This window comes from Myotis daubentonii, chromosome 2 (assembly GCF_963259705.1).
Source record: "Myotis daubentonii chromosome 2, mMyoDau2.1, whole genome shotgun sequence".
Taxonomy (NCBI): Eukaryota; Metazoa; Chordata; class Mammalia; order Chiroptera; family Vespertilionidae; genus Myotis; species Myotis daubentonii.
This window is the reverse complement of record NC_081841.1, coordinates 126,576,184-126,857,231: the sequence shown is the minus strand read 5'-3', so window position 1 is coordinate 126,857,231 and position 281,048 is coordinate 126,576,184. Positions and strand designations below refer to the sequence as shown.

Below are 281,048 nucleotides of genomic sequence, written 5' to 3'. Positions count from 1 at the left end.
GCCTTCGAGTTCCGACCGAAGCCAGACAGTCCCGCTTCTCCCATTTGAGTCTGGGTCCCTAAAGACTCGATGGCTCTACATTTTTAACATTACAAATAACAGAGGTTAATGCCTTGGTGCATATGTTTAGCATGTGGCTAATTTCTCCTTTAACAAAATGCCTGTGACGTGCAATAGCTGTCTAAAAGTATAACTATACTTAACACTTTCATGGTGATTGCTGAACTGCTTTGCAGAAAGTCTTTACTAGTTACTCTCCCATTCACAATGCATAACAGTTTTTCCATACTTTTGGCAATAGTTAATTGCTAATTCCAGTGGGGGGAAAACAACAACATGTCCTTCCTATTTAAGTTGATTAGGTTTTCATTTCTCTACATCCAGTGGAAGTCATACACATGGTGCTCCGCGACAGTGAACTGAATGAATGGAGAAATGTGATTTCCATTGGATGATCTTTGACTATTTTTGTATTGGCTGTTTATTTTTATTGGTAATTAAGAACTTTTTATATATTTGAGATTAACCACAAGAAGAGAAACCCAATTATATTGTCCAGAGAAGAGGACTAATTTAGTTAATCTGCAGCCTTATCTGTTTGAAGATGGAAGTGTAGAGCAGTAAAATGTTTCCCTCAAAAAACTTGAAGCTAAGGCTTTGCTGGGCCCTCATTAACACTTCCAAACATCAGTTTAGAAGAAATATCCTTGACGTTATTGTTGCATCTACTGTTACTTTATATAGATTAAATTGCTTAAATTGTTCAATCTAAATGTGTCTACCTGATAATAAGTAACTAAAGGATTGCTAAGGTCTCTTCTAGGTGAAAGATTCTATGATTCTAGAATTCTTTCATGTACACATGTACACAAATACTTCATGGATCTACTTCCAGTATTTGCTCAATTCATTCAACAGATATTAATTGAGCATCTCTTATGGGCCACACAATGTACCAGGGGTATCTTGGAATATAGTGATAAAGAAAGACATGATCCATCATGGTGTTTATAATGTGGATGGTGAGATAGACATTAAGCAATTAAATTAAAATAAACATACAAATAAAGAACTGAATTGTAAACCTAAGGAGAAAAGAGATGACAAACAGTTCAATGACTGTCATATATAAATTTCAGTTTAATTGAATTCAGCAAATGGTTTTTGAGCACCTACTTTGTACCAGCCACTGTGCTAAGTATTAAAGATACAGAAATGAGTAGAACATCCCTGTCAGATCCATGCCTCTGTCTTCAATTCCCATTTGATTTTGTTGGTTGATTTGTGTAGGCTTGGCTGTTTTATCTGCTGTTCATCCACACTCCTACTGTAACAGTGAGTAGGGCTTTGTGGTAGCTTTTTGTCTAAGGATATAGAATTGCCCTTGTGTGTTTGTGAATTTGACCTGAAGAACATTTTTGAAAGATTACGGACTCTGAAGCTCCCAACTAAACAGCTGAACTGACACACTCAGAACTGAGAGGTATTGTTAAACACCTCATAAAAGTGTGGCCTTAGAGTCAAAGTGATCACAGGATGTGCTTATTCCTTTTTCCAACATATCTGGGTGCCATCACTCTCATCAAATATTTTGCAATGCTTTTAGTTTTCTCATCTACAAAAGTGAGTCCATTCAAATGGAAACTCTCTAATGTCTCTTCTAGTTGTCTCTTCTAGTTACTGTAATGTAAAGCCATTTCTTCTCCCTGCCTCTGTCCTAATAGCCCTGGACTGTAAGCTAGAGGAGTCAGGGCATTGTCTCTTTCTGTTCACCAGTGTCTCATGTTAACTCCTACTGGGGGTAGGGAGAGTTACTCCTGTCTCTTTTACCCACCTAACCTCATGGGGAGTAAACAATTCAGCTGAACATTCATTACCAAAAACAAACAACAACAAAAAAACCACATTCTTCTTGTTTTCTTTTCTTTTATTATTATTATTATTATTATTATTATTATTACTATTTATTTATTTTTTATTTATTATTTTTTTATTGCTTAAAGTATTACAAAGGGTATTACATATGTGTCCATTCCCCCCCCCCACCCTAGACAGTCCCCTAGCCTCCCCTATCCCCCAGTGTCCTATGTCCATTGGTTATGCTTATATGCATGCATACAAGTCCTTTGGTTGATCTCTTACCCCCTACCTCCTGCCCCCCAACCCTCCCCGGCCTTCCAGCTGCAGTTTGACAATCTGTTTGAGGCAGCTCTGCCTCTGTATCTATTATTGTTCAAAAGTTTATAATGGTCTCTATTATCCACGAATGAGTGAGATCATGTGGTATTTTTCCTTCATTGACTGGCTTATTTCACTTAGCATAATGCTTTCCAGTTCCATCCATGCTGTTGCAAATGGTAAGAGTTCCTTCCTTTTTAGAGCAGCATAGTATTCCATCGTGTAGATGTACCACAGTTTTCTAATCCATTCATCTACTGATGGGCACTTAGGCTGTTTCCAGATCTTAGCTATGGTGAATTGTGCTGCTATGAACATAGGGGTGCATATATCCTTTCTGATTGGTGTTTCTGGTTTCTTGGGATATATTCCCAGAAGTGGGATCACAGGGTCAAATGGGAGTTGCATTTTCAGTTTTTTGAGGAAACTCCATACTGACTTCCATAGTGGCTGCACCAGTCTGCATTCCCACCAGCAGTGCACAAGTGTTCCTTTTTCTCCACATCCTCTCCAGCACTTGTCATTTGTTGATTTGTTGATGATAGCCACTCTGACAGGTGTAAGATGGTACCTCATTGTTGTTTTGATTTGCATCTCTCGGATGATTAGTGACTTTGAGCATGTTTTCATATGTCTCTTGGCTTTCTGAATGTCCTCTTTTGAAAGGTGTCTATTTAGGTCCTTTGCCCATTTTTTGATTGGATTGTTTATCTTCCTTTTGTTAAGTTGTATGAGTTCCCTATAAATTTTGGAGATTAGGCCCTTATCAGATATGACATTGGCGAATATGTTTTCACACACAGTGGGTTTTCTCGTTGTTTTGTTGATGGTTTCTTTTGCTGTGCAGAAGCTTTTTATTTTGATGTAGTCCCATTTGTTCATTTTCTCTTTAGTTTCAAGTGCCCTAGGAGCTGTATCAGTGAAGAAATTGCTTCGGCATATGTCTGAGATTTTGTGGCCTTTGGATTCTTCTAGAATTTTTATGGTTTCCTGTCGTACATTTAAGTCCTTTATCCATTTTGAGTTTATTTTTGTGTATGGTTTAAGTTGGTGGTCTAGTTTCATTTTCTTGCATATATCCGTCCAATTTTCCCAACACCATTTATTGAAGAGATTATCTTGGCTCCATTGTATACTCTTGCCTCCTTTGTCAAATATTAATTGAGCATATTGGTTCCGGCCGATTTCTGGGCTCTCTATTCTATTCCATTGATCTATATGCCTATTCTTGTGCCAGTACCAGGCAGTTTTGAGAACAGTGGCTTTGTAATACAACTTGATATCTGGTATTGAGATCCCACCTACTTTGTTCTTTTTCAGGATTGCTGTAGCTATCCCAGGTCTTTTTTTATTCCAGATGAATTTTTGGAGAGTTCGTTCTAGATCTATGAAGTATGCCGTTGGTATTTTATTTTATTTTTTAAAAAAATATATTTTATTGATTTTTTTTTTTTACAGAGAGGAAGGGAGAGAGCTAGAGATTTAGAAACATCGATGAGAGAGAAACATCGATCAGCTGCCTCCTGCACATCTCCCACTGGGGATATGCCTGCAACCCAGGTACATGCCCTTGACCGGAATCGAACCTGGGACCTTTCAGTCCGCAGGCCAACGCTCTATCCACTGAGCAAACCGGTTTCGGCTCGTTGGTATTTTAATGGGAAGTGCGTTGAATTTATAGATTGCTTTGGGTAGTATGGACATTTTGATGATGTTGATTCTACCAATCCATGAACACGGTATGTTCTTCCATCTGTTTATGTCTTCCTCTATATCTTTTTTCAATGTCCTGTAGTTTTCTGAGTAGAGGTCTTTTACCTCTTTAGTTAAGTTTATTCCTAGGTAGCTTAACTTTTTTGGCGCGATGGTAAACGGGGTTGTTTTTATAATCTCTCTTTCTGAAAGTTCACTATTGGTGTATAGAAATGCCTCAGATTTCTTGGGGTTAATTTTGTATCCTGCTACATTGCCAAATTCATGTATTAAGTCTAGTAGCTTTTTGATGGAGTCTCTAGGGTTTTGTATGTATAATATCATGTCGTCTGCAAATAAGGACAGTTTTACTTCCTCTTTTCCAATTTGGATGCCTTTTATTTCTTCTTCTTGCCTAATTGCAATGGCTAACACTTGCAGTACTATGTTGAACAGGAGTGGTGAGAGGGGGCATCCCTGTCTTGTTCCTGTTCTTAGGGGAAATGGTGTTAGTTTTTGTCCATTGAGTATGATGTTGGCTGTGGGCCTGTCATATATGGCTTTTATTATGTTGAGGTATGATCCTTCTACTCCCACCTTACTGAGAGTTTTTATCAAAAATGGGTGTTGAATTTGGTCAAATGCTTTTTCTGCATCAATTGATATGACCATGTGGTTTTTTTTTCTTTCAATTTGTTTATGTGATGTATCACGTTTATTGATTTGCGGATATTGTACCATCCTTGCATTCCTGGGATAAATCCTACTTGGTCATGGTGTATGATCTTTCTGATGTACTGCTGGATCTGATTTGCTAAGATTTTGTTGAGGATTTTGGCATCTATGTTCATGAGGGATATTGGCCTGTAATTCTCTTTCATTGTGTTGTCTTTACCTGGTTTTGGTATTATGGTGATGCTGGCTTCATAGAATGATCTTGGAAGTGTTCCTTCCTCTTGAATTTTTTGTAGTAGTCTGAGGAGGATAGGTTTTAGTTCTTCCTTGAATGTTTGGTAAAACTCCCCTGTGAAGCCTTCTGGTCCTGGGCTTTTGTTTGATGGAAGCTTTTTGATGACTGCTTCAATTTCTTCCATAGTTATTGGCCTGTTGAGATTTTTGGATTCTTCCTGATTGAGTTTTGGAATGTTGTATTTTTCTAGGAATTTGTCCATTTCCTCCAGGTTGTCTAGTTTGTTGGAGTAGAGCTCTCCATAGTATTTTTTAACAATCATTTTTATTTCTGTGGGGTCTGTTGTTATTTCGCCTCTATCGTTTCTGATTTTGTTTATTTGGGCCCTCTCTCTTTGCTTCTTGGTGAGTCTGGCTAGAGGTTTGTCAATCTTGTTTATCCTTTCAAAGAACCAGCTCTTTGTTTCATTGATTTTCTGTATTGTTTTTTTGGTCTCTATGTCATTTATTTCTGCTCTAATCTTTATTATCTCCTTCATTCTGCTCACTCTGGGGTTTTCTTGTTGCTCTCTTTCTAATTCTTTGAGTTGTAGAGTTAGATGATTTACTACCATTTTTTCTTGTTTGTTGAGATAGGCCTGTAGAGCTATAAACTTCCCTCTCAGGACTGCTTTCATTGTGTCCCATAGGTTTTGGATTGTTGTGTTTTCGTTGTCATTAGTTTCCAGGATGTTTTTAATTTCTTCTTTGATCTCATTGGTAACCCAATCAATGTTTAATAGCATGCTATTCAGCTTCCAGGTGTTTGAGTATTTTGGGTTGTTTTTATTGTAGTTTATTTCTAATATTATGCCATCGTGGTCTGCGAAGATGCTTTTTATGATTTCAATCTCTTGAATTTGGGGATACTTTGCTTGTGTCCCAGTATATGGTCTATTTTTAAATATGTCTTATGAGCATTTGAGTAGAATGTATATTCCCTGGCTTTGGGGTGAAGTGTTCTGAAGATGTCTATTAAGTCCATCTGATCTAGTGAGTCATTTAGGATTGCTGTATCTTTGCTGATTGTTTGTCTATCGGACTTATCCAGTGATGTCAGTGGTGTATTTAAGTCCCCTACTATGATTGTATTGTTGTCGATCTCTCCTTTGATATCTTCCAGGAGTTTTTTTATGAATTTGGGTGCTCCTGCATTGGGTGCATATATGTTTACCAGGGTTATATCTTCTTGTTGTATTGATCCCTTTAGTATTATGAAGTGGCCTTCCTTATCTCTTGTTATGGCCTTCACTTTGAGGTCTATTTTGTCCGATATAAGTATTGCTACCCCAGCTTTCTTTTCCTTTCCATTTGCCTGAAAGATATTTTTCCATCCCTTCACTTTCAGTCTGTGTGAGTCCCTTGTAATGAGGTGGGTCTCTTATAGACAGCAGATGTATGGGTCATGTTTTTTTATCCATTCAGCCACTCGATGTCTTTTGTTTGGAGCATTTAGTCCATTTACGTTTAAAGTTATTATTGAAAGGTACTTGTTTGTAGCCATTTCTTTTTTGTGTGTGGCTGTTTTCTTTCTGGGCTTTTTATTTCTTCTTTTTACACCAGTCCCTTTAGCATTTCTTGCATTGCTGGCTTGGTGGTGATAAACTCCCTTAGTTTTTTTTTGTCTGTGAAGCTTCTTATTTCCCCTTCAATTTTGAATGATAGCCTTGCTGGATAGAGTATTCTTGGATTCAGTCCTTTGCTTTGCATCACTTTGTAAATTTCCGTCCATTCTTTTCTGGCCTGATGTGTTTCTGTTGAGAATTCATTTGATAATATAATGGGAGATCCCTTGTATGTAACTTTCCGTCTCTCTCTTGCAGCTTGTAAGATTCTCTCGTTGTCCTGAACATTTGCCATGGTAATTATGATGTGTCTTGGTGTGGGTCTTTTCGGGTTCACCTTGTTTGGGACTCTCTGAACTTGTGTGACTTTTTTCTTCCCCACCTCAGGGAAGTTTTCTGATATTATTTCTTCGAGTAGGTTTTCTAATCCTTGTTCCTCTTTCTGTTGTTCTGGCACCCCTATTATTCGTATGTGGTTTCGTTTCATGTTGTCCCAAAGCTCCCTTAGGCTCTCCTCCTGTCTTTTAATTTTTTTCTCCAATTGCAGTACATTTTGGGTGTGTTTTGCTTCCTTGTCTTCTAATTCACTAATTCGGTCCCCCGCTTCTCCTAGTCTACTGTTGATACTTTCCATGGTGTTTTTTATTGCAGCTATATCACTCTTCATTTCTCCTTGGGTCTTACTTAAGTTGTTGATTTTTTCATCTGTTTCTTCTAGCTTCTTGCATATGTTATTGATTTTTTCCTCCGTCCAGTTTATGAACTCTAGGACCCTTATTCTGAATTCTTTTTCGGTCATGTTGCATGCCTCTGTATCACTTAGCTGCTTTTCTGGCGAGTCCTCTTTTTCTTTCCTTTGGGGGTTTCTTTGTCTACCCATGTTTGATCTCACTGACATATCTAGACGCTGAGTCGTTCAGTGGCTGCTCCCTTGGTGGCAGTGACTCCTTGGGCTGTGGTTGCTCTTCGGGCGGTTGCGGTAGCAGCTGCTTCTCAGTTGGCAGCAGCTCCTCTGGTGGGTGCTGTTCACAGCTGTGTTAGCTCTTCTGGCTGGTAGGGGGAGGTTTCACGTACAGCTGCTGTTCCTCAGACAGAGGGTGTGGTGCTCAGGAGGCTGCTCTTATTTTCTTTTCTGATATTAAATTGGAGAATCTTTTCTGTGGGCTATTCCAACCTCCAGTCACTTGAATATATTTCTATCTGCATTCATTTATGGCAGTAAACTCATTTCAGATTCAAGAGAGCAAAAGCCAAGCCTATATTATTCTATCTCTTTTAAAAATCAGAACTAGATCCAATTGAACTCTTCTGAGGTCCTTCTCAAGATATCCCCTGTGGAAAGCATCTCGAGATCAAGTCAAAACAACGTAGGGTGATAATAAAGACATTCAGGTGCTGAACCCCCTTCATGGAACAAACCACAAAACTACCAAAAAGAACCAAAAAATCTGCCCCAAATCACAACCAGCCAACCAACAGCACTGTCTCCCTCACCCCACATGCCACACTTTCCGTGTGAGGCTTTCTTTTGCTCACCCAAACCTCTGTTCTGCTATCAGTGACTTCCGAGGGCTTCCTAGTGGTGAACATAATAGTAAGCAACGTAGATGCTTTTGTTGGCCCCCTTCAATCCTTTACATCTCATCTCTTGCCATTATTGGCTCTGAGATCACCACAACCATTGCCTTTGTGACATGAATGTCTCCTATAATAAAAGAGAAACATGCCCATCGGAAAATGGGCAAAGGCTATGAACTGATTGTTAGGTAAAAGAAATGGTAATGACTCAAACATAAATAAATGCCTAACCTTACTCTTAATAAGAGAATACAAAGTGAAACAACAGCAGGACATCATTTTTTATACTATATTGAGTTGGAAACTAAAGAACTGGAAACTTTCTATTAGAGAGTACATCGGATATAGATATTTACAGATTGATGGTGGGAGAAAAAATTCCATGGAGACCAATTTACTAACATAGATATATATTACTTCCCATGAAAGAAATCCCAAACCTAAAGAAAGAGTTGAATGGTTTATTTGAGCCAAGCAAGGATTGAGAGCCAGGTTCAGAAGCAAAAGCTCAACCATCAGGAGAACCAAGATGGCGGCATAAGGTATAAACCTGTATGTGCTGCCCCCCACAACCACATTAAAACTACAACTAAAAGACAAAACAGCTATCATCCAGAACCACGGGAAAGCTGGCCGAGTGAAAGTTCTACAACTAGAAGGAAAGAAAAAAGTGCATTGAGACTGGGTAGGAGGTGCAGAGGCACCAAGAGCAGAGGTATTGAGACAGATGCGAGGCGGGCTGCAACTGGGTGCACAGTTTTTTTCAATCGGAAGGGGATACAAGCTCCCGAAAGCACTGAACTCATTTACAGCGAGACTCTGGGGACCCAGACTCCTATGCAGAGAAACTGGACTGTCTTGCAGCAGGTTGGAAAGCGAGGGTGGCTTTTTCTCAGAGCTGCTTGCAGGGATCATTGTTACTGTGGGGGCTTGGGACTCGGGGACACGGAGAACTGAGACGTGGAGATGCGTGGAGTCGCAGAGAGGCTGACGACAGCCCTGGTAATTCTCTGAGACCCCGCCCCACTCAAGTTACATCCCCACCCAAGCTGTTCGCAGCAGGACAAAGGAACCGCCTGCCCTTTTGCAGCCTACCCTAACAAACTGCAGCTGGATCAGAGAGCTCTAAAACTTCCAAACCCCAAACAAAGCGGAGAAATCTACTGATATCGCTGTAGCTCCTCCTGGGTGGACTCACACAGTGGTTGACTTGGAGATCCAGGAGCCAGGGTACCCCTGGTCAGATACCAGATTTCAACTCCTCACATCCATAAGGGCCACACTCAAGAGGCAGACTCAGTGAGCACCAAAGCCCCACTGAAGCAAGTCCTACCCCATAAGGCTGTCTCCAGCACAGCAGTTCTTCCACTATAGACACAGCAGGCCCTCACAGTAAGCCAAAATGCAGAGACAAACATGTCATAAATGAAAGATATGGAGGAAAGCCAACTACTGGACATAGAGTTCAAAACCACAGTTATAAGGTTACTCAAGAATCTTCTACAAACCTCCGAGGAACTTAGTGAGACCTTCAAAGATCTTAATGAGAATGCCAAAAAAAAAAAATGGAAAAGGACCAGTCAGAAATTAAGCATACACTGACTGAAATAAAGAATAATATACAGAGATCCAATAGCAGACTAGAGCATCCCAAGAATCAAGTCAAAGATTTGAAATATGAGAAAGCAAAAAACACCCATCCTGAAAAGCAAAAAGAAAAAAGAATCCAAAAATATGAAGTTAGTGTAAGGAGCCTCTGGGACAATTTCAAATGTACCAACATCCGAATTATGGGGGTGCCAGAAGAAGAGAGAGAGCAAGATACTGAAAGCCTTTTAGAAGAAATCATGACAAAAAACTTCCCCTACGATGAAAGAAATAGACTTATAAGTCCAGGAAGTGAAGAGAACCCCAAATAGAGGAATCCAAAGAGGACCACACCAAGACACATCATAATTAAAATGCCAAGGGCTAAAGACAAAGAGAGAATCTTAAAAGCAGCAAGAGAAAAACAGTTAGTTACCAACAAGGGAGTACCCATACGACTGTCAGCTGATTTCTCAATAGAAACCATGCAAGCCAGAAGGGAGTGGCAAGAAATATTCAAAGTGATGAATAGCAAGAACCTATAACCAAGATTACTCTACCCAGCAAAACTATCATTCAGAATTGAAGGTCGGATAAAGAGCTTCACAGACAAGAAAAAGCTAAAGGAGTTCATCACCACCAAACCAGGATTATATGAAATGCTGAAGGATATTCTTTAAGAAGAGGGAGAAGAAGAAAAAGGTAAAGGTAAAAATTATGAACAACAAAGTGATAACAAATAAATATCTATCAACAAGTGAATCTAAAAATTAAGTCAGAATAAACTGGTGAATATAATAGAAGCAGGGGTATAGAAAAGGAGTGGACTGACAATTCTTGGGGGGAAGAGAGTGTGAGGGGTGCAGGAAGAGATTGGACAAAAATCTTACATCTATGGATGAGGACAGTGGCGGGCGGTAAGGGCATGGGATGGGGTGGGAACCAGGTGGAGGGGAGCTATGGGGGGGAAAAGAGGAACATCTGTAATAATCTGAACAATAAAAATTTATTTTAAAAAATATGAACATTAAAAAAAGAAGTAATCACCATCAATCCCCCAGAACAAACAAATAAATAATTTTTATCTTAAAAAAAGAAAAAGAAAAAAAACCTCAAAGGATTGAGAAAATGCTCCAGGGAATAGCAGTTTTGCAGTTTATTTTATACATTGGAATCAAAGGAGAAGGCGTAAGGAGAGTTACATAAAATTCATTGTGGTAGATTAAGGAGGTGGGAGAAAACAAAGAGGGGAAATCTATAGGATTGTATAAAAAAAATAAAGTGAAGAGATGCATATTCCTTTTATATTTGTGGGTGCAGGATAGTTAACTTTTAACATACCTCATTTACAGAGCTATGCAGGTAAAAAATAACAAGGAGCAATGATGGGGCCATCTCATCCCAGTACTGGGGTGTATATTTCAGAAGGTCTAGAGATGAGACCATTCTGACATTTTAAGTATTTTCTTTAATCTAGATGCACAAAAGCAATGGCTAGAACTTGCTCAAGGTAATGATTAATCTATCATATAGGCCTAGGATGTGACTTCCCATTATAACCTGCTCAGTTAGGAGTTTTTATCATCAGAATATCCTTTATAGTTACTTTCATTTATTAAGCTTGTCAGGCATGCCCTGAGCTCAAGTCTATCAGGTAGGCCTGCTTTCATTTACATTACAAATGTATGTGCATATACCGCTTCTAGAACTTCATCTTATAGTTATACTAGAGGCCAGGTGCACAAAAATTTGTACACTGGGGGGGGGGTACCCCAGCCCGGCTTGTGCCCTCTCGCAGTCTGGGACCCCTCAGGAGATAACGACCTGCTGGCTTAGGCCTGCTCCCGGGTAGCAGAGGGCAGGCCCAATCCCTAGGTGCAGTGCCTGGTCGGGCTCAGAGCAGGGCTGACTGGGGAGTTGGGGTGCCACCCCCTGTCATGCACAGAGCAGGGCGGGCGGATTGGGAGGTTGCGATGCCACCCTCAGTCATGCTTAGGGTAGGGACAATTGGGGGGTTGGGGCACGGCCCCCTGTCACACTCAAGGCAGGATCGATGGGCAGGTTGCGGCGCCACCCCCTGTCATGCACAGAGCAGGGCCAATAAGGGGGTTGGGGAGCTCCCCCCTGTCACGCACAGAGTAGGGCTGATAGGGGAGTTGGGGCACCGCCCCCTGTCACACACAGAGCAAGGCGGATCAGGAGATTGGGGCGCCGCCCTCTATCACCCACAGAGCAGGGCCGATCAGGGGGTTGGGGCCCCGCCACTGTCACACTCAGTGCAGGGCCGATGGGGAGGTTATGGCTCTACCCCATCACACACAGAGCAGGGCCCATGGGGGGGGGGGGTGGCGGGGTTGGGGTGCCACCCTCTCTCACCCACAGAGCAGGGCCTGTGGGGGGGGAGGGGGGTTGGGGCACCTCAACCTGCCACACACCGAGCAGGGCCAATCAGGGGGTTGGGGCGCCGCACCCTGTCACACAGAGCCGCAGGGTGATCAGGGGGTTGGGGAGCTCCCCCCTATCAGGCACAGAGCAGGGCTGATCAGGGGGTTGGGGCGCCTTCCCCTGTCACAAACAGAGCAGGGTGGATAGGGAGGTTGTGGCCCCGCCCCCTGTCAAACATAGAGCCGCAGGGCGATCAGGGGGTTTGGGCGCTGCCCCTGTCATGCTGATCCCGGTGCTGGGAGGCATATTACCCTTTTACTGTATAGGATAGAGGCCTGGTGCATGGGTGGGGGCCGGCTGGTTTGCCCTGAAGGGTGTCCTGGATCTGGGTGGGGGTCCCCACTGGGGTGCCTGGCCAGCCTGGGTGAGGGGATGATGGCTGTTTGCAGCTGGTCACACACCCTTCAGGGGGTGGGGTCCCCACTGGGGTGCCTGGCCAGTCTGGGTGAGGGGCTGAGGGCTGTTTTCAGGCTGGGGGTGACTGAAGCTCCCAACTGCTCCTTTTTTTCTTTTTCTTTTTCTTTCTTTTTTTTTTTAATTAAATCTTTATTGTTCAGATTATTACATTTGTTCCTCTTCCCCCCCCCCATAACTCCCCTCCTCCCAGCTCCCACCCCACCCTCCGCCCTCACTCCCCACCCACTGTCCTCATCCATAGGTGCACGATTTTTGTCCAGTCTCTTTCCACATCTCCCACACCCCTTTCCCCCCCAAGAATAGTCAGTCCATTCCCTTTCTATGTCCCTGATTCTATTGTGATCACCAGATTATTTATTCACTTGATTCTTAGATTCACTTGTTGATAGATGCATATTTGTTGTTCATAATTTGTATCTTTACCTTTTTTTTCTTCTTCCTCTTCTTAAAGGATACCTTTCAGCATTTCATATAATACTGGTTTGGTGGTGATGAATTCCTTTAGCTTTTCCTTATCTGTGAAGCTCTTTATCTGACCTTCCGTTCTGAATGATAGCTTTGCTGGATAAAGTAATCTTGGTTGTAGGTTCTTCGTATTCATCACTTTGAATATTTTTTTGCCATTCCCTTCTGGCCTGCAAAGTTTCTGTTGAGAAATCAGCTGACAGTCGTATGGGTATTCCCTTGTAGGTAACTCGGTTTCTTTCTCTTGCTGCTTTTAAGATTCTCTCTTTGTCTTTTGCTCTTGGCATTTTAATTATGATGTGTCTTGGTGTGGTCCTCTTTGGATTCCTTTTGTTTGGGGTTCTCTGCGCTTCCTGGACCTGTAGGTCTATTTCTTTCACCAGGTGGGGGAAGTTTTCTGTCATTATTTCTTTAAATAGGTTTTCAATATCTTGCTCTCTCTCATCTTCTGGCACCCCTATAATTCTGATGTTGGTGCGCTTGAAGCTGTCCCAGAGGCTCCTTACAGTACCTTCGTATTTTCGGATTCTTTTTTCATTTTGCTTTTCCAGTTGGGTGTTTTTTGCTTCTTTGCATTTGGAATCTTTGACTTGATTCTTGCACTCCTCTGGTCTGCTGTTGGGTGTCTGTATAATATTCTTTATTTCAGTCAGTGTATGTTTAATTTCTAGTTGGTTCTTTATCACAACATCGAGGGTCTCATTAGATTTCTTGAGGATCTCACTACATTTATCAGCGGTCTCACCAGTCTTTTCGAGGGCCTTACTAAGTTTATCGGCAGCTTCTAGACAGTTCTTAAGAGACCTTAAAAGTGTGGTTCTGAACTCAATATCCTCCATTGACAGTTTTGTCCTGTTTCTTTGTCTCCACATTTTTAAAGCTTTCTTGGTGCACCCCCTAGTGGTCTTTGTGCGCAGTCTTGTTGCCTTTAAGCCTTGATTGATGTGGGCAATACCGGGGGTGATTTGACCTCCAGGCTAACTGGCTATGAGATTCCGCTGTGTCTTCAGTGTGCTGGATCTCTAGGGCGGTGCTAATCTAGCGTTTGCCTGAGGCTATCCGGCAAATGGTTCTGTGCAGGGCTTGGGCGGGGCCGGTCCCCAGGGATCTACAGGGCGGGCAGGAGCGAGCAGTTATGGCTGCTCTCAGTTCCTTCCCCAGGGGCTCTGCCTCTCAGAGTCCCAGCAATGGCTGCAAACCTCGGAGAGAAAGCTGCCTTCGAGTTCCGACCGAAGCCAGACAGTCCCGCGTCTCCCGTTTGAGTCTTGGTCCCCAGAGACTCGCCGGGATCTGGAGCTCAGAGTCTGAAACTCCCTCCCGATTGAGAACAACAACCGCGCCCTCCGCCGCCAGCCCGCTCCGCGGCGCATACTCCGCACCTGAGTATTTCACTTCAGCACTGCGCCTCCTCTGAGTCTGGGTATGATATTCTCTTTCCTTCTAGTTGTAGAATTTCCACTCAGCCAGCCTTCCTGTGGTTCTGGATGATGTCAGTTCTGTCCTTTAGTTATATCTCTGAAGTGGTTGTTCGAGGGCAGCAATCTCCAGCATTAACCTATGCCGCCATCTTGGTTTCTGTCTTTTTCTTTTTTATTCTGGGCCAGCTTTAGCTCTGGCTCAAGCTCTGAGTCCTCTGCTGCTGAAAGCAGGTATCTGGTTTGTTTGGGTTCTATAATCGAAACACTGTTTCAACTCCAGCTCTGAGATCCCTGCTGGCTAAAAGCAGGTTTCTGGGGTTTTGTTTAGCTTCTATATTTGTAACAATGTTTCAAACTGCAAGCTCAGAGGCCAGCAAGGCAGGCGGGGAGCGTTGGTTTCCTCCGTCACTGAAGCAAGCAAGCCTCATGTTAGCTTCAAGCTGCCTGGCTGCCGGCTGCCATCTTGGCTGGCAGTTAATTTGCATATCGCCCTGATTAGCCAATGGGAATAGTAGCGGATGTACAGCTAATTACCATGTTTCTCTTTCATTAGATAGGATGTATAAAGCAATAGTTATTTGGGATCTTCATTAGCATAGTATAGAATATTGAAACCATTTATAGATACCTTTCAAAAGAGGACATTCAGAAAGCCAAGAGACATATGAAAACATGCTCAAAGTCACTAATCACCCAAGAGATGCAAATCAAAACAACAATGAGGTACCATCTCACACCTGTCAGAGTGGCTATCATCAACATATCAACAATTGACAAATGCTGGAGAGGATGTGGAGAAAAAGGAACACTTGTGCACTGCTGGTGGGAATGCAGACTGGTGCAGCCACTATGGAAGTCAGTATGGAGTTTCCTCAAAAAACTGAAAATGGAACTCCCATTTGACCCTGTGATCCCACTTCTAGGAATATATCCCAAGAAACCAGAAACACCAATCAGAAAGGATATATGCACCCCTATGTTCATAGCAGCACAATTCACCATAGCTAAGATCTGGAAACAGCCTAAGTGCCCATCAGTAGATGAATGGATTAGAAAACTGTGGTAACATCTACACGATGGAATACTATGCTGCTCTAAAAAGGAAGGAACTCTTACCATTTGCAACGGCATGGATGGAACTGGAGAGCATTATGCTAAGTGAAATAAGCCAGTCAATGAAGGAAAAATACCACATGATCTCACTCATTCATGGATAATAGAGACCATTACAAACTTTTGAACAATAATAGATACAGAGGCAGAGCTGCCTCAAACAGATTGTCAAACTGCAGCAGAAAGGCCGGGGAGGGTTGGGCGGCAGGAGGGAGGGGGGTAAAAGATCAACCGAAGGACTTGTATGCATGCATGTAAGCATAACCAATGGACATAAGACACTGGGGGGTAGGGGAGGCTAGGGGACTGTCAAGGGCGGGGGGGCGGGGGGTAAGGACACATATGTAATACCCTTTGTAATACTTTAAGCAATAAAAAAAAGAATATTGAAACCATTTATATGTCTACTAAGAGGATACAGGTTAAGTAGTATGAATTCATACAATGGAACATTATATAGCCATTAAAAATGAAGCAGATATTTAAATACTGATATGGAATAAGCTACAAAATAAATTGTTAAGGAAAATGAAAGTAACAAACAACATGTAGAACAATTTGTATAGTGTGTTTACACTTTAAGAATATATATTACACATATAATACACACACATATGCACAGATTTGCTTACAGATGTATAGGATATCCCTGAAGTTTACAAACAGAAACTCCTGAAAAGTAATAGGAGAAGATCTATTATTAACTCTGTTGCATTTGAACTTTCTAAATTTTTGTATCATGAGCAGGAATTATGAAAGGAAAGAAAGAAAGAAAAGAAAAAAAAGAAAAGAAAGGAAGAAAGAAAGAAAGAAAGAAACTAAGAAGAAAGAAAGAAAGAAAGAAAGAAAGAAAGAAAGAAAGAAAGAAAGAAAGAAAGAGAAAGAAAGAAGAAAGGTTTGCACTCCCAATAGTATGGTTCTGTAATAAAACACAAGCTTAGACTTTTTAAATTGACCTCCTCTTTCCATATTGCTAGGCCCTCTGACAGGTCCCTGGAAGTTTTCATAGCCCTTTCCCCTTAATTTGCTGCTGTCTCATGGGTGATATGACAAGGTCACTTTATAATTAGACTACATGGTACCTTTACATTTAATAGCGTCCAGAGTCAGAAGATGCTGCCATTCTGACAGAGAGATACCAGGACCCAGTGGAAGCTTTTCTTTTCTTTTTTGTTTTTAAATAGATTTTATTGATTTTTTACAGAGAGGGAGGGAGAGGGCTAGAGAGTCAGAAACATCGATGAGAGAGAAACATTGATCAGCTGCCTTCTGTACACCCCCTACTGGGGATGTGCCGCAACCAAGGTACATGCCCTTGACCGGAATCGAACCTGGGACCCTTGAGTCTGCAGGCCGACGCTCTATCCACTGAGCCAAACCGGTTAGGGCGAAAGCTTTTCTGACTTGGAACTTTTTTCCTCTGAACAACCTCTTTGTACAGGTAGATGCAATTGTTTTAGTAGTGATCGGAATTGAACCTCATGATTCTTTCTTTCTGATATATTTTTTTAATCAATGCAGGTGTTATTCATGTATTATAAATGATGTTTTTGGTTTTAACCTTTTCTCCTTTAAGCCCTCCCTCCTTTTCTTACTCCAGAAATTTGCATGTAATACTCTTGTATCTTTACTAAATACTAAGATGTACATATCCTAATATATAAAAACCCAGGGTCTGTATCGACTGACCAAACACTGCAAGTCAGTCCTGCAGTCAGTGCTGGGTTGCCGGGGCGACCTAGCACTGACTGCTCCTGGTTCAGGCACAGTGACCCAGAACTGACTACCGAGGGGGCTGAGGATCAGGTCCAGAGAAAGGCCCAGAGAGAGAGGCAGGGTCTGATCTGCAGCCTCCGTGGCAGCTGTTGGTTAGCCGTTGCCTCTCTCTTTCTCTCCAGGCTTTTCCAGCAGCCACACCTCTGTTTCTCTCCGGGCCTCCAAGTGGGCTGCTGATCAGCCCCACTTCTCTGATCAGGCCAGAAGATAGGCCCGGAGATGCTGACTGGCATAGAAACCAACCAATCAGAATCAAATCTGGGTGAACTGTAAGGAGCCAATGGCTGCCTAAGAGGCAGAGCTTTTGACGCTGACTGGCATAGAAACCAACCAATTAGAACCAAATTGGCTGGCAGGGGCGGGCAGTTGGGGACGAGATTAGGCTGGCAGGGGAGGGTAGTTGGGGGTGAGATCAGGCTGGCAGGGGAGGGTAGTTGGGGGTGAGATCAGGCCTGCAGGGGAGGGCCGTTGGGGGTGAGATCAGGCCTGCAGGGGAGGGCAGTTGGGGGTGAGATCAGGCTGGCAGAGGAGGGCAGTTAGGGGCAAGATCAGGCAGGCAGGCAGAAGGGTTAGGGGCAATCAGGTAGGCAGGCAGAGAGGTTAGGGGTGATCAGACAGGCAGGCAGGTGAGCGGTTAGGAGCCAGTGGTCCCAGATTGCGAGAGGGTGGTCGGACATCTCCCAAGGGGTCGCTGATTGGAGAGAGTGCAGGCTGGGCTGAGGGAACTCCCCCCCTCCTCTATGCACAATTTTTTCTTCAATTTTGTGCTTCATTTTGGGTATTTTTCTGAATTTCCAGACGTCTCTCCCTGACAGACAGCTACCCCGCTGCTTTTCACAGCCAGATATTATGTGGGTACCCTTCTCAGTTCTGGTGCTCTGCTGGGAGACCAAGCTTGGGGATTAGACCCCAGAGTTCTCAGTGGCAACCCCCACAGCTGGGATATCGCTCTAGAACTTCAGCTGCTGTCTGTGGGTGCCTGGCCAGCCCTTTCACACCTCCTACCAGTCTCTATGTGGTCTCCACTTTCGGTCCTCAGTTAGGGTTCTCTCCTGCAAGTTTTCCATTGATTATTCAGTAAGTTTTTCTGTATTTTTTCTATTTTGGGTATTTTCAATTGCTATGAATTTGAATTTACTGATATTGTCCTACATAGTGTCTAATCTGTTAATTACAATCAGCGAATTTTTAGTCTTAGATACTATATCTTTTATCTCTCAAAGTTCTTCTTTATTATCTTTCATTTCTCTTTCTGTGATTTTCATGTTAATCATTTTTTAAATTGATCACAGTATTGTAATAGTTTCACTCTTTTTCTCTGCTAATTCTACCACCTCTGTACCTTTTCATTCCATTTCTACTAATGGATTTTCCTTTCAGTTTTGAATTGCATTTTCCCACTTTTTGGTATATCTAGTAATTTTTTATGGGCTCCTAGACATTATGAATTTTACAATGTTGAGATTCCGTGCTTTGTTTTCTTCTTTTAGAGAGTTTTGGTCTTTGTTCTGGCAGTCAGTTAATTTAGGGTTTGAGGCTTTTATCCTAAGCTTTCTTAGGGCCTGTCCAAATGGAACCTTACTCTACAGATAGTTTATCACACTATTAAAGCATAGCCTTTCTGAAATCTGTATTGAATAACCCAAGAGATTACGAAGGATTTTCTAGACTAGCTAGTCACAACTCAAAGGCCTCCCAGCCTTTTGTGAAGTCTAGCAATTGTTTAGCTCACAGCTCCCCTACTTTATGGAATTTCACCCTATACTAGTAGATCAGTATCAAGTTGTCTCACATGCATGAAATTGGAATCATAATAAGAGGGTTGGAAAAAAGATTAGAAAAAAAGTTAGAAAATGTAATGAATAAAAAATAGAAAATGTAATGAATAAAAAATTTTCATATTTGATGGCACTATAAACCTACAGATGCAAGAAAATTATTTATTTATTTTACAGACAAGATTAAAACACTATTTGACAAAACTTTTGATTTTAATAAAGAAATGGCAATCAAAATATTTTCCCTAAGCACCAAGTAAATAATTCCTAAACTTTTCACCAAGAATATCTTTATTATTGAAATACTGCATAAAAGTTATTAAGTTTATTTTGGTTTGTAATCAAGAAATCTAAAGCTGTCAAGCAGAGCTTCTAATTAGCATGAGATGACCAGGTTAACAGTCTTAAAGACATATGATGTGAGATAAAAACAATTTTTAAACTTTGTTTAACCTAAACATTCTTATTGAGGGGATTTGTTAGCCTCAACCTTTATGCCATACATGGACAAACATGAGTAATAAGTATTATGTATAAAAGATAAATAATACATGGTCTCTGTATATTCAGATGAAAATAATGCCTAATTCTCATGAGAGACACAGAGACAGATACAAATTACTAATCCTCAAGGCCGACCAAATAAGGTTCGTAGGAGACATGAAGCCCTCAGTCCTGGGGATGCAGCAGAGAGAGCATTTGGGGAGTTCAGAGACCAGGTAGCATCTGCACAAGATGGTTCTGTGAGTGGATGTCAATGCTTGTGGAGAGGAGTGGTGAAAAGAAAGTGAGCCTTAAGAGTGGAGAAAACAAAGTGAGCTACTGTTCAGAAAACAGTGGAACATTTGCTTTAGGTAAAAGGATCTAATCTAATAAGACAATGTAAACAACTGAGGAAAGAAATCCTCAAGAGCCAGACACAATGTCTATTTTCAGCAGCAGATCAACAGTCTGTGTCACCAATAAGAGACTAAAACGTCTTCCCAAATGCTAAAGCTCTACATGCTCTTTGTGGAGGATGGATCTCCAAGGGTGACCCTGCAGCCCATTCCCACCATCTCTCAGCAAGAACCTTCCTTAATAAAAAATTTCTGCTCCAAAACAGCAAAACAAAAACAACACAGCAAACAAAACTCAAAATAAAAAGAGCTACAATAATAATAATAATAGAGACAAAAAAGGAATCCTAAAAAGCAAAACAAGTATCCTATATAATAAAAGCCTAATATGCTAAGTGTCTGGTCATCCAGTCGGCTGTTCAACCAATTAAAGTGTAATATGCTAATGATATGCTAAGGCCTCTCAACCGCTTGCTTTGACATGCACTGACCACCAGGGGGCATACAGTCAACCGGTCGACCAGTCTCTATGATGTGCACTGACCACCAAGGGGTGGATGCTCCGACTGGTAGGTTAGCTTGCTGCTGGGGTCTGACCTATCCGGACTGAGCGAGATGAGCTGGACACGCCTTGGAGCCCTACAGTGGTCCCTCCCCAGCTGGCCACCTCCCTCATCCCTCCCTGGCCCTGATCATGCACTGGTGGGATCCCTCGGCCTGGCCTGCACCCTCTCGCAATCAGGGGATGTCAGAGAGCCAGTTTTGTCCCGATGGCGGAATGACGGGTCGGGTCGTTATGATGCGCACTGACCACCAGGGAGCAGACACTCAATGCAGGAACTGCCCCCTGGTGGTCAGTGCGCTCCCATAGAGGGAGCACCGCTCAGCCAGAAACCCTGAGCTGGGCTCATGGCTGGTGAGCGTCGCTCAGCCAGAAGCTGGCTCATGGCTGGCCAGCACAGTGGCGGTGGTGGGAGCCTCTCCTGCCTCAGTGGCAGTGCTAAGGGTGTCTGACTAATGGTTTAGGCTTGAGAGGAGCAGGCCTAAGCCATCAGTTGGACATCCCCTGAGGGGTCCTGGGCTGCAAGGGGGCACAGGCTGGGCTGAGGGACACCCCTCCCCCTGAATGCATGAATTTTCATGTACCAGGCCTCTAGTAACCAATAAAATCCTCAATTAAGCCAAAGGGAAGGAAAGAAAAATTGAACAAAGAAGAGTTGACATAAAGAGAAAATAGCAAGATAGTTTATTTAAAAATCAACCATGTTGATAATTACAATAAATGTAAATGATCTAAATTCCCAATAAACAGTAGAGATGGTCAGACTGGATGAAAGAAAGCAAGACTCAAATATATACTGTCTACCAGAAACCCACTTTAAATATGAAGACAGATAGATTAAAAGTTTAAGGATAGGAAAAGGCATATAATGCAAATACTAACCATAAGAAAGCTGGAGTGGTTATATTAATATCAGAGTAGATTTCATACAAAAATATGACTAGTAACAAAGAGGAATATTTTATAATGATTAAGGGTTTACATGGTAAGTATATATTTAATTTTTTAAGAAATCTACCAGACTAATTTTCAGAGTGGCTGTACCAGTTTACATACCTACCAGCAATAAATGAGAGTTTCAGTTTCTCTACATCCTTGCCAAGACTTGGTATTTTCAATATTTTTTATTTTGGTTATTCTACTCTATGTAGAGGTATATCATCATGATTTAATTTGCATTTCCTTGATGACATTTTCATCTTCAGTTGGACTACTGCTGGGTTTGCCTGATCTTATGACTGACTGGGCCTGACATGATTTATATTATAAGGGGCTCTTCAGGCCACATAGTCATTTAGTGTCTCATGACCAGGTGCTCCATTTCTTCTAGAGCCCAGCAGCATGCCAGGAATTGTTATTTATTTATTTATTTATTTATTTATTTATTTATTTATTTATTTAATCCTCACCCAAGGATATCTCACCTAAGGATATTTTTTCCATTGATTTTTTTTCTTTAGAGAGAGGGGAGGAGAGGGCAGAGATGGGGGGCGAGGAGAGAGAGAAACATCAATATGAGAGAGACACATTGTTTCGTTGCCTCCCATTCACACCACAACTGGGATTGGAGATAGAGCCTGCAACAGAGGTACGTGCTCTTGATGGGGAATCAAACCTGGGACCCTTCAGTCCAAGAGCTGACGCTCTAACTACTAAGCCAAACCAGCTAGGGCCAGGAATTGTTTTTTTAAAATAATATGGTTCTCCACTGCAGATGACATGAACTTGCTTTAGAACCCCAGTTGTGATTTTTTTCACCAAAGCTTTCTATAAATTCCATAAGGCACCTTTTCTGACCATTGAAGTATCTGTCACCATAACTCTGCCAGATCATATGGTTCAAGTGGTAGGACTGCTTATATCACCTGATGCCATACTCAAAGCTTTATTGTAAGTTACTTAAATAGGTCAGAGCAATATGTCTGGATGTAGAATATGCTGTCTCCAAAACCTGAAAATGCCTATGAGGCATTATGCTTCTTTCTTCATGGAGGATGGAGTGAAATGCAATACTTTGACTCTTACTTTGAGGGGATGACTCAGTACATTCCTGACCATCAACCATCTAAATATTTTATGTAATTGGCTTGCCCCTGAATCTTCATAGGGTTTATCTCTCATGCCCAGGAATGCAATAGTTTTCCTAGACCTCTAGTATTAGTCCTTTTTTACTTATCTAGATTAGCCAACATAATATCATTGATGTTATGGATTAATGTGAAGTTTGGCAACATGTTCAGATCTCTTTGGCTTGTATTAGAACAAAGGGCAGGAAACTTAATTGTCCCAGAGCAAAATTGTAAACGTATCCTCTTGTCCATTCCAAACGAATGTAATCTGTTTCTGGCCATCTTTTCTGAATCAGATGAAAAGAATGCATTTGCCAAATAATTGATACATAATCTAATATAGGGTTTGGCAAACTTTTTCTGTATAGGGTAAGATAGTAATTAGATTAGGCTTCGTGGCCACAACCAGTCTGTTTCAGCAAGATAGTTAGGGCAGGATTCAGGTAAGATTTCCTGACCTTTCAGTCCCCAGTTTAATCCTCTGGGCTGCATCAAGCAGTATACTCCATTTTGATTTTTTAATTGATAGTCCTGTTTCTTGTGTTCTCGACTCTCCTAGGGTGGAAGTTCTGTCTCAAAATTAAAATCCTTCTGTACTCAACATACCCAGTTCTTATAAAGTGATGAACAAGAGTATACAAGAATATACAAGAACAAATTCAAAATGAATTAAAGACTTAAATGTAAGATTGAACTCAATAAAACTTCTAGGAGAAACATAGGTAGTATTACCTCTGACATTTCTCTTAGTAATATTTTTTTCTGATATATCTCCTCGGGTAAGGGAAACAAAAGAAAAAATAAACAAATCGGACTACATCAAACTAAAAATTTTTTCACGGCAAAGGAAACCATCAACAAAATGAAAAAGCCTGAATGGTAGAAAATATTTGCCAATGATACATCAAATAAGGGGTAATATCTAAAATTTATTAAGAACTCAGATAACATGACACCAAAAAACAACCAATCCAATAAAAAAAATGGGCAGAGAACCTGAATATATGCTTCTCCAAAGAGGACATACAGATATATGAAAAGATGCTTGACATCACTAATCATCAGAGAAATGCAAATTAAAATCACAATGAACTATCACCTCACATCTGTTAGAATGGCTACCATCAATAAATCCACAAATGACAAGTGTTGGTGAAGATGTAAAGAAAAGAGTTCCCTTGAGTACTGTTGGTGAGAATGCAGATTGGTCCATCCACTATGGAAAACAGTATGAAGTTTCCTCAAAAAATTAAAAATGGAACTGCCTATGACCTAGCAATTTCACTTCTGGGGATTTATCCGAAGAAACCCAAAACACTAATTCAAAAGAATATATATACCCTTATGTTTACTGCAGCATTATTTACAATAGCCAAGCTTTGGAAACAACCCAAGTACCCATCAACCGATGAGTGGATAAAAAAGTTGTGATATAGCCCTGGCCAGTGTTTCTCAGTGGTTTGAGCACCAGCCCACACACCAAAGGGTCTCAGTTTGATTCTCCGTCAAGGGCTGTGCATAAGTTGTAGATTTGCTCGGTCCCCAGCCCTGATTAGGGCATGTGCAGAGGGCAGCCAATTGATGTTTCTCTCACATCGATGCTTGTCTCCTTCTCTCCCCGCCTCCATTTCTTCCTTCCATTCTCTTTAAAATTCTATAAAAAAATATCCTTGGGTAGCCCTAGCTGGGTTTGCTCAGTGGATAAAGCGTCAGCCTGCGGACTGAAGGGTCCGGGTTCGATTCCAGTCAAGGGCATATGCCTAGTTGTGGCCTTGATCCCCAGTAGGGGGCATGCAGGAGGCAGCCAATCAATGATTCTCTCTCATTATTGATGTTTCTATCTCTCTCTCCCTCCCTCTCTGAATCAATAAAAAAATATATATATATTTTTTTTAATTTTTTAAATACATTTTATTGATTTTTTACAGAGAGGAAGGTAGAGGGATAGAGAGTTAGAAACATCGATGAGAGAGAAGCATCGATCAGCTGCCTCCTGCACACCCCCTACTGGGGATGTGCCCACAACCAAGGTACATGCCCTTGACCGGAATCGAACCTGGGACCCTTCAGTCCGCAGGCTGACGCTCTATCCACTGAGCCAAACCGGTCAGGGCGAAAAAATATATTTTTAAAAGTATCCTTGGGTGATGATAAATAACAAAAAAAGTGGTGGTACATATACACAATGGAATATTATTCGGTCATAAAAAATAATGAACTCTTACTATTTGTGACAGCAGAGATTAACCTAGAGGGTATTAGGCTAAGTAAAAGACAAGTGACTTCACTTATATGTGGAATCTAAAGAGCAAAATAAACAACAAAATATAAACAGTCACGAATACAGAGATCATACTGATGATTACCAGAGAGGAGGGTCTTGGGGTTGGGTTAAAAAGGTGAATGGATTAAGAAGTACAAATTTGCCCTAACCGGTTTGGTTCAGTGGATAGAGCATCGGCCTGTGGACTGAAGGGTCCCAGGTTCAATTCTGGTCAAGGGCATGTACCTTGGTTGTGGGCACATCCCCAGTAGGGAGTGTGCAGGAGGCAGATGATTGATGTTTCTCTCTCATCGATGTTTCTAACTCTCTATCCCTCTCCCTTCCTCTCTGTAAAAAATCAATAAAATATATTTTAAAAAAAAAGAAGTACAAATTTGTAGTTACAAAATAGTCATGGGTATATAATACAGCATAAAGCATCCTATCTAATAAAAGAGAAACATGGTAATTAGCCATACCTCCGCTACCCTTCCCATTGGCTAATCAGGGTGATATGCAAATTAACTGCCAGCCAAGATGGCACCAGCAGCCAGGCAACTAACGCCAACAGGAGGCTTGCTTGCTCCAGTGACGAAGGAAGCCAGGTTCCCCACCTGCCGCTGATGGCCTCTGAGCTCCTGAAGCAACAGCTCCAAAAGATACAATGTTTCAATTATAGAAGCTAAAAGATGGAGGTTAATTTGCATATACCAGCTGCGAGCGACTGACGACAACATGGAGGCCAAGCGGCTGCGAGGACAGAAACGGAGCCGCAGACACTGTGAGCGGGAGGGGCAGCGACCTGGAGAGGAAGGAGCAGCGGCTGGGAGTGGGAGGGCAAGCCCAACCACTGTGGCTGGGAGCATAACGGGCAGCGGCTGGGGGGGTGGGGAGGGGCAGCAGCTGGGAGCGGGAGGGCAAGCCCAACCACTGTGGCTGGGAGTATAAGGGGCAGTGGCTGGGGGGAGGGGGAGCGGCTGGGAGCGGGAGGGCAAGCCCAACCACTGTGGCTGGGAGCATAAGGGGCAGTGGCTTGGAGCGGGAGGGCAAGACCAGCTGCAGGGGTTTGAAGCGGGAGCGAAGCCCGCCTCAGAGAGTTTCGCTTCCTTCTCTGCTTTGCTCCAGGCACAGGAAGCCCTATTCTTGCAGGAATATTCCTGCAACGGGCCTCTAGTATAGTCAATAATCCTATATAATAAAAGGGTAATATGCAAATCGACCAAATGACGGAATGACCGGTTGCTATGACGCACACTGACCACCAGGAGGCAGATGCTAAACGTAGGAGCTGCCCCCTAGTGGTCATTGTGCTCCAACAGGGGGAGCGCCGCTCAGCCAGAAGCTGGGCTCACAGCTGGCGAGCGCAGTAGCGGTCCATGGCAGCACTAAGGATGTCCAACTGCAGCTTAGGCCCACTCCCCATGGTGAGCAGGCCTAAGCTGTCAGTCAGACATCCCCCGAGGGCTCCTAGACTGTGAATGGGCACAGGCTGGGCTGAGGCACTCCACCCTACCCCCCGAGTGCATGAATGTCGTGCATTGGGCCTCTAGTATTGCAATAACTATGTATGGCGCCAGAAATATCGGGAGGAGGTAACCACTTTGTAAAGTATATGATTGTCTCACTACTATGCTGTAGACCTGAAACTAATGCTATATAATAAAAGCCAAGGTGGCATCACGCATGGCGTCATCACAAGATGGCTGCCACAAGATGGCAGCCCTCACGTCATCACAAGATGGCCACCACAAGCTGGCTGTTAGGGTAGGGCAGTTGTGGATGATCAGGCCAGCAGGGGAGGGCAGTTGGGGGAAACCAGGCCAGCAGGGGAGGGCAGCTGGGGGCGACCAGGCCTGCAGGGGAGGGCAGTTGGGGGCAACCAGGCTGGCAGGGAGGGCAGCTGGGGGCGACCAGGCCTGCAGGGGAGGGCAGTTGGGGGCAATTGGGCCAGCAGGGGAGCAGTTAGGCATCAATCAGACTGGCAGGGGAGCAGTTAGGGGGTGATCAGCCTGGCAGGCAGAAGCAGTTAGGGGCAATCAGGCAGGCAGGTGAGTAGTTAGGAGTAGTCTCAGATTGTGAGAGTGATGTCCATCTGCCTGTGGGATCAGGCCTAAACCAGCAGTCAGACATCCCCCGAGGTGTCCCAGATTGGAGAGGTGCAGGCTGGGCTGAGGGACACGCCCCCCCCCCATACCCTGTGCATGAATTTCATGCACCGGGAGTCTAGTATAAAATAATATTGAATGTAAAATGTAATTGAAAAATAAAACTAAAAAAGAAGAAAAAATTACCTAAATGTTACTGGAAAGGGGACCTGGTCCTTAGTGGATCTGCCTAGGCCAGCTGGTAGTATGTGGATTCTTGGCTTCATGCAGGAAAAATTTTACAACAAAGCTAGGGACAACAAAATAAGAATGGGCTTAGCATAGAAGAAGCAACAGGAAAGCCTGGGCTGAGCTGCACTAGCTCTATGGGAAGTCAGACAAAAGGGGGCCTTGGGGACAGATTCAGGGGATTAGCCTGGGATGAGTGCTGATGCCCATTGCTCCCCTGGTTGCAAGCCTCATGGAGTCCTTTAGAGCAGCAGTTGCCAACCAGTTGTTGGGGTCGGTTGTCATTGCAACTGGACCTGGTGTCACCAACCTGGTTTTGCTGCTTTTCTGGGTCTGGAGCTGAAACAACTGAGGACTAGATGTTATCCCTGGGGAGGTGACCTTCTGTATCTGCTGTAAATTGCTCTGTCAGTTTGTTCAGCTCTCTCTCATTTTCCCTATTCCACTTGTCCTGGCTTACTGGCCTGTCTCATAAATATTTTTCCCTACTATTTTCTCAGCAAACAGAGATACACTGGTCATAACCATCTGACCCTAGGTCCATACAAATTTTTATGACACCCTTTGTCTCCCAGTATAAAATAATTAAAAAATTAAAAATTTGTAATTACAAATGTCTCCTCGCTTTTAATATAATTAAGATTTCAATGTTGACATTGAAAAGGCAGGTACATAAAAATATGTATCCAAACAAAAGAAACATTGATAGTGTTTGTGTTTTTAAGTTAAAGTTGAAAAGAATGGATACATTTTCAATATCTATCACAGGAAGCTGTATAGTCTAGTGCTCATAAGATTCTGAAACCAGATTGTTTATGCTTGATTCCACCCTCACCACTATTAGAGTTATAAACTTGGGCAAGTTCTTTAGCCTCTCAATGTTCTTACAGTAGGTCCTCCAGTGACATCGGAGACCCGTTCCTACGGCGCGACATAATGCGATTTTCGCGGTTAAGTCGGAACCCACCTACGTAAGCACCTACGTCACTCACATGGAGCACATACACAGCAATAGTAAAGTGAAACAGTAAAAAAAATGAAAAGAAAGATAACAATTCCTGACCTTTACTTGTGGTAAATAAATAATAAAGAACATAAAGCACATATGTACATATGTCGAAATGATGGAACTTTTTTTTTATAAATAAATGGGAGATGGCGACATAACCACGAAACGATGTACGTCGAGTCCAACATAACCCAAGGACTGTCTGTATTTATAAAATATGCATAATAAAAGCACCTTAGTAAAAAAAAAAAGAAACCCTGGAAATAATTGACAAGTAATATATATCAGCCTTACAAGTAACAAGGAAATCTCTATGCTAACTGATAACCTAATAAAGGTAATTAATTGACTCATTCACAATAAATTGATCAAGACTCCAGCTTCATTCTTTGAGACTGTCTGGCCTCTACTCCGTCCCCCACCAACTGTGGACATTTTCTTGGGGGCCAGTTAGGGGGTGGAGCTGGCACCCAGCAGGGCTGGGCCCTCTGGAACTGCCTGCTGTTTTAGGAGTGAAACCAGAAGCATGGGCTGTACCCTTGAAGGTTCTGGGGTGGGGCCACCAGGAGTAGCCGACCTTTGACCTGCAATGGAGACTACATCAGAGGTGATTGCAGTTGCTGCAGTAGAGGTTACAGCAGCCCCTGGTTGCTATGGCTACTGTGCTCCCCAACATGAACCTTGGACTGTGAGGCTGAGTTGGGCAAGTGGCCATGGAGGTAACTCTGCTGGGACAATGAACCGGACCGGGGCTGGGCCACCACCTCCCTGCAGAGCCTTCCCATATCTTTGCCTGTGGGTTAGACCAAAGATTGCCCTCAGATGAAGGCTCAGCAACCTCTCCTCAGCACCCCACAGCCCTGCACTACCCAGTTACTCCCACCTTCACCAATCTTGGTCCCTTTCAATCCTTTGAGCCACTTATATATGACTAGAGGCCCGGTGCACAAAATTTGTGCACAGAGGGGGGGGTGTCCCCTCAGCCCAGCCTGTACGCTCTCCAATCCTGGACCCCTCGGGGGATGTCCGACTGCCGGTTTAGGCCCTGTGGGATCGGGCCTAAACTGGAAGTCAGACACCCCTCTCACAATCCTGGACCACTGGTTCCTAATTGCTCACCTGCCTGCTTGCCTGGTTGCCCCTAACTGACCCCCCTGCTAGCCTGATTGCACCTCACTGCTCTGCGTGCCAGCCTGATTGCCCCTAACCTCCCCCACTGCCGGCCAGGTCACCCCTAACTTCTACCTGCTGCCAGCCTGATCACCCCTTACTGACTCCCTGCCAGCCTGCTTGCCCCCAACTCGCCCCCTCGCCAGCTTAGTTGCCCCTCACTGCCCCCCCGCCAGCCTAATTTCCCCCAACTTCCCCCCTGCCAACCTGGTCACCCCTAGCTGTCCCCCCAGACGGCCTGGTTGCCTCTTACTGCCTCCCCTGCCAGCCTGGTCGCTCCTCACGGCCCTCCTGCTGGCCTGGTTGTGCCACGCAGCCTGCTGTTCAGTTGTTTGGTCATCCCTCACCAACCCCCCTGATGACCTGGTTGTAGGCAGCCATCTTGTGAGGGCATGAGGGTTAATTTGCATATTACCTCTTTATTATATAGGACCAGTAGCCCCGTGCATGCATTTCATGCACGGGGGAGGGGGGTCCCCTCAGCCCAGCCTTCATCCTCTCCAATCAGAGACCCCTTGGGGGATGTCTGACTGCCGGTTTTGGCCTCCCCTGCAGGACTGATCTCGCCCCAACTGCCCTCCCCTGATGGCCTGACCTCACCCCCAATTGCCCTCTCTTGCCAGCCTGATTGCCCCTAACTGCCTCTGCCTTGGCCCCCAACACCATGGCTTTGTCCAGAAGGAAGTCAGACAGCCAGAAGATGGCCCGTTGACCTGGTCTAATTAGCATATTACCCATTTATTAGTATAGATAGATTATATAGGATAGGATTGCTTAAATGGGGTGGGGAGCCTTTTTCAGCAGGAGGAGATGCTCTTGGCAGACAAAAACATATATACCCTATATCTGGACTGATAGCCAGCCATATGCACTGTACTGCCAAACCGTTCATTAAAAAATTGAACTGCTTTCTTACACCTTACACTGAATAGCTGTTGCTCTTAAAACCCCTCCTCAGCCCCTACCTTAGGTTCTGCCTTCACAGTTCACCCAGATTAGGCTCTGATTGATCTGTTTCTATGCCTATCAGTGTCAAAAGCTCCTCCTCCTAGGCAGCCATTGGCTCCTTGCAGTTCACCCAGATTTGGTTCTGATTGGTCAGTTTCTATGCCAGTCGACATCAAAAGCTCTGCCTCCTAGGTAGCCATTGGCTCCTGGAACTTCACCCAGATTTGGTTCTGATTGGTCAGTTTCTATGCCAGTCAGCGTCTTTGGCCCTATCTCTGGGCCTGATCAGAGAGATGGGGCTAATCCAGGGGTGGGCAAACTTTTTGACTCGAGGGCCACAATGGGTTCTTAAACTGGACCGGAGGGCTGGAACAAAAGCATGGATGGAGTGTTTGTGTGAACTAATATAAATTCAAATAAACATCATTACATAAAATGGTACGGTCTTTTTTTTTTTTAGTTTTATTCATTTCAAACGGGCCGGATCCAGCCCGCGAGCTGTAGTTTGCCCACGGCTGGCGCTAATCAGTAGCCACCCCAGGCTGCTGGTGAGCAGGCTTAACTGCTGACCTCTCAGGGAGAGAGGCTCAGCTGCTGGTGAGGCCAGGAGAGAGAAGCAGGGTCCGATCTGCAGGCTCTGCAGCTGCGGCACCTGCTGATCAGCCCCGCCTCTCTCTCTCTCTCTCTCTCTCTCTCTCTCTCTCTCTCTCTCTCTCTCTCCCCCCCCCCGAGAGGTGAGCAGTTCAGCCTGCTTGCCAGTCCACGCCCACCCAAGCCTGCTGTGCGTGCAGCCTGGCGTTCAGTCGAGCCTTTGGTCATTTTGGACATTACGGACCCTGGCTCTTTATATATATAGATTTGTTACAGCCACAGATCCCTCTTTCCCCAGTTCTCTTTTTTATGTTAAATCCACTTGATTTCATGAAAGGATTTTTACTTCTCAAGGTGCACCTTCTGTCTGTCTGGCATTAGGACAAAAGTTCTTCTGACCACCTGGGTGTGATTTTGTTTTGCAGGATCCTGTTCAAGATGGGGTGGCTTCTCCAGCCACCACTGGAACCAGGAAATCTAGGGCAGAAAGAATACTTGACTAGTAGGCTCCCTGAAGAGTGGAAAGGTAATGAATTAAAAAAACTTTGGCACGGTGAGAAGAGTAGCATATTCAAAACAAATACCCTTTCTCCAAGGAAATCTCAATTTTAATTTATATTCACCATTTATTTCCTTTTTAAGTTTCCTGGTATGAAAGTTGACATTTTGTGTACCTCCTACCCCTAGTTAGTACTGTTGAGAGATTCTGTAATTTTTTGAACATGAAACAAAGCTGTCTAGTTTATGAGGATTTATCCAGTGTAGTGGAAAGAGCAGACACAGGTAGGAGTCAAGGGACTGTGATCCTGTAGCCTTCTCTCCTAGGATGATAGAGAGAGTAGAATTTTTATGGCCCTATACAGCAGTTTAGCATTTGATTCCCAAATAGAGTGGTTTGTTTCCTGCATCCTAGGTTTCAGGCACTTGCCTAAACACTCAGTTACTTCATTTCAGTTTCATGGTAACCATGAGATAACTGCCTTTGTAATTCTCTGATTTTTTACTTAAAGCAGAAACACAGCCTGATTCATCTTATTGCTGTGAGACTTATGCTTACATGTTGTTATGCAAAGACTTCTTTCAGCCTTAGATAGAATGAAGTAATTTTACAGCTCTAAGGAGCCTATTTATTTATTTATATTGAATTTATTGGAGTGACACTGGTGAACACGTTAAGCTCCATGTCACTCACTGGTGACTGACACTATACTTTCTGTTTGGACCTCGTCAGTCTCTGGCCGCCAGCATATTGGTGAAATCGGATATCACGGACTAAACGAAAAGGAAGACAAAATAGGCTTGGTGCTTAACGTGTTAACAAAATTATGCAAGTTTCAGGTGCACAGTTCAACAGCACATCATCTATGCATTGTATTGTATGCTCACCACCGTAAGGCAAGTGTCCTTCCATCACCATTTATCCTCCATATACCCTCTTCCACCTCTCCCTACCCCCCAATAAACAAATGGGACTACATAAAAAAAAAAAGTTTAACACAGCAAAAGAAACCATTCACAGATGAAAAGACAACCCCTGAAAGTGAGAACATATTGCTGATACATCTGATAAGGGGTTAATACCCCAAATTTGTAAAGAACTTATAAAACTCAAAACCAAAAGATACCAAACAATCCAATTAAAAAATGGGCAAGGGACTGGAACAGACACTTCTCCAAAGAGGACATACAGATGGCCAACAGACATATGAAAAGATGCTTGATGACACTAATCATAGAGATGCAAATTAAAATCACAATGAGCTATCACCTCACACCTGTCAGGATGGCTACCATCAAAAAATCAATTAAAAAGTGTTGGTGAGCCCTAACCGTTTTGGCTCAGTGGATAGAGCGTCAGCCTATGGACTCAAGGGTCCCAGGTTCGATTCTGGTCAAGGGCATGTGCCTTGGTTGCGGGCACATCCCCAGTAGGGAGTGTGCAGGAGGCAGCTGATCGATGTTTCTCTCTCAACGATGTTTCTAACTCTATCCTTCTCCCTTCCTCTCTGTAAAAAATCAATAAAATATATTTTTTTTAAAAAAAGTGTTGGTGAGGATGTGGAGAAGGGAACCCTCATGCATTGCTGGTGGGAATTCAAACTGGTGCAACTACTGTGGACAACAGTATGGAGTTTCCTCAAAAAATTAAAAATCAAACTGCCTTATGACCCATCAATTCCACTTCTGGGAATATATCCAAAGAAACCTAAGGCACTAATTTGAAAGGATATATGTATCTTTATGCTCATTGCAGTGTTATTACAATAGCCAAGATTTGGAAGAAACCGAAGTGTCCATCAGAAGATGAGTGTATAAAAAAGCTGTGGTACATTTACACAATGGAATAGTACTTGACTATTAAAAAAAAAAAAAAAAGAGGAAATTTTACCCTTTGTGACAGCATGGATTGACCTGGAGAGCATTATGCTAAGTGAAATAAGCCAGTCAGAGAAAGACAAGTACCATATGATTTCATTCATATGTGGAATCTAATGAACAAAATGAACTAACAAGCAAAATTGAGACAAACTCATAGAAAGCAGGGTGACAGCTGTCAGTGCGGAGGGCAGCTGGGAGGAGGGATAGAGGCATAGAGCAAAAAAGAAAAAAATAAAGGAGAAGAAACTCATGGACACAGACAACAGTGAGGTGATTACTATACTAAAAGGCCATAGTAGTCAAAACAGCATGGTACTGGCATAAAAACAGACCTATAAATCAATGGAACAGCCCAAACCGGTTTCGCTCAGTGGATAGAGCATCAGCTTGCGGACTCAAGGGTCCCAGGTTCAGTTCTGGCTAAGGGCATGTACCTTGGTTGCAGGCATATCCCCAGTAGGGAGTGTGCAGGAGGCAGCTGATTGATGTTTCTAACTCTCTATCCCTCTCCCTTCCTCTCTGTAAAAAAAATCAATAAAATATATTTTAAAAAATCAATGGAACAGAATAGAGAGCCCAGAAATAAACCCACACCTTTATAGTCAATTAATATTTGATAAAGGAGGCAAAAACATACAGTGGGGTAAAGGTAGTCTATTCAATAAACGGTGTTGGGAATATTATACAGATATGTGCAAAAAAAATGAAACTAGATCACTTTCTTATACTATACACAAGAATAAACTCAAAATGGATTAAAGACAAAAGTCAGACTAGAAATCATAAGAATCCTAGAAGAAAACACAGGCAGTAAAAAAGTCTCAGACATTTCTTGTAGCAATGTTTTGTCTGACATATATCCTCAGTTAGGAACTTTAAGTTGAATTAGTCTCAGTACCCTAATTTTACAATTAAAGAACTAAAAGTCTAGACAACCTCTGACAACAATATCTGTATGTAAGAGGATGTGTGTTATTTTTTTGCATTTCCTAGTAGTAGCTTAGCTAAAAAGTGAAGTTACATTTGCTCATTTTAAAAATGTGATATTTTGGTTGACATAAAGATTTATTCAGTGGGATTTTTATTTTTTGGCAGACATAACAATTTCTTTTCTGTGGTGTAGTAGAATTGTCAGTTATAACAAATTGGTAATGTCATGATTTCTTTCAGTTGGAACATTGTTCCAGGAAGATAGTTTGCCGAGAAGGAGATGAGGTTAATACAGAAAGTAAATCAAGATGTATTGGGTTGAAAATATTAATCTTGACTACAATATAATTTAATCATGTTTAACTGTTAGTTTTTTAATACATTGGCTTGTTTTATTTACCAGTGAATTCAGTAAAATCTTAAACAGTGCAGTGAAATCTGTTATTTTTTTAACATTTTAACCATTTGCGTCTGATTTTTTAAAAATTATCTCACATCTCTACACTGCATTTACCTTTGGATGATTAAAATCAGAATTATTAAAAACAGATTGTTAAAGTTAAGCACTTTTTTTTTTTTTACTGCATTTAGATTGTATATTCTTCTGAGTCAAGCATTTTTTCTAGAGCAGTCAGTTGATTGTTAGAGACACAAGGTTGTGAGGCCAAAGAAGGAAAAAGAGGCCTAAATAAAATAATAAAACATTTCTATGTACAGATTATGTTTCATAGAAATGTACACTTGAAAGCTATATAATCTTATTAACCAATATCACTCCAATAAATTTATTTTATTTTATTTTATTTTTTTAAATATATTTTATTGATTTTTCACAGAGAGGAAGGGAGAGGGACAGAGAGCCATAAATTTCAATGAGAAAGAAACATTGATCAGCTGCCTCCTGCACACCTCCCACTGGGGATGTGCCTGCAACCAAGGTACATGCCCCCGACCGGAATCGAACCTGGGACCCCAGGCCGCAGGCCGATGCTCTATCCACCGAGCCAAACCAGTTAGGGCTCACTCCAATAAATTTAATAAAAATAAATTTATATTTTTGGAAGTTTGAATTATATTTATTTGCTGAAGTGATTTGACTACCTATTTAGTTTTCCTTCTTTTAATATTCCAAAAAAATGAAGATATTACAATCCTTTTTAGTATGTGTGGGTTAGTGCTTAAATTTCCATTTTTTAAATTCCCAGCCTAAAGGCCAAGATTTTTTTTTTTCTTTATCATTTTAAATCCTTATTGTTGAAGATGTATTACAGATGTTGCCCTATTTTTCCCCCATTGCTCCCCTCCACCCTGTTCCGGCCCCGCCCTAGGCCCTCACCACCCTATTATCTGTGTTCACAGGTAATGCATATATGCATATAAGATCTTTGGTGATAGCCTTAACCGGTTTGGCTCAGTGGATAGAGCATCAGCCTGCAGACTCAAGATCTTTGGTGAATCTTTTCCCATCCCCACTCCCACCTTCGCTCTGAGATTCGTCAGTCTGTTCCATATTTCTGTGCCTCTGATTTTGTTTTATTCATCAGTTTATTTTCTTTTATTAGAGTTCTTGTTAGTTTATATTGATTTTTAAATTCAATTATTGATAGATATATATTTATTGCTATTTTATTCATATTTTCCCTTCTCCTTCTTCTCCCTCTCCCTCTCCCTTCCCCTCCTCCTACTCCTCCTCCTCTCCCTCCTCCTCCACTTTCCTCTTCTTAAAGAATACCTTTCAGCCCTGACTGGTTTGGCTCAGTGGATAGAGGGTTGGCCTGCGGACTGAGGGGTCCCAGGTTCAATTCCGGTCAAGGGCATGTGCCTTGGTTGTGGGAACATCCCCAGTAGGGGCTGTGCAGGAGGCAGCTGATCGATGTTTCTCTCTCATCAATGTTTCTAGCTCTCTATCCCTCTCCCTTCGTCTCTGTAAAAAATCAATAATATATATATATATTTTTTTAAATTATTTTTTCTACTTTGTTTATTTATTTATTTATTTATTTATTTATTTATTTATTTTAATTAAATCTCTATTGTTCAGATTATTACAGTTGTTCCTCTTCCCCCCGCCCCCATAGCTCCCCTCCACCCAGTTCCCCTCCCACCCTCCGCCCTCACCCCCGCACCACTGTCCTCATTCATAGGTGCACGATTTTTGTCCAGTCTCTTCCCGCATCCCCCACACCCCTTTTCCCCCTAAGAATAGTCAGTCCACTCCCTTTCAATGCCCCTGATTCTATTATAATCACCAGTTTATTCTGATCATCAGATTATTTATTCACTTGATTTTTAGATTCACTTGTTGATGGATGTGTATTTGTTGTTCATAATTTGTATCTTTACCTTCTTCTTCCTCTTATTAAAAGATACCTTTCAGCATTTCATATAATACTGGTTTGGTGGTGATGAACCCCTTTAGCTTTTCCTTATCTGTGAAGCTCTTTATCTGACCTTAAATTCTGAATGATAGCTTTGCTGGATAAAGTAATCTTGGTTGTAGGTTCTTGGCATTCATCACTTTGAATATTTCTTGCCACACCCTTTCTGGCCTGTAAAGTTTCTGTTGAGAAATCAGCTGATAGTCCTATGCGTACTCCTTTCTAGGTAACTGACTTTCTTTCTCTTGCTGCTTTTAAGATTCTCTCTTTGTCTTTTGCTCTTGGCATTTTAATTATGATGTGTCTTGGTGTGGTCCTCTTTGGATTCCTTTTGTTTGGGGTTCTCTGCACTTCCTGGACTTGTAAGTCTATTTCTTTCACCAGGTGGGGGAAGTTTTCTGTCATTATTTCTTCAAATAGGTTTTCAATATCTTGCTCTCTCTCATCTTCTGGCACCCCTATAATTCTGATGTTGGTACGCTTGAAGCTGTCCCAGAGGCTCCTTACACTATCTTCATATTTTTGGATTCTTTTTTCATTTTGCTTTTCCGGTTGGGTGTTTTTTGCTTCTTCGCATTTCAAATCTTTGACTTGATTCTTGCGCTCCTCTGGTCTGCTGTTGGGAGTCTGTATAATATTCTTTATTTCAGTCAGTGTATGCTTAATTTCTAGTTGGTCCTTTATAACAACCTCGAGGGTCTCACTAGATTTCTTGAGGGTCTCATTAAGTTTATCAGCGGTTTCTAGAAAATTCTTGAAAAACCTTAAAAGTGTGGTTTTGAACTCTATATCCAGTAGTTTGCTTTCCTCCATTTCTGTCATTTGTGTCCTGTTTCTTTGTCTTGCCTTTTTTTATGCTTTGCTGTGTTGATAGAGTGGTTTTCTGTGCTAGGTCTCCTATAGGGCCCAGTGGCTCAGCCTCCCCAATTACCTGAGGAGGACACTCTTGGTGCACCCCTTTGTGGGCTTTGTGCACAGTCTTGTTGTAGTTAAGCCTTGATTGTTGTAGATAACACTGGGAGGATTTGACCTCCAGGCCAATTGGCTGTGAGAATCAGCTGTGTCTGCAGTGGGAAAACTTCTGTGCTGGAGACACCCTTCTAGGGCAAGACTTGCTTCAGTGGGGCTTTGGTGCTCACTGAGTCTGCCCCTGAGTGTGTCCCTTATGGATCTGAGGAGTTGTAATTGGATGGTCCCACTCTGACCACTGGGTACACTGGCTCTTGGATCTAAGGAGGTGCTAATCTAGCCTCTGCCTGAGGCTACCCAGCAGAAGCCAGTTGTAAAGCAATGCAAGTTGCCCTGGGGCCTTGGGGCAGCTGCAGTTTGTTAAGTAATTTTCAGATTACAAAGGGCCAGGCCTTGGGCGGGGCGGGGTCCCAGGGGATCACCAGGGCGGGTGGAGCGAGCAGTATGGCTGCTCTCAGTCCTGCCTTCAGAGGCCCTGGTAATTGTCAATCACTGCTAGCGCCTCCGAGAGAAAGCTGCCCTCGAGTTCCGACCAATGCCAGACAGTCCAGTTTCTCCTGTATGAGTCTGGGTCCCCAGAGACTCACCTGGAATTGGAGCTCAGAGCTTGAGACTCTCTCCCGATTGAAAAAGACAACCGTGTCCTCAGCCGCCAGCCCTCTCTGCATGCACCTCCGCACCATTGTATTTTACTTCCGCACCACACTTCCTCTGAGTCTCAGTATGCTTTTATCTTTCCTTCTAGTTGTAGAATTTCCACTCAGCCAGCCTTCCTGTGGTTCTGGATGATGTCCGTTCCGTCTTTTAGTTGTATTTTTGAAGTGGTTGTGCGAGGCAGCAATCTCTGGTGTTTACCTATGCCGCCATCTTGGTTTCTCTATATATTTTTTTTTAAAAAGAATACCCTTCAATATTTCATATAATGCTGGTTGGGTGGTGATGAACTCCTTTAGCTTTTACGTATCTGTGAAGCTCTTTATTTGACCTTCAAAAATTGCTGGGTAGAGTAATCTTTGTTGTAGGTCCTTGCTATTCATCACTTTGAATATTTCTTGCCACTCCCTTCTGGCTTTCAAAGTTTCTGGTGAGAAATCTATTGACAGTATTATGGGTGCTCCCTTGTAGGTAACTAACTGCTTTCCTCTCGCAGCTTTTAAGATTCTTTCTTTGTCTTTAGCCCTTGGCATTTTGTTTGTTTGTTAATCCTCACCCAAGGATATATTTCCATTGATCTTTTTAGAGAGAGCAGAAGAAAGAGGGACAGAGAGAAACATCAATGTAAGGTAAACACATCAATTGGTTGCCCCTGCATGTGTGCCGATCAGGGCCTGGGCCAGGGAACAGCCTGAAACCAAGGTACGTGCCCTTGACAGGAATCAAACCTGGGACTGTTTGGTCTGCAGGCTGATGCCCTATCCACTGAGCCAAAACAGCTAGGGATAGCTCTTGGCATTTTAATTATGATGTGTCTTGATGAGGACTTCTTTGGGTTCCTCTTGAGCTTCTTGGACTTGTAAGTCTATTTCTTTCACAATGTAGGGGAAATTTTCTGTCATTATCTCTTTAAAAGGTTTTCAATATTTTGCTCTCTCTCTTCTCCATCTGGCACCCCCATAATGTGAATGTTGGTATGACTGAAGTTGTCCCAGAGGCTCCTTACACTATCTTTATGTTTTTGGATTCAGTTTTCTTTTTGCTCTTCTGATTGGATGTTTTCTTGATTCCTCATATTCCAAATTGTTGATTAGATTCTTGGAACCCTTTACTCTACTGTTGAATCCCTGTAAATTATTCTTTATTTCAGTGAATGTATAATTTCTGACTGGTCCTTTTTCATGTCCTTGAAATTCTCACTAAGATTCTTATAAGTCTCACTAAGTTCCTTGAAGCTCTCATTCAGTCCCTTGAAGCTCACATTAAGATCCTTGAGCAGCCTTATAACCATTGTTTTAAACTCTGTATCCAGTAGTTTGCTTGCTTCCATTTCTTTCATTTGTGATATATTTCTTTGTCTTCACATTTTGGCTGTTTCCCTGTGTTTGTTTCTATGTGTTGGGTAGAGCTGCTGTATCTCCCGGAATTAGTAGAGTGGCTTGTGTTGTAGGTGTCCTGTAGGGCCCAGTGGCTCAGCCTCCCCAGTCACCTGAGTTGGGCACTCTAGGTGCATCCCTGTGTGGGATGTGTGAACAGTCTTGTTATAGATGTGCCTTGATTGCTGTTGGTGTACTGGGAGGAGTTGACCTCCAGGCCAACTGGATGTGAGGACCAGCTGTGACTACAGCAGAAGAGCTGCTGTGCCACCCAAAGTCCCATTCTGGATTGCAACATGGGGACCCCCTTGTATTTCCGATTTACAATTACAGAGGAATTTCCCCTTGCTGAAATGGAGATCCTTCCCCTAAAGGCTTGTTCCATACTCCATGGGTTAGTAGTTACCAAGTGCAGGTAGCCAGGTTGTTTTGAATAATGCATACTCAACCTTACATTGTCATTTGTGTGAAAAGAGATGAGAATAATACCTCATTTACAATATTTCTTTCTGGAAAAATGGGTCCCTCAGTTGGCAACCAGAGGAGCATTTGGCTGCCCTTGCCATAAAATAAGGAAGAAAAATATTTTCCAATAACATATGGCCCTTGGTTACTGAAAACTGCTATGGCTATAAGCACTAACAAGTTATACAATGTGCCCCAGAAGGTTATATGTGCATATATGGTTCATGCGGCCTACTCTGGGCCTATAATTGCTCATTAAACAAGACCAATGCAGGGAAATGTTTTATTTTATTATTATTACTAGAGGCCTGTTGCAATAGGCCTTTCCTTCTCCTGGCTGCCAGCATCGGTTTTCCTCCAGCACCGGTTTTCCTCTGGCACCCGGGACCCAGGCCTTTGCTCCGACCAGAGCTGCCTTCCGTCCTCTGTCTTCGCGGCCCCGGCTGGAGCCGCCTTCCATCCTCCGTCTTCGCAGCCCTGGTTGGAGCCACCTTCTGTCCTCCATCTTCGCGGCCCCGGCCGGAGCTGCCTTCTGTCTTCTGTCTTCGCGGCTCCAGCTCGCCTTTAGTCTTCGCTCCGCTGCTTGGAGCCTGTGTATGCAAATGAACCGCCATCTTTGTTGGCAGTTAATTTGCATATCGCGATGATTAGCCAATGGGAAGCGTAGTGAAGGTATGGTCAATTACCCTGTTTGTCTATTATTAGATAGGATTATTATTTTTTTTATCATTAATTACCTGCTTGTCAATCCACCCTGTCAATGAGACTCAACATGAGCTAGATCACACATGTTATTTACCTGAGTGGCTTGGGATCTTCTAGGATACATCCTTGATGGAGACAGATATTTAGTTGTTTACACCCTTTGCTGTGGTGGGGAATAGAATCTCACTAGCATTTCTTGTGAAACTTATCCAAAACATTAATGACCATAGCCAATAAAACTTTTACTTCTCTCATAAAGTAGTATCTATAATAATAAAGGAGTAATATGCTAATTAGACCAGACAGCCAAACCACCTTCCACATGTCATTCTGGACGACTTTCCAGATGAAGCCACAGCAGCAGGAGCTGAGGCAGAGGTGGTTAGGGGTGATCAGGCAGGCAGATGAGTCATTAGGGGTGATGAGGCAGGCATGCATAGTGGTTAGGGGCGATCAGGCAAGCAAGCAGGCGAATGATTAGGAGCCAGCAGTCCCGGATTGCGAGAGGGATGTCTGACTGCCAGTTTATCGAGCCTAAACCAGCAGCTGGACATCCCCTGAGGGGTCCTGGATTGTGAGAGGGTGCAGGCCAGGCTGAGGGACCCTCCCCCCATGAACGAATCTTATGCACTGGGCCTCTAGTTAGATAATAAGATGGTGTTAGATTATATTATAGCAGAACAGGGTTGGGGTATGTATGACTATCAGCTCACCTTGCTGTTTTTACATTAACACTTTATCACAAGTTGAAAACATTGATAAAATCAGGTGGCAAGTTACTGGGCTCCAACAAACTTCAGATCACCAATACTCCTTATTCCAAGATATGAGAGCTTGATTCCCTGATTTATTTTCCTGGATGCCATCTACTTTGAAGTCTTTCCTGAGAAAATTGATGAAGTTAGGCTTAAGCATCTTTCTTTCAATTATTGGCTTTCAAGTTGTGGGCAGCTGAACTTGGGTTCAATATCAACAATAGAAGGAGTCTGCTAAAATTTCTAAACTAAGGATGTTAGAAAGATCCCAAAAGTTTCCATGGGGCAACCTATCAAAAATGAAGTATGAATCATGCCTGGTTGGCACGGCTCAGTGGTTGAGTGTTGACCTATGAACCAGGAGGTCGCAGTTGGATTCCAGTTGGGGCACATGCCTGGTTGCTGGTTCAATACACAGTGTGGAGTGTGCAGGAAGCAGCTGATCAATAGTTATCTCTCATCATTGATGTTTCTCTCTCCCTCCTTCTTCCTCTCTGAAATCAATAAAAATAAATTTTAAAAAAGTATGAATCAGATTTACTTTAAATTTTTCAGCTACAGCAGTAAATTTTTTAAAAAATGTAAATTTTCTGCAGCTAAAGACTTGAAACATCAAAATCTAGTATTCAAGAGTGAGGGGAAAAATATTTTCAGAAATATAAAAAATCGGAGAAACCAAGATGGCGGCATAGGTTAATGCCGGAGATTGCTGCCTCGAACAACCACTTCAAAAAACAACTAAAAGACGGAACGGACATCATCCAGAACCACAGGAAGGCTGGCTGAGTGGAAATTCTACAACTAGGAGGAAAGAGAATATCATACCCAGACTCAGAGGAGGTGTAGTGCTGAAGTGAAATACTAAGGTGCGGAGTGCGCCCGGAGCGGGCTGGCGGTGGAGGGTGTGGTTGTTGTTTTCAATCGGGAGGGAGTTTCAGACTCTGAGCTCCAGATCCGGGCGAGTCTCTAGGGACCCAGACTCAAACGGGAGAAGCGGGAGTGTCTGGCTTCGGTCGGAACTTGAAGGCAGCTTTCTCTCCGAGGTTTGCAGCGGTTGCTGGGACTCTGTGAGGCAGAGCCCCTAGGGACGGAACTGAGAGCAGCCATAACTGCTCGCTCCGCCCGCCCTGTAGATCCCCGGGGACCTGCCCCGCCCAAGCCCTGCACAGAGCCATTTGCCGGATAGCCTCACGCAAAAGCTAGATTAGCACCGCCCTAGAGATCCAGCACAGAAGCTCTCCCACTGCAGACACAGCAGACTCTCATAGCCAGTTAGCCTGGAGGTCAAATCACCCTGGGTATTGCCGACAACAATCAAGGCTTAACTACAACAAGACTGCGCAAAAAGACCACTAAGGGGTGCACCAAGAAAAGATAAAAAAAATGCGGAGACAAAGAAACAGGATGCAAATGTCAGAAATGGGAGATATAGAGCTCAAAACCACACTTTTAGGTCTCTCAAGAACTGTCTAGAAGCCACCGATAAATGTAGTGAGATCCTCAAGAAATCTAATGGGTCCCTCGATGTTGTGATAAAGGACCAACTAGAAATTAAGCATACACTGACTGAAATAAAGAATATTATACAGACACCCAACAGCAGACCAGAGGAGCGCAAGAATCAAGTCAAAGATTTGAAATACGAAGAAGCAAAAAACACCCAACTGGAAAAGCAAAATGAAAAAAGAATCCAAAAATATGAAGATAGTGTAAGGAGCCTCTGGGACAGCTTCAAGCGTACCAACATCAGAATTATAGGGGTGCCAGAAGATGAGAGAGAGCAAGATATTGAAAACCTATTTGAAGAAATAATGACAGAAAACTTCCCCCACCTGGTGAAAGAAATAGACTTACAGGTCCAGGAAGCACAGAGAACCCCAAACAAAAGTAATCCAAAGAGGACCACACCAAGACACATCATAATTAAAATGCCAAGAGCAAAAGACAAAGAGAGAATCTTAAAAGCATCAAGAGAAAGAAACTCAGTTACCTACAAGGGAATACCCATACGACTGTCAGCTGATTTCTCAACAGAAACTTTGCAGGCCAGAACGGAATGGCAAGAAATATTCAAAGTGATGAATACCAAGAACCTACAACCAAGATTACTTTATCCAGCAAAGCTATCATTCTGAACTGAAGGTCAGATAAAGAGCTTCACAGATAAGGAAAAGCTAAAGGAGTTCATCACCACCAAACCAGTATTATATGAAATGCTTGAAGGTATCCTTTAAGACGAGGAAGAAGAAGAAAAAGGTAAAGATACAAATTATGAACAACAAACATGCATCTATCAACAAGTGAATCTAAGAATCAAGTGAATAAATAATCTGGTGATCATAATAGAATCAGGGACATAGATAGGGAATGGACTGACTATTCTTGAGGGGGAAAGGAGTGTGGGAGATGCGGGAAGAGACTGGACAAAAATCGTGCACCTATGGATGAGGACAGTGGGTGGGGAGTGAGGGCGGAGGGTGGGGCGGGAACTGGGAGGAGGGGAGTTATGGGGGGGGGAAAAAGAGGAACAAATGTAATAATCTGAACAATAAAGATTTAATTAAAAAAAAGAAATATAAAAAATCTTTCCAAATTATAAAAGTTTGAAAAAATTATTCAAAGATATGCTCCACTAAAATATTAAATTCACAAAAAATTTAACCTGCATAAATTATTACAAATATTAAAAAATGTATTCTAAATAAGACCAACAGACTGTCAGTTGAGTTAAAAATGCTATATAATAAAAGCCTGATATGCAAATTGTCCCATCAATCATGAGTTCAACCTCTCGCTATGACATGCTTGACCTCCAGGGGGCAGCACGGAACATGGAGGGCATTGGCCATGCAGTGCTGGCAGCGGGTGGCAGTGGAGGTGCTGCCGGCCCCAGTGGGCCCTGATGAGAGTGAGACTGCGGCAGGATGGTGGAGCAAGTGAGTGGGCAGTACCAGGCCAAGGTGGGTGTGAGCGGGGGCTTGATTGCCCTGCCAATATCCCTGCAGATGGTGACCAGTGGCAGTGGTGGGGGACAGGGCCGCTGCCTGGCTCCCAGGCATCGAGGGAGCTGGGTGGGGGGCCCGGCCCCGATCGATCGCCCCATATACGGTGACCAGTGGCCGGCAGACCCTGATAACCTGATCAGGGCCGGGCCCCGGGGCTGGGATGGGGAACTGGGGGTGGGTGGTGGCGACCAACCTCCTGCAGTGCCTGGTCAGGGGGCTACGACCTCTCGCCGGTTACCTGGGGGTTGGGGTGACAAGGATGGAAATGCGGTGAGAATGTGGGGTTTCTGCTGAGCTCGCTCTCACTCCCCCGCTACCCTCCCCTGGAACGCCAGGGCTTGTGTGCCGGGAAAGCCCCCGCACTCAGGTGCTGGGCACCTGTGTGGAGCCTGCCCCACACCCACGCAGCCTCTTCTGGGTGAGCTGGCTGCAGCTGCCTGGACCACAGGGGCCGGTTGGGCTCCCTGTGGGTTCACGCAGGAGCCAGTCTGCGAGGCCGGCCCTTAGAGAGGGCACTGCCCGCCTGGCTTCCGTGCAGGGCCACTGAGCAGCCAGAGGCCCACACTGCACCCTGGCCTGTGGTGTCCAGCCGCGCTCACCACATCTCCGTGTGGGGACTCAGGCGCTGTGACTCAGGTGGAGGAGGGCATGCGGGGATCCAGGGGCCTAGATGCTGCCCAGGGCACAGTGGTCATTTGGGACCTGCCCTTCCACGCCAGATGCTCGCGATTCAATTACTGGCCAGGCCTAGGGATGGCACCTGTGCACGAATTTCATGCACCAGGCCTCTAGTAATACAATAAAACCCAACACATGCCACAAAACCAATGACAAACAAAATCTAAAAATAATGGGAGGAAAAAAATATATCAGTCAAGCCCAGCTGGTGTGGCTCAGTGGTTGAGCATTGACCTATGAACCAGGAGGTCACTGTTCGATTCCCAGTTAGGTTACATGCCAGAGTTTCAGGCTTGATCCCAAGTAGGGGGCGTGCAGGAGGTAGCCAATCAATGATTCTCTCTCATCATTGATTTATCTATTTCTCTCTCCCTCTCCCTTCCTCTCTGAAATTAATAAAAATATATCAGTCAAGATGAAAAGCATTAAATTGGATATGGATTTAAATAAAATACTGAAGTAAATAGAATATTTATGCTCTGTTGAAAAAAATCTTATACCAGAATAAGATTAAAATTCATGAACATTTATACAACTAGCAGAATAATATCAAAATAAAGCCAAACAAAAATAATTTTGAAAAAAACTACAAAATGTATATCATCACAGCAGAAAAACTGAACATAAATTTTCAAAAACTAATAAAGTTGAAATAAAAGAAGTATAGAAAATACATGTAGAAATATAAGGAATATCTATATATATAAAAGCCAAGCGACTGGAACAACTGAAATGACCCATGGCCCCACCCCCGGCCGGCCCGGCCCCTAATCAATCCTCCCACCCTGATTGGGTGCGGGGCTGGTGGCCAACCTCCCGCGGAACCTCCCCACAGCTGGCCGGCCCAGATGGCCCCAATTGGGGCGAGCCAGCTGGACCCCACCCATGCACAAATTGATGCACCAGGCCTCTAGTATAAAGATAAAGTATTATAAAACTACAAATGACTAGAAGGAGGAAAGTGCATTCAATAAATTGTGCTATTCTAATGGGAAGAAAATAGAAATGCAATCCTTAAGTTACAGCATGAAACAAAAAACCCACAATGCAGCATCAACAAAGAATAAATTCCATGTGGATTAAAATCTCTGGATCATCCAGAGAAAATCCACAAGAAACAGTGGCCTTAAATAGCACACAGACCAGATAGATTTGATATTTTCCGAGCATTTCATAACAAATCAGAAGAATATACATTCTTCCCAAGCACACAGTGAATATTTTTTAGGTGAACCAAATGTTGGGCTATAAAACAAGTCTTGCCAAACTGGTTTGGCTCAGTGGATAGAGCGTCGGCCTGTGGACTGGAGGGCTCCAGGTTCGATTCCGGTCGGGGGCATGTGCCTTGGTTGCGGGCACATCCCCAGTGGGAGGTGTGCAGGAGGCAGCTGGTCGATGTTTCTCTCTCATTGATGTTTCTAACTCTCTATCCCTCTCCCTTCCTCTCTGTAAAAAATCAATAAAATATGAGCCGTCAAGAAAGGGCAAAGGAAAAACACTGCTTTTGGGTGAAGTGGCAGTGTGTTGTGTTGCTTTGCTTCAATTGGTGGTGTGACAAGGTGTAAAAAAAAAAAAAAAAAGTAAAAAAAAAATCAATAAAATATATTTTAAAAAAAACACAAAAAAAGCCAAGTCTCCATAAGTTTAAGATGACTGAAATCACATCAAGTATCTTCTCTGACCACAAAAGTATAAGACTAGAAATTAATTACAGAGAAAAAAACCCCCTGAATAACACACAAACATGTGGAGGCTAAATGACATGTTAGTAAACAATGAATGGGTTAATAGTGAGATCAAGAGATAAATAAAAATATACCTTGAGCAAATGAAAATGAAAACATCACAATCCAAAAATCTATTGGACACAGCAAAAGCTATACTAAGGGAAATTTATAACAATACAGGCCTACCACAAGAAACAAGAAATATCTCAAGTAAAAAATCTAACCTTAGCCCTAGCTGGTTTGGCTCAGTAGATAGAGCAGTGATGGCGAACCTATGACACGTGTGTCAGAGGTGACACACGAACTCATTTTTTTGGTTGATTTTTCTTTGTTAAATAGCATTTAAATATCCTATCTAATAAAAGAGAAACATGGTAATTAGCTTTATCTCCGCAACCCTCCCATTGGCTAATCAGGGCGATATGCAAATTAACTGCCAGCCAAGATGGCGGCCGGCAGCCAGGCAGCTTGAAGTGAACATGAGGCTTGCTTGCTTCAGTGACGAAGGACTCCAACGTTCCCCGCCTGCCGCTGCTGGCCTCTGAGCTTGCAGTTTGAAACATTGTTACAAATATAGAAGCTAAACCAGCCGTGGGTAAACTAAGGCCCGCGGGCCGGATCCGGCCCATTTGAAATGAATAAAACTAAAAAAAAAAAAGACCGTACCATTTTATGTAATAATGTTTACTTTGAATTTATATTAGTTCACACAAACACTACATCCATGCTTTTGTTCCGGCCCTCCGGTCCAGTTTAAGAACCCATTGTGGCCCTCGAGTCAAAAAGTCTGCGCACCCCTGAGCTAAACAAAACCCCAGAAACCTGCTTTCAGCCAGCTGGGATCTCAGAGCTGGAGTTGAAACAGTGTTTCGATTATAGAACCCAAACAAACTAGATACCTGCTTTCAGCACCCGAGGCCTAAGAGCTGGAGCCAAGCCTCAGAGCTAAAGCTGGCCCAGAATTAAAAAAAAGAAAAAAAGGAGCAGTTGGGAGCTTCAATCACCTGGCAGCCTGAAAAGAGCCCTCAGCCCCTCACCCAGACTGGCCAGGCACCCCAGTGGGGACCCCCACCCTGATCCAGGACACCCCTCGGAACAAACCAGCTGGCCCCCACCCGTGCACCAGGCCTCTATCCTATATAGTAAAAGGGTAATATGCCTCCCAGCACCGGGATCAGCGGAGCCGCGAGGCCTCCTGGCACCGGGATCAGAGTGACAGGGGGCAGCGCCAAAACCCCCTGATTGCCCTGTGGCTCTGTGTGTGACAAGGGCGGGGCCACAACCTCCCTATCCGCCCTGCTCTGTTTGTGACAGGGGAAGGTGCCCCAACCCCCTGATCAGCCCTGCTCTGTGACTGATAGGGAGGAGCTCCCCAACCCCCTGATCACCCTGAAGCTCTGTGTGTGACAGGCTGCGGTGCACCAACCCCCTGATTGGCCCTGCCCTGAGTGTGACAGGGTGCCGCACCCCAACCCCCTGATCCGTCCTGCTCTGTGTGTGACAGGGGGGAGCTCCTCAACCCCCTGATCGGCCCTGCTCTGTGTGTGACAGGGTACGGAGCCCCAACCCCCTGATGGGCCCTGCTCTGTGCATGACGGGGTGGTGTCACAACCTCCCCACTGACCCTGCCTTGAGTGTGACAGGGGGCGGTGCCCCAACCCCCCAATCGGCCCTACCCTGAGTGTGACTGAGGTTGGCATCGCAACCTCCCAATCCGCCCTGCTCTGTGCATGACAGGGGGCGGCGCCCCAACTCCCCAATCAGCCCTGCTCTGAGCCCGACCAGGCGCTGCACCTAGGGATTGGGCCTGCCCTCTGCCACCCGGGAGCAGGCCTAAGCCAGCAGGTCGTTATCTCCTGAGGGGTCCCAGACTGTGAGAGGGCACAGGCCGGGCTGAGGGACCACCCCTCCCCCCCCGAGTGCACAAATTTTTGTGCACCAGGCCTCTAGTATAAAATAAATATCAAATATATAAGTCTTTGTTTTACTATGGTTGCAAATATCAAAAAATTTCTATATGTGACACGGCACCAGAGTTAAGTTAGGGTTTTTCAAAATGCTGACATGCTGAGCTCAAAGGTTCACCATCACTGGGATAGAGCATCGGCCTGCAGACTGAAGGGTCCCAGGTTAGATTCCAGTCAAGGGAACATGCCTAGGTTTCAGGCCCGATGCCCAGTAGGGGGTGTGTGGGAGGCAGCCAATCAATATTCTCTCTCATCATTGATGTTTCTATATCTCCCTTCCAATCTAAAAATCAATAAAAAAATTTAAAAAAATTTAATCTGAAACCTAAAGGAACTAGGAAAACAACAACAAAACCAACAAAGCCCAAAGCGAGTAGAATCTACACTAATAAAAGACAAAGATGCTAATTGACCATACCTTCGCTACACCCACCGGCCAATCAGAGCAACTATATGCAAATTAACCCATCCAAGATGGCAGTTAATTTGCATATACCGGCTGGGAGCGAAGACCAAAAACAACATAGAAGAAGCCAAGCACTGCAGAAGGGAGCAAAGTAGAGGCGGCAGAGACAGGAACGGAGCCAATGCGGCAGAGGCAGGAGGTGGAAGGGGAGCCAGGGTGTGGTGGGTGGCGGGGTGCGGGGCGCTTCGGCGGGTGGTGGTGGGCAGTGGGAGTCGGGAGGCGGCGGGAGGAGGCGGCAGGCAGCAGTGGGAGGATACGGGAGGCGGTAGGAGGCGGGAGGGAGCCGAGGCAGCAGAGGCGGAATGAAGCCCTATTCTTGCAGGAATCTTCCTGCAACGGACCTCTAGTTAAGGAAATAATAGGGATCAGACATGAAATAAGTAAGGTTATAAAACTAGAATGATATTGAAAAGATTAACATAGACCCTGCACAAGGATGACATGAAAATTTTTGAAATGTTCTATATATTCTGTTTTTTCTGGAAACAGTCCAAGTGCCTATCAGTAGATTAGTGGATAAAAAAGCTGTGGTAAATTTACACTATGGAATACTATGCAGCAGTAAAAAAGAATATCTTACCCTTTGAGACAGTATTGAGGGACCTGGAGAGTATTATGCTAAGTGAAATAAGCCAGACAGCGAAAGACAAGTATTACATGATCTCACTCATATGTGGAATCTAAATAACAAAATAAACTAATGAACCAAATAGATCCAGAGACAAAGAAACATGGAACAGACTAATGAATCTCAGAGGGAAGGTAGGGGTCAGTGGATAGGTTGGAAGAGATTAACCAAAGAACTTGTATGCATATATATATAAAACACATGGACAGAGACAATAGGGTGGTTAAGGCCTGTGGGGAGGGGGAGGAGGAAGAAGATGGGTTAGAAAGGGTCAATGGGAGAAAAAAGGGTACATCTGTACTACTTTCAACAATAAAGATAAAAATATAAATTTAAAAAATGAGTAAAAAAATACAAAAAGTCAATGAAATCAAGAGCTTCTTCTTTGAAAATATAAGCAAAATTGATAAACCTTTAACCAGACTCATCAGAAAAAAGAGAGGAACCAAATAAATAAAATCAGCTATGAAAGAAGAGATGTGACAATTGATATAACAGAAATTTAAAAAAATATAATACTACAAAGAATTACATGTCAACAAATTGGATAATTTGGAAGAAATAAATTACTAGAAACATACAATCTTCCAATACTGAGTCAAGAAGAAACGGAAAATCTCAATGGACTAATTACTACTAACGACATTGAATCAATAATAAAAAATCCCTGAACAAACAAAAGTCCTGAACCTAAAGGCTTTAAGGGTGAGTTTTATCAAACATTCAAAGAAGTATTAACACCTAGGTTTCTCAAACTACTCCAAAAAATGTAAGAGAAAAGGCTCTATGAGGCCAACATTACCCTGATAGCAAAACAAGACAAATTACAAAAAACAGCCCAGCCAGTGTGGTTCAGTGCTTGAGCATCGACCCATGAACCAGGAGGTCACAGTTCACTTCCTGGTCAGGTCACATGCCCGGGTTGCGGGCTTGATCCTGAGAATGGGGTGTTCAGGGTGTGTGTAGGGGGCAGCTGATCAATGATTGTCTCTCATCATTGATATTTTTCTCTCTATCTCCCTCTCCCTTCTTCTCTGAAATCAATAAGAATATATTAAAAAAACAAAACACCTTAACATTCTCAACAGTATATTATCAAACCAAATTCAGCAATATATTAGAAAAGGTTATACACCATGATCAAGTGGGATTTATTCCTGGGACACAAGGTTAGCTCAATATCTGCAAATCAATTAATGTGATACACCACATAAACATAATGAAAGATAAAAATCACATGATCACATCAATAGATGCAGTAAAAGCATTTGTCAAAATCTAACATCCATTTATAATAAATACTCTCAACCAATTGGGAATAGAGAAGACATACCTTGACAAAATAAAGGCCTTATATGACAAAACCACAGCTAACATCATACTCCGTGAGGAAAAGCTAAAATGGTTTTCCTTAAAACCAGGAACAATACAAGAATGTTCACTTCTACCACTTTCATTAAACATAATGTTGAAAGTCCTAACCACAGCAAGCTGAGAAGAGAAACACACACATTCAGATTGGAAAGAAAGAAGGAAAACAGTCATTATTTGCAGATGACATAATACTATATAGAGAAAACCCTAAAAATTCCAATAACAAAAATACTATTGGCCCTAGCCAGTTTGGCTCAGTGGATAGAGCATCAGCCCATGGACTGGGTCTTGGGTTCAATTCTGGTCAAGGGCATGTACCTCAGTTGTAGCCTCAATCACGGTCAGGGCATGAGTGGGAGGCAAGCAATCGATTTGTCTCTCTCTCATGCCAATGTTTCTCTCTCCCTCCCTCCCTCCCTTGGGAAAATATCCTCAGGTGAGGATTAACAAACAAACAAAAAGAAGCTAAAAAAAATACTATTAGAACTAATAAATGAATTCAGTAAGGAGCAGGATACAAAACTAATATTCCAAAATGAATTGCATGTTTATACACCAAAAACAAATTATCAGAAAAAAAATTAAGAATCCCATTTTACATTGCATAAAAAATTAAATAACTAGAAATAAATTTAACTAAAGGATACAAGACTTGTACTCAAAAAAATGTAAGACCCTGAAGAATATACAAATAAGTGGAAGCATACACCATGCTCATAACTAGAATTAACATTGTTAAAAAGTTCATACTATCAAAAGCAATCTATAGATTCAGTGTAATCCCTATCAAAGTAGCAATGGTATTTTTACAGAACTAGAATAATCCTAAATTTATATGAAACTACAATAGAATAACCTCAGCAATCTTAAAAACAAAGTTGAAGGTATCACACTACCTAATACTATAAAGCTATATTAACCAAATCGGCATGGTACTGGCATAAAAACAAATACATATATCATTGGAACAGAATAGAGAGCCCAGAGATAAACCCACACCTATATAGTCAAATCTATGACAAAGAAGACAAAAACAGACAATGAGCTAAAGACTGTGTATTCAATAAATGGTGCTGGGAAAACTAGACAGATACATGTAAAAATATTAAACTAGAACACCTTTTTACACTGTATACAGTAATAAGTTCAAAATGGATTAAAGACTTAAATGTAATACTCAAAGCATAAACCTCATTAAAGAAAATATAGGCATTTAACTCTGTTTCTCTTATGTATATATATTTGATATATCTCCTCAGGCAAGAAAAACAAAAGAAAAAATAAACAAATGGGACCACACCAAACTAAAAAGTTTTTGTACAGGAAACCATCAACAACATGAAGACAACCTACAGAGTGAAAGATATTATATATATACACTAGAGGCCTAGTGCACAAAATTCGTGCGCGGGGGGGGGGGGGGGAGGGGGGTTCTCTCAGCCCGGCCTGTGCCCTCTCACAATCCGGGACCACTGGCTCCTAACCGTTCACCTGCCTGATCGCCCCTAACCACTCTGAGTGCCTGATCGCCCCTAACCACTCTCCTGACTGCCTGATTGCCACTAACCGCCTCTGCCTGCCTGCCTGATCACCCGAGACTGCTCTCCTGCCTGCCTGATTGCCCCTAACCCCTTTGCCTGACTGCCTGATCACCCCTAACTTCTCGCCTGACTGCCTGATTGCCCCTAACTGCCTCTGCCTTGGCCCCCACTGCCATGGCTTCGTCAGGAAGGATGTCAGGAAGCTCATTCAGCTGTCTGATCTAATTAGCATATTATGCTTTTATTATTATAGACTAGAGGCCCGGTGCACAAAAATTTGTGCACTCCGGGGAGAGGGGTGGTCCCTCAGCCCAGCCTGTGCCCTATCACAGTCTGGGACCCCTCGGGAGATAACGACCTGCTGGCTTAGGCCTGCTCCCGGGTGGCAGAGGGCAGGCCCAATCCCTAGGTGCAGCGCCTGGTCGGGCTCAGAGCAGGGCTGATTGGGGAGTTGGGGCGCCGCCCCCTGTCATGCACAGAGCAGGGCGGATTGGGAGGTTGCGATGCCACCCCTTCACGCACAGAGCAGGGCCCATCAGGGGGGTTGGGGCTCCGTACCCTGTCACGCACAGAGCAGGGTGGATCAGGAGGTTGGGGAGCTGCCCCCTGTCACACACAGAGCAGCGCGGATCAGGGGGTTGGGGTGCCGCACCCTGTCACAATCAGGGCAGGGCAGATGGGGAGGTTATGGCTCTACCCTGTCACACACAGAGCAGGGCCCGTGGGGGGCGGTTGGGACACCGCCCTCTATCACCCACAGAGCAGGGCCGATCAGGGCGTTGGGGAGCCACCACTGTCACACTCAAGGCAGGGCCAATGGGGAGGTTATGGCTCTACCCTGTCACACACAGAGCAGGGCCCGTGGGGGGCGGTTGAGGCACCGCCCTCTATCACCCACAGAGCAGGGCCGATCAGGGCGTTGGGGAGCCACCACTGTCACACTCAGGGCAGGGCCGATGGGGAGGTTATGGCTCTACCCTGTCACACACAGAGCAGGGCGCTTGGGGGATGGGGGTATTGGGGCGCCTCACTCTGTCACACACAGAGCAGGGCCGATCAGGGGGTTGGGGCACTGCACCCTGTCACACACAGAGCAGGGCCGATCAGGGGTTTGGGGCGCCACACCCTTTCACACACAGAGCCCCAGGGTGATCAGGGGGTTGGGGAGCTCCCACCTATCAGGCACAGAGCAGGGCGGATAAGGGGGTTGGGGTGCCTTCCCCTGTCACGAACAGAGCAGGGCGGATAGGGAGGTTGTGGCCCCGCCCCTGTCACACACAGAGCCGCAGGGTGATCAGGGGGTTTTGGCGCTGCCCCCTGTCATGCTGATCCCAGTGCTGGGAGGCCTCATGGCTCCGCTGATCCCAGTGCTGGGAGGCATATTACACTTTTACTATATAGGATAGAGGCCTGGTGCATGGGTGGGGGCCGGCTGGTTTGCCCTGAAGGGTGTCCTGGATCAGGGTGGGGGTCCCCACTGGGGTGCCTGGCCAGCCTGGATGAGGGGATGATGGGTGTTTGCAGCTGGTCACACACCCTTCAGGGTGGGGATCCCCACTGGGGTGCCTGGCCAGTCTGGGTGAGGGGCTGAGGGCTCTTTTCAGGCTTGCAGGTGACTGAAGCTCCCAACCGCTCCTTTTTTTCTTTTTATTTTATTTTATTCTGGGCCAGCTTTAGCTCTGAGGCTTGGCTCCACCTCTTAGGCCTCGGGTGCTGAAAGCAGGTATCTGGTTTGTTTGGGTTCTATAATCAAAACACTGTTTCACCTCCAGCTCTGAGATCCTGGCTGGCTGAAAGCAGGTTTCTGGGGTTTTATTTAGCTTCTATATTTGTAACAACATTTCAAACTGCAAGCTCAGAGGCCAGCAGCGGCAGGAGGGGAACGTTTGAGTCCTCCGTCACTGAAGCAAGCAAGCCTCATGTTCGCTTCAAGCTGCCTGGCTGCCGGCCGCCATCTTGGCTGGCAGTTAATTTGCATATCGCCCTGATTAGCCAATGGGAAGGGTAGCGGATGTACACTAATTACCATGTTTCTCTTTTATTAGATAGGATACGCTGTTAAAGGATGAATATCCAAAATTTATAAAGAACCAAGACAACTCAATACCTAAAAAGCAAACAATCCAATTAAAAAATGGCTGAAGAGCTAAACAGATATTTCTCTGAAGAGGACATAGATATCCAATAGACATATGAAAAGATACCCAACATCACTAATCATCAGAAAAATGCAAATTAAAAGCACAATGAGACCACCTCACACCTATCAGAATGGCTACCCTGCCTAGGTAGCTCAGTTGGTTAGAGTATTGTCCCTATATACCAATGTTTCAGGTCAGAGTACAACCAATGAATGCATAAATAAATGGAACAAATCTACTGTATTTTCCCATGTATAAGACACTTTTTTTTTCTAAAATCCTTAGACTGAAAATTGAGGGGCATCTTATACATGGAAGTCAGCCACAGAGGGAACCGTGCGGTGCATAGCTTCCCATACCTTGTCAAACAGGTTTCCTGCAATCATGAGTCTGATTGTTACTGACATTAGCTGCTGCTTTAATTGGAGGTGGAGAATGCACAGATGCAATAGGGACTGGAGTGTTCTGAGCCCATAAAGATGTCAAAAAATAAAAAGATAAATACCAGTAAGCAATTGTTTTACTCTGCAAAATTTAAACTGAATGTAATCAGCTATGCAAAAGAGCATGGAAATAGAGCTGCAGAGAGACAATCTGAACCTCTTCCCACTGAGTGTATGATCAGACAGTGGAGAAAACAGGAAGAACTCCTTAAGATGCCAAAAAAGAAGGCCTTAAGAGAAAAACCAGCAACATGTTTAAAATGTTAATTTCTTAATTTTGGGTTAGAAAAGTGGGGGCATCTTATACATGGAAAAATATGGTATGTTTCTCTCTCTCTTCCTCTCTAAAGTCAATCAATCAATTTTTAAAGAATGAAATCTTACCATTTGTGACAACTTGGATAGACCTAGAGAGAATTATACCAAGTAAAATAAATCAGATAAAGTCAAAAGCCACAGGATTTCACTTAACAAAATAAATGAACAAACAAAACAGAAACTGGCTCAAATACAGAGGATAGTTGCCACACAGGGAGGCGGGGATGGTTCAGGGGATAGGTAAAAAAGGTGAAGAAATTAAGAAGTACAAATTGGCAGTTACAAAATAATCATGAAAAGTGAAGTATATCATAGTAAATGTAGCCAATAATGTTGTTATTAACTATGTGTGATACCAGGTGGGTACTAGCCTTATCAGGGGAAATCACTTTGTAAATTATATAAATGTCAAACCACTAGGCTGCACACCTGAAACTAATATAAAATAATATTATCAACTGTAATTGAAAAATAAAAATAAATTTAAAAAATAATTTAGGTACAATATGCCTTAATATTTACCTGACTGAACAATAAGAAATAATGTGGGATAGTCTGCCAATTCCACAAACTTTCAAGTTAATAAAAATTAAGCCATAAAATCTCAATATAGTCATGGGGTATGATTGGGAAGATAATCTGCAGTTACTGATCAAAATAGAGAAGTGACAGGTCAGATTTTTCAGCATATTATACTTTTATTTATCGACACAAATTTTTGTGAAATAAGCTACCAGCTACATAGTCAGTATAACCTTTTACTAAATGGTGAGGACAGCTGTCCATGAAAATCAAACTGACTCAGTGATGTAAGTACTGACTCATTTTATTTTGTATTTCAGACATATTCTTGCCCTTTCTCTATTTAGATAACTCTTTATTACCAGCAGCTGGAGTACAGTTGTAAAATTATGGAAAATGGAGAAACTTGATCCATCAATTATGACAGACTTTTAACTTTACTAGTAAATAATCTATGGACTATAAGATGTTTTCAGAAATACTGATTTTATTGAGACTTTAAATTATGGCCCAAGAGTTTTATGGGAAATTCAATAAAAGATCTGCTTCAGAACTTTCTATGATTAATAATACAGAGAATATATGAATTCTTTTAAAAATTATAAGGTAACTTAACAGTACATTCCCACTGGGAACAAAATGCTCTCAATACTATGACTGGGGAAACAAAGGAATGGTTCTAAAATATTCTTCACAACATAAAAAGATATTCAAACTGAAAAGGCAACAGATTTGAGTATAAGGAAACTTAACTACAGATGCTTATGAGAGGGCTACGTCCTGATAAATCCATAGTAACTTGAAAATATCATTAAGTTGAAAATGGATTTAGGCTCCCAAACATCATAGCCTAACTTAGCCACTTCTACTGAATGTATATTGCTTTGGCACCATTGTACGGTCGAAAAATTGTAAATTGAACTATTGTAAGTCAGAGACCACATGTACAATTTTCATTCTATAAATAACTTGCGAAGTAAAGTCAGTGGACAAAAGAGGAAAATCATTTTTGTTGTATTTCACAATTCTGAGAACTAGAAGTTCTAGGATTTTTAAATCTTTATACTACAGAGCACAATATTGCCAACTATAATAGGGAAGTTCCATTCTCTAGGTAGGGTCATTAAAATTTTTTTTACCTTTTTTCTTTACTCAAAACATTTACTAAATGGAAAAGGAAACTAGATCAAGAAAATAAATTATTTTGTTTGAAATTTTTCTTACATATGCATTCAGTCATTTAAAAATAAGACCATTTCCTTTGCACAAATTAAGTGTAATTAATTGTTTCTTGAAATGAACAGAAACTTTGTTACCTTTGGAGAAGAGGATGCAAAACTACTGAGACAGGTATTATAGGCTTACAGTTTTAACAAAAAACTGTGAGAGGCAATGACCAAATTAAAATTTTGATTGGTTTGCTTTGTTATTATTTCTATCTCCCCCAAAACTCTGCAGCGTAGAGCCTATTTCAAATTCTTCTAATAGTCTACTTCATGAGTTAAATATGTACATACTGAATAAAGCAGCAGATATACTGTAATTTTTTAAGAAGTAAATAATTTTACATATTATAGGCTGGAGGCAGTTTAACGTAATGAGGTTCTTGTTTTGAAAAATCTGATGGCAGTATTTTAAAGCTCAGATTACACAGGTTTGTTAGCTCTTGGCTTGTTTCAAGTATTACTGAGCTATACTTGAAAAACATCTTCAACTTCACATTATTTATAGCTGTCCAATTATAAGGACTTCAGCAGTAAAATATGTGAAGTATAAAGAAGCATGTAATGTTGGTGACAAATGCTTCAGAACACCAGGAATAAGGTTACCAAAAAGCAAAGTAAATCTAGAACAAGGAAAGGGAAGAAGGTACATTTATTTAAAATAAAAATAGCAGACAGTCTCTGATAATAAACAAAACCATTTAGATTCCAAGAACATTCAATATACATTGTAACAATGCATATATATTTAGAAAAGCCAAAGACCCATTAAGTAACTTTATTAGAACTTTAGAAAGGAAAAAAAAAGTATTTTGGCTCCCTCCTGCTAGAGGTCTGCCTACAAACACGACATGCTGGATCTGCGTCCTCTTTCAAGTGTTCTGTACAGCACAGTATTGCACAATGTGTGCATTCATTCTGTAAATACAGTTTCTGAATAAAGTTGCAGTTTCCTTAGGGATAATCCAGAACATGTGAGTGGCTCCATTTAATAAAAATCTTCGTAGGCTGGAAGAGCAGTGACAACTGTTTTCCAAAACTTTGCTTTTAACAAAATGTACAAAATAAACTACTAAATCTAGATGCTTTCACATTATTTTGCATGAGTATTAAGTACAGTGTAAAATCTTGAGTTAGCCAAAACTAATGTCTTTAAACTTTACATCAAAGTTTTTCTTCATTCTTTTAGCATGGCTGATAAATGTTTTCTGCCACTCACTACTAATGCTTGTGAAACCAAAGAACTTTGAAAAAGAATATGCAGTGCTGAAGAAAGAGAGTACCAAAAATGTCACTGAACTTCAGTCTTAAGATACACACAGTTCCTGTTGGACAATGGGCTGTGAAAGTTTACTATCTTCAGTCTTCTCATGTCCTGGGGCATGGCAAGTAGTCTTCCGCTTAAATAATCGCAGACTCAATCGTAATAATTCATTGTCTACCATTGGAGTACTTGTGTAAGCTTGTTTTACCGTGCCCTATTTGGAGAAAACAAAACAAAGCAAATGTACATTATTAGTTGACAATAAAAAAGGTTAACTTCTAACAAAAATATAAAAGTTATAAAAAAATTAATTGGGGGTGGATATTAGCTGTATTGGATATCTAACAGTAAAATTAGGAAATGTTTTCAGACTGGAGGAATCTAAGGAAATATATATTTATATTTTTATTGATTTCAGAGAAGAGGGAGAGACAGAAACATCAATGATGAGAGAGAATCATTGATCAGCTGCCTCCTGCACAACCCCTTCTGGGGATTGAACCCACAACCTGGGCATGTGTCCTGACCGGGAATAGAACTGTGACCTCCTGGTTTACAGGCTGACACTCAACCACCGAGCCACACCAGCCAGGCAAGAAAGCAATCTTCAGAGGGCACCTGGTCTAACTTCTTACCTAATGTAGGAGTCTTCTCAACAATCCCTGACAGGTAACTGACTAGTGTTTACTTCATTTCTAATGAGAAAAAAACAGAACAAAAACACACCACACCACACTGTACAATCTAAGTTGAACAGTACTACTTCTTTTATATGTTGAAATAAAAATCTCTTTTATGGAGCTATACACTAACTCAATTTTCCTTTTACATGATAGTCTTTCAGTTCTCTAAAGAGAAGCACTAAACATTCTACACTCCTTACTGATATGTTAATGCTCCGTAAGATGTGGGCTCTAGAATGGAATAAATCTCCCTTGAACTAAAATGTATATCTCTATTACGGTAACTTAAAGCTACATTAGCATTTTTGGAAGTTATTGTTATAAAATTTTGTTAAATGTTCTCCAACCATGTGTATAATGAAGTAAAGTTTGAGTATCTCCAGCCTTCTGCCATTTATTTTCTTGCTAGGATCCTTAATGGAACAGTGTATTCTTTGGTCACATGTGCATTTATAAGAATACAGAAAAACTGACTTTTTATGCATAGTTCTGTGAATTATTACTCATGCAAAATCATGACCCCAGAGACATTTCATCACTGAAAAAAACTCCCTTTGCTGCCTCCTTGTATTCACACCCTCTTTATTCTGTAACCCTTGACAAACAATAAGTGTCTGTTATTGTTCCAGAACATCTTATAAATGGAATCATACAGCAAATATGATCTTTTAAGATTAGTTTCTTTCACTTCATCATAATGCCTTTGAAATTCTTCCATGTTGTTGATAGTACTAAAGGCTTGGTTATTTATCACCAATTAGTAAGCCATTGTATGGAAGCGCCAGGGTTAGCCAGGTCAACGACACTGGGCTTATTTCTAGTTTTGGAGATTGTAAATAGAGCTGCTATAAACGTTTGTGTAAAGGTTTTTATATGAACATAAGTTTTCATTAAAAAACAAACAAACATGTTTTTATTGACTTTTAGATAAATAGATAGATAGATAGAGATATGAGAGAGAAACATCTATCAGCTGCCTCCTGCATGCCCCCTACTGGGGATTAAGCCCGAAATCCAGGCATGCGCCCTGACTGGGAATCGAACCAGTGACCTCTTGGTGCATGTGAAGATGCTCAATCCACTGAGCCACACTGGCCAGGCAAGTTTTCATTTTCTAAGGTAAATACATAGCAATGGGATTGTTAGGTAAGTATACATTTACCCTTATAAGAAATTACAAAACTCTCTTCTAAAATAGCTCTACCATTTTGTATTCTCACCAGCAATACGTTGGAGTTTCAATTGCTCTGCATTCTCACCAAATTTGATTTTTTCAGGGTTGTTGTTTTTTAGCTATTTGTAATAGGTTGTTAATGGTATCTCATTGAAGTTGTAACTGCATCCCCTAAAGCTAATGATGTTAAACATCTTTTCATGTGCTTATCAGACATTTCATCCTCTTTGAAGTGTCTACTCAAGTCTTTCACCCAGTGAAAAAATTGGGTTGCTTTTTTCTTACTGTTAATTTTTGAGTTCTTTATATATTCTGGATACAAGTTCTTTTTCAAAATGTGATTTGCAAATATTTTCCCCCAGTATACTTGTCTTTACATTATCTGTCTGTCACAGAATAAAAATTTTAAACTTTGACAATCAATTATTTCAAAGTAAAAAGTTTTAATTAAAAAACAACAACGGCTTTTAAAACTCTCTACCCGCAACTGACTGGTCATAAGTGTGTGGGTCTATTTCAGGATTCTGTTTTGTTCCATTGATCTAAGTGTCTATCCCTTCACTAATACCACACCATTTTGAGTGCTGTGGCTTTATAGTAAATCTTAAAATCGGATAGTGTGAGTCTTTCCAACTTTATTAATCTTTTGTTCATCTTTTTAAAAATTATTTTGGCTATTCTAGTTTCTTTGACTTCCCATGTAAATTTTAGAATCAGCTTGTCTATATCTAAAAAAAAAACCTGCTGGAATTTTTGCTAGAACTGTGTTAAATCTGTCTATCAACTTAGGGAGAATCACAATCTTAACTATATGGAGTCTTCCAATCTATAAATACAATATGCCTCTCCATTTATTTAGGTCTCCTTTGATTTTTTACATCAGTGTTTTGTAGATTTTAGCACACAGACCCTGAACATTTTGTTAGATTCATACCTAAGCACTTCATTTTGGGGGAGCTGTTGAAAAGGGCAATTTTGTTTTCATTTCAGTTCCTAAGTACAGTTCCTAAATGCAATCGCTTTTTGTATCCTGAATCCTTATTATCTCACTTATAAGTTCTAAAGATATTTTTTGGTAAATTACTTTAGACCTTTTATATAGGCAATTCTGTTGTCTGTGATTAAGACAGTTTTATTTTCTTTCCAATCTGTATGCCTTTTATTTTTCTTGCCATGCTGAACATACTAGGACTTCCAGTACAATGTTGAATAGGGTAGTGAGAGAGAACCTCCTTGCCTCGCTCCTGATCGCTGTGGGATATCTTTCAAACTTTTACCATTAAATATTATGTTAGCTAAGGCTTTTTTGTAGATACCGTTTATAAGGTTAAGATTCCTTTTAATTCCAGTTAGTTGAGAATTTTTACTGTAAAGGAATGCTAAATTTTGTCAAATATTTTTTCTGCATCAACTGATATTGTCATGTATTTTTTCAAGCTTATAATATTAAACCAGCCTTTCATTTTGAAGATAATTCACACTAGGTTGTGGTGTCATATTCTTTATATACATTGCTAAATTTGATGTCTTATTATATTTGAGGATTTTTTTACGTCCATGTTCAGGAGAGATATTGACCTGCAGTTTTCTTTACTTACGATGTTTCTGCCTGGTTGCAATATCAGAGTTTTGCTGGCCTCATAAAATGAGTTGGGAAGTATTTCTGCCTCTTCAATTTTCTTAAGAAATTGTACAGAATTGGTGTTAATGTTTTCTTTAATGTTTGGTAGATTTTGCCAGGGAAACCATCTGGGACTGCAGATTTCCTTCTCAGGTTTTGAACTACAAATTCAATTAAAAAAAAAACAAAAAACCCCAAAACAGACAAACAGACATAGCACTCTTCAGGTTATCTATCACTTTTTTTTTTTTATAAATACAGTGGGGCCTTGACTTATGAGTGTCCCAACTAACGAGTTTTTCGAGATACGAGCCGTTTCTCGGCCAATCTTTTGCTTTGAGTTGCAAGCTAAAATTCAGGTTACGAGCCAGCTTCAGATACCCCACCGCTAGTTGGCACAGCGAAGGTCACAGTGAACACCACAACATCAGCCCAGCATCACCTGCCATTGTAATGGTGAAAATTGCTTTGACATACAAGTAATTTGAGTTACGAGTTCCGTCACAGAATGAATTAAACTCGTAAGTCAAGGCCCCACTGTAAATCTATTATTCAGATTATTACAGTTGTTCCTCTTTTTTCCCCACCATCGCTCCCGTCCACCCAGTTTCCACCCAACCCTCTGCCAACACCCGCCCCCACTGTCCTCATCCATAGGTGTACGATTTTTTAAAAAATCTTTATTGTTCAGATTATTACATTTGTTCCTCTTTTTCCCCCCCATACCTCCCCTCCACCCAGTTCCCACCCCACCCTCTGCCCTTACCCCCCCCCCCACTGTCCTCATCCATAGGTGCACAATTTTTGTCCAGTCTCTTTCCACATCTCCGACAACCCTTTCCCCACCAAGAATAGTGAGTCCATTCCCTTTCTATGTCCCTGATTCTATTATAATCACCAGTTCATTCTGTTCATCAGATTATTTATTCACTTGATTCTTAGATTCACTTGTTGATAGGTGCATATTTGTTGTTCATAATTAGTATCTTTACCTTTTTCTTCTTCTTCCTCTTCTTAAAGGATACCTTTCAGCATTTCATACAATACTGGTTTGGTGGTGATGAACTCCTTTAGCTTTTTCTTATCTGTGAAGCTCTTTATCTGACCTTCCGTTCTGAATGATAGCTTTGCTGGATAAAGTAATCTTGGTTGTAGGTTCTTGGCATTCATCACTTTGAATATTTCTTGCCACTCCCATCTGGCCTGCAAAGTTTCTGTTGAGAAATCAGCTGACAGTCGTATGGGTATTCCCTTGTAGGTAACTGAGTTTCTTTCTCTTGCTGCTTTTAAGATTCTCTTTGTCTTTTGCTCTTGGCATTTTAATTATGATGTGTCTTGGTGTGGTCCTCTATGGATTCCTTTTGTTTGGGGTTCTCTGCGCTTCCTGGACTTGTAAGTCTATTTCTTTCACCAGGTAGGATAAGTTTTCTGTCATTGTTTCTTCAAATAGGTTTTCAATATCTTGCACTCTCTCTCCTTCTGGCACCCCTATAATTCAGATGTTGGTACGCTTGAAGCTGTCCCAGAGGCTCCTTACACTATCTTCGTATTTTCGGATTCTTTTTTCATTTTGCTTTTCTGGTTGGGTTTTTTGCTTCTTCGCATTTCAAATCTTTGACTTGATTCTTGCGCTCCTCTGGTCTGCTGTTGGGAGTCTGTATAATATTCGTTATTTCAGTCCGTGAATGCTTAATTTCTAGTTGGTTCTTTATCATAACATCGAGGGACTCATTAGATTTCTTGTAGATCTCAAAAACTTTATCGGCGGCTTCTAGACAGTTCTTGAGAGACCTTAAAAGTGTGGTTCTGAACTCAATATCCTCCATTGACAGTTTTGTCCTGTTTCTTTGTCTCCGCATTTTTTATGCTTTCTTGGTGCACCCCCTAGTGGTCTTTGTGCGCAGTCTTGTTGTAGTTAAGCCTTGATTGTTGTAGTTAATACTAGGGGGATTTGACCTCCAGGCCAACTGGCTGTGAGAATCAGCTGTGTCTGCAGTGGGAAAACTTCTGTCCTCTAGGGAGGTGCTAATCTAGCCTTTGCCTGAGGCTATCTGGCAAATGGCTCTGCGCAGGGCTTGGGCGGGGCAGGTTGCACGGGATCAACAGAGTGGGTGGAGGGAGCAGTTATGGCTGCTCTCAGTCCCGTTCCCAGAGGCTCTGCATCTCAGAGTCCCAGCAACTGCTGCAAACCTCGGAGAGAAAGCTGCCCTCGCGTTCCGACCGATGCCAGACAGTCCTGCTTCTCCAGCTTGAGTCTGGGTCCCTAAAGACTCGCCCAGAACTGGAGCTCAGAATCTGAGACTCCCTCCCAATTGAAAACGACAACTGTGCCCTCAGCTACCAGCCCGCTCTGCGCATACCTCCGCACCTTTGTATTTTTCGCACTGCACCTCCTCTGAGTCTCGTATGCTGTTCTCTTCCCTCTAGAAAAATTTCCCCTCAGCCAGTCTTCCTGTGGTTCTGGGTGATGTCCGTTCCGTCTTTTAGTTGTATTTTTGAAGTGGTTGTTCGAGGCAGCTAACTCCAGTGTTTACCTATGCCGCCATCTTGGTTTTCCCCAGGTGTACGATTTCTGTCCAGTCTCTTCCCGCACCCTCCACGCCCCTCCTCCCCTGAGAATTGTCAGTCCCATCCCTTTCTATGCCCCTGATTCTACTATATTCACCAGTTTACTCTGTTCATCGGATTTTTTATTCACTTGATTTTTAGATTCACTTGTTGATAGATATGTAATTGTTGTTCATAATTTTTATCTTTACCTTTTTTCTTCTTCTTCCTCTTCTTAAAGAATACCTTTCAGCATTTCATATAATACTGGTTTGGTGGTGGTGAACTCCTTTAGCTTTTTCTTATCAGTGAAGTTCTTTATCTGACCTTCAATTCTGAATGATAGCTTTGCTGGGTAAAGTAATCTTGGTTGTAGGTTCTTGCTATTCATCACTTTGAATATTTCTTGCCACTCCCTCCTAGCCTGCACAGTTTCTGTTGAGAAATCAGCTGACAATCGTATGGGTACTCCCTTGTAGGTAACTGACTTTTTTTCTCTTGATGCTTTTAAGATTCTCTCTTTGTCTTTTGCTCTTGGCATTTTAATTATGATGTGTCTTGGAGTGGTCCTCTTTGGATTCCTTTTGTTTGGGGTTCTATGCGCTTCCTGGACTTGCAAGTTTATTTCTTTCACCAGGTAGGGTAAGTTTTCTGTCATTATTTCTTGAAATAGGTTTTCAATATCTTGCTCTCTCTCTCCTTCTGGCACCCCTATAATTCGGATGTTGGTACGCTTGAAGTTGTCTCAGAGGCTCCTTACACTATCTTCGTATTTTTGGATTCTTTTTTCATTTTGTTTTTCCGGTTGCGTGTTTTTTTGCTTCTTCATATTTCAAATCTTTGACTTGATTCTTGGGATTATCTTGTCTGCTCTTGGATCTCTGTATATTCTTTATTTCAGACAGTGTATGCTTAATTTCTAGTTGGTCCTTTTTCATATCCTTGAGGGTCTCACTAAATTTATCGGCGATTTCTAGAAAATTCTTCAAAAACCTTATAACTGTGGTTTTGAACTCTATATCCAGTAGTTTGCTTTCCTCCATTTCTGTCATTTGTGTCCTGTTTCTTTGTCTCCGCATTTTTTATGCTTCCCTGTGTTGTTAGAGTGGCTTTGTGTGCTAGGTGTCCTATAGGGCCCAGTGGCTCAGCCTCCACAATTACCTGAGGTGGACACTCTTGGTGTACCACTTTGTGGGCGGTGTGCACAGTCTTGTTGTAGTTAAGCCTTGATTATTGTTGGTATCTCTGGGAGGAATTGACCTCCAGGCCAATTGGCTGTGAGAATCAGCTGTGTCTACAGTGGGAGAACTTCTGTGCTGAAGATACCCTTATGGGGCAAGACTTGCTTCAATGGGGCTTTGGTGCTCACTGAGTCTGCCCCCTGAGTGTGTCCCTTATGGATCTGAGGAGTTGTAATCTGGATGGTCCCACTCTGACCACTAGGTACACAGCCCCTTGGATCTCTAAGGAGGTGCTAATTTAGCCTCTGCCTGAGGCTACCTAGTAGGAGCTATGGAGAGATTTTCAGATTCCTCTTCTTTGTTTGGGGTTTGGAGGTGCCTAGATGAGGCCCAGCTGTGAAGCAATACAAGCTGCTGTGGGGCCTTGAGCCTTCTTTTGGATGTTCTGGGTCTCTCTGGCCCAGCTGCAGTTTGTTAGGTAATTTTAGATTGCCAAGGGCCAGGCCATTCATATGCAAAAGCCTCTGCACACAGCTTGGGTGGGGTCTCAGGGAATCAACACGGCAGAGGAAGCAGCTATGGCTTTTCCTCAGTTTTACCCTAAGAGGCCCTGCGTCTCAGTGTCCCGCGGTAATCGCTGCAAGCACCTCTGAGAGAAAGCCACCCTCGAGTTCTGATAGATGCCAGACAGTACAGTTTCTCCTTGTATGAGTCTGGGTCCCCAGAGACTCGCCTGGAACTGGAGTCAGGGCCGTCGGGAGATTGAGACTCCTTCCAATGGAAAAAGACACCAGCATCCTCCGTTGCCAGCCCTTTACACGTGCACCTCCGTACCTTTGCACTTTACTTCCGCACCTCCTGTGTCTCAGTGTGCTTTTCTCTATCCTTCTAGTTGTAGAATTTCCACTCAGCCAGCCTTCCTGTGGTTCTAGGTGATGTCTGTTTTGTCTTTAGTAGTTTTGAAGTTGTTGTGTGAGGCAGCAATTTCAGGTGTTTACCTATGCTGCCATCTTGGTTTCTCCTATCTATCACTTCTTGAATAAGTTTTGATAGTTTGTAGCTTTTAGAAGAACTGATTCTTTTCTTCTAAATTGTGAAGTTTATGTGCACAGAGTTGTTTACAGTACTGTGTGATCCTTTTAATATTTGTGAGATTTGCAGTGGTATTCCCTCTTTCATTGATATTGATAATTTGTGTTTTATTTTTCACTTTATCAGTATGGGGAGGGGATTGTCAATTTTATTCATCTCTTCAAAGATTCAGCTTTTGGTTTCATGAATGTTCTCTTATGTTTTCTTATGTTCTCTTATGTTTTTCCAGTATGAATTTTATTGATTTCTGGTATTATTTCCTTCCTTTTGCTTGATACAGGTTCTGTACATTCTTTTAATACTACAATGCAGCTTAGAGTTCTTTTAGTACCCTTCACCTATCTTTTCTGCTATGAACTGTAATTTAGGTACTTTAAAAATCATTTTCTTAAATATAATCATGCCAATTTACGGGGGAGGGGTCAATGGTTTTCTACTTTCTTTTTGTCACTTGGTACCCCTTACCTCCTATTCTGTACTTTTCTTTCATAGTCAATGGCCTGTGCCCCGTATGAAGGACTATGATTCTGAGCAATGGTTCTCAAGAAATTTACAGGGGCATTTTTGGTAATCAAAAATTTTGAAGCCATTATGGCATATTAGAGGAGGAAACAGGGAATGTTACATAATATTTTTTAATAAAAAGGGGCAGGCCCTGGCCAGATGGCTCAGTTGGTTGGAGTGTCACCCATACACCAAAAGAGGTTTGCAAGTTCAATTCCAGGTTAGGGCATATATCTAGGTTGTGAATTTGATCCTTGGTTGGGGCACATATGGGCTCCAACCAATTGATGTCTCTCTCCCTCTCTCAATCTCTGTCTCTGTCTCTCTCAATAAAAACATACCCTCAGTGAGAAAAGACTGGGAATGACTGGTCACTATGACACACTGACCACCAGGGGGCAGACGCTCAATGCAGGAGCTGCGCCCTGGTGGTCAGTGTGCTCCCACAGGGGGATCTCTGCTCAGTCACAAGCCAGGCTGCCGGCTGCCAGTACAGCGGTGGTGGTGGGAGCCTCTCCCGCCTCCTCAGCAACACTAAGGATGTCCGTCTCCAGTTTAGGCCTGCTCCCCGATGGCAAGTGGACATCCCCCAAGGGCTCCTGGGCTGCCAGAGGGATGTCTGACTGCCAGGTTAGGCCCAATCCCCTGGGGAGCGGGCCTAAGCCAGCAGGTGGTCATCCCCCAAGGGGTCCCAGACTGCGAGAGGGCACATTTCAGGATGAGAGACCCCGAGTGCACAAATTTTTGTGCACCGGGCCTCTAGTAAATAAATAAAAAGATACACAATTCTGATTAGATTAAAATCCATAGAGTCTTTCTCAAGTGGAGTTCCTTACATGAACTAAACATAAACAAAAAATAATTTGCGTGATTATATTTTATTTAAATACCAGGGATGATATAACTATTACCATTTTAGATGCATAAGATGTTGATTCAGCCCTAGCTGGTTGCTCAGTGGTTAGAGCGTTGGCCCACAGACTACAGGGTCGCAGATCTGATTGAGGTCAAGTGCACACCTTGGTTGCAAGCTCATCACCACCCCGGTTGGGGCATGTGAAGGTATTATTGTTTCCTTCAATCAGTGTATCTTTCTCACATTGATGTTTCTCTCTCTGTCTCTCTCTCTCCCTTCCACTCTCTTTAAAAATCAATGGAGTCCAGCTGGCATGGCTCAGTGGTTTAGCATTGACCTATGAACCAGGAGGTCACAGTTTGATTCCCAGTCAGGGCATATGCCAGGTTGCTGGTTTGATCCCCAGTGGGGCATGCAGAAGGCAGCCAATCAATGATTCTCTCTCATCACTGATGTTTCTCTCTCTCTCTCCCCCACTCTCCCTTTCTGAAATCAACAAAATATATTTTTAAAAAAATCAATGGAAAAAATGTCCTTGGGTGAGAATTAAAAAAAAAGAAAGAAAAAAGAAGTTGATTCAGTATATACAGGTTTAGGGCCCTAGCACTTGATTCTCTCAGACAAATTTCCAGTTGAGGAAGGCTGCAAGGAGAGATGAGTACTTAAGCAACGGAATAGAGACTACTAGGTACATACTGAAATGGGAGTACAAAGGAGAGAATGATTGTAGCAACTCTGTTGAAAGTAATTTTCAGTCAGGTCGTTAAGCTGAGAAAACTTTATAAAATTTTCCTATTCCTTATATCTGTTTCCATTTTAATCTTTAGAGATGAGTTCATCCCTCTCTTTCTCATAAATTTAATGTCCTCCACAAAACTGAGTATTTTTCTTTAATGAAGTATCCTTTATTTAGCAATGTTTTCCTTAATGTTTCCAAGTAAAAAGTTAACAAATTAAATGCTTATCTAAATTTTTAGGACCAACTCTCTTTTGTCACATTACCCATGCCCACCAAATCACATTCCCAAATTAAAATCCCAGTTTCTTAGCTTCAAAAAGTCTAAAACGTTTTCAATTTCTAATGATCAGATCCCTTCTCAATCTAAACTAATTTCTATTTCTCTCATATTTCAATTCCCTTTATTCTTCTCAAGTAAATGCTTACATATAATCACTTGTATTTATTTCCCTCTCTTTCAACTTGATACACTCTCATAAATTCTATAAATATTCTCACCATATTCTGGGGAATATTTTTCCTTAACCCTCAATTTAAATAAATTTCTAGTATGTTTAATTATCTAAAAAAACTTTTCACAATGAAATGAAAAATATTTAAAGCAAACAAATGAAAAGTATGTAATTCATAATACTCAACAAACACTTTGCATTTGTACCAAAACAATAATACCTTCTCATTTTTAACAAGCTGCTTTCGGATTGCAGAATCCCGTCTGAAGCATAATGCTTTACAACATGGTCCAAGATTACTAAGAAGACTTGCTCTTTCTTCTTTTCGTAGTAATGCAGCCATATTGAGAGCCCCCAATTCATGTTCAAAAAGATTGTCTGCATCTTTCAAAAACCAAAAACACACATTAAGTTTTCCTAAAATATAAAATACTGCTTAGGTGAATATTTCACAGTCTGTACTTCATCAAAGTTACCAACATTGATAAAAATTATTTTACATTAAAGGCGATATATTCTCTGTGAAAGTTATTCAGTATGTAGTTTTGTTGCTAGTCTGAAACAAAAATAAGCTTTCTGATAGCCGCTTTAAGTTTAAGGTACAAGAAAAGCAGACTCGGAAGCGAGAATTTAGACACTGATTACAACTATTAACTGGGAAGAAAAGATCAAGTTAAGAATTAATGAAGTCAAATTCAGAATATTGCACACCATCAACAAGTACTTAAAGTTCTAGATTTCAGGACCTTACTGTAGCAAGATTCAAATGTAATAATATGACTACAGTCTGTGACCTCTTAAAAAACCAGGCTAGCATTCTAAGAATTGGCCAAGAGTGCCAAAGGTACCAGGTACTGCTTCTATAACAAGATGATCCAATAGGTTAATGTTAGAGCCCACAAAGAAAAGCAGTAAATAACACATAAGTAAAAAACAAAACTGACACCTTTGATTGAAACAGCATTAAATATTTCATTCTCATTTTCTGAACTGTAAAGCACAGTGAGATTAGATAATTAACAAAAACCTAGTCTCAGACAATATACTTAGCAAATAAGTTATATACATAGTCAATAGGTATATAATATAAGAAAAGTTTCCACAGCTGGACCAGGATACCTTAGAGGCAAACAAGGCAGTTCCTCAGGTGATTCTGAGATACAAATGTCTGAGCCAAACAATGACAGTCACATATGTATACCATTAAAAAAACAACAAAAAACCCATTAACTACCATTCCATTACAGAAGAATTTGCAAGGAGACCCATGCCATCCTTAAGTACTGCTCAAGACAAATTTCTTTGTATAGGAATTCTTAACACATACTTGTAAACATCCCTAGACTGATTAAACACATACTTAAAAGTACAAGCAGAACAAAGGAAACAAAGTGACTGGAAAAGTGCAACTCAAAAGAATTTAATCATACTACAATGAGAAAACCTAGAGAAAAGCAATTTAAATGTTAGTATATTGTTGACCCTTGAACAAGGTGGGAGCTGGGGGCGGGGAGTGCCAACCCGCTGCACAGTAAAAAATCTGCCTGTAACTTTGACTCCCCCAAAACTCAGTTCCTTGGAATCCACAGGGGAATTGGTTCCAGGATCCCCCACAGGTACCAAAACCCAGAGATGCTCAAGTCCCTTATATAAAATGGCATAGAACAATGCATCCATGGATTCCTAACTGTGGATCAAAAATACTGCTTTTTCACCTGAGGTGACTATGTATATTGAAAAATCCACATATAAGTTGACCCACACAGTTCAAACCCGTGTTGCTCAACTGTTAATTGTGCATACAATAAGTTTTATACTTTAAGAATTTAAGGTTCCTGGAATATTTTTGTAAGTTACATATGGTGCTGCCCAGCTGGCTCAGTGGTTGAGCATCGACCTATGAACCAGGAGGTCAGGATTTGATTCCTGGTCAGGGCACAGGATTTGATTCCTGGTCAGGGCACATGCCCACGTTTTGGGTTCAATCCCCAGTGAGGGGGCATGCAGGAGGCAGCTGATCAATGATTCTCTCTCATCATTGATGTTTCTGTTTCTCTCTCTCTCTCTCTCTCTCTCTCTCTCTCTCTCTCTCTCTCTCTGTTTCTCTCTCTCTCTCTCTCTCTCTCTCTCTCTCTCTCTCTCTCTCTCCCTCTCCCCCTCCCCCCCTCTTTCCCTTTCTCTCTGAAATCAATAAAAATATATTTAAAAAAAATTGCATATGGTGTTCTAGCCGGTTTGCTCAGTGATTAGAGTGTTGGCCTACAGACTGAAGGGTCTTGGGTTTGATTCTGGCCAAGGTCACCACCTACCTAGGTTGCAGGCTCAATCCCTGGCCCTGGTCGGGGCATGTGTGGGAGGCAACCAATAGATGTGACTCTCTCACATCGATGTTTCTCTTTCTGCCTCTCTACCTCCCTTCCACCCTCTAAAAAAATGAATCAATGGAATATGCTCGGGTGAGGATTAACAACAAAATTACATATGGAATGTGGAGATTGGGGCACTGAAATAGACCCAGTAAAATAGAAAAATTGGTATCAATTCTTTCACAAATATTTATTGAATACCTACTATGTATCAGGTAGTTTTCTAAGCAATGGCATAATTAGTAAGAACATATCATTAGACACTGGATAGAGCAGTAAACAAAACTAAGTTCTATTTCTTAGAAAACTTATATTCAGCATCCTATGTCAGTTCTCTAGCAAAGCAATGATAGCAAAATATTGGACTGGTAAAGAACAGTGAAATCCCTCTCTACAGCATGTATTTTCATTATTGAGAGTAAGCCAGGTTCAAACTGTATATTATAATTAGCAAAATTAAACTAGATTTTAACTTGAAATGCCATTTGCAAAAGTCACAGGAGTCAAAGGTGGATAAGACCTTAGAGGTTTCATTTCAACATTTTATGCACACAGGAGTTACTTGCTTAAGATCACAGAGCAACCAAAAACGGTAGAAAGAGTAGAGCAATAACCTAAGACTTCGGTCACCTGTCAGGCTATACACATTCACAATTATAATTTAAATATGTTTTATACACATACATTCTATGTTTACTGAAAAATATTAAAATCAAGAGTTTTACTGATTGTTAGCAGCTGAAAGGGCATGGATTCATGAAACTCTTAAAAGAATTTTTTAATAATAAAAAGCTTACTTCTTTTAACTAAACATTTTTACTCTCATGAACATTATATAAAAGTAAATAATGTTACTTTCATCTTTCACCTCCTTTCCACAAGCCCTCCTCATTTTTGTCTTGATAAGGTCTAAAATCAATGTGATAAAATAGTTTCAAATTAAAGAGTAGCAGTTAATATTTACTGAGTGTTACAACACATCAGAAACTGTTGTATTTTACTTGTAATAACTCATATGTTCCTCCTAACAATCATATGAAGTTGGTGGTGTCATTGTTCCCAGCTTAAGATGGTGACACTAATACAGAGAGATTAAATAATAGCTAGTAAGGGGTATGTCGATTGGAATCCAGACCATTTGGCCTAGAGACCCAGATTTTAACAACTTTTTTAAAGGTTCAGCCTACACAACTGTATTTGGGTAGAATTCCCCATTTCGCAGGAAAAAGGGCTGCCAAGACATCCATTTTGCTTAGATACGGAAATATCTAGTCTATTTCCCTAGGCTCTGCTTCATTTAGCCCTGGTGAAACAATTGAGTACTTTGTTCAAAGTAATTTTGATACAGAAAGATAATTATGCTATTTTCACAACTTTTCTATGAGCGTAACTTTTTCTCAAAATAAATTTTAAAAAGAAATTCTCTCCATGAGAATTAAATGATGAATAAGTGGTTTCTCAAAAAAAAAAAAAAAAGATAAATCCAATATTACAATATTATTAGTATTACATAAGAACAGAACATAATCCTTTCAAAGGCATCTTAGTATTTATAACACACAATGTACAATCAAAGTAGAACAGAATTACCTTTGGGTTTTTCTAAGAGTCTCTGACATGTTTCTTTGACTTTAGTAAAGAGTTCAGAACCTGCCAGCTTTTTAGAAATCCCAACTCTCAGCATAACAGCTCCAGGTGTAAATTTTAAGAGTGCAGCCCCAGGCTCTCGTGGTTCTTTTGGATGCTTTGGCATAAGACCAGACCAATCCACATCTATCACATCTAATGGATCTGTAAAAAGTTAAAGAACAGGAATATTTTCACACGAAGAAATAGTATTCTTGTTATCTAGAGAGAAATATAAATTGCAAAACATAAAAAACATTAAATAATACTTTAAACCAAAAATGTCATATTCTTAAGATGAAAGCTTTCTAGAAACACTCATATTGAGACTCTAAGGACCTTTACAAAAAACAATAGAACTTTCTCACTAAAAGAAAACAAGCAAGCAAACAAAAACCCAAGCAAATTCATTCCTACAAATTGCTTGGGAGATCCCAATGAAAGAACTCCATTATTTCACAAAGAATAATAGGTCTGACATTTTGAAACTTGGTATCAGAATCCTTTCACAGGTTAAATCTAGGAATCTATTTTGCATCCATGTGCACACACACATGCATGTACACATTTTATTTTTTAAAAACAAATAATTCATTAAGAAATTACTTTATAACTCAGGCAGTTACTCTTATTAAGAACAAAAAATCTATCTATGACAAGGAGTAGTTGAGCAAATTAACAAAATAATGTTCTATTTAGAAATACACAGTAGCCAGTAATAAAGATAATAATCATACATACCTTCTGCATTAGTAAAAAAAAAAATAATTGTGAAATATAAGAGCAAATTAAAAAAAAATAAAATGTAATATTCTACATTCTCAGACAAAGCAAAGACCCTCACTATGATTAAAAACAAACTCCAGCTTTTTTTTTTTTTCCAAAATGGCGACCAGCAGGAAGGTAGGGCGGGAGAGAGTGTGAGAGCGCAAGGAAGTGATAGAGGAGTGTGTGGACGCATGTGGTGTGTGTGTATGAGCTAGGGACAGTTAGATTCTGCAGGTCTTCTAAGGGGCTGCTAAACCGGGCAGTCTTAGGCTGCGGAGTCCCGCTCCCTGCGCGGACACTCCTGGGCGGCCAACACAGGCACGGCGACCACGCCATCTTGGGAAACAGAGCTGCTTGAGACTAGGATCCTGGCCTCAGCACCACCCAGTCTGATCTCAGACGCATACCAGGACCCTGCAGCCACTTGGGACAGAGCCCTGTGACCACAGCTACAGACCTGCGGACACCAAAAGTTCAGAAATCCCCGTGGCAGATCCGTGAGTAACAGAGTCCATCACCCCTTCCCGCAGGCTCGCTGGCAGCGCCAGAGTAACTAACTGATAGACCCACCCCTTGCCAGGGCCTCAGCGCTCCAGGAACTTTAGCCTGGAAGTGCGCGAGCACCTTGGAACTGATCCTACGCGCACTGCCAGCTTCTGAGCCCTGGGCTGGGAGCAAACGCGTGAACCCCAGGAACTGAGCCTAGGCCTACTGCCAGCTTCTGAGCCCTGGGCTGGGAGCAATCGCGCGAACACCGGGAATTTGTCCCACGTATCACAGGTCCAGGGACCCCAATTCTCTGGGCAGGAGGCAGCACCAAGCACCAGTGACTTGACTGTGTTTCTTTTCACCTGCGCCTGAGATCCTGATTTCCTGTGCATTCATACTAAGAGCCAGTGACTCCAATTCCTGGTGCAAGGGCACACAGGGACCCTGATTCTCAAGGCAAGGTCGCGCGAAGCCAACAGAGACTCTGATACTGGATTCTTGGGGAACTCTGACTCCTGGCGCACGCTAGGGGGCTCTGGTTTTCAACACGCTTCAGAGGGGTCTCTGTTTCAGCGCGGTGCAGGCAGGGTCCCTGATTCTAAGGGCGCTTACGAGGCCACATTGAGCGATGACAACACTGACTCTGAGCGAGCCTGGTTCCCACCAACCCACAACAACCACACATCTTAGTGTCAGAGCTCTTCAGTGACACTAGGGTGGTGGGAGGCTCCCACTGCACACAGCCCAGGCCCATGCAACTCGACGTTTGAACCATCCGGAGATAATCAGAATGAAGAGACGAAAGAACACCCAGAGGACAGACAATGAGGAGTCACCAAGAAAGGACATTAATGAAGTTGAAGCATGCAACATGACAGAAAAAGAATTCAGAATAATGGTTGTACAATTCATTCACCGGATGGATAAGAAAATCAACAACCTATGCAAGAATCAGGAAGAAATGAAAAGTGATATAGCTACAATCAAAAACACCATGGAAAGTTTCAACAGCAGACTAGAGGAAGCAGAGGACCGAATTAGTGAATTAGAAGATAAGGCAGAGAAACAAGCTCAATCTGAACAGCAACTGGAGAAAATAATTAAAAAGCAGGAGGAGAGCCTAAGGGAGCTTCGGGACAACATGAAACGAAGTAACATATGCATTATAGGGCTGCAAGAAGGACAAGAAGAGCAGCAAGGATTAGACAATCTACTTGAAGAAATAATGTCAGAAAACTTCCCAGATATGGGGAAGAAAAAAGTTACACAAGTACAGAGGGTCCCAGGCAAGATGAACCCCAAAAGACACACACCAAGACACGTCATAATAACGATGGCAAATGTACCAGACAAAGAGAGAATCTTAAAGGCTGCAAGAGAGAAACAGAGAGTTACCTACAAAGGATCCCCCATCAGATTATCAAATGATTTCTCAACAGAAACACATCAGGCCAGAAAAGAATGGACAGAAATTTACAAAGTGATGCAAAGCAAAGGACTGAATCCAAGAATACTCTATCTAGCAAGGCTATCATTCAAAATTGAAGGGGAAATAAGCTTCACAGACAAAAAAAGGCTAAGGGAGTTTATCACCACCAAGCCAGCAATGTAAGAAATGCTAAAGGGACTGGTGTAAAAAGAAAAACTAAAAAGCCCAGAAAGAAAACAGCCACAAAAAAAAAAAAAAAAAAATAGAAATGGCTACAAACAAGTACCTTTCAATAATAACTTTAAACGTAAATGGACTAAATGGTCCAATCAAAAGACATCGAGTGGCTGAATGGATAAAAAAACATGACCCATATATTTGCTGTCTACAAGAGACCCACCTCATTAGAAGGGACTCACACAGACTGAAAGTGAAGGGATGGAAAAATATCTTTCAGGCAAATGGAAATGATAAAAAAAGCTGGGGTAGCAATACTTATATCAGACAAAATAGACCTCAAAGTGAAGGCCATAACAAGAGATAAGAAAGGCCACTTCATAATACTAAAGGGATCAATAAAACAAGAGGATATAACCCTGATAAACATATATGCACCCAATGCAGGAGCACCCACATACATAAGAAAACTCCTGGAAGATATCAGGGGAGAGATCGACAACAATACAATCATAGTAGGAGACTTTAATACACCACTGACATCACTGGATAAATCTGCTAGACAAAAACTCAGCAAAGAAACAGCAATCCTAAATGACTCACTAGATCAGATGGACTTAATTGACATCTTCAGAACACTTCACCCCAAAGCCACAAAATATACGTTCTTCTCAAGTGCTCATGGGACATCTTCAAAAATAGACTACATATTGGGTCACAAACAAAGTCTCCCCAAATTCAAGAAGATTGAAATCATACCAAGCATCTTCTCAGACCACAAGGCCATAATATTAGAAATAAACTACAACAAAAACAACTGAAAATACTCAAACACTTGGAAGCTGAATAGCACGTTATTAAATATCGATTGGGTTACCAATGAGATCAAAGAAGAAATTAAACACATCCTGGAAACTAATGACAATGAAAACATAACAATCCAAAACCTTTGGGACGCAATGAAAGCAGTCCTGAGAGGGAAGTTTATAGCTCTACAGGCCTATCTCAACAAACAAGAAAAAATGGTAGTAAATCATCTAACTCTACAGCTCAAAGAATTAGAAAGAGAGCAACAAGAAAAGCCCAGAGTGAGCAGAAGGAAGGAGATAATAAAGATTAGAGCAGAAATAAATGACATAGAGACCAAAAAAACAATACAGAAAATCAATGAAACAAAGAGCTGGTTCTTTGAAAGGATAAACAAGATTGACAAACCTCTAGCCAGACTCACCAAGAAACAAAGAGAGAGGACCCAAATAAACAAAATCAGAAACGATAGAGGCGAAATAACAACAGATCCCACAGAAATACAAATGATTGTTAAAAAATACTATGGACAACTCTACTCCAACAAACTAGACAATCTGGAGGAAATGGACATATTCCTAGAAAAATACAACATTCCAAAACTTAATCAGGAAGAATCTAAAAATCTCAATAGGCCAATAACTATGGAAGAAATTGAAGCAGTCATCAAAAAGCTTCCAGCAAACAAAAGCCCAGGACCAGACGGCTTCACAGGGGAGTTTTACCAAACATTCAAGGAAGAACTAAAACCTATCCTCCTCAGACTACTACAAAAAATCCAAGAGGAAGGAACACTTCCAAGCTCATTCTATGAAGCCAGCATCACCCTAATACCAAAACCAGGTAAAGACAACACAATGAAAGAGAATTACAGGCCAATATCCCTCATGAACATAGATGCCAAAATCCTCAACAAAATCTTAGCAAATCGGATCCAGCAGTACATCAGAAAGATCATACACCACAACCAAGTAGGATTTATCCCAGGGATGCAAGGATGGTACAATATCCGCAAATCAATAAACGTGATACATCACATAAACAAATTGAAAGAAAAAAACCACATAGTCATATCAATTGATGCAGAAAAAGCATTTGACAAAATTCAACACCCATTTTTGATAAAAACTCTCAGCAAGGTGGGAATTGAAGGAACATATCTCAACATAATAAAAGCCATATATGACAAACCCACAGCCAACATCATACTCAACGGACAAAAACTAACACCATTTCCCCTAAGAACAGGAACAAGACAGGGATGCCCACTCTCACCACTCCTGTTCGACATAGTACTGGAAGTATTAGCCATTGCAATTAGACAAGAAGAAGAAATAAAAGGCATCCAAATTGGAAAAGAAGAAGTAAAACTGTCCTTATTTGCAGATGACATGATACTGTACATAGAGAACCCTAAAGGCTCCATCAAAAAATTATTAGACTTAATAAATGAATTTGGCAATGTAGCAGGATACAAAATTAATGCCAAAAAATCCATGGCATTTCCTTACACCAATAGTGAACTTACAGTAAGTGAGACTAAAAAAGCAATCCCATTTACCATCACACCAAAAAAATTAAGATACCTAAGAATAAACTTAACCAAGGAGGTAAAAGACTTATATGCGAAAAACTACAGGACACTGAAAAAAGAGATAGAGGAAGACATAAACAGATGGAAGAATATACCGTGCTCATGGATTGGTAGAATCAACATCATCAAAATGTCCATACTACCCAAAGCAATCTATAGATTCAATGCAATCCCCATCAAATTACAAATGGCATATTTCACAGATCTAGAACCAAAGTTCCAAAAATTCATCTGGAATAAAAAATGACCTCGAATAGCTGTAGCAATCCTGAGAAAGAAAAACAAAGTAGGTGGGATCTCAATACTTGATATCAAGCTGTATGACAAAACCACTGTTCTTAAAACAGCTTGGTTCTGGCACAAGAACAGACATATAGATCAATGGAATAGAATAGGGAACCCAGAAATCGACCCAAACCACTATGCCCAATTAATATTCGACAAAGGAGGCAAGAGCATACAATAGAGTCAAGACAGTCTCTTCATTAAATGGTGTTGGGAAAATTGGACAGATACATGCAAGGAAATGAAACTAGACCACCAACTTACACCATACACAAAAATAAACTCAAAATGGATAGAGGACTTAAATATACAATGGGAAACCATACAAATACTAGAAGAATCCAAAGGCAACAAAATCTCAGACATATGCCGAAGCAATTTCTTCACCGATACAGCTCCTAGGGCATTGGAAACTAAAGAGAAAATAAACAAATGGGACTACATCAAAATAAAAAGCTTCTGCACAGCAAAAGAAACCATCAACAAAACAACAAGAAAACCCACTGCGTGGGAAAACATATTTGCCAATGTCATATCTGATAAGGGCCTAATCTCCAAAATTTATAGGGAACTCATACAACTTAACAAAAGGAAGATAAACAATCCAATCAAAAAATGGGCAAAGGATCTAAAGAGACACCTTTCAAAAGAGGACATTCAGAAAGCCAAGAGACATATGAAAACATGCTCAAAGTCACTAATCATCCGAGAGATGCAAATCAAAACAACAATGAGGTACCATCTTACACCTGTCAGAGTGGCTATCATCAACAAATCAACAAATGACAAGTGCTGGAGAGGATGTGGAGAAAAAGGAACACTTGTGCACTGCTGATGGGAATGCAGACTGGTGCAGCCACTATGGAAGACAGTATGGAGTTTCCTCAAAAAACTACAAATGGAACTCCCATTTGACCCTGTGATCCCACTTCTAGGAATATATCCCAGGAAATCAGAAACACCAATCAGAAAGGATATATGCACCCCTATGTTCATAGCAGCACAATTCACCATAGCTAAGATCTGGAAACAGCCCTAAGTGCCCATCTGTAGATGAATGGATTAGAAAACTGTGGTACATCTACACGATGGAATACTATGCTGCTATAAAAAAGAAGGAACTCTTACCATTTGCAACGGCATGGATGGAACTGGAGAGCATTATGCTAAGTGAAATAAGCCAGTCAGTGAAGGAAAAATACCACATGATGTCACTCATTTCTGGATAATAAAGACAATTATAAACTTACGAACAAAAATAGTTACAGAGGCAGAGCTGCCTCGAACAGACTGTCAAACTACAGCAGGAAGGCCGGGGAGGGTGGGAGCGCAGGAGGGGGGTGGGTAAGAGATCAACCAAAGGACTTGTATGCATGCATATAAGCATAATCAATGGACATAAGACACTGGGGGGTAGGGGAGGCTAGGGGATTGTCAAGGGCGGGGGGGAAAAAAAGGAGACATATGTAATACTCTTTGTAATACTTTAAGCAATAAAATAAATAAATAAATAAATAAATAAATAAATAAATATGTCATTAAAAAAAATAAAAAAAATAAAAACTAACTCCAAAACTTGTTATTAACAATCAGACTAAATGAGGTGATTGATATAGTCAACAAAGAAAGCTCTGGCAAGGCATAAAGTTGTGTAAGTGAAAATAATTACTGAATTTAGAAAATTGATAGAAAGAGGTATAGAAATAGTGCTCAAATATAATTTCAACTATTATAAATTTCTGAACAATCATTTCCACAGTTGGTTTAAGGTACCACAGTTGTGAAGCTCCATACCATACACCTATTATCTAGAACACTGCCAGAAAATCAGGACTATTTGGCTAGATTCCAAGTTATATAAAATATGAATCTTAAACTCTGAAAAGGAAATCTTACGATTTTGCTATTTTACATGAGGCCTTTCCCAATTCAAAGTCTACTTAAAAATGAACAAAGCATTTTTATTGACTATAATTATTGATAATTACTACAATTTTCATTTTACTGGACTGTCAATGTTAATTAAAACATAAAGGGGGAAGTTCTAACTGACTTTATTCAATTCTTATAGCACGAAAAGGAACAAAAATATCTTCATACTATAAATCATATAATTTTGTGATCAACCACCTCTGCAAATGATTACCTGGCATCTTCTCCTCATCCTGCTGGTCCTCCCTCTTTTCAGCATCACCTGCCAGAATTTCATCTAGTTCATCATCACTGATTGGCTCATATCCTTCTCCAGCACCTGATCCTAATGAATGTGCATCATCTAACTTGGATTCATCATCTCCTGCTAATTAGAAAAATTAATCTCATGTCAAAGGGAGTGTTAAGGGAAAGAATGTCTAAGTCAAACCAAAGATGTAGAGGCTGTGTCACAAAAAAAAATCAGAAAAGTATTTTCACAGAAAATGACATTTCTTAATTATTCAAAACACTTGAATAAAAAAACCCAAAAACCTGAAGAAATATAACTCAATTAGTCAAATTTAATTTTAATGGCAAAAACACCATAGGGACAGCCATATTTAAATAGGTTATAACAGTTAAAATATGTGAAATAGAAGCTAACATGTTAATGTTGATTACATATTATATAACATAATTTTATACTTGATCTTAGCCAAAAGGCTGAGAAGCGATATATAACATAATTTTATATAGTAAAACTTTAAGTAAATCCAGACAAATATACTAACTTCAAAAGGATGCATTAATTGCTTAACTTAAACTCATGTTTTTATTGATTTTTAGAAAAAGTAAGGGAGAGAGAGAAACATTGATGTGTAGAGAAACATCAATAGGCTGCCTTCCCACACAGGCCCTGACTGGGGATCGAACCTCCAACTGAGGTATGTGCCCTGACCAGGAAATCAAACGTACAAACTTTTGGTGTATAGGATGACACCCTAATCAACTGAGCCACCCGACCAGGGCAAACCTCATTAGTTTTTTAAAAACTTGCAAACATGTTAATAAAATTTAGCTCATATAAATGACTTTACTTTATAGCAGTGAGGTAAAAATGTAAAAGTGCTATTAATTCTCCCCATAATCCCAATTTACCTTCCCTATCCCAACATTATTCTTTAATTAATAAACATAACTTTATAAAGAATGCTATAATACAATTTTAAGACATTTTTATTACTACCACTGGTATATATTCTACTTCTTGATTTCACCAACTTTTCTCAACCATCTACTCCCCTGGTGAGTTAGTTGTGAACATAAATTATCCTGAAATTACAGAGTACATCTAATGTTTCTAATCATTAGTTATCAATATACTTTATTAAGTTTATAACACGAGTTTTCAAAATGCAACAGTATGCTTTATAAATATTTGCAGCAAATAAAATATAATAAACTATGAGACGTTTCTAAGCATTCTAATAATTTTCTATTCTATTAAATTCTATAATAATTTCCCCATACCCTCACCAATTCAGTTATAAGACAACCAATTTTAATAACTTCATTATATAAATATACATTTAAACAAGTGCAAATGATAGGATTTTTCAATTTTCAAGTTTATCCAACTCATTTTCCTACTTTAGATGAATAAAATGTTTCATCTTACAGTAGGTAATTCACCTCTGTATATCTATGCTATGTTATCAATGACCACAACCAATGAATGATACAGTTTTAAAAAAGGATCACAAGAGAACTATTATAATCATTAGTTCAATTATATTCAATTACGTACCTCAATTACTATTATGGCTCCCAAACTGATGCTATCTGAACTCAAAATTGAGAGGAAAATGTAACTGAAGAACGTTGAATGTTTTTGTCAAGTCAAGTAGAAAAATGTGTAACAGATGACATACTGGGATATTAATTCAGATAACCAAAAGATGTAAGGATGTCTCATTTTAAAAGAATGTGAATTTATTCTGGGCCCAATGCTATAAGATGGCCAATAAAATATTACTGTTTATGTACTAAGTATACCAGAAGTTTCTTTGGGGGCTTGAAGTAGACAGGTTATGAGAGAACAATATTGTAAGCACTGGTATCAGAACTAGACAGTGCCATGGAGACAGAATTTCCAGGAGAATTCTCAGGGGAGCCATACTATTCTTACCTAGGCTATAATTTACCAAAGAATAAAATGTAGGGCATGTATGTATAATCAAAATACATTTTCATTTATCTACCATTTATTGTGTCTTTGCTATAGTATTGATGATAAAAAAATGAAAAGCTAAGGTCCTTTATAATTCTGGAGAGAAATCCAAATAATTATAAAATAAGTAGAGTGCAGGGATGCCATAAAAGATGTATAAATAAAGTGCCATGTTAATTTTAAAGAGTTAAGACTTTAGTAGAGGAGGCTTCTTAGAATAAATAACCCATAAACTGGGACTTGCAGTTTGAGTTAAAAAGAGAAGATAAAAAGGAAAACATCTATGAGATAATGAGAAAAGCAGGTACAAAGAAGGCTAAAGAATGCAACCCAGTCAGAGAATGCAGAGGCATGAGTCAGTCTGTATAGCAGTCTGGGGGTGAAGGACAAAGAGTGATGTTCCACACAGGTAAGGCTGGCTCTGAGTGAGCTAAAAGGCTGATGTGAACTGTTCAGGGTTCCACATTCTAGGAATGGGGAGCGCAAATAGTATTCTATAGTCAATCTGTCATTAAATGCCATTTCAGGTAGTGTTATTTTCATATATATTTCTTCTCAACTGCCATAGAAACAGAAACAATTAATAGTTGTTTTAATCCTTTTCAGAACCAAGAAGTCACTTCAATTTTTATGATTTCTATTTTTTTTAAATATCTACAGACACTGCATCTAATAATCTTTTATTTTATTTAGGTTTATTTGAACCAAGTCTGCCTTGATAGTAACAAGAGAATAAATTTTGTTTTTTTTCTTATTATTTTTTTTTTAGGGAAAGTGGAAGAGAGAGGGAAAGACAGAGAGAAACATTGATATGACAGAAACACATTGATTGGTTGCCTCCTGCACGAGCCCCGACCAGGGCCTAGGCTGGGGAGGAGCCTGCAACCAAGGAATGTGCTCTTGAATTGAACCTGGAACCCTTTGATTCACAGGCTGACGCTCTATCCACTGAGCCAAACCGGCTAGGGCACGGAGAACACATTTTAAAAACATGCCTTATAAAATCTATTTTTCCTTAAAATAATGGAGTCAGTAGGTTACCTTTTAAAACACTGGTTTTCTATAAAATCTGAAAAGGAATGGAGCAGTATAACAGACAATAAGGTGTGACTCACCTTCCAGACTCTCAGTTCTTCCAGCTTTATTTATATCTTCAAATCCCTGTATGGATGCTAGATCTTTATCCATTCGTTCTTTATCCAAAGCTACAGAGTCTCGAGAAGTGCCTTCTAGGTCTCTTTCATGTTCAGTCTCCACTTTTGCTTCACTGCGTTTTACAGACTCTGCTTGAGAACTATCAAAAATTCTGTCTCTGTCTCTGTCCCTTTCCACAGAATCAGAAATTAGTCTCTCTCTTTCCCTGTCCATGTCTCTCCTTTTGTCTCGTTCTCTCTCTCGTTCCCGTAATCTATCTCGGTCCCTGTTACGCGACCAGTCTTTATCAGCATCTCGATCCCATTCTCTCTGCCTTGTATCTCTCCTCTCTCTTTCCCTGTCTCTATCGTGCTCATACCGATCACGTTCTTGAAGCCGATCTCTGCTATCAAATGACCCAGATCTTGAATGAACCTGTCGATCTGACTCAGGAGAACTTCTTCTTGAACTATGGCTTCTTGAATCCTGGCGATCTAAAATAAATATATCATACACAAAGAGTTAACATGATAAAATAGTAATAATATGCCTCATTTTAGGGTCCTTTAAAGTTTACAATTTATCTTTCTCTATATTTATTCCCACTATTCAAAGAACTCATTTAAGGAAAAACTGATCTCTCAAAGTTCTAACTGAAATACGTAAAACACATGTTTTCTTGTCTATTATTATCACTATAACCACAAAATAACTTCAAAGAAGTTAAGTACATAAAATGATTACACATTAACAGAATCATCACTTCATTATCTTATCTCTTCTTATCTCCCTACTTTATTCTCTGTGGTCAAAAGAGAATGAACTGGCTCTTAGAAGAGCAGAAAGGTTAAAATTTTAGGCATGAAAAAATGAGTTGAATACATAAGCCCTTTCACCAAGATATCCAACTAAAATCTTGATATTAAGCAGACTGACATCACTGAGTGTAACTTTATTATAATATTGATATTAATGTGGTAACAGGTAACATTTTTTTTAAAAAATATATTTTATTGATTTTTTACAGAGAGGAAGGGAGAGAGATAGAGAGTTAGAAACATCGATGAGAGAGAAACATCGATCAGCTGCCTCCTGCACATCTCCCACTGGGGATATGCCCGCAACCCAGGCACATGCCCCTGACCGGAATCGAACCCGGGACCCCCCAGTCCGCAGGCCGACGCTCTATCCACTGAGCCAAACCGGTTTCAGCAACAGGTAACATTTTGGAGGGATGGTTAAACTTCTATTTTAAGTTCCTTGAAATTTAGGACAGCGAGTGAAGTAATAAACTAAGCATTTACTTTAAAATTATAATCTGTACAAAATATGTTAACACACGAAACACCAGCTAGATTATATTTCAATTTATTACCTGAAGAAGTACTTCGACTGGGTTCTCCACGCTTTAACTGATCAATCCTTGATTTTCTCTCTCCTGAAACTTCCAAGCTTTTTGTTTTTTCTCTGTCTCTTGAACCACTATGCAGTACTCTCTTTCGACCACTTTGGTCATCTCCACTTCGATGGGCTGAATCACTGGACGGGGACCGTAGACGACCAGATGTATGACTACGATTACTCCGATTGCTTCCAAGGCTGCTACTCCTCTTTTGATCCACTGGTTTGCGATGTGATGCATCTTCTATAGTAACGTGAGGTGCCTCTACTTTTTCGGCTCGTGTTTTATGGCATTTTCTATGAGAATCTTCACTTGTATTGGTGGGGATGACAGAAGTAGAAATAGTGGTGGCACATGGGCTGAAGGTGCTGATAGCAGTAGCAGTAGTGGCAAGAGTAGCAGAAGCAGTCATAGTAGGAGCTGCAGCCACAGGAGGAGGAGGAGGGGGAAGGGAAGATGGAGAAGAAGTCCTTCCAGGAGCAGCAGCTGTGGCAGCATGCTCTGATTCTGTCAAATCTGCACGGTCAGGCACATCCTCATCAGACCAGTCACTAAATGCTGTATCTTCTTTTCTCTGAGGATCTTCTATAGTCAAATCCTTATCATTGGAAATTTCAACCAATCCCTCTTTAGTTGTTATAGGGGGAGTACGGGGGCCTCTTTTCTTCTTACTCTGCTGGACTGCTTCTTCATCAGAAATATCAGAATCACCTCTGGATCTCTTATGTTTTTTTTCAACACTTTTCTTCTTCTGTCCTTTTTTTGGTGAAAATACTTGACTATCTTCAGATGCTGTCTCTGTGTTAGCCCTCTCTATTCCAATATCATCCTCTTTCTTTTTCTTAATAGGTTTCTTTTGAATTTTTGCTTTTTTCTTGTTTTCATCATGAGCTCCATCAGAAGTATCACGGTCTTCAGATGGGTGGTGTCCTAGCATGTCTTGTACTCGAATTCTTGAGCTTTCTGTGATTTCTGTCTGTTCTCTCTGCTTATCTACAGAAGAAACTTTCTCTTTGAGCTCTTGCTCTTCATAGCGCCTTGAACTCTCTTTTCTTTCTGGTTTACGATCTTCCTCTTTCCATCTACCCTGCCTGTCTTCTGGAAAGTGTGATGGACTGAGAGAATGAGAATCTTGAGGTCGTACAACCTGGCTCAAGAGTCTGTGTCTTTCATCTACTCAAACAGATAAAAGTAATTACACTTTCACCAAATTAACAAACTTTCATGTAACATATAACTAATAATAAACCAATCTTTTATTTTCATTTTAAAACTGGAAAAATGGCAATCATTTTAGTAAAACTTAAAATACGGCTTTTCTGCAAATAGTAGGAAATGATAATTCCATTGTGATAAAATAACTATTTCTAACATATACTTTACTCACACTGAAGACATTCAGAGGCAGCAAAAGAAAAAATTTAAATCTGAATCCATTACTTCCTACTAATGTCAAAGTGTAGTCTCATGGTTACAAATGAATATGAATATAGAAACATAGAAAACAGACTCTGCTTACTTTTATCATCTCCACTGTTGTAGTTGTCACTGTCAGGAGAATGTTCCCGTCGCCGCTTAGGTGACTGACGAGGGCTAAGACTCTCTTCATTTCTATAGCGCTTCCTAAGTTGGACAAAGAAATGTAATTCATAAAAGTCTAGGAGCTGTAAAGAGATTTTTTTACTATGTTTTTTTCTTTTTTAATATTATTTCTTCACTATACTAGAATAATTGTAGGATAGCAATATTGTCAGCGCTGTATCATACAGTCAGCATCTTTAATAAAATGAAGAACTTCATTTGCTACGACTTATAATTGTGAACTTAAAAAAATAAATAGCAACACATCTTCCTTTTTTCATTATACATGTAGAATCACTAAACTGAAAAGCACTAGATATAAATACTGCAAGATGGAAAGCATGCAGCAGAGGAATCAAAATATTCACGAGCCCTCTACTAAAATTTATTAATTAATTTTATACTTTATACTGTTGGGAAGCCAAATGAAAAAAAAAATATTAGCTTTAAAGTCAAAAGACAAGTTAAACTTATAGCCATGTTACTTATTACTAGTATGCAACCGTAGGTATGTTCCTTAAAGTCGTTGAATTTTAGCTTTCTCACCTGAAAATGGGGGGAAAAACAAGGGTCCATACCATAAAATTGTAATGAGGAATAAATTAGTTATGTCATAAGCCCAGTGCCAGGCATGTTATGTAAAAATTAGTTCCTTTTCTTTTCTTAGAACTAAAGCACTTGCTTGGTGAAAATTAATAAAATAATTCATATATTCATTACTTTTCTTGTTCTTCCACTGAATTTTAAATGAGTAGTGATTCATATCTCTGGATACTTAGGTAATTCTGGTGTTTTCCTACATGTTCATTAAATTTTAACCAACTATTTTTTAATAACATTGTTTGTTAATAAATACTATGTTCAAAGTTGTGACACATACTGTAGCACAGTTATTTCCTTGATAGCTCATTTTTATAAATGAGCAACCAGGTGGAGAAGGAGGCCTCAGATGTAGTATGACAATTTACAAACCCAACCTTGTGCAATTCATTATCTGAAGCACTGCCCATCTTCAGGCAGTATACTTTCCCATTCTTTGAATCTAGGCTGGCCCAGTGACTTACTATGACAAGAGAATGTTGTGAAAGTGACGCTGTGTAAGTTTGGAGAGATAAGACTCAAGAGGCCTTGCAGCTTCTGCTTTTGCCTGCTTGGTATGCTTCTACCATCATATGTAAAAGCAGAGTTTAGGCTACTGGTGGATAAGAAGTCATATGAAGGAAAAATGAGATGGCCTATTTAAATGAGATGGCCTACCAACTGCCAGACATGTGAGTAAGGCCGTTTGGACTCATTCAGACCAAAGTGAACTGCCATACTGACTGTAGAAACATGACTGATCCCAAGTGAAACCAGCAGAACTGCTCTGCTGAGCCCAGCCAAAATTGCTAATCCACAGAAGCATGAACAAAAAAATTGTTTTAAATTATGCAAGAGTTAACCGGTACACTAGAATGAAGTGAAAATTTAAAACATGCAAAAAATAGACCTTAATTTCAAAACAATATCTACAGAAACAAATGTAAAGTAAAATAAATACTATGGCAATTCTGCAAATCTTCTATATAATAGTGTTTAAAAAAAGTGCTGGATAAGTTCAACTACTGAGACGACAATACAATTGATGAAGACATCAACTTATTACCCTCATATAAGTAGTTACTGAGGTCCTTATTAATGCTTGGATTGTCTAGCCACAAAAAAACAACAACAACAACAACACATACACACACACACACGAAAATTTTTGCTATTATAAGCAGAGAACAGAAGCATGGAAAAATATTAAAGCATAAGACTGCATATTAAACACAAAATAGATTTCAGAATTTTAATATTAGAAAAGAGCTAAAGAGGTCAGAGGAGATACAAGAACTAATATGTATTGTGTGCTACATGTGTTAAAAGTAGTATATGAATTTTATGTTAATGTAAGATTTTTTTAAAAAAATAAGGGTGAATTATAGAAAATCTTGGCTGCATACTGAAGGGAAGCCAGGACCTAATGAAAGAGGCCTTCACTTCTGTGCTATGTTGTTTTTCCATAACCATAATCCATAATAGTAATGATGAAAAAAGACTAATGCATGGAGCTGGAGTCTGTCTTTAGCAAGAGGCAAATATTATCTTTTTCTAAGATAATATTTTTTACAAAGCAGTTAACTTCCAATTTGGTTTTGTGCCTGTAAAATCTCAAAAACAACCAATCAGAATCCAAAGTTTTCATGGTCAAAGTGACTGGCTTGGTTCCCTTGTCTGCTCAACTAATCAAAGCCCCAATACAGAAAACTGTGGTACATCTACACGATGGAATACTATGCTGCTCTAAAAAGGAAGGAACTCTTACCATTTGCAACGGCATGGATGGAACTGGAGAGCATTATGCTAAGTGAAATAAGCCAGTCAATGAAGGAAAAATACCACATGATCTCACTCATTCATGGATAATAGAGACCATTATAAACTTTTGAACAATAATAGATACAGAGGCAGAGCTGCCTCAAACAGATTGTCAAACTGCAGCGGGAAGGCCGGGGAGGGTTGGGGGGCAGGAGGTAGGGGGGTAAGAGATCAACCAAAGGACTTGTATGCACGCTTATAAGCATAACCAACGGACATAAGACACTGGGGGATAGGGAAGGCTAGGGGACTGTCTAGGGCGGGGGGAAAAAATGGACACATATGTAATACCCTTTGTATTACTTTAAGCAATTAAAAAAAAAAATTGGAAAAAAAAACATATTTAAAAAAAAAAGCAAAAAAAAAAAAAGCCCCAATACAGAGGGTTGCTAAGCTAACTGGTATAACCATGGGGCTGTCTTAGCCATCATTTGGAGAAAACCTTTCTGAGACTGGAACTAGCACAGAAGAAAACAGTGGAGGAATGAAGGTGTACCATTCCTGATGCTTTGAGACTGTGGATACATCAGAACAAATGAAAGGTAACCCTAGATTTCCCAGATAATTGAGCAAATAAATTCATTTTAGTTAAAAAAAATAAAGGGGGGGGAGGTGGGGGAGAGAAAATGCCTTCAAGTATACCTATGAATAAGAACACATTTTTGTCCCTAATTATCCTCTATACTCCACATCTCAAAAGAGGATACCTCACTATCTTTTGCCTTTTTCTAGTTCTGCAGTGGTTACAGAAATGCCCTCAGTTCTAAGACACTGTGAATGTTTCAGTAGCCTGGAAGTAGTGAGTCCAGATTTTCAGTATGCAAATCTCATGAAGAATTATTAGGAACTAGGGGCCCGGTGCACGAAATTCATGCACTCGGTGTGTGTGTGGGGGAGGAGTGTCCCTCAGCCCAGCCTGCCCCCTCTCACATACTGGGAGCCCTCAGGTGTTGACCCCCATCACCCTCCAATCGCAGGATCGGCCCCTTGCCCAGGCCTGACGCCTCTGGCTGAGGCATCCGGCCCGGGCAGCGGGGACCCGCAGCTGCAGTGGCCCCACGATCGTGGGCTTCGCTTTAGGCCCAGGCAAGGGACCCCTAGCTCCTGGGACTGCCAGCTTCGACCGTGCCCAGCTCCCATCGCTGGCTCCACCCCTACTTCCTGCTATCACTGGCCAGGGCGGAAAAGGCACCTGATTCTCTGATCATGGCTGGGGGGCTTGTATTTCCGATGGCTGGGTTTCTGATCACTGTCAGTGGCAGGGGGCTTCTTCCTGCTTTCCCTTTCGCCTCCCTGCATTGTGCCTACATATGCAAATTAACCGCCATCTTGTTGGCAGTTAATTTGCATATAGCCCTGATTAGCCAATGAAAAGGGTATCGTCGTACGCCAATTACCATTTTTCTCTTTTATTAGTGTAGATAGCATAGGCAATATCTCTTGGTAACTGATCAACTCCATAACTAGTTATAAAGTGAATGTGATAGGATAAAATTAAGTTTAATAATTTTATCACTTTCATGTTGGTTTCCTATTAAAAACAGTTCTGAAGTAGGTGAATAAGCTTATGTGCTGTCAAAAATGTAAGTTAAATAAGAATAATTAATTATAGCCCCTGGATTAAGAAGTACAAGAATGAAAAAACTATTATTTTACAGACAATTCAAAAATTTTTAAACACAAAATTATATAATAAAATTGAAATACAGAAACATGTAGAGAGGAAAAAAAAAATTAAGCCATTAGGGGCACACTAAAAAGCATTAAATAAAACGTTTTTAATTCTTTACTGAGATGTAACTTAAAAATCTGATTCACATCTCTCTCCCCCAATTTTTTTGGGGGGAGGCAACCAAAATTTTTGGTGGCCTAAAAAGAAAAAAAAAAGAAAAAACTGATTCATAACTCTTACTTTGATTTTCTCTCATCGTGTCCATCTCTTAGATTCCTGTCTTCTCGGACATCTTCTCGCTTTTCTCTGCGGTCCTCTCGTCCTTTGTCTTCCCAATCCCTCTGACGCTCTCGTTCTTTATCCCTTACTCTTTCTCTTTCTCTTTCCCGCTCTCTCTCTCTCTCCCTCTCCCGTTCTCGCTCTCTCTCCCTCTCCCTTTCTTCTCTCTCTCGCTCCCGTTCTTTTTCCCTATCTCGCTCCCTCTCTCTTTCTCTCTCTCGATCATGGTCACGATGATCTCTTTCACGGTCTCTCTCTTTTTCTCTTTCTCTTTCCCTCTCCCGTTCCCTAGCCCGCTCTCTTTCTAGTTCTCTTTCTTTTTCTCTTTCCCGATCCCGCTCTCTGTCTCGCTCTCGTTCCCGATCTCTTTCTCTAACTCTTTCATCTCTTCTATCATCCACTCTGTCTACTCTTCGTTCCTCTCTTCTTTCATCACGCTCAAGCTCGTCATTCCTTCCCTGATGTCGAATTGGTGAGCTTGGTCTTTGATCTACAATGAAAATCAAGTTTTGTCAGTGATTAATTTGACAGATAACCTATTGGTAAGACAGTATGGCAAATTTTAAATTTTATGTGTATAGGGTCACAGTGGCAATAAATATAAATCAGATACCACCTTTATATTTAATTTAATCATCCAAATAATCACCCCTAGATGTTTAAAAATATTTTTTCTTAAAGGTATTTTTTTTTGCCCTCTAACTAACATGTTTTCTGCTCCCCATCAATCCCCCACCCACCTCCCACTGATCCACCTTTGATCTTTCTCTGCATGCTCCTTACCCTACCTCCAGCCCACTGCTCCAACCCCACTTTCTGCCATCTCTACCCTTCACCTCTGATCTTCTCTGTCCCCCCAGCAGGACCTGAGAACACTGGTGGCAAAGGATAGGGGCAGCAGGAGGTGTAGAACATAGGAGCTGAAGGAAAAAAAAAATTTCCCTCGTAAGTCACACCTCTAATTTCAGGCAAAAATATATACACATAAAAGTGCAGCTATTATGTGAGGAAAAAATAGTAGAACAAAGCAAATATTTGTTGCTGCAATATCAATTTATCTTAAATTAAAATATTAAGGGTACTGACACTTAGCAATCTTGAAATAATCAAATGTAAAAAGTGTTTCATATTCGTGATATATTTACAATTAATAACTAACTACTAATAAAAGTTTTATTTAATCACATAACTGATTACTCAGATGAAGAGCTGTTTTCTTAAAATGAATTAATAATCTCATCACATTATATATGTACGTATATTTTTTGATACATAAATCATATAAACAGAGAAAATTAATGCATGATGCTCAAATGCCTAGTTGAGCAGGAAATTAGTCTGGGATCAAAAAATGTATAATAAAATGGCATGCACTGTTCCATGGAGATGGCCACTTTCATATTATATAATAATATTTACAGGCTAATTATAAAGTCATACTATAATATGGCCAACAGATTTATAAGTGGTATATCTAACATCAACTTATTAAGCAGAATAATTTTAGGATATTTCTAGAAAAGGGCTCAATATAGTAATTTAAATTTCTTTTCTTACCACATATGAAAGATACAAATTATCCATATATACTCATTAGAAGTTATAGATTGATATGAAAGTTCACAGCATTTTAAAACTAAAACAAAAGCAAACCTTGTCCTGCCCCCTTCCTCCTTTTCCTCTTAAAAACACAGAAATTATGCTCCAGAAGTGTGTCAAAGTCATAGATGGTAAATACATTAGGACAGTAGAATTAGAATTCAGTTCTCTTAAGACCTTTTTTTACTTTTTTTGCTGAAACTATCTAAAATGGTTTTATTATATTACACTTTTGATTCCCAGATGCTATATGATTGTCTCAATTCCTGGTTTGGGGGTCATAGTAATGTCACAATGATTACAAAATGTTGAAACAAACTCAATACTGCATCTTATAGTAATAAGGGAATACCAGGGATGGGTAACCTTTTTTCTGCAAAGGGCCATTTGAGTATTTATAACATTTGCAGGCTATACAAAGTTATCAACTTAAAATTAGTTGGTCAACTACTATATTTGGTCAAACATTTAACTCATCCCTAATGACTGGCAGGGCCAGACCAAATGATTTCTCAGGCCTTATATGGACCATGGGCTGGATTTCCCCACCCTTGGAATAGACTTTTTTACCCAGACACTATTCTGATGTATAAAAAGTATTTTACCAACCAAAATGACAATGTTCCTTACTTCAAAGAAAATAGAAAAAATATAAGAACACCAGTTTAATGTCTAAACTATCTTCTCTCTGTTTTCCCCCAAAATGTGTTCTTTGAAGATGTGTTTCTCGTAATATATTTCCTTTATCTTAATGAGTGACATACCCATTCATGAAAGTTGGAAATCTCTGAATCCCATCATATTCAAGTAACCATCAATTTCACTCTCAAAATATTTCTTCTATTTCCTTTCTTCATTCCTACAGTTAATATTATTAACTCAGATTTTGATAAGCTCTTCTTAGATGTCTATGTCATCAATAGTCTAACTGGTTGGTATTCTTGGTCTTCAGTCTTTCCCCAGACTCTCTTATAGTTTTTGATGAAAACTCTGTTCTTCCAGCTGCTTAAAAGCAGTTACCTTATAAATAGTGAAAAAGCAATTAAATACAAAATTTTTAGCCCGACTTATAAGCCTGACAACCTGGCCTATCAACTCTCATCAATCTTTTTTCCTAGCTTCTTTCCTTTTCTACCAAATATAGCATACCTCTACCCTAACCTCATACTTCAAAACATGTTTCTTTTAGTCTTGTATGTCTGCACATGCTGTACCCTCTCCCTGAAAAGTGTTTCTTCCATTGTTCCTTTAGGCAACTCTTACTATCCTTCAGACCCTCGTTCAGATGTCCCCTATTTAGGAAGCTTTCTTGGATTTCCTCAGAATTCTGTTTGCTCCTTTGTCTTCTCATAGAACTTATATAGTAGTTGCATTTATCACACTTCAACTGTCTATTTGTACCTATTTAGGCTGTGAAGAACTAAAGGGAAGATTTAAATTCCTAAGCACAGAACAAGGTGCCTGGGTGCATCTCTAACCTCAACCTCCCTCAATCTCCCTACTGTCACCATACACTACTCACATTGATCTTCTTTCAAACTAGGACATATTAAATTTTCCCATGGTATATACTCTTCTCTCTGCACAGAATGCTTTTACTCTCAATCTGTGCAATACTAATGTCTCTTGTATTTGTGCCTCTGCATAAATATAATTTCTTTAAAAATTTTTCATAAATACTCTATCTAGATAAAAAAAAAAAAAGCTCCATCTCTTAAACCTTTACTTCTATATTTGGGTCCCTTGTTTGTTTCCTTGATAGCACTGAATCACTGTTCCATTTTTTTTTGAGGGGTGGGGTGGGTTATCTTCACTTCTATTAAGTTCTACAAGGACAAGGGCTATTGTACTCTGAGAACCAAGCAAAATGCATGGGGACTTGGTAAACATTTATAGAATATCATTAACCTCAAAAATATATTTCTATCTCAGTTATACAAATGGTATTTGTTGAAATAGTTATGGTAAAGTAAAACAGAAAAAGAACAGGCCTTGTAGTCAGAAGACCTAAATTTGAATTCCAGCTATGGAACTTATTTCTCTGTAATACTGGAAAAATCACTACCTTTCTCTTGGCCTAAATCTCCTAAATTATAAAACATGGATTGTATATCTACACGTAAAAGGATATTTTAAAAGGATTTTACGATTTAAAAAAATATACATATGTTCTTTAATATTATAAAATGATATTAAGTCAGGGAATATATATAAAGCAACTATCAAAGTTCTTGGTAACTTAATGCATGTGGGGTTTAACTAAATATAAAATTGAAACCAAATGCTATGACATGAGAAAAACCTGAGCCAGAATATGAAACTAGAAAAAAAAAAAGGAAAAAAATAAGGTATAAATAAAGCATTACCAGGACACAGTGTGAAAGGGAACAAAGAGAGGTGAATCAGTGTCAGGAAAGAAATAATTTCAGATATAAACACAGAACATATAAACTCCAGCCTCATCTGTAACTAAAGAAATCATACACATCATCTTTTAACCTAAATATTAGGCTTACCCTAACAAACTCAACCCAACCAGCACTGATTTCATCTACACTCCCCAAAGTACAGTGTGTCTTAGAGACTTCATTCATTCTCCTCTCAGTACTTCCCGTATCAGGATACTGTATTACCTCTTTGATTCAGCTCACTGTGAAGCATCAATATTCAATTCTCTACTCCATCAAGTTTTGTACTATACTAATCTCAGCATTACAGCAAACCTTACTTTAGTAACCAGCCAAGGTTAGTAAGACCTTCATAAAATCTTAACTATTTATAGCCCTAATATGTACAGGAAATAAAAGCTTGTTAAAGAAAGTACTTATTACCCTTCTTAAATGCCGTCTAGTAGCCTTGCTTCAAAATTTATTTAAGAGATCACCTAATAGAGTAACAGAAAATGTTCAGATTAAGATATAAAAGAATCTAAAATTAACTAAAGCAAGCATTACATATTCTCAGGAAAGAACATAAATAAAATGTTTCTCCAGAAAACCCCAACCCTGTAATTATCATTTTTTTTGTTCCTCTACGGCAGTCTTTACAAAACTGTTTATCACTACTAGTGAGGGAGTAGCCAGGATACTCAGATGAGAAAGTTTAAGTATCTCCTGAGTCAGAAATGCCAGAATGGTACCCCAAATCTACATTTTTAAAGGGTTATGAGTTATTTGGTTAAGGTGAGAGACATACAACAGTGCACCTCAATTCTTTCAGTGTGCAACTACCTACACTGTTGCCCAACAGGTCATGGTAGCTAGTTATTTACACATTCTCCCCTAAACTAAGTAAACAAGAAAAGATTATATGAGTAAATATAATAGCTTCAAATGTGTCAACAAACAAAAATCTTAAAAGACATCATTCATTAAAAAGTTGATAACTATTTAAAAAATAATAATTTCTCCAATCAATGTTGGTCATTATTTAATAATATTCCATTTGACAAACCTCTTTCTCTATTGTCACGACGGTCTCTTTCTCCATGTCTTCTCTCAAAGGAAGAATCTCTTGTTTGATCTCTACTGTCTCTTTCAGGATATCTGTCTCTTTCAGGATAGCTACTTCGAGTTTCCCAGCTTTCATGATAGTTGCTACTACTACTGTGACTATCAAGTTGAGAAGCTCTTGTGCCTCGGCTTCCTAAAAGGATATTCACACAAATGTTTACTTATACACTTCATTCAACAAGTTTCATCAGTCACAATTTTTCCGACCAAAACCCATACAGATAAAGGTGCTTTACTTAATTCAAAAGTGTACTAATCACTGTTGAAAAGAATATTAGCTGTTAGATCAGAACACCTAAGTTGTCTTATGGATATACAGTGGGGCCCTGACTTACGAGTGTCCCGACTAACCAGTTTTTCAAGATACAAGCCGTCTCTCGGCCGATTTTTTGCTTTGAGTTGCGAGCTAAAATTCGGGTTACGAGCCAGCTTCAGATACCCCACCGCTAGTTGGCACAGCGAACGTCACAGTGAATGCAACAACATCAGTCCAGCATCACGTGTCTCACTCGTTCACTTTATGATTTGACATATGAGTAATTTGAGTTACGAGCTCTGTCACGGAACGAATTAAACTCGTAAGTCAAGGCCCCACTGTATATTATTGCTTTGATTACAGTTTATGAGTGAAAACATTCCAATTCAGAACCAAGACACTTTGTTGACATTAAGTGGTACCTAAAAATTTACATTAAAAAATATGGGAAATGAATAGTCATAGTAGCCTTATTTGTAATACCAAAAACTGGAAAGGACCCAAATGACTTTTAATGGGTGACTGGTTAAAAAAACAGAGGTACATCCAAACCATGGAATACTACAATAAGGAACAAACTACTGATACATGAACTTCAAGGAAATTATACTGAATGAAAAAGCCAATTTCAACAGGATACTTGCAGCATGATTCCATTTATGTAACATTTGTGAAATAACAATTACAACATAGAGGACATATTAGTGGTTGCCAGGGATTAGGGGCAAGGGATTTAGGCTGTGGCTATAAGGGGATAACACAGGAGTCTTGTGATGGTAAAGTTGAATGTCCAGATTGTGATGATGGTAATGCAAGGTTACACAGCCATTAAGGAAAACAGTACAGAGCAGTGGTTCTCAACCTTCCTAATGCCGTGACCCTTTAATACAGTTCCTCATGTTGTGGTGACTCCCAACCATAAAATTATTTTCGTTGCTACTTCATAACTAATTTTGCTACTGTTATGAATCGTAATGTAAGTATCTGATATGCAGGATGTATTTTCATTGTTACAAATTGAACATAATTAAAGCATAGTGATTAATCACAAAAACATTATGTAATTACATATGTGTTTTCTGATGGTCTTAGGCGACCCCTGTGAAAGGGTCGTTCAACCCCCAAAGGGGTCGCGATCCACAGGTCGAGAACTGCTGGTATAGAGGCTCCTAAAAAAACTAAAAATAGAATTATATGATCCAGCAATTCCACTGCTGGGTATACATCCACAGGAACTGAAATCAGGATTTAGAAGAGATATCTGTACTCCCATGTTCATTACAGCATTATTCACAATAGCCAAGAAATGGAAGCAACCTAAAGAAAATGTGGTATATATTTATATACAATGGAATATTATTCAGCCTTAAAGAAGAAAATCCTGCCATTGGTGACATGAATGAACCTGGTGGACATTATGTTTAGTAAGATAAGCCAGACACAGAAAGACAAATACCGCATTATACCACTTATATGTAAAATCAAAAACAAAAAAACTCATAGAAGGAGTGAGCAGAATGGTGGTTGCCAAGGACTGGAGGGAGAGTGACACAGGGAGGTATTAGTCAAAGGATACAAAATTTCATTTGTACAGGATGAGGAGTCCTAGATATCTTCTGTATGTTATAGTGCCTATAGTAATATGTATCAGAAACTAAAAAATTTGGTAAAGAGGGTAGATCTTATGTTAAGTATTTTCATTATACACATTCTATATAATAAAAGGCTAATATGAAAATCCACTAAACGGCAGAATGACTGGCCACTATGATGTGCACTGACCACTAGGGGGCAGATGCTCAATGCAGGAGCTGCCCCCTGGTGGTTAGTGTGCTCCCACAGGGGGAGTGTTGCTCAGCCAGAAGCCAGGCCCACGGTTGGTGAGCGCAGCGGCGGTGGCAGGAGCCTCTCCCGCCTCTGCAGCAGCACTAAGGGTGTCCAACTGCCAGCTTAGGCCCACTCCCCAAAGGAAGCGGGCCTAAGCCGCCAGTCAGACATCCTCCTAGGGTTCACGGACTGTGAGAGGGCGCAGGCTGGGCTGAGGACCTCCCCCCCAAGTGCATGAATTTCGTGCACCGGACCTCTAGTCTATCTACACTAATAAAAGAGAAACATGGTAATTGGCGTACGGCCGCTACCCTTTTCATTGGCTAATCAGCGAGATATGCAAATTAACTGTCAGCCAAGATGGCGGCCGGCAGCCAGGCAGCTTGAAACTAACATGAGGCTTGCTTGCCTCAGTGACAGAGGAAACCAACGTTCCCCGCCTGCGGCTGCAGGCCTCTGAGCAGGCAGTTTAAGAAACATTGTAACGAATACCACCCGACTTCAGCCAGCAGATTGGCAACATTGTAAGCAAAGGCCAGAAACCTACTTTCAGCCGGAGGCCTAAGAGCTGGAGCCAAGCCTCAAGGTAAAGCTGGCCCAGAATAAAAAAAAAAAAAAAAAAAAAGGAAAAAAGGAGCAGTTGGGCGCTTCAGTCACCCCCAGCCTGAAAACAGCCCTCAGCCCCTCACCCAGACTGGCCAGGCACCCCAGTGGGGACCTCTACCCTGAATGGTGTGTGACCAGCTGCAAACAGCCATCATCCCCTCACCCAGGCTGGCCAGGCACCCCAGTGGGGACCCCTACCCTGATCCAGGACACCCTTCAGGGCAAACCAGCCGGCCCCACCCATGCACCAGGCCTCTACCCTATATAGTAAAAGGGTAATATGCCTCCCGGCACCGGGATCAGTGTGACAGGGGGCAGCGCCCAGACCCCCTGATCGCCCTGTGACTCTGTGTGTGACAGGGGGCAGGGCCACAACCTCCCTATCCATCCTGCTCTGTTTGGGACAGGGGAAGGCGCCCCAACCCCCTGATCAGCCCTGCTCTGTGCCTGATCGGGGGGAGCTCCCCAACCCCCCCCCCCCCCACGGGCCCTGCTCTATGTGTGACCGGTAGAGCCATAACCTCCCCATCGGCCCTGCCCTGAGTGTGATAGTGGTGGCGCCCCAACCCCCTGATCAGCCCTGATCTGTGTGTGACAGGGGGCGGTGCCCCAACTCCCCTATCTCCCCTACTCTGTGCGTGACAGGGGGCAGCGCCCCAACCCCCTGATTGGCCCTGCTCTGTGCGTGACAGGGTACAGAGCCTCAATCCCCCTGATGGGCCCTGCTCTGTGAGTGACAGGGGGCAGTGCCCCAACCCCCTGATTGGCCCTGCTCTGTGCATGACGGGGTGGCACCACAACCTCCCCATCGACCCTGCCTTGAGTGTGACAGGGGACCGTGCCCCAACCCCCCAATCGGCCCTGCTCTGAGCCCAACCAGGGGCTGCACCTAGGGATTGGGCCTGCCCTCTACCACCTGGGAGCAGGCCTAAGCCAGCAGGTCGTTATCTCCTGAGGTGTCCCAGACTGCGATAGGGCACAGGCCGGGCTGAGGGACCCCCCCTCTTCCCTCTCGAGTGCACAAATTTTTGTGCACCGGGCCTCTAGTATATATATAAAAACCCAGCAACCAGAACGGTAGAACGACCAGTGGCTATAACGTGCACTGCGGCAGCCCACCAGCCTGATCCAGGCCCCAACCTCCCCCTCTCTGGCTGGCCCCACCCTCAATTGGACCCCAACACCCCGTTTGGGGGCGGGGCCGCTGCCCAACCTCCCGTGGCCCCTCTCCATGGCCGGCCTGATAGGCCCCATCAGGGCAGGCCAGCCAGACCCCACCTCTGCATAAATTTGTGCACCGGGCCTCTAGTACACAAATAATAAAAAATAAAGAGAGCAGGATGAAATATTTTTGCAGGTGACAATTATGTTTATGGCACAGATATGGTATATACTTATTCCCAAGCTCATCAAGTTGTGTACATTAAATGTGTATAGCTTTCTTTTCATATTTATAGCTTTATTTTAGAGATTTTTTGTAATAAAGACAAAAACAGGTGATCTAGTCATCAATAGTTTGACAGCTGAAATGAGTTAAGCTGATTGAAGCACATGGTTGTCTTTCTCAGAAATAAAACTAATTTTCCTAGGTATCTTGTAGCTCTTCATTCTATCGGGAGCATTTTAGGTAACCTGACAGAGAAAAGCTGTGCGCCGGGACGCAGTCCCTCCTAGCCACAGTGTGCCAATTTCCCTAAGTCCACACCCTCTGAGTACTGCAGGCTAGGTGCTGACACTGGAGCCAAAGGGGATGCAGTTATTTCTAGGGCCTTCCCTCTGGAGCTGCCCAGGCAGGCATGCTAGTCCCAGCAAAGAGGGGTTGGGGGAGGGGGCGGGGGCAGCTAGAGGTGGGTATGGCCTGGGAGGGGCAGGGTCAGGCTGAGACTCAGGAAAATCCCTGCCCTCCTTACACGCCTCCCTACAGCCCAGACCCGCGTGATTGTGACATCACAGGCGCCATGGGGCTGGGGCCCTGGTAATGCCCCCACACCCCGGGGGTCAGCCACCCCCAGCAGCTGTGAGTGACTGCTCAGCTGCGCCTTGAGGATGCACACCTTGGTGGTCACCGGTGGATGCAACCCGCCCTGCGCAGGATGGGGGTTACAGGGCCTTGGGATGTTCCTTCTTCCCCCATTCGCCCTGCCAGGTGGCTGGCACCAAAACTGAGTCGCGCACCAGGCCCCAGGGCGGGGGTCTTCTCTGGGAAAGATGGGGAGTGCTTGCATGACTTGCTGCTGTGGCACAGCTTGTCCCTGTCCCTTAAGCCCTGGGGAGCATCTAATTATGGCCTAAGGGGCACCATGGATACTTTAGGGAGGGCTTGCCTAACAATCTATGCAGGATTTAGTTTCCCTCTAATCCAGAGGTACAGAGAAGAGTAGGGTCCAAACCGAGGAGAAGGCAGCCTATGAGGGTCGGAGCTCAGCACAGCAGGACCCCAGTGGGAGTTGTCTGTCTGAGTCAATATCCACTCAGTGTGGAAAGATGACATTGCACAAGTCCCACGTTGGGTGCCCAATCTGATACCCCGAATGGCAAGCTTGGACACTTATCATCACAGGTTCTTGTCCTATAAAGTTTGAAAAATAAAATTTGCAGACTAAAAGATTTTAAGCAAAGTGTAGAAGTTTACTGCAAGGGTATACAAACTCCCTCTGGGGAAGGGTCCCCTAAGGGGACCCCCCTGTGGAGAGTTCCCCAAATGGAGAAAAACTTGCTCTCTAAAATGGAAAAAAACCTAGTGATATGGAATTTTTGGACTGGAACCCAGATTCTTTGTCTGCTGGAGTTGAAGAATGAATCCACGGACAGAGGGTAGTATAGCAAAAGTGGAGATTTATTGAAGAACAACTACAGACTCCCACATGGGGAGAGGGAAAGAATCCCACAGAATGGACTCCCACGTGGGGAGGGGGAAAGGGTCCCCATGTATAGCTTTTTGTATGTCAATCATACCCCAATAAAATGGTTTTTAAAAAAGTTCATGGAACCAAACACACACACACACACACACACACACACACACACACACACACACACACCTTACACATAACAGCTTTAGGGGCACTGAACAAATTATAGCATAATTCTAAATACTGCAAGAGAGTATTTTAATAATCAAAATATTTATAAAGAATATTTTAATAATTAAAGACCAAAAAGAAATTGGAAACATTGTTTAAAATACTACATAAAACCTCTGGGAACGAACAGGTTAAATGTTGGATTAGATGGCGCTAAGAGAAAAATGAGTAAAAAAAGATATGTCTGAGAATACAACCCAGAGAATGAAAGACAGATAAAAAGCTGAAAAATTTGAAAGGAGAGTTAGGAGGAAAAAAAGACACAAGGAAAGATCCAAAATGTGTCTAACATTTGTCTAACTATATACTGTTTGGAGTACTTTAAAACAAAAAGATAAAGAAAGCTTGAAAGGATAAAAATAGTCATATCAAACAAATACTAACCAAAAGAAATTGGTGGAGTGACGTCAGAGAAATGGCAGTGTGAGAGGTTCCACTGGTCTGTCTATTCCCACTGAAGTTACAACAATTTGAACAACTATAATTCATCAAAGGATTCCCTGCTCAATTCGCAAATACATTTGAGAGATCCATGCACTGAAAAATCTGAAGGTGGGCAAGTAGTTGACAGTAGAGAAATAGAGAAGGGAGCAGAGTAAAGACAGGTGCCAAGGACACAGCAAGGAGCTCACTGTGGATATCGAAGAGGAGAGAAATCAGGTTGCTGTCTGCACTCCCTACAGGCCAAAGGAGCAGAGATACAATGAGGTGAGCATTCTTACAGGAGTAGTTGGTACATGCTGTGGCCGAATCCAGTGAGTTGGGCAGAGATGGAGGACAGAGGTGTAGCTTGGTTGTCAGGCAGTCGCCACTGGAGCAAAGGTCTTGCAGTTACCAAGAACCCCATTGCTACCACATTCCCCCACAGGGATCATGCCCTGAGACTGAAGGGACTTTGTCACAGAGGAGATGCTCACCTCCCCAGGTAATATAGGGCATTTTCTACCACCCCACAGAGATGCCAGGCAGTGAAAGAGAAACTAAAAAAATAAAATTGTGCCACATACTAGAAAACAAAAGATTTCTTACCAACCTATTAGAAAAGTGCACTATTTAAAAAAAAGATCTGTACTTGGAAAACTATAGACCATTGGAAAAAAAATAGAGGAAGATACAAACAAATGGAAGCATATACCACGTTCATGGATTGGAAGAATTAACATCATTAAAATGTTGCCATTATTGGGAGGAAAACAAACCCACAAAAGCACCAACCAGCCTCTTCCAGCTTACCCCACCTCCACCCATTATGGCTGGACTGCTGGCAGTATCTGGTTGCAGGGTCAGCACTGGGATTTCACCAGCTCTGAACCCCATTGCTACCACATTCCCCCACAGGGATCATGCCCTGAGACTGAAGGGACTTTGTCACAGAGGAGATGCTCACCTCCCCAGGTAATACAGGGCATTTTTCTACCACCCCACAGAGATGCCAGGCAGTGCAAGAGAAACCAAAAAAATAAAATTGTGCCACATACTAGAAAACAAAAGATTTCTTACCAACCTATTAGAAAAGTGCACTATTTAAAAAAAGCAAAATGGACAAATTTCCAGAAACATACAATCTTGCAAAACTCAATCAGGAAGAATCAGAAATCCTGAGTAGACCAATTAACAACCAATGAAATTGAAACCGTTATTAAAAAACTTCCAGCAAACAAAAGTCCTAGACCAAATAGATTTACAGGTAAATTTTACCAAACATTAAAAAAAAAGAACTAACACCCATCCTCTTCAAACTATTCCAAAAAATCTAAGAGGAAGGAACACTTCCAAGTTGTTTTTTCTTAGGAAACCAGAATTATCCTAATTACAAAACCAGGTAAAGACACTACAAAGAAAGAAAATTACGGGTCAATAACACTGATGAAAATAGATGCTAAAATCCTCAACAAAATATTAGCAAATTTGATCAAGCAATATATTAAAAAGCTCATACACCATGATCAAATGGTATTTATTCCAGGGATGCAAGGCTGGTACAATATTTCCAAATCAATAAATGTGATGCATCACAAATTGAAAGATAAAACCACATGATCATATCAATAGATACAGAAAAAGCATTTGACAAAATGCAGCATCCTTTTTGATAAAAACTCAGTAAAGTGGGAATAGAGGGATCATACCTCAACATAATAAGACCATATATGACAAACCTACAGCCAACATCATACTCAATGGGCAAAAAGCAAAAACATTCCCTTAAGAACAGGAACAAGACTAGGATGTCTGCTTTCAGCACTTTTATTCAACATAGTACTGGAAGCCCTAGTCACAGCAATCAGACAAGGAGAAGAGATAAAAGGCATCTAATTTGGAAAGGAGCAAGTAAAACGGTTGTTATTCACAGATGACATATTCTACATAGGAAACCTTAAAGACTCCACCAGGAAACTACTAGACTTAATAAATGAATTCTGCAAGATAGAAGGATACAAAAACAATATCTAGAAATCAATGGCATTTTTATACACCAATAATGAACTGTTAGAAAGAGAACCAAAAAGACAATCCCATTTACCATTGCAACAACAACAACAACAACAAAAAGATTCCTTGGAATAAACTTAACTAGGAGGTAAAAGACCTGTACTTGGAAAACTATAGACCATTGGAAAAAAAAATAGAGGAAGATACAAACAAATGGAAGCATATACCACGTTCATGGATTGGAAGAATTAACATCATTAAAATGTCTATACTATGAAAAGCAATCTATAGATTCAATGCAATCCCTATTAAAAAACCAATGGCATAGTTCACAGAGCTACAACAAATACTCCAAATATTTACATGGAATCATAAAAGACTGAGTAGCTACAGCAATCTAGAGAAAGAAGAAAAAAGTAGGAAGGATCACAATACGGGACATCAACTATAGTACAAGGCCATTTATTACCTAAACAGCCTGATATTGACACAAGAACAGTCATATAGACCAACTAGTGGCCCAGTGCATGGATTCGTGCACATTGAAAGGAAATTAATTAGAAGAAATATTTTAATATTGGGCTCCCTCCTCTCTGGTTCAAATGGTGCTGGGAATACTGGACAGAAATATGAAAAAGGTGAAACTAGATCACCAACTTACACCATACACAAGAATAAACTCAAGGTGGATTAAAGACTTAAATGTAAGGCATGAAACCACAAAAATCTTAGAAGAAAACATAGGCAGTAAAATTTGAGACCTCTCTTGTAGCAGTATGTTTGCAGATGCATCTCTTAGAAGAGCTCCTTTATTTTCTCTGCAAAGGAAACTAAGGAGAAAATAAACAAATGGGACTACATCAAAATACAAAGCTTCTGCACAACAAAAGAAAGCACTGTCAAATTGAAAAGGGAACCCAACTGAATGGAAGAACATATTTGCCAATGATACATTTGATAAGGGCTTTATATCCAAAATATATAAAGTAACAAACATATATAGATAAACATATACATAAAGTACAAAATATATATAAAGCATACAGTTCAACAAAAAAGAACACAAATAATCCAATTAAAAAATGGGCAGACCTTGCCGAAACTGGTTTGGCTCAGTGGATAGAGCGTCGGCCTGTGGACTGAAAGGTCCCAGGTTCGATTCTGGTCAAGGGCATGTACCTTGGTTGCGGGTACATCCCCAGGGGGGGTGTGCAGGAGGCAGCTGGTCGATGGTTCTCTCTCATCGATGTTTCTAACTATCTCTCTCCTTTCCTCTCTGTAAAAACTCAATAAAATATATTTTAAAAAAATGGGCAGACCTGAATAGACATTTCTTCAAAGAGGATATACAAATGGCCAAGAGACACAAGAAAAAATGCTCAAAGACACTAATCATCAGAGAAATGCAAATTAAAACCACAATCACCTGACACCTGTCTGAATGGCTATCATAAAAAAATCAACAAACAAAAAGTGCTGGTGAGGATGTGGAGAAAAGGGAACACTAGTTCACTACTGTGGGAATGCAGGTTGGTGCAGCTACTATGGAAAATAGTATGGAGTTTCCTCAAAAAATTAGAAATGGAACTTCTGTTTGACCCAGTGATCCCACTTCTGGGAGTATATCTGAACAACCTCAAAACATCAATCAGAAAGCTTCTATAATTGAAACTCTGTGGCCATCACTGGGGCTCTAAGCTCTGAGCCCGCTGGTGGCTGAAAGCAGGTTCTGGGTTTGTTTAGCTTCTATAATTGGAACATAGTTGCATCTGGAGCTCAGAACTGGGCTGCGGCAGGTGGGGAACCTTGGCTTCCTCTGTCACTGGAGCAAGCAAGCCTCATGTTTGCTTCAGCTGCGTGGCTGCCGGCTGCCATCTTGGTTGGCAGTTAATTTGCATATCACCCTGACTAGCCAATGGGAAGGGTAGCGAAGTTACGGTTAATTACCATGTTTCTCTATTATTAGATAGGATATGCACAGCTCATGGATAAGGGCAATAGGGTAGTGAAGACCTGGAAGGATGGGGGTGAGGGAGATATGTGTAATACTATCAAAAATTAAAAATATATTTAAAAAGGAAAAAAAAATTAAACCTAAAGAAAAAGAACAACACAAAATAAAATTAGAAACAAAATGGAAGTTACGCAAGATAGTACAGAAATACAAAGATCATACAAGAATGCTATGAAAGACTATATGCCACCATATTCAATAACCTAGAAGAAGTGGATGAGTTATTAGAAATATATAACCTTCCTAGACTGAATCATAAAGAACTGAAAAATCTAAGGAAAATGAACATAGCAATCAGAAACTATCCAAGTAGAAGTCCAGGATTAAAGGGCTTCACTAGTGAATTCTACCAAACGTTCAAAGAAGATTTAATACACAGCCTTCACAAACTCTACCAAAAAATTGGAGAAGAGGCAATATTTGTTAACACATTTTAGGAGGCCAACATTACCCTGATACCCAAACCTGGCAAGAATATTACACAAAAAGAAAACTACAGACCAATATTTCTGATTAACACAGATGCAAAAGTACTAAACAAAATACTAGCAAATCGAATACAACAATACATTAAAAAGATAATACATCATGAACAAGTAAAGTTCATTCCAAGGTCACAAGGATGGTTCAACATATGCAAACCAATCATTGTGATACAACACATTACCAAAATAAAAGATAGAAGTCATATGATCACATTAATTAGATGCAGGAAAAACATTTGATAGGATACAGCACCCACTTTATAATTGAAATACTTAATAAAATGGATATAGAAAGAAAGTACCTCAAGATAATAAATGCCATATGACAAACACTCAGCTAATATCATACTCAGTGGTAAAAAACTGAAAACCTTTCCTGTAAGAGCAAGTACAAGACAAGAATGCCCACTCTTACCACTGTTATTCAATAGAATACTGGAAGTCCTAGCCAGAGCAATCAGGTCAGAGAAAGAAATGAAAGGCAGCCAAGATCGGGAATAAAGGAGTAAAAGTGTCACTTTTTGAAGACGACGGGATTCTTTATATTAAAAACCCTAAAGACTCATCTAAAAAATTATTAGAAATAGTTCTGACTGGTTTGGCTCAGTTGATACAGTGTCGGCCTGTGGACTCAAGGATCCTGGGTTCGATTCCAGTCAGGGGCATGTACCTTGGTTGTGGGCGCGTCCCGGTGGGGAGTGTGCAGGAGGCACCTGATCGATGTTTCTCTCTCATTGATGTTTCTAACTCTCTATCCCTCTCCCTTCCTCTCTGTAAAAAATCAATAAAATGTATTAAAAAAAGAAGAAATAAACAAATACGGTAAAGTTGCAGGATACAAAATCAATGTACAAATATCCAGTGTGTTTTTATATACTAACATTGACATTTTAGAAAAAGAAATGAAAAATAATTCCTTTTGTAATTGCAACAAAAAAGATTAAAATATCTAGAAAAACCCCTTTAAAAATGTTAGCCCTGGACCATTTGGCTCTGTGGATAGAATGTTGGCCTGCAGACTGAAGAATTCCAGGTTTGATTCAGCTCAAGGGCACATGCCAAGGTTGCGGGCTTTATCCCCAATAGGGGGTGTGCAGGAGGCAACCAATCAATGATTCTCTCTTGTCAGTGAATCTTTTATCTTTCCCTCTCCCCTTCTCTCTGAAATCAATACAAAGAAAAAAAAGAAAAAAAGATGATGTTAATTTTTATGAATCTGACCTCAAAGGCAATGGAAGCACAACAAAGAATAAGTCAATGGGACTATATCAAACAAAAAGTTTCTTCAGAGCAAAAAGAAACCTTCAACAAAACAAAAAGGAAAACAACAAAATGGGAGAAGATATTTGCTGGTAACACATCAGATAAGGGGTTAATATCCAAAATATATAAAGAACTTATATACTTCAACCAGAAAAATACAAACAATCCAATTAATAAATGGGTAGGACCTGAACAGATACTTCTCTCAATAAGACATACAAAAAGATGCTCAACTTCCCTAGCTATTAGGGAAATGCAAATCAAAACTACAATGAGCCCTAGCTGGTTTGGCTCAGTGGATAGAGTGTCGGCCTACGGACTGAAGGGTCCCTGGTTCGATACCAATCAAGGGCACATTCCTGGGTTGTGGGCTTGATCCCCAGTAGGGGGTGCAGGAGGCAGCTAATCAATGAGTCTCTCTTATCATTGATGTTTCTATCTCTCTCTCCCTCCCTCTCCCTTGCTCTCTGAAATCAATAAAAATATATATGTATATATATATATATATTTGAAAAAACAACAACAAAAACCTACAATGAGCCGGCCAGCGTGGCTCAGTGGTTGAGTGTCAACCTATGAACCAGGTCACATTTCGATTGCTGGTCAGGGCACATGCCTGGGCTTTGGGCTTGATCCTCAGAGTGGGGCATACAGGAGGCAGACAATCAATGATTCTCTCTCATCACTGAAGTTTCTCTCTTGCTCCCTCCTTCTTCCTCTCTAGAATCAACAAAACTATATTAAAAAATTACTACAATTAGATACCACTATATACCCATTAGAATGGCTATTACCAACAAGACAAGTAATAAACAAATGCTGGAGAGGTTGTGGAGAAAAAGGAACCCTTATTCACTGCTGGTGGGAATGCAAACTAGTATAGTCACTATCGAAAACAATATGTAGGTTCCTCAAAAAATTAAGAATAGACCCAGCAATCCCTATTCTGGGTATCTACCTGAAAAATTTGAAAACATTTATTTGCGAAGATATATGCAACATTATGTTCATTACACCATTATTCACGGTGTACAAGTCATGGAAACTACCAAAGTGTACTCTGACAAATGATTAGGTAAGTCTTAACAAATACAACTGCTAAAGAACTGACTTTAGAGTGTATAGTATTCTCTAACAATAATTAAAACTAGAGAAAGGCATGACAAAATTTAAAATTCTATTTCCATATAACTCATGAATCCAAGAAAAAAACTGTGTTAAAATTTAGAAAGAATTTAGAATGGTTACGAATATAAATAACACACATTTCACAACAAAGTAAAACGTAAGTTAATAAAATTGAACACATTAGATACGAAGGTAAATTAACATAACTAAAGATTAGTTCTTTAAAAAGACTCAAAATGCACACACCTCTGGAAAGATGGATCAAGAAAAAGAAAATAAGGGAACATAATTGTTAGGTCTGATAGAATAATTGAAGGGACACCCCTTCCCCTGGGAACTGACCTTTAGACTACTTCACAATGGACATTCCCTTTTGCTTAGACCACATTCCACTTACTAAGACCATTATCTTTTCCCTCAGGACCCACCAGAGAATTCTCTGCCCAGAAAAAAGCCTGCCTAGAGTCCTTTAAAATCTCTGACTCTCTGTCCCTGTGTGCTGGCGCCATTTTGGGGCTCAGTCCATCTGGTATCCAGATGACCTAATAAATTCATAATTCTTTACCCCCTTTGGCATCATGCGTTCCTCCTTCGGTGACCCTAACAATAATTACAGATTTAAAAAAGAAATTTCAAAACAGCTTTGTATCGATTGGCAGGCAGCATGGGCAAGGGCCACCCACATTGTAATCTATCTATATAAAAGGCTAATATGCTAAATGTCCTTGCCACCTTCCGACCGGTCACTATGATGACTTGCTTTATAGCCAGGTAGAAACACTTTACACTGTAACCAAATGTCTGTGAAGCGTTTTCCCATGCCTCATCTCATTTGATCCTCACATTAGTCCTGGAGATAGGAGACTTGATGGAATCCTATTTTCTTTTCATTAGTCAGAAAACAGAGATTTAGAAAGCTTAGAAACTTGACCTGACTGAAAAGAAGAAATGGTGGACCTTGAAAATTACTTCAGGGTTTCTTACTGCACAGAATAAAGTCAAACACTGCTGCAGTTAAATATTTTACCCTTTGATCTCCCTGCGCGATCTACAATAATAATCTGCTTCATGTTGATATTTACTGCTGTGTTGCTGACAATTACCTGAAAGAGAAGTTGGGGTGCTTCACTGGGCTGGAAAAAGTTTAGCTAAATTAGAAAGCAGGTCTAATTAAGCAAGTTTATTCTATATCTATACTTATAAAAGGGTATTATGCTAATTAGACCAGACATCTTCTGGATGTCCTTCGGGACAAAACTAAGGTGGCGGGGGCCAAAGCAGAGGCAGTTAGAGGCATCAGGTTGGCAGGAAAGGGAGTTAGGGGGCAATCAGGCTGGTAGGGGAAGGAGTTAGGGGGCAATCAGGCCAGCAGGGGGGCAGTTAGGGGGCGATCAGGCCAGCAGGGGAGCATTTAGGGAGTGATTGGGCTGGCAGGGGAGCAGTTAGGGGGTGATCAGGCTGGCAGGGAAGCAGTTAGGGGGCGATTAGGCTGGCAGGGGAGCAGTTAGGGGGTGATCAAGCTGGCAGGGGAGCAGTTAGAGGGTGATCAGGCCAGCAGGGGAGCAGTTAGGGGGTGATCAGGACGGCAGGCAGAGGCGGTTAGGGGTGATCATGCCGGCAGGGGAGCAGTTAGGGGCATCAGGCCAGCAGGCAGAGTGGTTAGGGGCAATCAGGCAGGCGAGCAGTTAGGAGCCAGCGGTCCCGGATTGTGAGAGGGATGTCCGACTGCGGGATCAGGCCTAAACCAGCAGTTGGACATCTCCCGAGGGGTCCCAGATTGGAGAGGGTGCAGGCCAGGCTGAGGGATCCCCCACCCCCGCATGAATTTTGTGCACTGGGCCTCCAGTATCTATACTAATAAAAGGGTAATATGCTCATTAGGGTGGACGTCTTCTGGACATCTTTCCAGACAAAGGTGCAGTGGCTGCCCGAGGCTCAGGCAGCCACGGTGGCCGGCACTGGTAGCAGCAGCAGCAGCGGTGTCACCTTCCCCTGATTGTCCTGGTCGCCTCCCGCAGAGGGAGGCCATGGGTAGGAGCAGCAATGGGGTGATGGGGGCAGTGCCTTCCCCTGATCGGCCGGTCACCTCCCGTGGGCCTAAGCTGTCAGTATGACATCCATCCTCTGAGGGCTCCCAGACTGTGAGGGGGCAGGCCGGGCTGAGGGATCCCCCCTCCCCAGTGCACGAATTTTCATGCACCAGGCCTCTAGTATATATATATATATATATATATATATATAAAAGGCTAAGTTGACTCGCTCATGTGCGATACATATAAAGCTCTTGCTGGCGCCAATAGCATGCGTGTGTTTAGATTTGTCATTGTTGATTGTGAATTTGGCTGACACTTCTATTATAGAGAAAGGGCGAATAGCGATACTAAAATATTTCTTCTAATTAATTTCCTTTCAATGTGCACAAATTCGTGCACAGGGCCACTAGTTTGCAATAAATTACAAAAAGCTCTACCTGGGTAATAATAAATGATAAAAGCTCTATCTGGGGGTCGGGAGGGAGAGGGGAAAGAAACAGCTTTGTATAAAAACTTGAAAACAATTTCCTAGAAAAATGTAATTTACTATACTGCCTCAAAAAAACCCCCAGAAATCTATAATTACTACAATAATCTAAATATTTAACTCTTAGAGAATGTCAATTAGTAGTAAAAGCTCTAAACACCAGAAAAATAAGAAACAAGGCTTAAGAGAAATGTTATCAAATTGTCAAAGAACAGATATCATATACAAATTGTGCCAAAGAGAAAGAAAGAAGCAACACTTCCCAACACATTTTATGACTAGTATAACTTTGATCCCTAACCCAAAGAAGAAAAATACAATAAAACAAACTATGCAGCAAGTGGTATTGTAGAACTGGTTCACACTGGCTTGGAAGAGTCAATTGTGCACATCTTTTTCCCAACTCCACATCGAGTGACATGTTAGTGAGTCAGGTTGTTTTCCTGAGCAGGATTCAAGGGTGATTTCTTTTTCCAGTCCTTGTCCAGATGGATTCAGAGAATGAAGCCACGGACAAAAGGTGGTAGATGAAAAGGGTGGAAATTTATTGGAAGCAAGTACAGACTCCATGTAGGGAGGGAGTCCCAAGGGGGGTAACCCACTAAACTCCTTTTTTCTAAGGTTTATCTTTGTCTCTTCACACTAATTGGTAGATTATCAATTTCAAAGCTCGAAACCCACATGGGGCCCCCCTCTTTCTCTACCGCTTCAGTGGTAGAATTCTCTATCTCCTGTGAAAATCTGTTTTCCTCTTTCTCCCATTTGTCAGCATTTCTCTATCCTCTGTGAAAGTTTGTTTTCTTTTTCTCCCCATACCCTGTGGCTTTCCCCTACCTTCTGTGAATGGATGTCTTCCTTTCCCCTTATTCTGTGGCACCTCTTTTTTTTTTCTCTGTGAATGTATGCCTTTTGGCAGCTCCAAGCCCTTACCTACGCAGTCCTCTCCATGGACTCTCTTTATTCCTAAACCTGCCTATTTTATCCCTAAAACTCCTTTCAGTAGTAGATGGAAATCTGCTATAGCAGAAGTATTTATACCATGGTATTGATAAAAGCTACAAGTGAGGACTTTTTCCTGAAGAGTTATTAAATATTTACCATAAGTAAAACCACGAATTTTATGGGAATCTCAATTAAAATCATGGAAATTTAAATGAAAATTAAAGTTTAACAAACTTATTCTAGAACTTAAAAAAAACTTTAAAAATGCCATTTATCTTAGTAATTTAAGGATAGTTCTAAATTTAAAAAACATAAATAACAAAGCTAAAGAGACATACTCTATGAACTTCTCAAGATACAGAAAAAATCAGTCATGATAAAAGATGCTAGCTAAAATGGGAAAATTAGGAGACATCTTTAACACAATAAAAAGCATCTGCTAAAAAAAAAAGTCTATAAACACCATGCTTTCCTTTCCATACATCAACATGATAAAAAGTGTCTGTCAGGCCAAAAACAAAGGAGAATGCACCTGTATGAGTCAGTCTATGGCTAAACCTCACCTTGCTAACACCTCAGGAAACTGTGCTGTGAATGTTTTTGTCTTTCTTTTTTTTTTTTTTGCTTTTGTTGCTGGCAAAATGGATGCTTAGCACAATTTTAAATCATAAAGAGGCCATCAAGAGTGCTATTGTTGCTAAGGGTGTGAAAGAAACAATGATCACAGGCAACTGAATAGGTAGAAAAACTGAAGCTGAATTGGGCAAAGGAAAAGCAGTTAGCCAGCGACAACATTACAGAGGCAGTGATTAAGTGATAAACAGAAAATGCTGCATACTGACCTCCTGAAAGACACCCCTGGAACGACTGCTGAAAGTGATTTAAGGATAGTAGGGGGTGGTTCAATAAATTTAAGTAAGGAAGTGCTGTACTGTAAGGTTAAATCAGGAAATCATTTGGGGGTCTGGAACAAATTAATTTCATTTACATTATTTCTAATGGGAAAATACGATTTGGTTTTCGAACAAATCGCCTCTCAAACAGCTTTCTGGAACGACTAAATTACAGAACTGAGGTAGCTCTGTGTATTACAAAAGCTGCCCAGCAGGTTACTGACAGTAAGTAAATAGAAACCAGAAAAGAAGAGTCAAATTGGTCTGTTCCCAGACATAGATGTTTAAGATCATCTAATTCAGTGACGGCGAATCTTTTGAGCTCAGCGTGTCAGCATTTTGAAAAACCCCAACTCTGGTGCCGTGTCACATATAGAAATTTTTTGATATTTGCAACCATAGTAAAACAAAGACTTATATTTTTGATATTTATTTTATATATTTAAATGCCATTTAACAAAGAAAAATCAACCAAAAAATGAGTTCGTGTCACCTCTGACATGCGTGTCATAGGTTCGCCATCACTGATCTAATTAGCTCTACAGAGAAAATAAAGCACATCACAATGTCAGATTAACATACAAATATCAATTATTATTTCTATATACCCGCAATAAGCGTAAGAAAATGAAATGCTTTTAAAGACATCATTTAGTGACACCTGTACATAGTTATTCATTTAAGCACTGCTCCAAAAAAAAAAAAAAAGATTGGAACATTTAAATAACCAACAATGTAGGGTTTATTATTTTTACTAGAGGCCTGGTGCATGGGTAGGGTCCCTAGGCCTGGCGGGCGATCAGGGCTGATCTGGTTCCTCGCCTCCCCACCTCCCCGCCTCCTCCTTCTCTCGCCATCCTCGCACCAGCACCATGTGGTCCTCCCCCACCCCCGCCTCCTCCTTCCCTCACTCCCTCAGCGCCCTGCTGTTGCCTGCCATGTTCCATGCCGCCCCCTGGTGGTCACTGCACGTGATAGCAAGCAATCGAACTCATTTTCCTGATCAAACCCCTGAGGGGACACTTGCATATTAGCCTTTTATATATATACTAGGGGCCCGGTGCACGAAATTCGTGCACTGGGTGTGTGTGTGTGTGTGTGTGTGTGGGGGGGGGGGGGGGAAGTGTCCCTCAGCCCAGCCTGCCCCCTCTCACATACTGGGAGCCCTCAGGCGTTGATCCCCATCACCCTCCAATCGCAGGATCGGCCCCTTGCCCAGGCCTGACGCCTCTGACAGAGGCGTAGATCCCCATCACCCTCCGATCGCCTGATTGGCCCCTTGCCCAGGCCTGATGCCTCCGCCAGAGGTGTCAGGCTTGGACAGGGGACCCCCATCTCCCCCCGATCACTGGCTCTGACCCCCGCCCAGGACTGAGGCCTCTGGCCCAGGAATCATGCCTGGGCAGGGGACCCCCATCTCCCTCTGATCGCTTGCTCCACACCCCGCCCAAGCCTGATGCCTCTGACCCAGGCTTCAGGCCTGGGCAAGGGGACCATCATATCCCCCCAATCCCCAGCTCAGCCCCCCGCCCAGGCCTGATGCCTCGGCCAGAGGAGTTGACCCTCATCACCCTCCGATCACCAATCACCGGATCGGCCCCTTGACCAGGCCTGAGGCCTCCGGCAGAGGTGTCAGGCCTGGGCAGGGGACCCCCAGCTCACCGCGGTTGCAGGCTCCGTCCCTGCCCAGGCCTAACGCCTCTGGCCTAGGCGTCCGGCCTGGGCAGCGGGGACCCGCAGCTGCAGCGGCCCCGCGATCGTGGGCTCCGCTTTAGGCCCAGGCAAGGGACCCCTAGCTCCTGGGACTGCCAGCTTCGACCGTGCCCAGCTCCCATCGCTGGCTCCACCCCTACTTCCTGCTATCACTGGCCAGGGCGGCAAAGGCGCCTGATTCTCCGATCATGGCTGGGGGGCAGGGCCCTGGGGCCGCCTTTGCCCTGCCCCCCAGCTCTTAGCTCCCCCCTGGGTTTTCGATCACTGTCAGTGGCAGGGGGCTTCTTCCTGCTTTCCCTTTCGCCTCCCTGCATTGTGCCTACATATGCAAATTAGCCGCCATCTTGTTGGCAGTTAACTGCCAATCTTAGTTGGCAGTTAACTTGCATATAGCCCTGATTAGCCAATGAAAAGGGTATCGTCGTACGCCAATTACCATTTTTCTCTTTTATTAGATAGGATATACTAGAGGCCCGGTGCACAAAAATTTGTGCACTTGGGGGTAGGGGGTCCCTCAGCCTCGCCTGTGCCCTTTCGCAGTCTGGGACCCCTCGGGGGTGACCACTTGCTAGAGGGGAGCAGACCTAAGCTGCAGTCAGACATGCTTAGCGCTGCTGAGGAGTGCAGGAGAGGCTCCACCACCACTGCTGTACTGGCAGCCGTCAGCCTGGCTTGTGGCTGAGCAGAGCTCCTCCATATGGGAGCTCACTGACTACCAGAGTGCAGCTCCTGCACTGAGCGTCTGCCCCCTGGTGGTCAGTGTGTGTCATAGTGACCAGTCATTCCCAGTCTTTCTGCTGTTAGGGTCAGTTTGCATATTACCGTTTTACTATATAGGATAGAGGCCTGGTGCACAGGTGGGGGGCCGGCTGGTTTGCCCTGAATGGTGTCCCGGATTAGGGTGGGGGTCCCGCTTGGGTGCCCGGCCAGCCTGATGACGGGCTGATGGCTGTTTGCAGCTGGTCACACCCCCTTCAGGGTGGGGGTCCCCACTGGGGTGCCTGGCCAGTCTGGGTGAGTGGCTGAGGGCCGTTTTCAGGCTGGCGGGTGACTGAAGCTCCCAGCCTCTCCTTTACTTCTGTGTTTTTTTTTATTTTTTTAATTCTGGGATTTATTTACCTTCTATAGCTGTCACTGGAGCTGAGAGCCAGCTCCAGCTCTGAGGCCCGGCTCCAGCTCTGAGGCTGCGGCTGGCTGAAAGCAGGTATCTGGGTTTGTTTAGCTTCTATAATTGAAACATTGTTGCCATCACTGCCGCTCTAAGCTCTGAGGCCGAAGCTGGCTGAAAGCAGGTATCTGGAGCTTGTTTAGCTTCTATAATTGCAACTTTGTTGCTTAGAGTGTAGCTTAGAGCAGGGCGAGGCAGGCGGGGAACCTTGGCTTCCTGCTTCACTGGAGCAAGCAAGCCTCATGTTTGCTCTAGCTGCCGGGCTGCCGGCCACCATCTTGGTTGGCAGTTAATCTGCATATCCTGCTGATTAGCCAATGTGAAGCATAGCAGAGGTATGGTTAATTACCATGTTTGTCTATTATTAGATAGGATAGATGGTCTATCCTATTAAATAAACCCTATGCACCAGAAAAAGGCGGTGGCTGTTTACCAAACTGAATAATATGGAATTATCTCCAATATATATTTTAAGTGAAAACAGCAGAGTATAGAGCACTATATAGGTGTGTGTTTTTTTAATAAATGGGTATTTTTTATTTACATTTACAAAATGTAAATGAAAAAGCAAAGGGCTAAGAAAACCCAAGACAACTAAGAAGAGAAGGTGAGGGGCCTTCAGTTTAATGTGAAGCTGTAATACTGACCAAGAGAGACCAACAGACCAATGAAAAGACTGAGTGATCAGGCTGTGCAGCAGTGTTTTGGGGAAGGGAGAAAGGATGGTGGAGGAAGACAAAGCTAATTCACTCCAAGCAGTTTGGAGATAGTCAAATACATTTAGGTAGTAGTTCTATGGTATGACAAATGCTTTTTTAGGGGAAGATAAGAAAAATGGCTCAAAATCCTGATATGTGATGATCTGACGTGTTTTGAAACAAGTACAAATACTGAAGAATAAACAAATTAGTTATTTCTGACACTACCAGTTTTGAAAGCCCACCATTTAATCCCATTTTAATGATCATTTTGAAATTAAATATATGTATAGAAATTATTTCCTTTTGCCTTTTTTTTCTCCTGAGAACAATTTTCTTAGTGTTTCACATTAATTAAGATTTTAGGCATGATATAATTCAAACTGGGGGTCTAGGTCAGGCTCAACTTATCTTTTGCTACTTTAGCTCACAATTTCTATTCAGAATTAAGAGTTAATTAATTGAAAATTACTTTAGATGTAAAAATAATATATTTAGAAAAGAAATCTTAGGAGATTTAAATAATTTCTATATAAATATACAAGATACAGTCGACTGACAAGTCAAAAACCTTACCCTTTTCAGGTAACTCTGGACCTCTTCCCCTACTTCTGCCCATCCGGTCATTCCTAATTTCACCTCGAGACTCACTTCTAGAATCATTCCTTAATTCAGTACGAGAACTTTCTTCTCTCAAATGGTTTCTGCCATAACTTCGGGATTCTTCTGGATATGTATCTTCCTTTCGATGAGCATCTCGACTTTCACGGTCCCTGTAGTCATGGGCATCACGAGTAGACCGAGAATCTCTGGGATCACGGCTCTCCTTGTTATCTCTGCTATAATCTCTCATCTCCCTGGAGTCCCGAATGTCTCTGGAGTCTCTTAGTTCCCTCCGGTCTCTAGTATCTCTGGCATCTCTTCGATCCCGGACATCTCGAGGTTCTCTGTCTTCTCTGTGGTCTCTAGAAGAGCTCTGATCCTGTTCATATTCTCGTTCATCTCTTGTGTCCTTTTCTCTATCCCTTTTGCCTCTAGTCTCTGTAATGCAATTTTGGAAATAAAAACCCCCAATATATTTAATATGGAACTTTAAAAATTCTATTACAATGATAATTCGTGTTCTTTGAAGAAAATAAAAGGAGAAAATATGGTCAAGTAAGAAAATTAAATCCATCCAAAAGCTAAAATTCCAAAGGTAATTTTTTAATAATGCTTATCAGTGGTTCTCAACCTTGGCTGCACATTAGAATCACATGGGACTCTTTTTAAAATCCTGATTTCTGGGCCTCACCCTCTGGAAATTCTGTTTCTTTGTTATGGGGTGAGGTCACAAAATTAGTAACAAAGAAACAGAATTTCTGAAGAATGAGGCCCAGAAATCAGGATTTTAAAAAGATTCCCAGGTGATTCTAATGTGCAGCCAAGATTGAGAACCAGTGGCTTAGATAATTGTTTCTTATTGCATAAACTCTAAATAAGATCTTCCCCTGCTCCAATTTACCCATACTTATTTCTTAGACAATTGAAACAAATAAATTGATCTCATATAATTAGTGGCTTACTTTTAAGAAATCACTTTGAGATGCAGAGGCACACAGTTACTTTAATCATCTCTACCAAATATTAGGTCAGATGACCGGTAGACCACTCAAATGGCATTGAAGACTTTACAGTGGCCTACAGTTAGTAAGCTGGATAGCAAAGGCAGGGATTTGATATGTCTCCATCCCTTCTTGTAAACATCTATTACTTCTAGTCCTCTTCCAATACCAACTATGCCTAAAAATATGTTCACTTAATATTTTTTTTCATGATGCTCCCCCCCCCATCTGTCTGTACAAATACATCTAATTACTATATTTTGTTTTTTACCTCCCTTTTCATTCTTCCACTAAAATTATTATTTCAGAAAACGACATCTAAATAGAGAGGAACAAACATCTGCTACACTCATGTATGGAAGGTTAAAGAAATGTCCTCTTTACAAAGAAGCTAAACACATATGGATTCTTCCTATAACATAAGCCACTTTTACCACAAAAAAGCAATCCCCCAAATAATCAACTGCATAGTATTCCTCTTCATTAGTGTGTTTAATAATTATGTTTTAAAATAAAGAATTTCCATTCAGTAAGTAGTCACTAAAGAAATACTATATTCCTAAACAATTCTAGTTGTTAAATATCTTATTAAAATACTCATGTACTGATCTCATTCCAAAAATCATGTACACAGGGATAATTCTATAAAATAGGTGCTCTCTCCAGTCTCTACTTATGTATCCATTATTTTCTTAAATAAAGAAAAACTTGATTAATTATTGCTTGCAATGTTGATAGGAAGAGAATAACTAAATTCAACATGTTTCATGGGAGACTGCTATACTGTACTCATAAACAGCCTTTTAAAATGCATATGAAACAGAAATGTTGCAAGTCAGCAAATATTTTCTGAGTACTCATTATATTAAAACTAACTGAGGAGAAGTTAGGGAAAAACTTGTCAAGGTAAATAAACAAGGATAAGAAGCTTAGACAATTACAGAGATATTAGATGAGAAATATTACACTGTATTGTCAGGTAATGATAGCATCTCAGCTTGAACAGGGTGTAGCAAATTCAAAGTTAACTTAATTCTCAGGGACCTAAGAAAGGAAACTGCTTTGTTTACTTCTTTCTTGAGTTATACCTGGAAAACTATCACTTGGTTTGCACTGACCCTTTGAATGCTCCCCCTACTCTCACCTCTTTATTAAAACACTTCTGATGCTTTCAAACTCTGCCCTGTGGTTGGCTGCTTCTTATTCCTCACCTCTTTATTTTTTAAAAGAATTAACTCAGCAATTAGGAGGGTGCGCTAAAAATAAGATGACCAAAAATTTCTAGAACTTGAGAGTACTCAAGTAAAACTTCTTAAAGAAAGCACCAACTTAGGTATACATACATATAACTAACTAATACACATGCTAACAGCTTACAAGCCCATGCCATTAAGCACCTCCTATTGTCCTCAAGACCTCTCCTCTGTGTGTTACAGAAGACTTAATATAACAGAGTTCTCTTCTATCCCTTATTATAATAATAAATCTGAATGTCCAAGTTTTAAGTTAAAAAATCTACTTAAGTGACTTTTAAAAATCCAGATAAAATACAGTGCATACCTTCCCTCCTTTCATGACGCCGATCATGAGACTGTGAAGTTCGTTCATGATCATGCCTTCCTTTCTCTCGCACTGGAGAGCGATGTCTTGGAGGACTCTGCTTTCTCTGAGGAGAAGACAGGGAATGTGAAGGATAAGGCGAAGCAGAACGTCGTAAAGGTGGAGTTATTGTCCTCTGATAAGATGGTGAAGGAGTTCTTTTTCGACGAGGAGAAAGAGAATGTCTTTGAATAGATGATCCTGACTGTGAGGAAGATGAGTGATGTCTAGAAGACATAGGAGAATGATGCTGTCCTGCAGGGGAAGTAGACCTATAAGGAAAAAATAACATTTAATAAAAAATATGTTTAAGACCCTTCATTTCTAGCCAAAAGAAAATATATTTTTTTCAAAATAAAACAAAAATAACTGCATGTAAAAAAGCTGAGTGTGAATAATTCTAGGATAAATTTTAATTCACACTGCTATAAAATAATAAGTTAATTTTTAAAGATTTGATCGATTTTTAAATCAGCTCGAAGGAACAGTTCTAGAGGAGATATGCACTGCCTTTCTCCCAAGCTCTGGCTGCAAGGTAACATTCTCCCTGAGCACAGATGGTGTAACCCTTACTTAAAATATGGAATTCACTTTTATTAGAGGTAATCTCTGACAGTGTGACTAGGTACTTGGAGGGAGTAACCCACAAAGAGCTAAAGAAAACACATATTGGTAAGATCTAGATAGAAAGCAGCTATGAGAATGCCTACACTTCAAGGCTGTGGGAAAGGGAAAAACTTAAGTCAAACCTAGTCTGCCCTGCCTGAGTTGACATCTAGAATGGGGAAAAATTGCTAGGGTTAAGGAAAGAATGTACTGTCTATATAGTTGCATATTAAATAATCTGATTTCAGTCTTGGACAGCACAAAATGAGATTTAGTCTGTAAGTCTTGGTTTAACTAAGGCATTCTATACACCTTTTAAAATCATCTTTCATTGATGCCAAAGAAATAACATACTGAGTCACTCATACTATCTATTATGACCTGGGCCCTGTCTACAATGAATATGCAAAATGTGTGCATAATGAAGAGCTGGAATACAAACATTTGTGCAATAATTAAAAACAGGACTAATATTTAAAAAATAACATTCTAGATATCACATACCCAGATAAATATCATATTCTTCAAATCATTTAGAGGGCTAGATGCTTACTCAAAAAACATTCTGAAGCCAAAACCGGTTTGGCTCAGTGGATAGAGCATCGGCCTGCGGACTGAAAGGTCCCAGGTTCGATTCCGGTCAAGGGCATGTACCTTGGTTGCGGGCACATTCCCAGTGGTAGATGTGCAGGAGGCAGCTGATCAATGTTTCTCTCTCATCGATGTTTCTAACTCTCTATCTCTCTCCCTTCCTCTCTGTAAAAAATCAATAAAATATATTAATAAATAAATAAATAAATAAAAATAAAAATAAAAAAAAAAACAACACAAAACATTCTGAAGTTCCTAAGTATTTTAGAATTACCTTCAGTACTTACAATAATTATTATTCAAATTTGGTGGAAACAATTTTTTTAGTTCAAGCTTTGAATAATTGAGCAATCGTATTAAGGTCAGAGTACCAATGTGTCGTTAAGTTATGGTTTCAGCTTTTAACCATATTTTTCTTCTTACCAATACTTTAGGGAAACATAGTTTATGAAAATTGATTTAATTTAATTTAAGCATTTGTTATATAGACTTTTTTAAAAATATATTTTATTAATTTTTTACAGAGAGGAAGGGAGAGGGATAGAGAGCTAGAAACATCAATGAGAGAGAAACATCTATCAGCTGCCTCCTGCACACTCCTTACTGGGGATGTGCCCGCAACCAAGGTACATGCCCTTCACTGCAATCGAACCTGGGACCCAGTCCGCAGGCCGACGCTCTATCCACTGAGCCAAACCAGTCAGGGCTAGACTGAATGTTTGTGTCTCTCAATTTTTATGTTGAAACACCAACCCCCAATATGATGGTATTTGGAGGTGGGGCCTTCAGGAGTAATTAGGCTTAGATGAGGTCCTAAGGATGGGGTTCCCATGACTGGATTAGTGTCCTTACTAGAAAAGAAAGAGACCAGAGCACCCCTCTCTATTTCTCCCCTTCATGTGAGGACACATTGAAAAGACAGCCATCTATGAGTCCTGAAGTGGAACCAAATCTGCCTGGCACCTAGACCTTGGATTCTAGTCTCTAGATCTATGAAAAATAAATGTCTATTTTTAATCCACTTACTAGTAGTCCATGGTATTTTGTAATAGTAGCCCCGGTTGGCTAAGACAGCATCTTTACATTCTCATTCTGTTACTATTCTTTTAATTTGAGGACTGAAGAATAGTGAAAAGAGAGGATCTGTTACTGAAACAAGACGGATCAAATTATGGATGTGAGACTGACTGGACCAAGAACTATGTTCATTCTGCATATATAAAAGGTGTGACTTTAATAAAATCATCTTGAGATATGATAAAATTATCAGTACTGTGGCTTCTAGACTATTGTGGAGATACACAGTATTATATTACATTTCCACTTAGAATAGCAGTAATTTCAGATTAACTAGTTTTATGCTCTAGAATTGGCTGGTTTCTTATCTGAGGCATAAGAAGTGAAACTTAAAATTCAAATAAAGAAAAAGGGAAAGTGTAGTGCACAATGAGAAGCTTAACATCTTAAAATAGTTATCTGTATACTATCACCAAGAGAACTGTGACTTATAGCAAAAAGGGAAAGATGATCTTTAGCCTGACTTGGTTCCCTTCAAAAGATTTTTAATGTTGCTATAATTAGGTTATGATGTGTAATGAGAATATTCAGAGTATATTTTATTTGGGGAAAAATGTAAAAGGTTAAGATATCAAAAAGAAAAACTCCTCATATTCAAGATGCAAGTAATTTCACTTACAAACCAACATGTTTACAACAGACTTTATTGATTTTAAAAATTTTTTATTGATTTTTAGAGAGAGAGAGAGCAAGGAAAGGGGAGATTAAGGAAGAGAAGGAGGGAGAGAGAGGAAAACATCAATTTGTTGTTCCACTTATTTATGCATTCATTGGACCTTACCAGGAATCAAACCTGTAACCATAGCATATCAGGATGATGCTCTAACCAACTGGGCTACTGGCTAAGGCCTACCACAGACTTTCTTAAAATTAATAACACTGATGTTTCAGTCAGTAGTTTCTATTTTTCAAATATGAAAATATGCTTATGTAATATAACTAACATTCATAATTCAACCTTTGAAATCACCATGCAAAAAAAGTATACTTTGAAAAATATGGACACTATATTAAATTCAACTTTATTTCCAATAGTAAAATATAACACATTATTACATACAGAAATATTTAGGCTTTAAATCATTTTAACTCACTGAACAAATATTAAGTGAGCATCTTTTATGCTCCAAGCATTATTTTTTGCACCGAAGATAGAGAAGTGAAGAAGATGAACAAAACCACTAACATAATCATGATAATACTAACAACAGCAGGTAATAAATATATTGCTACTATGTGCATGACACTGTTAACTAATTTCATCTTTATGACAACAACCCTATGAGGTAACTGAAGCAGAGGGCTGAAACCCAGTCTGTCTTAATTACAGGATCTAGGAGTAGACCACTTAGAATAAAGAAATGCAATTTCAGCTAATTAATGCAACAAAGTCTACAAAACAGGGTAATGAAATAGAAACTGTTAGGTCCAAACAAATAGTTTGTCAGGTTGCTTACTAATAAGCCTTTAATAACTTGATGACATTTGAGTCAAGAGTTGAAAATCTGAGGGCAGAACTTTCTGTGCAGAGGGCTCAGCAACCACCCATGAGGCAGGAGAAATTATCCTATATAATAAAGCTCTAATATGCAAATTGACCGAACTGCAGAATGACTGGTTGCTATGATGTGCACTGAAGACCAGGGGGCAGATGTTCAACGCAGGAGCTGCCCCCTGGTGGTCAGTATGCTCCCACAGGGGGAGCGCTGCTCAGCCAGAGCCAGGCTCAAGGCTGGCTGGTGAGCGCAACAGTGGTGGCAAGAGCCTCTCCCGCCTCTGCTGCAGGTGGGTGGACATCCCCTGAGGGGTCCCGAACTATGAGAGGGCACAGGCCGGGCTGAGAGATGGCCCCCCCCATGCACGAATTTCGTGCACTAGGCCTCTAGTCATATATAATTTGAACAGAAAGAGGACAAGTGTTAAGTATAATTTATGAGAAAGTCAAGAGACTTATGAGAGAGAGTCACAGAGAAGGCAGGGGCTAGATCAGCCTTGGACAAACTACGGCCTGCGGGCCGATCCGGCCCGTTTGAAATGAATAAAACTAAAAAAAAACCCCAAAACTGTACCCTTTTATGTAATGATGTTTACTTTGAATTTATATTAGTTCACACAAACACTCCATCCATGCTTTTGTTCCGGCCCTCCGGTCCAGTTTAAGAACCCATTGTGGCCCTTGAGTCAAAAAGTTTGCCCACCCCTGGGCTAGATGATATAAAGTCTTCTAGGTCATGATGGAAGTCTGGTTTTATTCTAAGCATGAAGGAAATCACTTCATAGTTTTAGACAGAGAACTGTCATTCAAAATCTAACAAGATCTTACTTGCTTAAATATGAACATGGAGAAAGAAAATGTTCCTGTGTAATAATTTGTTTTAGGCCTAGTAGCTTGCTGTCCCTTTGGATCATGATAAATACTCCCTGGAAGGAGATCAATTCTAATTAAATGATCTAAAGCAGTGGTCGCCAACTGGTGGTCTGCGAACCACTGGTGGTCCGTGAGGTCTGAAATGTTGGCGACCGCTGATCTAAAGAAATAGGAGAATACTTATCTTTTGAAAGATATCTCCTTCAAAAATATATATAATGATACTTATAAAACATCTGATTCAAACAAACTAATAAGAAGTTCTAGATAATACAAGTAAATCTGAGCCAAATAGTAATAACTTTAGTTAGATTTCATTTCTGCATTTATGTAGAAATGAAGTAATTTAAAGAAATCTCAATTTAAGAATGAAGAATGTTAAGATAATCCCTACATCAATACATCCATCAATGATATTCAGAATCCTTCAGGAGCCTAACACGGACTTGTTCAATCACATGACTTAGCTAGTAACTGTACCTACCATTGTGACCCAGAGTCAAAAGAGACAAGTATCTGGTATTCCTGGCACACAAGATTGTTTTTAAGCTCTAGGAGTAAGAGAGTCAGTATTCCAAATGCAGTAAAATTTAGAAACAAAACGCACAAGCATAACATGAATTAAGACAACTGGCTCCTATCCTCTACCTTGTTTAGTTAATTAAAGTTATTTTCTTCAGGGATAGGGTGGGGTGGTATGGTAAGATGATGAAGAAAATGACCAGACCATGCCAAAAAAACAATATACAATCCAGTACTGGGAAAGAGGGTTCTCAAGTTCTGGTCCAATTTCCCAGGCCCATTATTTCCTCAGCTCAGGCCAACAAAATGGGTGCCAAATAAGGGAGATTCTTGAAATCCCTGCCACTGTCCTGGAAGTTCTATCCAGACACAGGTCAGAACTGCCAGTGAAAAAATTACCATCATACACTACTAAACCACAGCCAGATTGGAATGGATGTCTGTTACTTCATTAATCTTATCACATACAACACAACCCCACATTTTTACCAAAATGAGTTTTTGGCATTTACCATGATATGCATTTCTGATTGGACCAATTACTGAAACAGGACTAAACATCCCAACCACCTTATGCTACTGAAAACCTCTCTGAAATTTCTTGAGAACAACTTTCTTTCCAAGGCTCTAATTCTACTAAGCTTGTTGGATAAAAATACAACTTTTAGGGGCATAAATGACACTCTAGATTTTGTCTTGACAAGTTTTCCCAATATCACACCCTAAGCCTGACCAATTGGACGAAATGGAAAGGTTTTACTTTTTCCCAATGCAATCGAGTTATTCTGGTACTTACAAAACTCATGTTTAACACAAGTCTATCATAAATTTAGTATATAATTACGTGTAGCTATGTCACACATTTCTTTAAGTGCCTTATTATATCCCTAGCTTAAATTAGCATTCAAATGAAAGAACTTTTTAGGTCGACAGACAGGGCTCAATTAAATGTAGAAAAAAGGATGATACTTTAGGCAAACAATTTCCAACTTGACTGAACACACAGGTTCCATTCTATTACTAAAATGTTTGCATATTCTTCATGATATTTCTGTTCACATCCATCAATTGGGAAAATGTTATAAAAGATATGACAAATAAATCAGTGCTTGTAAACTTTGTGTTTAAATTACATTATTCTCTTTTTCTTTTAAGTGTGATACTGGTATGATCATTATATTTTTCTGAGTGTTCTTTCTTGGAGAGATATACTAAAATGTGTACAAAAGAAATAAAATGGCCAGAATCTGCTTCAAAATAATACTGGAGGGGGGGTGAACAAGGGTACTAATGAAACAAGATGGATATAAGGATCCTTATACTGTTCTATTTTTATGTGTGTGAATATTCCATAATAATAATGTAAATGCAATACTTTTTTCTACCCACTGTATATAACCAAGCAACATTAGTATACTGTTACTCAAGAAACTATCAATTTAGTCTATAGAAAACGCTTGTTGCACATGGATTCCTTCCTGTCCTGTGGGTCATGGTCACAGGATGAGATTTACCAGTCCAGAACCTGGTGTTTGAAAATGAATGATAAATAATGAAGAAATCAAAGAATGAATCCAACAGATAATATTCTTTGTCAAATGGCTGAAATTTTCATCTTTTAATTATTTTAATAAATAGGTGCAATACCTAAAAGGAAATAACTGCCAATTTGGTGGTAATTTGCTGATTCTAAGTTGAAGTAAAAACCAACAAGCTTTAAATGGCCACATCTGTTCTTCAAATCTGAGAAAGATTCATGCGCACATTTGTACTCCTATCAAGAAGTAAAGTAACAACCACATAAAAATTACAACTAAAATATAGAACCATCATTCAGAACTGCCTGAAATCTAGCTAAATGGAAGTCCTACAAAGAATAAGCCACAGAGACTGGCAGGAGGGTCAGAGATCTAGAATGGGCTGGTCCCCACACCCACGTGTGGTGGATAAAAATTGGGAGAACTACCTCAGCTGTGGAGGTACCACTTGAGAAGCAAGGGGTCCCAGCCCCCCAAGAGCTCTCCCAACCTCCCCACCCAGAGCTCCAGTGCCAGGAAGAGAAGTCCCCATAACTTCTGGCTGTAAAAATCAGTAAGGATTGTGGCTGAGTAATATGAGGTTGTTGGAGTTCCAAGCAGTTCCTTTTAAAGGGCCTGTGCATTCACTTACTCAAACTTACTCCCTCCAAGCTCCAGTGCTGGGGAAATATATCAAAAGGCACAAGGGACATACGTAGAGGAAGTGAATTGTCTGACATCGGGAAAGAACTGAGGGTACAGTTTTGTGGTTGGCAAACTGCGGCTTGCGAGCCACATGTGGCTCTTTGGCCCATTGAGTGTGGCTCTTCCACAAAATACCGACTTCTGCGCAAGGGCCATGAAGTTTCAATTGCACTGTACATGCGCGCCTGCACATGGTATTTTGTGGAAAAGCCACACTCAAGGGGCCAAAGAACTGCATGTGGTTCGTGAGCCGCAGTTTGCTGACCACTGTCCTAGACAAAAATGCTTGCAGAGGACACTGAACGTTTTCTGAGGCTACCCCCCTCCCCCTGCCCAATAGAGTCAGCAGGTAGGTGCCATTATCTGAATCTCCATCAACCTGAGTAACACTGTTAACCCTGCCCTGGTGATTCCCTGAAATCCTGTTCCACCAAACTGGCAGGCACACCCAAGCTGTTTCCATACAAATGGCCTGTCTTGGCTCATGCTTCAGACTTTCCTAAAATTTCTCAGACAAGCAGCATCTGGCCTCAGTGTGCCCTGTACCATTTGCTAAATGGCCCCAGGCTTGGTACTAGCAGTAGCCGGCCTTAGTTTCCAGCTTGGCCTTTTCTGGGCATCTCTAATTCTAGCTCAAGTAGCAGCCACCTGCAATTATTTTGTAGCTCATGCGGGGTGGCCCCAGATAGGTGGTAGCTGACCTTGGCTGCATGCACCTCCCAGGAAGCCCCAGAGCCAGTGCACCTGGTGGACAGCTTCAGATCACACTGAAGCACTATCTAACCACCTCCACAAGTGACACCCTCTGGGGCAGATTCAGCAGGCACCAGAGTTCCACTGAAGCAGGCCCATCTCTGTGGGGTGGACCCTGTACAGCTGATTCTCCAGTGGTTGTGGTCATAGCGAGTCCTTGCAGCAAATCGGCCTGGGAGTAAATCCCTCCCATTGATGTGCCAACAACAATCAAGGATCAACTACAATAGAAGGGTGTATACAGTCCACACAAGATTGTAGCGGGGGACAAGCTGGAGTGCCTAGCTCATGTGACTGTGGAAGTTAAGCCACTAGATTATACAGAACACCTTCTACATTAGGCCACTTTACCAAGTCCAAGAGATGTAACAGCTCTATCTTATACACGGAAACAAACAGGAAGGCTGACAAAAGGAGGGGACAAAGAAACATGTCTGAAATGAAAGAACAGAACAATACAGTCCTCGGGTTACGTCGGAGTACATCGTTTCATGGTTACGTCGCCATCTCCCATTTATTTATATATATAAAAAGTTCTGTCATTTCAACGGATGTACATATGTGCTTTATGTTCTTTATTATTTATTTACCACAAGTAAAGGTCAGGAATTGTTATCTTTCTTTTAAATTTTTTTACTGTTTCACTTCATTACTGCTGTGTATGTGCTCCATGTGAGTGACATAGGTGCTTATGTAGGTGGGTTCCAACTTACAGCGAAAATCGCGTTACGTCACACTGTAGGAATGGATCTCTGACGTAACCCGAGGACCTACTGTATAGGAAAAGAACTAAACAAAATGGAGACAAGCAATCTACTATATGCAGAGTTCAAAATACTGGTTATACTAATGCTCAAGGAACTTAGTGAGAATTTCAACAGCATAAAAAAGGACACTGGAACTATAAAAAAGAAATACTCAGAAATGAAGGATACACTAACTGAAATGAATAATTTACAGAAAATCAACAGTAGAGAAGATGAAGCAGAGAATAAAAAAAATGATTTTGAATAAAATGAAGAAAAAATACCCAATCAGAATAGCAAAAATAAGAATACAAACAATGAGGATAGTGTAAGAAGCCTCTGCGATAACTTCAAGCTTATCAACATATGCATCATGGGAGTGGCGGAAGAACAAGAGAGAGTAGGAAATTGAAAACTTATTTGGAAAAATAATGACAGAAAACTCCCCTAGCCTGGTGAAGGAAATAGACACACAAGTCCAGGAAGTGCAGAGATTCCCAAATAAGATGAATCCAAAAAGGATCACACAAACACACATTAGAATTAAAATGGAAAAGGTTAATTACAAAGAAAGAATCTTAAAAGTAGCAAGAGAAAAACAGTCATCTACAAGGCAGCTCCCATAAGACTTTCAGCTGATTTCTCATCAGAAACTTCGCAGTCCAGAAGGGACTGGCAAAATATATTTAAAGTGATGAAAAGCAAGGACCTATACAAACATGATTACTCTATCCAGCAAAGCTATCACTTAGAATCAAAGGATACGTAAAGAGCTTCCTAGACAAGAAAAAGCTAAAGGAGTTCATCACCACCAAACCAATATTACATGAAATGTTAAAAGGTCTTTAAGAAGAAAAAAAATTGTCAAAATATAAACAATAAATACATATCTATCAAAAAACTGAATCTAAAAAACACCCAAAAAACAAAAACACCAAAATGAACAAGCAGAACAGAAGCACACTCACGGATACAGAGACTATTTTGAAGGTTGCGAAATGGAAGAGGGTTTAGGGGGAAGGGGTAAAAAAGGTGAAGGGATTAAGAAGTACAAGTTGGTTGTTACAGAACAGTCATGAGTATGTAAAGTATAGCACAGGGAATACAGTCAATAATAATGTAATAACTATGTATGGTGTCAGATGAGTATGAGATTAGGATGATCACTTAGTAAGTTATATTATGTCTAACCACTGGGGTATACACCAGAAAAATAATATAACATTGAAAAAAATGTGAGTTTACAAAAGCTTTCAGTGCAGTTTAAAAATAATAGTCAATTGCCCAAATGGCATGGCTCACTGGTTGAGCATCAATCTATAAACCAGGAGATCTCAGTTCGATTCTCAGTCAGGGCACATGCCCAGGTTGTAGGCTTGATCCCCAGTAGGGAGCATGCCGGAAGCAGCTGACCAATGATACTCTCTCATCATTGATGTTTCTATCTCTCTCTCCCTCTTTCTTCCTCTCTGAAATCAATAAAAATATATTAAAAAAAATAAGTCACCCTTTGGAATTTTTTCAAGTAAAATAGATTTCGATATTCAGGTAATTATAATGAACTGATTAAAGATAAAAAAAAAGTCACCTACCCTGTTAATAGTATCATCTCATTTAAAGACAAAATTCTGCTATCTACCATTTCGACTAAAGCGTATTACTAGTCATCAATGAAAACATATTTAACTAAATGTCCAGCAGAATGAGGTAACTTCTCTGATTAACTAATACCCATAAAGTTTTCCTTTGTTAAAGCCCTTGATATATTGATTAACTTTCTTGATTCGGCAAAGTATATAGGATACAGATTTTCACTGATAAAGAAAATATTACAGCTACACTAAACCATCAGTGTAACATCTACAATAGGACCATCTAGATGTAATAGGTTAAGTTTGGGATACTGAGATTCAATATTCCCCTCACAAGTAATTTTTCTGACTAAATATTCAATATGAACTTTCCTGCGAGTTTTAACTCTCCTAAAGCAAATTACAGAATAAAAATGATGTAGGTGAGAGAGAGAGAGAGGTGAAAATGGTGGCTCAATAGGCAGAGGGGTCCTGCGCCTTTTCCCGGAGCAGACTGAAGGAGCAACTAAATTGGAGAGCGTCCATCGGGAATTGGTAAATTGGACACAGCTGGTGAGACAGTTTGCAGCTGGAAGGGCAGAAAGCGCTTGGAGAATGGTAGGATCGGGGACTTGAGCTAGACACGACCACCAGGTCAAAATGGTCAGAAGGAAGCTGCACTGCACCAAGTCCGCGTCCCTTGGGGACAGGCCTAACATCCAACTGTGGAAAGGAAGTCCACAGGGCTACTTGTGGCTGGGGAATCGAGATCTAAGTCCACAGCTGCGAGAGGCTGTGCCCAGAAAGGCAGCCTGAAGACCTGCCCGAGCAGTGCAGTGCCGGGAGAGAAACTCGCAGTCCCGTGGTTGTTTTGCCTTTGCTTTTATTCGCTAAATCCAGTTGATAGGAATTTTCAATTACAAACACTCACCCGAATCTGCAGTGCCAGTGGAGGTGCAGATTTGTGGAGTCTGGGGAGAGGCTGTGGAGGAAAGCAGGGCAGGGAGAGGTGACCAGGAATTTGGTCCTCAGATATTCATGACCTACCAAACCTAAGCAGCCATTTTTCTACTGAAGAGCCAGCCCGACCCAGCAGCCTCAAGGCAGCTAATTCAGCCATACCCAGACTACAGCTTGAGCTGTACAAACTAAACAAAGACTCTGTATAGTCCCAAAGAGCCCTCAGAGACTGGATTGAAGAAGGGCCATTCAGTCTGGACAGTGATACCCACCTAAAGCCCTGTCAGAAACAGACACTTGAGTGATTAAGATTGACAGCAGGCAGACTTGCAAAGCAGGCAGATCTGACCTGCCTGCTTGCAACCAAGGCTGTGGAGACAGACACAGAGGAGCGGTGGATTGCTTGGAACCTAAATACAGTGCTAACAGGAAACTGAGAAATGGCAGACAGAAGAGTGGGGTCTTAAACCAGCCCCACTGGGCCAGTAAAACTTGGTTGAAGCAAATGACACTTGACTTTTTTTCAATCTTTTATTAAAAAAAATTTTTTGTTCATCTTTTATTGTTTTACTTTTCTTCATTCTATTTTTATTTATTGTTATTTTATTTTTCCATCCTTTTCGTCACTTCTTTTATCCTGTTTTCTCTTCTCCTGTCCCCACTTTAGTTTTTCTCTTACCTTTCTTTTAACCCTTTGTCAAAAACTGATCTTCTTTATCTGTTAGTGACCCATTATTATTATTGTAGTCTCTGTTGGCGTACTCATATATTTAATATCCTCTCCCCTGCTCCACGTCTATACACCCTTCTCTTTTCTCTTTCTTCACTAGTCAGTTTATTTCTATGCTTTTGTTTTCCCTCCCCTCTCTTACTCTCTTCTCCTAATTGTTTAATTAGTTTGACTCACTAAACTCAAGCCAATCTGCTCTTGCCTCTATTCTCCTTTTCCAAAAATAAGTGAATAGACAAATTTTTAAAAAATGTTGTTTTAGTTATTCTTTTTTTCTTATCCACTCATTCTCTTTCTACCTCCTCTATGTTAAACTGTGGTCCCTTCCCCTATTCATTGAATTCCTCAACCCTACTTTCTGTATATACACTCTGTCTCTACAGATTTTGTTCGCCCCCCCCCCCCCCCGCCCCGCTTTTTTTTCTGGGCGATTGTTGTTTGTATTTTTCGGTTTATTTATTTGTTTTGTGGAGTTTTCTACACACACACACACACACACACACACACACGCATATATACACACATACATACACATACATATATTTATGCCCCCTCTGTTTTATTTTCTCTCTTACCTTTTTCCTTTTCTCAGTATCATTTTTGATCTTTCCTCTTTCCTAATTCTCTTTTCTCTGGTGGTCACTTTTATTGGGGTTATCGGTGTTGTGAGTACATTCTTGTTTTGTTCCCTTTGTGTTGTGTCTTGTCGAGTTTTATTTTGGGCTGTTTGGTCAAGATGGCAGAGTGCGAGTCACATAACCAGACACCCTGAGAGGAAACTTCATCCACGAACGGGACAGTAACACTCAAGACCCAACTACACCAAGAGAACCCAAATATCCCAACAAGAGGCATCCCTAGAATACCTGGCCCAGAAGACCTGAGAGATTACACCACTGGGTCCCACAAAACATCTACTATATTAAGACAAACTCAAAAAAATTTGGGTGACATAGAAGTTTGATCTAATACACAGAAACAACCACAAGAGCACAGCAAAAATGGGGAGACAAAGAAACAACCCCTTTATGAAAGAAAAGGTGGCATACCAGAAAAGGAAATAAATGAAATGGGGGTAAGCAATTTGTCAGAGAAAGAATTCAAAGCAATGGTTATAAGGATGCTGAAAATGATGGAAGAGCAATTCAACAAAACATGTAAGAATCAAGATGAAATGAAGAATGACATAGCTGCAATAAAGAACACAATGGAAAGCATCAAGAGTAGACTAGAAGAAGCTGAGGACTGCATCAGCAAGTTAGAAGACAAGGTAAAAAACACAACACTCAAGCAAAGCAGCAACCAGAAAAAAACAACACTTAAAAAGCAGGAGAGCTTAAGGGAGCTTTGGGACAATACAAAATGAAACAACATCTGCATAATTGGGGTACCAGAAGAAGAGGAAGTTGAGCAAGGAATAAACCTGTCTGAAGAAATAATGACTGAAAACATCCCTAATTTCGGGAAGAAAAAACTCACCCAAGTCCAGGAAGCACACAGAGTTCCAAACAAGATGAACCCAAAAAGACCAACACCAAGACATATCAGAATTAAAATGGCAAACATCAATGACAAAGAATCTTAAAGGTTGCCACAGAGAGAGACAGAAAGTTACCTACGAGGATCTCCCATTATACTATCAATTGATTTCTCAACAGGAACACATCAGGCCAGAAGGGAATGGAATGAAATATACAGTCATGCAAAGCAAGGGACTGAATCCAAGAATACTATAACCAGCCAGGCTATCATTCGAAATTGAAGGTGAAATCAGGAGTGTCACAGACAAAAAAAGTCTAAAGGAGTTCATTATCATCAAGCCAGAAATGCAAGAAATGCTAAAAGGATTGCTGTAAAAAGAGAAATAGGAAGGGAAGAAGGAACACAGGCATAAAGAATAAAAATGGCAAAAACAGGTACCTATCAATAATATCCTTAAACACAAATGGATTAAATGTTCCAATCAAAAGACATAGGGTAGCTAAATGGATAAGAAAACATGACCCATGTATCTGCTGTCTACAAGAGACCCACCTCAGAACAAAGGACTCACACAGACTGATAGTGAAGGGATGGAAAAAAATTATTCAGGCAAATGGAAAAAAAAAAAAGCTGGGGTAGCAAATACTTATATCTTACAAAATAGACCTCAAAGTGAAGGCCATCACATGAGATAAGGAGGTCCACTTCATAATACTAAAGGGAGCAATTCAACAAGAGGATGTAACTCTGTTAAACATATATGCACCCAATACAGGAGCACCCAAATACATAAAAAAAGTCTGGAAGATATCAAGGGAGAGATAGACAGCAATACAATCATCGTAGGGGACTTTAATACCCCAATGACATCAATGGATAAATCCTCTAGACAAAAAATCAGCAATCCTAAATGACTCACTAGATCAGATGGAATTAACTGACATCTTCAGAATATTTCACCCCAAAGCTTCAGAATATACATTCTTCTCAGGTGCACATGGGGCATTTTCAAAGACAAACCACATAATGGGACAAAGGCAAAGTCTCTTTAAATTCAAGACGACAGAAATCACATCAAGCATCTTCTTGAATCACAAAAGCATACAATTACAAAGCAACTACAATAAAAAGAATGAAAAAAAAAATCAAGTACTTGGAGGCTAAATAGCATGCCGTTAAATAATGATTGGGTTACCAAAGATATCAAAGAAGAAATAAAAAGCATCCTGGAAACAAATGACAATGAAAACACAACAATCCAAAATCTATGGGATGCAGTGAAAGCAGTCCTGAGAGGGAAGTTTATAGCTCCATAGGTCTATCTAATAAAAGAGAAACATGCAAATTAGCCATCCCTCCACTATGCTCAAGCCATGCCCACAAGCCAATCAGAATGACTATGCAAATTAACCCAACAAAGATGGCGGTTAATTTGCATACACAGGTGTCAAGTGCCCCAGGAGGCGACTGCGGCTGTGGGCTCCTAGGACCATTGCCAGCCTGGGAGGTGAGGCCTGCCGTGCCAAGCCACACCCATGGGCTCCCAGGACCTTGCCGGCGGAGAGCAGAGCGGGCAGAGAGCGGGAGGTTTGGAGGACCTGACAGAGCAGGAGGCCACTAGGCATAGAGCACAGCGAGAGAGAGAGGGCGGCTTGAAGGACGTGGCTCCCTCCGTCACCCCAGTTTCCTCATTACAGCTGTGGAAACTGACAACAGGGAGGAGGAAGTCCCATCCCCACAGAATCAGCCAGAATCAGCCGTTGGTCAGACAGCTCTCAGCGGTCTAACAGCCAGGACTCTCATTCACCTGCATCTCACACCATGACAGTAGAGAGGTGGGACTATGTCTAAAGAACAACTGTTGATACATGTAGCTCTGCAGCTGAAAGATGCTGGGTTAACGACAGAAAATGTCTGCAGAGCAGCGTGCGTCTGATCTTGAAAGAAGGCCGTGCCTGTGACAGGATGTATCTGAACACCAGCTATTGGAAAAATGTCGCTCTGATGCTGAAAAACACCAGTGTTATCGACAGAAAATGTCTAAAGACCAATGTGCCTTTGAAGTTGAAAGAAGGCGGTGGTGATGACAGAATATGTTGAGAGAACAGTCATCAACATGTACTACCAATACTGGTAGGAACTGCCTTCTCAGCGAAAATGGAGTACATGAGGATGCAATTCTCGAACATAGTTGTGGTGGAATGACTGTTCGATGTGAATTTTGCCTATCACTAAATTTCTCTGATGAAAAACCATCCAATGGGAAATTTACTCGATGTTGTAGCAAAGCGAAAGTCTGTCCAAATGATACATGTTTTCCAGATTACCTGGCAAATTTAAAAAGATTAATGACAAAAGGAGATTCTGACAGCAAAATTTTCATGGAAAATATTCGTTTCATAAATAGTTTTTTTGCTTTTGCTTCCATGGGTGCAAATATTGCATCGCCATCAGGATATGGGCCATACTGTTTTAGAATACACAGACAAGTTTATCACCATACTGGAACTTTACATCCTTCGGATGGTGTTTCTTGGAAGTTTGCTCAACTTTATATTTTGGATATAGCTGAAGCTACAAGTAAAAGATTAGCAATGCCAGAAAACCAGGGCTGCTCAGAAAGACTCATGATCAACATCAACAACCTCAACCATGAAATAAATGAATTAACAAAATCGTACAAGATGCTACATGAGGTAGAAAAGGAAGCCCAATCTGAAGCAGCAGCAAAAGGCATTGCTCCCACCGAAGTAACAATGGCGATTAAATACGACCGTAACAGTGACCTGGGTAGATATAATCCTCCCCGTGTAACCGAGGTTGGTGTCATATTCAGAAACAAAGATGGAGAACCTCCTTTTGAAAGGGACTTGCTCATTCATTGTAAACCAGATCCCAGTAATCCAAATGCCACTAAAATAAAACAAATCAATATCCCGTTTCCTACATTAGATGCAATGACATATCCTCTTCTTTTCCCACATGGTGAAAAAGGCTGGGGAACAGATATTGCATTAAGACTCAGAGACAACAGTGTAATCGACAATAATACTAGACAAAATGTAAGGACACGAGTCACACAAATGCAGTATTATGGATTTCATCTCTCTGTGCGGGACACGTTCAATCCTATTTTAAATGCAGGAAAATTAACTCAACAGTTTATCGTGGATTTGTATTAAAAAATGGAGGCCAATCAGATAAATTTCATCAAAGCAAACCAATCTAAGTTGAGAGTTGAAAAATATAGTGGTTTGATGGACTATCTCAAATCTAGATCTGAAAATGACAATGTGCCGATTGGTCAAATGATAATACTTCCATCATCTTCGGAGGGTAGTCCCAGAAATATGCAGCAGCGATATCAGGATGCTATGTCAATTGTAATGAAGTATGGCAAACCCGATTTATTTGTAACCGTGACATGCAACCCCAAATGGGCAGATATTGCAAACAATTTACAACGCTGGCAAAAAGTTGAAAACAGACCTGTCTTGGTAGCCAGAGTTTTTAATATTAAGCTGAATGCTCTTTTAAATGATATCTGTAAATTCCATTTATTTGGCAAAGTAATAGCTAAAATTCATGTCACTGAATTTCAGAAACATGGACTGCCTCACGCTCACATATTACTGATATTAGATAGTGAGTACAAATTACGTTCTTCTAATTAATTCCCTTTCAATGTGCATGAATTTTGTGCACCAGGCTACTAGTAAATTATCAGACGCTCTAATTCTTCTTAAAGAATTAGAAAGAGAGCACAAGAAAAGCCCAGCGTAAGCAGAATGTAGGAAATAATAAAGATTAGAGCGAAAGTAGATGACATAGAGACCAAAAAGAAAAAAAAAAACACCCAATATAAAAGATCAATAAAGCCAAGAGCTGGTTCTTTGAAAGGATAAATAAGATTGAGGAACCTCTAGCCAGGCTCACTAAGAAACAAAGAGATAGGACCCAAATAAACAAAATCAGAAATGAAAGAGGTAAAGTAACAACCGACTCCATAGACATACAAAGAACTGTAAAAAAAATAGTACAAAAAACTCTACTCCAACAAACTGGACAACCTCGAAGAAAAGGACATATTCCTAGAAAAGTACAAGCTTCCAAAACTCAATCAGGAAGAATAAAAAAATCAGAATAGGCTGATGCTACCAATGAAATTGAAGCAGTAATCAAAAAACTTCCAAAAAATCAAAGGCCCTCTTCTGTATGGCTGCACAGGAGATTTTTTTTTTTTTTAATATATTTCATTGAGCCTTTACAGAGAGGAAGGGAGAGGGATAGAGAGGTAGAAACATCAATGAGAAACACTGATCAGCTGCCTCCTGCACACCTCCTATTGGGGATGTGCCCGCAACCAAGGTACATGCCCTTGACCGGAATCGAACCTGGGACCTTTCAGTCCGCAGGCCAACGCTCCTTCCCCTGAGCCAAACTGGTTAGGGCTTCACAGGAGACTTTTACCAAACATTCAAAGATGAAATAAAACCTACCCTCCTCAGACTATTCCAAAAATTCAAGAGAAAGGCACACTTCCAAGCTCTTTTTATGAAGCCAGCATTACCCTAACCCACAAACCAGATAAAGAGACGTGAAAGAAAGAGAAATACAGGCCAATATCACTGATGAACACAGATGCTAAAATCCTTAACAAAATTCTAGCAAATGAGATCCAGCATTATATTGGAAAGATCACACACCACGACCAAGTGGGATTTATTCCAGGGATGCAAGGCTGGTACACTATCTGCAAATCAATAAACGTTATACATCACTGAAACAAATTGAGAGACAAAAATCACAAAATCGTATCAATTGACACAGAAAAGGCATTTGACAAAATCCAACACCCATTCCTGATAAAAACTCTCAGCAAATTGGGATTAGAGGGATCATACCTCAACATAATAAAAGCCTTATATGAGAAATCAAAGCTAACATCATACTCAATGGGCAAAAACTAAATTCTAAAAACAGGAACAAGACAGGGATGCCCACTTTTACAACTCCGGTTCGACATAGTACTGGAAGTGCTAGCCACAGAGATTAGACAAGAAGAAATAAAAGGCATCCAAATTGAAAAAGAAGAAGTAAAACTGTCATTATTTGCAGATGACATGATATTGTACGTTGAAAAACCTAAAGACACCATCAAAAAACTACTAGACATAATAAATGAATTTGATAATGTAGCAGGAAACAAAATTAACACCCAGAAATCTATGGCTTTTTTATACACCAATAATGAACTCATAGAAAGAGAAACTGAAAAAACAATCCCATTTACCATTGCAACAAAAAAAGATACTGAGGAATAAACCTAACTAAGGAGGTAAAAGACTTGTACTCAGAAAACTACAGGATGCTGAAAAAAGAGATAGAGGAAGACATAAACAAATGGAAGAACATACTATGTTCATGGATTGGTAGAATCAACATCATTAAAATGTCCATACTACCCAAAACAATCTATAGATTCAATGTATTCCCCATTAAAATACCAACGACATATTTCACAAACCTAGAACAAACTCTCCAAAAATTCAGCTGGAATAGAAAAAGACCTCGAATAGCCACAGCAATCCTGAGAAAGAACAAAGTAGGAGGGATCTCAATACCAGACATGGAGCTGTATTACAAAGCCACTGTTCTCAACACTGCCTGGTACTGGCACTAGAACAGACATATAGACCAATGGAACACAACAGAGAACCCAGAAATCGACCCAAACCACTATGCTCAAGTAATGTTTGACAAAGGAGGCAAGAGCATACAATGGAGTCAAGACAGTCTCTTTAATAAATGGTGTTGGGAAAATTGGATAGAGACATGCAAAAAAATGAAACTAGACCACCAACTTACACCATACACAAAAATAAACTCAAAATGGATAGAGGACTTAAACGTAAGATGGGAAACCATAAAAATCTTAGAAGATTCTATAGGCAGAAAAATAACAGACATATGTTGTAGCAATATCTTTACCAATACAGCTCTTAGGACAATGGAAACTAAGGAGAATATAAACAAATGGGACTACATCAAAATAAAAAGCTTCTACACAGCAAAAGAAACCATCAACAAAACAACAAGAAAGCCCACTAAATGGGAGAACATATTTGCCAACGTTATACCCGACAAGGGTTTAATCTCCAAAATTTATAGAAAACTCATACAACTTAACACATTGCGTACCGCATAGAAATCTCTAAGACATACGCCAGGGACCGCATGTTTTTGGGCAAACTGCACATTATTTAAATCATCATAATGCACTTTAGGTGTTGTTTTTCAATAATTATAACATTTTTATTTACAAAAACAATTAAACAATTAAAGTTCCTAGTACTTTTTTAACTTATGGTACTGCGTAGAACATTTTCCTCTATGAAGAGGGACCAAACAAAATTTACATAAGTATCTAGATTCACTCCTTTTTCCATAGGCGTGAAAAACGAGAACACTCGTGAGCGGTCCTTAACAGATGGCGCGCGAAACATGAGAAAACTCTTGAGCGGTGCGAAATGTGTTAACAAAAGGAAGCTAAACAATCCAATCAAAAAATGAGGAAAGGTGCTCGCTTCGGCAGCACATATACTAAAAAAAAAAAAAAAAAAAAAAAAAGAGGAAAGGATCTAAATAGACACTTTTTGAAAGATGACATACAGAAGGCCAAGAGACCTATGAAAACATGCTCTAAGTCACTAATCATCTGAGAGATGCAAATCGAAACCACAATGAGGTACCGTTTCATACCTGTCAGAATGGTTAGCATCAACAAATCGATAATCGACAAGTGCTGGCAAGGCTGTGGAGAAAAAGGAACTCTCATGTATTGGTGTTGGAATGCAAACTGGTGCAGCCACTGTGGAAAACAGTATGGAGTTTCCTCAAAAAATTAAAAATGGAACTCCTATTTGACCCAGTAATCCCACTTCTAGGAATATATCCCAAGAAATCAGAAACACCAATCAGAAAGGATACAGGCACCCCTACGTTCAGAGCAGCACAATTTACAATAGGTAAGATTTGGAAACAGCCTAAGTGCCCATCAGCAGATGAGTGGGTTAAAAAACTGTGGTACATCTACACAATGCAATACTATATTGCTGTACAAAATAAGGAACTCTTATAATTTGCAACTAGGTGGACCTGGAGAGCATTATGCTAAGTGAAATAAGCTAGTCGGAGAAAGATAAATATCACATGATTTCACTCATTTGTGGAATATAAACAACAATAAAAACTGATGAACAAAAATAGATCCAGAGATATAGAAGCATCGAACAGTCCGTTCAACCTCATAGGGAAGGCTTGGGGTGGGGAGGAGATGTAAGAGAACCACCAAAGGACTTCTATGCATGCATATAATCATATTGCATGGACACAGACAGAGCAGAGGGATCAGGGCTTGTGCTGGTGGGTGGGAATGGATGGGGAGAGGTCAATGGGGAAAAAAACCCCATATGTAATACTTTAATAAATAATTTAAATTAAAAACAAAGAAAGAAAACACACAATAATCTCCACAAGAAATGATTCAGGTGAGTTCTAGATAATCAAGATTTTACTATTTTCTACTCCGAGTAGGTTACTAAAAGTTTATTTTTAAAAATTATGGGAAACTGCTACATTTTCTAAAAGCAGAGTAACAAAATAAGTCCATACAGCTTTTATTTTATAAACCAGTGGCATTCAGGTTTTGATCAATACTAGATAAATAATTCGGAGCTGAGTAAATTCTACTGTTCAAACTTAAAGACATTAATAAATATGCGTTTAATAACTGTGGCCTCCACACTATTCACTTCAAAAGCAACTACACGACAGATTTCAGTGTTATTCTAGTTAACAAACGTTCTGGGAACAGAATATATTCTTTTTTTATTTTTAAATTTTTATTTATTAATATTATTTTTTAATCCCCACTTGATATTTTTTCCAAATATATTTTTTTAGAGAGTGGAAGGGAGGGAAGAGGGCGCATGGGCCCGACTGGGGCCGGGGATCGAGCCTCCAATGGAGGCACATGTCCTTGAGTAGAATTGAATTTGCAACTCTTTGGTCCCTGGCACATGCTCTAACCACTGAAGAAACCAGCCAGGGCCGGAATAAATTTTTAACAAAATTAATGTGGCCAATGTAGATTTCTGAGGATAATACTCAAATCCTGGATGGCAGATCAGTGACAGAGGCCTAAGGAATGTTTAAGAATTTTTTAAAAATTTTTGGAGGGGAAATCATAAATTTTGCTTGGAAACTTATAGGTACTCTCCCTCACCAAAACACAGGGGCAAAATTTTACCTGAATATCAAGAAATTTGCAGAATACTAAAATCCACCAATGGATCTCAGGTTATCAGCCCGATCTAAAAGGGTGTAGAACTGAGACACAGAAGACAGGGACTTAATGAGTCATGTGGTTTTCTTGCATCATTTGTCCCACGTGAATGCATACTTTTCTAGTAACTCAATAGGAAACCACTGAAACAATCCTCCCATATTAAATAGGCCTTGCAAGTCTTACTTGGAAGGAAGGGAAAAAATCCATATTTAAAAATACATTATTTTACACACACACAGTATTACATTATTACTGTTATTACTTCCACACACATTATTACTGTTATTACAAGCAAGTAACAAAGCTTCTGACAACATTTCATTGCTGCATCATCAGCTTTCAGAACAGAACCTATACCACGTATTAGGTATTCAATTACTATTGGACAAATAGATAAATTAGCATACAATAAGTCCTCACTTAATATCACTGATAGGTTCCTTAACTTTAAGTAAAACAATGTAAACAAGACGAATTTTACCACAGGCTAAATGATATAAACAAGAGTTAAGCTCCTATGGCAACTCATCAATGTTGTAACAAAATGATGTTGAGAATCTGCTGTACTTTTATTTGAAAACACATCTAGATATAATAACACCTAAATTAATTTTAATGGGAAATTTTATCCAAAAGGAATTTAATTACATACCCCATCAATATGAAAGCAAATGACAAAGATTCTGAATATAGTGTTTGGTTTTAGAATTAATAAATTCTTTATTCACATTGATGGAGAAAAATTAAACAGATCTTAAAAAAATCCTGGAGCCCTAGCTGGTTTGGCTCAGTGGATAGAGCGTCAGCCTATGGACTGAAGGGTCCCGGGTTCCATTTAGGTCAAGGGCACATGTCTGGGTTGCAGGCTCCATTCCCAGTAGGGGGCGTGCAGGAGGCAGCCAATCAATGACACTCTCTCATCATTGATGTTTCTATCTCTTTCTCCCTCTCCCTTCCTCTCTGAAATCAATAAAAATATATTTAAAAATAAAATCCTGGAAATTGCCCAGCCGGCATGGCTCGGTATTTGGGTGTCAACTTATAAACATATAAAATAAAAGCCAAGTCATGGCACATGCCTGGGTTGTGAGCTTGATCCTCAGTGTGGGGCATATAGGAGGCAGCCAATCAATGATTCTCTCTCAACATTGATGTTTCTATCTATCTCCCTATCCCTTCCTCTCTGAAATCAATAAAAATATAGTAAAAAAACAACAACCTGGAAATTAAAATTAATTTATCTGAAATGAAAATGCAATTTTTCAACTTTGTCATGTATGATGTTAGAATTCCAGTGCAAGTCAGGTACCCATGCAGTTCTTCAGTTCTCCTAGCTCTGCTGTTTCTTTCCTTAGACAAAAGAAATAAACCAAGTTCAGCCTTTTCTATATACTGAGTAAAATCTGAGTCCTAGACATTCTTTGTTGCTCCTGGTAAAACAATGTATAATAAGATGAATTCTACCACAGGCTAAATGATATAAACAAATACTAAGTTCCTATGGCACCTAATCAATGTTATAATGAAATGATGCTGAGAATCTGCTGTACTTTTATTTGAAAACACATCTAGATATAATAACATCTAAATTAATTTTAACAGGCAATTATTGGACAGCCAGAAAGAAAAACTGGAAAATGAACAATCAACCTCAATTCCTCCTAATACAAAATGTGTTATCATTTCAATGATGAACTATGAAGGGACATATGTTAAGAACCACCTCTCAGAAATTTCTGGGTCACAATAACAAAATAAGAACACCAAGAACCATCAGAGAAAAATAAAAACTTCTTAAACTGTAAGTCAACAAGAACATTTAACATAATTTATATCTGATTTACATGTCATTTTCAAAATATACCTATTGGATTGAATAAAATACAATGTATATTTTAGGAAATTATGTTCAGGAATTGTGGATGTGCCAGTTAACCACTTTCTTATTGCTCCAGTAAAACACAATGATGCCAGATCCTAGCAACAGCTGAGAGAATCATTCTGGTTCTTCTAAGTCACCACAGGAGACAGGAAAAAAAAAATTTGATTTATCTAAATAAGTTAGATAACATCTCTTATGAAGACAAAGAAAGGATTAAGAATATCACCAAAATATATTTTTGGGAAATTACTGGGTTTTGGTGAACTTACAAAGTTATAGTAACTACTTACTAGGTAGATCATTTATTCTTAATATTACAAATACCATTTCACAGAGCTTTCCAGATAAAGGGCCAGATAATACTGGTTTTACTCTAATGATCTTGTTACTTAATAACATGAGGAGAAATGGCATCTCACAGGTGTGGCAGAGACTGCAATGTCCTATCCCAACACATATTCTCTCCTTGCTTTTTAGTAACCCCAATTTTACTTGGTTGAGATAAACGCCCAGCTAAAGGATTACATTTCCAAAATGCCCTCATAGCTAGATGTAACCATGTGACTAAATTCTGGCCAATAGGATATAAGAGGAAATAATGTGTGAGACTTCTAGGAAGGTTAAGGTTTTCTTCCTTTAATTTTTCCTATTGCCTGGAATATGGATGTAAAGGCTACAGTGTTAACAGTCATATTTAACCATGAGATATCTAACCTTTTGCTTAAAAAGTGAGCATGCACAAGGAATCCAGTGTCATGAAATTGAGGAATAGTCTATCAGTCTCAGACCCACCTCCCTCTGACCTTCTTTAAATGAGACAATAAATCACAATTTATCATTCCCAACCTTTGCTGAACACTGGAATTCTGGTGAGCTTTTAAAAATCTGGATACTGATGTAGCAACCCATACTAAATAAATTAAAATACCTGGGGAGTGGAATTAGGTATCAATTCATATTAAAGACACTCAGGTGATCCCAATGTGCAGCAAAGTTTGGGCAGGAATCTTTATTTCTAAAAGCTGATTCTAAATCTAACAATACTGCATCAGTAACAGTTAGAAAACGAAGAACAAAAATTAGAAAAACTAAATAATTTTATGGCAACATTCGATTAAGTATTAGTTTAAGTGAAAACCTGCAAATGGAAAGGCATATTTAAGTATTACTATGTGGTAAATTATTACTGAAGTACAAAGATAAAGAGTATATTTATTGAGCACTGCTCATATTTTTAACCTTTATCTCATTTAATTCTCACCTCAACCCTATGAGGCAGTATCATGCATATTTTACAGTAGAATAAATAGAGGCTCTGAGAAAACAAATACCTTACTGGGTCTCACATCAAGTAACTGGCAGAGCCAAGATACTAGTTCCTGTTTGTGCAAATTGAAGGTTTGTGCATTTTCTATTACACTGTAACTCAAAAAGAATAGAGACTAAGAGGTCTCTAGAGTTATATATTTTCTTGAGGAAATACTAGTTTCATGAAAGAATTTGAAAATGAATTTAAAATATTAATAAGGATAAAATATCCCTATCCAATCTGTAAACATTTCATAAATCTTGTGAACCAGAAGATCAACATACTAAACCCATATTCATAATAGCACTATTCACAATAGCAGTGAGAAAGAAGCGATCCATATGTCCATCGAGAGATGAATGGATAAACAAATTTGGTATATACGACAATGAAATATCACTCAGCTTAAAAAAGGAAGGCAATCCTGTCACACACTTCAACATGGATGAAGTCCTAAGACATTATGCTAAGCCAGTCACAAAAAGACAAAATTATTCCATTTATATGAAGTATCTAACGTGGTTAGATTAATAGAAATAGGAAGCAGAATAGTGGTTACTAGGGGCTGAGAAGTTGAGAGCAAGGAGAGAGGGAAAGGGAGTTTTTTAATGGGTCTAGAGTAGCGGTTCTCAACCTGTAGGTCGCGACCCCTTGGGCGGTCGAATGAACCTTTCACAGTGGTCGCCTAAGACCATCCTGTATATTAGGTATTTACATTACGATTCATAACAGTAGCAACATTACAGTTATGAAGTAGCAATGAAAATAATTATGGTTGGGTCACAACATGAGGAACTGTATTTAAAGGGCCAGAAGGTTGAGAACCACTGGTCTAGAGTTTCAGATTTGCAAGATGAAAAAGTTCTGGAGATGTGTTTCATGACAATGTGAATATAGTTAACACTACTGAACTGTACACTTAAAAATGAAGATAGGAAATTGTTTTTTTTAATCACAATAAAAAAATTTTAAGTTAATATTTACTGAATTATCCATAACTCAACATGGGAATTATTAAGTATACATAAACAGTTTAATACCACTAAAAAATCCATTACAATAATGCCTAAGAGCTCCTGAATAAGTATTTTAGATTCTACAAAAAGTAAGGCTGTCAACAATTCAGAATCCTCCTTACCTGGGCTTGTCTCTTTTTTCTCTTTGTCTTTCAAAATCCCGTCCTCTGTCCTTTCCATCTCTTGGTTTTTCTTCTATCCTATCTTTTACTTTATATTTTTCTTTATATTTTTTTCCCAGAGCAATATCTTCCTGTAATGGAGGGGGTGGACTAGGAGTGCGAGGTCCTTTCTTTTTACTTTGGTTGCTTTTTGAGTTCCTGAAGATAACACAAAGTTATCATTAGAGATCCAAATACTTTTGGAAGGTCTAACAGATTTTTTTTTTCATTTTAACAAAGCACATTTTAAACATGGTGGCATTCCTTTCAATAAATTGCCTTTGAATATTTTTTATACTGGTAATCAATATCTAGAAAAAAACCAGAAATGAGCAAAGAAATAATTTACTTGTTATTTATAATCATTAATAATACTTATTAAATAATTTACAGGGTAAGTGTCTAAGACAGAGGTAGAGTAGGAAGAGATTCAGGAAAAGGTAAAATGTAAAATAAAACAATTGCATGAACTGGAGGTTGTTGTTTTTTTAAGCTTATATAGAAAAGTAGATGAAGAAAGTAAAAATCACCTATAGTTCTATCACCCAAGGATCACCACTGTTAAAACCTTGGATATATGTTCAAACTATTTCCATGTCTCTTTACCTCCCTCCCCTGCCACACACAACCCTACTTTTTGTACTAAATTTGTATATTTAGTACAAAAAGTTTTTTTTTGTACTAAATATAACATGGGTATCTTTCTATAAAAAATGTAGATTTAGATAATTATTATTTTTTTAAATATATTTTATTGATTTTTTACAGAGAGGAAGGGAGAGGGATAGAGAGTTAGAAACATCGATGAGAGAGAAACATCGACCAGTTGCCTCCTGCACACCTCCTATGGGGATGTGCCCACAACCAAGGTACATGCCATTGACTGGAATCGAACCCGGGACCTTTCAGTCCGCAGGCTGACGCTCTATCCACTTAGCCAAACCGGCTTGGCGATTTAGATAATTATTATTATAGATTGTACAGAACCTCCTTGTATACATGTATTTTATAACTTCTTTTAAAAATTACATGTTCATAGCTTTTAAATGGCTTCTATGTTTTTATCATTTCAAAGAACACACAATTACATAAACTATAAATTAAATCTTAAGCACTGTTAGTAAACATTTAAATCTTTGAGTCTTATTTTAAAAAATCTTTTTACAACATTTAAATTATAAAGATAGTCCTCTAAAATTCTGGGATTTTGTCTTTCATATTTAATCTACTTAGACTTAATTTGGGGGTATAGCTTGTCATCTTTCATTTGTCACTTTAAGTAATTTTATCCAAGTACTTTGAGCCTTTATATACCCCAAATTATCTGTCTTTATGTTATACTTGAACAGCAATTTGACTGAATGCAGCATTTTGGTGTCACTATTCTTTTCCCTCAGAACTCTATAAATACTTTCACAATATCTTCTAGTGTTTAGTAACGTAGCTAAAAAGTCCAAAGAGAGTGTTTTTTTGTTTTTTTTTTTTTTTCTATGAAGTTTACTTGGTTTTTCTGCTGGGATACATATATTATTCCTTAGACATTAAAAATTTCCCCAAAATGCCCTGGCTGGTGTGGCTAAGCTGGTTGGAGCAACATCCCATACGCCTAAAGGTGGTGGGTATGATTCCAAGTCAGGGCACATACCCATGTTGTGGGCTCAATCCCTGGTTGGGGAGTATGTGGGAGGCAACCAATTTATGTTTCTCACATCGATATCTCTCTCTAAAAACAAAAAATATTTTTTTAAATTCTCAAGATAAGTTGTTTTCTTTTTTCTTTTTTAAAAAGCTTTTTCCAGTACTCAGTGAGCTATTTTCATCTGAAGCTTCGTCTTCAAATCAATTTCTTCTACTTTATTTCATCAGTTTGCTATATGACTCAAGTATCTCTGGTTTTTTTATTATAATCTCCTGGAACTCTCTTCCATTTCTTATTTTTCTGTTATTTCCATCTCTCCTCTGCTTTCCTATAATCTAAATATGTCCTCAAATTTGGTAATTTTTCTTTTAAGCCACACTCATTCTCCTAATTCTAAACTTGGCAATCTCATGATTGCGCTACTTTCAGTTTAAAAATTGTTTTTCTTCCAAAATATATTTGTTCACAGATTGTTCATATTTTCATCAAATGCTCTTACATGTCAATGCAATATCCTCTCAAACTGTACTAAAATTATAAATAATTATTTAAATTTGTTCCCATTTACTGTAACGAGTGTTCAGTCTGGTACTGAGTTTTTAATTAGCCTTTTCTTTTCATACATCTGGCAAGTTTTCACTAGCTACTCATTTCACTATCTAATGATTTTTATAAATGACGACCTGAGCCTGAATCCTAGAACTTACTTCCTGTGACCTTGAGTTGTCTAATCCAAAGATTCCTTAGCTATAAAGAGATAATGTACACTTGATTGCAGGCACATCCCCAGTGGGGAGTGTGCAGGAGGCAGCTGATCGATGTTTCTCTCTCATTGATGTTTCTAACTATCTCTCTCCCTTCCTCTCTGTAAAAAATCAATAAAATATATTTAAAAAAAAAAAAGATAATGTACAGTAACTTCCTCAAAATGTTGATAAAATTTTAAAAAGATAACATTATAAAAGCAATTGACTTATGGTGACCATTCAGAAAATTTAGTTCTCTTACTCCTTTATCCCTAATTCTTATTATCATAGATAGGGCTAACCACCTAGCAAGTCAGAAATAACAAAATCTCTTTTTCAACTTTGTCTTCTGCCAAGAACCAGATGACTAAAATATTTTATGTATTTAACAGATCAGTGATGTCTGCATTTCTATATATTTCCCCTTTAAAAAAAAAAAAAAAGTAGCCCGAACCAGTTTGGCTCAGTGGATAGAGCATCTGCCTGCAGACTCAAGGGTCCTGGGTTCAATTCCGGTCAAGGGCATGTACCTTGGTTGCAGGCACATCCCCAGTGGGGAGTGTGCAGGAGGCGGCTGATCGATGTTTCTGTCTCATTGATATTTCTAGCTCTCTATCCCTCTCCCTTCTGCTCTGTAAAAAATCAATAAAATACATTAAAAAAATATTTTGAAGATAAAATACAGGAATTCTTATCACAAACTGTATTTTAACATTACTAAACTTCCATCCTGGGCACAATGTTTAATCACACTGTACAGACTTTTTTGAAATCAGGTATGGCTATATGACCAACTTCTGGCCAAAAGAATGTAAGCGGAAGTGATGTATACTATTTCCTAGCCTAACTAATGAAAGAATCTCATGCTCCAGTCAGTAGGAAACTATATAGTTAAATAAATGTAATAATCCAATTAATTTTTTTCTTTACATATTCCATTTTTTGGTGTCCTCAAAAACCTAACAAAGTGGAGTCACAATCAGAAAGAGCCTAGGTTACTGAATCTCCATGCATAGGAGAGCCACCTGTTAATCAGAAATACCCACTTTTACTTCACTTGAATGAGAAATAAACTTCTGTGTGTTAAACTCACATTTAAATTATTATAACAACTAGGCCTTGGCTGGTGTTTGTCGGTGGTTAGAACATTGGCTTGTGCACCGAAGGGTCTCAGGTTTGATTCCTCGTCAAGGGCACATAACTGGGTTGCAGGTCCGATCCCGGGCCCCAATTGGGGTGTGTACAGGAGGCAACCAACCTATGTGTCTCACATAGATGTTTCTCTCTCCCTACCCTTCCTCTTCCCTTCCTTCCTCTCTCTCTCTAAAAAAAAGGACAAAAAAATCAAAATATCCTTGGGTGAGGATTCATAACAAAACACACACACAAACAAACAAACAAACACCTATTACAGCAACCAGGATTATGCCAATATACTCACTAAAGTACAGAATTTCTTCACATTACTATAAAAAGTGTATGTGGTTGGAAAATATGCTTATGTTATAGGTATAGGGTTTTCAAGTGCCTTCCAATTGAATGGGCTAAATTGGTTTTGAATGTTTTGAAGTAAAGAAGATCTTTCAACATTTTAAAAGTCAATTGATTATTCTTTAGTGGCACAAAGCCCACTTCCTACTTGTGGCATACAGCTCAATTAAATACTTCTATCATTTTTAGATCCTTTTTCTCTCTCTCTCGTTCCAAAACTACTTCTTTTAAAGAGCATTTGACATACTTCATATATCTTTGTACGAAGAGCTATAAAAAAAATTTACTTAATAAAAACTAAGAAAAAATGTAGATCAAGCATGTCAAACTCAAAGGCTAGCACAGGCCAAATAAACAAGGTTTAAGTTTATGTGGGCCGCAAAAACCCCAAAGCTTCAATTTTCACAGAAAGAATAGGTTTATTTCAATAGAGATGCGGTGAATACAAAGGGCTGAAATAAATGAGTAATCATTAACATAAAATAATAGAACATTTTAATAAAAATTAATGATTTTCTTGAACATTAACTTACCAGACACTGAATAACTAAGTGCACAGATTAATAAGTGTAACGGGAATAAACCTATATTTTTTGTTCTCTGAAAGTGAAATATTTTCTGTGTGCACACCAAATGTCAGTCCAAGATTAATGATGTGGCAATCGGCTGCTAAAATATTTGCTGCTATATTAGTGGAGAGAAATGGTAGGCCTGCGTGTAAGGGAAATCCAACATGATTATAGTAATCAGTCATTAGCCCTAACCGGTTTGGCTCAGTGGATAGAGCATTGGCCTGTGGACTAAAAGGCCCCAGGTTCGATTCCGGTCAAGGGCATATACCTTGGTTGTGGGCACATTCCCAGTAGGAGGTGTGCAGGAGGCAGCTGATCAATGTTTCTCTCTCATCGATGTTTCTAACTATCTCTCACCTTCCTCTCTGTAAAAAATCAATAAAATATATTTAAAAAAAATAATCAGTCATTGGCGAACGTTGTAGTTCATTATTAATAATTATGAGTTCATTATTAATAATCCTAACTCTCTATTCCTCTCCCTTCCTCTCTGTAAAAAATCAATAAAATATATATTAAAAAGAAAAGAAAGCTGCCAGCTCTCGGGGAGAATGATCAGTTTTAATTTGTAATTATCTCTGCCTCCCCAATTTGATAACCATGTAAAACTAAGACCCAGGAGTTTGTTTACCAGATTGTCACCTCAGTTGACTTATTGGCATTGGTTGCAACATTCCACTGAATTTTAACTGAAATTCTAATCCTTACTTGATGCTTAATAAGTCTTCAAACAGTTTATAGTATGATCAAGAAATTAAACTGAAAGTTGAGCTGACACACTCTAGGTAAGGTAAACTGCATAGCTAAAGAAATGGTATGTGCAATGCAATGTTTTCTTTGAACCTATAATGTACTGCTTTCCAGATCCTTCTGCTTCTATTATTAAATTAACTAGGGGCCCGGTGCACGAAATTCGTGCACTGGGTGTGTGTGTGGGGGGGGAGTGTCCCTCAGCCCAGCCTGCCCCCTCTCACATACTGGGAGCCCTCAGGCGTTGACCCCCATCACCCTCCAATCGCAGGATCGGCCCCTTGCCCAGGCCTGATGCCTCTGGCCTAGGCGTTCGGCCCGGGCAGCGGGGACCCGCAGCTGCAGCGGCCCCACGATCGTGGGCTTCACTTTAGGCCCAGGCAAGGGACCCCTAGCTCCTGGGACTGCCAGCTTTGACCGTGCCCAGCTCCCATCGCTGGCTCCACCCCTACTTCCTGCTATCACTGGCCAGGGCAGAAAAGGCACCTGATTCTCCGATCATGGCTGGGGGGCAGGGCAAAGGCGGCCCCAGGGCCGCCTTTGCCCTGCCCCCCAGCTCTTAGCTCCCCCCTGGGTTTCCGATCACTGTCAGTGGCAGGGGGCTTCTTCCTGCTTTCCCTTTCGCCTCCCTGCATTGTGCCTACATATGCAAATTAACCGCCATCTTGTTGGCAGTTAATTTGCATATAGCCCTGATTAGCCAATGAAAAGGGTAGCTCGTACGCCAATTACCATTTTTCTCTTTTATTAGTGTTGATGGTGCATCTTAGAGTCAATACCACTGTAGAATACAGGAAATATCCTAGTTAAATCAATGAGTAATTACTCATACTAAATATTCATCACAAGATAAGTGAGCTACTAAAAAGCAATAAGAGAAGACTACATGAAAAACAATAGGAAAAAACTAACCTCTCATCTAAATAGTTATGATTTCTATGAATAGATTAAATTTCAAAGATTCTATTTTCTCGCATCAAAGATTTTATAAATAGAAAAAAATAAGAAAATAAAAAGAATATTTCTGGTATGCTGGTTTTTTTTTTTTGGGAAAATGGAATTGAGAAAAAGTTAATAATTGGTTAGCCAAGTGGATATACAGCAAGTAGGGGTAAATCACATCACTCTATGTTTAACCTCTTCCATACCCTTTGCCATATTTACTCAATCCCAGGAGCAAAGGAAAGGATCAAGTCAACTCTACAAAGTGCCTTATTAAAATGCAAAACTCTATGCAAACTAGGTGCTTTGAGAAGCTAGAACAATGAACCATCAAGATCCCAATCTAGCCTGGCCAGTGTAGCTCAGTGGTTGAGCATTGACCATGAACCTGGAGGTCAGGGCACATGCCTGAGTTGCAGGCTCGGTCTCCAGTAGGGGGCATACAGGAGACAGCCAATCAGTTTCTCTTTCACACTGATGTTTCTCCCTCTCCCTCCCTCTCTCTTCAAAATCAATAAAAATATATTTAAAAAAAATCCCAATCTACAAGGAGCTTAAATTTAATAGAAGTTGTAAAACATGTATGCCACAGCTACAATATAATACAAACAATAATTAATATTAAGAGGGGGATATAAGTAAAATTTGATAAACAAAAAGGAAATACAAATTATGTTCAATAAGGAAAAATGGGAAAACTTAGCAGAAGGATAAAAATTGGGTTAGACATCGAAGGATTAAAGATGGAAGACTGTAGATAGATGTTTGGATAAAAATATGGCAATACTGAAAGATCAAAGTAAAATGTTATTTTAAAAAACCTGAATTTCACTAAAGAGAATGGAAACCACTGAGTTTTTCAATGGTATAATAAACTAATTGGAATTGTTCTCAAGATTTCTCTTACAACATTTGTAAAATAAATGGGTTGGGATATCTGATTCTTTATATGTGTGGGGAACAGACACTAGATAAAGTTGATATAATTAGAAAGATGATATAATAAATCTAGGCAAAAAGTTACTAGAATCTAAAATAGGGTTAGAGCCTCTAGAAACTAAAAGGAAGGAGTAAAATATGAGTTTCATTATGGGTTCAGATAGAGAGGGTTTCCAACTGGTCAAAAGTTGGGAAGAGATTTTTATTTAGTGTTTTCCTTAAACAAAATCAGTGTATGTACTTTAATTAAAATTTAAATAGTACAGCATGCCTTATGCCTTATTCTCAGTCCTGAAATGTAATAATATTCAATCATTTCTCTTTTTATTTCTTCAATTGGCTACTACAATAAAACTAATAATTCCTGCTACATATATACTGTGAAGAATTTAATCTCTTGATCAGGTATCCAAGAAGACAAAAATTAAGTTCATTACGTATCATTTCTAATAGCTAAAATCTAGAAACAACTTAAATGTTCAACAAGGTAGATTAATATATAGTATAAATACTAAAAAAAACCTAAAGCTACATATGTCAATACATATAAATGTAAAAAAAATGTTAAGTGAAAAAGTTATGTATCTGTATTAACATTAAACTGATGAAAATACCATATATTGCAAAATAATACATACTATGAAAGTACAAAGACATACACAAGTATCATAAAACAAAATTCAAGAGAGGAAAAACAGGAAATGTGTGTTATGTTTCATTTCTTAAAAATTAAAAGTTCTGAAGCATATGTAGATGTGACAGACATTTGTTTTATTGTTCTCTATTAACTTTTTTGAATTGAAACATTTTACAATTGTTTAAAACAAAAAAGCTTATATTAAATACTGAACTTTTGTAAAAGTACCCTTCTGTAATCTACTAATTCCTTACAGTATAATTTCAGAAAAAGCTATTTCTTTCCAGCACTATTTATCACCCTACTAACCTCTGTTGGTCCAACAAGGGAGAGGAAACTGCTGTTGTCTTCCTGTCCTTCTTGCTAGTTGAAGATGATGACTTAGGGCTTGATTTTCGCTTTGGAGATTTGCTAGACTTTCTTAGAGAAGGTGATGGAGATAACTTTGATCTAACCACTTCTGGTGAAACCTTTCAAAAAATTCAGTAAGTCAATTCAGAAACTCCTCCAGTCATGGTAATAATAATAATCAGGCAGTAAAGCATGGATTTTTAAACCATGCCAAAATTTAGATGAAATATTAAGTGTTATTATAATAGCCATGTATAGATAGTAGTCAGACTCATGAAACTGTGCTTTTATTTTTATTTTTTTAGATCATTTTTTTCTTTATTGATTAAGGTATTACAAATGTGTCCTTGTCCCCACACTCCCCCAGTCCTGCCCTCACCCTCAACTCCTGTTGTCTGCGTCCATTACTTATGCTTATATGCATGCATACAAGTCCTTTGGTTGATCTCTTCCTCTTACCTCCACCCTCCCCTACCTTCCCTCTGAGGTTAGAGCATCTGATCGATGTTTCTCTGTCTCTAGATGTGTTTTTGTTCATCGGTTTATGTTGTTCATTATAATCCACAAATGAGTGAGATCATGTGATATTAACACAAAATGCTAATTAACTCCCCTAAATAACACTAATACCAATAAAACAAAATGAAGTTATGAAATTTCAAAATCTCCTAAAAAAAAAATCACAAATTATATTCAAATAAATACTCTCTCTCTACTTTTCAGTAATGAAGCAATTATTCTAGAAACTAGTGGCCTGGTGCATGAAATTTGTGCACATTAAAAAAAAAAGGAATTAATTAGGGCAGCGGTTCTCAACCTGTGGGTCGCGACCCCTTTGGGGGTCGAACGACCCTTTCACAGGGGTCGCCTAAGAACATCAGAAAACACATATATAATTACATATTGTTTTTGTGATTAATCACTATGCTTTATGTTCAATTTCTAACAATGAAAATACATCCTGCATATCAGATATTTACATTATGATTCATAACAGTAGCAAAATTACAGTTATGAAGTAGCAACGAAAATAATTTTATGGTTGGGGGTCACCACAACATGAGGAACTGTATTAAAGGGTTGCGGCATTAGGAAGGTTGAGAACCAATGAATTAGAGGAAATATTTTAATATTGCTATTTGCCCTTTCTCTATAATTAGAAGTGTCAGAGATAAAAGAAAATTAGTAAAATGTATATGAAAATCTCCCTCTGACCCCAGGAAACAGAGCCAAGTCCCTGCCCACCAGCGTGCGCCTCGAAATCACGCAAGTCCCAGACCTGGTTGGTCCCACCCCCGTCAAGCCCCACAGGGCAGGGGGCGCAGCCTCAGGTCCCCCGGCCTGGTGCCAGGCGCGGCCTCAGGTCGCCCGGTACTACCTCAGGTCCACGTGAGGACCATTTGTATATTAGCTCTTTATTATATAGGATAGCATGGGCCTAAACAACAGATATATATATATATGTATATTCAAATCCTATTTTACATTAGCTGGTGACTCTGGGCAACAGAACTTCAGTTTTGTTCACATGTTTATTATCTATTTATCTAATAGAGTGATGTGAAGATTAAATGATTAACACATATGAAGTGACTGATATAGAGCAAGTTGACCAATATGTGTATCAGTAGCCCAATACAATTTAAGATGTGCCAAGAGCTAATGAGTTCTCTGATCAATATCCATGTTGATGTTAATCGACTAACATATATTTCAATAAATAGCATACCTCCTTTTTAATAATAATTTCTTCTCTCTTCTCCATGTTTTCTTGTTCTAGCTTCATTAATTCCCTCTGTATCTTCTGACGCTTCATTTCCAATGACAACTCATGAACGTAATCATAATTAATATCTCCATTGTCAGAATCTTTAAACAAAAAATCTCATTACTTTTCAGAAACTATAATAATCTCTATAAAAAACTAGAGAATCTTTTCAAATAATTTTTAAACAAAATAGTAGAGCCTTTATTAGATTAACATACTTTTAAAAGATAAAAGAAATATATACGTCTCAAATTAGCCACCAGGTGTATTGGTTCTGGGGCCTCTTGGGTAGGTTTCTGGTGTAGGCCAAGGCCAGCTGCTCCCAATGACAGATAACCTGGGGTTACCTGGTAGAACATACAAAATGATCTATAGTTGGCAGCTGCCTGTGCTGGGCCTGGAGACATGTGGGAGAGGCCATGATGCTAATTAAGGCTGGTGGCACCAGTACCAGGTGTGGGGCCAGAGAAAAATGCACAGGATACCCTGAGGCCAGCTGCCACCTGACAGCTGCCCATAAGGCTCAGTCACCGAAAGAGCTGTGGGATATAAACAAGTTGGGTGAAGCAGAGTCTCTGAAAGTCAGCAGAATGGGGGGAGTAGTGTTCACCTGGTTAATACAGATTCAGATTTTGTGCCAGTGCCAACCCTTGGGCCACTCAGCAAGAGGGACAGGGCACAGTTGCTGCCTGTCTGGCACCTATGGACTTCCAAGAGTTTTTAAGAAAAGACTGTAGCTGACTACCTGATCAAGTCTGGCTGCCCACTGTAGAGAGCAGCTCTAGGGTCAAGCCTCCGGCTGACCTGTGGCAGGGCCACAAACAAGTCCCAACCTGGAGGGCAGAGCTCTCCTAGCATAATTGAGCCTGACCTTGTAGCCCTCTCTAATTCCTTCCTAAGTAGCTAATGGGTTGCGAGAGGTGCAGCAAGTGTTCCCAAAACAAGAACATTTGTGTACATGTTAATCTACCCTTGTTTCAATCAGACTATAAAATAAAGCATCGGCTTGCAGGCTGGGTCTTTTGTGTCCTCATCCAGGCACGGAAGATCCACCGAGCCCCAGCTGTATTCTCTGGTCTGTCTTTTCTTCATTCCTTCACCGCTCCTCCTCAGGTTCACCCTTGGCCGTGCTGGTGCGGCACAACCCACTCTAAGAGTCTCTGGTGGTGCATGTATGGGATCCCTCTGCAACTGAGATATCCCTCCCAATTCTAAATCACCTCTGGGTGTGGGGCCAACCCGTTTTGCATCTCTGCCCCGCTACCAGTCTTGATATGGCTTCTTTATAACTTTATTTTTAAAAATATATTTTATTGATTTTTTACAGAGAGGAAGGGAGAGGGATAGAGAGTTAGAAACATTGATGAGAGAGAAACATTGATCAGCTGCCTCCTGCACACTCCCTACTGGGGATGTGCCCGCAACCAAGGTACATGCCCTTGACCGGAATCAAAACTGGGACCCTTGAGTCCACAGGCTGACGCTCTATCCACTGAGCCAAATTGGTTAGGGCTATAACTTTAGTTATAGGGCCACTATTCAACTAGTCTTCAGATGGTTATCCAGACTGACTGTTCTATAATTTAGCAATAGTGCTGATGTGGTCATAAGAAAAGGCAAGCACAGAGTTTAGCTCTTCCGGCTTCTTGACTGAACATTAAAAAGATTTGGAAAAACATGTAAAACATGCCACCACCTCACAATTTTTATTTTCGTTTTGCAAAGCATAGTTATTTTCCATATAATTTTATGTTGGGTTTAGTACTGTTATTGTAAAATGAATTAATGAGTAAATATTTAAAAAAATTCTCAGATTCAATTTCTAATATGGGGTCCTTAAAAAGAGTATAAATTTTTAGACATATTAGTACAGACTAATTTCTTTTACATTTAGTTAAAGCTGCTATTCACTTTGAAAATGCAGAAGGTAAGTCTATAAAACCAGTTCAGTATCACTATCTGGGGACAGGAGTGAATGTCTAAATCCATGATTCAATGTTTCTTCAAACAGATAATTGTAAATCATAGATATACACTATTTCTAAAACCTGCCAGTTTCAATCAAGAGAAAACATAGCCATGTGAATACTTGGTAAGTGAAACCACCATAAAAGACATTTACTCATCTTTTAAAATACCTAAATATATAAAAGATTCTTGTAATAAAGTCACTTTAGTATTTTTTTTTTTTTTAAGATGAAAGTCTAGAACAAAGCATTGGCAATCAACAGTTAAGGAAAAGACAGACTATAAGGAGTCTGTATAAAAACGAAGAGCCTGAACAGAAAGACAGAAAATCTGATGAGTGACAGATGGAAGCCAAGGGGAAAAGTACTTTAGGAAGATAGGTTCTTGAATGTGTTATGTGCTGCACAAAGGTTATAAAAGATGGAGACAAGAATGTCTCAACTTATTTAGCAAAGAGGCGGTTATTGAGGACCTTGAAAAACAATTGTAGTGAAGACATGGGTCAGAAGACGAATAAATATGTGATGAAAAAGTAGAGACAGTAAGGCATAGAACCCTTTCAAGAATTTACTTACAAAGTGGGAACAAACAGGGTGATGGCTAAAAGTATCATGGGGAGAGGAAAAAATGTGATAAGATGCATGTTAAAAGATATAAAAGAGAATGTATCCTATATAATAAAAGCCTAATATGCAAATCAACTGAACAGCGGAACTGACCAGTCGCTATGACGCGCACTGACCACAAGGGGGTAGACACTCAACGCAGGAGCTGCCCCCAGCCTGCAGGCCCCAGGCCAGCGGGGGGGCTCCCCTATTGCCCTGCCGGTTGCCCCGCAGATTAGCCCTGATCACCAGCCAGGCCTAGGGACCCTACCCATGCACAATTTCCGTGCATCAGGATTCTAGTATTAAATAAACAGGATTGTAAAGGTGGGAGGAATTTGGATCCAGAATACAGGGTAATATAACCTTATACAGCAGGGGGGAGGCCTCTTCCACAGAACAAAAGGGAAATAAAAAAGTGTAGGTGTACATAAAAAACTAGTTTGTAAGTGATTATTGGCAGGAAGTTGAGGGAGCTTGTGGATGAAGGGTTCTATCACCTCTGTGTAGTAAAGAGCAAGCAGGACAAATAAAGGGATTAGAAATTTAAGGAGAGGTTTTTGAAATAGGTATGAAAACATGGAGAAAATGACAGGTGTTTCTAAACATTTAAATTTTCAATAAAATGCGTGCATTATTATAATAGAGAAATTTTTACTTTTAAAGATAGGAGGTTCCCAGGAAATTTCAGAAAAATTTTAATCCAAAAGCAATTAAAATAAAAAGAAAAGAATGCTGGGTATGTTAAGAGTTAATTCCTTACTATTCCAGAAAAGTTAGTTATCCAATTTTTGAAGAGTCAAGGTTTCTAGTATTTTATTTCAATATATTAACTAATTGATCCAACCACAATGGAACATTACAGCTGCCTTTACAACTACAGGGTGTCCCCCCAAAATGTATTCACACACTTTGAATAATTACAAAGGGAGTGTTTATTAAAATACATTTCATTTTCAAAATTGAGCTATCAGCTGTTAAAGGGTGTATACATTTTGGGGGGACACCCTGTATAAGCGGTATTAGATTGGCTTATGAAATCCCAATGAAAGAAATCCCAATCATAAGAAAGTTTCCTATTTGTTCTCAGAAGCACTCTTCAGCAGACAATGCTGTTCAAAGATGGAATAAATTTCCTTAAAAAGTATGATGGTCAAATTACTGGAGAGGCATTTAGGGTACAATTCAAGTATTAGACTATGTAAGTTTTCAGAGATTGTTCTTAATAATAGGCGTAATTATTTGAGGCTTGCAGGCTCTTGACTTTCAACAAGGATTCAACTCACTTATGGTAGCTCAAAAACAGCACCAGAAAAATATGTAAACAAATGGATATGGCTGTGTTCCAACAAAGCTGTTTTTGTAAAGAAGTGCCTGGTCCACAACCTTTAATTTTATAACCCCTGGTCTAAGTTTTCAGCTTACTGCTGAGAAGTTGCTTAAGTTCTTAAACTCTTTAGTTATGTTATGTATAAGAAATAGCAAAGGCCGAAACCGGTTTGGCTCAGTGGATGGAGCATCGGCTTGCGGACTGAAAGGTCCCAGGTTCGATTCGGGTCAAGGGCATATACCTGGGTTGCGGGCACATCCCCAGTGGGAGATGTGCAGGAGGCAGCTGATCGATGTTTCTCTCTCATTGATGTTTCTAACTCTCTATCTCTCTCCCTTCCTCTCTGTAAAAAATCAATAAAAAATATATTTAAAAAAAAAAAAAGAAAATAGCAAAGCTATTGAATTAGTGAGATAATTATATAAATTATATTAAAATGCCTAGCACACCCAACACATTCAACAAATGAGTTCCCATTCTCTATATTTGGTAATGTGCGGCTATAGTGCTCACCTTGAAGAAGATCATAAAAGTGAACATTTGTGGTGTGGAAAATAAATCCTTATTTGTTAAGACAATGACCCAAAGATGATTTTGCTAATTTTTCATGAAAAAATCCCAGGTCTTAATTATTATTGGATTTAAATCTCTTTTGAAAAATGAAAGTCAACAATACCTTTTAAATAATTTCCCCAGGTCTTTAAAATTTTGCAATCTTTTAATATTTTATGAAAAACAACAAACATAAATTTAGATTTAATTTTTTAAAACTGATGTTGAGGAACTGAAAAATCTACAAATGCAAAAAAAATTCCAAAGAATTGTGATGGTGCATAATAAAATTCTAGGAAGAAAAAAAGGATAGTGAAGTTGAAAAATGCAGTGTAAACAGCTTTTTCTGCCTTTGTTCTGCTACTATATGCCATTTTCTACTGACAGAGAGATCACAGTTGAAAAGTGTTTTGAACCTACTCATCTATGATGGGCACGGCTGAAGCCCACAAAAGGTGTCCGCAAAGTGAATAATCAATAAATTGACTACATAAACAAAGATTTTTGAAACTTACCATCTCTATTAGTCTCCCACTCTACATTTTCTTCTTCACTTTCTGGAGTTCTCTCCTTGGTGATTTTTATGTCTTCCTTTTCTCTATGTCTCCCCCTTGAAGATTCTTTCTAAAAAGTTCATAAATACATAGAAATTACTGTTATTTTTTAAAAAACTGAATGAGATAGTTATTATAATACAAAATATTTCTAACTTCATCTTTGTTTTAACAAAGAATCAGTTTTGCAAATAATCACTTATCCACTAAGGAGAGGATGTGACAAGTTCTAATGTAGCACCGCAATGAAGAGACATTATAGAATACCTATTTCACTGAAGAATAGCGATGTAGTACATATAAGGAGTAACTAAGATTTTAAAATATACAGAAAAAATCCGTTATTTTAAACTTTGATAGTGTGCTACATACTTTTACTGTGTGAAATTCACAGGGTAAAAGACAGTTTAAAATAGATAATATACACAAGGGTTTGTAACTTTAACATAACAGCATTTTCCTACACACCCTAAAGATAAATCCAAACTCATTCAAAAAAAAGAGACTTGCCCTATTTTGATGAAAAAAAAAATGGAAGCCAAAACAGTTAGAAATCAGTGCATATATTACACATAAAAAAAGGTTTTACACTTTATTCTAGGTGTAATAGCAGCCTACAGACAAAACAGGAGAATAGTAATTAGCTTATAACATTTAATAAACACATATTGCATAACAGAAAAACTTCAAACCACAATTTACTAAGTGGTAAAAAAATAACCAGTATTATATAATTATCTTCCCACCACAGTATCACTTTTATTAACCCTAAATCCTAACTATGAAAGACACTAACACACAAAGACAATAAAGAGTAAAAGTTCTTTTTGGGCATTATCAGACATAAAATTTGGCTGCTTAAAACACAAATTAATTTATACTTGAAGACTTCTTTTATTTTTTCCATTTTATTTTTTTATTTATGTATTTGTTTATATTATGTATTGATTTTGGTGTACAGTTTAGTGGTTAGACTATTGAAACTAGTTAATTTTATATCTTTAGCTATGTAGTCATTACTTGATCAATGAAATGACATGATTGCTGGTAAGACAACACAAGCTGACATAAATCGTAAAAACTTACATGAGTTGAACCAGACATGAAAAAATGGTAAAAGGTCCAAAAACAAAAAACAAAACAAAAACAACTCCTATTTATAGAGACAAGAGGAAAAAAGTAACATTATCCTTAAAATATATTCTATGGACTATGAAAAACTATTCTATATACCACATAACTTTTGAATGTTCTGTGGATTAAATCCACTATAAATATATATTAGTGTGTATTATAAAAATATTTTTATAGGTGATTATCTCCAAATTGTTCAATAATATATTGTTGTTTTGGTCTACTTAAAGTATCATGTAATATCCAACTACAGATTTACTTGAAAAGAGTTTCTGAGCAGTAGTGCTTATACTGTAAAATAAACATTCTGTGAAATTATAACAGAACTAGTGGCCTGGTGCATGAAATTCATGCACATTGAAAGGGAATTAATTAGAGGAACGTAATTTGGACTCACTACCTAATATCAATAATATGTGAGTGTTTCTGAAATTCAATGACATGAATTTTAGCTATTACTTTGCCAAATAAATGGAATTTACAGATATCATTTAAAAGAGCTTTCAGCTTAATATTAAAAACTCTGGCTACCAAGTCAGGTCTGTTTTCAACTTTTTGCCAGCATTGTAAATTGTTTGCAATATCTGCCCATTTGGGGTTGCATGTCACGGTTACAAATAAATTGGGCTTGCCATACTTCATTACAATTGACATAGCATCCTGATATCGCTGCTGCATATTTCTGGGACTACCCTCAGAAGATGATGGAAGTATTATCATTTGACCAATCGGCACATTGTCATTTTCAGATCTAGATTTGAGATAGTCCATCAAACCACTATATTTTTCAACTCTCAACTTAGATTGGTTTGCTTTGATGAAATTTATCTGATTGGCCTCCATTTTTTAATACAAATCCACGATAAACTGTTGAGTTAATTTTCCTGCATTTAAAATAGGATTGAACGTGTCCCGCACAGAGAGATGAAATCCATAATACTACATTTGTGTGACTCCTGTCCTTACATTTTGTCTAGTATTATTGTCGATTACACTGTTGTCTCTGAGTCTTAATGCAATATCTGTTCCCCAGCCTTTTTCACCATGTGGGAAAAGAAGAGGATATGTCATTGCATCTAATGTAGGAAACGGGATATTGATTTGTTTTATTTTAGTGGCATTTGGATTACTGGGATCTGGTTTACAATGAATGAGCAAGTCCCTTTCAAAAGGAGGTTCTCTATCTTTGTTTCTGAATATGACACCAACCTCGGTTACACGGGGAGGATTATATCTACCCAGGTCACTGTTACGGTCGTATTTAATCGCCATTGTTACTTCGGTGGGAGCAATGCCTTTTGCTGCTGCTTCAGATTGGGCTTCCTTTTCTACCTCATGTAACATCTTGTACGATTTTGTTAATTCATTTATTTCATGGTTGAGGTTGTTGATGTTGATCATGAGTCTTTCTGAGCAGCCCTGGTTTTCTGGCATTGCTAATCTTTTACTTGTAGCTTCAGCTATATCCAAAATATAAAGTTGAGCAAACTTCCAAGAAACACCATCCAAAGGATGTAAAGTTCCAGTATGGTGATAAACTTGTCTGTGTATTCTAAAACAGTATGGCCCATATCCTGATGGCGATGCAATATTTGCACCCATGGAAGCAAAAGCAAAAGAACTATTTATGAAATGAATATTTTCCATGAAAATTTTGCTGTCAGAATCTCCTTTTGTCATTAATCTTTTTAAATATGCGGGGTAATCTGGAAAACGCATATCATTTGGACAGACTTTCGCTTTGCTACAACATCGAGTAAATTTCCCATTGGATGGTTTTTCATCAGAGAAATTTAGTGATAGGCAAAATTCACATCGAACAGTCATTCCACCACAACTATGTTCGAGAATTGCATCCTCATGTACTCCATTTTCGCTGAGAAGGCAGTTCCTACCAGTATTGGTAGTACATGTTGATGACTGTTCTCTCAACATATTCTGTCATCACCACCGCCTTCTTTCAACTTCAAAGGCACGTTGGTCTTCAGGCATTTTCTGTCGATGACGCCGGTGTTTTTCAACATTAGAGCGACGTTTTTCCAATAGCTCAGGGGTCCTCAAATTTTTAAACAGGGGGCCAGTTCATTGTCCCTCAGACCGTTGGAGGGCCGGACTATAGTTTTAAAAAAAACTATGAACAAATTCTTATGCACACTGCACATATCTTATTTTGAAGTAAAAAAACAAAACTTCGAAAAAAAAAGGCTCTCCTAACTTCAAAAAAAGAGGCCCCACTAACTGCAAAATAAAAAAAAAAAATAGACCTCCTAACTTCAAAAAAAAATAAATCCTAACTTGTTCTTACCTCGGTCCTCAGGCAGCAGCAGGCTCTGCACAGGCAAGCTGGTGACTCCTCCGATCACACCCAAGACTGAGAGGAGGAGTCAAGAGACAGAGAGAAGGAGGGGAGTCGGAGAGTGTGGCGCACATTCCACACATGCGCACTGCGGTCCCAGGACGAGTGGGCTGCTACGCAACAGGCAGCAGTGGCAAAAACACCCAGGGGGCCGGATAAATGTTTTCGGCGGGCCGCATGTGGCCCGCAGGCCATAGTTTCAGGGCCCCTGCAACAGCTGGTCTTCAGATACATTCTGTCACAGGCGCTGCCTTCTTTCAAGATCAGATGTATGTTGCTCTTCAGACATTTTCTGTCAGTAATGCCGGCATCTTTCAGCTGCAGAGCTATGTTGTATCAACAGTTGTTCTTTAAACATAGTCCTACCTCTTTTCTGTCACAGTCTGAGATGCAGGTGAATAAGAGTCCTGGCTGTCAGACTGCTGAGAGCTGTTTGACCAACGGCTGATTCTGTGGGGGTGGGACTTCCTCCTCCCTGCTGTCAGTTTCCATAGTTGTGATGAGGAAGCTGGGGTGACAGAGGGAGCCACGCCCTCTAAGCCACCCTCTCTCTCACTCTGCTCTATGTCCAGCAGCCTCCTGCTCTGCCAAGTCCTCCAAACCTCCCACTCTCCGCCCACTCTCCTGCTCTGCTCTCCGCCGGCAAAGGTCCCGGGAGCCTGTGGGCATGGCTAGGCATGGCCAGCCTCACCTCTCGGGGCCAGTGATGGTCCCGGGAGCCCGCGGCCGCCGTCGCCTCTCAAGGCGCTTGACACCTGCATATGCAAATTGACCCGCCATCTTTGTCAGGTTAATTTGCATGCTCATGCCTGATTGGCTGGTGGGTGTAGCAGAGGGACGGCCAATTTACATGTTTCTCTTTTATTATATAGGATATTTTTAACAGATTTAGAACCAGAAATGTAATCTCATTAAATTTCATGAATAACAATTTATATATATTAAAATGATATAGTAGTGACTTTTGTATTGTTTTTCAATATAACTCTGATACTATTCCATAAGACCATATATATTCAGTAAGTACTAAAGACTGAATGCAATCTTCAATATTTGGAGAAATTTCAAATTAGGAAATATGTTTTATTCTAATACTTTTGTCAATATCCCACCTAGATCATAATATAGAAAATTATTTTAGAGAATCAGAGGGAAGGAGGAGGGAATGAGTTAGAAACATCGATGAGAGAGAAACATCAATTAGCTGCCTCCTGGAAGACCCCTACTCAGGATTGAGCCCGAAACCCAGGCATGTGCCCTGACCAGGAATCAAACCAGTGACCTCTTGGTGCATGGGACAATGCTCAATCCACTGAACCACATTGGCTGGGCAAGTATACATTTAACCTTATAAGAAATAACTGGCTGGACTAGAAAATTATTTTGATAACACTTATTAAGGAGGCTAAGATCAGTAAAAAAAACAAAACAAAACTGTATATCCTCATTTTTCCACTTCACCAGTATATAACTTGTTTAGGCATGTTACTGTCAAATGAAGTTATTTCCCCCCTTCTCTGATATTCTAATAAATAGGGCCTGATATTACTTGTCCCATGTAGTACAACACAGTCTGTTCTTTCACCTTCCTGTATTTCTTGAACAGAATGGCTTGTCCTCTTCTCATAAGTGCAAACGTTAATTGAAAGTGCAACCATTGAATTTATTATATGTTATAAATTAGTCACCCTGCAACATGTACATGTTAAAATATTTGTTAAAAACACACACACAATATTTTAACCAGTGCTCTTGGAAGGAGGTATTTTAAGAATTCAGAATTTACTTGGATTTCTAAATATATTAAGTAACACTGACAGTAGATTCTGCAGCAACAACCTGTGATCAAACTTGCTAATAATATTTGCAGCCAAATAAACTACACCCATTGGGTTAAAACAATAGTTTTATGCCAATTAAGATCAGACTTTGCTGACAAATAAGTCTATGCCTAACTTTCCTTAGAAACCAAAATTTCTTATTGTTTTTTTTCCTTTCCCACAGATTACTATTCCTAGTTTTCACTTCACATTAAGGCATATTTCTTTTACTATAATAACAACCAACCAATTTAGGTTTCCCCAGGGTGCCTCTCATCTTCTACAACATAAGAATTCTTTCCTTCTGGCCACATCTGAATCAATAATTGATAGCAAGATAATAGCCATGCCCTTGATTGCTGAATCAAGTGAATTAGCAGCAAGGAGAATGGGATTATTATGACTAGATTGCATTAATCAAGGCCCAGCTGTTATCTTTGGGTCAATTTCCCCAAACCATAGTGCAGGTACAAAATGAAAAGGTGATAGAATGGGTTCTGAGGAATGTAAAGCAATTTACACTACACCTTTGATACAATACTTCACCTTCTCAAAGTACTATGCTACATTTTTGATAACTGCATTGATCATAACAAAACAGACTTTTCCAACCTGGTAAACATTTTCACCTTTACATTTCAGAAGAAACATCTTCCTGATGTATATATCCTTTTACACATTCCTATTTAGTGAAGGTCTCCTAGTAATCAGCACTTTCATTTTATCTGAACACCTCTTTATTATATCTCCCTGAAAAACCGATTGCTAGGTATATAACTATAGGTTTAAGGACTTATCTCAACACTTTGAGATTATTCCATTGTGTTTTGGCTTCCATTGTCGTTCTGTCCTTCTGCTGCTCCTTTGTAGGAAGATTTGCCTTTTTTTCTTGGGGCGTTTGTAGTATTTTGTCTGTTTCTGGAGTTTTGCAGTTTCAATATAATACTCTACTTGACATGTATTGTTCTTTCTGTATCTGTAGATTTATATCTCATCAATTATGGAAAATTCCTAGTCACTACTTCTTTTAAATGTTGTCATTCTCACATTCTAATTTTCCTGGGATTCCAAGTAGATGTACAGTAGATTTTCTAAGTGTTTTCCCCACATATTTTAACTTCTTCAATATTTTCTATACCCCTGCCTCTATGTGCAGCATTCAGGATAAATTTTTCAGTTCCATCTTGCAGTTCACCAATTCTCTCCTCAATAAGGCGCTAATATTTGTAAACCAGCTCTAATATTTGTAAAAATTTCAAGGCCATCATCAGCTTTCAGATTTGTTGCTCAATCCTTGATTTTAATTGTTTTTGCTGCTCTTTTGCGTTCTTCAGAAAGCAGCACTGCATTAAAAATGTACTTGCTATCTCTTATCCAGGATCCAGTTTTATTGTAATGGGAGGAAGGAACCTCAGAGTATATAATTCATAATAATGACGAAAGAGGAATTAAGACTTACACTTTTATAGAAATCATGTTTGCCTATTGCTTAAAGCAGGGATGGGGAACCTTCTTTCTGCCAAAGTCCATTTGTATTTTTATAACATCATTTGCAGGCCATACAAAATTATCAACTTAAAAATTAGCCTGCTATATTTGGTCAAACATTTAAGTAACTCATCCCTAATGTGATGGCTGGAACTGCTTCTCTTTGGTAAGGCGTGTGATGTTAACTGGTACTGATGATGTTGCTACTTGCAACTGCTTTTCCATGGAGCACAGTTGACTCTTTGTGATGGTAAGTTTTGAAAAGAACGGCTCTCAGCAATAAGTTGTCCACACACAGATGCATATTTCAATGCATGCTTTCTCAAAGTGGGTAATTCTTCATTGTTTATGTAACATTTATAGAACACAAGCAGTGGGAGGTTGTTGTATGTGGCTTTCAGTTCAGTTGAATGATTTCGTGTTGTAGGTTATTAGGCATATCAGCTGGTTCACCATTGAACAGTGTAGCAAAGATGTTCAATTCCATTTACTTTTCACATCCTTGAATCTTACGTTAAATGCCTCAATTAGTTTTGCACATTCATAGAAATATCACTGATGAGAGAGAATACTAGATCAGCTACCTCCTACATGCCCCCTACTGGGGATCCAGCCCAAAACCCAGGCATGTGCCCTTACTGGGAATCAAAACGGTGACTTTTGGTTCATGGGTTGACGCTCAATCACTAAGCCACACTGGCCAGGCCCAAATGTTAAAATTTCAAGAACTGTACAAGTCATTGTTAAACAAAACTATGATTAAGAATTAAATTATATAAAGTAAAAATTAAATAATATGACAAAGTTAATAATTACTCCAAACTCACTTCCTAAATATTCAGCACATTTTACTCTGTGGTTAATTACACTTATTATATTTATGTATGTATGTATGTACGTAGGTATGTTCGTGTGTGAGAATAATATAGAATTGTAGAAAATAGTATCTTTTCCCAGCTTTTTATTCAGTGACAATACTTTGGTAGCTTGAAATTGAACATGATAGGAGTATTTACACCAAAGGAACTGGCAAATCCTACAAAGCATGGCTTTCTCTTTTTTCCCTGAGTAACTGTTAAACATTTACCAGCAAACAACAAAGTCCATTCATTATTCTGAATCAACAGATTATTTCAAAATGCAATTCACATGCTCAGCCCCTACCCAGAAATTAAAATTCAGTAGAACAGGAGTAGAGTATATACATATGTATTTTTTTACATGTATTTTTAAAAAGACCATCTCTCCTCCAAAAAAATTTTTATACACACCTCCACGTAAGAACAACTACTTGAGGTATCTAAAACAATATTATGTATCTACCATATTAGATGCTAGAAAGAGACATACAGAAAACTGCATTACTTTAAGACCCCAAAATAGGTCTCTGCAAACTGTAAGTAAAACTGTGACGCAGCTTTTTTTTTTTTTTTTTATCAAGGATCCAAAAATAGCCATAGGAAAGCTTCTTTAGGTTTTAAATTATTAAAGAGGTTGCTGCTTATACTATTCAATAACTTTCATACAAAGACTATAATGAGACAACTAGATATCCACATGCAAAAAATGAGGTTGGTTCCTTACCTAATACTATCCTATCTAGTAAAAGACAAAAAGGGTAATTAACCGTACCTCCGCTACGCTACCCATTGGCTAATCAGGGCGATATGCAAATTAACTGCCAACAAAGATGGCGACTGGCAGCCACGCAGCTGAAGCGAACATGAGGCTTGCTTGCTCCAGTGATGGAGGAAGCCACGGTTCCCCGCCTGCCGCAGCCCAGCTCTGAGCTCCGAAAACAACAGCTTGAAAAGCAACAAAGTTTCAATTATAGAAGCTAAACAAACCCCAGATACCTGCTTTCAGCCAGCCGCGGCCTCAGAGCTGGGAGCGCCAGTAACGGCAACAATGTTTCAATTATAGAAGCTAACTAAATCCCAGAATAAGGAAAAAAAAAAAGGAGAGACTGGGAGCTTCAGTCATCCACCAGCCTGAAAACGGCCCTCAGCCCCTCACCCAGACTGGCCAGGCAACCCAGTGGGGACCCCCATCCTAAAGGGGGTGTGACCAGCCTGAAAACAGCCATAATCCCCTCATCCAGGCTGGCCAGGCACCCCAGTGGGGACCCCCACCCTAAAGGGGGTGTGGCCAACCTGAAAACAGCCATCAGCACCTCATCCAGGCTGGCCAGGCACCCCAGTAGGGACCCCCACCCTGAAGGGGGTGTGATGAGCTGCAAACAGCCATCAGCCCCTCACTCAGGCCAGCCAGGCACCCAAGCGGGACCCCCACCCTGATCCGGGACACCCTTCAAGGCAAATCAGCCAGCCGCGACCCGTGCACCAGGCCTCTATCCTATATAGTAACAGGGTCATATGCAAACTGACCCTAACAGCAGAAACACTGGGAATGACTGGTCACTATGACACACACTGACCACCAGGGGGCAGACGCTCAATGCAGGAGCTGCCCTCTAGTGGTCAGTGAGCTCCCACATGGAGGAGCTCTGCTCAGGCACAAGCCAGGCTGATGGCTGCCAGTACAATGGTGGTGGTGGGAGCCTCTCCTGCCTCCTCAGCAGCTCTAAGGATGTCTGACTGCAGCTTAGGTCTGCTCCCTGCTGGCAAGTGGACATCCCCCGAGGGCTGCCCGCCTGCCAGAGGGATGTCTGACTGCCATCTTAGGCCCAATCCCCGGGGGAGCAGGCCCAAGCCAGCAGGTGGTCATTCCCCAAGGGGTCCCAGACTGCGAGAGGGCACAGGCCGGGCTGAGGGACCCCCCCCCCCCCCGCCCCCGAGTGCACAAATTTTTGTGCACCGGGCCTCTAGTCTTTTATAATAAAAGGGTAATATGCAAATTGACCCGAACGGCAGGACCATCGGGAACGACTGGTTGCTATGATGCGCACTGACCACCAGGGGGCAGATCCTCAACACAGGAGTTGCTCCCTGCTGGTCAGTGTGCTCCTATAGGGGGAGCTCCGCTTAGCCACAAGCCGGGCGGATGGATGGCTGTGAACGCAGTGGTGGTGGCGGAAGCCTCTCCCGCCTCCTCCACAGTGCTAAGGATGTCCGACTGTGGCTTACGCCTGATCTCCCAGGGGGCGGGCCTAAGCCAGCAGGTGGACATCCCTCACGCAGTCCCGGACTGCAAGAGGGCGCAGGCCAGGCGGAGGGACCTCCCTGAGTCCATGAATTTTCGTGCATCAGGCCTCTAGTAAATAATAATAGAAAAGCGTAATATGCAAAGTGTCCCCTCGGGAGTTCAATTGCTGGCTATGACGTGTGCCAGGGGGCGGCGCAGAACGAAGGAAGGCCCCGGCTGACAGCTGGGGAAGGGAGGCCCCTGCCGGCAGCTGGCAGCTGCTAGGGACCCTACCTGTGCATGAATTTTTGCACTGGGCCTCTAGTACTATAAATAATAATTAACTAAAAATAGATTAAAAATTTAAATGTAAGTGCTAAAACTCTAATATTCTTTGAAGAAAACATAGGCATTAATCTTTGTGATCTTGAATTAGACAATGGTTTCTTAAATGACACCTAGACAACAAACATTTAAATAAATTGGATTTCACTAAATTAAAAACATTTGTGCTTTAAAGGATACCATCAAAAACATGAAGACAACCCACAGTATGAAAGAAGTTTTTGCAAATCATATATATAAGGAACTTATATCCAAAATAAAGAACTGTTATAAATCAACAGACAATAAAAAAAAATGGGTGAAAGATCTAAATAGATATTTCTCCAAACAAGATATACAAATGGCCAATAAGCCCATGAAAAGATAATCAACATTATTTAGCCATCAGGAAAATGCAAATCAAAACTACAATGAGATTACCACTTCACACCCATTTAAGATGGCTATAATCAAAAAGTTAGATAACAACTATTAGCAAAGATGTACAGAATTGGAAAAGTTGTACACTGTTGGCAAGAATGTAAAATGGTACAGCTGCTTTGGAAAACAATCAAGCAGTTCCTCCAAAGGTTAAACACAGAGGTTAAAAAAGGTTTAAGCCATGATACAGCAATTCTACTTCTAGATATATTAGTAAACCCAAGAGAAATGAAAAATATGTCTACTCAAAAACTTGTATATGAATGTTCATAATTCATAACAGCATTATTCATAATAGTCAGAAAGTGGAAACAACCCAAATGATCATCAACTGGTGAATGAATAAACAAAATGTGATATGTTAATACAATGGAATATTATTTGGCAAAAACACGGAATAAAATACGAATACACCCTATAATCTTTCTTGAACCTTGAAAACACTATGCTAAGTGAAAGAAGCTAATCACACAAAAAAAATATTGTATGGCTGCATTATTGTATGAAATATCTGAAACAGGCAAATCTGCAGTGATAGTAAGTCAAATAGTGGTTGCCTAGGGTTTCAGGTAAGTTGGAGTGATAAGAGGATGACTGTTAAAGGACATGGGGTTTCTTTTGGAAGTGATGAAAATGTTCTAAAATTGATGGTGTTGATGGTTGGATGACTGTGAATATACGAAAAACCACCAAAGTGTATACTTTAAATGGGTGAATGGTACAGTAGCCTATCTAATAAAAGAGTAATATGTAAATTGACTGTCACTCTGTGACAAAGATGGAGGCACCCTGGCGGTGTCACCCTGGCAATGTGAGCACAGCGTCCGCGTCCCAGCCACGTGGAGGGAGGGGAGGGACCCCAGCTGCGCGGAGGGACGCTGGTGTCATTGCAGGCCGGGCTGAGGGCCTTCCCCCTCCCCTGGTGCATGAATTTCATGCACCGGGCCTCTAGTTTGAATTATATCTCAATAAATGTTACATTTCTTGGGGGGGCACGGGGGAAGCTCTGGAAAAGACTTCCATTCCTAGCAAACACCTGTGTCCTTCTATCCAATTACTACATCATAAATTGTGTTTCTCTTTAGCTTAACTGCCAGGAATTCATCACTAAATTTTGTGATCACATGAGCTTTACTTTACCTAAATTTTCTAGTTCAGTTTCCATTACCACCATGCCTTACTTTCATTGTTTTAAGTGTTCTATTTTAAGCCTTTTCATTCTTGGAAGCAGGCAGAATATGATGGTTGGCTTGAACTCTGATAAGAATATGTTTAGATATTCATGACCCCTACCAAGGTAAAGAAACCTTAAGAAGTTCAGCTTGAGCTCTACCAATGAATTTTCTTCACCTTAACTACCACCAAGAAGTGAAGCAATCAGAATTATGAGTTTTGCCGGAGGACTTTTACTCTCTAAATTACATTATCTATACAGAACACTGTAATGCAATAATACACATTTACCATATATTTACCACACAAGATAATATTTAAAATGGAACACAAATAATAGGTCCCTACTGAAATTTAACTTTACTTTGGGAAATTTATTCCTACCCTAACAGGTGAGGATGACTCCTCTGTATTTCGTTTCTGAGATTCAGTGTCCATATCTTGGCGCTTGTTCTTCATTCTTTCTCTAAGATCCCCTGTAGGTCTTTCTGGTGACCTTTAAAAACAAAACAAAAACAAAACAGCAAAAATCTATATTTATATATCATTTTATAAGAATATATTTGCAGAAATAAACTCAAAAACCTCAATATAATTTTTCTAACTGCCCATGGCTCCTAAATTTCAGAAAAAATAATTAATTTGTTTCAGTTTAATATTAACATAAATAATATGAGCATCATTGAGCAAATTTTCTCCCAATACCGATCCAATGTATACTTTAAAATTCCATGGGGGGGCAGGTACTGGTAACATGAATAAGAAACTATGTCTGAGCTGAGAAAAAAACAATTAGTAATTAGCAATTTAATCACATAAATATACAAGGTGTAACTAAAGTAAGTTTACAGTTGTTCATATGGAAAATACAATAACTAATAAATAATAAGAGTAGACTCTGTGTTTTGAGTACTCACAACCATAAACCTACTTTTGCCCCACCCTGTATTAGTTATATTTGAAAACAAAAAAGTAGGAAGATAAAGTCTTAAGCCATGGCACTGCAAAATTAATCTAAAAGCAACAGTATAATCATCTACACATGTATTTAGTTGGATGCAACATCAACAATTGAGAAAATACTTTATGCCTCTTAAGAATCAAAGTTAAATAGAGAAGTTTTGTGTAATTCTTATAACTTTTCTTAAATTTAAAATTATTTCATAATAAAAAGAAATGATTTATAGCAATATTTTAGACAGTGATTTTATATTCTGCTCTGGATTTAAAAAAAATACCCACATTTATATTCAACACTGGTAAGGCTTTATAATTTAAATTGGAAATTTGATAAATGGCTGTTCAGTTATTTCACACCATTACTAAGTAAGAAAAACAAAACAGATAGAAAACATACTGCCTTTAAAGAATATTCCCAGAACATTTAAAAAAGAAGGCAATATAAGTTAAAGAATATGCCCCTCTTTAGCCATTAAAAAATATTAATACCTTCAAACGATAAATACAAATCACATAAATATTCACATCTATTTCAAGTAACAGTTGATCGATCATATCAATTCCTTTAATGTATCAATCATTAATACAAATCACAGTGAAGAAATAATTTGTTAACTCACTTTAAAGGATCTAATTAACATTTACATGTTTATTTTATAGATCTATATTAAATGTTTTAACAGTTAAAGCTGAACTTAAAATGGAAGTCCTTAGCCCTAACCGGTGTGGCTCAGTGGAAAGTGTGAGCCTGCCGACTGAAGGGTCCCAGGTTCCATTTTGTTCAAGGGCACATGCCCAGGTTGTGGGCTCGTTCCCCAGTAGGGGTCATGCAGGAGGCAGCCAATCAATGATTATCTCTCATCATTGATATTTCTATCTCTATCTCTCCCTTCTTCTCTGAAATCAATAAAAAATATATATATTTAAAAAATGGAATTCTTATTATAAACCAGTACATAAATCCTTTCAATTATAATTATGATGTACATGTAAATTTTTGTCTTAGTTTTCTGCATATAACAAAAATGTATTGTAAATGTTTCTATCCTAAACAGCACCTAACAGAGTACTCTATATACCATGAATGCTCAATAAATGACTTAAACGTCTTTTGACTAAATAAGCATTATCTGAAATACATTGCTTTTCTTTCCTTCTTCGAATCACATTATGACTATATTTCTCTCCTACAAATAAAGTAAATTACACAAATACAAGTTATCAGGTAAGAGAAAAAATACACAAAAGAACAAAATTATAACAAAAATTCCTTTATGCTAAGTCTAGTATGATACTATTTTTTTCCACTTTAGACAAATTTCTTTGCCATTTTCCTCAAAACTGTCTCCTGTATAAAATTTTTCAGTTAGTAATAAGTTTCAAAGATGAATTAAACCATTATTAAAAGTGTAGTAATAATATAAACAAAACAATATTACTGAAATAGTTTACCAGGTGTTTATACAGGTAATTAAACTTATGAAGACTAATCTCCTCTCATTAACAGAAAAGACAAATGACAATCTAAACACAAATAAGACAATATTCAGCATCACAAGTAAACGAAAATATAAAACATTTAAGTGAACAGACAGTTTGAATTTTAAATTCAAGTAAACTGGAGCCCTAGCCAGTTTGGCTCAGTGGATAGAGCATCAGCCTGTGGACTGAAGGGTCCGGCGTTCAATTCTGGTCAAGGGCACATGCCCAGACTGTGGGCTCGATCCCCAGGAAGCAGTCAATCAATGATTTTCTCTCATCACTGATGTTTCTCTCTCCCTCTCCCTTCCTCTCTGAAATCAATAAAATATATTAAATGCAATTAAACTTGAAAATCTATATACACACAAAAAAAATCTCCAAATCCTAATGTTCAATTTTTATACTATTCCTATAGCCAAAGCAATCAGTACACCCAATTTTAAAACTAGATAAATTATTTCTTTACCAATCAAGTTTAAACTTTTTGTGACAATCTTTACATAAGCTACATCTTTAAACACCAACCATAATAAAATCATCATAAGGAAACCAAAAGAAAAATAAAAGGTCTTTATTAGGAAAGATTAATTTAGTACTGCCATTATTAAAGGCGTATGATATTCAAAATAGCTCCATTTATCATTATATAAATACATATTTTCATTTACATTAATGCACTGCGATAAGGATTTGGCAAATGCATTTTAACCTTCAGAGTTCGCATTAGGTTATCTTTTGTCATCAAGATTCAAATTTAGAACATCTTAAAAAGCTAAAATTATATCCTATTTAAATTTCAATAAAATTCTGTCTTAGCAGCAGTTTAATACATAATTGGGAGGGTTAAGTAAGCCACACATATATTATAAAAAAGATCTATTGTCAAAACAAGTAAATATTGAACAAAGAAGTTAACTTTAAAGCAAATATTTTATTAGCCTTGAATTTAAAACTAAAAAGATCTTATCTATCTTTGATTACATCAGCAAGACTACTACCAAGATAAGAAAATCTGATCAAATATATGGTTTTATTTCAGATTTTTATACTAGATAAACTATAAAAGCCATTTTCTAATTGTATATGAACAATTCAAAATTCTCAATTTACCTTCTGTAATTGCTGCTATAACCTTTACCACGGGGTGAAAGGCCATGTACGAATCTACATGTGTTTCCATAGAGGCAGTTGCCAGTCTTCAGCCAGTTACGGCACTGTGTCTAAGAGACAGATATTATTATGTAAATTTCATATTTATTTCTGGACAAAAGATGCTAGTGGAAAATTAAAATAAATGCTATCAAAATTGCAGCTAAGCTGAGATATACATTACTCCCCAAATAATAAAACATCAGAGAAAAAACCCCCACAAACAAACCCATAAACCCTATCACTTTTTTCAAGTCTCTTAATGAAACACATTTTTAAAAAATGTACTGAACCAACATACCTACAACCAGTTCACCTTTATTATACAAAATCGGTATTTTAAAAAAAGGATTGCAATAGGACCCCTGAGACTACAAGTGACAACTCACCTCTGCTGTACTGCCAGTGCTGGGTCCAAGCCTCTCAAAGACACTGGGTCTTCGGGATGTGCTTTCAGATATGGTCTTCGTATTTTCCACTGTGACTTTCCTTCTAATTTTTGACATTTTGTACTACTTTAACAAAAAACGAGAGAGGGGGGGAGAGGGAGAGGGAGAGGAAGACGGAGAGGGAGAGGGAAAGGGAGAGGGGGAGGGGGAGGGAGAGGGAGAGAGAGAGAGAGAGGCTAAACAGTAAAATTCTTTAATTTAAAATAACTGAGCACATAGCACATAACTTGCAAGTAGATAAAACTGTAGATAACACTGTAAAATTATAAGGGATTTTTCTCAGAACAAAAAGAAAGGAATAGGAGGTCACAAGTAAATATAGGTAAATAGAAGTTATCTTCTAAAACACAGGTCAGGGCACATGCCCAGGTTTCAGGCTTGATCCCCAGTAGGGGGCGTGCAGGAGGCAGTCGACCAATGATTCTCATCACTGATGTTTCTATCTCTCTCCCTCTCCCCTCCTCCCTATTTTCCAAGTAAAAAAACTATACAGTGAACTCTACATCATGTACTCAGTATTATAAGACAATCTTTGATTTAACTTTTCTTGGGCTTATTCTCAGTCCAAATGTGAATTTACAGAGGAAAAGTTGGTAAAATTTCATATGTCCATTTGTTATACTGGCCATAAAGAACTAAAGCCAATATGAGTGGAGATGAGAAATATGTAGAAAATGCAGAGCTTCGATTAACCAAGAAAACCACTATTTTATAATTTAAAAATGAGCAGAATTTGAAAAGTACATATGTAATAAAGTATATAGGAAAAGTTAGAACAAAACACATTTTAAAGTTTCATTTTGTTACTATAAATATTAAGATATAGATTACATTGTAATGCTCACTCACTAATTTTAAAAACATCTGTTAATAAACTTAAAATCACGTGAGTTTTAAAATTTCCATATTAGCTATTATTAGTATGTGGAATGTGGAAAAGAGGCACCCATCCCACCATATTGCTTCAAAGAAAACTAACCCTAACCTTGCAATTTTTTCTCTCCACTATCAATTGAAATGGTTAGTTCTGTCCTCAAAACGCCTATTCCCAACATGCCCTCATCCCCAATACACTCTCCTCCAATGGTGCCACAGTTGGGACAACAAGCTATTTATTATTATACTTGTAACAATGGTCATCTGTCAGCTTCTTGTTTTTCTGAGGGCTCCCGGTAATAACTCTTGTTTCTCCAAACCTGTGGCTTGGATCAGCACTGTTCTCCTTCCCTGACCTGCTGGAAAGTATACTCTCCCAGCTTCTCTTCAATTCCAGATCCCTAACATAAGCTTTAAAGATTTCAAAGGGTTTAGACTGCTATGTTAAAGACTATCAAGTGATGACTAATAATTCCATATTGCCCCCCTCCTTGTATTCTTGCCACTAAAGAAGTTCCTTCACACAGAGACAAAGCTGCTTTTACGGTGACGTAAGAACATCTCAAGATTCACCTACATAGTGCTTATCCCAGGAATTTTACTTCGAGCTACTGTTGAGTCCACCAACTTAAAGAAGAATAGCAATGAAGTAAAGGTGTGTTCTCCTCTTTTCTCAGAGTCCAACAGTGTCAGACCTTGCCCCAATGAGTTTGAGTACCAGGTCTAGGTTATAGGGAGATCCTAGACTAAAAAAATTAAAAAATAAATCTGAAGCAAAGGGGGAAAAGTAGGAACCGGAGTTTTCTAAATGAAAGAAAGAGGAATTCTTCTGATCATCTATCTAAGAACTTTCATCGGTAGTCAACAAGTTATCTGAATATTACTGAATATTACTAAATATTACTGAAACATTCATGATTTTGCATAGATAAATAAATGCTTTATGCTTGCAAATACAAAAAATAATATTTGATATCCAATTTTCTAAATATGTACACATAATCTAAAGTACACCAGAAAAGCATTTACTCATATATAGTAATTAATGAATTTAAAACTGTTACCAACTAGTGTGACTTAATTAGGATTTTCAATCTAAAAATTTGGGCCTACAAAGGAAGATACATACCGCAACAGAATAAAATGCAAATCTGACTGGGGAAGAGTGGCTTTTTCAATTAAAATCTACAAAGGCTTCGTCTATAAGAAGTAAATGTTTCAGAGTATAAGAAAAATTAGAAACAATCAACTTTTTTAAAATGCAAATATTAAAGTCTTCCCTAGCTCAGACTCTTTGAAGGTTTTCTTTCTAGTTTTGTTTGCAAATTTTTCTTTGGTTTTAAGTTGCCACCACACTTCACATTATATCTTTCCCAAACAGCAGCATTATTAAAACCAGAGTGACACTCGTGAGTCTATCGTTACAGTATTTTCCGATTTCTCCTCTTCGTTTTCAGAGTTAATAAAAGATCAGAGGTCATTATATTTTTTCAATTGAAAAAGAAAAATGGGGGATTAAGTTTGAATCATTAAGACACAATAAAGCAGTCTCAATAAATAGGAACTGTCCGCCCCTCAAAAACTTGCAAACATCATAATGTTTGTAATTCATACTATAAAATTTGACTGAGAAAAAAAAACATACAGCGGCCTCTTTGTAAACAATTATTTCTGAGGTCTAATGACTGAAATCTTGTCAATAAAACAAGTATCAGTTCTAGTATGCTCTCTTCAATCCTTAACTACATCTTTTTGAGGTCTCATCTTCCAGTAGCAAAAATGAAAGCATAATCTGATAAGCAGCAGCATAATATTGGTAAATCGTCAAATAATTAAACAATTAAAACTACATAAATGTACTAACTGGTAGTAGAATAAATCCCTATCTACTGCAGTTCTAAAATAAAAAGAGTTATGTTAAATATTAGGTTTCTTCACATTTATATTTCATATTTTTGAAAGAAAAAATTGAGATTTATTTGATGCATAGTCTGGTACAATTTTTTAAAAAGAACTTTCTAAAACAATCTTGCACATCACTTATATGTAAATAGACTAAAACAATTCCAAACTGAATTGTGAACAGAAGTGACCAAACTAGATCTTGCTATCCACACAAACATCATGCAGCCAAAGAGTAAGTTGGGATCATAGTACTGGTCTAGTGTTGTCTCATTGGACATAATTTACCACTGGCCAGCCTCCAAATTCCCATACAGAACAAAACACACACACACACACACACACACACACACACACACACACACACACACACACACACACACACAAAACAACAACAAAAAGAAGTGACCAAACTAACCTGACTACACAGGTATGAACAAGGCAATAAAACTGCTGCACTGTGCAGAAAAAATAATTTGTTAAAAAGACTATGCACAGAAAAATCCCTTTCTGGTAACTAAAAAGAAGTAAACAGAACTGCAAAATACAAAACAAACAAACAAACAAAAACACAAAGAAAAGAATAAAAGGCACTTTATATATCAACACAAGTTAGCATTTCAACTGCTACTAAGTATCTGCTGAAACAGTTCTAACTATATGACAAGGAGAGAGGTTTGGGGGAAATGGGGAAAGTAATGAGCACTGAAAACCTTTTCTTCAAATACCTGTAAGTTAAACAACTTTGCTTTCTGTATGTAAATGCAATGCATATTATAATACAAAGTAACACTGATAATTTGTTCCTGAGTTAAAATAACACCCGCCCGCCCGCAGGTTTACAGATATGGAAATTGGATGGATTTGCATATCTTAAAATATGCAATCAATGTTCATTTCAAATCACCAATAATTAGGAAGCCAGTAAAAGTCATGTATTTGATAAAACTGGATCCTACCAGATCCAATCTTAGTTTCCCCTGCAACTATTTTTACAGACACAATTTGCTAAGTACCTGCATCAACATTCAGTATCTTGTTGAAATTGTCATGTTACAATCTAAATACTTCATTAAGAAATTGGAAATTATTTGAAAATCTATAGATTTTGTCCACAAAATTCTCCAACATACTTTCGCTTAGGTACTAAAGACAGTAATTTCAAATATTACAGAACGAGACTGCTAATTATGCCTGGATTGTACTGCATAAACATATTTAGATTTACTGCAACAGTATCATGAACTTTGAAAACTTGAGGTGTGAGGATCTTTTCTAAATTTTGTAAATTATTTTTTTTCACTAAACCAAAAACCTGAAGAGATTGCATATGCCCATAATTTTCAAAGTAGTTCAAATTATCTGAAAACCTCACAAAATAACTGAATAGCTTGACACTCCACAGACAAGATCCTACCAATATCATTTAAGTAATATCTACTCCAAATAATCCTGCAGCCACATGAAGTATTTTGCCATACATCAGAGAACGCCAAACACCAGGCCCTCTCCTATCATTCTTCCGGGTTTCTGCTATGTAGTTGCCAAAACTGCCCCCCTAGGGAATGGGATGGTCAAGTCGCACTCCTCAACTCCGAGGGCTACGTCGTTAAGTTCCCAGGGCGGGGAGACCAAATACAACCAAAGGAAGACACTTTCCCCCAGTAAGTCTGGAATGCGTAAAGAAAAAAGGGGGGGGGGGTGTCTTCTAAATCTAAAACTATATTCCTACAGCCTTCCACTGCATTCAAAAGCGAATACCACGCAAGGGCTCCCAAGCCCACCTCAAACACGGCCCTTCCGTCTGAATCCACCTGCTCCTCAGACAAACTCACCAGGTTCAGAACGAGGGCGGGAAAGGAGACCTGAGCACAGGGGCCTTTGCAGAACGGAGAGAAGGATGCTCAAGGGGCTCAAAATCGCGGCTCCGGGCCTTCCCAGCCCGGGTCCGCCCGACGCCTTCCCCCGATACCCGCACCAAAGCACACAATTCAAGCTTACCTCCTCCCCGAGCTCCCTTCGCAGGCACAGTCGGGAGGCGTCGCCGCCGCCACCGCTCTGAGGAGCAGGGGATGCGACTCTCTGCCCCCGCGCGTGGCCCCGGGAGGACAACAAGAAGGAGATGCGCGCGCGGCTCCCGGGAACCGGCCCTCGGCTGGCGAGGGGGCCCGGGGGCGGCTGAGAAGCGGAACTCGCCAGCCGCTTCGCCAGTATCAAGCGAGACTGGGACGTAGAGAGAAAAACAACAAAGAGACGCTGGGAAGTAAGAAAAGCCAACGAAAACACTTCCAGGCACCAGAAGGATCGCCTCAAAATGCCGCCGGAAGTCGAGGGTTTGTCCTGTTTCTACAGGCCGAGGCAGCTTCCGGCTACCAAATTAGACGTCAGCACGCAGGCACCGCCCCTCCGTGGACACGCCCTCCACCGCCCCCGGAGGCGGCAGTGGGAATTGGCTGGTCTTGGTGAGAGATTCCTGGAGAGGAGCTCAAATTCCCAATTAAAAATGATTTTAAGCCCAGCCGGCCTGGCTCGGTGATTGAGCGTCAAACTGTGAACCAGGAAGTCAGGGTCCGTTCCCGGTCAGGGCACGTGCCCGGGTTGAGGGCTGGATCCCCAGTGCGGGTGTGCAGGAGGCAGCCGATCAATGATTCTGCCCATCATTAATTCCCACCCCCCAACCCCCATTCCTCTCTGAAACCAATAAAAATATTTTAAGAGGGAGAGTTTTGTTCTTTTATTACATTAGTTCTTAGTTCTTGCAATAAGCTGTTGTAAATGTGGTAAAGGCCACATTTGTTGTCGAAAGTAAGTATATTCATTGGCTCTACAAAGTTTAATGAACGCTGAGCTGGAGCGACAGGAAACGTTTATTCTGTTATTGACACTCCACTTTCTGGGCCATGGTCTGTCTATTCCTGTGGCGCGAACGGAAGCACGGCTGTGTTTTTAAAGGCACAAGCAGAATTTGTTGAAAATTAAAGCAAAAATATTTAATGTATTTCTGGCAACCTTTTTTTTTTTCATGTTTAGGGTCTAATCATTTGCATTAAACTAGTTATTAAAATTACTTGAGGTGGTTATGTTAGGGGCAGAAATAGACTATTGGGGACTAGCTATAATTATAAAAAATATTAATCATGCTCTGTTAACCATGATTTTTCTATTCTGATGAGAGAAAGCACATTTTAACCTGGCTGAAAGATGTAGTTCCTGGGATATGAGAGCCTACATCAGAATGCAGTTCATTTTCCTTCTTCCAGAACTACCTATTATGGAAAAATTAAACAATTTAGTCCTAGTCCCTGGACGACCCCCAAACCCACAGGGCCTGTAACCATTTTGCCTTGCCTACTTTCCTACATAATCTTTGTCCCTCTACCCAATATAAGCAGCTGGCTTGTGGGGAGGGGCAGAGCAGATTTTTGTGGATGATCTGCTGCTCTCCCTCTCCCATGCTGCCGGCTTTATTGGAATAAACACTCATATATGATTCAACCCTGTCTCTTCTCAATTAGCTCAAGTAGTGACAAGCAGCCAGGGCCCATTGGTTGTCCGGTTACAGTTAGTCAAACATCATGAATCAAAGAAAAAAAACTCATTACCTAGCTTCTTACAAGTTAAACAAAAGGGGGAAATGTGAATTTATTTATTACGCTTATTTTGTTCTCTGACAAAACCAAGGAATAAGAAAACCTTTTACCAAAACTATTGATAAAACTTAAAAAAGAAACTGGTACAATGATTTGGTCTTGGAATTGGTAAATTAAAATGTGGACGAAAGGGGCCACACGCTGACCTGACAAGCTCAGGGAAGGCCTGTGTGGCAGACTAGTAGACTCAGAGACCTAAAATAACCACAAAGGATGGTCTGAAATTAAACTGAAACTGAAAGCAGTTATGGTGGGCAGTTACGCCCTAGGCCTGTATCTTCACTGACAAGGTCCACTTTACCGTAACTGAGCCTATCTGCCTATTTGCATCTAAGATAACATATCCTTGGGATATCTGGGTAACTTGTGACTTCTCTTTTTATGGAACCCCTGGGGCACAGCCAGGTGTGCTGGGCCCAGGACAGATGCAGCAGATTCCTTCATTTATCATGTGAATTGATCCTGCACCCACCTAAGTACGTGTTCATCATTTTGCTTTTTATCCAATCCCAGAGGTTTCCCCGCTTCGCTTTATCCCTCCTCCTTAATCTATCACCAATGAATTTTATGTAACCCACCTATGTTCCTCCTTTGAATTTCATGTATAAATACGGATGTAACCCTGCCATTCTCCGGAGCACTATCTCAATTCGTTGAGGTTTTGCTTCCCAGCATATGTCGACAGTTTGGCTCAAATAAACTCACAAAAATTCTTTACAGGTTTCAATGGTTTTTTTACGTTAAGGAGCCTCTGGGACAGCTTCAAGCGTACCAACATCAGAATTATAGGGGTGACAGAAGATGAGAGAGAGCAAGATATTGAAAACCTATTTGAAGAAATAATGACAGAAAACTTCCCCCACCTGGTGAAAGAAATAGACTTACAGGTCCAGGAAGCTCAGAGAACCTCAAACAAAAGGAATCCAAAGAGGACCACACCAAGACACATCATAATTAAAGACAAAGAGAGAATCTTAAAAGCAGCAAGAGAAAGAAACCGAGTTACCTACAAGGGAATACCCATATGACTGTCAGCTGGTTTCTCAACAGAAACTTTGCAGGCCAGAAGGGAATGGCAAGAAATATTCAAAGTGATGAATACCAAGAACCTACAACCAAGATTACTTTATCCAGCAAAGCTATCATTCAGAACGGAAGGTCAGATAAAGAGCTTCACAGATAAGGAAAAGCTAAAGGAGTTCATCACCACCAAACCAGTATTATATGAAATGCTGAAAGGTATCCTTTAAGAAGAGGAAGAAGAAGAAAAAGGTAAAGATACAAATTATGAACAACAAATATGCATCTATCAACAAGTGAATCTAAGAATCAAGTGAATAAATAATCTGGTGATCATAATAGAATCAGGGACATAGAAAGGGAATGGACTGACTATTCTTGGGGGGAAAAGGGGTGTGGGAGATGCGGGAAGAGACTGGACAAAAATTGTGCACCTATGGATGAGGACAGTGGGTGGGGAGTGAGGGCGGAGGGTGGGGCGGGAACTGGGAGGAGGGGAGTTATGGGGGGAAAAAAGAGGAACAAATGTAATAATCTGAACAATAAAGATTTAATTAAAAAAAATGTGAGAACAGAGTGTAAAAATCAAGAGCATTAAGCATTCCTGATGGCATGCCAAGCTATTTTAGAGAGAGCAGCAAGAGCTTCTCTGCAAGTAGGTTTGATGAAATGCTTTGGCAGCAATAATCCATATTTGCCTGTATCTCGAAGTTCAGTTGTAAAGGAATATTTGATGCCTAAGTCATAGATCCAGTCATCTGGACCTCCAGGACCTAGATCTATAAAAAGAAAAATAAATTACTTTTCAAAATACAGATGTTTCAAATTAACTAACAAAATGTGTTTTTTCCCTAAAAATGAAAATTGCTTTGCATTTTTCTGATTAGTAAGTAATATACATTGTTGGTAAAAAACAATGGAGATTGATGGAAAACAGGTTAAGGAAGAAAATTAGAATTATCCATAACTTTACCAAGAAGAGATAATCACCATTAATGTCTTAGTGCCTTTTTTTTTTTTTTGTAGTGAAGGCTATAACCAAAAAAAAAAATTTAACTTAATTTTTAAAATTTTCTAAGTTAATATTTTTCCTACATACATAAGATCATTCTATACATTCTGTTTTGTAACATTTCTAAACATGATATCTGTCGTGACCAGTTTTATGTATTGATGAGCTCAAATAATGTTTAACTCATAGTATTGCACTGGAAAGCTGGATGTAAATTAATTTAAATACCTATTTTTTTAAAAAAATATATTTTATTGATTTTTTTACAGAGAGGAAGGGAGAGAGATAGTCAGAAACATTGATGAGAGAGAAACATCGATCAGCCGCCTCCTGCACATCTCCTACCGGGAATGTGCCCGCAACCAAAGTACATGCCCTTTGACCGGAATCGAACCCGGGACCCCTCAGTCCACAGGCCGACGCTCTATCCACTGAGCCAAACTGGTTACAGCTTAAATACCTATTTGAGACCTTTAGATTTTTCTAATTTCTAAGTAATATAAACAACGTTACAATGAACAACCTTGTTTATACATAACTGCTTATTTGTTCTTTAGAATATTATTTCCTAGAAGTAGATTGCTAGCATAAGGGTATGTACTTTTTACAATTATTCTACATGTTGTCAAATAGTTTCAAAAGGTTCACCAATTTATACCTGCACTAGCAAGGTATGAATATGCCCACTTCTCCCTCCCACATTATCCATGAAATTTTGCTTTTATTGCAATTTTATGTGTGAAAAAATAATATCAAATTGTCTTGCTTTATGTTTTTTTATTACCAGTGAATTGGATGTTTTGTTTGATACATTTTTTGTCTATGTTTATATATATATTTTTTTTATTAATTCTTACTCATTTCTATTTTGTTCAATTTATAGATTGTTTATAAAAGCAACATTGGTGTTATCCTTGTGTAATATGGTGAGAAGTTTTTCTTCTTATTTGGTTATTTAGCTTTCAACTTGGTTTATGACTGGATTTTTATATAAAAATATTTTCTCTATCTGGAATTTATTTTGGAGAAAAATACACTGGTAATCCAATTATTTTTCTAGGTAACATCAGGTTTCTCAACCCTATAAATTGAATAATCTAACATTCTTAACTGGTTAGAAATGCTTTATTTATGAAATACTACATCTCCTTGTATATTTGAGGTTTCTAATGTATTTTAATATTTGGTTGGGGTGAATTCTCTCTTATTAGTCTTATTTTTCGGAATTCTACAAGCTCTTCTACTAAATGTATTCTTTCAAATGAAGTTCAAAATCATTTAAGTGTTAATTGGGATTTATGCACTAATTAATTTAGAACAACTGACACATTTTTTACATTAATTTCCCACCAAAAAACATGGCAGATTTCTCCTTTTGTTCATCTTCTTTTATGTACACCAGTAAAATTTTCTAGGTTTTTAACATATATAGGTTATATGGAATTGTGTGTGTACATGCATATATACATTTAACAATGAATCCACATATATGTATGTGACTATATGTAATATGTGTGTATGTATATATATGTACATATATAGAGGAAGTAGGATCTTTTTTTCATTTTATTTTCTACCTGATTATTTTTGGTATATAAGAAAGTTGTAGAGTTATGTATATTTAGTTCATAGTCAGAAACTTTACTCAACTTTTTAATTGTTACTAATATTTTTTAAAAATATGTTATTGATTTTTTACAGAGAGGAAGGAAGAAAGATAGAGAGTTAGAAACATCAATCAGCTGCCTCCTGCACACCCTCTACTGGGGATGTGCCCACAACCAAGGTACATGCCCTTGACTGGAATCGAACCTGGGACCCTTCAGTCTGCAGGCTGACACTCTATCCACTGAGCCAAACGTGTTAGGGCTGTTACTAATATTTTTTGTGAATTTTCTACTGTTTTCCATGTAGACAACCATCCTATGTAATAAAAGGCTAATATGCAAATCAACTGAAGGGCAGAATGACCAGTCTATGATGCACACTAACCACCAGGGGGCAGACGCTCAATGCAGGAGCTGCCCCCTGGTGGTCAGTGCACTCCCACAAGGGGAGCCCCGCTCAGCCAGAAGCTGGGCTCAGGGCTGGCGAACGCAGCAGCAGTGGCAGGAGCCTCCCCCACCTCCACAGCAATGCTAAGGATGTCCTACTGCCAGTTTAGGCCCAACATCCTCCGAGGGCTCCCGGACTTGGAGAGGGTGCAGGCTGGGCTGAGGGACCCCCTCTCTCCAGTGCATGAATTTCATGCACTGGGCCTCTAGAATAATATACAAAGTGATCATTTTTGCTTCTTTCTAATACTTACACTTGAATTAATACAAAGGCGTTTACTGAAACATTGTTTTAATATTGAAAAATATTCATCAACAGTGGATTGTTATTCATTCAGCAAATATTTCTGACAGCCATTATCAATATTTGCTGTTTATTCTACCCATTCTCCTATGCTTACATACACATACACATAGATGTGTCCTGAATAAATGAATGAATGAATGAATGAGTGGAGATGGACTGATTTCATCATAACAGGAAGTTTGCTCTATAAGTTCCTCTAGCCCTGAGGCACTATGGTCATGCTTTGGGGAACATTAGTAGAGAAGAGGATAAGAATCAAGAAAGCTCTGAATTATGAAAGGAAGTTGTGGGATTTTTCTGTGACAGAGCAGGGACCCAAGTCAGATAAAGCAGCAATAAATGGATCAGTGACACAAGAGACAGAGATACCACATGGCCTCAGTTTTTTTCTGAGACAATTTTGGGTTGTTGAGAAGGAAGGGGAAATTTCCTGTCTGGACTTTCTATTAATAGGGCATCTGGTGTGATTATTGTTATGAATGTCTTTTTTATAACCCTGTAGATCATACCTATTTACATGCTATTTCCTCTACCGGGTTTTCCCCTCACATCTTTGTTTGGAAGCCACGTATCAGGTAGGTCTCCCAGAATGTCAGCTACAGAGAGAGACCTTCCAAAGAACTTTACCCAAATAGCCTCTCTCTCCTGCAGTCATTCTCAAACCCATAAGCCTATTTTATTGTCTTTACTCATCAATGGAATTACATTATATTTTACTATTTAATTGCTTATGTCAACAATGGAAACATTTTTATGTAAAGGACCAGATAGTAAATATTTTAGGCATTATGGCCAGCATAGTCTATGTCACAACTACTCAACTTTAGTGTCATGAAATTATCATAGACCACAGACAAATGAATGATTGACACTGAAATTTGAATTTCATATACTTTTCAAAGGTCTCAAAATCTTGTTCTTCTTTTGTTTTGTTTTTTAATCATTAAAAAAACTGAAAAATAATTTTAAGCTTTCCGGCTATACAAAAACAAGCAGTGGGCTGATATGACCTGCGGGTCATGATTTGCTGATTCTTGGTTACAGGTTTATTTTCTGTTCCTCTTCTCTAATCTCCCCCTCCAGCTTCAAAAAAGTAAAATAATTGTCTGTTATCCCACTGTACCTACAAAGGGATCCCTCAACAAATATTTAGAATATTTGTTAAGAGTTTGCCACATACATATTCTCGTCACTGTGATAGAAACCAAAGACATTCAACTATAGTGTAGTATACTCTAGGGCACAGACTGTCACTAAAAGGCAACTAGTGTAATGGTTATACACCAGATGTGTACAGTGTTCAACCTGCACAACCTTACAGGGTGGCCTTGGACTGCTTACATATTCTTTTCACCCTTTATTACCTTTTCTGCTTCACTCAACTAGTGTGATGCCATTTCTATAATCCCTACTCTAGAGCAATGAGCATATTTCCTAAATAGAATTTTGTCTTCTTTTTAAATATTCACTTGTTAATATAGCTTGTTCAGTGCTGTCATAGCTATTATGCTTCCATTTGTAATTGTTATAATCCAATTGTTTTACATGTGACCTTGTTTAAAGATTCCATTTAGAAAAATTAAATCTATACAGAAAAACCAAACACAGATTTTTAAAAATATGTCAGTTTTCTAAGATCTTAAGAAATACTTACATAAACTTTCCGAGCCACTGCCATATGTCTATCTGGTATCTTTACTAATATTCTCAATAGCCTGGGCTGCTTCACTGGCCAGTAGATACTGAAATCAATAGAATATGAAATTTCAGTTAATGTAAAACTTTAAAACAGGACAGGTGGAAGTTTCTAAAAAAATCAATCATATATTAATTGACTCAGACTGTACACATGAATAAATATAGAGTAGGATGGTAGTGGTCAGGAGCTGGGGGTGGGAGGAATGGGGAGATGTTGGTCAAAGGATACAAACATCCAATTATAAGATGAAATAGTCTTGGGGATCTAATATACAGCATGGTGACTATAGTTAACAATATTGTCCATATACTTGAAAGTTGCGTAAAGAGTAGATCTTACATGTTCTCACCACAAAAGAAAAAAAGGTAGTTATGTGAGATGATAGATGTATTAACTCACTTTTTTGTGGTAATCATTTCACATATATGTGTGTCAAATCATCACATTTTACACCTTAAACTTGAGTCTGGCGCCTTAGACCACTTGGCTATCCTGACACCCCTTACACCTTAAACTTACATAATTTTATATGTCAGTTATGTCTCAATAAATTTGGAAAAAACTGTATGTATGAAAAAATCTGCATTTACCCAAAGGTAAATCAAGAAGAATAAATTAACTTCAAAAAAAATCTGTTTTGCTTTATGGAAATCACAATTGAGTGACTCTAACTGTAAACTCTTATAATACCTTGAAAATTGTGTTTAACTTGAAGAAAAAAATAATTCTCATCAGCCTTTTATAGGAATTTATTAACTTTATAAAATGAAGTATAACTATATTTCAAAGGCGAACAACTTGAGGCTATCCTATTCCTAGATAAAATTATCACCAAACTTTAAATCCAAGTTCTCTAAACAATATTATACCTAAGTGTGCCTGATTCCCTTCTCATCCTTCTCAGAAACTTTATTTTAGTCTTGAGTAAAATGTCTAGTAACTCCCTAAGACTCATCCAATAAAAAAGTATCTGTTTTTTGGTTATGAAGCAAGATCATAAGTCCCATGTGCCACTATATTTGTTTCTAGCGTACCCAGATCTTTTCTGAAGTTGGATGGTGCTCACTGTCACTCTCTTGAATAACCCAGAGGGATATCAGTGGGTACGATGCTGTGCCATTCCTTTATTCAAAATAAAAATGTGAATGGAACCCCATTGTCTATAGAATGAAATGTAAATTTATTCTCACTTTCAAATAAGCTGACCTTATCTTCACAAGCTGACCTCACCTACTTTCTGATGGTATCACCTTTCACTTTGGCACTCTCACAATCCCCTGAACATACTTCTTGTGGGAAACACATCTTCTCAGCTTGGAATGTCTTCCGTTCCCTGTCCATATATAGAAATCCCATCTTTCAATATTTGGCTGAAATTGTATCTATTCCTTGGCATCATAGCATGTTATCATTCCCTTTACTTTTACTGTATTGTCCACTACATTCCAAAAAAGGGGGAGGGGCTGCTCTTGCCTCAACACTGCAATTGGAGATGCTTTCAATAGGACCCTTTGGAGTTAGAGATGTCAGCATGCAACCAATTCCTAATGCTGATACCAAATCGATGAGTGTTGTGCTGAGACTTGATCTGTGGTGGCTATTATAGAAAGCTAGTGACCACAAAGCAGATGCATAATTCCTGAGACTCTCGTCCTGGTCCGTGCTCATATGGCTTCACATGTAGCTCACATCCAGGTGGAATGGTTCCCACTTGACCTTCAAGGAGTGCGATATTTTTCTTAGAAAGCCCATCAGCTGGACTGAAGGTCATGTCCTCAGTGTAAGACCCCCGTGCTTTACAGTCATGCAATGAACTTTCCCCCCTGGGTTACTCCTCGTAGAGTTAGGCCAAAACCCTAGAGGAGTTTTTAATTCTTGAAACTAAATATTATTTTATTTCTGAAATGCTAATGATAAAAATAATTAAGCAGCACTTACCAGTTCCTCATGGTCTTTGCTTCTGCTTCTGTTGTAAGAATATGGAAACACTATCTTCTGGGAGTATGAATGCATTGTGATATATGCTTTAATATGATTGATATTTCTTCTCAAGAAATTAGCCACTGCCTTCACTTCTGGTTCTGACTTGGGGAAAAGGCCACAGTAGATTTCTGAGCACGAGAAACTTGATGGACCCTTCTCTGTTGTGAAATTGATAGACTGAAATTATATTACATTCTATTGTAATTTGTGATTTCCCTTACAATGTATTCTTCTACTATCTATGGTGTAACATTTTTAGAAATGGATTAGATAGAGCTCTGTAAAGAGTATACTTATGATATCCACTAAATTGTTTATGTCCCGTTAGAAGTTGATTATTCACATGCCCTATAGCAGACCTCTAACAGTTGCTGCCTGGGGGCAACCATCTTGCAACCTTGAGAAAGTCTATTTGAGTCTCAGAAATATTCACCCTGTCTCCCAACTCCTGCTTATGTGATAACAATAAACCCCATTTTCTTTAATCCATTGTAAGTTTATTTTTTATGTTGTTTAAAAATTGCTAATTAACAGAGCCCATAAAAGAAAAGACTCATTTGGGAACTCAGAATATACAAGTGTGCTTTCAGTGTTACTTCTAAGTTGCTAAAGTGGCTTAGTAAATAAAATGTGATGGTGATATTTGGTGCCACAGTAATGTTTACTCATTCCTTTGAAAGAGTGTAGCATATATTACTTCGAATGGTAGCCTGCCCCCCAACACTTTTCCTTTCTGTCCCTAATTCATAGGGATGGATCCCCAGGGAGCCACCCCTGACTGAAAAATTACTCCCCTCTGGAAATAGCTGATTAGGTCTGAATTGGGTCCTTAACTTGTGTCCTGAAAATCTGAATTCCCCCACTGATAAACTGAAATCAAGATGAAAATACTAGTTTCAGTATAGTTGCTCTTTTGAACAAAGAAGATAACCTGCCAGCTGACACCCACAGAACACACGCTGTATATCAGGAACTCTACAAAGATCTACACAAAATATTTTATTTAAGCCTCAGAGCAACCCTATGAAGCAAATGCTGTTGTTTTAGGAGATGCAATTTGGGCACTCTTGTTGGTAACCATCCTTTACAATAAGATCTATGCTACATATTGTTAATCACCCAATTACTTGATTCTAATCTTGGCTTTAGGTAATTTTTTTTACCTATCCATACTTCAATTTCCTTATCTGTTAAATGGAAAAAAAAATACATTAAATGAGTATTTAATGAGGATCCCATGAGTGAATGCATATAACGTGTTTTACACAGTGCCTGGCAAATACTAAGTATTTACTGTTTCTTGTCGTAGTCATCATCATTATCATTATCATCACTTGTCCTGGGACCCAAAACAGCCAGTCTGCACCACAGGGATGAGGCGGGGGGAGAAAGGACGCACTGAGCCCCTGCACTGCTCCCGGCCCAGTTCTAGTCTGTCTCTGAGTCCCCGCTGCTCCCGGCCCAGTTCTAGTCTGTTTCTGAGTCCCAGCTGCACCATTGTCCGTGGGCTCCTTGGGCCACTCCATTAACCTTACAGAGCTTGTCTTTCTTATTTAAGCTTGTTCTGCTTTCTTCCTGTTATTTGCAACAGAAACAACCTTAATGTTCTTTTTCCCACAAGGAAATGTTGTGCTAAACACCCAATGCCTTTCCAAATATTTTATTTGTTTTAATTTTTAACCAATAATGTGAATGGACAAACCAGTTTTGAGAGTTTGGCCAACTTTGAATACTCCTGGTCTTTTTTCCCTGATATATATTTCTAAAGAATAGAGATTGTGCAGGGTTGGTAAAAAGTTAATTTACAGTTGTTTATATGGAAAATAATACAATAATTGATAAATAATAATAAACTGTGTTTCATGTATTCATATAATCTACTTTTAAAAAGTTATCTTTATTGTTGAAAATGTTACAGATGTTCCTTTTACCCCATTGACCCTCTCCACCCTGCGTCTGCTCCCTACTCCACCATGTATATCGGGGGTAGATGTAGGAGAGGACATGAAAGAGTTGGAGAGGCTTGTCCTTATATAAATCCTCAGACCAGAGCTGTTTAATAGAAATATACTGTAAGTCATATATTTAAGTTTTCAAGTAATCACTTTTAAAAAATAAACAGGCGAAACTAATTTTAATAATACAGCTTATTTAACACAATATTACAAAGCATTATCATTTCTAACATAACCAATATAAATATTATTCATGAGATATTTTGTTACTTTTTTCACACTAAGACTTCAAAATCTGGTGCGCATTTTACATTCACTGCATATCTCAATTAAACAAGCCACATTTTAAGTGCTCAATGGCCATATATGACTAGTGGTGACTGTAATGGACAGTGAAGCTTCAGATTCTCATTCTGTGACTCATTCTAGAGATGTCAAACATTTTAGTGGAAAGAGACAGGCAGTCAGGAAACATGAGTTTGAGACTGCTTTTCCATTAAGCAGGCATGTCAATCTGAATAAGCTGCTTGGTCTTCGTGCTTCATCTGTGCCAAGAGGTACCTGGTCTACCAGGTCCCTTCAAGTTCAAACATTATTTGCTTTGTAGGCAAAGAATCAAGAAATATCAGGAGAGGCAAATTCATATAGACATAAAATACATTAGAAATACCAGGAGCTGAGAGAGCAGGGAATGAGGAGATATTGCTTAATGATTACAGAGTTTTTGTTTAGGATGATGAAAGTTTTGAAATGAATATAGGTGATGGTCCAACTAGATTGTGAATGTACTTAACATTGCTGAATTGTACACTTAAATGGTTAAAATGACAAATTTTATGTTATATATATTTTACTACAATAAAAAATAATTGAGAGACACTACCATCTCATAGAAAGAGAAATAATGGATTTTTTAAAAGTGCATACCCATTGCAAAAACTTTGTAATTTAACTTACCATTTGAGAAAATGAGTGGATCTATCTTAGGAAGTTTGAGAACAGAGGTTTTCACAAAATTCCCCATGTTATAGACTGAATTCTGCCCCTCCCCCCTTACCAATTTATGTTTGAATTCTAATCCACAATGTGCTGTGTTTGCAAATAGGGCCTTTAAGGAAGTAATTAAGTTTTAATGAAGTCATAGAGATAAGTCTTGATCTAATATGGTTGGTGTCCTTATAAGAATAAAGAGGAAGAGAGAGAGAGAGAGAGAGAGCGAGAGAGCAATGATGCACAACACAGATAAAAGGCCATGGGAGAACATAATGAGAAAGTAGCCATTTGCAAGCCAAAAGGGAGAGGTCTTGGGAAAAACTCATCCTTCTGATATCTTGATCTTGGACTTCTAGTCTTTCTCTTGTTTAAGCCACCCAGTCTGTGACATTTTGCTATGACAGCCCTAGCAGAATAAGGTATCCTCAACTTCATTCCCATCTCTAACATACAGACAATTTTAGTACAGAAGAAGGGTAAAATAAACATAAAATGAATAAGTAGGCTTGATATGTCATTTCCTACTAATAAATGAGGTGCTCTAATAGATCTTTTAGTATCATAAAGGCACATTCTAGTTGTAGGGACAAGGAACACAGAAGATTTAATTCTTCTTTCTCACTGGCTTACTTGGAACTCTCTCTTGTCTATATGCATCGTGCTTCTGTTTCTGTTTTTAATTCTTGTGATATGTAATAATATATGGCAACATAATGTAATATAGCAACATGCCTAAGAAGGGTCTGAGATATTTCTTTTTGGCAATAACAACATATTTTGACCACTTTGCTACTTAAATTAGGTAATATTGGTTTCACCATGGAAGTATTAAGTAAAATAGAGCACCAAAGGAGCTTAAAGATAAAATAAGAAGTTCCAAAAGGGAATATATAACTGAAGAGTGATTGTCAGACATCCAAGAATTTCAATAAGCCCTGGATAGTGTGGCTCAGTTGGTTGGGCATCATCCCATGCACCAAAAGGTTGTGCGCTCCATCCCCAATCCCCAGTAGGGGGTATGCAGGAGGCAGCCCATCAGTGTTATGCTCTCACATCCATGTTTCTCTCTCTCTCCCTCTTCCTTCCTCTCTCTCTCTAAAATTCAATAAATTACAAAGCCTGGCTTTGTATCCCATATCTGCCACTTTTTAGCTCCATGATCTCCAGCAAGGGACTTAACCTTTTAAAGTCTGGGATTCTCCATTCATGATATTTTGATAATGAAATCTAGGAGATACACTATGTAAACTGCTCCACACTTAGTAATTGTCAGCCCTATTTATTCAGCTTTATGTTATACTAGAGGCCTGGTGCACAACATTCATGCATGGGAAGAGGGGGGGGGGACCCTCAGCCTGGCCTGTGCCCTCTCGCAGTCTAGGACCTCTCAGGGGATGTCCAACTGCTACGGAGGTGGGAGAGGCTCCTGCCACTGCCATTGTGCTGGCCAGCTGTGAGTCTGGCTTCTGGCTGAGCGGTGCTCCCCCTGTGGGAGCGCACTGACCACAAGGGGCTGCTCCTGCATTGAGCTTCTTGCCCTCTGGTGGTCAGTGTGCATCATAGTGACCAGTCGTTCCGCCATTTGGTTGATTTGCATATTAGAGTTTTATTATATAGGACTAGTGACTCAGTGCATGGATTCGTGCACATTGAAAGGAAATAAATTAGAAGGTGGCTGGTGGCACGGGACTGGGCGAGATGGGCCAGACATGCCCTGGAGCCAACCTCCCAGGGTCCCTCCCCAGCAACTGCTGAGTGAGCAGGGTACCTCTGGCAGGTGGGGTCCCTCTGCCTGGCCTGCGGGGATGCGGTCAAAACCGGCTCTCAGACATTCCCCAAGGGGTCCTGGAGTGCGAGAGGGCACTCTGCAAAGTTGCTGTCATACAGGGTGTGGAATGCAAATGCAAGTGTGCAGTAAACCAGATTCAGGTCCAACAGTGCCCCTGCAACAACATGTCCTACAGCTGAATGTCGAATCGTGCAGCCCCACAAGGAATCGGTCTTCCTCCTCTCTGGTTTTGGGGTGCATCACCCCCTAGAACTGCTGCTGCCAAGTCACTGAAACTTGGCAGCTCCTGCGTTGAGCATCTGCTCCCTGGTGGTCAGTGAAATCATAGTGACTGGTCAGATGGTCAGACACTTAGCATATTAGCCTTTTATATATATCAGGGGTCCTCAAACTTTTTTTTTATTTATTAAATCTTTATTGTTCAGATTATTACATTAGTTTCTCTTTTTTCCCCCCATAACTCCCCTCCACCCAGTTCCCACCCCACCCTCCTCACTCACTCCCCATCCACTGTCCTCATCCATAGGTGCACGATTTTTGTCCAGTCTCTTCCCGCATCCCCCTCACCCTTCCCCCCCACCCGCAAGGATAGCCAGTCCACTCTCTTTCTATGCCCCTGATTCTATTATAATCACCAGTTCATTCTGTTCATCAGATTATTCACTTGATTTTCAGATTCACTTGTTGATAGATGTGTATTTGTTGTTCATAATTTGTATCTTTACCTTTTTCTTCTTCTTCCTCTTCTTAAAGGATACCTTTCAGCATTTCATATAATACTGGTTTGGTGGTGATGAACTCCTTTAGCTTTCCCTTATCTGTGAAGCTCTTTATCTGACCTTCAATTCTGAATGATAGCTTTGCTGGATAAAGTAATCTTGGTTGTAGGTTCTTGGCATTCATCACTTTGAATATTTCTTGCCACTCCCTTCTGGCCTGCATAGTTTCTGTAGAGAAATCAGCTGACAGTTGTATGGGTACTCCCTTGTGGGTAACTGCCTTTCTTTCTCTTGCTGCTTTTAAGATTCTCTCTTTGTCTTTTGCTCTTGGCATTTTAATTATGATGTGCCTTGTTGTGGTACTCTTTGGGTTCCTTTTGTTTGGGGTTCTCTGTGCTTCCTGGACTTGTAAGTCTATTTCTTTCACCAGGTAGGGGAAGTTTTCTGTCATTATTTCTTCAAATAGGTTCTCAATGTCTTGCTCTCTCTCTTCTTCTAGCACCCCTATAATTCGGATGTTGGTACGCTTGAAGCTGTCCCAGAGGCTCTTTACACTATCTTCGTAGTTTTGGATTCTTTTTTCATTTTGCTTTTCTGGTTGGGTGTTTTTTGCTTCTTTGTGTTTCAAATCTTTGACTTGATTCTTGTGATTCTCTGGTCTGCTGTTGGGAATCTGTATAACATTCTTTATTTCAGTCAGTGTATGCTTAATTTCTAGTTGGTCCTTTATCACAACCTCGAGGGTCTCATTAGATTTCTTGTAGATCTCATTAAGTTTATTGGCAGTTTCTAGAAAATTCTTGTAAAACCTTAAAAGTGTGGTTTTGAACTCTATATCCTGTAGTTTGCTTTCCTCCATTTCTGTCATTTGTGTCCTTTTTCTTTGTCTCTGCATTTTTTATGCTTCCCCGTGTTGATAAAGTGGTTTTCTGTGCTGAGTGTCCTCTAGGGCCCAGTGGTTCAGCCTCCCCAATTACCTGAGGAGGGCACTCTTGGTGTACCCCCTTCTGGTCTTTGTGCACAGTCTTGTTGTAGTTAAGCCTTGATTGTTGTAGTTATCACTGGGAGGAATTGACCTCCAGGCCAATTGGCTGTGAGAATCAGCTGTGTCTGCAGTGGGAGAACTGCTGTGCTGGAGACACCCCTCGGGGGCAAGACTTGCTTCAATGGGGCTTTGGTGCTCACTGGGTCTACCCCCTGAGTGTGTTCCACAGAGCTCCAAACTGGATGGTCCCACTCTGACCTCTGGGTTTCCTGGCTCCTGGATCTCTAGGTAGGTGCTAATCTAGCCTTTGCCTGAGGCTATTCAGTAAATGCCTGCGTGCAAGGCTTGGGTGGGGTGGGTCCCAGGGGATCAACAGGGCGGGTGGAGCAAGCAGTTATGGGTGCTCTCAGTCCTGCCTTCAGAGTCTCTGCTTCTCAGTGTTCCAGCAATTGCTGCAAGCCCCTCAGAGAGAAAGCTGCCCTCGAGTTCCAACCGATGCCAGACAGTCCTGCTTCTCCCGTTTGAGTCTGGGTCCCTAGAAACTTGCCTGGAACTGGAGCTCAGAGCCTGAGACTCCCTCCCGATTGAAAAAGACAACCACGCCCTCAGCCGCCAGCCCCCTCTGCATGCACCTCCGCACCTTAGTATTTTACTTATGTACTGTGCCTCCTCTGAGTCTCGGTATGCTTTTCTCTTTCCTTCTAGTTGTAGAATTTCTACTCAGCCAGCCTTCCTGTGGTTCTGGATGATGTCTGTTCCGTCTTTTAGTTGTATTTTGAAGTGGTTGTTTGAGGCAGCAAACTCTAGTGTTTACCTATGCCGCTATCTTGGTTTCTCTATCCTCAAACTTTTTAAACAGGTGGCCAGTTCATTGTCCCTCAGACCATTAGAGGGCCGGACTATAGTTTTAAAAAAAACTATGAACAAATTCCTATGCATACTGCACATATCTTATTTTGAAGTATAAAAACAAAACGGGAACAAATACAATGTTTGTATTTGCATGTGGCCCACGGGCCATAGTTTGAGGATCCCTGATATATATACGTAGGCCCGGTGCATGAATTTGTGCATGGGTGGGGTCCGGCCGGCCCACCCCCTGGTTGAATCGTGGTCGAACTCCCAGTTGAGGGGACAATCTGCATATTAGCCTTTTAGGATAGATTAGCTGCTGCTTCTCTGACTCCCTGCCAACTAATTACTGCCTCAGCAGTCTTTGGTCCTCTGCAGGCACTTCTATTGAATAATCTTAAGCACAGCTCTGTGGAGAAACCACTATATATTTACCTTGAGCCGGAAGCAGGATTAACAACTCTCCTCTCCTTACTGAGTACATCTCTAGCTCTCTTAGAACAACTAAATCCATTTACATGATCATTGAATTAAAGTTTTTGGAGAACCCTCCATGTTTCAGGGACTGGACTAGGTCATGGATAATGATTCTTACCCTCATGGAGTCTCTAACCTGGAGGGGGAAGGAAATAAGCAAATAAGGTAAGTATTCTGTTGTGGGGTTTTCCTATGTGCCTTGGGATAATAATGAAATGTTCAAAAGCACAAATTTAAAGAAAAATGTAAGATCATTATCATAGGATTGTGTAGGACAAAGGAGTAAGAAAAAGAGGGTGTTTCTGCGGTTACATGATCTTTGTTCTCTTGTAGCCTCCAAGGATCCACGTGTGCCCACTTCCCAAAATATAGTTGATTCAAGCTTATTGTTCAGTGTAATTTAATGGATTGGGGAGACATTGGTCAACATGAACATATAGGTCTCAGGTGTGGTTTTCTATGTTACAAGATCTGTATATTACACCATGTGCCCACCACCCAAAGTCAAATCTTCTGTCACCATATATTAGAAACCTCTTTTCCCCCACTCCACCCCCATCCCCTTCCATCTAGCAGCCACCACACTGTTGTTTATGTTCATGAGTTTCAGGTGTATATCCCACATATGAGTGAAATCATATGGTTCTTAGCTTTTTCTTACTGACTTATTTCACTTAGCATGATATTCTGAAGGTTCATCCATGTTGTCACAAATGGCAGTATTTCATCCTTTCTTATGGCTGAGCAATATTCCATAGTGTATATGTACCACATCTTCTTTATCCAGTCCTCTATCGCAGGACACTTTGTTTCCATGTCTTGGCCACCGTGAATAATGCTGCAATGAAGACAGGGGTGCATATATCTTTGCAAAAACATGATTTTGAGTTTTTTGTGTATATATCCAGGAGAGGGACTTCTGGGTAGTATGGTAGCTCTATTCTGAATTTTTGGAGGAATCACCAGACTGCTTTCCATAGTGGTTGTACCAGTCTATATTCCCATCAGCAGTGAGTGAGTGTTCGCTTTTTTCTACAACCTCTCCAATACTTGTTATTGCTAGTCTTATTGATAATGGCCACTCTAACAGGTGTGAGGTGGTATCTCATTGTAGTTTTAATTTGCATTTCCCTAATTGCTAGTGAAGTTGAACATCTTTTCATATATCTATTGGCTGTTCATATGTCTTCTTGGGAGAAGTGTATTTTGAGGTCCTCTGCCTACTTTTTGATTGGATTATTTGTTTGGTGTTGAGTTGTATGAGTTCTTTATATATTTTGGAAATTAAACCTTTGCCAGAGCTACTGTTTGAAAATATCAACTCCCATCTGACTAGCTGCCTCTTTGTTTTGTTGTCAGTTTCTTTTGCTGTGCAAAAGCTTTTTAGTTTGATAAGGTCCCATTCATTTATTTTTGCCTTTTTTCCCTTGCCTTTGGGGTCAAGTTCATAAAATGTTCTCTATAACCAAGGTACATAAGTTTAGTACCTATATTTTCTTCTATGTAACTTATTGTTTTAGGTCTTTGATCCATTTTGAATTAATTTTTGTATATAGAGACAAATTGTAATCCAATTTCATTTGTTTGCATGTGGCTTTCCAGTTTTCCCAGAACAATTTATTGAAGAGACTATGTTTACTCCATTGTGTGTTTCTGGACCCTTTTAAAAAAATTATCTGTCCATATATATGTGGTTTTATAGCTGGGCTCTCTATTCTGTTACACTGATCTGTGTGACTGTTTCTCTGCTAATACCATACTGTTTTCATTACCAAAGCTCCGTAGTATAATTTGAAGTCAGGTAGTGTGATACCTCCAGATTTGTTCTTTCTCCTCAGGATTGCCTTGGCTATTTGGGGTCTTTTGTGGTTCCATACAAATCTGATGATTTCTTGTTCTATCTTTAAAAAATGACATTGGGATTTTGATAGGAAGTGCCTTAAATCTGCTTTGGGAAATATGGCAATTTTAACTATGCTGATTCTTCCAATCCATGAACACAGGATATTTTTCCATTTTGTGGTTTCTTTTTCAATCACGTTTAGTAAAGCCTTGTAATTTTCAGTATATAGATCTTTCACATTCTTTGTTAAATTTATTTCTAGGTATTTTATTCCTTTGGTTGCAATTGCAAAAGGAATTGTTTTCTTTGTTTATTTCTTTTTCTGAAGTTTTGTTGTCAGTATACAGGAAGGCAATGGATTTTTGCACATTGATTTTGGATCCTGCAACTTGGCTGTATTTGGTTATTGTTTCTAATAGTGTTTTTTTTTGGTGGAGTCTTCAGGGTTTTTTTTTTAATTAAATCTTTATTGTTCAGATTATTACATATGTTCCTCTTCCCCCCGCGCACAACTCCCCTCAACCCAGTTCCTTCCCCACCATCCACCCTTATTCCCCACCCACTGTCCTCATTCATAGGTGTGCGATTTTTGTCCAGTCTCTTCCCGCATCCCCCTCACCCTTTTCCCCCTCAAGAATAGTCAGTCCATTCCCTTTCTATGCCCCTGATTCTATTATAATCACCAGTTCATTCTGCTCATCAGATTATGTATTCCCTTGATTTTCAGATTCACTTGTTGATAGATGTGTATTTGTTGTTCATAATTTGTATCTTTACCTTTTTCTTCTTCTTCCTCTTCTTAAAGGATACTTTTCAGCATTTCATATAATACTGGTTTGGTGGTGATGAACTCCTTTAGCTTTTTCTTATCTGTGAAGCTCTTTGTCTGACCTTCAGTTCAGAATGATAGCTTTGCTGGATAAAGTAATCTTGGTTGTAGGTTCTTGGCATTCATCACTTTGAATATTTCTTGCCACTCCCTTCTGGCCTGCATAGTTTCTGTTGAGAAATCAGCTGACAGTTGTATGGGTACTCCCTTGTGGGTAACTGCCTTTCTTTCTCTTGCTGCTTTTAAGAGTCTCTCTTTGTCTTTTGCTCTTGGCATTTTAATTATGATGTGTCTTGTTGTGGTCCTCTTTGGGTTCCTTTTGTTTGGGGTTCTCTGTGCTTCCTGGACTTGTAAGTCTCTTTCTTTCACCAGGTAGGGGAAGTTTTCTGTCATTATTTCTTCAAATAGGTTCTCAATGTCTTGCTCTCTCTCTTCTTCTGGCACCCTTATAATTCGGATGTTGGTACGCTTGAAGCTGTCCCAGAGGCTCTTTACACTATCTTCGTAGTTTTGGATTCTTTTTTCATTTTGCTTTTCTGGTTGGGTGTTTTTTGCTTCTTTGTGTTTCAAATCTTTGACTTGATTCTTGCGATTCTCTGGTCTGCTGTTGGGAGTATGTATAATATCCTCTATTTCAGTCAGTGTATGCTTAATTTCTAGTTGGTCCTTTATCACAACCTCGAGGGTCTCATTAGATTTCTTGAGGATCTCACTACATTTATTGGCGGTCTCACCAGTCTTTTCGATGGCCTTACTAAATTTATTGGTGGCTTCTAGACAGTTCTTGAAACACCTTAAAAGTGTGATTTTGAACTCTATATCCAGCAGTTTGCTTTCCTCCATTTCTGTCATTTGTGTCCTGTTTCTTTGTCTCCACATTTTTTATGCTTTCTTGGTGCACCCCCTTGTGGTCTTTGTGCACAGTCTTGTTGTAGTTAAGCCTTGATTGTTGTAGGTAACACTGTGGGGGATTTGACTTCCAGGCCAATTGGCTGTGAGAATCAGCTGTGTCTGCAGTGGGAGAACTTCCCCTTCTGATCTCTAGGGAGGTGCTAATCTAGCCTCTGCCTGAGGCTATCCAGCAAATGCCTGCGTGCAAGGCTTGGGCGGGGTGGGTCCCAGGGGATTAACAGGGCGGGTGGAGCAAGCAGTTATGGGTGCTCTCAATCCTGCCTTCAGAGGCTCTGCTTCTCAGTGTTCCAGCAATTGCTGCAAGCCCCTCAGAGAGAAAGCTGCCCTCGAGTTCCGACCGATGCCAGACAGTCTTGCTTCTCCTGTTTGAGTCTGGGTCCCCAGAGTCTCGCCCAGAACTGGAGCTCAGAGCCTGAGACTCCCTCCCGATTGAAAAACGACAACCGCGCCCTCAGCCGCCAGCCCCCTCTGCATGCACCTCCGCACCTTAGTATTTTACTTATGTACTGTGCCTCCTCTGAGTCTTGGTATGCTTTTCTCTTTCCTTCTAGTTGTAGAATTTCCACTCAGCCAGCCTTCCTGTGGTTCTGGATGATGTCCGTTCCATCTTTTAGTTGTATTTTTGAAGTGGTTGTGCGAGGCAGCAATCTCCGGTGTTTACCTATGCCGCCATCTTGGTTTTCTTCCAAGACCCTCTCTGAATGCCTTCTATTTCTTTCTCTTGCCTTATTGCTCTGGCTAGGACATTCAGCACTATGTTGAATAAGAGTGGCGAGAGTGTACATCCTTGTCTTGTTCCTGATCTTAGAGGAAAAGCTTTCAGTTTTTCACCATTGAATATGATATGAGCTGAAGGTTTATCATATATGCCCTTTATTATGTTGAGGTACTTTCTTTCTATTCCGATTCTTTAATATATTTCTTTTATTTTTTTAAAAAATTCTTTATTATTGAAAGTATTACATATTTCCCCCCACTCCCCCATTGACCCCATCCAGCCCACCCCTGTCCCCCACCCCAGGTCCTCACCACCCCATTGTCTGTGTCCGTGCGCCATGCATATATGCATACAAGGTCCTTGGTTGATTACCTCCCACCCATCCACCCTCCCCCGCCTTCCCTCCGGGATTCCACACTCTGTTTCATGCTTCCTTGTCTCTGGATCTACTCCGTTCATCAGTTTATTTTGTTACTGAGGTTATAGGTATAAGTAAGATTATGTGATACTTGTCTTTCTCTGACTGACTTATTTCACTTAGCATGATACTCTCCAGGTCCCTCCATGCTGTCTCAAAGGGTAAGAGAGTCTTCCTTTTATGGTTGCATAGTATTCCATGGTATAAACGTACTACAGCTATTTTATCCACTCATCTACTGGTGGGCACTTGGGCTGTTTCCAGATCTTAGCTATTGTAAATTGTGCTGCTATGAACATAGGGGTGCATATATTCTTTCTGATTGGTGTTTTGGGTTTCTTAGGATATATTCCTAAAAGTGGGATCTCTGGGTCAAATGGCAGTTCCATATTTAATTTTTTGAGGAAACTCCATACTGTTTTGCATAATGGCTACACCAGTCTGCATTCCCACCAGCAGAGCACTAGGGTTCCCTTTTCTCCACATACTCGCTAGCTCTTGTCATTGTTGATTTGTTGATGGTAGCCATCTGACATGTGTGAGGTGATACCTCATTGTCGTTTTAATTTGCATCTCTCTGATGATCAGTGACTGAGCATTTTTTCATATGTTTCTTGGCCATCTGTAAGTCCTATTTGGAGAAGTGTCTATTTGGGTCCTTTGCCCATTTTTTAATTGGATTGTTTGTCTTCCTTCTGTTAAGTTGTATGAGTTCCTTATATATTTTGATATTAACCTTTTATCAGGTATATTATTGCCAAATATGTTATCCCATACAGTGGGCTCCCTTTTCATTTTGTTGATGGTTTCTTTTGCTGTGCAGGAACTTTTTATTTTTATGTAATCCCATTTGTTTATTTTCTCCTCAGTATTCCTATTGTAGTGAGTGTTTTAATTATAAATGAATGTTGGACCTTATCAAATGCTTATTCTGCATCTATTTATCAGATCATATGATTATCCTTTCTTTTGTTAATATAGTGTATTTCAGTAATTGATTTGTGTATGTTGAACCAACCTCGTGACCCTGGACTGAGCCCCAGTTAATCGTGATGTATTTTTTTTATGTACTATTATATTTGATTTGCAGTATTTTGTTTAGGATTTTGCAACTGTATAAATCAGAGATATTGGTCTGTAGTTTTCTTTTTTTGTGTTATCTTTGCAAGGTTTTGCTATTAGGATTATATTGGCCTCATAAAATGTATTAAGAAAGATGGACTCTTCTTCAATTTTTTTGAAGACTTTGAAAAGGATAGGTTTTAAATTTTCATTGAATGTTTGGTAGAATTTACTAGTGAAGCCATCTGGTCCTGGACTTCTGTTTTTTGGGGAGGTTTTGATGGTTGTTTCAATTTCCTCACTGCTGATCAGTCTATTTATATTTTCCAATTCTTCATGATTTACTAGTAGACTAGGCAGATTATAATACTAGGAACTTATCCATTTCTTCTAGGTTATTGAATTTGGTAACATAGTCTTTCATTATATTCTAGTATGATCCTTTGTATCTATGATGTCTGTGGTGACTTCTCTGTCATTTCTGATTTTGTTTATAAGGGTCTTTTACTTTTATTCCTTAGTGAGTCTAGCCAGGGGTTTGTCAATTTTATTCATCATTTCAAAGAAACAGCTCTTTGTTTTATTAACTTATATAGTCTTTTTATTCTCTATTTCATTCAATTCCGCTATAATTTTTATTATTTTTTAACTTTTGACTTTGGGTTGCGTTTATTCTTCTTTCTCTAGTTCTTTGACATATAATATTAGGTTGTTTACTTGGGATTTCTCTCGTTTCTCTTTTTAAAAAAATATATTTTATTGATTTTTTACAGAGAGGAAGGGAGATAGAGAGTTAGAAACATCGATGAGAGAGAAACATTGATCAGCTGCCTCCTGCACACCCCCAACTGGGGATGTGCTCGCAACCAAGGTACATGCCCTTGACCGGAATCAAACCTGGGACCCTTGAGTCCGCAGACCGACACTCTGTCCACTGAGCCAAACCGGTTAGGGCTTGTTTCTTGAAATAGGCCTATAATTATATAATGCTTTCACTGCATCCCAGAAGTTTTGATGTGTTGTATTATCATTCTCATTTGTCTCACTATATCTTTTGATCTCATCTTTCATTTCTTCTTTGACTCAGTCATTTTTTAGTAGTATGTTGTTTAATCTTTACGGATATGTGTTTTTTTATTTCCTTTTTTGCAGTTGATTTCTAATTTCAAGGCATCGTGGTTGGTATAATTTCAATTTTCTTGAATTTGCTAATGCTAATTTTGTGACCTAACATATGGTCTATCCTTGAGAATGTTCCATGTGCACTGGAGAAGAATGTATAATCTGATGTTTTGGGATGAAAGTTTCTGTAAATGTCAATTATGTCCATTTGGTCTAGTGCAGCTGTGGGCAAACTACGGCCCGTGGGCCGTATCCGGCCCGTTTGGCTGTTCTATCTGGCCCGCAGAGCCGAAAGAGCGGAGGGTTCTCTTGCTCTCCCCTCCGCTCCTTCACCAGCAGCAGTGTTAACATGGCAACGTCGGGAAACACGGCTGCAGCTCCTTCTTCTGAGTCCAGTTTAAGAACCCATTGTGGCCCTCGAGTCAAAAAGTTTGCCCACCCCTGGTAGTGTTTCAGTTAAGGCCGATATTTCTTTATTGATTTTCTGTTTGATTGATCTGTCTAGAGCTGTCAAATGAGTATTAAGGTCTCCAATTATGATTGCGTTTTGATCTGTTTCTTCCTTTAGTTCTGTGAGTAATTGTTTTATATATTTCAGTGCTCCCTGGTTGAGTGTATATATATTAAGAAGTGGTATGTTTTCTTTTTTATTTTTTTAATATATTTTATTGATTTTTTACAGAGAGGAAGGGAGAGGGATAGAGAGCTAGAAACATCGATGAGAGAGAAACATCGATCAGCTGCCTCCTGCACACTCCCTACTGGGGATGTGCCCGCAACCAAGGTACATGCCCTTGATTAGAATCGAACCTGGGACCTTTCAGTCCGCAGGCTGACGCTCTATCCACTGAGCCAAGCCAGTTAGGGCGTGTTATGTTTTCTTGATGTAGAGTTACCTTTGTCATTAGAAGGTGTCCATCTTTGTCTATTGTTATCTTGAAATCTATTTTGTCAGATATAAGTATGATTACACCTGATTTTTTGTGGGTGTTGCTTGTAGAATCATTTTCCATTCTTTTAGCTTGAATCTACCTTTGTCTTTGCAGCTTAGAGGTGTCTCTTATAGGCAGCGTATGGTTGGATTTTGTTTTTGATCCACACGGCTATTCTGTTTCTCTTTATTGGTGAATTCAGACCATTTACATTTAGGGTAATTATTGATATATGAGGATTTCCTATGGCCATTTTATCTTTTGTTTTCTGGCAGCTCTGTGCCTCCATTGGTTCTTTTCCTTTATGTTTCTATATGTTGTTTTTGCTTGGTGGTGTTTCATATTTCTTTCCTCTGTTTCCTTTTTTTTTAAGCTATGTGTACTGGTTTGGAGATTTTTCTGTGTGGTTACCATTAGGTTTATAAATAATAAACTTGAATATATACTATAGGTTTTTTTTTCTTTTGAGTGAGTCTGATCTTCATCTTCCTTTACTAGTTCAGATCTTTACCCACACCCCTTTTATGTTTTTGTTGTCACAAATTATCCCTGTTTATGCTGTAAGTATTTTGGTGATCTTATTTGTAGTGTTGTGACCTTATTTTCTTTGTTTGAGGTAGAATAACTCCCTTGAGTATTTCCTGCAATGGAGATTTTCTGGTGATAAAATCCTTCAGCTTCTGTATATCTTGGAGTGACTTTATTTCTCCTTCATGGTTAAAGGATAATTTTGCTGGGTATATTATTCGTGTCTGGTAATTTATCTCTTTTTGATGTCTGAATATTTGGTTCCATTCTCTTATAGTGGCTTATAGTGTTTCTGCTGAGAAGTTAGATGAAATTCTGATGGGTTTTCCTTTGTAGTCATATCCTTCTTTCCCTGGCTGCTTTGAGAATTTTTTCTTTGTCATTAATTTTTGATAGTTTTAATACAAAGTGCCTTGGAGAAGGCCTCTTTAGATTGAGGTAACTAGGTGTTCTGTTTGCTTCTTGTATCCTGGGATCTAATTCATTCCATAGTTTTGGGGAGTTCTCATCTACTATTTGTTTGAATAGATTCTCGGTTCCCTGCTTATACTTCTACAATTGCTTTTTCTGATGGAATCAGGTAATTCTTGAGCTCTTCCATTTTTCTTTAATTTTTAATTTTTTAAATTTTATTTATTTATTTTTTAATGTCTTTTTTTATTAATTAAATCTTTATTGTTCAGATTATTACATTTGTTCCTCTTTTTCCCCCCCATAACTCCCCTCCTCCCAGTTCCCGCCCCACCCTCCGCCCTCACTCCCCACCCACTGTCCTCATCCATAGGTGCACAATTTTTGTCCAGTCTCTTCCTGCATCTCCCACACCCCTTTCCCCCCAAGAATAGTCAGTCCAATCCCTTTCTATGTCCCTGATTCTATTATGATCACCAGATTATTTGTTCACTTGATTCTTAGATTCACTTGTTGATAGATGCATGTTTGTTGTTCATAATTTGTATCTTTACCTTTTTCTTCTTCTTCCTCTTCTTAAAGGATACCTTTCAGCATTTCATATAATACTGGTTTGGTGGTGATGAACTCCTTTAGCTTTTTCTTATCTGTGAAGCTCTTTGTCTGACCTTCAGTTCAGAATGATAGCTTTGCTGGATAAAGAAATCTTGGTTGTAGGTTCTTGGTATTCATCACTTTGAATATTTCTTGCCATTCCCTTCTGGCCTGCAAAGTTTCTGTTGAGAAATCAGCTGACAGTCGTATGGGTATTCCCTTGTAGGTAACTGAGTTTCTTTCTCTTGCTGCTTTTAAGATTCTCTCTTTGTCTTTTGCTCTTGGCATTTTAATTATGATGTGTCTTGGTGTGGTCCTCTTTGGATTCCTTTTGTTTGGGGTTCTCTGTGCTTCCTGGACCTGTAAGTCTATTTCTTTCACCAGGTGGGGGAAGTTTTCTGTCATTATTTCTTCAAATAGTTTCTGTCATTATTTCTTGCTCTCTCTCATCTTCTGGCACCCCTATAATTCTGATGTTGGTACGCTTGAAGCTATCCCAGAGGCTCCTTACACTATCTTCGTATTTTTGGATTCTTTTTTCATTTTGCTTTTCTGGTTGGGTGTTTTTTTCTTCTTCGCATTTCGAATCTTTGACTTGATTCTTGCGCTCCTCTGGTCTGCTGTTGGGTGTCTGTATAATAGTCTTTATTTCAGTCGGTGTATGCTTAATTTCTAGTTGGTTCTTTATCACAACATCGAGGGTCTCATTAGATTTCTTGACGATCTCACTACATTTATCGGCAGTCTCACCAGTCTTTTCGAGGGCCTTACTAAGTTTATCGGCAGCTTCTAGACAGTTCTTGAGAGACCTTAAAAGTTTGGTTTTGAGCTCTATATCTTCCATTTCTGACATTTGCGTCCTGTTTCTTTGTCTCCGCATTTTTTTTATCTTTTCTTGGTGCACCCCCTAGTGGTCTTTGTGTGCAGTCTTGTTGTAGTTAAGCCTTGATTGTTGTCGGCAATACTGGGGGTGATTTGACCTCCAGGCTAACTGGCTATGAGAGTCAGCTGTGTCTGCAGTGGGAGAGCTTCTGTGCTGGATCTTTTGGGCAGTGCTAATCTAGCGTTTGCGTGAGGCTATCCGGCAAATGGCTCTGCGCAGGGCTTGGGCGGAGCGGGTCCCCGGGGATCTACAGGGCGGGCGGAGCGAGCAGTTATGGCTGCTCTCAGTTCCGTCCCCAGAGGCTCTGCCTCTCAGAGTCCCAGCAACCGCTGCAAACCTCGGAGAGAAAGCTGCCTTTGAGTTCCGACTGAAGCCAGACAGTCCTGCTTCTCCTGTTTGAGTCTGGGTCCCTAGAGACTTGCCCGGATCTGGAGCTCAGAGTCTGAAACGCCCTCCCGATTGAAAACAACAACCGCCCCCTCCGTCACCAGCCCGCTCCGAGCACTCCGCACCTTAGTATTTCACTTCAGCACTGCGCCTCCTCTGAGTCTGGGTATGATATTCTCTTTCCTCCTAGTTGTAGAATTTCCACTCAGCCAGCCTTCCTGTGGTTCTGGATGATGTCCGTTCCGTCTTTTAGTTGTATTTTTGATTGGTTGTTCGAGGCAGCAATCTCTGGCATTAACCTATGCCGCCATCTTGGTTTCCACCTCTCTTCCATTTTTCTTTATGCCCAACTATCTCTTCTCTCCTCTGTGTCATTAATAGGTTCCTATCTTCATTATCACTAATTCTTTCCTCCATCTGATTGCCTCTGTTTTCTATGCTCAGTAATTCACTCTTTTAAAATATATATATATATATTTATTGATTTCAGAGAGGAAGGGAGAGGGAGAGAGAGATTGAAACGTCAATGATGAGTCAGAATCATTGATTGGCTGCTTCCAGCATGCCCCCTACTGGGGATCAAGCCTGCAACTCAGGCATGTGCCCTTGACCAGAATCAAACCCAGGCCCTTCAGTCTGCAGGCCAACACTCTATCCACTGAACCAAACCAGCTAGGGCTCAGTAGTTCACTCTTAATCTCCTTGATTGCATGCTGCGTTTCTAAGATTTCTGATTGGTTCTTTTTTAAAGTTTCAATCTCTTTGGTAAAGTACTTGTTTTGTCCACTGATTTGTTTTCTGAGTGCACTGAATTGCTTGTCGGTATTTTCTTGCATCTTGTTGAATATTTTCAGAACTGCAATGTTGAAATCTCCATCATTTATATCACATTTCTATGTGTTCCAGCCTGCTTTCTGGGGATTTTTCTTTTTTTTTCTTTTTTTTTTTTTTTTGCTAATCACCCTTGTTACCATGGTTATTCATAGTATTTGCTGTTCTCCTTTGCTTAGACATCTATATCTGTCTACTAGAGGCCCAGTGCATGAATTTTGCACCAGTGGGGACCCTCGGCCTGGCCTGTCGGATTGGGCCAAAACCGGCTCTCCAACCTCCCCTGAGGGGTCCTGGATTGTGAGAGGGTGCAGGCCAGGCCGAGGGACCCTGCTGGTCCATGATCGGTGCTGGGGAGGGACGTGGGAGTTTGTCCAGACAGAAAGAGACTGCAGGAGGGCTCCAGGGCGTGTCTCGCCCATCTCGCTCAGTCCCGATTGGCTGGACCCCAGCAGCAAGCTAACCTACCAGTTGAGCATCTGCCCCCTGGACTGGTCAACTGTAGCTACCTGGTGGTCAGTGCACATTGTAGTGAGCTGTTGAGCAGCCTTATCATATCATTAGCATGTTATGCTTTGATTGGTTGAACAGCCAACCAGCTGACCAGACACTTAGCATATTAGGCTTTTATTATCTAGGAACTAGAGGCCCGGTGCACAAAAATTTGTGCACTCAGGGGGGAGGGGGGCGTCCCTCAGCCCAGCCTGTGCCCTCTCGCAGTCTGGGACCCCTCGGGAGATAACGACCTGCTGGCTTAGGCCTGCTCCCGGGTGGCAGAGGGCAGGCCTAATCCCTAGGTGCAGCCCCTGGTTGGGCTCAGAGCAGGGCCGATTGGGGAGTTGGGGCGCCGCCCCTTGTCATGCACAGAGCAGGGCGAATCAGGAGGTTGTGATGCCACCCTCAGTCACGCTCAGGGTAGGGCCGATTGGGGGTTGAGGCACCGCCCCCTGTCACACTCAAGGCAGAGTCGATGGGGAGGTTGTGGCACCACCCCCTGTCATGCACAGAGCAGGGCCAATCAGGGGGTTGGGGCGCTGCCCCCTGTCATGCACAGAGCAGGGCCGATCAGGGGATTGGGGAGCTCCCCCCCATCACTCACAGAATAGGGCCAATAGGGGAGTTGGCACATCGCCCCCTGTCACACACAGAGCAGGGCGGATCAGGGGGTAGGGGCGCCACCCTCTATCACCCACAGAGCGGGGCCGATCAAGGGGTTGGGGCGCCCCCACTGTCACACTCAGGGCAGGGCTGATGGGGAGGTTATGGCTCTACCCCATCACACACAGAGCAGGTCCCATGGGGGGGGGGAGGGGTTGGGGCGCCGCCCTCTATCACCCACAGAGCAGGGCCGATCAGGGGGTTGGGGCACCTTCACCTGTCACAAACAGAGCAGGGCCGATAGGGAGGTTGTGGCCCTGCCCCCTGTCACACACAGAGCTGCAGGGCAATCAGGGGGTTTGTGCGCTTCCCCCTGTCACACTGATCCCGGTGCCAGGAGGCCTCTCAGCTCCGCTGATCCCAGTGCTGGGAGGCATACTACCCTTTTACTACATAGAATAGAGGCCTGGTGCATGGGTGGGGGCCGGCTGGTTTGCCCTGAAGGGTGTCCTGGATCAGGGCGGGGGTCCCCACTGGGGTGCCTGGCCAGCCTGGATGAGGGGATGATGGCTGTTTGCAGCTGGTCACACACCCTTCAGGGTGGGGGTCCCCACTGCGGTGCCTGGCCAGTCTGGGTGAGGGGCTGAGGGCTGTTTTCAGGCTGGGACTGAAGCTTCCAACTGCTCCTTTTTTTCTTTTCTTTTTTTTTTTTATTCTGGGCCAGCTTTAGCTCTGAGGCTCCAGCTCTTAGGCCTCCGCTCCTGAAAGCAGGTATCTGGTTTGTTTCGGTTCGAAACAATGTATAACTCCAGCTCTGAGATCCCAGCCAGCTGAAAGCTGGTTTCTGGGGATCTATATTTGTTACAATGTTTGAAACTGCAGGCTCAGAGGCCTGCAAGGCAGGCGGGGAACATTGGTTTCCTCCGTCACTGAAGCAAGCAAGCCTCATGTTAGTTTCAAGCTGCCTGGCTGCCGGCCGCCATCTTGGCTGACAGTTAATTTGCATATCGCCCTGATTAGCCAATGGGAAGGGTAGCAGTCATACACCAATTACCATGTTTCTCTTTTATTAGTGTAGATATTAATGGCTGATAGCAGCTTTCTCTGAACAGGTCCTTCTATGATTTTTCCAGTAGATGGCGCTGAATTGCAAGATTTTTTTAGCTCTGTGTTCTCCCAGTTTTGACCTCCAGGGCTTCCATAAGACAGTTCAGCTGTGCTGCTTGCTTATGGGCGGGGTTTGTTTTGTCCCTACGATAATGGTGACCCCTGACCTCCATTGGGTCCCACCCCAAACACCCCACGTGGAGATCAGTCACAGAGGGAAACAGCAGTTTTACTGCAATAGCTCTTGGCTTACAGATAGTATGCTTCTCGACCTGACTCCAAGGGCAACAGAAGGTGAATTTTGAGAGCTCAAATGGTAGTAGTGTTCTGTGGTTCTGTTTTTTTTTTGTTTGAAACAGTACTGTGTAGCCTGACAGTGGAGAGCCACATGGCAGAACCCCATGCTCTGTCAGGCATCTGCTGGCTCAGTCACTGTCCCATCCACTCACTGTTTGCTCTGCTGAACTGTCCCCTACAGCTCTCTGTTCCTCCTGGCCCAAGAAAGTGTCTGCTACTGCTGTTTTCCTCCTCTCTCCAGGCCCGGCCTTGAGGTCCGGCTGCAGGGTTGCATCTGTGGGCCATCGGTGCTTTCCTCCCTTCTCATATCCCCATTTATTCCTGGTTGCCCACCTTTAGATCTTTCAATGCGCAAATCTCTCAGGCATGCCTCTGTATGGAGCACGGAATTCTTTGTTGAATTATAGTTGGTAAACTTGTTATAATTTCAGGGGAAGAGGCCAAGGGGATCTCTCATACTGCCATTTCTCTGACATCTATCTGTGTAGTTTTAATTTGTAACTGTTTCTTAAATGTAGTGGCTATGAAATATAATGGGAGTATGGAGGGTGAACTAACACCTACTTCCCTGAGAACAGACAATATTCTTGAATGCCTAAATCAATATTCACTGAGTTCCTTAACTCATCCAAATCAAGGAATGATAAACTCCCACTGTGCTAGACATAAGTTTATCTTTATAATATTCATGAAAGTAAGAACATGTTAAGAAAATGAATGCTTTCAAACACTATAGAGGTAAACATTTAACTATGCAATTAAAAATAAGAGATACCCACCTGACCCTGGTCTCTGCTATCCTAGGAATGAAATTATTTGTTTATTAAAATGGAAATTTAATAGTCACATCCTTATTATTCTAGAAAAATAGAATTTTAAAATTTTGAAGCTAGATGGGACTTAAAGAACTGGCCTAACTTCCTTCTTTTACAGATGAGGAAACAGCACAAAGGAGAGGTTAAGGCAGCGGTTCTCAACCTGTGGGTCGCGACCCCTTTGGGGGTCGAACTACTCTTTCACAGGGGTCGCCTAAGACCATCGGAAAACACATATATAATTACATATTGTTTTGTGATTAATCACTATGCTTTAATTATGTTCAATTTGTAACAATGAAAATACATCCTGCATATCAGATATTTACATTACGATTCATAACAGTAGCAAAATTACAATTATGAAGTAGCAACGAAAATAATTTTATGGTTGGGGGTCACCACAACATGAGGAACTGTATTAAAGGGTCGTGGCATTAGGATGGTTGAGAACTACTGGGTTAAGATAATTTTCTGACTCTAGTTAATATTCACAGCACCACTCTTAACTAAAAAGTTTATTATTTAAATTATTTCCTGATTCAGAAAGACCCGCTATCTTTGAATTAATGCACCTTTCTTTATGAATATCACGTTTCTAATGAAGAAACATTACCTAAAATGAAACAAACAACCTACCACACCAGTGTTTGGATGCAAAGTTCCTGTTCAGATCTGTTCCAGTGCAAGGATTGTTTTCATGAACAGAACGGTTCTTTCACCACATTCGATTCTAGTAAACAAGATACAGATAACCAGTGTGGCCATGTTTGTGGTTTAAGGAAAGACATGACTTTTTAAAATATATATATATTTTTATTGATTTCAGAGGAAGGGAGGAGAGAGAGATAGAAGCATTAATAATGAGAGAGAATCATTGATTGGCTGCCTCCTGCATGCCTAACACTGGGAATTGAGCCCAAAACCTGGGTATATGTCTGGCTTGTGGGAATCAAACCATAACCTCCTGGTTCACAGGTGCACGCTCAACCACTGAGACATGCTGGCTGGGCAAGACATGACTTTTAATGCCTAAGTGGCCAGGCTATATTTCTCTCCTGCAATCCCATCACTTCATCCTGTCACTTTCTTCACGGCATTCTTTTTGCACAGCTCCTGTTTCTATCTAGGTCTCAATCACATTAACTCAAACTATTTTAGTTTAAACCGAACAAAATAATAATATTTGATTAATTTTGACCTGGAGAAATAATATTGTCATTTGGTTTTGCTAGGCTGCTTATTGGCCTTTTTGTTTAGTCTTATTCCTTTAAAGTAATGTTATGCATTGTTGAGTTCCTTCTAAGAAAAGTAAAATAACTGTGTTTCAACTCAAATTAAAACTATGAGTCATGAGTTTCTTTCTTTCTTTCTTTTTTTTGGATGGCACCAAGTTTGACTTTTATTTCTTTTTTTAAATTCTTTATTAGTTAAGGTATTACAAATGTGTCCTCATCCCCCCATTAAACCCCCAACCCCCCGCCACTCATGCTCTCATCCCCCTGTTGTCCATGTCCATTGGTTTGGCTTATATGCATGCATACAAGTCCTTTGGTTGATCCCTTCCCTTGCCCCCTCCCTCCCCTACTTTCCCTCTGGGGATTAATTGTCTGATCGATGTTTCTCTGTCTTTGGATCTGTCCCTGTTCATCAGTCTATGTTGTTCTCTATATTCCACAAATGAGTGAAATCATGAGGTATTTATCTTTCTCTGACTGGCTTATTTCACTTAGCATAATGCTCTCCAGTTCCATCCATGCTGTTGCAAAAGGCGAGAGTTCCTTCTTTTTTTAAAATTAAAATATATTTTACATCTAACATTGCATAAATTTAAGGTGTACAACATGTTGATTAGATACATTTATATATTATGATATGATTACCATTGTAGGGATAGTTAGTACCTCTATTACATCACATATCATTTCTTTTTTGTGGTGGGAATAATCAATATTTAGTCTCTCAGCAAGTTTGAAGATTATAATACAATACTGTTGAGTCTTGAGTTTCAGTGCTTTTTAAAACTGAATTCAACATTTTCTAAAAGCTACAGGAACTAGAGCTGGAAGACTCCTCATGGCTCCTTTGGTTGTACTGATCTGACTCTGGTTTGTAAACATAAAGCAAATCCCCCACTGTATTCCTGAGGTAAACTAGAAGATTTGATCATGTAAATAGTTGCACAGCCTTTAGTTCTAAGGTTGGGGTGATGTGGCACTGTTTTCCCCGACTCTCACCAACCCTTCTACCAAGCCTCCCATTCTGCTTCCAAACCTTGGCCTGTGGTTTGGTAGCAACACTTTCTGTGGAGAAATTAGGTTCTTGAACTGCAGGAAGTACTATTTGGCAGAGTTCAGACACAAAGGACAACTGAAAAGTGGAAACATCTAAAGGGTGGCTAAATTCCACTGTGATTCCGGTGAAGGCATACATTTATTATAACATCAACATCTAGATGTGATCACTTATTGAACATTAAATTAGTATTATGTGTTATGCTAGGTATTTCTCATTTATTTAGTTTAGGATTTGCCCAACCCCATCTGAAAACTTTTATTCTTGGTATTCCTCTAATTGAGTTGATTTTCCCACCAATCCCCATTCTGATCTCTTCTGCATAAATTACCTCCAACATGAAATTATTCCTGTGTAATCCCATATGTTTCTAATCCCTGCACTTTTCTCATTCCCTGTAGTGTTTACATGTGCCACTCAAGTAGATTTCTCTTAACTGATATATGCTCAGTTATGTTTTATGTGCCCCTCATTAAATTAGAAAGGAATGTACTTCATAGTGCTTGAGTAATTTTACATGAATCATGATACTTATAGGTTAGAAAAATTATTGATGCTGAAGCCGGTTTGGCTCAGTGGATAGAGCGTCGGCCTGCGGACTGAGGGGTCCCAGGTTCAATTCCGGTCAAGGGCATGTACCTGGGTTGCGGGCATATCCCCAGTGAGAGATGTGCAGGAGGCAGCTGATTGATGTTTCTCTCTCATCGATGTTTCTAACTCTCTATCTCTCTCCCTTCCTCTCTGTAAAAAATCAATAAAATATATTTTAAAAAATTATTGATAATGGTTCCCAATAGAGATGAGATTGATCAGGATACTTATGCTCATGATTGAGTTAAAGTGTACTAAGGTTTAAATTCACATATAAGTTAGAATAAAAGTTCAATTAATTCTGTTCTAAATCTTGCAATTTATGATTTTACAAATAAAAAATGCTATTTAAAGGATTCCTAGTAAGAATAAATGGATCTAGGCATTGTGCATCAGTGGTAACTAATATCTCAAAAAGAGACAACTAGATGTTATACACATCCTGATCTGAGAGCACACTATCACAATGAAGTAGTCTTGCCAAAAAAGTTAATTCTAAATCTGATTAAGCTTACAGAATCCAAATATCAATTTTTAGAAAATACAGGGGACAGAGGAATAGGTTAAATTGCAACATGGCAAAATGCAACTAGCAAATTCAGACAATGGGAAACTTTTTTGTTCAATGAATAAATTGCAAGGAAGAGTGAGAACATGAGCATTTATGGATTACAGTAGAATTAAAAGACATATAAGTCAATCACAGCATATTAGCCTTCTTTGGATCCTGAATCGAAGAAACTTATTTAAAAGTTATTATGTAATTAAAAATTTAAATATTGATTGAACCTTTTATTTCAAGTAATTATTTTTAATTTTTAGATATATTTGTACTGTGGTTATTTTTTAAAGAGCTTTTTTAGAGACGCATACTAAAATATTTATTGATGAAATGATATGATGCCTGAGATTTGCTTTAAAATAATATGGGTAAGGTAGAAGTGTATATAGATGAAAATAGATCGGCTTAAGATGATTATTTCTGAAGCTCTCTGACAGGTACATAGGAGTGTACTATAAAATTATTTCCACTCACATAAGGTTGATCTTTTCTGTAATGATAATTATTTTGTTTCATAATGAAACCATTGTGCCAAGATCCAGGATTTTATAAATAATTAATTCAGAGTATCATGTATTCCCAAAGGGGGCAAGTTTTTTCTTTGCCTTCACCTACCGTTTTCCAAGAGTAGTCATAACCATCCACATTAACTACCGGCATAACAGAAATCCAGGTGCCTCAGAATATTGGTAAACAGATTTTCTTCCCCAGATAACTGAGTTACCTACAAATAAAACCAAGTGTGTTAAATAATATCTCTTTTAAGTTCTTCTAAACTTAGTCTGTTTCTTTTTCCTTTTTAAAAATTAGTTTTTATTGATTTCAGAGAGGAAGGGAGAGGGAGAGAGAGATAGAAACATCAATGATGAGAGAGAATCATCTATCGGCTGCCTCCTGCATGCCCTCTACTGAGGATGGAGCCAGCAACTCGGGCATGTGCCCTGACGTGGAATCAAATCATGACCTCCTGGTTCATGGGTTGAAGCTCAACCATTGAGCCACACCAGTCAGGCTAGTCTGTTTCTTTTATATGTCCCCCACCCCCTTTTTTAAAGTCATTTGGCATGTTTAAATTTACAAATTTAACTTCTAGGAAGAGTATCAAATGGTCTTCCTATTTGATGGAGGCAGAAAACAAAACCATACATTTAATAAAAATTTCCTTTGAGAAATAAAAATAATTATTTATTAAATCCATAAAGCCCACTACAAAGATTTAAGGAAGCAAAAACCTGATATAGTTCTTTTCAATAATCCATATCAATCAGAGCTTTAATTTTTGTCTTATGTCCAGATAGGACTAGTGATATTCCTACATTGTCTTTGTAACTTTTGGGGCTAAGTTTTTGCAGTAATAGCAGTATGTTTCCCAAGCATCAGATCATTTGGCTTTAAAATCAGTGGTAGCTTTTCCTAAGTACTGGCTATGAGTTTCCGAATAGGCATAATCTGACACTGCTTGTTTGGTTCCAGCGGTTCTCAACCTGTGGGTCATGACCCCTTTGGCGGTCGAACGACCCTTTCACAGGGGTCGCCTAAGACCATCCTGCATATCAGATATTTACATTATGATTCATAACAGTAGCGACATTACAGTTATGAAGTAGCAACGAAAATAATTTTATGGTTGAGTCACAATACGAGGAACTGTATTTAAAGGGCCAGAAGGTTGAGAACCACTGGTTTAGACCCACACCTAGCTTAGGGTCACATTTTCCAACATGATCTAATGACATCCTCATTTTGATGACTGAGAAGTGCATCACAAAATAACCAAATATAAAGGCAGGATAACCACAAAGACAAATTTCAGCTGGTTAAACCATTGCTTCTAGGACTAAGCTTTGGTATAAACACATTATCATAATGAAGTAGTGGCAGCATTGCTTTATTTTAATTTGTGGATTTGTTTACAATTATTTGTTGCTTTAAACTTTACTCAAAAACACCTCAAAAGATGTTTTTAAAAAAGATTTTTTTATTATTGACAAAAGAAAAATGTCTTTAATCCTACCTTAACTATAGTAAAATCTTTACCATTTTCTCTTTTTGAATATTTAAAATATCATTTTCATATTCTGCTAAAACAATCATGAGTCATGTTAAAAATTTTTGCAATGGACAACCACTACATGAAATATGGGAGAAAGGAAAGCTAAAGTACAAGTTGTTTTTTAATCTACTATGGGCCAGAAATGAAAGCTTAATGAGAAGGAAGCAAATTTTATAGACTAAAAGAAGCAATTTTTTCAAGAGTTGAGCAACTAGTAAAATACATTTTTATGCTCTAAATTTGTAAATTTATGTTGAAGTCATGTTTCAGTATTAACATAGCAGTTAAGTATCAGAAAAAGATTAGAGACCTGATTTATTTTAAAGTAATAAAGCATTTATCATTTTAATTTCTACAATGTTTGTTGAAGTTTTAATATATGTGGCCCAGTAGGTTTCTTTGTCTGCCTCTCTATCTCTCTCTTTGGCTTAAAATTTATCTCTCACAATTTTGTAGGCCAGAGGTCCAAAATCAAGGTGTCAGCAGGATTGGTTCCTTCTTGAGGTTCTGAGGAAGAATCTGTCCCATGACTCTCTCCTAGCTTCTAGGGGTTGTTTGGCATTACTTGGCTCATAGCTACACCACTACAATCTCTGCCTCCATTGTCACATGGCCTTCTTTTTTAAAAATTTATCTTTATTGTTGAGAGTGTTACAGATGTCTCCCCTTTTTCCCCATTGCCCCCCTCTACCAGATTCCCACCCTGCCCCAAGCCTTCATTGCCCTATTGTCTATGTCCATGGGCAATGCATATGTGTGTATGTTCTATCACATCGCATATCATTTCTTTTTTTGTGGTGGGAATAATCAATATTTAGTCTCTCAGCAGTTTGAAGATTATAATATAACTAGTGGCCCAGTGCACAAAATTTGTGCACATTAAAAGGGGATTAACTAGGGAAAATATTTTAATATTGCTATATGCCCTTTCTCTATAATAGAAGTGTCAGAGATAAAAGGAAATTAGTAAAATGTATATGAAAATCTTCCTCCTGTCAGTCTCTGGGGCACTCCACGGGACCCAGAGTCAAGTCTCTGCCCACCCATGTGCGGCTCAAAATTGCTCAAGACCCAGACCTGGCCAGACCCACCCCCATTGGGCTAGATCCAGACCCAGCTGGTCCCACCCCTGTCAAGCTCCGCTGGGCAGGGTTGCAGCCTCAGGTCCCCTGGCCTGGCACTGGGGTGGGGAGTGTGGCTTGAGGTTGTCTGGCCAGCGCCGGGGCAGGGGGCATGGCCTGAGGTCCCCTGGCCTGGCACTGGGGTGGGGGGTATGCTTGAGGTCCCCAGTGAAGCTCCGCCAGGTGGGGGATGTGGCTGAGATCCCCCATCAAGCCCTGCTGGGCCGGAGGTGTAGCCTGAGGTCCTCCAGCCCATCACCAGGGTGAGGAGGGTGCACTTTGAAGTTCCCCTTCAATCCCCGCCAGGTGGGGGGCATGGCCTGAGTTCCCCTGTCAAGCCCCGGCAGGCGGGGGCACAGCCTTAGGTCCCCTGGCCTGGTGCTGGGGTGGGGAGCGTGGCCTGAGTTCCCCTGTTAAGTCCTGCTGGGGTGGGGGGTGCAGCCTGAGGTCCCCTGTCAAGCCCCATGGGGAGGGTTTGGGAGGAGTGCAGTCTCAGGTCCCTGCTGATTGCTTGTTAAGGCTTGTTTTGGGAACTCAGCCTCTGCTGTGGGTGCAGCCATCTTGTGTTACAGAGCCCTTCCTTCCCCCCTCCACTGTGGGCGCTGTCATCTTTGTGATGGAGTGATGGTCAATTTGCATATTCCCTTTTTACTATATAGGATACTGTTAAGTCTTGAGTTTCAGTGCTTTTTAAAACTGAATTCAACACTTTCTAAAAGCTACAGGGGCTAGAGCTGGGAAGACTCCTGTAGCCTGATGGCTCCTTTGGTTGTACTGATCTGATTCTGGTTTGTAAACATAAAACAAATCCCCCACTGTATTCTAGAAAATTTGGTCACTGTGGCTAAGATTTCCAGTACTATGTTGAACAAAAGTGGTAAAAGGGAAATTTCTGTCTTGTTCCTATTCTTAGGGAATATGGTTTTAATTTTTGCCCATTGAGTATGATGGTGGTTGTAGGTTTGTCATATATGACCTTTATGTTAAGGTATACTCCCTCTATCCCCCCTTTCCTGAGAATTTTTATTAAAAATGGGTGCTGGCGCTAGCCAGTTTGGCTCAATAGATGGAGTTTCAGCCTGCATACCAAAGGGTCCCAGGTTCGATTCTGGTCAAGGGCACGTACCCCGGTTGCAGGCTCCTCTCTAGCCCAGGCCCTGGTCAGGGGCATGCAGGAGGCAACCAATCGATGTGTTTCTCTCACATTGATATTTCTCTCTGTCTTTCCCTCTCTTCCACTCTCTTTCTAAAAATAAAAAATGGGTACAGGATTTTGTCAAATGCTTTTTCTGTGTCTATTAATATGATCATGTGATTATCTTTCAGTTTTTTTTATGTGATGTATCACATTTATTGATTTGTGAATATTGTACCAGCCTTTCATCCCTGGAATAATTCCCACTTGGTCATGGTGTTTGATCTTTTTGATCCGATTTGCTAATATTTTGTTGAGGATTTTAGCATTTGTGTTCATCAGGGATACTGGCCTGTAACTTTCCTTCTTTGTAGTATCTTTATCTTGTTTTAGAATTAGGATAGTATTGGCCTCATAAAAAGAACTTGAAAGTTTTCCTTCCTCTTGGATTTTTTGGAATAGTTTGAGGAGGATAGGTATTCTTCTTTGAATGTTTGGTAAAACTCACCTGTGAAGTCATTGGACCAAGACTTTTGTTTGCTGGGAGTTTTTTATTACTGCTTCAATTTCATTGGTTGTTATTTGTGTATTCAGGTTTTCTGAATCTTCCTGATTGAGTTTTGGAAGATTGCATGATTCTTGCAATTTGTCCATTTCGCCAAGGTTTTCCAATTTGTTGGCATATACTTGTTCATAGTATTTTCTTACAATCCTTTGTATTTCTGTGGTGTCAGTTGTTACTTCACCTCTTTCATTTATGATTTTATTTATTTAGGCCCTCTTTCTTTGTTTCTTGATGAGTCTGGCTAAAGGTTCATCAGTCTTGTTTATATTTTCAAAGAATCAGCTCTTAGTTTCATTGATCTTTTGTATTTTTTTTTTAATTTTTTTTTTAGTCTCTATGTCATTTAGTTCCACCCTGATCTTTATTTTTTCCTTCCTTCTCCTTATTCTGGTCTGTTCTTATTCTCTTCCTAGTTCTTTTAGAAGTAGAGTTAGATATTTTATTAGAGATTTTTCTTGCTTCACTCTCTTTATTTCCTTCTTACCTTTTTCAATGGTTAGATGGGAACTTTAGCCATAAGCTAGGCTTATGATCAATGTTAGCCCAGAAATTTCTTGTTTAATAAGCAGGGCTCCAAACAGAAGGATTGAGTGAGAGTTGAAATATAGCCTTTGAAAATAGAAGGATAGAGGGAAACTGTACAATAAGGGGACTTCTCAATGCCTGTAAGTAGAGAAGAGGGCTGAATGGATCAGCTAGATTAGCATCTGAAGTGAGGTAGGGGAAAAGGAGTCTTGTGGGATCTAATGCTATCTCCAGGTGAATAGTGTCAGAATTGAGTTAAATTGTAGGACACATAGCTGGTGTCACAGAATTGCTTGGTGTAGGGAAAATCCTCGTACATTTGGTATCAGAGTGTTGTGAGTGTGGTGTTAATGTGAGACTAAAAGAAAAACTCAGGAGTAATGTCGGTTTTCTTTACACAGACTTTAAAGCTAAGCCAATTCACTTTTGGGTGCTTTACCTTTTTTTGTTGTTGCTGTTGTTAATCCCCACCTGAGTATATTGTTTCCACTGATTATTTTTTAGAAAGAGAGAGTGGAAGGGAGGAGAGAGAGATTGAGAGAGAGAGAGAGAGAGAGAGAGAGAGAGAGAGAGAGAGAAAGATATCAATTGTTTGTCTTCTGTATTTGTGCAGGGATAGAAGCTGCAACCAGAGTATGTGCTCTTGACTGGGAATAGAACCCACAACCCTACAGGGGCCAACATTCTAACCACTGAGCAGCACCAGCCAGGGCTAGGTTGCTTTAATTTTTAAATATAAAATCCACACCCACAAATTTTTTTAAGCTAAATATTTTATTTTCCTCATACAGTTGTTTGAATCATTATGGAAGTCAGACGGAGCAGGCAAAGATGGAGCTTAAATGTCCATTAAAAAGAGCTCTGTTGACTTAGGCTACAAAAATCAGGCTGACATTGTTGGGGCAAAATACTTGATTGTAAGTTTCTTGAAATGTATCTTGTTTTCCATTGTTTCTCCATGGTCTGGAACTGCATAGGCAATTTATAAATGTGAAATAAATAATTTAACCTTATAAGGATTCTGCAAGTGGAAGGAAAGATTTGTAAATTTGGGACAGACAGCAATTAAGGACAAGTTTACCAATGTAAATTAGAGTCAATATGAGTTGAAATTTCTTTCTGGCCCAATCCAGATTCAGTTATAAAATAAAAAATAAATGTACTCTCTCTTCCTTTGCACCTTTCTCTCTCTACCAACTGCTACTTCATTCATTACCTAAAACAAATAGAACTACCCAATGTGGAGAAGATTCCAGATCATCAAATGACTGGGCTGTGTTAGGGTCTGCTCAGTTGGGAACTATCTTCATTTGGTCAAGGTAGTACCAGCGGTGGTTGGGAACTTTTCAGTAGGTCCAGGAATGCTACAGCTCCCATCCATGGGGAAGAAAGGATAAGTCAAATGAAGATAGTTAGAGATGTACTTGACAAGAGGTCAGAAGAGGTAGAAATAATTTTACTTTTTTTTTTAATTAAATCTTTATTGTTCAGATTATTACATTTGTTCCTCTTTTTTTTCCCCCATAACTCCCCTCCTCCCATCTCCCACCCCACCCTCCGCCCTCACTCCCCACCCACTGTCCTCATCCATAGGTGCACGATTTTTGTCCAGTCTCTTCCCGAATCTCCCACACCCCTTCCCCCCCCCAAGAATAGTCAGTCCATTCCCTTTCTATGTCCCTGATTCTATTATAATCACCAGTTCATTCTGTTCATCAGATTATTTATTCACTTGATTCTTAGATTCACTTGTTGATAGATGCATATTTGTTGTTCATAATTTGTATCTTTACCTTTTTCTTCCTCTTCCTCTTCTTAAAGGATACCTTTCAGCATTTCATATAATCCTGGTTTGGTGGTGATGAACTCCTTTAGATTTTCCTTATCTTTGAAGCTCTTTATCTGACCTTCAATTCTGAATGATAGCTTTGCTGGATAAAGTAATCTTGGTTGTAGGTTCTTGGTATTCATCACTTTGAATATTTCTTGCCATTCCCTTCTGGCCTGCAAAGTTTCTGTTGAGAAATCAGCTGACAGTCATATGGATACTCCCTTGTAGGTAACTCGGTTTCTTTCTCTTTCTGCTTTTAAGATTCTCTCTTTGTCTTTTGCTCTTGGCATTTTAATTATGATGTGTCTTGGTGTGGTCCTCTTTGGATTCCTTTTGTTTGGGGTTCTCCGCGTTTCTTGGACCTGTAAGTCCATTTCTTTCACCAGGTGGGGGAAGTTTTCTGTCATTATTTCTTCAAATAGGTTTTCAATATCTTGGTCTCTTTCATCTTCTGGCACCTCTATAATTCTGATGTTGGTACGCTTGAAGCTGTCCCAGAGGCTCCTTACACTATCCTCACATTTTTGGATTCTTTTTTCATTTTGCTTTTCCCGTTGGGTGTTTTTTGCTTCCTCGCATTTCAAATCATTGACTTGATTCTTGCGCTCCTCTGGTCTGCTGTCGGGAGTCTGTATAATATTCGTTATTTCAGTCCGTGTATGCTTAATTTCTAGTTGGTTCCCCAATATAACATCGAGGGTCTCGTTAGTTTTCTTGTAGATCTCATAAAGTTTATCGGCGGCTTCTAAACAGTTCTTGAGAGACCTTAAAAGTGTGGTTCTGAACTCTATATCTTCCATTGACAATTTTGTCCTGTTTCTTTGTCTCTGCATTTTGTTATGCTTCCTTGGTGCACCCCCTAGTGGTCTTTGTTCGCAGTCTTATAGTTAAACCTTCATTGTTGTAGCTAATCCCAGGTAGGGTTTGACCTCCAGGCCAAGTGGCTATGAGAATCAGCTGTGTCAGCAGTGAGAGAACTCCTGTCCTCTAGGGAGGTGCTAATCTAGCCTTTGCCTGAGGCTATCCGGCAAATGCCTCTGTGCAGGCCTTGGGCAGGGCGGGTCACACAGGATCAACAGGGTGGGCCGGAGAGAGCAGTTATGGCGGCTCTCAGTCCTGTCCCCAGGGGCTCTGCCTCTCTGAGTCCCAGCACCCGCTGCAAAGCTGGGAGAGAAAGCTGCACTCGCTCTGACCGAAGCCAGACAGTCCTGCTTCTCCCGTTTGAGTCTGGGTCCCTAAAGACTCACCTGTATCTGGAGCTCAGAGTCTGCGACTCCCTCCCGATTGAAAACAACAACCGCACCCTCCGCCGCCAGCCCGCTCCGCGCACTCCGCACCTCAGAATTTGACTTCACCACTGCGCCTCCTCTGAGTTTCCTCCTAGTTGTAGGACTTCCACTCAGCCAGCGTTCCTGTGGTTCTGGGTGATGTCCCTTCCGTCTTTTAGTTTTACTTTTGAGGTAGTTGTTCAAAGCAGCAAACTCCGGCGTTAACCTATGCCGCCATCTTGGTTCTCCCTGGATGATTCTTCTAATTTTACTTTTGATGAACTTTATTTGTTAAGACATCAATCTAAGTGGTAATCTCTTAATTTCCTAACTCATTTGTTTTGTGTTACTGTGTATATGCAAACATAGTTTCAGGTTTATAGTCATTACTAGTAGCCCGGTGCACGAAATTCATGCACTGGGGTGGGTGAGGGGAGGGCCTCTCAGTCTGGCCTTCGCCCTCTCCAATCCGAGACCCCTCAGGGAATGTCCAACTACCTGTTTGTGCCCACACTTTTAACAGATAACAGCTCCATTGTTGTTTCTTTCTTATGCTTAAAACCATTGGAATTAGTAGGTATTCAAAGTGTGTATACATTTTGGGGGGACACCCTGCATATCTCTAGTCAGTGGTGAAAGAAACCAACAGCAGATTTGGAACTCCCAGACAGGAAACCTCGCTCACTCCCCACATGTCTCCCCACTTCACTTTCCACCTTTGTGGGCAGGAGAATCAACGTTTTCTCTCATTAATTCGGAAAAGCACGTCCTGTCACCTGCTGCCCGGCAGGAGTGCGCTAGGCCCCAAGCAAGCGAGGCTCAGTCAGGGCAGCCTTCGCTCATGGGTGCTGGCACCCAAAGTGCACATTCCTTCTCTACAGTCGCCCCGACTATCCCACTGTTTCACTGAGAGGACAGAATTCCTCTCCGCCTCTGGGTTCTTGCTCTTGAACACTGACCGAAGGCACCTCAGCGAGGGCCGCCCGCGCCCACCAGGTGTGTCTGTCTGCATCTGCTCCCGCCTCAGCACCTGCATTAGCCCCCTAGAGGTGATCTCATAGCTACACTGGCCTCCGTGGGAACAGGGCATCACCACTCCTCCCTCTCACTGTCATCCCACAGGCGCCCACCCTCAGCACCCAGAACACCCAGACACTCTCCAAAGGACGTGAGCACATCAGAGAGGATGTGTGCACATCCTGTGGGGGTGTTAGGCATGCTGGGTTGATGGAAGTGCAGTGGAGAGGCGGGGGGAACTTGTGCACGCCTTGGTTTGCAACTGTTGCAGACGCGGGAGGGTGACAGTGTGCTGGGGGATGTTCGCATGCCAGGGGGGGATGTGCACACCGGAGGCCTCTGGCTTTGCAGATCCGCAAACCCCTGTGGTGTGGCCAGGAGGACGTCAGTCTGGCCTGCCATGGTAGCTGTCCCTGCGATCCTGCACCTTCTGGGCCAGGAGGCGGATCTTGCGCAGCCACTCCTGGGCGCTGATGGCCTGCAGGCGCTACTTCAGCTCAGCCTGCAGGCTCTGCTTGGCGCGCTCACAGCTGTCACCATCACCATGTGGGGAGTACAGGCTGCCCTCCACCGGCCTGCCTCCCCTGTCCAGAGGCTCTCTGCGCTGCTCACCTGCCCAGAATGACTGGGGCTGGGCAGAAGCCAGGCTTCCTGCCCTGCCCAACCCTGGCCAATCCGCCCCTGTGCGAGCTGCCGCCCCGCCGGGAAGGGTCACGGATCTGGGTCCCGGGACCGCGGAGAGTCTCAAGTGCTGCCACCCGCCTGGCAGGCTCACAGATCCGTGTCTTGGTCCCGCGGACAGCCTCAAGCACTGCCCTCCACCCGGCAGGGTCACGGATCTGGGTCCCAGACCGTGGACAGTCCCAAGCACTGCCCCCCGCCCGGCAGGGTCACAGATCCTGTCCTGGACCACGGACAGCCTTGACCGCTGCCGCCTGCCTTCAATATACAAATTAGCCACCGGCTTGTTGCTTCAGGGTGGGGGTCTCCACTGGGGTGCCTGGCCAGTCTGGGTGAGGGGATGATGGCTGTTTTCAGGTTGGCGGGCAACTGAGGCTCCCAACCTCTCCTTTTTTTCTTTTTTTTTTTTTCATTCTGGGATTTATTTACCTGCTATGGCTGTCACTGGTGCTGAGAGCCGACTTTAGCTCTGAGGCTCAACTCCAGCTCTGAGACCTCAGCTGTTGAAAGCAGGGATCTGGGTTTGTTTGGGTTCTATAATTGTAACACTGTTGCGATCCTGCTGGCTGAAGCCCGGCTGGCCGAAAGCAGGTTTCTGGGGAATGTTTAGCTTCTATAATTGCAACATTGTTTCTTAGAGTTGCAGCTCAGAGGCCGGCAGCTCCAGGCGGGGAACCTTGGCTTCCTCCGTCACTGGAGCAAGCAAGCCTCCTATTCACTTCAGCTGCCTGGCTGCCGGCCGCCATCTTGGTTGGCAGTTAATTTGCATATATCCTGCTGATTAGCCAATGGGAAGGGTGTCGAGGTTATGGTCAATTTACATGTTTCTCTTTTATTAGATAGGATAATTTTTACTTTTATGACATACTCTTTGTCTTATATATGGATTTTTTTATGCCAAGGCCTTTTTCAGGGACAAAAATCCTCTATTATGATATATGAAAAAATATGATCTGCCCTATAATGTACTTTATATTAATTTTGCAAGGGCAGAATATGGCAAAAAATGTCTGGATAATTCAAATCAAAAGAATGAGAAATTAAATGAAACTTAATTTATGTAATTGCTTTAGTTCTTTCTTCTACTTGTAAAAATATTACAATTGCATGCTACTTCTTAATTATGTTCTAGTGGTTAGCCCTAGCTTAAAATGTAAGAAAGAAAAGGCCGACAATCTTTAGAATGATTTTAATGCTTGAAGTTATGACTCTAAAGCATAATATGCATATAAGTTATCTGGGAAGCTTGTGAAAATTGTAGATTTCTATGCCTCACCTCCAGAGATTTTAAGTCATGAATTCTAGGCTGTGACTTGGGAAAATGCATTTTGTAAACAATCCAGCTGATTTTGACACAGTTGGTCTTAGGCCACGTATTTCGAAACTCTGGTCTAAGAGAATGTGAATACTGTACTTACATGGTCTATGAACCACAAGCAGAAAGCAGGGGAGATCCATTCTCTGACATGGAGTCCACAGTCAATCCAAACAGCATTTTTGGCTGCTTGTTGCTTTTCAGAAACCTGCCCAAAGAAAATAAAAATAATAGCAAGGAGCCTCAGGATAACTTCCATTTATTTAGGGCTTATATTTTAACTAGAGGCCCAATGCACGAAATTTGTGCAAGAGTAGGCCTTTCTTCCCCCGGCTGCCAGCACCGGCTTCCCTCTGGCACCTGGACCCGGGCTTCCCTCGCAGCCCTGGCTTCCTCTGGAAGGTCTTCCGGAAGGATGTCTGGTTTAATTAGCATATTATGCTTTTATTATTATAGACTCTTTTAACAAATATATGACATATGCATTAGTCTCTGAATTACTTTGAGAATTCTGAAGAAAAATTAAAAGCTGGTGAGATTAAAAGTGAAGAGATAAAATTATTAAGATCACATACCTGGTAAGAGTCAGAATTAAGCATTGAAGCCAGGGCTTTTGACTTAAAGCTCTTTTATTCCCCAAACATTTAAGTAGTTATAACTAGTGGAAATGTAGAAGTAGAGACCAGAGAACTAGTGCTTCAGGCACTTTCTTCACACATCGTTAGAGGTAAATGGTATGTGTTGGGTAGGCAGCTATCTGTGGGAGGTGTGGAACAGAGAAAGGCTTGAGAAAGGAGAGCCAGTAGGCTATTTCTCCATTTCATACAAAAAGAATCACACATCTAACTTCACACAAACTTATCACCAATATATCTGGGGACAATAGGCTTGTTCTGATTCACAGTATTGGGGGGTGGGGGGCTAGTGCATGATGTCAAATCTCTGGAAAAGGAGATATTTTCCAACCTTTCTTTTCTCAGTGATAGCCTTTAAGATCTTCAGCAGAATTCTCAAATTCACCTCCAAACAAAATGAATTATATTTCATTTGCTTTTAAAAAATAGTTACAACCCAACTTTAGAGTATGGAGGGAAGGGAGAAGAGTGTTGTAAACTCAAACAAATATGTGGGGTTGAAATTCCAAAATAAGAAAAGAGAGAGTTAGATTTTTAGATTGCCATCTGCACTACCCAAGGAAGATTTTCTTAACTAACTTGGAGATAGTGATATTCAATGAGAAAGCAAGTGAGAGAGTCACGTGCACTGACCGTGAAAGGTTAAATTACTCAAAGAAGAGAACTGCTTGGCTGACTTAATCTATTCAATTTATTAGAAAACCTTGAGTTGTCTGAATTAGTTGTCTTCTGTCTGTGCTAAGCAAGCTCTGCTGGTACTGGTCCTGACACTGGCAAGCAGGAGGAACCCTAGAGACCTACATTATGTCCTCATGTGGGCATCCTTGGCCAAGTAAGAGGAGACTAAAGCATGCAAGAAGCATGGCTTCCCCACATGTACATCTAAGTACCAGAAACACAAGTTCCAGTGAGTACACACAACATGCTGAAAGCAAATGCCATGGATGGGATGCCATGATTACAAGAATCCAATCTGAGCAACTCAGTCACCAAGAAGACCCTATGTTTCATATGTCTGTCTTGAGTCTGCACTGCAAGTTTCTTCAGAACAGATTAAAACTTAGAAATTCTGACTCAAAATCTTATCTTTGAATGACCAAAAAGGCACACCTATCACAATTTAGATAATGTTGGGAAACTAAATGTAAATTAAATATTAGTAAATAAAATATTTTCCAATGATTATTTTTTCCAGAGCTTCTTTTTAAATATCCTATCTAGTAAAAGAGAAACATGGTAATTAGCCATACGTCCGTTACCCTTCCCATTGGCTAATCAGGGTGATATGCAAATTAACTTCCAGCCAAGATGGCGGCCAGTAGCCAGGCAGCTTGAAGCGAACAGGAGGCTTGCTTGCTTCAGTGATGGAGGACTCCAACGTTCCCCGCCTGCCGCTGCCGGCCTCTGAGCTTGCAGTTTGAAACATTGTTACAAATATAGAAGCTAAACAAAACCCCAGAAACCTGCTTTCAGTCAGCCGGGATCTCAGAGCTGGAGTTGAAACAGTGTTTCGATTATAGAACCCAAACAAACCAGATACCTGCTTTCAGCAGCGGAGGCCTAAGAGCTGGAGCCAAGCCTCGGAGCTAAAGCTGGCCCAGAATAAAAAAAAAAGAAAAAGAAAAAAAGGAGCGGTTTAAAGCTTCAGTCACCTGCCAGCCTGAAAACAGCCCTCAGCCCCTCACCCAGACTGCCCAGGCATCCAAGCGGCACCCCCACCCTGAGGGGGTGTGACCAGCTGCAAACAGCCATAATCCCCTCATCCAGGCTGGCCAGGCACCCCAGTGGGGACCCCCACCCTGATCCAGGACACCCTTCAGGGCAAACCAGCCGGCCCCTGCCCGTGCACCAGGCCTCTATCCTTTATAGTAAAAGGGTAATATGCCTCCCAGCACTGGGATCAGCAGAGCCACGAGGTCTCCTGGCACCGGGATCAGCATGACAGGAGGCAGTGCCCAAACCCCCTGATCACCCTGCGGCTCTGTGTGTGACAGGGGTGGGGCCACAACCTCCCTATCCACCCTGCTCTGTTCCTGACAGGGGAAGGCTCCCCAACCCCCTGATCAGCCCTGCTCTGTGCCTTATAGGGGGAGCTTCCCAACCCCCTGATCGCCCTGCGGCTCTGTGTGTGACAGGGTGCGGCACCCCAACCCCCTGATCGGCCCTGCTCTGTGTGTGACAGGGTGCGGTGCCCCAAACCCCTCCCCTCTGCCCACAGGCCCTGCTCTGTGTGTGATGGGGCAGAGCCATAACCTCCCCATCGACCCTGCCCTGAGTGTGACAGTGTTGGCGCCCCAACCCCCTGATCGGCCCTGCTCTGTGGGTGATAGAGGGCGATGCCCTAACCGCCCCCCACGGGCCCTGCTCTGTGTGTGACGGGGTAGAGCCATAACCTCCCCATCGGCCCTGCCCTGAGTGTGACAGGGTGCGGCGCCCCAACCCACTGATCTGCCCTGCTCTGTGTGACAGGGGGTGGTGCCCCAACTCCCCTATCGGCCCTACTCTGTGAGTGACAGCGGGAAGCTCCTCAACCCCCTGATTGGCCCTGCTCTGTGTGTGACGGGGGGAGCTCCCCAACCCCCTGATGGGCCCTGCTCTGTGCATGACAGGGGGTGGCGCCGCAACCTCCCCATTGACCCTGCCTTGAGTGTGACAGGGGGCAATGCCCCAACCCCCAATCGTCCCTACCCTGAGCGTGACTGAGGGTGGCATCACAACCTCCCGATTTGCCCTGCTCTGTGCATGACAGAGGGCGGTGCCCAACTCCCCAATCAGCCCTGCTCTGAGCCCGACCAGGGGCTGCACCTAGGGATTGGGCCTGCCCTCTGCCACCCGGGAGCAGGCCTAAGCCAGCAGGTTGTTATCTCCCGAGGGGTCCCAGACTGCGAGAGGGCACATGTCGGGCTGAGGGACTCCCTCTCCCCCCTGAGTGCACAAATTTTTGTACACTTCTTGTCCCGGCTGGAACTGGTCTAATATATATATATATATATATATATTAGAGGCCCGGTGCACAAAAATTTGTGCACTCAGGAGGGTCCCTCAGACTGGCCTGTGCTCTCTCACAGTCTGGGATCCCACGGGGGATGACCACCTGCTGGATTAGGCCCGCTCCCCGGGGAATTGGGCCTAAGCTGGCAGTCAGACATCCCTCTGGCAGCCTGGGAGCCCTCGGGGGATATCCACTTGCCAGCGGGGAGCAGGCCTAGCTGCAGTCGGACATCCTTAGCGCTGCTGAGGAGGTGGGAGAGGCTCCCACCACCACCGCTGTACTGGCGGTCGTCAGCCTGGCTTGTGGCTGAGCATAGCTTCCCCTGTGGGAGCACACTGATCACCAGGGGCAGCTCCTGCATTGAGCGTCTGCCCCCTGGTGGTCAGTGTGTGTCATAGTGACCAGTCATTTCCAGTCACTCTGTTGTTAGGATCAATTTGCACATTACCCTTTTATTATATAGGATATATTTAGGGTGGGGAAAGTGGTACAAAACAGAAGTACATCATTATAAATTATCAAGAAAGAATTAGTATGTTTTTATGTCTCCCTCAAATTCTTCTTTGGCCACATTTATTCACCTTTACGAAGGCCAATTTATTCAACTGAAAATGAATAACCAAATGAACTGTGATTAGAACAGAAGCTATCATATCAACCCTATTGTCAGGACTCCAGCATTTCCCTGGTTCTTATCCTTCCCTGGGTTTGGTTGTTCAGCTTTTGTTTGTTTTGTTTTGTTCCAAAAACTGTGTCAGTGTCAGTGTTTGTCCAATAACAGATCATCTCTCTCTTTTCTTCTTCCTACGTAAGGCAGTCAGAGGCGGTGGTGGTGAAAGGGCGAGTTGTCGCGGGGCCTACGTGGGCCGGCCACCGGGCCCCATGAGGCACAGCCTGACCATGCTGCTGGCGCCCCCGGGGATGAGATGGAGGACGTGGACTTCCTGTCTGGGCTGGAACTGGTCATCTGCTGGACCCCCGGCAACCGGACTGGCCCCTGGAGCCTGGGCTCAGCTCGCCCTGGGGGGGGCTAGGACTGCGCCTTCCATCTTGCCCTGGGTCCTCCATTTTTGGGGCAACCGCCATGTGCTCAGGAGTGTACCTTCTTCCCGGAAGCCCAGGCCCCTGCTGGCCACGCCCGGGATTTCTGGAGTCAGACGCGCTACCGTTGCGCCACGAGGTCCTAAGCCCGGGATTTCTTTAAACTAACCAATGACAATCAAGGGACGTGCGCGCCATAGAGATGACCCCATCCTGTGTAACAAGACCGGACTCGCGCCTGGCCAATCGGCGGGGCCCACAGTCCCCTCCCCTGCCCTTACTATAAAACCCACAATCCCATCAGGCTTCTCTCTCTCTCGGCCACTGGGCTTACCGTTGCATCGGTGAGTGTGGTCAAGGAGCTGAACTAGTTTGAAATGAAGGACTCTTTGCTTTTGCATTGGACTGGCTGGCTCCCTGGTGGGCCCTTGGGAATCTTGAAATCTGGGCACAACAGTGGTATAAATAAAACAAGGACATGAAAAATAATCCAGACCACACCCCTCGCCCTTTATTTTATGACAGTAGGTCTTGAAGTTCAGGGAATTTATCTGTCATATAAAAGAGACAGAGTTAATTCTAAAATTGGGATTTCCACTCATAGACCAACACTGCATTAGTAAAGCGAAAAAAAAAAAATTAACCCTAAGTAGCTGAGTATTAAAGTGGAGGAACAGTTGTAATACAAATATTTACAGAACTCAAAGAAAAAAAAATCCAAGTTATAACAAGTGCCACTGGAGAATTAACACATCCCCTGGAGTCGACAGGTCAATGACTCTCCCCCATGACATACCTTTAAGACATAAAGCGGACGCTTCTCATATGAGGATCCAATGTGGATTTTTTCAATCATATCAGGATACTGCTCAGTTATAACATCCATCCAAGAATAGATCTATCAAAATGGACATAAGCAGTCAGTCATAGAGTAAGTTTGAAGCATTTCCCTGACCAAAGGAAGCAGAGAGCATCTTCAAGGGAAGGAGAGCTCTCTAAAACCTGTGTAGGTAGAAAGAATGAGGAACTAAAATACTTGGGGCAGGTGTTTCTTCTGTTGTTTAGGAAAAATCAATAAAAGTAAAGTTTTGAAAATTATCAAGGTTTAGAGAAAGAGTAGAAAAGTACTGAAAACCATATGACAAAGTAGGAAAAGTTCATCTTTAAAGTATGTCTCCTAAGAGTTATTTTTAAAGGCTCATCACATCAAATCCCTGCCTCTGTGTATGAAATCCTCTTTACCGTTCATTCACAAGTTCACTTTTATTTGAATTTTTTTTTAAAAAAATTTCACTTTTTAAGAGTAACCTAAGGAAGGCCTGGGCACTGTCTTTGCACAGGATAAATGATAGGGCCCTTATTTCCCACTAGAAACCCGTGAATTCACAAGAAGATCTGTGAGATGATAAGGGGCAAAGGTGTACAATCTGGAGGGGAAAACAATTCTCTTCTACCCTGAGAAGGCATTTGATTCTGGGCCTGTCTCCTAGTTGACAGTCCAGTGGTACTTGTGATTCCATCAAGATTGCAGTGGAAGGACAAATAAAGAATTCCAGGCCTGACTTTAGGCTAGTGTCCAAAGATGCTCCTGAGAAGCCTACCTGCCAAACACCAGTGCTGTCAATGTCCGAGGGGCTGGAGATTTAGCCGTCAGGGATTTCCGCAGTGGGCCTCTGTTTACCGTGCTATTCTTCTAAGGAATGACTACATCTGAAAGAACAACTACATACAACTATTTTGTGTTCCAGTGATGGTTCAGTAGAATTCCTTCAACAGGGGAGGCTGTATTATATGAAGGTAGTTTTATAGAAGATCTTTATTTCACAATCTAATTGATGTAATGAAGATAACATCCTTTGAATAACTATCTTCTTTTGCTATTTGTTTTAAAAAGTGTTTTTATTGGGTATTTGTTTTTCTCCCCACAGTGGATTACTTAAGTTTTCTAAGTGAGAGTCAATGACAAAAGAATACCTCCTGCCCACCTTGTGGTCAGGACTGAAAAAGAGATCAGTTCTGAAGGGGAAGGAGGATTTGAGGGAATTTTTTAAGAGCAAGATTACTATGGTTCCTATGAACCTCCTAGAAAGGAGGAGTGGAAGGGAGGAGAGTTCCAAGGCATTTTCTGGAATGTCATTATTAAATTGTGTACCTCCCAAATTCATATGTTGAAGCCCATAATGTCTAGTATCTTAGAATGTGACTATATTTGGAGATAGGGCCTTTAAAGAAGTAATTAAGTTAAAATAAGGCTGTTAGTGTGGGTCCTAATCCCTTCTAACTGGTGTCCTTATAAGAAGTAAAGATTGAGACATATAGAAGCGCCAGGGATGTGTAATACAGAGAAAAGGGCAGGTAAGGACATAGCGAGAAGGCAGCAATCTGCAAGTCAAGGAGAGATCATCAGGAGAAGCTCACCCTACTGATACCTTCATTGTTGACTTCTAGCCTCCAGAACTGTGAGAGAATAACGTTCTGCGGTCTAAGCTACCCAATCTGTGGTACTTTGTTATGGCAGACTAACACAGTGGACTGTTAAATTTTTGTGTGGCAGTTTCAATAAAAAGTCCCTATTTATTATTCCTTGCAGTTCCTTAGCATGCAGTACTACTCCTAGCAGGTAGAGAAACTCTTAGTTATGGACAAAATCCTGCTTAGAGGCAGTTTACCAAATATGATGCAATTTTCCCAGTGAAAATATCTACAAAAGGATGAGTTACCACCATATGATCAACTTAATTTTAATATTTTTTACCCTTTTCCATTAATTATGATATTTTAGTAATCTTCCATAATTGAAGTGAAAATGCTGGTATGAAAATAGTAATTTTGGTGAGAAATATGATGGCTTACTTCATTTAGTGGGTGATAATTTTCATAGTATGAGGAGGAGGCCCGGGGGCTGATGGTATCATTGGAAGTCTGCTGGCAGGGGCTGATGGTATCATTGGAAGTCTGCTGGCAGGGGCTGATGGTATCATTGGAAGTCTGCTGGCAGATAAGATCTTCCACATCTTCCATCAAGATACTAGATGATAAAACAGAGGGTGAGCTGGTTTTTGAAAAGGGCTCTGATTTTCCCACATGGCCCATTGTAGCCACAACAGGTGAGCATGGGGAAAAAATCACTAAGAAACCTAACAAGCTAAAGTTCATCAAGGTGAAAACTATATCACTTACCATTATGGTGAGCTGAAATTCACAAACCTTCTTGGTAGAGCCCATATGTACACTGGAGAAAGTGACTTCTATGTGGTCTGTTTTCAAGGCCTCCAAAATGTCACCCTTTCCCTACTATTATCAACATTTCTCAACTGTGCTTCATCAGTGTCTTTTATGTGAGCATATAGGTTAGTGGGCAGCTTTCTTTAACCCAGAGTAATATTGTATTATTCTATCTTCAGTTAAAAACCAAGGAGAAGAAGAAAGCTTTTTCTTTTTATTTTTCATTGTGATAATCATTGAACTATACCAGATGTTCTGAATAGCCAAAGATGATAAAATCTCTAGAGAAGTAGAAGCACAGGAATAGGGTAGGTATGGGAAAGTTATCTTATTTAATATCTCTTGAGAAGTGCCACACTGTTAACGAGGCAAACATTGAATCAAGCCATTTAATTATCTGAGATGAACAAGTTGAAAGTTAGCTATCATTTTAATAATATTTCTTTACTTTTATTGAGGCCAATTGATAAAAATCAAGGTTTTGACATTAGATAGGTCTGGGTTCAACTCCTAGCTCTGCCATGTTTTAGTGGTTGGCAAACAGTGGCTCGTGAGCCACATGAGGCTCTTTGGCTCCTTGAGTGTGGCTCTTCCACAAAATACCAAGTGCAGGCGCGCACATATAGTGCGATTGAAACTTTGTGGCCCATGCACAGAAGTCGGTATTTTGTGGAAGAGCCACACTCAAGGGGCCAAAGAGCCACATGTAGCTCGCGAACTGCAGTTTGGTGAACCTTTTGAGCTTGGCGTGTCAGCATTTTGAAAAACTCTAACTTAACTCTGGTGCCATGTCACATATAGAAATTTTTTTTTTAAATTATATTTTATTGATATTTTACAGAGAGGAAGGGAGAGGGAAAGAGAGTTAGAAACATCGATGAGAGAGAAACATCGACCAGCTGCCTCCTGCACACCCCCCACAGGGGATGTGCCCGCAACCAAGGTACATGCCCGTGACCGGAATCGAACCTGGGACCCTTGAGTCCGCAGACTGACGCTCTATCCACTGAGCCAAACCGGTTAGGGCTAGAAATTTTCTGATATTTGCAACCATAGTAAAACAAAGATTTATATTTTTGGTATTTATTTTATATATTTAAATGCCATTTAACAAAGAAAAATCAACCAAAAAAATGAGTTCACGTGTCACCTCTGACAAGCGTGTCATAGGTTCGCCATCACTGGTCTAGGGCAACAGGAGGACATGAACATTTGAACAATGGACACAGAGAGCAGATGTTGGATAGGAGACTTCAAAAGGAAGAGGGCATGAACTCTGAGCAGAAACTGCATTTGCTACACTTTAGTCTTGAGGCAGACATTCAGGGATGTTCAACGACCTAGTGAAGGAAGCAAAATCCTCTTTACCAGCTGCTTTTTTGAGAGGTACCATAAAGTCTACTCAAGTGAATGACAATTTTGTTCCCCAAGTCTGGGTATACAGTAGAGCAGTGGTCGGCAAACTGCAGCTCAGCAAACTGCGGCTCGCGAGCCACATGCGGCTCTTTGGCCCCTTGAGTGTGGCTCTTCCACAAAATACCGGCTTCTGCCCATGGGCCATGAAGTTTCAATCACACTGTACGTGCGTGCCCACAGGTGGTATTTTGTGGAAGAGCCACACTCAAGGGGCCAAAGAGCCGCATGTGGCTCGCGAGCCACGGTTTGCTGACCACAGCTGCTGGGGTCCAACCCCAGCAGGTTCAGGGGTCCCCAAAGGTGTGGACGGAGTCGGCGAAGAAGGAATGACACGGAGGCAGCGTTCAGTTGACCAGCATGGTTGGGTTCTTTCTCCTGGTTCTATCTAGGATCTCCAGTCAGGTTCTGTCATCAGGTTCTGTTGCTAGGTTCTCCAGACTGGTTCTGTCCAGGTTCTCCAGCTAGGTTCAGTCACCAGGTTCTAGTCAGGTTCTCTTGCCATGTTCTATCCAGGTTCTGTCTCTAGGTTCTTCAGCCAGGTTCTCTCGCTAGGTTCTGTCTCTAGGTTCTGTGGCCAGTTTCTGTCCAGGATCTTTTGCCATGTTCTCTCCAGCAAAGTTCTTCTGTATCTAGGTTCTGTGTAGGTTCTGTGTCTAGGTTCTGTGTAGGCTCTGTGTCTAGGTTCTGTGTCCTGTTGTCTTGTTACATCTGTATTTATACCAGTTGATTCCAATTCTATCAATCTCTATTCCAAAGGTTAGGGCGCTTCTTATCTTCATTCCAGGGAGTAAAGATTATGTAACTTAAGCATGATTGTTCATAGTTAAAGTGATTAATTACCCACCTGGAACTTAGTTAAGGGGTTTTATTCCCTCCCTAACTTCAGGGGAAAATCCCTACCTGGGGAAACAACCTTTCTCAGAGAGGTGACCTTGGTTAAAACACATAGTGCCAAGAAGGTGAGCAAACATATTAAGAACAGTATGCCATATATGCCAGGTCCCTTGAAACAGCAAGGATGGACTGGCTCCCAGCACACAGCAGTAGAGGGACTATAAGAAGGAAAGAATTAGAAAGACCTATAAGAAACTGCACAGATCATTGAGTCTAACAATCCTTTTGAGGTCATGAGAGGTTAAACCACTTGTTCAAGGTCACAGAGCCAGCTACTTGGGCTTTATCACCAGTCTGTTTTGGAGATTTAACGTAAGTATTTCTTTTTCCAAGAAGCAATTGTACCGTCTGCTAGTTAAATGCCTCATGGGTGCTTATAATAATTATTCAATGAATATTGAATGATGCTTACCTGAATGGAATTCTGTTCTCATGTAAATGGAATTTCACATTGATTATATCAACTGCATTCACAAAAAAATGGACTTCTTTTGCTTTTACAATAAAGTCAGCTGTTACTGGCTGCCACAGAACAATCTACACTTTTAAATGGAAAAATTGATAAAACAAAAAATGGTTATTTATATTATTCTTATCTGTAGCTAATGTCATAAAAGTGTATCTATAAGGAGAATCCTATATAATAAAAGTCTATATAATATATGCAAATCTACCGAACAGCAGAGCGACCCTTGGAACAACCAGTTGCTATGATGCGCAGTGACCATCAGGGGGCAGACGCTCAATGCAGGAGCTGCCCCCAGTCTGCAGGCCTCAGGCCGGCCAATGCGGGAGCCAGCAGGCTGGCGGAGCGGGGTGGGGCTTGCCAGCAAGTGGGCTGGTGGTGGTGGTGGGGGGGGGGCTGCCCCCGATCGCCCCACCGGTCACCTCCTGCAGAGGGAGACAACCTGTAACGGCGGCAGGGGGGCAGGGCTAGTGAGCAGGCGGTGCCAGGCTGGCCAAGGTGGGTGCCAATGGGGGCCCCCTGATCGCCCCGCCAGTTGCCCCACAGATTGGCCCTGATCACCGGCCAGGCCTAGGGACCCTACCCATGCACAAATTTTATGCATCAGGCCTCTAGTGAAAATATACTTCCTGGCCACTGGTCCTCATTTATACACATGGCATTCTAAACTTTTATTTTGTGTGGAGCTTGTTTTATTTTTCTCTGTAATTTCAGTTGCTAAAGAGGGCCTGGAACATGGTAGGTACTCAATAAATATTTGATTAAATAATGAACGAAGGAGTGAATGAGTATACTTAAGGCCCAACTGTATAAAACTGGATGTGTATGTCAGATACTCAGAAGAGAAATAAAATTTTGTATAGAAAGTTGATTAAATGGTGATTTTCTTTAATTAAAAAAATCCATATTCTTGATGTTATCATCATGTCTGTGCTCCCATTCTTTAATCTAATTATGGGCTTTGGTCAATATCTTCCAAAATTATTCACATTTTTTTCCCTATTTCACTGCACTTTTTCAAAGCACTTTCACACTCATTTCCTGTGATCGTTATAGTCATAGTTTGGTATAAACCCAGCAAGTGTCATTCTTTTCACTATTCAGGTGAAGAAATTAAGGCTCATAGCTAAACTTGTCTAAAATCACACACTTAGGAGTGGCAGACCAAGAGCTAAATTCTAAATCTCTGATGCTTCCTTTGGTGGTATTTCTCTGTCCACAGCGTGTTGGCTGTGAAAATTCACTGCTCAACTCTTCTGTTGGGAGAAACATAGTTGACTGACCTCACCAGCTGTTCCTGTTCTTGATCCACCAGAGACTGAGGCCATGCTCTCCGGAGCTGCAGACAGCCAGTGATTGAGCATTATGATTATATTAATGCAGGTCCCCCCCCAAAATTGCAGGTCTATTCTTGCTAGATAGGAGTTTCTTCTTACATGTGCCTTTGGCTTAAGGACTCATCACTGGTCCCCCCAGACCTACATTGGAACTTCCCTTCAGTCCAGAGACTCTTCATGCACAATCTTCCTTTCTACACAGAGGTCAGAGCTGCATTATGATCTAAGGGTGCTCCAAGTCACCCCAGGTCCTCCTTCTTCAGGCTTCACATGCATTTCTCTTGAAACTTTAATCTGGTCTGACAAACATGGAGCCATCAATTTTTTACCATGATATTTTGTAACTCTTATCAGGCATTCTGGGGAGATGGGTCCCAGGCATGAAAATGTTAGTAAATTTTCCCTTGTCTTTTTGATGTTTGCTTCTTGGTTAAAAACTATTGTTTTATAAGTGAAGTCCTACTGGACTTCTTTTATCATAGTATCTTTATAAATACACACTTTAAATCCCAAGGTACTATTATGTGGCTAGCTCAAAAGCCAATAGTACAAATGAAGAAGATTTGATTTTGGGAACCAGCAAAATCATGTGATTATGGGAAGGGGAAAAAGGCTATAAGAAGAGGGGTTTATACCAGTGATATGCAAGTTAGACAACATATAGGAGAGAACATGGCACACAATACTTCCACAAAATGAAATAATCCTATATAATAAAAGCCTAATATGCAAATCGATCGAATGGCAGAACAACCAGTGTAACAACCTGTTGCTATCATGCCAACTGACCACCAGGGGGCAGGAGCTGCCCCCAGCCTGTAAGCCCCAGGTCAGCCAAGGCAGGTGCCAGCAAGGGCCCCCCAATCGCCCGGCGGGTCGCCCTGCAGAGGGAGGCGACTGATAGTGGTGGCAGGGGGCAAGAATGGCGAGTGGGTGGCACCAGGCTAGCCAAGGTGGGTGCCAGCGGTCCCCCCCCGATTACCCCACTGGTTGCCCCACAGATTGGCCCTGATCGCTGGCCAGGCCTAGGGACCCTACCCATGCATGAATTTTGTGCATTGGGCCTCTAGTCTATATATAAAAGCCTAAGCCACCGAACAACCAGAATGACCAGAACGACCAGTCGATCAGTCGCTATGACACGCACTGATCACCAGGGGGCAGATGCTCAATGCAGGATCTGCCCCCTGGTGGTCAGTGTGCTCCCACAGCCAACCTCCCATGGCCCCTCTCCCTGGTCAGCTGGTCCCCCCTGCCCCCATAGGCCTCGATCACCAGCCAGACCGAGGGACCCTACCCATGCATGAATTCGTGCACCGGGCCTCTAGTTTACAAATAAATAAGGGAAAAATTACCACATATGCTGTAGTAAGACTCTGCAGAATTTGATCTTCCCTAGAGCTTCTAGGAAGAGCAGATAAAACCTGGCCACTGGGGAAAAATAAAACAGAATTTTGATGTTAAATAAAAAGCAAAAATGAAATAAAATTATACCGTTAGGGCCTTTGAGATAATTACAAAAAGGAAACAAACTTTAAATGTTAGAAGAAAAGAGGATCTTGCTACAGACTATGTGGTGTTAAAAAGAGAACATATATTCGCTCATTCTTTCTGCTCCTACACAATTGCAATATCAACAGCTCTCTTAAATGGGAGTCAGTTTGCAGAGTGCTTTCTCTTTTCTTTGTGTGTGTGTGTGTGTGTGTGTGTGTGTGTGTGAGAGAGAGAGAGTTGATTTTAAAAATTAAATATTTGGTGCATAGGGAATATTTATGCCAACACTAGCTTATCCTATATAATAAAAGGCTAATATGCAAATTGTCCCCTTGGGAGTTTGACCAGGAGACTGGGAGTTCGATTGCTCACTATGATGTGTGCTGACCACCAGGGGGCAGCGTGGAACATGGCAGGTGAACAGCAATGATGGTGGTACACTGAGGAAGCGAGGGAAGGAGGAGGCGGGGAGGCCAGGATGCGGGGAACCTGATCAGCCCTGATCAACAGGCAGGCCTAGGGGACCCTACCCATGTACAAATTTTGTGCACCGGGCCTCTAGTTACATAATAAAATTAATGCGTGTGAAGCCATTACCCCACTTAAGAAATCTAACTTTATTGGTGTCCTTGAAGTTCCCCACCCCTGCTCCCCAGCCACATCCCCAACGTTATCCACTACCCTAAATTTTCACTTTGCTTATTCTCTTGCTTTTATTTATTGAATGGATTCTTAAACACATGTATGGATTTTTGTATGTGTGGATTCTCAAAATATCCTTACATTTGCTTGATTTAACTATATAAAATGGTACACAATGTCTTCTTCTGTATCTTGTTTTTTCACTCAACATTGTATTTTCAAGATTACTATTTGTGTTGAAGTACCTAATCATAATTCATTCATACTTATAAGAATTTGTCTACAAGTGGAATTGATATTTCTTCAGGGTACGCACAATTTTAATTTTGTGAGATAATGTCAAATTATTTCTCAAACTTTTTGTTTCCATTTGTATTCTCACAAGTAGTGGAAAGGATTTCCCATAACTCCTCCTCCTTGCTAACATTGATGCTGTATGACTACCTTTTTTAGTCTAATGGTTGTGAAATGGAATCTTGTGACTTACCAATGAAGTATAATTATTTCCATTAGATTATTCTTTGTGGCAATAGGCTAGTATGATCGTCTAAATATTAATCTTTTTTCAGTTGTACGTATTGAAAATATCTTCTACCAGTTTGTCTTTTCTCTCTTTATGATGTATTTTTATCCATCATTTCCTTATGGGTTTGTGGCATTTTTGTTTTTGTTTTTTGTCTGTATGATAATAACTCTTTTCCCATCCCTGGGTCATATTCTCCTTTTGTCTTTCTCATTTAAGCTTTTAATCCATTTGAAAGTTATTTGTTTGAGTGCAATGTAAAGAAGAAATTGAGTTATTTTTTTATTCTTACTAGTAGTGTAATTTATTAATTGCTAATACTTTCCTCAGGGTTCAGCTATGCCAATTCTGCCTTATGTAAGTTTTCATACATTTTTCTTTTTTTTTTTTACAGAGATAATGCTGGTTCATCATACCATTTCCTCTTCCTGGGCACACAGAAAAACTGCATTTCCCAGCCTCTCCTGTGGTTGCATTGAGAGCATGTGCCTGAGTTCTTGACAATGGGAATGTGTGTGGGAGTAGCAGGTGGTAGTCTTCAATGCTTATGTTTTCTCTCACCCTGTGGCTAGAAGCAAAGAACCCGAAGATGTGGAGTTGCAAAATGGAAGCAGCTCAGATCTCCAAGTTGCAGGAGAGCACTAGGGAGAGCCCTCGTGACCTTCAACAACTGGTGATATGAGTGAGAAATAAATCTGTGTTCTGGCAAGTGAAACTGTTTCAGGGTGAACTCATTATCCTATATAATAATAGAGAAACATGGTAATTAGCCGTAACTTTGCTACCCTTCCCATTGGCTAATCATCGAGATATGCAAATTAACTGCCAGCCAAGATGGCGGCTGACAGCCAGGCAGCTTAAGCAAACATGAGGCTTGCTTGCTCCAGTGACGGAGGAAGCCAAGGTTCCCCGCCTGCCGCCTCCAGGCTCTGAGCTCCTGAAGCAACAGTTCCAAAAGCTACAATGTTTCAATTATAGAAGCTAAAAGATGATGGTTAATTTGCATATACCAGTTGCTAGGGAAGACTGAGGACAACATGGAGGCCAAGCAGTACAGAAGGGAGCTAAGTAGAGGCCTCGAGGACAGAAACGGAGCCAAGGCTGCGGAGGTGGGAGGCAGGAGGTGGGAGGGCAAGCCCAGTCACAGTGGCTGCGGAGCCGGAGGGGCAGCGGCTTGGAGGGGAAAGGGCAGCGCCTGGGAGCAGGAGGGGAAACCCAGGAGGAGCAGCTGGGAGTGGGAGGGGAAACCCAGCAGGAGTGCCTGGGAGTGGGAAGGGAAACCCAGCAGGAGCAGCTGGGAGTGGGAGGGGAAACCCAGCCACAGCGGCTTGGATTGGGAGCAAAGCCCGCCTCAGCGGGTTTTGCTCCCCTCTCTCCTTCGCTCCAGCTGCTGGAAGCCCTATTCTTGCAGGAATCTTCCTGCAACGGGTCTCTAGTCCTATATAATAAAAGCCTAATATGCTGAGTGTCCAACCATGTGTTCAACTGTTCGACCAGTCCCTATGATGTGCACTGACCACCAAGGGGCAGATGTTCCAACCAGTAGGTCAGCTTGCTGCTGGGGTCCAGCCAATCAGGACCAGTCTCCTGATCGAACTCCCAAGGGGAGACTTTGCATAATATATATATAACAATAGATGGAATTCATATGAATGCTTATCAGTAATAGAATATTGGTAGTACCTCCTCATCCTAGAATATTTTCTAGCCATTATAAAGAACTAGAGGCCCGGTGCACAAAAATTTGTGCACTCAGGGGGGGTTCCTCAGCCTGGGACAGTCTGGGACCCTCTCACAGTCTGGGACCCCTTGGGGGATGTCCACCTGCTGGCTTAGGCCTGCTCTCTGGGGGATCGGGCCTAAGCTGGCAGTCAGACATCCCTCTGGCAGCCCGGGAGCCCTCAGGGGAGGTCCACTTGCCAGTGGGGAGCAGGCCTAAGCTACAGTCGGACATCCGTAGCGCAGCTGAGGGGACGGGAGAGGCTCCTGCTACCACCACTGTGCTGACGCCCTGTGGGAGTGCACTGACCACAAGGGGGCAGCTCCTGCATTGAGCGTCTGCCCCTTGGTGGTCAGTGTGTGTCATAGTGACCAGTCATTCCCAGTCGTTCTGCTGTTAGGGTCAATTTGCGTATTACCCTTTTATTGTATAGGATAGAGGCCTGGTGCATGGGTGGGGGCCAGCTGGTTTGCCCTGAAGGGTGTCCTGGATCAGGGTGAGGGTCCCCACTGGGGTGCCTGGCTAGCCTGGGTGAAGGGCTGATGGCTCTTTGCAGGCTGGCCAAGCCCCCCAGCAGGGACCCTCACTCCATGGGGGTGTGGCCAGCCTGGGTGAGGGGCTGATGGCTGTTTTCAGGCTGGCCACACCCCCTTCAGGGTGGAGGTCCCTGCTGGGGTGCCTGGCCAGCCTGGGTGAGGGGCTGAAGGCTGTTTGCAGGCTGGTCAAGCCCCACAGTAGGGACCCTCACCCCATGGGGGTGTGGCCAGCCTGGGTGAGGGGCTGATGGCCATTTTTAGGTTGACCAAGCTCCTGGTGACCCAAGCTCCCAGCCTCTCCTTTTTTTTTTTTTTCTTTCTGGGATTTATTTATCTTCTATAATTGAAACTTTGTAGCCTTGGGCGGAGCCCAGGACTAGCCAGGGTAGGCAGGAAGCTTGGCTTCCTCCATCGCCGGGGGCAACCCAAGCCTCCTGCTTGCTCCAGCTCCATGGCCACTGCCATCTTATTTGGGTTAATTTGCATACTTGCTCTTGATTGGCTTGTGGGTGTGGCTGGAGCATAGCAAAGGGATGGTTAATTTGCATGTTTCTCTTTTATTATATAGGATGAGATAGATTTATAATAATTAACTTGGGAAAGATTTATATCATGTACTAAGGGAGATAAGCAAGAAGCAAGTGGAAAACTCTATGAATATTACTCCATTTTTGTAAAATAAATAAATTAGAAAGAACAAGGAAATATTGTATGTGTTAAAAGCAGGAGAAAAGTTATAAATAAATAAACAACACATTGTTAACATTGATTTGGATGGTAGAGAATGGCAATTGATGGACTGGGTAGATGACAGAAGGGAGGAGCAAATAAGGTTGTTTTAAAAAGAAAGGTCTCTATAATTCTGATAGGAGAGATGACATTCAACTAATGAAAAACTATACATGGCTATACATAAATATATAAAGAAATGCATAAAAGAATGATCATTAAAATGTTAATTATGTTTTCTCAGTGTGATGAGATTTTAGTGTTTTTTCTCCTCCCTAATATTATGCTTTTCCACATTACTTATTTTCTAAAATTTACTTTTTTAACAAAAGCTTTCTTATTGTCTTTAGTCAGGAAAAATACTATTATAAAGCTACTCTGACTGTGAAAAAGCCACTCTTGAGCTTCTCATAATACTGGTGACCTTCTCCTTAAGCACAACCTTTATGGTTTTCAAATGTTCTCTGAGCCCATCAGTGAAGCATAGCCTTTTGTTGTATTTTCACTCTAGCATGCCCTGTTCCAGGAATTTTTTGATCCCTTTCTTACCATCTGCTGCAAGAGTTCTGACACTTGTAGTTCACTTAGTGCAGGCCATTGTTTTCTCAAGCTTCCAAACACCATTGAACAGCAGTTAACTCCACCTATCTCTCAAGGATCTACCTAGAAGGTTAAATCTTGTGTTATGGGTGAGTGCACCTCCTTAGGGTTATAGCCTCAATTCTTTATTAACATACTCAACACTTCCACAGCGAGATTATATCATGACTTAACCCTAGCTGTTGGTTTGGAGGTTGGATAGGGAAGTTGGAGTAGATCCTGAGGGCTGACAGTAGGAAATGGCATTACAGAACTGAGCTCCCCAATAGCATTGGAGGTAACAAAATTGCTACATAATAGAAGCCAGGTGGCAGTGCTTAACTGCCAGGTAACAAATTGTGCACAATTATTGTAATAAGCAGCAAGGTCAGAGTGGCAGCCAGAGAGGGACGTGATCTTCAGAAACCTATTGTTAAAGAGAACACAGAGTTCTTAGCGGCAAGATAGATGGGAAGCCAACAAAAGTATTGCTCAACCTTTACAAAAAAATAAATCAAGAATGGATAATGAGGAAGCTAAGGACATCTATTCCTATCCATTGCCCAGTTTCCAGACCTGGGCCGCTTCTTAGGTACAGAATTTCTTGCCTGAAGGAGAAGTCAGGTCCCCACCAGGAAAGACCCTGCAACAGCATAGAAAAGATATATGATCATGACGTCCTCAGTATTTTCCCAAAGGGACCTATGGCAACTTACTCAGGAAAATGCACATTGGGAAAAGGGGATTACTCAAGCATTTTGAGGTCTTTTGGATTCAGGATCCAAGCTGACACTGAAACATGGAGAGCTGGAGTCATAGTCTAAGTCCAGCTGATAGTAGAATCACTGGGTCCATGGATTCCCCCACAGTCATTTCTCTGGTCTCTAAATGTGTACTTGAAATGGACATACTTGGTAGTTGGACCCCCCCCCCTCCATATTGGTTTCTTGCCTATAAATTAAGAGCTATCATAGTTAGAAAAGCCTAAAGGTGAAACTGTCCACCCCACCCCCACCCTTTCACAGCCAAGATAGCAAAATTATAAAAAATGCATCTGGAGGAAATGGCAGGTGTAAGTACCATTCTTAAAGACCTAAAGATATAGTGATGGTGGTTCCCATCAAATTCACTTTCAATTCACCAATCTGGCTCCCACAAAAACCAAATGGATCCTAGAGCATGACAATGAACAATCAAACTCAACCAAGTAGGAATCCCAGTTGTAGTGACTGTACTCAATGTGGTATCTTTGCTGAGCAGGGCCTCAGGTGTATGGTATTTAGCTGATGAACTGGCCATCCCTCTCAAAAAAAAAGCATCCAAACAGTTCACATCCACTTGGGACAGACACCAATATACTAGTATATTTATAGTCTTGCTTCAATCTTAGATTAACTTTCCCACTAGATGTAATAATATAGTCAAAGAGAATTAGCCTTTATGGATATCTCAGTCTACTATATCAGTATCATCATGTGAATCATGGATTAGATGAGCAAGAAGTGGCAAGTGCATTGGAGGTCTTAGTAACACACATGTATTTTCAAGGGTGGGCAAAAAATACCAGAGATTCAGGGCCTGCCACACTAGAAATATTTTAAGAGTCTAGTGGTATGGGATAGGATGGGAAATCCCTTTCAGAATAATGAATAGACTCTTCTCCAAAGAGGACATACAGATGGCTAATATATATATATGTAAAAATGCTCAATGCCACTAATCAGAGACATGAAAATTAAAATGAGAATGAAGTATCACCTCACACCTGCCAGAATGGCTACCATCAATAAATCAACAAACAACAACTGCTGTCGAGGATGTGGAGAAAAGAGAACCCTAGTGCATTTCTGGTGGGAATTCAGACTGGTGCAGATATTATGGAAAACAGTATGGAGTTTCCTAAAAAAATATAAAATGGAATTGCTGTTTGATCCAGTGATCCCACTTCTGGGAATACCATATCCTAAGAATCCCAAAATACAAATCAGAAAGAATATATGCACCCCTATGTTCATAGCAGCATTATTTACAATAGCTAAGAACTGGAAACAGCCCAATGTCCATTAGTAGATAAGTGGATAAAAGAGCGGTGGTACATTTATGCAATGGAATACTATGTGGCTGTAAAAAGGAAGGATATCTTACTCATTAAAAGACAGCATGAAGGGACCTGGAGAGTATCATGCTAAGTGAAATAAGTCAGTCAGAGAAAGACAAGTATCCTCATGACCTCACTTATATGTGGAATCTAATCAACAATATAAACTGATGAACAAAATAGGTCCAGAGGCATGTATACATGGGACAGACTGACAGATATCAGAGGGAAGGGTGGTAGGTGGGATGGTAAGAGATTGACTGAATAACTTATATACATATATGCATAACCCATGAACACAGACAAGAGTGTGGGGAAGGCCTAAGGTGGGGTGAAGGAGGGTGAATGGGGGCAAAGAAAGGGGGTAGGGGATATATATAATCCTATCTAATAATAGACAAACATGGTAATTGACTGTACCTTCACTATACCTCCCATTGGCTAATCGGCGGGATATGCAAATTAACTGCCAACAAAGATGGTGGCTAATTTGCAGACTGCAGGCAGGGTGCGACAGCGCCATCCCGCCTGCTTCGCCTCCATCCAGGCCTGCTATTTGTGACCCAGGGTGGCGGGCGTTCGTGTGCAACCCCACCCGGGGCGGCCAGGCGGGGCAGCAGCAATCGGCCGGTGTGCGACCCGCCTGGGGCATCCCGTGTGCAACCCGACCTGGGGTGGTGCCCCAACCCCCATATCAGCCCTGCTGTGTGCACGACCCAGGGTGGCGCCCCAACCCTCGGATCGGCCCTGCCATGTGCACGACCTGGGGAGACGGGGCAGGCACTGAGGGATCGGGCCTGCCATCTGCCATCTGGGGAGCAGGCCTAAGCCAGCAGGTGGTTATCTCCCGAGGGGTCCCAGACTGTGAGAGGGCACAAGTGGGGCTGAGGGACACTCCCTCCCACCCTTCCTCCCTTGCCAGTGAAAAATTTTTGTGCACTGGGCCTCTAGTAATGTAAATAAAAAATAAGAGATGAATGCTTTCATCTTAACCTCCCATGCTAAAGAAGGGAGCAAAATTCTTGGTAGGTCTCTTGGGTTCTGAATATAGCTCACTAGGAAATACTGCTTCAAGACATATATTGGATGACAAAAAAGATTACCATTTTTTGAGAGGCGCAGAACAGAAAGGTTCAGACTGTCATGCAAGAGCCCTCATACCATATGGGATCAGAGACATCTGTGGTGGGAAAAGATGCCATTTGGAGGTTTTGGCATGTCCTAATAGAAGAATCACAATGTAGGCACCTAGAGCAAGGCCATGACATCTACAGTGGAAAATCATATATTTTTTCAAAAATAATTCCTGGCAGCTATTGGGCCATAATATATACAGAATGCCTGACCATGGGACAACAAGTGGTCATGGGGCCAGTCTCACCCACCATGAGCTGGGCTCTGACATATTCACTGTGGTAGGTAGACTAATGTTCATGCCCTATTCCTTAGCATAATCTGTTACCTTACATGACAAAAGTGACTTTGCAAAGGTGACTAAGGTGAGGATTTTAAAATGGCAAGATTATGTTGGGTTATCAATGGTTTCACAAAGAACCTTAAAAGTGGAAAAGAGAGACAGAGGTGATTTGATCTATGAAGAGGTCAAAGTGAATCTTCAATCAGCACCATTCCTCGAGGAGACCAGGAAACCACATGGTGACAAAGTGACTACATCAGTCACCTTCCACTATGGGTCTAGGTTTGCCTCTTCTGCCTTCAAAGCCTCAGTCAGCATCACCGTCTAAGGGCTTACATAGTGTATGATCCATGGGCGCATCATCACACATAATATTCTAGCAGGTTGAGAGATCCACTTTTCAAAGTATTGTGCAGAAACAGGTACATTATCATGGGATCCACTGTGCATATCTCATACCACACCACTCAGAAACTACTAGCTTGATACAGCATTTAGAATAGCTTATTGAAGGATCAGCTGAGGTTCTAGCTTGGAAAGGGACAACATCCTCTCGGATACAGTATACACTTTAAATCAATAACATACAGTTCTGTGTCTCCACTAGGTAGAATACATGGCTCCAGGAATCAAGCTGGAGTGGCCCCATATACTATCATTCCGAGCTGACCCATGTAGGGAAATTTTACTTTCAATTTACAAATATGGGTTCTGTAAGTTTAAAAGTCCTGGTTCCCAGAGGAAAAATTTTCCACAAGACATATGAAGTTCTAGTAAACTGCAAGTTCTTGCTGCTACACAATATTTCTGTCTCTGTGTGCCAAGAGATGATCAGAAAGGAGAGGCGTTACCTTCTGGAAGGGGCAATTGACCTTGGTCATCAGGAGGATATTGAGGGCTGCATTCACACAGTGAAGGTGGCAGGCAAGAATATGATTGGCTTTCAGATAATAAACTTAGACATTCTGTGATATTCTCTTGCCCAATTTCTTTATATGTTGACAAATGCAGCAGCCATGGCCCAAGAGGGCATGGTGATTGGGGCCTCAAACCCTTGATGCTGCAGGCCTGTGTTACCTCACCAGGTAGGCCACCTACACCAGGATAGGTACTGACAATGAGAAAACAGAATGGGGTGGTAGAAAAGGGGGATGATGGGTATTGGTTAGTCTCTCAAGACTTGCTGTAGCTGTAGGGACTGTAGTTAATTCCACTAATGTTTCTCTTCTATGTTTCTTTCTGGAAAAGAGACCAACCAGAATCCAAAAGCGTATTTTATGAAGCAGATTGATCTGAGTAGTACAAGATGTGACTATATAGTAGATGCCATGTGTGCTGCCCTGCATGGGTATCTGGGAAGGATAGGTGCTAGTTCTTTGAATGTTTAGTAAAATTTACTTGTGAAGCCATCTGGTCCAGGACTTTTGTTTGTTGGGAGTTTTCTGATTACTGCTTCAATTTCACTAGTTGTAATCTGTCTATAAGATTCTCTGATTATTCCTGATTCAGTTTGGAAAATTGTATGTTTCTAGGAATTTATTCATTTCATTCAAATTGCACAATTTGTTGGTATATGGTTATGTATAATATTTTCTTATAATCCTTTGTATTGCTTTGGTGTCAATTGTTACTTCTTCTCTTTGATTTCTGATTTTATTTATTTAGTCCTCCTCCCCCCCTTTTTTTTACTTGATGAGTCTGGTTAAAGGTTTATCAATCTTGTTTATATTTCCAAAGAATAAGCTCTTGGTTTCAATTATATTTTATGTTATTGTTTAAACTTTTTTTTTATTGATTTCAGAGAGGAAGGAAGAGGGAGAGAGAGAGAGAGAGAGAGAGAGAGAGAGAGAGAGAGAGAGAGAGAGAGAGAGAGAGAGAGAGAGAGAGAGAGAGATTAATGATGAGAGAGAATCATTGATCAGCTGCCTCCTATATGCCCCTCTTCTAGCTTGAAATGTTTCTGTTGAGAAATCAACTGACAGTCTTATGGGGGCTTCCTTGTAGGTAACTAACTGTCTTTCTCTTGATGCTTTTAAGATTCTCTCTTTGTCTTTAACCTGTACCATTTAAATTATGATGTTTTGATGTAGTGCTCTTTGGGTTCATCTTGTTTGGGACTCCTTGTACTTCCTGGACTTGTGTGTCTTTTTCCTTCACCAGGTCAGGGAAGTTTTTGGTCATTCTCAATCCCATGCTCTCTCTCTTCTCCTTGTACCCCTTTGATGCAGATGTTGTTATGCTTCATGTTGTCCCAAAGGTCCCTTAAACTATCCTCATTTAATATTTTTTTCTTTTTGCAGCTCTGATTGGGTGTTTGTTTCTTATTTGTGTTCCAAATTGCTGACTTGATCATCTGCTACATCCAACCTATAGCTTATTTCTTCCAGTGTATTTCTTTATTTTAGATATTGTGTTCTTCATTTGTGACTGGTCTTTTCTATATGGTTTCTATGTTCTTTTTCATGCTGTTGAGTATCATTATCACTTTGATTTCTATATTTGATAAATTTCTTGCCTTCATTGCATTTTATTTATTTATGTATTTATTTTTCCTCTGGAGCTTTCTCCTCTTCTTTCATTTGGGGTATATTTCTTTGTCTCTCCATTTTGACTGCCTTTTTGTTTCTATGTAATAGGTAGATCTGATCTGACTCCCAGCCTTTGTGTGGTAGCCTTATGTGGTGTCATTTGAGGTCCAGTGGTGCAGTCTCCTTGATCTCCTGAGCTGGGTGCTCCAGGAAAGTGCCTTGTGTGGATTATTTGGGCCCTCCTATTGTGATTGAGTCTCATTGCTATTGACCCATTCATGTGTCAAATTGACCTTCATGCTGACTGTGGCTCTCAACCCCAGTCACAGCATCCATGCTGCTGTGTAGGTGCTGACCACACAAAGCGGAATTCAGCTCAGCAGTTTTTGGTGCTTGTCAAGATCTCCAATTGGATATACTGCTTGGGAAGCTTATTGGATACTGTTCTGATGTTGTCTGAAGCTGGCCACTGGTGTGTTGATTCTGGCCCTTTGGGGGAACTCTGGTGCCTGCCACAGTCAGATGCTGTCTGTGACAGGCCCCAGCAACTTGTTTGGAGCTACAAGTTTTCCAGTTTGTGGTGGCCTCTGATAGGCCTGGGTGCTCCCAGAAAGGACCAAGCTGTGCACCAAGACTGTTTTTTTACTAGCACTGGACCCAGGGTCAGGTCAGCAAAAATCCCAAGGTCCCCCAATATCTGCCTTTGCCTGCCAGCTGTCTGGTAGTCTCAGTCACTGAAAGAGCCTCTGATGGTACTTGAGTTGCCTGAGGTATTTCACAGTGAGTCGCCAGGTAGGGGTGCATAGTGTTCACCAGACTGAAAGAGATTCAAATTCAGTTTCAGTTCTGGACTAAGGCCACTCAGCAAATGTCCCAGGTACACCAAGTCTAGCTGCCATCTGCTGGATGCTCTCACACCTTTGTGTTGGGGTGGGGTCTCAGGGAGTCATCAGAGTGAGGCTAGCAGTTTTCAGGCCCCAAAAGACCAAGATTTGGTGATGTGAAGGCAGGGCTCTCTCTGGTTGGGCTTGCAAGGGAATAATGGTCCCTGTCCTAGAGCCGCTCTACTCAGTCTGTCTGAGATTCTGCTGAGAGGAGCCCAACCTCAGCAGTGTGGGGCCTCCAGGAGTTGGGAGGATGAGGCTAGTGAATCTCCCATGAAGGGGAGGTGCTGGTCAGGCTTCAGAGAAAGTGGGTGTTGTGTTCCTCACCAGAGATCCACATAACTCAGTCTGTCCCAGATTTTGCCCAGCCATCAGCAGGGTGGAGCCACCAGAAGTTGGGTAAATGGGTCTGCTAGGAGCCCAGAGGGTGGGTCTATCAGATCACCCATGAGGGAGATATGCTAGTCAGGTTCACAGGAAAGTGGAGGAAATGGCTCCTGTCCCAATACCACACAACTCAGCCACTGATACCCCTTGAGTTTGCCCAAACCTCTACACCCCATACAAGGCAGCTGACTCCTCAGTAGAGCATAAGATCTATAGGGTGGCGTGAGAGGGAGTCCAGAGGGTGGGGCTATTGCTTTCTCCCAGGCTGATGGCCTTTGTAGGGGAGTGCTCCACCCAAGAAAGATGGCATCTGTGGTAAGGGAGAGGGACTCAGCACAAGGGTCCTGGCAGCTGTCCCTTCAGCTCTCTCCCCAGAGCCACAAACCCCAGTCTCTGCCCACACAACTCTAGTCCATTCTGCCCTTCCTCTGCTGGAGCCCAGGGTGAGTGAAAAAATTTTGTGTGTTGGCCCTTTAAGAGATTGCCTGTGTCTTTAGTGGACTCTTGTCTCTCCCTGGTGGACAGAAACCCTGCTGATTTTTACAGCCAAATGTTATGTGGGTGCTTCTTTCTGGCTCTGGTGCTCTGGGCTGGGGAGCCCACCTTGGGTTTGAGACCCCACACCTCTCAGGGGAACCCTCCCCACAGCTGAGATATCCCTCCAGAACCTCAGCTGCCCATGGGAGCAGGGCCAACCCTTTTCTCATCTCTACCCTTTCTGCAAGTCTAGATGTGGCTTTCTCTGTAAATTCCTGGTTATAAGAATTCTCTCCAGGCCCTCACCAGGTAACTCAGTTGGTTAAAGGGTTGTCCTGATATGCTAAGGTTGTGGGTTCGATCCCTGTTAATGGCAAATACAAGAATCAACCAATGAATGCGTAAATAAGTGGAACAACAAATTGATGTTTATCTTTCTTTCTCCCCCTTCCTCTCTCTCCCTTTCAAACACACACACACACACACACACACACACACACACACACACACACACACACACAATTTCTTTTCAGCTAGTCTACAGTTGGTTATTCAGGATGATTGGTCTATAATTTACTTGTAATTCCAGTTTGGTCCTGGGAAGAGGTGAGTGTTCCTTCCACCTACTTCACCACTATCATGGATCCCCCTTTTTAATTCCTCTTCTCCCTGCACCCTACTTTCTGATTCTAAATAAATAGCCTCACCTGACAGGCTATACTTAGGTAATCATAGCACAATGCAATTATTGGTTGTTTACCAGATACTTGCCAGTATTTTAGCTGTACCCTTTATTGTGTTTGACCTTTAAAAGCAAGTGACTATGGAGACTTCTTTGTTGTTGTTGCCTTTCTCCTAGGCAGATGGTATTTATGCCTTCAAAACTTTTTTTTGTCTTTCAGGGCATTTCACTGATGATATTTATCTCAATACAACTACAAATCTGCCTCTAAGAGATTGCCTGAATACAAAACATTATTAGGAAAATCATTATGACAAGAAAACAATAACAAAGAACCACTTTAAAAAAAGCCACATCATTAGCTAGTCCAAGAAGAAATTATATTCTTCCCTCAGAAATAATTCATCAAAGTCTGTCACCATGAATGAAATTAGATTTCTCTTTTAGCTTCAGTGATTGGCTATTCCTGGAAAAACAGCACACAGAATTGTGTGGTACAAAACAAATATTTTTTTTCTCTCAGAAAGAAGAGTTTGTGTTTTTTTCTAGTGGCAATATGGGACTGAGAAATCAGATATGCTTCTGCTCACAAAACTGCAGTTTCCCCTCCCCCAACACACAGAGACCATCACCATCGACACAAAGTATTAAATATTTTTTATATTATTTGGTTAAAATATAGTCATTGTCTCATTTCTCTCTTTGAGAGCACAGATCTCAGTCAGACTTCAAAGTATATGTTGAAGCAAAAAATAGTAAGAAAAGCCATGCATGAAGGAGTTTTCTCATTTATTTCTTCACCACTTCTTCCTTTCTGTCTATTTTCTTTGCATAACATTTAGTCTCAGCACACTGTTATATGCGTATTCATTCTGAAGGCACATGATAAAGCTTTTAGTATATCTTGCCAAGGGTTATCTTCTCAAAGAGTTTGGTTGACTACGTGATCATATGGTTCCCTACAGGAGAGTACACAAGGCCCTGTACCCAGTGGGCTTTCTCTGAAGCAGGCGCTGAGGCCACCTTAGACCTGCCATATGTGAGGGCCAGCTGACTGGACCTCCAGCTCCGGCCTTTCTCTACCCTGCATTCCAGACTGACTGTATTCTCCACAAACTTGCAAATCTGATATCCCTTCAAATTGGTTCTTTTCATATTTTCTAGATTTTTTTTAGAGGCAATGGTGTGCAATGAGCACAATGGAAATGAGGCTAAAGTGGGTTTGAATCCAAACTCTACATTTACTATTTGATTTGGGGCACATGGTTTTTCCTTCCTGAGGCTTAGGTTTCTCCTTGGTAAAATGTCAACAGAGAGTCCTAGAGTGTAGGGTTGCAGACATCTGAAGAGGTCACACTTCTAAGTGCCTAGACTGATGAATGGGATAACACAGGTGCTAAATAACCATGCATTCTCTCTTCCCCCTCTCTGTCAGTGAGTGTCACTGTCTACCGTACCAGGTTGGACATGTTGTATCAGTTTTCCTCGTTCCCTCTCCCTTACCCTTAATTAAAGCCAATCACCAATTTATGGGATATTAGAACTGGCAAGGACCTTAGAAATCATAGTCATCCGAGTTATTGATGAAATATGGAGACATAAATCACTGATTTTTCTCGCAATTTGACACCTGTGTCACCTCAATAACAGTAATTATTCAGTGAAGTTTGTGCTTGACAATTGACAATCATATTGAGCAAAAAAGAATCAACCAACTATAGTTAGTTCAGTGATGATGTGCAAACACAGCTTCAGGCTTACCAGTAAAATTCTATTATCTTAAATGCTCTTTATAATGCAATTTTTTTTTCTGGTATAATTTTCTCTGTCCCTTTCTCTTTGCCAATCACTAACATGGGGAGAAGAATCTGTTTCAGCAGGAATTGGAGAAGAAAAAAATCATAGAAGCAAAACAAAGAATAAAATAATTCCAAAGAAAACAATATCAATAAAAGCCCTAAATATTAGCTAGTGAATACATTACAATGTTACACATAGCCATGAACTACGAACTACTTTCACCTCATATTATATATGCCAGAGCATGTGTTCAATCGTGTTCTTCTAAGTGATTTATAGTAGAAAACCTTAAAGGAATCACTCTACTAAGCAAAATAAGAATTAGATATATACATGTAGCTGTTCTTATAATACAACTATTCTTCCTTTTATATTCCATGCTTGAATACTCATGCACAACCTAACCTCCTATTTGATACCTTGACCTTGTTCTCCCTTCTATGTTTTATGTACAAGAATAAAATAAATTACCTATAGTTAATGTATTTTATATGTGTTAGGGTGTAAAAATTACTTTTTATAAATGTTTATTTTTCTTTAATCTCCATACACACTGAATGTACATATAATCCAGATATACATATAATCCTGATAATAAAACTGGAACCAGATAAGAAAAAAGACAGGCCCTAGTTCTAGTGAGATCCTTTTCTTGAAATTTAATATCTGTAAGGGCAACATGGAAAGTTTCAGAAAGAGCTAACCTTCAAACTTTAACAATTGCTCCCCATTCCAGTGCACTTACCACATTCTATGGGGTATGCAAGTGGGAAAATGGCCAACCACCCTCTAGGATTCCATTAGGTTACCTTTGAAATGTGAAGACATGTTGTTCAAAAACAAGGACAGTGGCTACCAGGACTCCAAAGCTATAAAACTTCATCCCAACAGTTCTTTGCAGAAAAACAAATTTCTCTGAAGAAAAGGGCCCTGATAACTGGTTACATAAGAGACTTCTTTACACACTGGTTAAAATATAATGCTGTTTCCTCCCATTTCTGTAATCAATCAACTTGCATTTCCACTCTCAAAAAGGAAGTATGATGAGAGTTGTTGTTCTTAGTTGAGACTATCTAGAAAATATTTAACTTCTCAGGGAAGATGAGGCCAAGAATAAACGGGTAGTAATGTAGCAGGAATATAGGAACATGTTGGACTTATTGGAGAGCCACAGCCAGCTAGCCTGCGAGTCAACTCTACCCACTAATGTGCCAACAGCAATCAAGGCTCAATTACTACAGGAAGGCACACACAACCCACATAAGGGACCCAGCTCAGATATCAGGGAGACTGTGCCAATGAGACACACAGGTTGCCTAGTACATAAGGCCATCCTGACAAGATTGGAAGATGTAGCAGATCTGTCTAATACATAGAAGCAAATACAGAGGAGACAAAGAAATGTCCTAAATAAAAGAACAGGACAAAACTCCAGAAAAAGTACTAAATAAAATGAAGGCAAGCAATCTACCTGATAGAGTTCAAAACACTGGTTGTAAGGATGCTCAAGGAACTTAGTGAGAAATTTAACAAAGAGACAGTAAGCAAAAAAACCCCAAAAACATAAAAACCATAAAAGAACCAGTCATAAATAAAGAATACAATAACTGGAATGAAGAATACACTAGAAGAAATCAATAACAGATTAGATGAAGCAGAGGATAGAATCAGCACTTTAGAAGACCAAGTAGTAGATATACCCAGTTGGAACAACAAAAAGAAAAAAAGAATTAAAAATAAATGAGGAAACTTCAAAGGACCTCTGGGACATTATCAAGTACTAGTGGCTGGATGCATGAAAATTTGTGCAAGAGTAGGACTTCTTTCCCCCGGCTGCTGGCACTGGCTTCCCTCTGGCACCAGGACCTGGGCTTTCCTTCTCCAGTTGTCAGCAGTCACCCGGGACTGGGCTGCCTCCCTCAGCCGCTGGCAGGCACCTGGGACCCAGGCTTCGCTCGGTCCCGGCTTCCTCCGGAAGGATGTTTGGTTTAATTAGCATATTACCTTTTTATTATATCCTATATAATAAGAGAGAAATATGCAAATTAGGCCAGGACTCCGTAATGTCATGACCACTTGGCAGGGGGTGGGGGGAGGGGGGAGTGAGGCCTGCGGCTGGGACGTAAGCCTGTGGTGCCTCCTCTGGCTTGGGGAGCTAATGACCAATAGGCTCTGGTCCTCCTCCAACAGCCCTTTCCAACAGGCATGGGGTTGCTGAGACCCAGGCTGGGCCTCTGGCCACAGATCCACAGCTTCCCGGGGACCGACTCTACCAGGCCGCTGGGAAGCCATGAGGCTGGGCTGCAGGGTGCCGGTTCAAGATGTGACACAGAGAGGAGGTGCAGGAGGAAACCCAGAGAATGGGATGTGGGGGTTCAAGATTCACTTCCTTTGGGTTTTGTCCTTCTTGGTCTTGGTCCTTTTCTTTTGGGCCTGGAGCGCAAGCACTGCAGGAGAGAGGGATGGATGAAGGCCGAATGTGGAAGAAAGGAGGTGACCCAGGTGAGGGTGGAGACCTAGCAGAGGCGGGAGACCCGACTTTGGGCTACCTGAGGGCGGCTCCCGGCCTAGCACCAAGGCTTTGGCAAAGTGATGGCCAGGAGGCGGGCGGGCGCAGAGCGAAGCCGCACCAACCCTCTATGAGGACCCCCACACAGGTGCTGCCTTCACCATCAGGCTCTGGGTGACATCTGCAAATGCGACTGCAACCTCTAACATTCTGGGCAAAGAACTGACCCTGTGCCCCTCTGGGTACCAGGCGGGGTGCTCCGGAGGGGGCTTGGGCTGGAACAGGGGGCCAGTGGAGAGCGAGGTTCTGCAGTGGCCCCAAGACTCCGGTCGTCCTGGCGGGAAACAAGGGGCATGGAAGGACGCCTGGTAGAGGGGCATGAACCCGCAGCCCTGAGGAGGGGGTTGAGGGGCAGAGCCACCTCTGTGGAGGGGTGCTGCACTGCGGTGTACCCGACTGACTGAGTGATTCAGAGAAGCTCCCAGTGCGGTGTTAACCAGGCCTTGCCTGGTGGCCTTCACACTTCAGAGGCGGCAACTCCTGCTCCCGCCTTGGCCCAAAGGCAAGCCTGCGCCCACCCTGCCCCATGGTGGCGCACGCCTGTGCAGTGAGTGCAAGCCTACCACCTGCTCCGGAGAATGGGGGCCAGTAAAGAATAGGAGCAGGGGGCAGGGGCGAGGAAAGAATGTGGAGCGTCTGCGATGAAGAGGTGCTTGAGAACGAGGCTCCGAAGCATGATGGGAAGGTTTGTTCTGTTTGCCCCACAGCTGCCCCTTAGGAAGGGCAGGAAGCAAGGCTGTGAGGGCTCCCTGCACGCTGAGTCAAGTTCCGCAGCCAACTGGAATTGGCCTCAGTTTCCTGCTCTGTAAAATGAATTAAGTGTGTCCCAGTGCCTTTGCTGAGCTTTGAGGGTCAATTGAGGTAATATATAAAGAAAATGAGGGAAGAAGTGAGAAAGAAAAGCAAGGACGAGCAACACAAAAGAAAGATTGGAAGGAACCTGTAAACCTATCATCACTTAAATAGGGAATATAGTCAACAGTGTTGTAATGACATTATGATGCCAGGTGGGTACTGGAAATATCGGGGAACACTTTGTAAAGTATATCATTGTCTAACCACTATTCTGTAACTAATATAAAACCTGAAACTAATACAAAATAATATTGAGTGTAAAGAAATGAAAATAGCTGTGAAATTTTTATAAATTTCAGAGTTTAAATAAAGGCTGTAAAGGAAGGAAGGGAGAGAATAAAATAGTGTTTTTAATGTTACCACTTTATTTTCTTTTCAGTACATGAAAAAGACAGTTGTCTTTATATGGTGCTTTTATACTTTTTTAAGTCATTATCTCATTTGATGTTCAGGGAAACTTAAAGACAAGATAATTATTCCCTTCACTATTCAAAGAAAGGAAAACTTGATGTCTGGCCCAAATGATTCAATCATCAAGCCCTTATTGTAAAGCAGGATTAGTGAAATTTTCTGCGAAGGGTCATATCTATACTAATAAAAGCCTTGGGGGTGATCAGGCCAGCAGGGGAGGGCAGTTGGGGGCAATCAGGCAGACAGGGGAGCAGTTAGGTGTCAATCAGGCTGGCAGGGGAGTGGTTAGGGGGTGGTCAGGTTGGCGGGCAGAAGTGGTTAGGGTCAACCCGGCAGACAGGCAGGCGAGCGGTTAGGAGCCAGCAGTCCTGGATTGTGAGAGGGATGTCCAACTGCAGGGATCGGGCCTAAACTGGCAGTCGGACATCCACCGAGAGATCCCAGATTAGAGAGGGTGCAGACCAGGCTGAGGGATACCGCCCATGCACGAATTTTGTGCATCAGGCCACTAGTTATAGATAATAATACTAGAGGCCCGGTGCACGGATTCATGCACTGGTGGGGTCCTCAGCCTTTCCTGCACCCTCTCGCAATCCGGGACCCCTCGGGTGATGTCGGACTGCTGGTTTGGGCCTGATCCCTGCAGGCCAGGTCAAGGGACCCCACCGGTGAATCTGTGCACCGGGCCTCTAGTATGCATATAAGATCTTTGGTTAATCTCTTCCTATCCTCCCCTCCCCGCTTCCCTCTAAGATTCATAAGTCTGTTCCATATTTCCATGCCTGTGCATTGAGCATCTGCCCCCTGGTGGTCATTGTGTGTCATAGCTACCAGCTGGTCAGCTGGTTAGCTGGTTGCTTAGGCTTTTATATATATAGATATGCATCATAGGAGAACCAGAAGGAGAAGAGAGAGAGAGAGTAAGGAATTGAGAACCTATTTGAAGAAATGATTGAAAACTTCCCTAGTCTGGAGAAGGGAATAAACATACAGGCCAGGAAGTGCAGAGAGTCCCAAACAAGATGACCCAAAGAGGTCCACACTGCCCTATCCAGTTTGGCTCAGTGGTTAGAGCATCAGCCTGCAGACTGAAGGGTCCCAGGTTCAATTCCAGCCAAGGGCACATGACCAGGTTGTGGGCTCGATCCGCAGTAGAGGGTGTGCAGGAGTCAACCGATCAATGATTCTTTCTTGTCATTGATGTTTCTCTCTCTCTCTCTCCCTTCCTCTCTGAAATCCATAAAAATATATTAAAAAAAATAAAACCCCATACTGTTTGCAATTTTAAAAAATCTTAAAAAAAGAGGCCCACACCAAGACACATGATAATTAAAATGTCAAAGTTTAAAGACAGACAGAATCATAAAAGTAGCAAGAAGAAAGCAATTAGTTACCTAAAAGGCATCTTCCATCAGACTGTCAGCTAATTTCTCAACAGAAACTTTGCAGGTCAGAAGAAATTGGCACAAAATATTCAAAATGATGAAAAACAAGGACCTATAACCAAGATTACTTTACCCAGAAAGGCTGTCATTTAGAATTAAATAACACATAAAGAGCTTCCCAGACAAGAAAAGCTGAAGGAGTCTATCACCACCAAACCAGGATTATAAGAAATGTTAAGGGGACATTTTTAAGATGAAAAAAAGAAAAACTATTAAAAATATGAATAATAAAATGGCAATAACTATATATCTGTCAACAATCATTTTAAATGTAAAAGGATTAAATGCTATAATTAAAAGATGTAGGGTAGTTGAATGGATAAGAAAACAAGGCCTATACATAAGCTGACTACAAGAGACCCATTTCAAAGCAAAGAACTTACACAGAGCCTCTAGTCCTGCCTCCACTGGTGGCCAGTGGAGCCAACTCAGCGTGGCTGCATAACCAAGCCCTCCTCTGGGGATTTGCTGCAGGCCCGTGCCACCATGAAACACCTTAACAAAGCTCTGCTAAAAGCACTGCAGCAGCGCAATATTGAAAATGAGGGTTCATTATCATCTAACCTGAACACACCCTTTTTTCCCCACTGCTTTAATTATCACTATACCTACTGGGTTATATTTTACCATAAATCTTATATTTTTGAAGATGTCTTTGAAATTTGCAATAGGGACAGCTATTTTTATACTGCAGTTGTTATAGTGGTCACCATTCACTTGGTGCTGTTTCCCTTTGTCTGCTGTATGTGACCTGGAATAAAGACTCAGGATAGTGATGTGAAAACGAAGAGGATTAGAGTGAACACCACTTTTGATAACATTAAATTGTTTTTTTAAAATGGTAAATGCAGGCCGTGGCCAGTGTGGCTCAGTTGGTAGGGCATGATCCTGTGCATCGAAAGGTTGCTGGTTTGATTCCTAGTCAGGGCATGATCCCTTGTAGGCATGTGCAAGAGGCAGCCAATTGATAATACCCTCTCACCTCAATCTTTCTCTCTCCCCCTCTCCCATTTTCTCTTTCTAAAAATATTTTTCAAAAATTTCATTAAAAATGGTAAATGTGTCTGGGATACTGATGCTTTCATTAAAGTTGAAAAAATTCTTAAAATTGCTCTTTCTATTACAATTGTATGCATCATCAATTTTAACTTTTTGAGCCTTTCATTTGAAAATGAGAATTTAGAAATATTAAATTGGTTACAAATAAATATGTTTAATTATACATTATTCTGAGAAAAATTGTTTATTTTACAACAAAAATGTTTCATAGCATTTTGTCTTTTGGTTGTTTTTGAGTTTCACTTTTCTGGATATGTTAAGATGTACACAGTGAAGCAAACCTAAGCTATATTTCTGACTGGAATACTTTTCCTAACTATCATGAAAGTACCAAGTCATTAGATTTTGGGCTGTAAATTCCTATCAAAAATTGTTTAAATTGTGGATGCTGAAATTCATTGTAATGTCACTGAGAAATTTCAAATAAAGTGTAATGCCTACTTAATAGGAATGTTTAATTGCATTATTTCATGGGAAAAGTAAGCTGAATTTCATCCATTTTCTACAAACTCATTTATTGAAGAATTTTGACAGCAAAGCAAATCTAGCTGCCTGGACACCGGCCTGTTCCCTAACAGCCCCTTGCAGACCAGCCTGTGCTTTCTAAGCAACTCTTTAAACAGCACACTGTGCTCTGTTGTTCAACAATGAAGTTACACTTTAACTAATAGGTTTGTGTAAATTCTCTTTAAATTTGTTTTTACTACTGTTTTATAAAATGTGTATGATAGGAATTTATATTTGAATGTTTATTTTTACACGCTTAGGGAGTATAAACAATCCTGGAAATAGATTATTTTTATCACCCAGAAAGTATTCTATTCTAGTCTTTTTAATCAGAGCAGTTATATCCCAGATATATATATATATTTTGCTGGTAACATTTTGTTCAGAATTTTAGCACCTGTGTCCATCAGGGATATTGGCCTGTGATTTTCTATCTTTGTCGTGTTTGTATCTTGTTTTGAAATTACAATAATGCTGGCCTCATAAAAAGAGCCTGGAAGTCTTCCTTCCTCTTTACTTATCTGAAATACTTTGAGAAGAATAGGTGTTAGTTCTTCTTTGAATGTTTGGTAAAACTCCCCTGTGAAGCCATCTGTTCCAGGACTTTTGTTTGCTTTGATTTTTTGGATTACTGCTTCAATTTCATTAGTTGTCTTGGTCTATTCAGATTTCCTGATTCTTCCTGGCTCAGATTTGAAAAATTATATGTTTCTAGGAATTTGTCCAATCTGCCCAGGTTGTCCAATTTGTTGGCATATAGTTGTTTGTAATATTTTCCTACAATCGTTAGCATTTCTGTGGTATCAGTTATTATTTCACCTTTTTCATTTCTGATGTTATCCATTTGTGTCCTCTCTTTTTGTTTCCTGATGAATCTGGCTAAAGGTTCATCAATCTTATTTATCTTTTCAAAGAACCAGCTCTTTGCTTCATTGATGTTTTGTATTTCTTATTTAGTCTCTATGCTGATCGTAATTAATTCCTCCCTTCTACTTATTGTGGGCTTTTCTTGTTCTCTTTCTAATTCTTTTAGTTGTAGGGTTAAATTATTTATTGGACCTTTTTCTTTTTCTTGTTTCTGGAGGTAGGCATGTAGTGTTATGAACTTACCTCTCAGAACTGCTTTGCAGTTATTTTATTTTATTTATTTTTATATATTTTTATTGATTTCAAAGAAGAAGGGAGAGGGAGAGAGAGGAACATCAATGATGAGAGAGAATCATTGATTGGCTGCCTCCTGCATGCCCCCTACTGGGGATAGAGCCCACAACCCGGGCATGTACCCTTGACTGGAATCAAACCCAGGACCCTTCAGTCCACAGGCGGATGCTCTATCCACTGAGCCAAATCAGCTAGGGCCAGATCCATCTCTTATATTTAACATAATTTTTACAAGAGCTGGGTGAAGCAGCACATTAATACCTGAGCGACTTTTAAATTTTTTTTTTTTTTTGCAGGGGAAAACACCACCCGAGAAAATAAGTTATTTTCAGGGACTTTAGGGACCTAATGATAAATATTACATGTAATCTATGAATAGCCTAAAACCTTATATATTTATTAAAATAGTATTTCTTGCCCTTGCCAGTGTAGCTCAGTGGTTAGAGTGTTGGCCCACACACCAAAGGATTGCAGGTTTGATTCCTGGTCAAGGGCATGTACCTGGATTGCAGGTTCGAGCCTGGCCCTGGTTGGGGCTCGTGTGGGAGGCAACTAATCCATGTGTCTCTCTTATATAGATGTGTGTCTCTCTTATATAGATGTTTCTCTCTCTCTCTCTCAACCTTTCTCTCTCTCTTCCTCTCTTCTTCCCTCCGTCCCTCCCTCCCTTCTCTCTAAAAATCAATGGGAAAAATATCCTCTGTTAAGGATTAACAACAACAACAAAATAGTCTAGAATTCCTAAAATTACCATCACTCCTGGCCATGGTTTTCTTGTCTGTTTTGTTGCTATGCATACTTAAAAGTAATTCCTGCATTCCTTTTAAGATATTCTACAAGTCATATTGGTCAGTTATACAGACTAGTGTTTGTTTTTCTTACTGAACATTAGTAATAGCAATAGTTAACAACATCTGCACAGCACCTTACTGTTTGCAAAAAATTCACATATTCTTGTTTGAATTTCGCATTGTGAACCTGTTAGAATTAGATGTGTCTTGACAGCATGCTTAAAAGTGTCAAAATCTTTAAATCACTAAAGTCATTGAATATGCTGTCATCTTGAATAGTGCTCTAAATACGGGTGGGCTTTAGATGTGGTACATTGAAAGCTGTGTGTAATTATCACCATGGAAGCCTTGAGTTCATTAGTAACTTGAATCAGATTTCTTTTTGTTAAGTGATGCTTTTTAAACCATTAGCTGGATGGATTTTTATATTCATTATATTCTAGCCTCTAATTTCTATAAATTTACATTATGTTGTCATTAAAAAAAAGTGTTTGTAATGCCAAAAAAGAGACACATACAGAATGAAAGTAAAGGGATGGAAAAAATATTTTATGCAAATGGAAATGAAAAAAATTGGGGTAGCAATACTTTTATCAGACAAAATATACTTTAAAACAAAGGTTATAATAAGAGACAAAGAAAAATAGTCCATAATGATAAAGAAATCAATCCAACAATAAGATATAAGCCTTGTAAACATTTATGCACACAACATAGGAGAACCTAAATATATAAAGCAAATATTGAGAGGCATAAAAGGAGAGACTAACAGTAGTACAGTCCTAATAGGGGACTTTAACACACAGTGATATCAATGGATAGATCTTCCAGACAGAAAATCAATAAGAAAACAATGGCCTTAAATGACATATTGTTCCAGATGAATTTAATTGACACCTTTAGAACATTTTATTCCAAAGAAGCAGAATATACATTTTTTTTTAAAGTCCACATAAAACTTTTTTTTAGCATAGACCACATGTTAGACCACAAAACAAGTCTCAGTAAATTTTAGAAGATTGAAATCATATCAAGCATGTTCTCTGACCACAATGGATGACACTAGAGATCAATTATGAGAATAAACAAAGAACACAAATAAATTCAGGCTAGGTAACATCCTACTAAACAATGAATGAATTAACAATGAGCTCAAGGAACAAATCAAAATATACTTTGAGACAAATAAAAATGAAAACATAATCCCTATGGGTCACAGAGAAAGTGGTCCTAAGAGGGAAATTTATGACAATATAGGCTTATATTAAAAAAAAACCAAGAAAAATCTCAAATAAATACTCTACCCTTACACCTAAGGGAACTGGAAGAAGAACAAAAAACAAAGTCAAGGGAGAAACCAAGATGACGGCATAGGTAAACACCTGAAATTGCTGCAGCACACAACCACTTTAAAACTACAACTAAAAGACAAAACGGACATCACCTAGAACTACAGGAAGGCTGGCTGAGTGGAAATTCTACAACTAGAAGGAAAGAGAAAAGCACACTGAGACTCAGAGGAGGTGCGGAAGTAAAGCGCAGAGATACTGAGTCGCCCGTGGAAAGGGCTGGCAACTGAGGATGCGGTTGTCTTTTTCAATTGGGAGGGAGGCACAAGCTCCCAACTGCTCTGAACTCAAGTTCCGGGCGAGTCTCTGTGGACTCAGACTCATAAGGGGAGAAACTGGACTGTCTGGCATCAGGCAAAACTCGAGGGCGGCTTTCTCTCAGAGGTGCTTGCAGCAATAACCATGGGACACTGAGACCCGTGGCCTCTTAGGGCAAGGCTGAGGATCAGCCATAGCTGTTTGCTCCACCCTGTTGATTCCCTGAGACCCCGCCACACCCAAGCTGTGCTCAGAGGCTTTTGCATATGAATGGCCTGGCCCTTTGCAATCTAAAATTACCTAACAAACTGCAGCTGGGTCAGAGAGACCCAGAACATCCAAAAGAAGGCCCAAGGCCCCAAAGCAGCTTGCATTGCTTCACAGTTGGGCCTCATCTGGGCACCTCCAAACCCCAAACAAAGAAGAGGAATCTGCAGATCTCTCCATAGCTCCTGCTGGGTAGCTTCAGGCAGAGGCTAAATTAGCACCTCCTTAGAGATCAAAGAGCCAGTATACCCAGTGGTCAGAGTGGGACCATCCAGATTACAGCTCCTCAGATCCATAAGGAACACACTCAGGGGGCAGACTCAGAGAGCACCAAAGACCCACTGAAGCAAGTCTTGCCCCATAAGGGTGTCTCCAGCATGGAAGTTCTCCCACTGTAGACACAGCTGATTCTCACAGACAATTGGCCTGGAGGTCAATTCCTCCCAGTGATACCAACAACAATCAAGGCTTAACTACAACAAGACTGTGCACACAGCCCACAAAGGGGTGCTCCACCTAAGGTAATTGTGGAGGCTGAGCCACTGGGCCCTATAGGACACCTAGCACAGAAAGCCACTCTATCAACACAGGGAAGCAGCCAAAATGCGGAGACAAAGAAACAGGTCATAAATGACAAAAATGGAGGAAAGCAAACTACTGGATATAGAGTTCAAAACCACGGTTATACGGTTTTTCATGAATTTTCTAGAAACCGCTGATAAATTTAGTGAGACCCTTGATAAATCTAGTGAGACCCTTGAGGATATGAAAAAGGACCAATTAGAAATTAAGCATACACTGACTGAAATAAAGAATAATATACAGAGATCCAACAGCAGTATAGCGGATCTCAAGAATCAAGTCAAAGATTTGAAATATGAAGAAGCAAAAAAACGCCCAACCGGAAAAACAAAAAGAAAAAAGAATCCAAAAATATGAAGATAGTGTAAGGAGACTCTGGGACAGCTTCAAGTGTACCAATATCTGAATTATGGGGGTGCCAGAGAAGAGAGAGCAAGATATTAAAAACCTATTTGAAGAAATAATGACAGAAAACTTCCCCTACCTGGTGAAAGAAATAGACTTACAAGTCTAGGATGCACAGAGAACCCAAACAAGAGGAATCCAAAGAGGACCACACCAAGACACATGATGATTAAAATGCCAAGAGCAAAAGACAAAGAGAGAATCTTAAAAGCAGCAAGAGAAAGAAAGTCAGTTACCTACAAGGGAGTACCCATACGACTGTCAGCTGATTTTTTAACAGAAACTATGCAGGCCAGAAGGGAGTGGCAAGAAATATTCAAAGTGATGAATAGCAAGAACCTACAACCAAGATTACTCTACCCAGCAAAGCTATCATTCAGAATTGAAGGTCAGATAAAGAGCTTCACAGATAAGAAAAAGCTAAAGGAGTTCATCACCACCAAACCAGTATTATATGAAATGCTGAAAGGTATCCTTTAAGAAGAGGAAAAAGAAGAAAAAGGTAAAGGTACAAATTATGAACAACAAATACACATCTATCAACAAGTGAATCTGAAAATCAAGGGAATACATAATCTGATGAACAGAATGAACTGGTGAATATAATAGAATCAGGGGCATAGAAAGGGAGTAGACTGATAATTCTCAGGGGGAAAAGGGTGTGTGGGGTGTGGGAAGAGACTGGACAAAAATCATACACCTATGGATGAGAACAGTGTGGGGGGGTGGTAAGGGCAGAGGGTGGAGTGGGAACCAGGTGGAGGGGAGCTATGAGGAAAAAAAAGAGGAACAACTGTAATAATCTGAACAATAAAGATTTATTTAAAAAAACAAAGTCAAATGTGAGAAGAAAGAAATAATAAAGATCAGAGTGGAAATAAATGACATTGAGACTAAAAAAATACAAAATATCAATGAAAGCAAGAGCAGGTTCCTTGAAAAGATAAACAAAATTGAAAAACTTTAACTGGACTTATCAAGAAAAAGAGAGAGGCAACCCATATAAATACTAGTAAAAGCAGAAATAAAAGAGAAATGACAACCGACACAACAGAAATACAAGAGTATAAGAAAATACTATGAACAATTACATGCTAACAAATTGGACAATCTGGAAGAAATGGAGGAATTCCTAGGAACATACAATCTTCCAAGACTGAATCAAGAAGAAACAGAAAATCTAAACAGATAGATTACTACTAACAAAATCAAATCAGTAATTAAAAAAACCCAACAAACCAAAGTTCTGGACCAGATGGCTTCAAAGGTAAATTTTACCAAATATTCAAAAATGACCTAACACCTATCTTACTCAAACTATTCCAAGAAAGAATTAACATCATTAAAGTGTCCATATTACTCAAAAGAAATATGTAGATTTAATACAATCCCTGCCAATGGCATTTTTCATAAAATTGGAACAAATAATTCTAAAATTTATATGGAATCACAAAAGATCCTGAATAGCCACAGCAATCTTGAAAATGAACAAAGTTGGAGGTATTACGCTACCCGATATCATGCTATATGATAAAGCTATCTATCTATACTAATAAAAGCCTAGGTGGCATCTTGCCCTTGCGTCATCACAAGATGGCCGCCAAAGATGGCCATCGTCACAAGATGGCTGCCACAAGATGGTCACCCCCATATCATCACAAGATGGCCACCCCCATGTCATCACAAGATGGCCACCCCCAAGTGGTCACAAGATGGCCACCATAAGATAGCTGCCCTCACATCATCACAAGATGGCCACCACAAGATGGCTGCCCTATGTCATCACAAGATGACTGCCACAAGATGGCCAGCAGGGGAGGCCAGTTGGGGGTGAACAGACCAGCAGGGGAGGGCAGTTAGGGGCAACCAGGCCAGCAAGGGAGGGCAGTTGGGGTTGACTGGGCCTGCAGGGGAGGGCAGTTGGGGATGATTGGGCCAGCAGGGGAGTAGTTAGGCATCAATCAGGCCAGCAGGGGAGCAGTTCAGGGCAATCAGTCAGGTAGGCAGGCGAGTGGTTAGGAGCCAGCGGTCCCGGATTGTGAGAGGAATGTCCGACTACCAGTTTTGGCCTGATCCCATAGGACATCCCCTGACAAGTCCCAGATTGGAAAGGGTGAAGGCTGGGCTGAAGGACACCCCTCCAGTGCACAAATTTTGTGTACCAGGCCTCTAGTCTATACTAATGAAGGAGTAAAATGCTAATTAGACCGGGAGACCTTCCAGAGTCCTTCTGGACAAAGCCAGGGGCTTGGCCAGCCTCCAAACTGACTCCAAATGGCCCTCAGCCCCTCACCCAGGCCCACCCTGTCCCCAGCATGGCCCCTCACCATGATGGGGGCATGGCCAGCCTGCAAATTGCCATCATCCCCTCACCCAGGCTGGCCACACCCCTCCAGCAGAGACCCCCCCCCCTTATGGGGGTATGGCCGGCCTGCAAATCCCCAGTGGCCCTTCGCCCAGGCTGGCCCTGTCCCCCAGTGGGGACCTCCCACCCCGATTGGGGTGTGGCCAGCCTGAAATCCACTCCAGGCCCCTGGCCCAGGCCAGCCCTGCCCCAAAGGGGACCCTCACCCTAATGTGGGACTCCCTTCAGGGAATACCAGCCGGCCCCCACCCATGCACCAGGCCTCTATCTATACTAATAAAAGGGTAATATGCTAATTAGAGTGGACATTGTTCCCGACAAAGCCATGGTGTCAGGGCCAAGGCAAAGGCAGTTGAGGGTGATCAGGCTGGCAGGGGAGAGCAGTTAAGGGGATCAGGCTGTCAGGCAGGTGAGTGGTTAGGAGCGAATGGTCCCAGATTGCGAAATGAGTTCTGACTGGAGGTAAACCAGCAGTTGGACATCCCCCAAGGGGTCCCGGGTTAGAGAGGGTGCAGGCTGGGTTGAGGGACACCTCCCTCCCATGCACAAATTTTATGCACCTGGCCTCTAGTATATATATATGAAAAGCCAGAGACCAGAACGCCATAATGACTGGAATGACCAATCACTATTATGCCCACTGCGGCCAGTGAACCAGTCAATCAGGGATCGGGGGTGGGGCAGGCAGCCAACCCCCCGTGACCCTTCCCCCCCACCAGCCCTGGCCCCAATAGGCCTGCCCCACCCTGATCGGCCTGCAGCCCCTCTCCCCACCTGGCCCTACTCCTGATCACCACCTCCATCCCAATAGTGGGCGGGGCCATCCAGCCAACCTCCTGCAGCCCCTCCCCCTGGCCAGCCCCACCCCAAATGGGCTCTCACCACCCCAATCGGCCCACAGCTCCTCCCCCTGGATGGCCCCGCCCCTCATTGCTCCCATACCCCAGTAGGGGGCGAGGCTGGATGGCCAACCTCTTGCAGCCCCTCCCCCTAGCCAGCCCCACCCCTGATCAGCCCTCCCACTCTGATCAGGGGCAGGGCCATCTGGCCCACCACCCACAGCCCCTCCCCATGGCCGGCCCACTCTCAATTGGCCCCCCCACCCCAATTGGGGGTGGGGCTGGCTGGCCAGTTGCCTGCAGCCCTTCCTCCCAGCTGGCCTGTCTCTGATTGGGCTCCAATCAGGGCAGGCCCACCAGCCAAACTCCTGCCATCTCCTCCTCTGACAGTCCCGCCCCGATCTGCCGAGTGGGGCCGGGCCATCCATACCCCACCAGTGCACGAGTTCATGCACTGGGTCTCTAAGTAAATAAACCAGTATGGTACTGGCATAAAGACAGAAGTATAGATCAATGAAACAGAATAGAGAGCCCAGAAATAAACCTACTTCTATATGTTCAATGAATCTATAATAAAGGGAGCAAGAATATATAATGGGATAAAGACAATCTCTTCAATAAATGGTGCTGGGAAAATGGTGCATGCAAAACAATGAACTAGACTACCTTCTTATAGCATATAAAAGAATTAACTCAAAATGGATTAAAACCTACCTCTGAGGGCTGTTGTGAGAATTCAGTGAGATAACATTTGAAACTGACAAAACAGGTGCTCTGTCCCATTTACATTAAAAAAATAATCCTGGGAGGGAGCTGATGGGCAACATATTCTGTGCCTGGAGCCTTATCCAGCTCACTGTGACTATGGAGACAGCTGGACCTCTTTCTCTGCTGCTCCCAGAGAGGTAGGTGATGAATCAGCACCCCAGAAGGCAATCTAGGCCTGGAGATCTATCTGATTGAATTACACCACCTGGAACTCAGATAATTTGTACATTTGTTCTCCAGCCAACTTGGAGTATTAGGTGGTTAAAAACAATATGGCAAGTGTTTCTTCAAGAGCCTTTTATAAGACTGCCTGAGAAGATAATCTCCCCTCTGAGGAGTTCTCTGTTTTGCCTTCCTCTCAAATGGAGGGGCCCAAGGATAAGGGCCAATGTCATTGCCATCTTGGGTGGCCTGACTTAGACATGCAGCACAGGCTTATTGTTAGGTAAGCACTGAGAGAGGCAATTCATTTAATGGCATTTTATTATGAGTTTAGGTGCAGCTCAATTTACAAGTTTTCCTTTCAAAACTATTCAGCCATTAAAGCTTCATAATCTTGGGAGGTTCTGAAGACACATAATTATACATGTTTTCCCCTCCAAACATTATCTCTCATGGTTATTCATGGAGAGTGAAGCAGTGTTATAATTTGCACAAAGGTCTGGCATATCTGGCCCCTTTATGTTTTCCTCTCTGAGAAGGATGATGATATCTCAGAAGTCACTGAGGAGGGGGATTTGAAGCTTGAGGGCAGAAAACGTTGTTCCAGGTTCTGATTCCCTTGCTTTGGCTTCTAAGATGGAGCCCGAGACTTGGGGCATGAAGAGGGTTACTTGGCACCCAGACAGGCAAATATATGTTGACTAGATAGTTACATTGTGAAGAAAGCAAGGTTTGTCTTTGGAAACTTCCAGTCCTTCATTTCCTTTTTGTAAATCATCACTCCCTTTTATCAGTCTCTCCACTCTTAAAGATGCTCCGCCCAGCCCTGCCCCTTGAAGAGCACTCCAGGCCATAGGCCACTGTTCTCAAATTTGACTGCATATTAGAGTCATTTGGGAATCTTAAATACCCAGCTGCCCTGGTGGAACATCAGATCAATTATAAAAGAATCTAGAGGGAGGAGTATAGGCATCAGCATTTTTTAAAGCTCCTGAAATGATTCCAATGTGCAGCCAGTATTTAGAACAGCTGGTCGGGACCAGTGGTTCTCTAAGGGTGGTCTGTGAGTCAGAGAATTGCTTAGGGTGTTTGTGGAAATTCTTGAAGACAAAGACCTATAGGCATTGAATCTCAAGAGGGAATCAGGAAATTTTGTATTTTAACAAGTTCCCTAGGTGATTCCTAAGCACCCTAATGCCTGAGAATCACTCAAACCTTTCACTAGTTCATATGACAATTCTCACTCCCCATCAGTCATACTAGTATTTCAGTTCCTCAAATATAACGAACTTCTTCTATCCTCTGGACCTTTGAATATTAGAGTTGTTCACTTGGAAAACACTCTCCTCTTTCTCTCTTTGTCATTAGGGAATTGGCAAAGATAACAATGATGAAGCTGCACTCCCCAAAAATCATTGCAAAGTGCATGTGTTGGGGCAGAAAAGAGTAGACACTGGAGGGCCATGAACCCCAACCCCTGGGACAATTTGGTTTACTAAGTTTCCTAGCTGTCACTGGAAGTCATAGAGAGATTGCTCCAGAGACTGTGGGAATAAAAGCCAGTAGTTTTGATGTAGGTAATGAAAGGAGGAAAGACTTAAGTGATATGCCACCGGGTCAGATGCATTAAAGTGGAAGTCCTAGGCAGTCAGCAAGAGGTTGTGCTAAGAAACACCTTAATTGTACCTAGCAGGACCAGGAAGATGTAGCACTTCCTGGGAATGGGTGCCACCAGGAAGAGAGGGACTAAGGGGGAGGGAGACAGCAAAGGCCAAGGCTGGGTGCACCCAAATGGAAGGAGAGCCACTCTATTTCAAATGGATATTGCGGATGGGAGAACAGGGAAAAGCTATTTTATTTTTTTATTTTTTATTTTTTTTAAAATATTTTTTATTGATTTTTTACAGAGAGGAAGGGAGAGGGATAGAGAGTTAGAAACATTGATGAGAGAGAAACATCCATCAGCTGCCTCCTGAACACCCCCTACTGGGGATGTGCCCGAAACCAAGGTACATGCTCTCGACTGGAATCGAACCTGGGACCCTTCAGTCCGCAGGCCGACGCTCTATCCACTGAGCCAAACCGGTCAGAGCGGGAAAAGCTATTTTAATCTCTCAAGTCTAGGGTAATTGAGAAAGTGTAATTTAATTTACAGCTAATTAATGTAACTATCAGCTGAAGATCTTTTAAGATAACTTCTATTTTTTTTAGGACAGTGTTTTTCAAACTTTAATGTGCATACAAATTAATTTGGGATCTTATTAAAATGCAGATTCTGATTTAGTAGGACTGGGGTGGGGCTGAGACTGCATTTCTAATCAGCCTCAAGGTGCTCTGGTCTGAGAGCCACACTTAGAGCAAGGAAGTTTAAACATTTGGGACTAGTAAAGTGGGCTCATGGGACAGCCAAGTCCAGAAATGACTACTGAGTCATCAACTTTCATGTTAGGTTACACATAGATTCAGAATTAAGTATGTGTATGCATTCTAATCCTCTGTTTTTAAAAGTTCATTTTTCGTTGTTGATAGTACTACATATGTCCCCTCTTTTACCCCCAATTTCCCCCTTCACCCAGCCCTGGCTCTACCATAGAACTTCGCTACACTATTGTCTGGGTCCATGGGTTATGTATATATGCATGTAAGTTCTTTGGTTGATCTCTTCTGTCTTCCCCACAACCCTCCCCTCTGAGATCTATCAGTCTGTTCCATGCCTCTAGACCTATTTTGCTTGTCAAATTTTCCCCCAAGATTTCACATATAAGTGAGATCATGAGATACTTGTCTTTCTCTGACTGGCTTATTTCACTTAGCATAATACTCTCCAGGTCCCTCCATGATGTCTCAAAGAGTAAGAGATCCTTCTTTTTAACAGCCGCATAGTATGCCATTGTGTGAATGTGCCATAGCATTTTTATCCACTCATCTACTGATGGGCACTTGGGCTGTTCCCAGATCTTAGTTATTGTATATAATGTTGCTATAAACATAGGGGTGCATATATTCTTTCTGATTGGTGTTTCAGTATTCTTAGGATCTATTCCCAAAAGTGGGATGGCAGGGTCAAAAGGCAATTCAATTTTTAATTTTGAAGAGACTCCATACTGTTTTCCACAGTGTCTGCACCAGTCTGCATTCCCACCAGCAGTGCACTAGGGTCCCCTTTTCTCTACATCCTCACCAGCAGTTGCTGTTTGTTGATTTATTGATGGTAGCCATTCTGGCAGGTGTGAGGTGATACCTCATTATCATTTTAATTTGCATCTCTTGGATGCTTAGTGACATTGAACATTTTTACGTATGTCTATTGGCCACTTGTATGTCCTCTTTGGTCTGGGTTCTGTAGGAGTATCCTGGTCCTGGTCAGGATGGTTTAAACAGACTCATATTGGGGATGGTGCCCATAGCTTATAGGAGGGGTGGGTGGGCACTTCTCCTTCCAATGCCTCAGCTCTGCCTGGGTCACTGGCACCCCATTGTCCCATTCTAAATCTCTTGATATATGACAGCTCTATATTAACCAAAATACTTGTATAGCTGGAACTCCTCAATTTTGAAAAACCTGATGAAATAAATGTTACTGCCATTTTGCTAAGTTAACGGTGAGATAGTAAATATTGACTAGACCAGCCGTGGGCAAACTACGGCCCGCGGGCCGGATCCGGCCCATTTGAAATGAATAAAACTAAAAAAAAAAAGACTGTACCCTTTTATGTAATTATGTTTACTTTGAATTTATATTAGTTCACACAAACACTCCATCCATGCTTTTGTTCTGGCCCCTCCGGTCCAGTTTAAGAACCCATTGTGGCCCTCGAGTCAAAAAGTTTGCCCACCCCTGGACTAGACTATGTTTTTGTGCCTCACATGCAGTGAGTTATTAAATACACGTAGACTTTAGACATGAGAAAATATTTACACGATTTTTTTTTCTGTCACCCATGCACAGACTCAGTTGGTGAACTGTCTTTCAGAAATGAAAGGAGAGAACAGAGTAAAGAGCAGTGTTTGGCAGCTGAGAGTTTAATTACTGGAATTTTATTAGGAAACCATCAGTGACTGGATTTTGCAAGAGAATCAGTCTGGGCTGCTAACTTGTTCTGAGCATCTGCTCTGGTCTGTGGGTCATGAGGCTGGCAGGGATGTGCTGGGCAAAACAATGCCAAGTTCACTAAGAGAACGCTGCAAGCATTTCATCCACATGGCCAAAGGTTAGAACAAAACTTCTGCAAACCCTTCATTCAGAACTAATTTTACACCAACTCCCAAACTTTTACAACTTTGTTATAGCATTTATTACATTCTGCTTTTTATTATGTTTTGTGTGTACGCATGCACATGTGCACATTATCTCCTTGCTAGATTAACATGTCTCCTTAGACATAAAGTGGAGAATTTGGAATCAGCTTGAGGGGCCATCTCAGTTCATGGTTCTTTGTCAAATAATTTGAGGAAACTTAAGAGGAGAATCTATGTTTCTATGTTTTGCTGTCCAATGTTCAATACCTTTACTAGAGTAGGAACTTGATAAGTACCTATCAAGTTAAAATTAACATTGTGTGCACAAGAAGTGGGTATAATATTATTGTGGCCTTATGCGCTAAGGCAAACGATTTAAACCAGCGGTTCTCAACCTGTAGGTCGCGACCCCTTTGGTGGTCGAATGACCCTTTCACAGGGGTCGCCTAAGATCATCCTGCATATCAGATATTTACATTATGATTCATAACAGTAGCAACATTACAGTTATGAAGTAGTAACGAAAATAATTTATGGTTGGGTCACAACATAAATGAGGAACTGTATCTAAAGGGCCAGAAGGTTGAGAACCACTGAAAACTATTATGCACCGAGGAAAGCTTAAATATCTCTTTATGAGCCACTAAGACTACTAAGCATCTGTTGAAAAGATTGAGGCAGATTGACATGTACCAATATGGCACAGTCTCTAAGATATGATAAGTGAAAAAAGTGAGATGCAGAATGATGTATAATAAGTAAGTTTGTAATATAGTTTTTAATTTAAAAAGGTGTGCATGCATAATGTGCAGAGAATATTTCTAGGAGGATACCAAAGAAGTTGGTAACAGTAGTTGTTGACTAGGGAAACTGGAGGACTAGGACAGAGATACTGGTGGTTGATAAACTAACTCTCTGGAGATTTTAAAAAAGCTCCCATTTATAGAGTTAGATTATATCTGTGGTGTAACTACCCCCATCATGGGCAATTTCAAGCAAACAATGGTTTAACAGTAGGCTCATAAAATTGGCTTCAAAGCACACCACTAAACATGGGGGTGGGAAGGTGGCCTATTTTCCATTGTCGACCCTTTGGTACAATTTTAACTTTTGATGCCATACTTGGACTGACTATTTAAAATGTCGCAATAAACTTTAAATTTGAAAAATGATCATGCTGAGATTGCTGCATTCCTTTGTCCTTTTCTTCTTCAGGAGAGTCTTGGTTTTCCTTTCTTGAGAGTACTTATTCTGCTACCAGAACTCGTTCAGGAGACCTATCAGTGCAGTCTTGTACAAAAAACAGTTACTATTTGTAACCCCTTTATTTGTAGGAAAGTGCAGAGCTGCAGGAATGTTCTGGCCAGGAATGTTCTGGCCAGGAATGAGCCATCGCCAAAAGCTGCTGCTAGTGCAGCCAGGACACACAGCTTACGCACAAAAGCCTGGCTTCCTAGAAGCTGTGTGGGTGTGTGGTGCCTCCTGGTAAGAAAGTGACCATGCTACATAGATGCTTTTCTGTCACAGCAGCCCACCTGGCAGGGAGCCACTGCAGCAGAATACCTCAGCAAAATCCCTTTCCTCAGCCTGCCAGAGTGAGGCCCAGCCAGGCTAGGGAGGAGACCCTTGGCACAGCCAATCCAAAAGATTCCTTCTCAAATTATGCTAAAAGCTGTGTGGCATCAATATCCAAGTCTGGCTTTTGTTCACGACTGGGTTCAGTGTGTTTCTGAGAACTTGTGTCTCCACCCTAATTTTAGCCTTTGCTTTGTCAAACTACCTCCAAGCAATTCTTCAGTTTTCAACCAAAATATTTCTCAGACTGTTTTCTCTAAGCCCAAGTCTGACTCTGCCCTTATTAATCACTTACTCCACTCCCTGATCAATGGACTTCAATGCCTGTCTCATTTATAGGCATATTCCCCAAACTTTGCATAGTGTCTGGCACTCAATTAGGCACTCAGTGAGACAGAAAGTTTTATAGAAGAAGTATGTCAATGGTTTCCAGAGGATGGAACTGTTAATTTAAAAACTTGGGTTGAAGTAGGAAAGCAATTAAAGAAACACCATGGATCTGACGAGGTCCTGCCATGTTTCTTTTCCCTCTGGGAATCAATCTGTGACACCTTGGCACCAGAGGCAAAAACGGTTGAACTTTCTCAAAATTTAAATAGTCCCTCGGCTCCACCCAGAGAGGATACATCATCATTGTCTTCAGCTCAATCTAAAAGCAATTTAGCTATGCCTACTGATCGGGAGGAGAATAAATATCATAAACATGACCATTGGTCCTTTCCAGTCAGTAGAGAGGAGAGTGGCCCTCCCATTCAAAACAGGCTCCCCAAATTAGAAAGGAAGCCTAAACCAGGTCCTGTGGCTCCTAGGAGCTCCATGTCTAAATTTCAAAGGGCGATAAGAGAAGCTGAAGCTAATGGAGATCTTGAATTC

General features: G+C 40.7%; 2 protein-coding genes, 2 non-coding genes and 1 pseudogene across 14 annotated transcripts; 3 read left to right on the top strand and 2 right to left on the bottom strand.

The window, feature by feature from the left end:
• The first annotated feature begins 46,479 nt into the window (after positions 1–46,479).
• LOC132229013 (small nucleolar RNA SNORA21) lies at positions 46,480–46,598 on the top strand. The gene has a single exon (XR_009451592.1). It is a non-coding gene; the product is annotated as a small nucleolar RNA SNORA21 (small nucleolar RNA).
• Positions 46,599–49,582: 2,984 nt separating this feature from the next.
• Positions 49,583–49,669, top strand: LOC132228950 (U6 spliceosomal RNA; annotated as a pseudogene).
• Positions 49,670–58,021: 8,352 nt separating this feature from the next.
• ZC3H13 (zinc finger CCCH-type containing 13) lies at positions 58,022–183,456 on the bottom strand. 11 transcript variants are annotated; one of them, XM_059684486.1, is made up of 21 exons: positions 182,827–183,453; positions 177,988–178,113; positions 177,560–177,669; positions 174,392–174,503; positions 162,149–162,257; positions 157,140–157,279; positions 155,369–155,529; positions 147,305–147,502; positions 132,385–132,435; positions 120,959–121,269; positions 118,371–118,835; positions 96,707–96,898; positions 92,491–92,574; positions 91,616–92,144; positions 87,242–87,345; positions 85,696–86,895; positions 84,302–84,814; positions 81,189–81,338; positions 73,458–73,658; positions 69,722–69,885; positions 58,022–58,866 (listed from the first exon to the last, which is right to left on the bottom strand). In XM_059684486.1, exons 2-21 carry the CDS (start codon positions 178,102–178,104, stop codon positions 58,696–58,698), a joined length of 5,082 nt encoding a protein of 1,693 aa, XP_059540469.1. In that variant the 5' UTR covers positions 178,105–178,113; positions 182,827–183,453; the 3' UTR covers positions 58,022–58,695. The 11 variants fall into 11 exon arrangements, with proteins under 11 accessions (XP_059540469.1, XP_059540466.1, XP_059540470.1 ...); XM_059684483.1 differs by having other exon boundaries at positions 81,189–81,341; positions 182,827–183,452; XM_059684487.1 differs by having other exon boundaries at positions 81,189–81,341; positions 92,521–92,574; positions 182,827–183,452.
• On the top strand, positions 180,994–181,144 carry LOC132228990 (small nucleolar RNA SNORA23). Its single transcript, XR_009451574.1, has one exon. It is a non-coding gene; the product is annotated as a small nucleolar RNA SNORA23 (small nucleolar RNA).
• Positions 183,457–186,048: 2,592 nt separating the features above from the next.
• On the bottom strand, positions 186,049–259,543 carry CPB2 (carboxypeptidase B2). Its single transcript, XM_059684482.1, is given in 12 exon segments — positions 186,049–186,274; positions 190,523–190,610; positions 192,506–192,708; positions 215,747–215,840; positions 219,171–219,219; positions 219,221–219,279; positions 230,170–230,274; positions 235,531–235,632; positions 237,588–237,762; positions 240,682–240,806; positions 243,428–243,503; positions 259,378–259,543. Coding segments are annotated over 12 exon segments (1,335 nt in total). The 5' UTR covers positions 259,452–259,543; the 3' UTR covers positions 186,049–186,089.
• Positions 259,544–281,048: the final 21,505 nt, after the last annotated feature.

Excerpts from the sequence above, each read along its gene's own strand:
- ZC3H13 (XM_059684483.1), bottom strand. The coding sequence starts at position 178,104 with ATGTCAAAAATTAGAAGGAAAGTCACAGTGGAAAATACGAAGACCATA. Across the intron at positions 157,280-162,148 it reads GTGGGAGACTAATAGAGATG|ATTCTGACAATGGAGATATT; the intron begins GTAAGTTTCAAA and ends TTTTGTTTAAAG. Across the intron at positions 92,145-92,490 it reads GGGGACAGAGAAGATCAGAG|ATCAAAGACCAAGCTCACCA; the intron begins GTGAAGGGTAGA and ends TTTTCATTGTAG.